At 41.1% G+C, this 288,358-nt stretch overlaps 4 protein-coding genes and 1 long non-coding RNA gene across 10 annotated transcripts; 1 reads left to right on the forward strand and 4 right to left on the reverse strand.

The window, feature by feature from the left end:
• Positions 1-6,943: 6,943 nt before the first annotated feature.
• On the reverse strand, positions 6,944-121,345 carry myo16 (myosin XVI). 6 transcript variants are annotated; one of them, XR_013093452.1, is made up of 36 exons: positions 102,770-103,246; positions 96,158-96,427; positions 87,406-87,476; positions 85,355-85,498; positions 73,711-73,819; positions 71,732-71,856; positions 71,515-71,640; positions 68,174-68,249; positions 65,761-65,911; positions 65,496-65,646; positions 64,902-65,012; positions 61,387-61,452; positions 60,226-60,353; positions 57,753-57,858; positions 56,529-56,646; positions 55,919-56,066; positions 55,554-55,671; positions 52,306-52,423; positions 51,546-51,617; positions 50,194-50,335; positions 49,522-49,594; positions 44,141-44,293; positions 43,521-43,721; positions 41,991-42,066; positions 39,357-39,553; positions 38,311-38,391; positions 37,171-37,376; positions 25,643-25,745; positions 24,833-24,929; positions 24,464-24,737; positions 22,567-22,949; positions 21,238-22,467; positions 19,041-19,193; positions 18,004-18,089; positions 13,154-13,263; positions 10,208-10,342 (listed from the first exon to the last, which is right to left on the reverse strand). XR_013093452.1 is itself a non-coding variant. In XM_076874870.1 (35 exons), the coding sequence occupies exons 2-35, from the start codon at positions 96,390-96,392 to the stop codon at positions 10,196-10,198; spliced, it is 5,775 nt and encodes a 1,924-aa protein (XP_076730985.1). In that variant the 5' UTR covers positions 96,393-96,427; positions 121,228-121,345; the 3' UTR covers positions 6,944-10,195. The 6 variants fall into 6 exon arrangements, 5 of the variants coding, with proteins under 5 accessions (XP_076730985.1, XP_076730984.1, XP_076730983.1 ...); XM_076874870.1 differs by lacking the exons at positions 13,154-13,263; positions 102,770-103,246 and adding an exon at positions 121,228-121,345 and having other exon boundaries at positions 6,944-10,342; XM_076874869.1 differs by lacking the exons at positions 13,154-13,263; positions 102,770-103,246 and adding an exon at positions 113,755-113,848 and having other exon boundaries at positions 6,944-10,342.
• Positions 121,346-126,087: 4,742 nt separating this feature from the next.
• Positions 126,088-129,156, reverse strand: tnfsf13b (TNF superfamily member 13b). The gene is made up of 6 exons (XM_004551361.4): positions 128,581-129,156; positions 128,339-128,444; positions 127,740-127,796; positions 127,345-127,469; positions 126,917-127,067; positions 126,088-126,709 (listed from the first exon to the last, which is right to left on the reverse strand). Exons 1-6 carry the CDS (start codon positions 128,812-128,814, stop codon positions 126,597-126,599), a joined length of 786 nt encoding a protein of 261 aa, XP_004551418.1. The 5' UTR covers positions 128,815-129,156; the 3' UTR covers positions 126,088-126,596.
• A 340-nt stretch (positions 129,157-129,496) lies between these two features.
• abhd13 (abhydrolase domain containing 13) lies at positions 129,497-135,058 on the reverse strand. The gene is made up of 2 exons (XM_004551362.2): positions 134,685-135,058; positions 129,497-133,371 (listed from the first exon to the last, which is right to left on the reverse strand). The coding sequence occupies exon 2, from the start codon at positions 133,335-133,337 to the stop codon at positions 132,282-132,284; it is 1,056 nt and encodes a 351-aa protein (XP_004551419.1). The 5' UTR covers positions 133,338-133,371; positions 134,685-135,058; the 3' UTR covers positions 129,497-132,281.
• Positions 135,059-173,364: 38,306 nt separating this feature from the next.
• nalf1b (NALCN channel auxiliary factor 1b) lies at positions 173,365-281,362 on the forward strand. The gene is made up of 3 exons (XM_004551363.3): positions 173,365-174,746; positions 273,528-273,699; positions 275,916-281,362. The coding sequence occupies exons 1-3, from the start codon at positions 174,039-174,041 to the stop codon at positions 276,215-276,217; spliced, it is 1,182 nt and encodes a 393-aa protein (XP_004551420.1). The 5' UTR covers positions 173,365-174,038; the 3' UTR covers positions 276,218-281,362.
• Positions 269,096-273,621, reverse strand: LOC143412939 (uncharacterized). The gene is made up of 3 exons (XR_013093453.1): positions 273,509-273,621; positions 270,370-270,658; positions 269,096-269,725 (listed from the first exon to the last, which is right to left on the reverse strand). It is a non-coding gene; the product is annotated as an uncharacterized LOC143412939 (long non-coding RNA).
• Positions 281,363-288,358: the final 6,996 nt, after the last annotated feature.

Consider the following 288,358-nt stretch of genomic DNA (forward strand, 5'->3'; position numbering starts at 1 on the left):
GTGCATTTCCTTTGTTTCCACTCCACATAGTCATATAGACTATCTCATCAAGTGGTATGAGTTTACTTGTGGAAGTGGGTTTTTAATGTAAATTTAACATATAACAAACAGAGGCAAAGAAAGGTCCTTAGAAAAGTGACCTGAGGGAGAAAAGCACCATTGCAGCACTGTGGTTACACTGCACTGACAGGGCCTTCAGTTGCTATGGAAACAATACAAAGGTTATTGACATAAATTCAGAGTTTCCAGGAATGCTATCTTCAAATTATTTTGCAAGCTGCCTTGATACTAATATAGGGGAGGTGCTCTAGAAGCGCCTGCTACTACCTTTACACAGTTTTAACATATATAAAACATTTGAGCAACTGTGAAGTATCAGACTGGGAGCAGAAATCAGTTTTTAAGTTAACTGCGTTTATATTTGTTTATATAAGCGAATATGTGTGTCTGACATTGTCAGGAGTATGGAACTCTGTTAACTGCTTTGTTAAACAAAGACAGTCTTAATCTCTGCTGACTAAAAAGAACATAAAAGGAAGATGATTCACTTACTGCCATCTGGATTCTGGGAGGGCGGGGCAGATAGTATTCATCAAGTATTACTGATTTAATGTCAGTGATTTATCTCTTTGTTTTGCTTTTCTGAAGCTTGAGCGCGTGAGACCATTGTGTTTTTACATTAGAGAGTTAAGTGTATGTTGATCAAGTTCAGATGGGGGAAAGATTTTCTGTGCTGGATATGTTTGATGGAGCTGTTGGCACAATGCATATCTCATCACATGGGCTGATGGAAACCGTGCTTGTGCAATGGTGACATTTCACACTAGCTGTGTGGGTGCTTCAGTGTTTCATTTGGTCAGTGTGTTCCCACAACACCCAAACAGGATTTGGACTTCCCTGGGCTCCCCACTGTAGGGGGACAATCTAAGACAATCTTCCATCTAAATACTGCTAACAGTCTGGAGCTCTGATTTAGCAATGAAAAAAGCAAACAAGGAAACAAATGGAAAAAAAACCCCTAGTGATGACTCTTGTCGAAAATCCCCTTCATCCTTGTGAAATCGCCTACTTTACCACCACCTCAAAACCACTGCTTTTCTCATTCTTTTTAAAATGCCCCCCACACACCTCAAACTAATTTTTTCTTTTTAGTGGGCGGTGTCACATGCACCTTTTTCTGACCAGCATCCTGGATCTGCCTGTTCTCATTTGAGAACATGCGATGGATGTTTCTCAGTCTTGATACTTTGATGTGCCTCTCCCAGTTGTCCACTGGGTTCCCTTTTCTCTTTCTGTTCTTGTTAGAAAATACAGTGTTATAAGAGCAGAGTTGTGGTTCATCAAACTAAAGCAACAAAATGAATGTATGCCACTAAAACACTGTATTATTGTCAGGTTGTTCACTACAGGGAACCCTTTTAACATTACATGGACTGTTGCTCTACTGCATGCATAAAGTATTCATAAGTTTACCTTTAAGAAACTTGTCTTAAATATTTTTTTCTGCAGGTTGCATCTTGCAAATTGGGAGCCACTTCATGTGTGTTTGTGTCTAATCTCATGTTTCAAAGGTTGATGTGATGGATGTGTCTGGAGAGACAGACCTCTGAGTCGTTAATTGAAAATTGAGGCAGTGTTGAGATGATGGTATTGATTTTCACGCTCTCAGCCAGCAGTGCATTTAAGGCTATGCCAATGCGTGCGTTGGGTGAAGAGGTGAAGAGGCAACAAGAGTTGGGTCAAAGCAGGATGGTCAAAATGGGATGATGGGAAGAAGAGGAGGTGAAAAATGGGGCTGGCAGCAAAGTGAAGTTGTAAATGAACACTGAAGTGCTTGTCCGTCCTTTTTTATTATAACCCTATAACTAAACCAGGCAAAGAGTCCATTCTGAGTGAAAAACTCACACCGGTGCCTTTTCTTTGTGGCATCGATCAGACTGGAGCAAACCAGTCCCCAGGTTGTTTATGAGTCAACATAAACCTAAAAGCCCCCCCACCAGTGCTCAAATAATCAATAGAGGTGGGAATTGTGTTTACTTCTGTGTTTCATGGCCTTTGATGTTGCAGATGGAAGAAATGCCTTCACCTGCTTCCTCTCCACAGATTCCCCCCCCCCCCCCCCCCCCCCCTTTTTTTAAATTAAATTATATTTACAGAGCACCAATTTACAATAACAGTCATCTCATGAAGAGCCCCCCTCCTGTTTTTTTGTTTTTTTTTGCCTCAAGAGAAAACACAAGCACAAACAGACCGTGGACAAGAAATATGACAAAATACTAACTGATACTATCACTTTATTAATGACGTCCGACAGTAAAATATAAATGCCTAGAGTAAAAAATGAGGGGATTTTCCCAATTTTAACGATACTGCAGACAAACAAAGGCGGCACTGGTTTAAGATTTGTGAGTTAAAAGGCATAACCTTGTTAAAAAATGACTGCAGGGTTCCTTACAGCAGTACAGGGCACCAACTGGAACCAAATAAACCCACAGACAAATAGTCTATGTGTCCATGGTTGTGGTTTCTAGACTGAAACAAGCATGGATAATCAATCTCTCCTTCCCATTGTGCATGCTACATACGGTAGTCCCCTATTTCCCACCACTCCCACACACTCTGTTGAGCAACCACTCAGTGCTTCCTGGGAACAATAACAATCTGGCATGAGATGATGCAAACATTTTATGCAAATACTGATTGCAAGCATCATTTATTTGTGTTGACTAATGGACAGGGTCCAGAATACTGCGAATGGGAACTTTGTTTTTGAGTTCAGCCAAGCACATACAAAACACAACTCTTGATATGCTCAAAAACAAACACAGCAAAGATCTAAAGTTTATTTATTCAGTCTTAGCGTTGCTTGGCTTGTACTTTTTTGTGGACATTTCCAGGACCTGCAAGTGAACAACAAGATGGAGTCACAGATAAGTTCCAAAAAGTTATCCGTTCGTTGCGTTTTGCTTTACATTCTGTCACGTGTTAGGATGTAAACGCTGTTTCTGGTGTTTAGTTGTTAAACTTGTGTCTCTGACGGAGAGGCAGTCAGCATCCTCATCGCATGATTGATATGTAACATGGACGAGACATGGAACCACATCAGATGACTTGTATTGGCCTTTAACACATTTTTTGCATATGAACATATGAAAAAGTGGTACGATCCAGTACATCCTGGCAGTGTGACAGTGAACCAGGATGTATTAGGACCAGGAACCTGTAACTAAAGTTGATTTTATCCATTATTATCTATTTATAGAGGACACTCTTTTGTATGAGCAGCCGTTTCACAAGCTCAAGTAACTCGGTGCAAAATCTAATACAGCATTTGCCTCATAAGATTTTCACTTGCTTTGCTGAACTTCGGTATTTCGTCAGGCAGACATTTTCCACTTTTGTCCGCATTTAACTGTATTTCTCTCACATACAGCTTGCATACAAACTAGCCAGTTTGGATATTGTACTTTTACCAAATTTTCCTAGATCCAAAGCTTGTTCTTTGATTCCTGTTGAGCAGTGGGATTTAGTAGAGGGTCAGTTGTCAAAATTAAATGTATTTTCTGTCGCTACTATACTTGAAAGTGTCAGATGGTTACCCTGGCCTCACCTCAGTCAGGTTCTTCGCTTGCTGTTGTTTTTAACAAGCCACAGAACTCAGACAAATACTACTATTGGGCATAGATGGATACAAATTGATCTTCAGGGTATCCTTTGGGGAATAATGAAGAGCAAAGTGAATAAGACAAAACAAAGGATAAATAAAGGCAAACTTGACCACATAGGGACCTAAATGGGAAACAAAGAAAAGGAGGCTTCTTTGATTCAGTGCTAGCTGGTGTACTGTCGAAGGGCTGTTCAGTCTAAATTGCCTCTGGGTCATTTATCCCCTCCTCCCATGTGATGGTGGATCTTTTCAACCCTGAAAAAATGACGGAATGGCCCTCGTGCCACTTATGGTGGAAGAGATAAATTAGAGAAGAGACCTCAGATGCTGGGGAGTAAGATTTAGATTGATGGTCAAACAGTGGATGAGAATACCTCCATTGCCCCTGTGTTAACTCTTAAAGTGGATTTTTTTATGAAAAGAAAGGAAGACAAAAAAAGTTGTTTTGCACATTATTGCTGAAATAGTCACAGAACATTAAAAGCTGAGGTTTCATGCATTCTTATTTTGTTATATTACAGAGCGTGTGAAATGAATAATAATGATTTTATTTATTAAAGGATAATTACAGCAAATGTTCTATAGTGAGTGTGCTTATAGCGTACCTCTTTTACTCATCATTTTAAAGCTTCTTTAGCAATATTAGCATCATAGAACTGTCTTGTGTTTTCTTTCAAAAGCAGAAGTTGGAGTGGTAATTACTACTAAATTATCAGCTAAGGGTACCTAGCTTGGTTAAAGCAAGCTGCACTAAAATACTGTATGGGGATAATACATACTTTCTAATTATTACTAAGTAACAGACTAATAAAAAACTGGAACACAACTTATCCAAAGTGAGGCACAAACTTCTTGGATGGCTTTACAACACAGCAAGATACAAAAAAAATCAGTCAGATAATCTATTAAAATGTTCCAAAAGACACCAACAGCACATATACAGTTCAGAACTTGAGTTTCAGGCATTTTTGCATTGGCTGTGTTTTTTTAACTTCTGAGGTTTTTCCTTGGAAGGTACTCAAGGAAGAAAAACAAATGCCTTAGGCAGAAACAGACTCACTGGAACTTGTCATCAAATGCTACTTGACCTCACATGTACAACGAGTCACTTCTAAGTGACTTATTTGTGATTCACTTGTTATTAGAAATGCCTTTTCACTCTTCAGCATGTTTTGCACCCATATAATCAGTTAAAATGGTTCAGCCTGAATCATCCAAACACAAACTGTTTCCCAAACCTTCCAAATCTGATTGTAATTCAAAGTTGATATTTTATCCCCCACAAAGTGGCATCTACAAACATTTTCCGGTTTTTCTACAGGATCCTGCAGTGTGCAAGCAAAAGTTTGTTGAACTGCTAATATTTTTGGAGGAATATTCTAGCACGCATACATTATGCAAGTTTTATTAGGATAAATATTTACAGTTACCATTATCCTTGCGTGCATTAGAAGCAACTAAATGAGCAAATACAAATGAATGTGTGTTTTTCTAAGAGGTTAAGACTGTTCAGTATTCTGCTATTCTGATAAAGAAACACTTGATAAGATCTTCTGCATGACTAAAGAGCTTTGTGAGATTTGTAGGGCTACCATGTAAATATATGTTAAAATATATGTTAAATATAAAACCTCAAACCAATATCTAAAATTGTTTGTATTTGCGTTTGTATGTTTATACGATTGCTACAGAATGAACGAAAACCCCAATGCAGTTCTATTAACAACCAATAATCCAACTATAATAATCCAAAGTTATGCCAGTTTGTTTAACTGGGCAATATAAATTTAATGTGACTTGATGATGACGTTTCTAACTCCAGAGTACACAGTTGACACACCTGGCAGTGCGTGTGTTAGTGCCCTTTGATAGAAGCCGTCTACAGTGATACACACTAAGGCATCAACTTCAAACGCTGGCTCCCCCCCTCTGAGGTGAAGCTTTCCAGTGACGCTTGAGGCAAACACTTTTTTTGGTAGCTTGGAAAACAAACAGACAACTGAATCCTGCTTGTCTTGACCTGATTACTAACTGAAAAACCACAGGTTAGTAAATAGCTAGAAGCACACCCTCTCATCATGGGAAATGTCACTTCAACCAAGCATTATGCTCAACACTGCATGTATTGCGCTCCTCTTGTCATAATGTGTGCTTCATGGAAATATTAAGACACATACACACATGCGCACACATAAAAAAACCCCACCAAAGTACATCACTGGAAACACTGGACAAATATTGGACTTTAATTACTAATCACTGTATTACGTTGTACTTATACTTCTTTACGGATTCATTGCTTTTATTTGCTTACTTAAGCAGCTACATTGCAGCATTGTGGTCATACATAAAAATGTTTAACTCACTAGAAAGTTTATAAAGTATCAGAACCATCTCAACTATGTTTCTGGTGCCTTTTGGAGCATTTTTACTGTCATCATTTGACAAATAATATGGCTTGCTATGGAATCCAAAAAGTCAAAGTAATTTTATTGGTGTGGTACTTGTCACCAGCTAGTGTCTGTGACACCCAGGACAGGAATTGGCAGGGGAGTGCGAGGGGATGGGAGGTTTCCAGCACGAAAAAACAATAAAATGAGAAATGACTATCACTTTTAATATCTGGTGATCCCTTGAGAGCAGAGAGGACATGTCAGGGGTCTGGGATGATCTGTATCCCATTCTGTTCACATTTTTCATTATGTCACCCCACCACTACTACTTTTTGAACTTGAAAACTACCCCTATTTAAATAAAAGAGAAATCAACAGGAATCATAGTCAAACGTGACTAAATTCCATAGAAAGTTGAATGCTGTAGCTTTTTATTTGAAATTGCAGTTATGCAGAGCATCTTGCACAGTTTGTTGATTTTGCAAGTGATGGAGTAATGGGCTGACAAGAGAGGAACTGTCTGGAGGCTTGCAGATGTGGGTTAAAAAAAAAAAACAGGTTACACTTTGTAGCAAGCGGAAAAATCTTTTGTCAAAACAGACTTTTTATTTTTAGAAATATGCTTTATCTGAACTTTTATTTATTCTTTCCTGAAACTGATTTTGTGCCGATGCTCAAGTGACACGGCCGGCCAAATAATGCAAGTAGAAGGGGGATTTAAATCTGGCATCTTAAAACAGTTGTATTGCTGCATTTGATTGTGAGTGTTTGAAAAAAGGTCAATGCTAAAACTGAGGGTTCACAATTAGGTTTTACAAACAATGGGTAATGTCACAGTGGCTACTTAAATATAGACACACACACACACACACACAGACTCGCATTGACACAATTGTGCTTTATTGCTGTACAAGTACAGTACTTAAAAAATTGGGAACATAATAATTCTGAAATATCACAATCATTTTTTTCTTTCCACAAACACATATGTATGCAGATTAAAATATACTGTATGTCATGTACAAAAGAAAGATTACAATAAAAAAAAACAAAACAACAACAACAACAATATGAAAGGCAGTGCTGAAATATCATGTCTCTCTGGACAACTATAAGTGGACTGGAGACAATAGATGGCCATTGTACACTGGCAGTAGCACCAGAGAGGTGATCTCAGAGCAGAGGATTTATAGATTCCTGGCTAACGAATATGACTGGCAGTATTTTGGCTGCCGGAGCTTACTTCAGAGTGAGCGAATTCATCAAGATTTGTATGTGATGAAGTGGACATATTAGCAGATGGGTTTATGTGGATATGGATGGATGATGTGTTTAGCCGAGACAGTGGGGGACAGTGGAGTGATTCACAGTGCAGAGGGAAGCAGTTCTTCACATTAGACAGCCTTTATCTTTTCTGCACGAGCATGTTATACGGGGAGGACACCCAACATGTGGTCATGCAAGGTAAAAACCACTGATATGCTTTAAAATACAATTTAAAAATGTCCTCATTTCATGACTTCCATAAACATAAGTATACACAAAACTGCACACGACCAACCATAACTCTGATTATACTGAAGGATAAATACCAAAGCTAGAAATTCTTTCAATGGCATTAGCAAGGTTGACGAGCTTAGTCTTGGTTCCTGTCTTTTGTTTGATCGCAGATGAAACACACAACTACTTGTGTGAAAATGTTTGATATATTTCTCCATTGCAGTGCTCATGCAGCCCCAAATCACAGTGCACAAGGTGTGATATATGGGGCAAATCAATACCTTATACTTGCTTGAAAAAAATGAACTGCATACACAACTTCTGAAGACAATAATCACATTAAGCAGTTAGGTACACTGTTTTGATTCAGGCGCATGTTCCGGTAATAAGATACAAAGAGATTCAAAGATGTGCACAGGATGGTGGAATAAAAATTTTGCATTTGTACATTCAGCCAGTCAGACCAAAACACAACTGGGCAAGTTCGCCTTCAACGGGCTCTTGAATATTTGTGCACCTTCGCACGCCGACAACAACCGAAATCGATCCTGCGATGGCGCTGCTAATTTGCAATTCTGAACCAATTTAAATGCCTTGTGGGTGATCAGTGGGAATGAGAAATCTATTAGAGCTATTGATACTTGGAGGCTCTAACAATTCAGACTGGATCTTTAAAGATCGAACACCTTGTCTAGACACACCCAGCCCATTACAGAGGTCAACACAACACCACATAAACATTGTGCAATAAAACATCCATATACATTTAGAACATCTGCATTGCATCAGGGAGCAGAACAATGGGGTCGAAGGGGAATAAACAAATCATTAAATAGAGTATAAACGAATTTTCATAACCGTAGACAGTCGTTCTAAAAAAAAGAAAAAAAAGAAAAGATATTCACATCTTAAAATAGACCTCTTTCTCTCAGCATTGCATCTAACCCGAGACATTCTTCAATCTCAGTTTCACCATACACAGTATTATATACTCATCCTTGTCTTTCATCTTCAAGGTCAACCGCCGTGCTTTTCTTCTATAGTAAAAGCTAAAACATATGACACCATTCACTATTTACACTGTGGCTACCATGGAAACACCCGTAAAGCCGGTTTGATCCACTGGAGGAGGTGGGGTGGGTCAAGTAGGGGAAAGGGCAAGGGGGTCTGTTTGTTTTGGGTCAAGTACGGGAAAGGAAAAGAAGATGAGGACAGGACAGAGAAGGTAAAAAATAGGCGCCTGCGAGGACACAACAACGAAGTAGGGATCTGTACAATAATCAGGTTCATCTGTGCGTGAGGTCTCCTGAAAAACGCATTAACCTGTTCAGATGCTGATGAGACACGTTAAGAGTGTGAACAGTTTTATACCCATTTTAAACACTTTTTAATGTTTTTAGTCCACACAGGATCACCAGTGAACTGCAACAACAGCTATGATTTGGTCATTTGTCAGTCTGTACATACAGTATACAAGCATAAGAAGACTACCGTACGCATCAGTTTTAATAACTATACTTGTTAGTTTAGATATAGCTTTCACACATTGTATCACTTTGGCACAGAGTTTCATGTTCAGAACATGAACTAAATACCTATCGGCTAAAGCTTTTTTTTTCTTTTCTTTTTTTAAAATCTCAGCTTTACCTTTATACATAAAGCCAAAGTATGCTCATTAGTTGGATCCCCGTCTCCTAGTAAAGGTAAGTGCAGTAGTTTAGGATTGGCCAGAGGGCTTTCTCACAGGCTGGTGGTAACAAGGGGGAAGAGAAGTGCACCTTGGGATAATACTGAGGTTACCCTGACCCCGGGCCCCTTGCTGCCAGGGCTGCAGTAGCACTTAGAGCCCACACATGAGACGCTAAATGAGAGCTGTGTACCTGAAAAAGGTCCCATGTCTAAGCCAGTAAAGTGTTGTTCAAAACTGAAGGTCTCCAGAGGCGTTGGTTGACTTGTAAACTTTCTGAGACTTTCTGAGGTGTGCACATATGAGAAAGCATCACACGGGAACATCACAGCACGTCAAGTATAATCAGCACCGGGTTTTAGAGTGGAGCTCATTTTAATGCAGCAGCTCATCTTATGAGGCCATACGATCCAAATCAGATGGCCATTCGGCATCTAAACCCCAGGTCAACTACTTTGCTTGTAAGCCTCCTATTGATCAGCGTCAGTCATTTCATCTTAGAAGAGCTGAAAATAAATAGACAAGTCAGTGTTTTTCTCTTTTTGATCATATATGTCATCACAGACTATCCCGCATCTATTCTTTTTCTGCTTTGCAGTCATTTTTCATGGATATCAGTTAGTATCAGTTAGCTGTCACATGGTGCTGAGTTTCTATCACATAAGTAAGGGAATCCCCCACAGTTGAGTGCAAAGGGAAAAAGCAGGACCTTCACCCCACGGACTAGGCTCATTCTTGGAGCTTCAGCTTAGTCAATGGGGACAGAGGTTAACAGATCAAAAACAAACAAAAAAAAGGGAAACGAATAAAATTGAAAAGCTCGTGGAAGTGTGGCTGAAGAAAGAGGGAGGAACTTCATAGCCAACGTATGTGACTTTATCAGAAAACCTCCATCATGGAGGGGCCTTCCTGTTGGTCCAGAGCAGTGTGGGGGGCAGGGGTGGGGACTTAGGTGGGCGTGGGGGGCAGGGGTGGGGACTTAGGTGGGCGGCGCTTCCAGTCACTCCGCCCCTCACACTGCAATCGCCGCCATCGCAGAAGCTCTCCAAGGGCGGCGCTCTCATCCCCGTTGGACAGACGTAGCCGCTGGAACACCTGGGGCACAGAAGGAAGAATACAAGGAAGTCCAATTGACAAGCCATGATCGGAGCGGAGGGGTGGGATGATAAACAGTGACTGCACAAGCATCATAAAAATAATAACATTAACAGGGCAAAAAAAACAACAACAACAGCCTGGTCATCCAAACCTGATTAGAAACTGGGAGGTAGGGGTGTTATGCTGGCAGCCTAAGAAAAAAGAGCTCAAAGGTGAACGCTTTTAAGACAAAGATCCAAATATCCCACTGTTGTTTTGTTCATTTTAATAAATACTATGAAAACACTCTCTCTCTCTCTCTCTGTGATTTCAACTTTCCTTACCCCCACTGCTGCACCCTAAACCTACTGCTTGCTACTGACGATGTAAAGCTTCAAAAACACCTTTAAGTGCTCCCACGGGCCCTATGAAACAACTATTAACAAAGTTGTTTCTCTTCACACCTATCAGTTTTTCCACTCTGCTGAAGTACGAGCAGTGAGCTAAATCAGCTCAGTAGTACCTATAATGTAACATTTTCCAAGTCAACTGCCAAACATGTCATGTGTTTAGTGAGGGAGTCATAGGCTATGCCACACACACACACAGACCGGGGAAAAAACATTGCACCGATTGGATACTCTGACAAACATACCTGCACATACCTACTATACATGCACACCCAAACGCTCAAACATACATTGAGATAGATTGCCTGCACTAGCACAATACTCAACAAGCTAATCCATAATTTACACCTCCCTGCCAGGCTATTCTTTGCACTGGCGCCAGCGAGGAACACTGGCTACTGGAACAGAAAATAAGTAGGAACACTGTGTCCCTCTGCAATGCATGACTGTACTGTTCATGGACACACACACACAGTAAACATCAGATACAGTTTTTTTCAAATTAATAACTGTGAAACATTTACGGTTTCTGGCCTTGATGTCTGAAATGTAAAACAGTTTAATGCTTGTCTTCAAAATGTCATCATGACATCGAGGCGAGATGACAAAGTTAAGTTTAGAAAATAAAATCGCTTTTTGACATTTCAAAGCTGTCTGATGGCGACTTTACTCCAGATAACAGCACTCTGAAATCTAAACCACACCCTTCTGTGTTGGGGGAAGTGGTGGGGGGATGGGTTTAGATCCATACCAACATGTGAATGGATTGTTATGGTAATAGCATGGTAATGTGGGATAGTAGTCATTCCAAACTGTCACTCACAGGAAGGATATCCCGAGGCCACAAAATATTCCAATAAGCTCAGAGCTTTTCCACATAAAACGCACACATTCCCAGGTGTAAACAGCTACTGCATGCACGCTACTGTGTATACACCCTCAGATACAGAAAACTAAAACACCGCGTTCTCTGATTGTTTGTACCCACAGCACTAGATATGACTTAGAAAGGATTTCACAGAATATAAATTGCATTTTTTATTATCTGACAAACAATAACACATGAAATTCCAAAAGAGTTTCTTTTATGTGTTAGTCAAAGCAGATAGAAAAAAAGAGAAAGGTCACTAAACAGCTAATATTTCTATAACTGGGTGGCCAAGGACAGGTCGATCATAGAGAATAAAACAAGTAGAATAAAAGAAACTGCAGACAGGATGATATGTTGCTATCTCGGGATGACTTATGTGTGATGTTTTCCTTTGATATTCCCCTGAATAGTTCCTGTGGAGTCATGTAAGGATCTCTGTCTAGTCCGATACATTTTAAAAATAGGTGTCACATGTCACATGTTCCCGAGTAGCACATGTGACCACTCCTATTTCAAATGCCCTGCCAAGTCATTGTCTGAAGGGATAAACAAAAATATCATACTTTGTACCATTCAATCATTTAGCAGTCTGTCAAGTCTTTATATAATTAGTCTAGACTGCTGCTCGCTATTCACGGCGAAGACCCAAACAAACCAGTCCATTCATTCTTAAATGAGCTGCCCATTCATCTTCCTTCATCCTTTCCTTTTTATTTATCCCAGTAGTTCTGAGAAACCTACATAAAAACGGTCTAGCACAGAGTTATTCCCACCTCACGATCGTGTATAAACTCACAGTGATGAAGGTGATCAAGAAAGCGAAACACCGGTGAACAGCGATGATGCAGTGATGCCAGAGAGAGTCTGAGGAAGGGTTAAAAGGGAATCGAGTGATGGATTCAGCAACGTAAAAATCCCAGCAGATGAAGAGCAATAAAAACTGCAGCTCGAGCTTGAGACTCTCAGGAAAAACACTGTATAGTGACTTTTTGTGCTGAGGAGGACAGCAACAAAAAGGAACAAGTGCAATTGCCTAAGGATTTCTCCACATGTGTGGGTATTCAGATCTATTTAACCTGTGAGCTGCAGTTTCCTTCCAGAAATGAGGGATAAAAAAAGAAGAGCGTAAATGTCATCGACTCAGGATTCCTCTGACTCCTGAGAGCCGAGATGATGTCCTGCAACAGCAGTGGTTTTCAAAAATGCTTCTCCAGTGACCCATATTTTCAGAAGATTTGATTTTTTATGACAACTGCCAGAAATTCTGATTAGAATTTTTACATCTTATTTTCAGCCATGAGTTCAGACTTCACATCCTGTGTAATATTAAACTAGAATTAATTTCAGATAACCGCAGCCACCGATTTCCATAAAAGCTAAAACAATAAATTCCCTTCTTACTCCATAAACACATTTTTGCCATTTTAATTTTGACTCAGACAAACCTTCTGGAAGTTTTATGAATCATTACTGATTTGACTGCACACTGGATTGATGAAAAACACTGCGATTAAGGGCAGAGAGGGGCACGGCATGACGTACACTCACCACATCCCTACATGTGCACGAGGGCTCACAGCGAGCCCACCCCCTGTGCCCCCCTCGCTGTTTTAGAGGGCAGCCCCCGCACCGAATGGAGAAAAGTTGAGATGACCCCTCTGGAAAATATAGGAGGCAGTGAGAATAACAGCCAAGCTATTAGATTCATAGAAAGAGAAAGAAAACAGGCATTTATGTACAAGACAACAGCCTAGTCCAAAGTAGATGGTTACATGTGCTTCACACTTTAAAATGCTGTAAGAAAGGAGCACTAAGCAATCACAAACAGGCTTCAGATACTCAATGCACAAGGTGAACTCATCCAATTCTGAATGGAGCGATAAAATATTTAATCAACCTGAGGATTGTCAAGTGGGTACACAGCGTGCCTTTACATCTCTAGTGAAGTTTACCTACGAATAGCGTGCGCTGAACTCTTCTGAGAGTGGAACAGAACGTCCTTTGCTTCTTTGTGCATTAAACACAGAACAACTCAAAAGAAAGAAGCCAAAAAGAAGCCAGTGTTAAGTTTTTGTGTGATATTGGATTTAAACCCTACTCTCTCAAGTGCAAAGTTTCTTTCTTCCTGTGCGGCTCTTCCTGCAAAAAGCAAAAGAAAAGCATCTGGAATTCTTTAAGTTCTTGAAGACATTTCATCTCTCATCCAAGAAGCTTCTTCAGTTCTAAGAGAGATAAACGCAACATAGAAGAGCCACCTTGACAGCACAAGACTCAGATGTACACCTGCATCTAAAGGACAAAGGTCACTCTTTCAAGGATGCCAGTGTTCACATTTTGGACAAAGACAGATGGTTTGAAAGAGGAATGAAAGCCATCTATGTCCACTGTGAATGATCATATTTGAACAGAGGCGGTGGCTTACGACACCAACTGTCTGCCATCTACAATCCAGTTTTGAGATCCCAACCCAGGAGCATTAACGCCCACTCACACCTTGGGTCAGTTGATCACAATAAGTCACATAATGTTCTGAGGCCATGTCCACACTAATACGTTTTTATTTGAAAAAGCATCTTTTTCTCTCCGCTTTGGCTTTCCGCTCACACTGAAACGGCGTTTTTGGTCAAGGAAAATGGAGCTTTTTGAAAATGCTCTCCAAAGCGGATACATTTGAAAACGGCGTTTTTGCGGCGCAGTGGAGACTGCATAAACTGAGACTTTTTAAAACGATGACGCATTTTAGTCATATGATGCAGTCATGTGACCAGTTAAACTGAGATGGCGGAGCGCATTATGCAGCAATTGTTTTGTTTGCTCTCAATTTTGACAGCCCTTTTAAAGATCAATATCAGTCTGTACATGGTCCAGATAGCTTTTCTTCAAATTCTTTAATTCTCACTCGCTTTTGCAACTTTGTACTTTTGTGTTACTCGCAGCAACAACTCCACCTCATTGTTAGTCCATTAAAAAAACTCGGTGCTTTTCCTCAACATTTTGCTGCAAAATTTCAAAGAGCCGGAAATGAGCAGGTCGAATCGTCTTACATTTCATGCATGCGCAATACAGGAATGTAAGCATTTTCAGTCATTCCAGTGTGGATTTTCAAATTTAGAAGAATTAGTCGACTTAGCATCATAATGGGTTCACCCAAAACCTTGGCTGATTGTGACGCACACTCGTTTTCACATCTTGGCTCGTGTGATTAGTGACCCTCGTAGGGACACTCCCTATAGGGCTTAAATCTGGGTCCCACCAATTGCTCTTAGAACTGAAGAAGCTTCTCAGATGGCACTTTTCTTTCCAAGCTTCTTAGGCTACGTTCACACTGCAGGTCTTAATGCTCAATTCCAATTTTTTGATCAAATCAGATTTTTTGTCTGCTTCTTCACACTACAAATAAAATGTGACAGCAAACGTGCTCTAGTGTGAACCCTCAAGGCGGCCAACATGCGCAAAAAGAAGACGTCACACACAACGCGCTCTGTTTAGACCCAGACCAAACAGTCTTGTTTGACTGATGGCCGTTAATATAAAGACTTGTTTCGGATTTTACGTTTCCCAATTTTGCTTTAAGTTATTTTGTTATTTACATATGGCCTAATAATGATCCTTATTGCTGTTTCAGAGAGGAGCGGTGCTTCAAAGGATAGTTGCAGATTTCTGTCAGAATCTGCAGATTATACAGTACAAATAAAATAGTCACGTTTCTCCAACGCTGTCTTCCCAACAGTTTCACTGGATGGCCAGGAATCGTTCACGATGTCTTCTCGGGTGCTGATAATTGGCGTCTGTCTTGTGTCAGTGACGTAAAAGACGGATTTAATGCGACCTGACCGTTCAAACAACTGTCGCTTTCTGAAACATCAGATATGCATCGGATTCAGTACCACATACGAAAGTGACCCAGATCGGATTTGAAAATATCGGATTTGTGCCGTTCACACTGTCACACCATGATCGGATATGGGTCGCATAGGGTCAAAAAAGTCGGATTTGATGCGCTTTCGCCTGCAGTGTGAATGTAGCTTTAGACTACGATGACCTGGATGACTGAGAACCTTCACAGACATAACGAAACGGACTGATTTGATTTGTTGCCCTTTTTTTCTCTCATCTGCTATGTCACTTTTTTTCTGGAAGTTTAAATTGGTTTTATTTGTTATTTTGATAAGTTGCTTTATTTATTCAGTTGAGTTCTTTCCTGCTAACTTTGGTACAGGCCCCAAACTATGATGTGGGGTTTTTTTTTAAACATGTAAAATAAAACCAGTTTTTCATCTGTGCTCCACCTGTGTGCATCATCTTAAAAGTTAAAATTAGACTTTCTATGACACACATTCATCAGTCAGTGGTAAGGCTCAGTTTTCAAAAGGTTCGTCTACAACCATACGGTAGTTAATGAGCTCAACATAATGAGATTCAGAGTATGTGCATTCATGTAAGCATATGAGTGCAAAAAACTAAACAAATATAAACCAAAAATATTTTATCCTGTAATTATACACCTGTCCTTGGAAGCACAAAAAGCTCACATCACAAGTGATGCATGCCACTGAAAGAGGCCACTTCCCTGTCCACTTAAAATGTTAACAAACCCAAACAGAAACCTTATACAGGGAGTGCAGAATTATTAGGCAAGTTGTATTTTTGAGGAATAATGTTATTATTGAACAACAACAATGTTCTCAATGAACCCAAAAAACTCATTAATATCAAAGCTGAATGTTTTTGGAAGTAGTTTGTAGTTTGTTTTTAGTTTTAGCTATTTTAGGGGGATATCTGTGTGTGCAGGTGACTATTACTGTGCATAATTATTAGGCAACTTAACAAAAAACAAATATATACCCATTTCAATTATTGATTTTTACCAGTGAAACCAATATAACATCTCCACATTCACAAATATACATTTCTGACATTCAAAACAAAACAAAAACCAATCAGCGACCAGTATAGCCACCTTTCTTTGCAAGGACACTCAAAAGCCTGCCATCCATGGATTCTGTCAGTGTTTTGATCTGTTCACCATCAGCATTGCGTGCAGCAGCAACCACAGCCTCCCAGACACTGTTCAGAGAGGTGTACTGTTTTCCCTCCTTGTAAATCTCACATTTGATGATGGACCACAGGTTCTCAATGGGGTTCAGATCAGGTGAACAAGGAGGCCATGTCATTAGTTTTTCTTCTTTTACACCCTTTCTTGCCAGCCACACTGTGGAGTACTTGGACGCGTGTGATGGAGCATTGTCCTGCATGAAAATCATGTTTTTCTTGAAGGATGCAGACTTCTTCCTGTACCACTGCTTGAAGAAGGTGTCTTCCAGAAACTGGCAGTAGGACTGGGAGTTGAGCTTGACTCCATCCTCAACCCGAAAAGGCCCCACAAGCTCATCTTTGATGATACCAGCCCAAACCAGTACTCCACCTCCACCTTGCTGGCGTCTGAGTCGGACTGGAGCTCTCTGCCCTTTACCAATCCAGCCACGGGCCCATCCATCTGGCCCATCAAGACTCACTCTCATTTCATCGGTCCATAAAACCTTAGAAAAACCAGTCTTGAGATATTTCTTGGCCCAGTCTTGACGTTTCAGCTTGTGTGTCTTGTTCAGTGGTGGTCGTCTTTCAGCCTTTCTTACCTTGGCCATGTCTCTGAGTATTGCACACCTTGTGCTTTTGGGCACTCCAGTGATGTTGCAGCTCTGAAATATGGCCAAACTGGTGGCAAGTGGCATCTTGGCAGCTGCACGCTTGACTTTTCTCAGTTCATGGGCAGTTATTTTGCGCCTTGATTTTTCCACACGCTTCTTGCGACCCTGTTGACTATCTTGAATGAAACGCTTGATTGTTCGATGATCACGCTTCAGAAGCTTTGCAATTTTGAGACTGCTGCATCCCTCTGCAAGATATCTCACTATTTGTGACTTTTCTGAGCCTGTCAAGTCCTTCTTTTGACCCATTTTGCCAAAGGAAAGGACGTTGCCTAATAATTATGCACACCTGATATAGGGTGTTGATGTCATTAGACCACACCCCTTCTCATTACAGAGATGCACATCACCTAATATGCTTCATTGGTAGTAGGCTTTCGAGCCTATACAGCTTGGAGTAAGACAACATGCATGAAGAGGATGATGTGGACAAAATACTCATTTGCCTAATAATTCTGCACTCCCTGTATAGTCGTGCTCTAACTGTGTGTGTGTGTTTAACTGTATACATATATGCATCCCATGACAAGTTTTAAACACACCAAGGTCAGATGCACTTCCGTGTGTTACGTAAAGTGTTGGGGAGTAAGGTTGCAAAGAAAAAACTGCACCTGTTGCCATCTGTACATAGCTTCTGATGAAGGCACCAAAAGTGTGTCTGTGTGTTTAAGTGCCTGTCTTTGTGGTTACCTGAGTATGATGACTATCCATGTGTCTGTGCAAAGAGGGGGTGCTGGAGGAGTTTGACTTGCTGTGACTCTCATCCTCCAGCGACCCTGAACACAAAAAAAGAAGCGTTTCACAAACCACGGATATCTGTCTTCTCAAGTCTTTCCACACACAGGCAGGTAGAGTCTGAAGGACACACCGTTTTTCAAACACAAGCAATCTTAGAGAGGGCTAAGAAACTGTTTTCATGCAAAGAAAAATGTTAAGGCAAGAGTATGGTTTGGTTGCAAAACTCTCTGGGTATTTAAGAATAAAGTAACCACTCTCTGGTTCCAGTAAATCCTTCTCAGTTTCTCAGGTCACCTGATTATACCATTTAATTTCCCTCTCGTTATTTGTAACTCTAACTCCACTTACCAATCTTCCCAGCCTGCAACTACTTTTATTTCAGTCCACTCCACAATGAATTGAAGTGATTGTGCGGATCTGGCATTACAATGGCTAAAAGGAGAGTTTGCAGCTAAGACTGGCCTGGTGTATGACTTTGTCACTCCACAGGTAGAGCCGGTGGAACTGTATTTCTTATTTACAACCACATGGCATTTTAACTACTTTTTACTAACTGTAAACTATAAGTAGACTGACACCCATTAATCTCTAGATGCATAGTTACGTACCAACATGACAGTGGTGAAGCTGGCAGGGTCTTAATATATGATAACAGAGGTTGTAAAAACAAAACAAAAAAACTCAGTGTGTCTTTGCTTATCACCTGAAATGTCATGAAGGTGCCATGTCAGTTTTCCTTAATGTCACACTTGAAATTTGTCAAAAACACATTGTAACCTTGACATTCATAAAATATGGAGAACTTATTTGATTCAATCCAGGCACTGTATGTGCACAGCTTTGGATTTCAATTTTTGCCATGCTTAAAAACCACTAGCAAGTCCGCGCCAAGCTTTACCAAAGTAACCTTGAAGAATATAGCGGGTCATTGCTATTTAAAAATATCTTCCTAAGATTGTGAGTGTGAATGTGCAACATTGGGCTGTTACCGTTTGAGATCTGGTTCCCGTTCTCTACAGGGGCAGAGCTTTGTGAGTGGGGAGAGTGGTTGTTGGCGTTCTTGTCTTGTAGCTGGAGAGATGGTGAGGTGGGGGCAGAGCCACAGTCTTCCCTCCCTGGCAGATTGATATTAGAATTGAATCCTGGTGGGAATATAACAAGAGGAAATGCAACTGCATATCGGTGCATGTTACAAACGGTAATATCCATCATGCATAATATCATCAGAATACCCTCTCTTTATATATTTCATAATATCTGTCTGCCTTTCTCCCTTCTGCTGCTCCTTGGGGCTCAAATGCTACACACTGCATGAGTAAGTAACTGTGGGTGCATATGTGTGTGGCAGTGTGAATGAGAATTCATCAGCTGCTGTCCCACACAGAGAATGTTTGCCTCCCGGTCCATCCATGGTCACAAGATGCCTAAATATAAAGTTACCAAACTGTACTATCCCATGGGATAGGTGAGTTTTTACAAGGGACACAAGGCCATGCAGTGAGACAGAGCCCATGCGCGTGTTCATGCTTATGAAAGATGAGTCATTCAGGCACAAAGACCATAATAAAAGCTAAATGAAATTGGAAATTTTGGATGGTGCTGCTGAGGTATGATGTGTCTCATGACTCTGATTTCCTAAAGCCTGCCAAGACCCCCTGCCCTCTTTCCCTTGCATTCCTGTGGTTTTCTCATTCCCTGAAGATGAGGAAAGGCGGGTGGAGAAAAGAGCGTCAGCTGCTCTGCACTTCATGTCCGGGATAGCAACTGCAACCCCTGGGCAGTCCCACAGCGTCAGGTATCACATTCAGTTATTTAACAGCCGATAGGGAACGGAAGTAGAGCGTTCTGTTAAGCCCACTGGCATCTCTCTACGCATGGATCTAAGAGGGCCGCCTTGCTTTGCCCACTCAAAATACACCAGTGCTTGGTTCCCTGTCACACACACCGTTTCCATGACGCCAGCACTTTTCCCGTACAGTTGCAGGTGCTGACGAGGGGTCAGACGCAAGATGTCATGTGATTCAAATGCGTAAGCATGTTCACTTGCCCTCATACCGTCTCTTATAAGGAGTTCAACTTTTTGACCACTGAACTTATTGTATTTATAGAACTATGAGACAACAGCTTTGATCACAGCTCAGCTAGCTTCACAATCAGCCTCTAGCATGGTGTCTAGCTGATGCTTTCACCTGAATTCTCGAATATGCAAATAATAGTCCAGGACGTGCTGTTCAATGCTGCGAGGCAGTCTCGCTCCCTTCAGTAGAACCTGAGCGAGTTGTTAAATATTTCATAGCTATCCTCTTGGTTCTCCTGCTCATGTATTATTAACCCAGCCACAACTAATACACTTTGAGGAAACAGAGCCTCAGACAGTAGGGTGCGACAGTTTCTCAAGGTGGAATATCAGTGATAAGTTTACTTTTCACGCTCTCTCTGTCTGGGTTTGAAACCTTTGACCTAAGGGACCGGAGTTCATTTCATTCACTATGTGTGACAAATACTGTTTGTTCTTCTTTTGTAAAGGTCAGCTTTTTCATCACTACACACAGTTTCTATGTACTTTACATACGTGCAGAGCTATAGCACACAATAACAAAGCTAAAACATAATTACAGTGCAATGTGATGCTAAGTGATTTACACAAGCTGGCTCATTACCTAACATATTAGAAGGCAGCTGCAGCAGCCAAAGGGCACTACACAGGAGGCTGTAACAAATGGGTTGCCTCAAGTAGGCCAAAGGGGGTTGCTGGTTACAACATCTGATCTAATGTAAGGGGTTTCCAAATGTAGGTCTGGATAACAGCGCATCTTACCTCTCTACTACTCGAAAACAAAACAAAATCTGTGACAGATTTATTGACAAAAGATATTGTTATTACCTATTTAAGCACGTAAAACTACTCCTGCTGTACAGAAGGTAATCAGATGGCATGCAATAAATCATCTGACCTAGGTCAGGATGGGATTTTGATCATAACCTCACAACTGTGGGCAGACAACAGCAAGAAACACACGTGCATTCAGTGAATGAATGGGAAACTCTTTACAAAATGCAAAAAGGTTCGTATATTGGTGGTTTGGGAAGCAAATTAATACATATGCAATAATTAAAGGAAAAAGGGGGAAGTGCATGTACTTCATAATGTGTATGTACACGAGGAGTGTGTGTCTACTGACAGACCTCCATCTCTCATCTTGCGGCCAGACTTCCTCAGTAGGCTACGTCCAGAGCTGAACAGGGTGCTGAGTTCATCCAGGGGGCTGGTCAGGGGCCTGCCGTTGGCTGGGTTGAATAGCAGTGGAGACGAGGAGCACGAGTGAGCTCTTCGAGGCTCAGGACGAGACACCTTCACAGGGGAATAGGGAGGAGGCTTCCCCAGCGGCTCCCCGCCTGTTCTTTGTGAGGACGTTTTGGAGGAATCTGAGCTCCCGGTGACAGATGCTGCTCGTGTCAGAGCCAGGAAGTTGGCCTCAGGTGGGAAGGGGAAGTGTGAAGGAGGTCTATAGGGTGGAGGTGGGGCACTAGGAGGAGGAGGTGGAGGAGTGAGTGGAGGTGTGGACTTCTTCTCTGGCATTAGAACAGTGAGGCTTGGGGAGGAATCAGCCCTCTGGCGGGCGTACTGTGGGGACAGGGGGCTGTCTGGCCCAGTGGCATAATTGAGGTTTGTCTCAAACACCGGCAGCTTTTTTACTTCTAGGGGGGTTAGGGGTGACTCATCAGAAGCAGGAGAACAGGTGACAGGGGAGGGCGGAAATACAAGGAGTGGAGGGCGGTGGGGAAGCAAGTTGGGAAAAGGTGCAGGAATGTCACAGCTGCCATCTTTTCCATGCTGGCTTTTGGGAGCTCCACTGTTTGATGTGCTATGTGAGTGAGCAATGTCCAAAGCAGCAGTCACCCCCAATGCCAGTCGTTTAGTCTCTGCACTCTGAGGAGGGGATGTCCCCAATCCTAATAAGTTGAGTCCTAGAGCCTCCAATTTGGCTGGTTTGGTGACAGAGGCAGCAGCTCCACCATCTTCAGAAGGGTAATACTTCATCTCCTCGTAGACAGCTTCCGAGTCGGCTTGCTCTGGGCTATCAGGCGGCTCCTGGAGGCTTCGTGCCCGCTGCTGGGATCCCAACATCTCTATGTAAATGTCTTCTTCATCTTGGCCCTTGAACAGACTTAGTGCAACCCCTTGTGGAGCATCTATGGAGGCTGCTCTCTGCATCAAGCCTCCAAATCCCCCGCCACGTGAAAGCAGGGCCAACTTTACATCAGCTGGGCGTAGCTGATGGAGCTGGGGTGCTACAGCATTAATCTCCTCATATGAGCCAGTCAGCTTAGTGTTGGGGCTGCGCTTGGGTTTCGGGGGTGGTACCTTTCTCATAGTTGTGTAGTCATCACTATGGGGACGGGGTTTGGACAAGGCTAAGGAAGAAACAAAACAAAGAAAGCTAAATCAATATGTAACAGCAATGAGGCACCGCCATCTGTTATATCTTTGACAGTCCAGTAGAAATTATTTACCTGCTGGGTCTGTGGGGGATAGCTGGGATTTAGGAGGGCTTCCAGCTGGTGAAGCGTAGCCCTCTGGAGTGGAGCACTCTTTGGCGGCCATCGTCAGACCTGCACTAACTGCTTCATAAGATGCACTCAGACGAGTATTGGGGTCCCTCTTTGGTTTAGGAGGAGGTTGCTTACGAGGAGAGGAAAGACCTCCCCCGCCTGCTCCGTCCTCATTGATATGGACAACTTGCTGCAAGGCTGGTTTGATGGGTGGATTGGCAGACGAATGGACCATGTTCTCAATGGCGAGCGGGGTGGGTACCGAGCTGGAGCGAAAGTGGCGAATGACTCGACTTCCGCCGTTGGCAGGGCCTTCATGCACTTTCGTGCTTTTCTCTGCCACTCTACAAATGGAAATAAGGAACAATGAATTTATGTTTAAAAGGCGACGAGTGAGTTTACTTTATAATTAATCAAACTCAATATACGCTTGCCTCAAATGTCACTTCAGAGGTTTAAGATAAATTGGGCAAAAGGAGGAAACAACCAAAGAGATTAAACCTAATGTCCTTGCTGTAATTTGATATCATCCAGTTTGATATTTCCTTGGCTAATCTGGGTGAGCCATCTGTTAGTTTCCTGATTGCAGGCAGGCATGCGGTCGGGGGTGAGAGGTGGGGGGTGAGCATTTGTGGAGGTACTCAGGAGAGGCATTTTGAAAATCTGCAGTGAGATTACAGTAGGGGAATCTGGGGGAATGTGTAGATGTAAGTACATTTTTATCTCCTCTACAGGACAAAGGTGAAACCTGTTATCAGCTGTTACATGCTCAAGGACACAGAGTTTATAGAAAACATGTGTCTTATATTATTTGTGATCTCTGGTCTCCTTTCACGTTTAAAAAGCACATTGAAATGTGCTTTTTTTAGGCATGTGTGACAACAACTCAAACCTAAATAAATGTAGAACAATTTGCTATTTTGTCAAAATGTTTTGTCCTGTCAGGATTTTAGCCACCAGTATTTATCAAAATGAAATAAAAGTATTTTTCCTCCAACAACAGCAGTAATCAATAGAAATGATATAGCACTGCTTTCTCTGCAGGCAAAAAAGAACTTATAGAAATAATGCACATATTTATGAAGCATACTGCAGAAAGCATAAGAATATAGTACCTGTACGTACTTACGACTTTAATAGTGCTGAAATACCAATCACACTTGAGTTATTATGAAGGCCCTTCATTTAGCGCCACCTCTAAAAAGCTTTTTATTGCTTTTTTACACTTTTTCCAAGAGAGTTATTTAATTTCTTCCAAGTGTAATATACTGGTATATTAGAATGAGGTGAGGTAGAGATAAGGATTGTATTCCATAGGAGCAACACAATACGAAAACAATCTGATAGCGCGAGTCATTATCTGACTATCCATCATGAACCTCACAATTAAAAGTCTGCAGCACACAGGTATACAGTGACATCATTAATCAGAAAGCACATGCTGTGCTGGCATGGCCACACACAAGCACGCAGATGAATAAACACACACAATTATGAAGGCAAATGATTCCTTCACACAGTCATAAATCCTGTAAATGACTACGTTTGTTTTTCTCCGGGCTAAATGACGCTACAGTTACTACGAGGTCAGTGCCTCATAATATGAATCACATTATAGTGAGTAATGAAAGCTCTGTCTTAGTGAGAATATGGTCTTGGTTGATCGCAGTGACTATAAAATGTCAGAAAATGGCTAAAGGTTACGAAGATGTGCACTGAGAAAATGAAAAAAGAAATATCCATATTTTAAATTAGTTCTAACCAGGAGAATAGCGGAACTCTATCCTTGATCAAGCAAAATATTTGCTTTCTGATCTAAATAAAAGGGCGTACGCTGTATTAGTGTCTGCTCATTTACCTCCTGATTGGCTGATCTTCCTCCTTCCCCACCGGCTCTGGTCTTTCGCCAAGGGGTGGACTACTGCCAAGGGTGTTGAGCAGGCTATTGCCATGGCAGCGCAGGCGGTCGTTTTCTCTTGCAATGTCGGAGGCATTTTGGATAACCAGCTGGTCATAGGTTTGCAGTCCCATGTCTTCTGCCCCCTGCAGGAAGTGCTGCACACCGCACTCCTCTTTGTGTTGTAACGATAACCTGCGATTGACCCGCTGCCTGGCTAGCCAGCCGCGAACAACTGAGACATTGGGTGGAGATGAAGACACAGTCATCACAGGTGTCATGGCTCGAAAAGAAGATGGTGGTAGACGATATTGTTGTATTGAGTATTACCTTTCTGACAGGTGATGATCTTTTTATGTAGCTGGTGGCAGCGGTCGTTGAGCTGGTCTGCCTGCCAGTATCTCAGAAACACTTTACTGCTGCCCATCTACACAGACAACGAAACAAGAAATCTAATAAAACATACACATATATATCAATTTTTTTTTTTTCATCAGCTAAAAGGAGCACTTAGAGGACCCTGTGAAGCTGTTTTCTTTTAGAAATCTCAGAAGAGTGTGACCTGCTAGTTGAGCGATGGGAGACCGGTGATGTAGCAGTAATTTATGATAATCAGTGGGTGTGGAGTGTGGATAGGGTGTGGGTTTGCATGCTGATAATGCATTCACTTCCTGGACATAGAGAGCTTTTGAGAGGTGACAGAGGTCACGCTATACCAGGTGCAAGGAATTGTGAGGGTGACATACTTGCACAGATAGCCCCTATTCATTCCAGCACAAGCAACTTGTAGGAGTAATGTGCGTGTGTTTGTGTGTGAGTGACTGAGTGAGTGAGTAAGGCAGGGTTTTATCAAAAGTATCTGTGGGCTATTGTGGAGGAGTGTGTATGCATGTGTGACCTGTGGGGTCACACGCTCAGACACAACAGCAGTCTAGCAGACAGGAGAGAGGGGGGTTGGAGGGGTCCGTGCTGCTGTGTGCGTGCGTGTGTGTGTGTGTGTCGAATTCTGATGAGGTGGGACAGCTGGAACAAGTTGTCAGGATTCCATGGGATCTTTGAAACAGAGGGTCAGGGATTAAGTCATTTGGCAAATTTTTCATTATTGATGGAGACAGAAAAGGACACTGGACACAAACACACCTGCCATCCCTGGAGTTTTGATTGTTGCAGAACTGAGCGACATTTTTCCTCCGGAGACAGTTTCTTCTTGTCTCCCAGTGTTGGGACAACAAGGTCTTTATATCTGTAACACGACAAAGAAAAACACAAAACATCAGAGCTCCAGGGATAAACACGCTGAACCTAAAAACCCAGACAAGACATGGAGGCAGCCTATTTTGGAAACAATGGGTTCAAGGGTCATTAGGGTCATTCAGAAGACAAGCCAAACAGCATCTGTTCCTATTGGCAGTGTCCATGGCAACCGTTGTTATGAATGGTCAGCTGGATGGAGTCAGTGGTTTGTTTATGCACTGGGTGGTGTGGAGAGAAGCAGAAAGTAAGAAAAGTGAATATAACTGTTAATGTGTAATAAGAGTAGACGTTTTTATATATTCTGAATTCTGAATACACACAGAAGAAAGAATGATTATGAATTATGGAGGAAATAAACTGACCACATAGAAAAATGTGACTGAACTGAAAACACAACATCCCTAAAGACAACCGTATGCTTTGTTGGTGTGAATATAAGTGTACAACAAATGTACTCAATAAGGTATGAAGATTTTTCTTGCTGTGATTGGTTCAGCTTAAACCTATAGTAAAGCCTTCAGCTTAATGGGAATTCAGTTTGACTTTTCCTTATTCCCTGCAGAGAAACTTAGGCTTGCAGTCTGCACTCTCATTGAGGAAAGACTGTTTTGTACAATAGGAAGTGCTTCCAGCTCTTTAACTGAAAAAAAAAAAATACAGAATTAAAAATTAAAGAAGCAATTTTTCCTGTGAATTAAGTATTTATCTATATATACACAGCTGATTGTTATACACTGGGGGACCGCACCGGTCCACACCCGATGCCATACCAATGTGAATGAGCTGTAAATATTCTAACTGCGCTGTTTATCTTCGACAGCTTACAGCATTACCATCTGTGACGGACAACTGGTTCACAAAGCTCATCCCAATGTTTATAAAACTACGGGACAAGGTGCACGTGTCATTAACAGAATATATAACTGAAAGTATGTCATGTCATGAGGTGCATACAGTAAATACAATAGGCTTATTCTGTGCAGAAATTCTGACTTGACTAACATTACTGTGCAAAAGTCTTGAGTCATTTCTTTCCAAGGAGTCAGACTTTCCTCAAATTTTTTAACTGTTCTCGAGCAAGTACTCACGGTTGTTATCTATGTAACAGATTTTGCTCAAATACAGTATATTTAATTCAGGTGTTTTTTAAACTTTCTTACAAATTAACACCATTATGTGATTTTTCATTGTTGTATTGTTCAACAAAAACACAGTTTTTTCACGAGTATAAAATACACTATAAAATACTTCCTATGTTTTAAAGTTCTTTAGATCTCCAGGCTTTTTAGGGGTCTTTCAAAGTTTTCCTTTGACATTGACTCATTTTTACCAGATTTTTAGTCTAGCAGTTGACCATTTTCAAAGGAATATTTTGTTTGTTTGTTTTTTAAGCCCATTAACACTGGCCTATGAATCATCCAAACATAAAAAGGTTAACCCCTCTAACTCGAGGGGTTAACTAATTTTGTGTCAACATATAAAAGACAGCTATCTTCAGGCACTTTGTTACTACAACCTGTTGTAAAAGCACATATTTGTTCCCTTTTCTTTAGTTCAATCTGTGAAAAATGCCCCCAAAAAACATACTTTGACAAACATGAAATAGTATTTTGGCACAAACAAGGTGATTCCAGAAAAGCTATTAGCCCGTATTGAGGAAATTGAACAAGTGGAGGAAAAAAATCCTAAAAAAAAAAAACTATCTGCAGCAGTATCGTAAAATCATGAAGAAATAGGATAAAATAAATCCAGCAAAGGCCCGATACAGGACCAGACAGCTGTACGTGAGCCTTCAGTTTATCCATCTACTGTTCACTGAAGCCTCATCAGAAATAGTCTCAGCTGAAGGGTCGCTGTTAAAAAGCCAGTTCTAAGGAAGGAAAGCAGGGAGAAAAGGCTAAGGTTTGCCAAATTACACAAGAACTGGACTCGAAATCAGTGTAAAACAGATCCTATGGAGTTATGGGTTCAAGTCATTATTAGAGATGGACCGATCCGATATTTAGTATCGGTATCGGTCCGATACTGACGTAAATTACTGGATCGGATATCGGAGAGAAATAAAAAATGTAATCCGATCCGTTAAATATCAAAAAAGCACCTCACAAAACTTGCGACATGGCGTAACTGTGTGTATTTAGAGCCTCGCTACCAAACCGGCATTTCATCTCCGAGGAAGTGATCCCAGGGAGAAGTAAAGCAAGTGTGTAAGTTCATCTCTGAATGTTTGTAAAGCATTCCCACGTTAAGCTTAACAACCGATATATGGAGCGACTGCCTCTTTTTGCTGCTACTTCAATCATGAAACTGATCAATGATCAGCTGATCGGCTTTTCTGTCGCTAGTCTGTCTCCCTTGTTTGTTTTTGGCCCACTTCGCGCCAGAAAGAGGAAACCAGTGGCTGAATAACAGCAGCACGTTTAAGCTTGATCAGCTGTTGTTAGAATTTATTTAATATTACTTTCTACACCAGGAGATTTTTCTACGTAGCTGACAGCTGGTAACTGTGCAGGGGCGGAGCTAGCAAAGTTATGCAGGGGGGCCGATAGGGCATGAACAGGGAAAAGGGGGGGGGGCACAAAGACATACTTTTCTTTCTTATTCTCATTTAAAATGTTGAGCTTTTAATAAATAATTATCTGAATCTTACACCCAAAGTTTTAATCTTATGTAAAATAAATAGAAGTCCATTACTGTATATAGTAACTATTAAGTCTAATATACACTAGTAAGCTATAGTACTTTTTCCTTTGGGAAGGTACCATCTGTGCAGTCTGCAGTTCTGTTGAAGAAAGATGTTGAATCTATTTAATTATTCTTGAAAAATAATTTATTTCTGTGCATTTTTTCCCCCCACACTGCATCAAATTAAAGTTGATTACGTCGATTAAGCATCATGAGGTGGAGGGTGGGGGGTGGTTCCCTATTTTTTTTGCTGGGAGTTTGCAACCCTATTAGTTAGATTGCTTAATATTTCTGCTAAGTGCTCTTTAAAATACCAGAATAGGAAGAATTGAGTAGGTTTAAGTTTATTAGATTGATCAGTATTGCTGAACTATGAAATATTTTGGGTGCAGTGTATTTTTTTTTTTTTAACATACAGGTATAACAGAATAGCTTTAGTGTTGTTGTTTATTTAAACTTGAGTATGAACTTGCAATATATAAAAAAAAACAGTTTTATTGATTAAAAAACACTATATCGGATTCATATCGGTATCGGCAGATATCCAAATTTATGATATCGGTATCGGACATAATAAAGTGGTATCGTGCCATCTCTAGTCATTATCAATATGTATGGAGGAGGTCAGGACAGAGGTACAATAGTGACTGTATCAACACTGCTTAAAGATATGGCTATAGGCTTTTGCACAGCACCCAAGCAGCAATAACACAGTCACTTATACAATATAAAGTATATATTGTAATATACCTTATAATATATATTTTAATATATTATATTAATATAATAATATATAACAGTGAGTCAGTAATCTAATAGTGTATGAAGTAAGGCATGACAGTCACAGAAACACAGTATAAGAATGCTAAAAAAAATCAATATTTGGCAGGAAAAAAGTGTCCATGTACACTACAATTATCATTACATCTTATAATTAAACTTTATATTTTACATAATACGTCTAATAAATATTCCAATGTACATTTTGGAATCATGTTTTATGCAAAATACTTTAAATTTTTAGGGGCCAAAGAGCTAAAGATTAATATGCTGAATTTGTCACTGGTTTCTATCTTTATTTTTTCCATAAATGCTGTAAGTAAAGCTTCCTTTACACACTATTTCAGACACTGGTTTTTGAACATTTGTTTTTATTAAAAATCTGTTATCAGTACACTAGTCTGTCTTTTCTGTTCTCAATGGGAAACATTACTAGCTGATGATGCCACTCTGCTGACGAGACATATATAACAAGCAGATGGCTGGAAACATAAACCACTTGCGCTGTCAATAGCGAGTATGCGAGTGTATATGGATATGGGATGTGTTTGATTTACAGAAGAGGGCTATGTCTGAACTCTCCCTAACCCTCTCTCTGTATGGTAATACCAGTTCTGCAGACAGCACACACTGTCCCTGTGGGCCCATAAAATACAAAGGAACTCTGTAAATCCATGACCTCTCCAACGAGGATATGAAAACCGTCGATGGTCCCTGCTTTAACAAGACCTAAGGGGGCTTCATGTGGAGTCAAAGAAGTGAAATAACCCTTTTAAAAAAGCTTAAATGGAGGGTTACACTGCGCTAACGTGGTTCACTGTGACCAGAGGGCTGTCACTGACCTCGTTGACTGAGCATCACAAAGGTGGTAATGACAGTGCATTTGTAATTTAAACTCTTACTTCCTTTCTGAAGCTGCTCCTTAGACATATTTCATGGTGGCAACATTTAGTCAATAATATCTGCCGACATTACTTTCTATGTACTACCAAGAAATTTGTATTTTTATCTATCAGTGGAAGGTAATGAAGATGTACTTGGAAAAAAATCATATTTAAAAATGACTTTTATTCTTGTGGACTGCATTTGTACCTCGCTCTGTAAATACTTATAAATCTTTCACATCCAATTTTGGATAAATGATAAGAACAACACACATCGAGGGCTGGGGTTGGAAGAAACAAGGTTCAAATGGTCCTATTTGACCTCACACATTTGCAGAAAATAAACCTGGCCACAAAACACATATGGTATCATAAAAGACAAATAAAAGCAACAGTAAAACAGATTTCATCGTAAATCACCCTGGTTACCAGGACACTAATGTAATTTGCTTCAGGCTGCCACTTTGACTTAGTCGAGTGGCCTGCGAGGCTTCAGTGTGTATTTCTGTGTAGGCATGGCTCTGTTTGTATTCATGAGACTACAGCAAAGTCAAGGATAATGAGTAATTTAATGGGCTGCCATTCTGATTAGTCTAGAGCCTGGGATTATTTCTGAAGGAGAGACACATTGCAGGGAAAAGATGGAATAAAAAAAAAAGAAATGGTACGAAACTGGAATGACTGTGTGGACATGACAAAAGTAGGTAGTGATGATGAGGGAAAAATACAAACAGTGGTTCAGAAGAGAGAGTAAGTGAGGAAAGAATGAGACATCAAGTGAGAAAGAGCTCTGGAAAACAGCAGTGCAATCCACCCCCAAATCAGCAGTCCAAGCAGTGATCATAGGTTGGCACTGTGTGCGCTGGACCCAGTGGAGCTGAGAGAGATGAATGGCAAATGGCCTGGATTGACTGGTGTTTTGTGAGTGGCAACCACTTAAATCAGGTATTGCTTTGATTTACAAAAACACACACACATCAGAACACACACCATTTACTGTATGAACAACAACAACAAAAAAAAACTGCCACATAGGCATTCAACAGTTTTTGTCTTTTGCTTTTAATGCCAGAGACGACTCACAAAAGCTGGAATCGTAACTCTGAAAACACAAAGAGATCTACAGTAAACTATCTTAAAGCTTAAACAAATCGAAGGACAATTTAAATCCATCCCTCCTTCACATCAGTGATAAGCCAACTGCAACTTATATTCTTAATATTCTTTGGCAAAGTTCCCAAAATCTGGAAGGGTGCACTGGTGCGCCCACTGCATAGAGGTGGTGACCCAAGTGACTGAAGTAAGTGACGCCCTGTCTTAAAATGGTCTAATTCTGAGTTCCTAATGGAAAGTGTATCTGGAAAAAACAAAACATTTTATAGTCAGAAAAGTCATGTGTTAAATACAAAGCACAACAACAGCTGCAGTATGTGTACTACAATGTTATTGTAGCATGTAGTAATGCTATTGAAGCCCTTGATAATCATTAGTAATGCATTTTTCATATCTACCAAAAGCATTTAATTCAGTAGATCACATCATTTTATTAGAAAAACAATTCTCAGTCAGTTTAGATGAACAGTCCCTTAAATGCTTTCATTGTTGTCTTTCTGACAGATCTCAGGAGACTCCAGTGGTTTTCAGTTCAAGTCCACTTGCCATCTGGACAGGTGTCCCACAAAGATCTATTCTTAAACCCCTTTAATTTACCCTCCGCCACCCAAAACTGTAATGTACATTTTTATGCAGATGATACTATTTTATATGCTGCTTGGCATTCCATTCATTGCCATTACAAATCTACATTTTGCTTTTTTTTTTATAATTTCAGAAATGTCCTATTGTGGAGGTCAACGCGATCTCCGCCGACGGAAGCGGGTGGGCCAGCAGGGCGGCGTCAGCCAGCGCAGACTTGGCTGCGGAAAACGCATGGACGCGTTCAGGCAGCCAGTCAACCGGATCTTTGGCTGTTTTACCTTTTAAGGCAGCATAGAGCAGCTGTAGCAGGTGGGCAGCTCTGGGGAGAAAGCGGTTGTAAAAATTTATCATCCCCAAGAACTCCTGCAACGCTTTAACCGACGTGGGACGCGGGAAAGCCGAAACGGCCTGGACTCTGTCGGGCAACGGAATCACACCTTCAGCGGAAATGCGGTGCCCGAGGAAATCCAGAACAGGCAACCCAAACTGGCACTTGGAAGGGTTGATGATCAGGCCGTGCGCTTCCAAACGCTGGAAAACCTGGCGCAGATGGGACTCGTGCTGGCTCGCTGAGCAGCTGGCCACCAATATATCGTCCAGATAAACAAAAACGAACGGCAGCCCACGCAAAACGGAGTCCATCAGCCGCTGAAAGGTCTGGGCGGCACCTTTCAGGCCAAACGGCATGCGCAAAAACTCGAACAAGCCGAAGGGGGTAATGACAGCGGTTTTAGGAACGTCTTCGGGGCGCACGGGAACCTGGTGATACCCCCGCACCAAGTCAATTTTAGAAAAAATCGACGTTCCGGCGAGATTGGCAGAAAAATCCTGAATGTGGGGGATGGGGTAACGGTCATTCTCCGTGGCATTATTTAAACGGCGGAAATCTCCGCATGGCCGCCACCGACCGTCCGATTTGGGCACCATGTGAAGCGGAGAGGCCCATGCACTGTTCGAACGCTGTACAATGCCAAGGCGCTCCATGGCTGCAAACTCTTCCCGAGCGACGGACAGTTTCGAGGCGGCGCGCCACCCCATGCTTCGTTACCGTGCTAGAGAAATTAGGGACAGACAGCGATGGAAACTCTAAAAGCAAACGCTGAAAAGCATCCCCGGAGGTCACTACATTAGCCCGAATCAGGGGTTCGGCGGCCCGAGTAAAACAGGGTAGCGAAGAAAACGAGAGAGCATCGATTAAACGTCTGTTAGCGACATCGACAAGTAGTCCATGAGCACACAGGAAATCAGCACCCAAAATAGGTACAGAGCTAGCAGCAACAACAAAGTTCCACTGGAAATCCCGGCCATGAAAACAAACAGTCACCAACCTTTCCCCAAACGTTTTGATGGGAGAGCCATTAGCTGCAATGAGCTGCGGCCCACAGTTCGCTGCTAGTCCGTCGGCAGTGGTAGGGGGAAGGAGGCTCTTCTGGGAGCCGGAGTCCACGAGAAAACGTCTCCCGGAGCGCGAGTCCTCTATGAAGAGCAGCCTTTCTGTATTGCCAGCGGTCGCGGCTGCTACGGCGCGCTGGCAGGTCCGTTTCCCTGGGCCGTGAAAGCGCAAGGCGGCAGGCAGCGACGCGCTCTGTCGCCAAAACGCTGATGGTAGAAACAGATGCTCTTTCCGCGGTGCCGGCGTGTAGCAATCCCTGCCGTCAGCAAGGGGGCGGATGCTCCGGGGGAGGAAGGTGGAGGCGTGGAAGGTGCCGCCGGCGTGTCCGTAGCCAGGGCGTGAACGTCGAAAGTGCGGCTAGCCAGGAGAATGTGATCCGCTTCTTCAGCCAGGGAGCGATAATCCTTCACAGGCAGAAGCGGAGAGTTCGCGAGGACAGCTCTCACGGCGGCCGGTAGTTGGCGGAGGAAGAGGTGCACGAAGAGGAAACCACCGTCATCCGGCCCGAGCAACGATAGCATGTTCTCCATGAGCTCGAGCGCTTCGGCTCGTTCGGCGTCGGAGAGGGCATAGCGCCGAAGAAGCAGCTCTTTGAGGGCGGCGTATTTCCCTTGGGCGGGTGGGTCCCGGAGGAGCGCCATCGCGCGACGGGTTGCCAGCGGGTCGAGCGAGGCCACCACATGGTGATACTTCGTGTCGTCAGCCGAGATGCCGCGAAGGGCGAACTGAGCCTCCACGTGTACGAACCATGACGGGGGGTCATGGAGCCAAAAGTCCGGCAGTTTCAGCGCCACAGCGAACGTAGCTGCAACAGGAGGCGGAGGTCCGGCGGCCGCTGATGCATCCATAGCGGAGTGTGCGTTATCTACGGCCCGTTGCATGCTCGAGTCAGGGGTCACCAATGTGGAGGTAAGCATCAACGACACAGCTCTCAGTTCTCACTCCTTCTTTATTCGTCTCCAACATCAACTGCTCATATCGCGCCACAAAACACAGGAACACACTTCCTATACACTGGGTGTGAGTGGAGCCCTCTAGTGGTCCACCACACTATCATACATGAACTTGATTTAAATTCTGATAAAACTAGGAACTCTGTGGAACACCTATCAAAAAATTAAGGATAAATATTTTATTTACACACAACAAGATCGACAGAACCCTAAGAGCCTTCATCTGAAAGTTAATGGGGATGTGGCGAACAACACTAGAGGCCAACTTTAAGCCAAATGAACAACCATCAAGTGCAGGATTTACCAAGGAGATGCTCTGTCCCCACTGCTGTTCTGCTACAAGACTGGCTATGGATACTGACTACAGAATTGAGGAATCTTTTGGCGCCTCCTCTACATGGAGTAGAGTAAACGAAACACTGATTCACTGATCCAAACCACTAGAATCTACAGTAATGACGTTGCAATGTCATTTGAACTGGAGAAGTGTAGTCAGATGGTGAATAAAAAGGGAAGGTAGTCAGAACGGAGGGAACTGCAATACCAGAAGGCAACATTGCAGACAGTGAGGAAAGTTACAAGTATCTGGGAATCCCACAGGCAAATGGGAATCATGAAGATGTTGTTAGGAAAGCTGCAAATACCAAATAACTGCAGAAATTAAGCTGAATGGGAAGAACAAGATCTGGAGAATCAACACCTATGTACTGCCAGTTGTCAGATACCCTGTTGAGATCAGGTGGCCAAGGGAGAAGATAGAAGCCACTAACATCAAGACAAGGAAGCCTTACCATGCGTGGAGGGTTTCATTCCAAGGCCAGCACCCTGAGACTGTCCACTAAGCGTGGTAGAGGACTAGTGAGTGTCAAATCCACTATCCAGAAAAAAACAGCAAAGATCCATGAGTACATCAGGAAGATGGCCACAAAAGATAGTGTGCTTAGTGAATACCTCAGGTAGCAGAAACCCGATAAAGAAGAGGAGCAAGAAGAGTTACCATAATGGAAGGACAGGGCCCTGCACAGCATGAACCACTTGCTGATAGAAATGGCTGATATCAAGAAATCTCGCCAATGGCTGGACAAAACTGGACTGAAAGATAGCAGAAAGGCACTAATCATGGCAGCAGAGGAGCAAGCTCCAAGCCCAAGATCCATGGAGGCTGGGGTCTACCATACCAGGCAAGACCCCACCCGGGTGCAGGCTGTTATGCAGGTACAGGCTGTTATATGCTGGGCTGTGCCTGAGACAATCCAGAGAGAGATAGCGCAACAGGAAACAATAAAACCAATGTTGTTTGAAATTCCCAAGGTCAAAATACAAGATCATTGTAAAATTCTGAAGCCTCATGTTTCTGTGTATCATACAAAACCAACAAACCTATTTCCTGATTTCATTAAAACACTTTGAGGGAATATATTTATCTAAGTGTTCCTATCACTATTTGAAAACTGTGATGGATTCATGTGTACAGTAAAATCTACAAACGTCAATCATGTGGACAATATGTGATGTCTGACTCACTGCTTTCATTTTTCTTGTTTCAAAATCCATTTAGCGGTTAAGTGTTTTTTCTAGTCCACTAGAAAACCACTAAACCCACCAACCAAACTGAGCTGAATGTAGTGAAAGTGCAAAAGTGCATGTTTGTTTTTTCTTTCTAACTGCTCAGTGTGCGGTGTGCAGATAATTGAAGAACTTGCAACATGTGTAACAAAAAACTGGCATAGCTGAATTTGTTAAGTAATGTGTTAAGATTACAGCATTACAGAGAAATTGAATGTGATTACAGTAGTGAGTTACTTTGAATAGAAAACCAAACATTAAGAGGCACAGCCATTCCTTTTCTTTAACTTCTCATAATTATGTTTTGACAACTTCAAGAATGTTGCTTCAAACTCATTAGCAGTGAAAATACTGAACAGGTTTTTGATTCATCCACTCTTTCAATTGAGGTTAAGGAAGTGAGGAGCTGGTTTGCACAAGTTTGTATGTATGAATATGTGTAGATGTGCGTGTGTAGGTGGTGGGTAGGAGGATTGTGTGTGTGTCCAGGGGGGGTGATGTTTACAGCAAAGTAGTGGAAACTTTTGAGGGGGGTCATGTGACCAGCTTTGTCGTCTCTCATTATCTGCCAAGAATGTTCATGTTAATCCCTTTATCCTCAAAAAGAGAGAGAGAGAAGCTAAGAGAACAGAGGATGAGAGAGAGAGAGGGAAAGGGGGTGGGGAGGTGGTTGGACTTAGAGGTAAATCCTCTCAGTATTTTACTGGTTCTCAGAATCAGAAGACAGGAAAAACTGAGACAATTAACTGAAGCTGAGGAAGTGAGACATAGAAATGGAGGAGAAACGGAATGTCAAAATCACATTGTTTTCTCTGTTTCTCAAAAAAAGAACAATGAGTAACACATGAAGGCAAAGCGTTTTTTTAAAAAAGGGGTAGTAGCAGATAGTAAGGGAAGTCAGGTGATGTGGAGTAACTGTCAAAAATAACCGTCAAGTGCAGGACAAAATGACCTTACGTACAATTGGTTAATGCCTGTGTGTCACGCTGACATGGGAAATGTCTGTGGTACTCATTAGCAGCAATGGTCTCCCATTATACCTAAAAAAAGACATTCTGGGTCACGCTGCACTCGTAACAATAAGAGTCGCAGTGACTTTTCAATTCAAATATGTCGGTCTGCCTGTGAACTCGCAGTACTGTAGGGTATATGCCCATGCATTCATTAGCAGTCATTTGCTCTGAATCTTTAAGTCTACTTTCACCTGCTGGATGTGTAACAGATAAAGGGAAGTTTCGCAGTGACCTGCTGGGAATGGTTCGGTATAACTGAGATGAGTCAGAGAGACAAAGAAGCAGTGCAATATGTCAAATTTAAGACCTTTCCCTAAAAGTAGCATCTGAGAGCTAAGAAAGATGTGGTCATAAAGTGGATCAGCATACGGAGACAAAACAGTAAATTAAGAGGAGAAGTTTCGATAGTTACAGCACTCTTATCCGCTGCTATAACACTGACCTGCTGAGGAAGCCTGGAAAGGACAGGCGCACGGGGTAACCATAACGGATCATGCGCACCATCTCAAGCACCCCGATGTACTGCAGCTGGGTAGACACATGGAAGCTGTCAAAATTGTCTGGCTGACAACTAGAGTTGGGTCGCACACACTCCACGAAGTGGGGAGTGCAGGCCTGCAGTTTGCTAACCAACTCTGACAGTGTGTTCTGGAAGAGAAAGAAAACACAGAGGAGATGCATTCAATTGCACATTTTTAGCGAGTCGATCACAATAGCCTCGTGGCTGTTTTTACATGTAAAGTAATTTAGAGAGGAAGGAAGGATTGTCTGACTTCATTTGATGTTTGACGTGTGTGCTGTACAAACTGGAGCAAAATTACAATGTGTTTGTGACAAAGTGGTGTGATTTTGGGGTGTGTTTTTGCCTCTGGAGAAAACAAAAGCACAAAGAGCTCTTTGCTCTGTCTACGGGTGTGTGAGGGAGAACGCGAGAAAGAGCTTTTCTTCAATCCCTGAATTCAAAGATGCTCCATTCAAGGTCACATAGACCCATAAACACTTACATCTGTGTTTTTGCCATTCGTCAAACTAACGTCAGTCTATGCACTGCATACCCTTAGGTTTCAGTGCTCAATACCTCACCCCTCATCTTTGGATGCCACTAGCAGCATTCACATAACTGTCTTCCCTCCAAACATGCGTATGCACACACTCAAATACGTGCCCACAGAACACAGTGGTTTTTGTTCATTGTTCATTCATTCATGTGGAGGGCTTCATGTTTGGCTTGGTACAGCATCATTCTTCAGCCCACTCTCTCCTTCCCTGCCATTCCCAGAGGGACTCGTTGACCACAAGTCCACAAGTCCGATTGTGCAATACACTGGTTTCATTCAAACCAAAGGTACTGCTTCTCTCAACCACATTTTAGGCTTCTTGCGTCACCACCAAGAAGCCGCTCTCCCCTGCTCTCCTCTAACTGAAAATTTGTGCTTCTTTATATAGTTGTGAAATCACAGCACCCAATTCTAAACAGTAACAGCATAGTAATTCACAAGATTGACATAAATTCCTTTGCTTATTCCTGTAAAATTTCATTCGCTTGCAACTGGAAGAATTATGTAACGGGACGAGATCATACCCTTAGCTGGACTGCCACTGTGGTGGGTCCACAACGCTCTAGTCGCTGGAGGAAGGAGCTGGAGCCCTTTTTCTTCAAGATCTGGAAGCAGGAAGCGATAATACAGGAACTTATTAGACAGATGAACCTCTTGAAGGGGCCATTGATGAATACGGAACATTATCATCACATATCATCAAATTTGTGCAGCCTTAATAAAACCATGTTGATATCTTTGATAATTGGTGTGGTTCTTGCAATCAGATTAAATATGTAGCATATTTAGAATTCAGACACAGTTATGATTTGTCATATGTAAGAAGAGGTTCAGTGCTTCACTGTTATATTTACAGGCTTATACACCGAGCAGCAAAACAATATTGCCTAGTGTTACCGTATAAGGCTGCTGGGACAGATCAGTGAGGTTAAAGGGGCCTTGTATAAGCCTTTGCTCTAGATGGCTAATGAGCCACAGAAACAGCAGACAGGGCCTCCTGAAGGTTATACAACCAGCAATCACATATGTGCACCACTACACTGTACTTTCAAAACATTGAAACAAATAAAATAAAGAGGGAAAAACAGCTGAACGAAGAGACTTGGGACACTATCGTTTTCAGGTGTGCTTTTTCGTGTTTTGAGAAAAATGTATAAGCACACTAATGCCCCCAGTTCATGTGCACGTGCATACATTCTTGCGGAGCTTTTATCTCTTGCAGGGCTGCACAAACAAATCTAATTCCCAGATGTTTATATATAGCAGTGTGGTGGGAAGAAGCCTAGATTAGCCTTTTCTTTTTTTGTTCCTGAAAAATACCACCCCAGTTTTTCCATCGATTGATTTTAGTGGTCACTTTACAGCAGAGCTTTCTGGGTAAACATGTCACCAAGTCCTATTTTCTAATATGCAGTTGAAATGGGAGTGGCCATGTAATATTTTAGTTTACTTAAATCTAGTGGTCACGCACTAAAAATACTATAAAGGTGAATTGATGTCAGTGTATTGGCTCAAGTGTAGGGTGTAGCCACAGTAGTGGACTCATCCTACTGTGTGCAAGGTACCGTACCTTAGTAAGATCATGGTACCTCCGGGGCTGTTGGGGGATTGAGCTGGCACTGACAAGGGAGACTGATGGTATCCTGTGGAGCAACAAGGCAGCTTTAGGCCCCCTCAGCCCTATGCAGCTCCGGGCTGCTGGCACCAAGGAACCAGTCTGAGTCAGCTTGGACTGGAAGAGCTGCTGCAGCAACACACTCTCACTGGCTGCCGGGCACAAAGCACATACATGCAGAGAGGGAGGAAAACATAAGGGTAAGAGAAGCAATAGCATTGGTTGAAAAAGTGGGTGGAAGCGAATATGGAGAGGTGAGAAAGAAAGAAAGATAGAAAAATGAACAAGGACAGAGAGAAATATCAGTGGAGGAGTGTAAGCAGGGAGGACGCATAAAATCAATCTGCATGTAAACAACAATCAGTTAGGCAACAAGAGGGGGTGGACCATGTCACTCTATAACACGTGGAGCGGTTCGCAACAACAATGAGCTCATTCAGAAAGCCAAACAACATGTGTGTGAACGTGGGTGTGTGGCTCTAATCTGAAAGGCTGAGAAAGACACAGAAAAAAAGGAAAGAGAGAGCGAAGGAGAGGTGGTAAAGGATGGTGGCAGTTAAGCAAATAAAAAACAAGACTTCTTTCAGGACTTAAATACTAAAAGCTCCGAGCTAATTGCCTTTTTATTCATGGCAATCACTTCGATCATCTGAATAATCCATGTAGCTTTGTCTCGATCAATAATCTATTTTGAAAGAAAAATCTGGAAACAGTTTTTTGTTCTTAACTAAAGGTTTTTTTCACTCATTTTAAAGAAAAATATAAATCAGAGCAGTTGGTGACACAAAACAGACACCAGGATTGCTTTTTTTTTTGTTTCATTTTTGGTATAAAATGAAAGACAATGACACAATTACTAACCAATGACGATGATTATATTTAAATGTATCATTTTTTATAAACAGCTCAAACGCTATATTAAAAAAAATATGCAGGGGTGTTTAGTTTTATCACATTTATGGACACATCATCAAGGGTTGGGTAGATTAACAGGAGCTGTCTAGATAGACTTCATTCACTTGGCAATTTGCACTTAAATCTCTACTCTTGTTTTTTATTGGCTCTCTTGTTTGAATTTAAACTGCCTCTTGTCTGCCAAAGAAATCAGTGCACTTTGCTCGAAGTGACCTGAGTCTGCCATGACTGCCGCAGGAGCAGATGATCATGTTGTAGCACAAGAACACCGGCAGTGCATAAAATTCATTCTTTTCTTTCTGAAAGTAAACCATAACTCTAGTGCTGCTGTAAAGTATAAAGATTGTTAACCACTTTGACTTTTATACTTTGAAAAACTAATTAAAATAACTTTTTTAAATGTTAACAGCGTAACTAGCAATTTATAGCCTATTACATTTCATGAGTAACCTTTTTCAACACTGCTGTGCTCCTGTTTTCCAAACCGTGGTATAGTGCATGTAAAATTACAAGAACAAGAGCTGTTGCCCCCACTAAGAGGGGCTAAACCCTTAAGTGAGTGCTTCTGTGAAGAGCAAACAAAGGTTAAGTGAATAGCTAGCCAGAAACATGAAACAGTATACTGCAAAATGTCTGAGCATCCTGCAGAATTATAAACAAGGGAAGATAATAATAAAGAGTCTTTGTGTGCAAACACTCGCATGGACACAGACCCTAAATTAGCTTAATCAACCTACCATCTTTGTAATGAAATCTCATAAGACATATCTGCGAAATGGAACGGTTCGAACATTAAACATGTATCCAAATTATGTAACTTTTTTTTTAAATACCCAATTCAATTTTAAGAACAAAATTATATGTAAAAAGTCATAATTTCCACCTTTAAAATGCTGTTACAAACATTATCTTATTCTTTCAGTTGGTGTTTTGTTTGAAAAATGGAGATAAGCTACATGGATTCAGAATACTGAACTACACTACGAACATTTTGGGCACACTGTTTTGGTTTTGAGTCAAAGAGCAATAAGAACAACAAACATAAAGAGCTCTCTACAGCAACAGTGAGAAAAACAAGGAATAAATCTTGCATTTTTTTCAGGTAAACTGATTATAAAAACATTCAGGGCATTATTTTTAGATCATCTTCACCCTATATCCACAGCCTACAATTTCATGTAATAATGCACATAGCAGACACTTTGGTCCTTTTAACTTCAAGCCCTAAACAAGAAGTGACGAGGGGATGCCACCTAAAAGAAAAAAACCACATTGTTTATGTCTCGGTGTGGATGAAAGGCAGCGATGCATCGACCTGTCAGACGGAGGGATAACAGCCAAGTCTGAGAGACGAGCTAGCCTTTAGAAGATTAGCCTCATCATGGAAATTATAGCAATTAGGCTTCTGGACACGAGGCTAGCCTGGCAGTCACACAGCGAGTCCCTGTGTCCTGCTAACCACAACACCTCACATCTGGCACTTTCTATAGACAATATACACACAGACGGTGCTGTCTGCTGCACAGGGGATGAAACGCACATATAAAAACACAACCACATTTGGACAACGAGTGGTTTTGTGTGCTGTTTGTTTACACAAGAGTGCGTCTTTGTAATGAAGCGCGTGCTGACACCACAATGTGCACGCATGTCTGTTATTCATTGGGTACTTACACTTAATCGTAAACAGGAGATTCTGAGGAAGAGAGTCCTTGTTTTTTGTGAGCGATCCCGTGAGGTTGTATGAAATCTGGCAGAAAAAAAACAAATAAATACAAATCAAGAAATATATACTAGTATAAAAAAAATATTCCATTATATTTATTCTATCAGTTCATATCTCGCAAATGTGCTATGAACCACAGATACAGATGCAATACAAACAGGCCCAGTAACTGGCTGGTCCTTTAGTGGTCGCCATAGTGGATCATCTGCCTCAATATCGCCCTTTCTCTAGCATTCTCCTTCTGTCGGGCCAATCCTCCTTTATTGCATCCATGAACCTTCTGTGTGGTCCAATATAACCACCTGCAAATGTCCAAACCATCTCAGCCTTGCCTCAATAAGTTCTATCGATGTACTCATTTCTAAGATTCACCGTTTCCAGCTTGGCCTCCTGTCTTTTTTTCAGTGCCACCATCTCCATGATGAGAACTGAGCTGGTCTTGCTACCAACCTAACCTTTTACTCTTGTTGCCATCTTTATGTCACAAATCTGACACTCATCTCAATCAACTCCATCCTACCTGCGCTATCTTCATTAGCTCTCTTGTGCACTGGCTGTTGCTTTGGATGGTTGACCCCAGGTATTTAAACTCCTCACTACCTCTCTCCTTGCTTGCTCACTGTCACACCTGCTTCATTAACACATGTGTTCTGCTTTGCTTCTATTGACTTCCATTCCTCTTCTCTCCAGAGCATACTTTCACCTTTAGTCTCTCTTCCATCTGCTCCCAACTCTCATCACAGATCACAATGTTGTCTGCAAACATCGCAGTCCACACTCCCGCGTGACCTCATCTGTCAGCCTGTCCATCACCATCACAAACAACACGGGGCTCAGTGCCGACCCCTGGTGTAATCCCACCCCCATCTTAAACCCATCTGTCACTACTACTGCACACCATACCACTTTACCGCTGTCCTCATACATGTCCTGCACCTCCCTCACATACTTCTTGTGCCACTCCAGACTTTCTCATGCAGTACTATAGTTTCTCACTTGGCACTCTTTCACATGCTTTCACTAGATTCACAAATTCATTCTGCATACGTCTCCATCAACACTCTCAAAGCAAACATCACATTTATAGTTTTCTTTCTTGGCATGAAGCCATACTGCTGCTCACTGATCATCATCTCTCGTCTTCACCTAGCTTCAGCAACTCTTTCCTATGTCTTGGTATGAGTCATCACCTCTTTCCCTCTGTAAATTCTGCACATCACCCTTATGCTTGAAAACTGACACCAGTACATTTCTCTTCTCACACACATCTTCCTCAGGCATCCTCTCACTCTCAATCTCCTCACACTGTATAAAACAATGTGCTCAAAAAGACATCCTAGACATCGCCACACCTCCACAAGTATGTCATCTGGACTAACTGCGTTTCTAACATTCATGCTCTTTATAGCTGGCCTCACTTCATCCTCATTAATCCTTTGCAAAATCTACTGAAATAAAATTGCCATACACACACAGACCTGTCCTGCATAGTGGCTGACAATAAAGGCTGGGCCTTGGTCTTTCGGTGGGGGGTTCCCATTGCCATCCTTGGTAGTGAGAGACAGCCCATGAATTTGGTTGGAGTCCAACTGGGCAGAGAGCCTCTTGTACAAGGTCTGCTCTAATGGCCGCAGGCTCTGGCTCTCCTCATCTAACACGCACAACAGCCCCTGGGGCTTCTAGAGGAGGAACAAACAGATGTTCACATTATCATTTATTTAGGAGATATTTACAAGCACTAAGCAATAACAGTAATCCATATTTTGTGACACTTCCAGAGAGCCACATTTTTTTTTTCGTGTGACATGAAGGAGATTCAGTGATATTATTTGATTTAGAGATTTCTCGCACCAATTACAACAGAGGCAGACAGTTGGCTTAGAGGGGCATTAGCAGTTATGTTTATATAGACTTTTTGAACATGTTATGTTTTTGCCTTTTGTCTCAATTAAAACGTCAAGACTTTAACTGTGTACATTAGAAAACTGAATAATTGTGATTCCAAAAGTTAGGTTGGGAAAGTGTGGTTGGGATTGTTGCATTACATAATGTCAGATCAAACTGGACTGGACTGGTCCAAACTAGAAGCATACAGTACCTGAAAAAAGAAGTCCAGAATGGCTGGGTGGTTTCTGGGAGAGCGTGCGTTCTCCATGGCGATGCCCTCCTGCAGACACTCAGCCTGCTCCTGCTGGAATAGCACCTCAGAGACGTACTGCCTCAGCCGCTCATTGGTCATGTTCACACACAGCTGGAATGCACAGAGCGCACACACACCAGCATGTAAACACTCTTCAGCACGCATGGCTGACGTTCATCAGAGAGATGCTGCTGAATGCTTATGTTTAAAGAACAAAAATGTTCACAATGCTGGACACAATCGGCTGTCGGGGGCATAAATGAGCTGACTTCTCTTGTAACAGTAAACTATTACAAATGTCTGACACCTTGGTGTAGACTAGGGTTTAATGCCAGGAAATGGGATTCCTGGGAAATCCTAGCAAGATTATTTCCCCAGTTCCTGGGAAATGTAAAGACAGAGAAAAAATTAACTTGAGTGCTGTTTATTAAAAAATGTAGCCTGTTAATGAATACAAAGCATTTGGGGTCAATAGCACATGTTCCAACTTCTGAGTTGACACTGTGGGATTGCATTTCCACGGTAACACATTTTGTATGGTGTGGCCTTGTTTATGCACACATCCAGAAGAAGGAAAAAAGTGAGTGCAAAATGAACAAATGTGACTAAAATAAATGATGCCTGTTGTTGCAAGTTCATTTTTGCTTTAATCGGGGAAACTCAGAATCTATTTTAATTATGATTGGTCCATCTGATTTATATATTATAGTTATATTTTGGTAACACCACTATACATTAATTGTCTATTTTGCCTTAATAATAAGCAGAAAAACACGTAGAAAATGTCATTGTGAACACATGCATGCCCGATTCTCCGTGGTGTATTAGAGCTGCTTTAAATGATCAGAGTTTAGCTGAAGTTATTAAAAAGAAACATGTTTAATTCCCAGGATTCCTGGGAAAACTGAAGATGAATTTTCCCAGGAATCCCAGAAAATAAAAACACTTTGCAGTTTATTGTAAACACATGACAAAAAAGATTGAAAGAGATTGTGAAACATCTATAAACATCTATAAAACATGTGTAACACTAATTATATGCAGGTCTTGGTTGACCTTACTGAGCACGATTATGATGCGACTGTATTCCTGAACAATGCAACTGTCATATCGAACAGAAGCACTGCAGATGCAAATCATCTGTGCCCTATTGATGGCTACTGTTAATAGGAGCACTAGAGTAACCAGAGACATATCCATAGCATCGTAAATTCAAAAACAAATGCAGTTAAAGTCCGAGCAGCACTCACTGCCACAGCCGCAATTTCAATAAGTACAGACCACTCAAAGGCACTCAGGGCCAGCTACATACTGTCATAGCTTGCCCTTTTAATAGGAGTAATGAGAAGCAGGATAGAGTGGTCAACCTGCAGTGCAAAGTGTCACATCAACTCTCCTTTCTATAGTTTCTCTGGGTTGGCAGTGTACTATAACTGGACTAGTCCAAGGCAGAAACTGCTCCAATACAGCAGAAGTAAAATATCACAATAATTATAGGATATTAGGATAAAATCTGATTTGCTGAATGCATGGTAATCATTAACTAACAGGCGTAATATATTTTTCATAGTGCAGGCGGTCCCATCTTCAGTCTATTCTTTTACTCCAAGCTAGTTTAGTCCATTAACAGCTTAGCCCCAGCAGGTGGTTGATTGAGTTAGCTCATTAGCAAAGTGTTGAGCAGGTACAACACATCCCTGCAAACACAGTTCTAATTAACAAGTTCTAATGACCCCGATCCTTGTGCGCATGTGGAGCGTGCTCGGGTACGCTGCTGCATATGCGTGCACATGTGTGTACAAACATGTCAGAGCTTGTTTGTCACTGAAGTGCCACGTCTACTGTACGAGGTCATTGTGTTTATCCGGAAGTTGCCCCTCCTCTTCCCTCTTCTGTGGGTTTAGTGTCTGATGAAAGAAAGCATGCAGTGCCAGACACAGTAGTTTTTCCTCTCGCTTTTTTTTTTTTTTTTTAGATTTTCTTATCCTGTTACTTTCTTTTCTCTTCTGGCACTTTCTATGACTTAAATAGAAAAGGTGAAATAATCTCTCACCTCCATTTGGACTGGAAAAAAATCCAGATGGGCTAGGCCACTGTTATCTTAGTGACAGACACACACACTCATACAAAGCAAATACAAACAGACACTCTCTTAATGAAAGCTGTGAAAAACTAGTAGCTCCACAGGGAGGAAGTGTGAGCTTTCAGTAGCAGGAATAAGCACTTAGCCTCTTGAGCACTATGAATTACACTCTGAGGCTCCGGATACACACACACACACACACACACACACACACACACACACACACACACACACACACACACACACACACAGAAACTTGTCTTGTCTGTCTGATCCCTGCTGATCTTACAACTGAGTAGTCTATTAACAGTGCATGCCTGATGAGAACATGGCAGATTTACAGCCTATAGCAGGTGAGCTGTATACAGCGGCACATGTTGCACTTCACAATCTATAGAACCAAAGATGGCAGACATGCTGAGCAGCCTGTGGATGCAAATGTATGTATATATACAAACATGTATTCCAAAACTTCCTTGCCACAGCAGGTAGCTCCATGTGTTTCATTTGGCTGAATTTTAAACCGGAGAGTTCGTCCGTTAGTCGAACCTCGGATACAGGAGGAACAATGTGGTTTTCGTCCTGGTCGCGGAACACTGGACCAGCTCTTTATCCTCTCCAGGATACTTGAGGGTGCATGGGAGTTTGCCCAACCAGTCTACATGTGTTTTGTGGACTTGGAGAAGGCATTCGACCGTGTCCCTCGGGGTGTCCTGTGGGAGGTGTTGCGGGAATATGGGGTGTCTGGCCCATTGCTACGGGCCATTCGATCCCTATACAACCGTTGCAAGAGCTTGGTTCGCATTGCCGGCAATAAGTCGGACTCGTTCCTGGTGGGTGATGGGCTCCGCCAGGGCTGCCCTTTGTCTCCGGTTCTGTTCATAATTTTTATGGACAGGATTTCTAGGCGCAGCCAAGTGGCGGAGGGCTTTCGCTTTGGTGGCCTCAGAATCTCATCTCTGATTTTTGCAGATGATGTGGTTCTGTTGGCTTCATCGGGTGAGGGCCTCCAGCTCGCACTGGAGCGGTTCGCAGCCGAGTGTGAAGCAGCGGGAATGAGGATCAGCACCTCCAAATCTGAGGCCATGGTTCTCAGCCGGAAAAGGGTGGAGTGCCCACTCCGGGTCGGGGATGAGTTCCTGCCCCAAGTGGAGGAGTTCAAGTATCTCGGGGTCTTGTTCGCGAGTGATGGGAGAAGGGAGCCGGAGATCGACAGACGGATTGGGGCTGCAGCTGCAGTAATGCGGACGCTCCACCGGTCCGTCGTGGTGAAGAGGGAGCTGAGTGTAAAAGCGAAGCTCTCAATTTACCGGCCGATCTACATCCCTACCCTCACCTATGGCCACGAGCTGTGGGTAGTGACCGAAAGAACGAGATCGCGGATACAAGCGGCAGAAATGAGCTTCCTCCTGTTAGGGAAAATATTCTAAAACACTTCTTCAGTAAAGACTCAGAGAAGAGAAACACACAGAGTTCTTGCTAGCAAGGGCAGCTCCCTACTGAGAGACTCGCACTAAGAAACTGCCCCGGTCTTTATTTATACTTCAGTGTGTGTGTGTGTGTGTGTGTGTGTGTGTTACTGCTGATCAAAGGGTCATGAGAGCACAAAAGGTACATCCTTGGTCAGGAAAGGGGGTAGTCTCCCCCACCCTAGATAACATGGTGAGGAAGTCCAGCAGTTCATCTATATGTAAAGAAGCACTTAAACTAAAACAAATGTAACTACGTTAATCCTGCCATAAAACAATAAAACAAGGTATGAGCTCTCATGCTCCCAGACGTGGGGGTGCATTCCTGGGATGCACCCCAAGCCTGCAGCCTGTTAGAGATCACACACAATTAATTATATGCCTCTAAGTATACATGGTTGAATATTTTCTAATACAAATAACTACATGCAGTATTCTACCATATGCAAACTTATATCACTAAAAGATTATACTGACTACTAAATACAATTTTCCATTGACACCTCCGAAGGGTGGCTGGCCTCTCCCTTAGAGATAGGGTGAGAAGTTCGGCCATCCGGGAGGGGCTCAGAGTAGAGCCGCTGCTGCTCCACATCGAAAGGAGCCAGCTGAGGTGGTTCGGGCATCTGACAAGGATGCCCCCTGGGCGCCTCCTGGGTGAGGTGTTCCAGGCATGTCCCACCGGGAGGAGGCCCCGGGGCAGACCCAGGACACGCTGGAGAGATTATATCTCTCGGCTGGCCTGGGAACGCCTTGGTATTCCCCCGGATAAGCTGGAGGAGGTGGCTGGGGAGAGGGAGGTCTGGGCCTCTTTGCTTAGGCTGCTGCCCCCGCGACCCGGCCCCGGACAAAGCGGATGAAAATGGATGGATGGATGGATGGATGGATGGATGAATTTTAAACCAGATATGTTTCCTGACACAGTCTCAAAGGGCATTTCTGAAGCAACCTTATGTTAACTACTATACTATAGGAACCACAATACATCAGATACATAGAAACATTAAAAATAAATAATATAGTGATGTCTCAAACATGAGATGCAGGACTTTAAAAACCCGGTTTTTAAAAAAGGAGTAGTTTATGTGCCAGTTTCAGGTACACCACTGTTACACACTAAGCAAATCTGCTTGTCTTCATAGATAGACTTCTTAATATTAAATATAAACTTTACTCATGAACCAAAACTAAAAGTCATGCACTTATTATTTACTAATGTTTCTGGTAGTGAGCAATAATTACACTGCCTGTTACTAATGTAGCCATATCTGGGTGCAAAAATGAAAAATAAATGGGATTAACTATTCTGGACTAAGATCAACTTGATTCAATAGCCTGTACTGGCAAGTAATGTAATGCCAAATATATAAAGTTGTATTTTATTAAAAACAGGTTTTGTATTCCTCATACACACACACACACCCACATGGTGGTTTGAGGCTGCCTATTACACTAACATGTTGCACAGAGACAGACACTGTGTCAGCCGTTGGTTCATTGGAGGACAGATGAAAATCACGCCACAGTCAGCCACAGACCTCACCACATTCATTACAATTACAGACAAAAATGTCTGGGCTAAAACAGATAAGAACTCCAAATATTTAAAAAATTTGATTAGGATCACATACAGTACCATTCAGAGATATTTCAATAGCAGAGAACGGCCACAGGGGAGGCATTTGGCTCAATTAGGCGGAATAATCACACAGCGTAAAGGGACGAGGAACATAATAGCAATGTTTTGTTTTTTTGGCTGAATTTTAAAACAGAAAGCACTGTCCCACCTGCTCAAATCCATTCTTCTGAAATTCTTCAAACCCAAATATGTCCAAGATCCCAATCTCCCAAGCAGGATCACTGGAACAAAGAAATGAATGTTACTTATTAAATAGCCACTTTTATTTTTCCTGAGTCAACATGAGAAAAGTGTTGCTTATGTCACTAATGAGACATTTGATTCTATTGTGTGTGCGCGTGTGTGTGCAATAAAATCTGAAAGGGGTGTGCCACGAATGTGTGGTTGACAAATTTATTACATTCTGTGGCTGGTGTGTAAACAAGGCAGCTCACAAACACATTCCAGAAGATCTAGCGCAGGTTATCAGAGTGTGATAAGGCTTCACAACATCAACAACACCAAGGATCCTATGTCCTTCACCTGGGTGTGTGTGAACATAAGTTGTTTTTTGTGTGTATCTGAGGCCTCCATTAAAAAAAAAAAAGCCTTGGATGTGTCCTCCATCTCTAACCTGTTGTTCAATACACAGATTTTAGTCCACAAGTTTATTTAAATGTTTATCTCTGCTCTAAACTAAAGGATTACTTTACAGTATTAGTGTTAGTCACTCCAGTTTACACAAATGAGTGATTGCTTTTGGAAATCTGTCATTTCAAAGGTTTTTATTGTGGTGTGTCGCGGAAACACATCTAGACACAGACACCACACACCACTATACCTGATGGTGTCATCTTGTCCCTGAAGGTAGTCGTTGATATTGTTGACCAGATAACTGAAGAGGCGCCCGTAGATGGCTTTGGCAAGCTGGTCCCTGTACTGCTCTGACATCTCTACTGTGTGGCGCCGAGTGATCACATCACCTGCACAAAGGCACAAAATACAGTTTCCGGTATTCGACAGATGGGGTTTTTACACTTTTCTTTCTTTAAAAGGTTAAATCTCCTTAGGGCTATGAATACTACTAGTGGTGCAACGGATCACGGTTGATTCGTAATCCAAACCGATCCCACTCACGGTTCGGCACGCACGTGATCCGAAGATTCGAAAAAAAAGTAAAAAAAGTATGCGTATGGTGGCGTGGTGGGTCTGTCAAGAGATAGTTATGGCCAGTGCTAGCGTTCCAAGTGGAGGAGCAGAGGAGCTTGCGGTATTTAAGCAGCCCTTTGCTGCCCAATCCGACCAGGCTAAAACTATTACAAAAGCTGTTGGGGTGTTTAGCTGCAGACGGGAGGCCGTATCCCGCTGTGCAAAACAAGGGGTTTAAACTATGATGCTTGAGCCACGCTATGATATCTTGTTGCGCGTCCAGTTTAGTGGCAAGATCGTTCCAAGCACGTATGAGCAGGAAAAGATTTAAGTTATGGCTGAACTGTCCCAGGCATCTTCTGTTGCCCTAACTACTACAAATGGGTGGAGCTCCAGGGCAACGGAAAGCTATGTGACCGTGACCGCTCATTATATCGCAGCAGAGTGCGATATAATGAGCGGTGTATTATTGTAGGGTCTACCTTACAATATAAAGCGCCTTGAGGCGACTGTTGTTGTGATTTGGCGCTTTACAAATAAAATTGAATTGAATTGAGTGGTAGATACAAAGCCCTTTACTGCCCTATATTGTACCATAATTTTTTTTAAATCTTTTTTCTTTTTTTACTGATCCGAAAATTGATCCGATCCCTGACTTAAAACCATGAACCGTGAGATTTTTGATCACCACTAAATACTACTTATCTCTCTATGCTCTCTCTCTTGAGGGCTCCAAAGACAGTCCCAGGATAGAAGAGATATACAGATTTTTGACATATTAACAGAAAACCCTTCAAATTTGACGCCTACATAAGGGATATTCTGTAAGGGGTATTTCCCAAGCATTCCCTTTGGGGGAAGGACCATTGTAAAGCCATAGTAAAATTATTCTGGGTGATTATTTGATTGTGCGCTGAAGCATCATGATGAATATGGTCTCTTCAAGGATGACAATGCCCCTTATCCATATGGTACCACGGCTCACTGAAAGGTTGGATGAAAATAATGCAAATGGTGAACACGAAAAGGCTGATAAAGCAATACCTTTGAAATACTGAACATCAGAGGTGAGGGCGGTGCTTAAGTCACTGGAGGATACCTGCAATAATCCAGCAACTGTTGCAAGGAAGAAAAAGAGAGAGGGAGCAAGGAAGAGGCAGAGTAAATGACAGTGACAGGTTAAAAAAGCATCAAAATAACGCCATTAAATGTTAACCGAGCATCAGAAAGATAGGGACGATAACATCCCAGAGCCCACTGCTCTGATGATGATATCACACTGACAGCATAACAGCCTGAACTCTGCTAAAGCTCAGTCCCGTTTAACTGATCGATGAAGCTGGCAGCAATTAGTCATCATTGGATTTCTGAGCAGAACCCATCAACAAGCAGCAAAAACAGGTGACAGCAACCCTTCGCTGACATCACTAGTCGTAACAATACATCTCCAAGGTAACAATGTCTCCTTCCCGATCAGGTGCTGATGTGATTTGTTTACATCAAACATGTGCTAGCTGCATAATGAGCGAATTAGACTGAGAGACAGGAAAATAAGGCTGTCCCTGATGACGGAAAAGTCTGTACATGTACATGTTGTTTTCAGTGTGGATACCAAACAGGTAACTGCCTGGCCTTCAGCTATTGCTGGCAAGCTGCCAAGAAGACTACTCTAAGGGAGGATGAGGGAGGCGCTCTGACAGCAAGGTAAATAGAATGAGTTAGTGAGATCCACCCCTCCTCCATTGCCTAGTTCCACTTCCTCTAAGGGTGGAAATGTGGCCCTGGTGGTGGCATAAGCACTGACCTCTCTCCAGCAGCTGCAGGTCGGAAGGGAAGGCTGTGTCAGCATCTGTCAGTGCTGTGAAACGCAGGTCCCCGATATGGAGCACAGCAGAGAGCAGCGTAAATACTGAGTCAACCTCCTAGCAGCGAAAGAGAGAGAGAGACAGGAGAAAGTTGAGAGAATATGATATTAACTATAATCTTTAACTACTAATTAAAAATGGAACTATATGAAACGGTTATCAAATCCAACCTTTTTCATAGGGACATGAGTCTTTATTCGATGTCAACTTCATGATCCTAGTGATCCTTCTAACAAGCCCATGGAGCCAAAGCCTTATTAAGTTCAGTCCTCTTTGCCCCAGACCTCCAATTAATCTCACTTCTATAATTCAGTGGCCAGGTTCGCTCATTATCTTGATCCCTGGCGGTGAAAATAGTGTGGAATAAACATGCTAGTTTTTTATTTTATTTTAATGTATGCATAAATCAACAGCTTAAAAACGCTGCCCTTAAATTAAGCGCACATCCTGTTATATCTGTGCTGTGTGTCCTCTAGCTTCAGCCCCACTTCAAACAGTTTCATGCAGCACACCACACTCATTTTAAAACACAAACAATCTCTTTTCAGATCAGCATATCATCACCAGTTAAAAAGTAATCTCTATCCTTAACGAAGCGCCTGAAAATGTGTATCACATGACCATTTATACATGTAGGCAGTTGGCGTATGATCAAATATAGAATTTGACTGGATAGCGATCTGGCAGCATAGAAAAAAAGGGTAGCAATGTCTGTCATTTTCCCTGAAGTAAGCGTTTATAATCAAGGTTGACGGCTGTGTGACAAATGAGCGAACAACACAAACTGTCAATGCACGATTGTTTCCAAAAGTTTCAACGTCTACCTGTCCAGCCTGAGGGCAATACCAACGTATTTTAGATTTAAAGCATCCACCTCTTGCTACAGTTATGAGTCACTCTCTGAATCACTCTCTGACTTTGAAAAATGCTGCTGATTGTCTGGACTGACTGGAGCAGCATGGAGATTTTGGAAATGATGCAGACACCTACATTCACTTCCAGTGTTCAGTCATTTCAGCATGCAAATCAAAGTAGAATACATTGCGTTAATTCACATGCACATGATGATAAACGGCAAGTAAAAGATGGTTATTTTACTGATGTATGATTATGGTTATGGTTAGGGTTACTGCTGGTCTCACAGCATATGGTTGTCTAACAAATATCGCTCACTTTGTGCTACACGTATGCCGATATGACAATGTATGTTGATGTGACAGAACACCGTATTGAATCACGTCACAAAACGTAAGCCAAGAAGCACTTTAATTCTGTCTGTCTCACGTGAGCGCTCCTTTAAAACTGCTCAGCTGCTACTCATGTGTTCACACGATCGTCCTCCAAAGAAATATCTGGTTTTACTTTCTCTTCTTCTTCATTAGAGTCTTATATAAGCAAGCAACGTGTGACTCCTGTTTATGCCAACAGATACTGAGTGTGCATGTATAGTCATGTATAGATATGTGTTTACAGGCATGTTAGTACACAGAGAGGTTGTTCCTGAAGCACTTGCCTTAATGGAAACCACTTTCATTTTAAAATGTTTTTATTTTAATTTAATTTAAACATATTAGAACATGTGTGGTTGTGGTTTGAAATGGAATCCTGGAGCTTTGAAATAATTTTGCTTTTTTTAATGTTTATTTTCTTTTAGCAGCAATGATAGAGCTGAGAGTATGGGTAATATTTGGGAGATATAAAAAGACTGGCCTATACGCTGTTTTCATTATCGTTGTCTCTTTTTTGCTAACACGCAAAATGCAAATAAACAGCACAAATATCAGGAAATTCAACAGTTATGATTCACAGGTCCTCCTAACTCGATTCACCCGCTTCTCTTCTCACCCTCTCTTCCTCTGTGCCCTTGAGTAGAGGACGCTTAATGGAATACCCCATTAAACCATGCACTGAATCTCTGAGAGGGGGATGTCTGAGTTTGAGGATGTGTGCTTGTGTACATGCGAATATGTCTGCGAGTGTACTCTTTCCAGGCAGGATATTGGAGCTGATATCTCTGAGATAAACAAGCATTAGTCTCTGTCTGACACTCTATACATGGAGAGACCCTTCCGCTTAGGGAGCAGAAGAAAGAGCAGGGGAGAGAAAAGGCGCTGCGGGGAGCGTTAATGACAGTTGACCTTTGGTTCTGGACTAGGAGCCATCCCCTGATGAGAGCTTAGACAGAGACCAATGGGGGGTCTATCACTTCCCCCCTACTACCCCACCCCTTCTTCTGTCCCTTGGTCCTTCGCTTATCCAGAGGACAGTAATGCCCTCTGATAATACCACTATCTATTGCTCTATCCCTCTGTCCCTTATGCCTTGTCTGTGACTGCTACTGGATTAAAAGGTGAGATGATGGTCACTCAGTGCTGATAGATGCTGACTGGAATCTAAGTATAGAACCTGATAATGGAGTGGGAGCACAGCTGGTGGTGGACAGGACGGACTGTACCAGTGATCACTGCACGCACACTGTAAGCATAAATCAATGTCTCCTCGACTATTCAATTCTATTCAATCCAGCTTTATTTATATAGCGCCAAAACACAACAACAGTCATCTCAAGGTGCTTGATACTGAGAGGCAGAGACCCCACAATAGAAAACCCCAATGACCCTCTATTAACAGGCAGTTTGCAAAGGTGGAAAGGAAAAACTTGATTTTTATAAGAAGAAACCTCTGTCAGATACAGGCTCAGGGAGGGGCAGCCATCTGCTATGACAGAATGGGGTATGCTTTCTGTAGACAGATGCTTCATGAAAATTTTCAAGAAATTTAACTGTGAATACACAAATTCTTGGTGCCCTCTTTATCCCTCAATTCATTATTTCATGCAATCAAGAGAAGCTACCTGTATCTTTGTCATTATTTAACAGGAATAACAGGATATCTGTTTGAAATATTTCACCTTACAGATGAACCAAAGCCAGATGGTTAATTCTACTCGCAAAGTATGATAAACCGGAAGGTTCAGCCTACAGTTTTAGGTCCGCCTAAAGCCCTTGGAGTTCCATCGCCTGGTTTCAGGCAGCTGCAATCTCAGAAAAGAAAATCTGATGTAATATCTCATCAGTGACCTGTGTGACTTGTGACTTCAAGGCCTGTGACACGACAACGTTTATTTCTCCCTGCTGTCAGTAACCTTTGGCTCAACACCGTGCTGTGCAGCTGTGCAAATCAATACCTGCTTGTTGAAGCTGAGGGCTCGCAGGGCTTGTTTGACTGCCGCAAGATGTTCTCTACTCTGGGTAGAGGCTGTAGCTACTGGAGGGTTCTCCCCTGGAAGTCTTCCGCTAATATACCTGCAGTACGGATGGAAAAACACAACCTATAGTGAAGGATACTCATAAAATAAAGCTATTTTTTAATAAGTGACACATATTATCTTTATGGACAGGACACCATATATGCGTGTATTATATCAAGGCTTGTGTGAACTGTAGCTTGTGAGATCTAAATTTTCAGCAGCAACATAACCGACAGTCATTTTTAAAACGAATTAAATCATTTAGTAATATAGAACATATAAAGCCCATGACAGCCGCATACCTATGAGCCAAGACGTTGTTGAGGTAAAGTGCACTCTTCTCCTCAGCTGAAAGGCCCTCAGCCATCAAATAGAAGATTTTGAAGCTGTGTTGTTGAGCAGGCAGGTGGACTAGACGGGACTTCTCCAGCATATAGGTGTATACATGGGCTTAAACATTAAAATGTGATCATAATTCAGTAACAGGGGAGTCCAAATCACGTTTTAACAATGGCAGTTGTGAAAAATGTAAATCTGTGGCCACTACTGAAAGACCAGTCGACAGGTATCAAATAAACTGGAGTAAAAGAAAAAAAAAAAAGGTGATTCACATAAAAAGAAACAGACATATAGGATTTTGCTGCCCTCTGCTGGTGTGCAACTGATCTTGAAGAAAGTGGATTTAATAGTAGAGTATCTTAATCACAAATACAGTGGCTGAGAATGTGAAATTTACTCTGTTATTCTGACAATGATTTTAATATTCAAGAATAAAATGTGTGGAACAAAAATGGTAAATATTTTATTTTGTGTGAATCGAATCAGAACAGAGACATTCTGATTGAAGTTTTTTGTTTTGATCCGTGCAACAGAGTCACATCCAGCGCTATGGTTGCGTGAAATGCAGGTTACCTCTGAGTGGTGTCCTCCTCTTATCACAGTATTGGATCGTCAGCAGCTTGATAAAGCGGCTTGAGTTGCTGTTCCTCTGGGTCTTAGCGTGGCCAAAGGCTTCCAGTACACAGTTGACCTGCATTTCCCATCAATCATATGACATTATGGTCTCTCAGAATTCCTTTATTATCTATATATTTCTATTACTTAAAGCATCTCTCATACATGCCTTGCAAAAATGGAGCCCTGCTTCCACTTTCTACCACTAGATGTCAGTGTACATCCATTATTTGAGCACTCAAAACAGCATGCTACCAGAATTATAAGAGCAAGCTGACCCAGATATTAACTGCATAACGATGACTTCATCCAAACCCAGGCTACATGTTGTTTTGTTACACATAGTTACATGACTGACAAACTAACTGGAAGACGGAGTGAGTGCAGCGCAGGTGCCTCACGTTTTAAACGCTTTCAACAAATCTGAACCACAGCAACTGGAAACACAACAAGAATCTGAATCCTTCACGAGGTGAAGGCTTTCGCCTTTCAGGACACTTAATTCCTGAACTTGCTAAGAAGCTTTTATGTTTCAGTAAAAAAAAAAAAAACTTCAGTCCATATATGTTTTATGTCTATCTGTCTTATCTCTTCTTTGGCGTTCTTAGCTGTAGCCTCTCCAGATTCACAAGAACATATCCTATTAAGGGCATGTGATCATTAGTGCTCTACAGTCTTTTTTTTTGACAATCCCTCTTCAGGCTGTAAGTGTTTATGATGCCATCAAACAGTTTATTAATGCGCAAATGGTTTATCTGACAAATGAAGAGCTAACAAGCAGAGAAGAAAAGACTACAGTACTGTGGTATGCTAATCCATACATTTATTATTTCCCCTGCCACAGCGACAGAGGAACAGTAGGATATATTCACACAGTTATGAGCACTGCTTCGCTGTGTGCTATGTTATTTTGGAGGAGTTTTTTTAATCACAGGGACTGCAGGACAAAGAAGTAATAAGCACAGTGAGACATAAGCATCAGGAAAACGCACAAACATTAAGTTTGTCAGTGGATTAGTATTGCAGCATTTTGCCGTTGCGAATAACAAATGATACATGAGTGCTTAGTCACACATGCAGCACATGGTCCTTAGTTATGACAGGCTGCAGGACACCCAACCCACTGACTGACTGAAGTGTAAAATAAAAGAACAGCTTGTAGACAGATAAGTCCTAACTTACATGTTTCATTCTGGGCTCCAGCATAAAGCCTTTGGTGCTGGAGCGGGCTGTCAGGTGTCTCACTATGTGCTTGCACGCCTCTGTTTTTCCAGAGCCACTCTCGCCACTATGGAAACAAAGGGAGAGACAAAAGATGCAGATTTAAAGTAATTTATATCTCTGGTGGTACATAAATTGTTTCACATGCCTTTGCCCTTACTGTTTCAAGTTCTAATGCTGCAGCATTTTATACTGCTTCAGCCTCAACTCTTCAATCTTCAGTACAATGAACAGGCATTGCTGTGCTTACAAATCTATCCATCAGTCTACAGAGCCGTGAAAAAGAATTTCCCCCCTTCCTGATTTCTTTGCACATTTGTTGCACTTAAATAATAATCTGAGTGAATGCAGGTTTTAAATTTTGATTTCATTTATTAAGGGGAAAACAAGTTATCCAATTATCCCCTACACATAGTTACTGGTTTTACCACCCTTGGCAGAAAAAACTGCAATCAAGCATCTGTAATAACTATGAGTGAGTCTTTGACATCCTTGTGGATTAATATTATTACTGTTTTTCAGGGCACAAGCTGATGGCTGGACATACTCCTTCAGGGCTTTCTAGCAGAGAGCAGACTTTGTGGTTCCATCATTTACAGCAGGTCATCCAGTTCATGAAGCAGCAAAGCATCCCCAGATCATCACACTACCACCACCATGTTTGGATGATGTTCTTTTTATTAAATGCTGCTACTTTCTTACTTTCATGTCTTCCGTCCACAGAATATTTTCCAAAAATGTGAAAATATGTGAGACGAGCCTCCCATGAACTCTCCCATGGATGCCATTTTTGCCCAGTCTCTTTCTTATTGTTCATTCATGAACTCTTGACTGAGACAAGTGAGGCCTGCAGTTCTTTAGATATTGTTCTTGTTCTTTTGTGACCTCCTGGATGAGTCGTTGATGCACTCTTAGAATAATTTTGTTAGGCTGTCTACTCCTGGGAAGGTTCGCTGCTGTTTGAGCTTCTCTCCATTTGTAAATAATGGCTCTCACCGTGTTTCACTGGAGTCCCAAAGCCTTAGAAATAGCTTTGCAACTCTTTCCAGACTGATAGATGTCAATGACTGCTTCTCATCTGTCCTTGAGTTTCTTTAGATTGTGTCATTATGTGTTATTTTTTGACATCTTTTAGCCTTCTTCACTTTAGCATTTATTTAAGTGATTTCTTGATTCAAAAAGTCTGGCAGTAATTCTGGTCGAGTGACACGGGTGTATTTAAATGGGATTTTCTTTCTTTTCTTTTTTTACAACAAATGAAAACAGAAAGAGTAATGGGAGCAACTTAAACTTTGTGATACACTGCTGTATATGTGCCTTGGAAGACTAAGTGTGACTTATTAGTCATCAAATTTCTACCTATTGACGTCATCCCTTTAGGGATTCCCTCCCATTAAATTCATAATCTGTTCTTTCAATAACGTTGCTCCACTGAGTGCCCCTTTTCGCACCACTAAGGCCACAACTTATCTGGCAGTGAGGTCCTGTTTTTAATTTTCTGTTGAGTGGATATTAAGTCTGGCATAAGGTACCTCTACAGTACATGCACTGACACTCTCCGACATGCAGAGAGTTGCGACCCACATAGTAACACCAAGCAGATGGCTCGAGAAGGTCAGAAGCTTGTACTAATGACCGCAGTGTGCTGTATTACAGTTTGTCTATGTGTACGTGCGTCGCTTTATTTCCTACTAACAACCCTGCTGAGTGTTAAGTCCAACGGTCTTTTCGCTTGTCTTTTCATTTACCAGTTTTTATTAGATTTCAAGGGCATTTTGTTAGAACACTTGCCTCGGGGGATCTTGGAGACTGATTGCCAATAAATGTGTATAAGTGTGTCTGTGCTTCGGAGCGTGTGCGTGCATGTGTGTACTTCAAGAAACGAGAAGAACCACAGTGAAACAGAAAGCTTGAACAAAAGCAAAACAAGAGGAGAAATGATAAAGGAAAGGACTGAGGGGACAAAGGATGCGTGTACATGTGAACAGTGCAAAGTTTCCACGGCTCCGTGTGTGTGTGGGGGTGTGCATGTTAGTGAGATGGATAGCCTATGGCGAGGGTGCATTAAGTCTCTGCCAGATTGGTTACAACTCAGCGGGAATGTCACTGGAGAGTCGGAACAGGATTTAATTGCAATCAGGGAGCTGCCTGAGTCCAGTCGAGGACAAAGAACAAGACGCCGCATTGCTCCCAGTAAACATACATCGTAGTGTGAACACTGAACAAGCCTACAGCTCAGCTCAGGCTGAGAGCTATTAACCTCTCAGGGAGTGCTAAACAGGTGCGTGGCAGAGGGGTGCATACAACCAGGTGGCCGCCTTAACTTTCACTCACTATTATTCCCGCAGTCATTCAACTTTAGGGACTTTTTATGTTACATTATCCTGAAGCAGACCATTCAGTGACTGTACAAATGAATGAGCAGCAGGTGTACCTCAAGATGAAACACTGCGGGCGTTTCTCCTGCTGCATCATGTGATAAGCTCTCTCTGCTGAGGAGAAGATGTGAGGCGGCAGAGAAGAGCAAAGGCGACCCGTGGAGCTCAGGTACAACTGACTGACCTGAGGAAGAGAAGATGTTACATAAAACGGACACAAACATGGCCTAGCTAAGAGATAAGGATTCAGTTTCACCAAAACAGAGAAACCATACTGGGTATCACCTTCTGTGTGTCACTGTAATTGTGTATCAACTTCACAAAGAAGCGGTCTTTTACCATCCTGTTTAAGTCATTAGAATCTGTAGTTTTACACTACAATAATATTTATCAAAACCAAAATGAAAAATTGAAAAAAAATCCAAGAGGGATAAATAAGAAAACTTGTCTCTGAGAGTATCTGTCCTATTAAACTGTGAGTCGACTGTAATGTCACAATGTGTGCCCTGTGCCAGTGTTAGTGGCTGTGGCAAAGGGGGATGGTTTTTGGACCACCAGACCAGAGGAGGTGACAGACGGCCAGCAGATCACACATGTTGTGACATATGTCCTTCTTACACTAGCTCCTCCCTGCCCCCTCACATCCTCTCAGCTGGGTATAGATGCCTGGAGTGAATCCAGACAGAGGCAGGAATGGGACAGCCAGAGAGGGGCTTGGCTTCATTCTGTCAGGGTAGCAGAAGATCCATGAAACCCCTCCTGGGATCCACATGGGCAAGCCTCTACCTGCCAAAAAGTGAGCTATTTCAAAATGAGCTAAGTCCTATTTAAAATAAACCAAAACCCTCTTTATTATGATTGGGCTCACATGTTAATAAAGAACTAAAGACCCGTTACTGACAGGCTTCTCTACTGGTTTATCGTAAATATGCTATTTTTTTAAGGTGAGAGGTATGTATGTGCCTGAGTGCTTCTGTCTTCCGTGGCTGATGCAGAGTCAGCCTTACGCAGGGTAACTGACAGGAAGACTGCATTATTTATCAACTACAAGGTCCATTTCATCTGCTTATTCCCTGCTTATTGTACCGCATACATGCCCCATTTATCATAAACTTCCATAAGCATAGTATGTAGTTTGTCAAATATAAAGTCATGAATTTCAAGCGTGAGGCCAAATATGTGCACATACCTGTAAGTTCACTCAAATGCATTCTTACCAAAGTGGAATAGATGGGCAGCTCCTTGTTTGGATTGACCAGCAGAAGGATGTGGCCAATGTAAGTCTAGAAAAGAGCAGAAAATACACCTAAGTCATCTTCACTAAAGCAACAAGTTCATTCAGTGTTATAAAATATATCTCTGATGGACCATTTTGACACAAATAGGCTGACACCGCTTAAAATTACTCTCAACCTGCCTAAAGCCAACACTGACCTAGAAATAAAAGTGGTGTCCCACTCTGTCCTTACCAGCTACATTAACTGTGTGGGCATTTTCCATTGCTATAAGGTAATGTTAATGTCGTGGAAGAGAAAGGTCAAGCAGGGACCTCCAGCAATAACCCCCGTAATGACCTTTCTCTAATAAAGACAACAAATCTGTTCTCTCACAGGCAAACCCTGAAGCTATCTAGATAAAAAAAAACACCAGCTCCAAATTTCTGACCCCTTCCACTAAACTGCTAACCCTCTGTTCCAGACAAAGAGTCCTGGAGGCTGTTTGAAAGCTAAGACTCTGTTGTTCCCTAATAGAGTACGGGCTAACATTGTGTAACATGCTGCTCTGACCTAAGAACATGGCTTCAGTTTAATGACTTGAACACATTCCCAATTCTTGAAGACACAGAGCAAAATTTACAATATGTTCTTCATGTGTTTTTTCATTAAGTGTTTAAAACTTTCCATAGTTTTTTTTTACCATCTAACTCTGTTGTTTAATCTCATGACATGCTTGTCAATAATCAGAGTCTTCTGTTCTGTATTTCTTCAGTTCCTTGCCACTCTCATCGGGGGTTTAGCGGTGGAATGGCAGAAGGCAGTGACAGCTCATCAAAGCCCCATCTCTGACCACCCTGCTAGGCACATATGGAGCCCTCGGTGCCTTTGTTCTTGCCTTCATCATATCTCGGCTGGTTTCACCTTCTTTCTAAAAACTCAAACTACTTCGCACATAATATCAAGTGCATACGGACGAAATATAATGAACGGGAATAAAACGTCTCTTATTTTTCTCATCAACGTCTTGATGCAAACTTTATGTTTAAAGCCAGTCAAGCTAGCGTTTGCTTCCTTGAGGGGTTTAAGAATATCTTAGCTGCATATAAAAAGAAACACAATGAATGACTGTTTCTTGTGCAACTCTACAATATTAACATAGGTATGCTCCCATATTATTGTGATAGTTGCACATTTCAGTGTCTTCATTTAAATCTAGGGCACCTCCTGTACCCAGCTTTCAATATTCTGAATTCCAATCGTTTCTCTTTTCTTCATCCACCGCTTGCACTCCCTTTCACTGTCATCTCCTCATCCTCGTCTCCCGCTGTGACTAACCCTAATGTCTGTGGCCCATCTGGGTTTCGATAATAACAGACTATCACTGCCTCTTCACAGAGAAGAGAGCGCACTGATAGCTCCACATTGATCTGGTTCCAGTCTTTATAGAGCTCCATCCCTGTGGAGCTGGAGTGGAGTTTTAAAGGAAAGGGCTATAAAACAGAGATACAAAATGGACCAATTGTTGGAGATGAAGGCATTTTACTTCTAATTTTTTTCTCCCAATCGATCTAAATGGTATCGATTTCGCAGTTGTCATGTGTCTCAGTATTTGTGTTGGAATGGGATACGACACTTACTGTGCAAAAGTCTTGAACAACTCCTCATTTCTTTATATTTTGATTCGAAGGAGCCAGATATTCTTGTAATGTCTTCAAGTGATCTTGAACAATAGTTCTCTGAAGGTTTTTCAGAGTTTTTCTTTTGACATTAGCCAGCTTTTTCCACTTGTTTTCATTCCATTTTCAGATTAATATCTATATTACGACGTGTCAGTCCTAAAAAACAATCTACAACCGATGCAAAGTGTCTGAAAGTCTGAACCTATTTCCCATTTTCAATGCAAAATATAAAGAAATGAGAGGTGGCTCAAGAACCGTGTTTATTATTTAAAGATAAAATCCAGCAATGTTTTAGATCATTTAAACTCTACTGATCATTCCCCACTTTTAAGCATTTAAAACAGAAGTTTAAGTGCATTGGATGCATCAGCAGGGATGACGAGACAGAGTACCGGGCTGTGGTCGACTCCTTTGTCACGTGGTGTGAGCAGAATCATCTGCAGCTCAACGTGGCAAAGACCAAGGAACTGATCGTGGACTTCAGGAAGACCAGGAAACACTTGACCCCTGTTTCAATCCAGGGGGTCAGTGTTGACATTGTGGAGGACTATAAATACCTTGGAGTACACATTGACAATAAACTGGACTGGGCTAAAAACACCACAGCACTTTACAGGAAGGGCCAGAGTCGTCTCTATTTTTTGAGGCGACTGAGGTCCTTCAACATCTGCCAGAAAATGCTGAGGATTTTCTATGAGTCTGTGGTGGCCAGTGCGATCCTCTATGCTGTTGCATGCTGGGGGAGCAGGCTGAGGGTCGCAGATGCCAACAGACTTAATAAACTGATCCGTAAGGCCAGCAATGTTGTGGGGATGGAGCTGGACTCCCTCAAGGTGGTGTCGGAGAGGCGGATGCTGTCCAAGATAAAGACAATGTTGGATAACACCTCCCACCCACTCCATGACATGTTGGTCAGTCACAGGAGCTCGTTCAGTGAGAGACTGAGATTACCGAAAAGCACCACTGAACGACACAGGAAATCATTCCTGCCTGTGGCCATCTCCCTGTACAACGCATCCACTTAACACACTGTTTGCTGCTACAACTACACATGTTTCTTTTCCAAATATTTATTTATAAGTGACTTATGTATGTATGTATGTATATATATGTATATATTGTACTATTCTTAGTTAGCATATTGTCTGTCTTGTCTTAATGTTGGTTTATAATGGAGCACTGTAACAAAAAATAATTTCCCCCAGGGATCAATAAAGTATTCTGATTCTGATTCTGATTCTGATTTGTAGGTCCGAGTTTACAAACTGTGAATTCAAATGAATTTACCAGTCCTGTATACTGGTGTCACAGCATTAAGATGGTATAGTTGGTTTTCCTTTGTTTTATGCAGTGAGCACAGTGAATCAAAACCGTTCACTTCAAGTTTTAGCAGTTTTTGACTGTTAGACATTGACTGTAGAAAATTACAGAAAATATCGTTATGCTTTGACTATACAGCAATATTTGTTGGTTTTGTTCTTCTCTGAATTTGTAAAAATGAATACAGAATATAAAAAACATAATATAATCTACATTATAGTGCTCAGAATCTGTGATGCACTGTGCATGGTGTTTATATGTGTTTACTGTACATGCATATATGCTTAAGGGAAGGTGACTGTAGAGCCCACGGGTATATAAAATGAGTGATGTGATCCAAACACCTAGAAAATTACCAGGGTATAAAACACACTCAACAAATAAACAACTAGATGTCATTGTTAAGCCCATGAGAACATGTGTTTGTCAGTGCTCTCTGTGTGCTCTGGGCTCTAATGAATGTTTAATGTTGAGTGGAATTCATTCTTAAGTAGCACAAGGACAGACGAGTCTTACGTAGATTTGGTCGTTGCCAAAACGTTTCTGCATCTCGTAGAGAAGGCTGCTGTCAGTCAGCTCACTGAGGGACGCCAGATCGTCATTGGGTGCCGGAGGCATCAGTTTCACCTGAAGAAAATACACTTAGTTTAATGCAAACTCTCACAGTGTTCTCAGAAAGGATGAAAGGGCTGAAAAGATAACTTGAGGATTTACAATGGCCATGGGTCTCAAATGCTTAATTTTGGAGCTATCTATTCTTAAAATGGTGTGAATAGACAACAGAGAGGATGGATAATGTTTGAAATGTATTTATTTGTGACTGTTTTATTTGAAATTTGAAAAGAAAAACATAATGTGACACATGCAACGTCATGATGTCAAATTTCAGAGTTTTGTAAACAACATGCAAGTAAACCCTGTGTTTCATATAACTATGTACAAGTCTATATGCTTTATTTGTTTATATTTTTCTTCTCCTTGAGGACAAATAAACTGTCTTTATGGAACTTTCTTTCTTCTGTCTTGCGTAAACCCCTCTGGACTTTTTGGGATTTTCTGTGTACTTACTGTCTTACTCAGATTTTTGCAGCATGTAACATGACAAGGTACCTGCTCCAGTTTGCTGGCTCCAGAGCCAAAGGGGCTATCTAGGCCATTATCCTGAGAGGGTTGTCGCCTCAGTGCTCCAGCTGCCTCTCTGAACATGGCACATTTCTCCAGCAGACTGTCCCGCTTAGCGATTGGGATACCCAGGGGGTTCCTGTATAGGGTGGCATAGAAGATGGTTAGGCAATAAGGTGAACTAGAGCAAAAGAGAAAAAAAAAGGTTTATAATATGTGACAATTTTTGTGATTTTGAAAAATGTGAACCCACAAGTTCTTGACAGGGGTGTTGAGGTCATGTGAACCACTATCATAGCGCTGGTCAGTGGAGGGCAGAGGAGCAGAGGGGTCCTTCAGCCTCTGTTGCCAGCTCTCTTCTGCATTCAGCAGCATATCTGCTATGGGCTCTGACACTGCAATATCTAATGACATGATATAAAATATGAGATAAATTATTTGGGAATCTGAAATTCACAGAGGCATGTTTAATTCGATAGAGATACAAATTTTAAAATGTCAGATTTGTACGATCTAGTTCTATCATCTAAAGATACTGAGAGTGTAATGATGTTGTTCAAAAGACTGTAAGGGTCACACCACTCCACAGGTACACCTTTTTGTTCTCTTCCCAAGCTTAAACCTCCTTTAAAATTTGTGCGAATGAGTGGTCACTGGTGGAGAATACACTCTGTGGATCAATGCAACCGTGCTTCAGATGAAGGAGTTAAGATCGGTTTTTTGTAATGAGGTCTAAGAGGGCACGAGGGATTGGAATGGCTTGAAGCTGTCTTTTTATTTCTGTGTAGGCACTCATCTCTTGTTCTGACTTTCTTTCGTCATTTGGAGGGGTGTGGGGCTCTGGACTCTGAGTCTCAGTCTCTAAGGGCTTGTCTCACTTCTTTTCTAAGACTGCATGCTAGAAGGGGTATCGACTAAGACCCAAGTGAGGCAGTCAGAGTAGTGATTACACGATGGGAGTAAGTGGTAAGAGGCAGAAATGACATTTTATCCCACAATTTAGCGGTTAGGAGGTAAATCCAAAGTCCACATACAAAAAACATATCATCACTACGACACAACGAACTATTAAGATTTCTAAACACTCTCACAGGATAGTATCCCAGTGGTTCTTTGCTCTTCAACAGCATTAGGAACATTGATCTGGATCATTAGCTAGTAATGGCTTCAACTCTAAAATGACAGGTTTTTTAATGTAAGGCCTCAATCTCACAGGCCCAAAGGCCGGTTAGTCATCTCCTGACAAAAATTCTTATTCCCCAACCAGTTGGCAAGTGGTTGCTAGTAGTGGCTGACTCTCACTGGGTGAAATCGGAAATATGGGTCCTGCATCCAACACCTCATTGTGATTGCTTGGTAACATGCTTGCATGGAAACATTCACTATTTACTCTTCGAAATAGTGGGAGGGAAACCAGAAATGGAGAAAATCCATCTTCAAAATAAAAGTTGAACCTCACAGCTATAACCAACACATTTATAAAAGTACAACTTTTACTTTGAAGGTGAATGTTGTCCGTTTCCAGTTTGCACCCCACTTTTCACACGGAAAGCCAACATCTTCCATGCGCACTACTGGCGACTGAGTCAAACCACTGTTCGATGGTTGCCAACAGGCCTGTTTGACTGAGGCCTACGCACTGACAGCGAGCTGTTTATTCAGCACGGTTAGATTTGGATTCCAGGACACAACTTCAAGAGCAAACGTCAAAACTGGGTGGCTGTAGCTCAGGTGGCAGAGCAGGTCAGCCACTAATCAGAAGGTTGGTGGTTCGATCCCAGGCTGCATCCTGGCTGCATGCCAAATATCCTTGGGCAAGATACTAACCCCATGTTTGCCTACTGGTGGTGGTTAGAGGGCCCGGTGGCGCCAGTGTCCGGCAGCCTCACCTCACCAGGGCAGCTGTGGCTACAATGTAGCTTGCCATCGCCAGTGTGTGAATGTGTGTGTGAATGGGTGAATGACTGAATATAGTGTAAAGCGCTTTGGGGTCCTATGGACTAGAAAAGCGCTATACAAATGCAGGCCATTTACCATTCCTTCGTAGGAAAGATCAGATGTAACATGACAACAAAATTCATCAGATTTTGGTGAGCTAGACGACCATAGCAAATGAGTCGCATTGTTTTCAAGCTCATCATTAAACCACTGCGTGACGCCTCTTCCCCTGTGGATGGAGAATTGTCACCCAGGAAATGTTCACTTCTATAGTAGTGAACCAAATGTGCTCAACGGTTAATTGTCTCTGTTGATTCTATTATTACTGCAGCATGCTAACACCCAATTATTCTTTTAGTGCTGAAAAGACAAAAAACAAACAAACAAAACATGCTTTTGGTAATAATATGCTACCTCTATGCCCATTAGCAAATGATTTCCACCGGTGGTATATAATTACTGCTACCAACCAAATTTAATCAGGGCAAAAATGTGTTTGTGTTTAGCACAGGGTGTTATTGTTTTCTTTTTGTGCATGCCTCTTTGTTTTATATCATCACAGTGACTGTTAATGCTTTTGAATGGGCTGAGTTGAATAAGACAAAATTTATGCCCCTACTTCTTTTCGCATCATTACCTCCCACTCTCTCAAATGTGTTTGCCCATTCCCGCTGCCACGTCTGTGTGTGTTTCTAGGCACACGTGTATATTTGTGTGAAATACGTTACCGTAGGGCTTGTCTTGGTTGCAGTTCAGCAGAGTCGGGTTCGCGCCATGCCTTAGGAGCTGGCTAACAATGCTTGTCTGTAAGAGATGGGACAAACACAACCATTTTCCATTAAAACCTACAAAAACATGTCATTGCAGGTCTGTACATCCTCCTGTACAAGGTCACGGGAGATGAGGCGGTTATACCTACATTTATAGTTACCGTGAAGAGAAGAGTGGGTATGCAAAAATGTAGTACGGTTTACCGAGACAAACCGTACTAGCAACTCGCAGATGTTACACACGGCATATGTCACACATCACAAGTCTACACAAGTGTTGCCTCTGACCGAAGAGCTCCTTTAATAATGAGCCCATCTCCCATTACATGTCACAGTGAAAGAACCCCATAGCTGTCTACTATCATTTCTGCACAGAGCGACTGTCTCTTTCACCACCCGTCTTTGCTCACAAAGTGTGATGCACAGCTTGATATGGATAAAGTATTTTGGATTAGTATACAGCAGGTATTTTTAGTGGGACTCAAATTACTGGAAAGAAGGATTTTCACTACAACGTGGGAGAGATGCAATGAGTTTAAGGACAGCTCCATTTAACTCTAACATAACAAGCGCTGTTAAAAGAGAGCACTTTACATTTTTATGCAGCAATAACTGTAATAATGTTCTAACTAAAGGTTACCATCCAGCAAAACTACCAATAAACAGAAAGTGTCCTTCAGTGAGAACAAAATATTTAAATGTTCCAATTCCAAAAAATCTTGGGATGCTGTGTAAAATACAAATAAAAACTGAATGATTTATAAGACTCATAAACCCACAGATAGATAATAGAGGCTTAGAATAATATCAAATGTTTAAAGTGAGAAAATGTAAAGCCTTTAAATGAGCTTTGGCCCAGAGAAGACATCAGTGTTTCTGAATCACGCTCACATTTGGTTTCTTCTTCGCAATGATAGGGCTTTAACCTGCATTTGTGGATAGCACTTTGAACAGTGTTCACAGACTGTTCCTGAAGCCCTGAGATTACCATTACAGAATCGTGCCTGTTTTTAATGCTGTGCAGTCTGAGGGGCTGAAGATCACGGGCATCCAATACTGATTTACAGCCTTGTTCCTTGCACCCAGAGCTTTCTCCAAATCCTCTAAATCCTCTGATGATATTATGTACTGTAGATTATGAGATATTCATGAGACAATTATGAGTCTCTACAATTTTACATTGAGGAACATTACTCTGAAATTGTTCCACAATTTGAAGACACATTTTTTATTGATCTGTGAATGTCTTCCCATTTTGCTCTTCTGTACATTTTGCACAGTGTTGAAACTTTTAGACCTCTACTTTGTAAAGAAAAGAAAAGAAATCAATAACAAGGCCCTCCATAGATTTTACACATCAAGGTTAGTTTTGTGAGCTTATAAATGCAGTTGTGTTTTGTTTCCTGCAGGGCCAGAGGAGGTTTCCAAGTCTGGGGATTGTCCTGGGAACAACAATGTGAAAAGAGTCTGACAAATGACACAATCAAATTGCGATTTACCAAAGGTCAGGATATCTTGGTCTCTGGAGTGCTGATGTTTATCATTTTATTCAATACTACTGCCCAACTTCATGCATCTCCAATACCAAATGTACCAACATACTTTTCTGTAAGTCACAGTTCACATTTCAGATTCTTTGAAGTACTGCATAGCAACAAGGCATCATCAAAGTACATGGGGGAGTGACTCAGCACATTCTGTAGACTTGCTCTGACCCATGTCAACAGCTGTTCAGCAATCAGTTTACAGCGTCTCTACTGTACACAAATGCCGTCAGCGACACTCGCGCTCTATAAATACTGACAGCTCGTCAGCAGCACCACGAGATCTGAACTCCTGAGTGGGTCAAAGATTAAAGGAGCACTACGAAATGGCTATCAGTACACGGCGGTTCAGCAAGGACAAGGCAAACTCAGTGGTGATGTAGATTCCCACAGACAGAGTAGTTTTGGGGAAAAGCCCACATGTCCCTTTAATATTTGTCACACAATGCAAAACCTGACATTAACATTAAAGTCCTTCAGAAAAATGAACCTGTTATATAAAATCATGATGCTGCTATATTTCCACAGCCTTCACGTGTAACTTCATTATAAAACTGAATAAATTAATCCAAATCCCTGCAGCGCCGCATTTTAATACCCTGTCACTTAGTTGCAAAATCCAACACAAAAGTATTTAAAAATGTCTCCCTCGAGAGAACACAAGTTGAAAAGCCCTGAGTCAAATCAGGGAAGCCAAGAGCCAGGGTCTAACTTATCACAAGACCGAGAGAGGTAAGCTTAATTAGCTACAGTAATAAGGTCATACATCTTCTTAAAGGGTCAGTCTAGTGTGAATACCACACTCCACATGGGGTTTTTAGGTCTAATGCACCGGTCGGTGTTACAGTTTCCAGCGAGTCTTTACAAAGAAATCGTCTGCTTGGGACTCGTGTCAGAAGAACTTCTTACTAGCAGAACTAACGATTTACTTAGCTGGATACTTGCACACATTTGCAGCCATAAAGTCTCGTCCCAGCCACACTAACCAGTATAAGAAGAAGACACACACACAGCATGGCTTTTGTAAAAACAAAGACATGGAAGAAGGTTAAAATTCAATTTAAAAAGAGAATTATGTGGAGTTATACATTTAAGCTTACTGAATAGCTATAATCTGATCATGAAGCAACTACAGAGAGGAATTCAGTAAGAGGGGAGAGAGAAAACTAAATCAGAAGATCCCTGTGAATGAAACTGGGAAAGGCTAAAAGGCACAGAGATAAAGAAAAATATTTTTAAAACACAAAGGAAAAAAACATAGCGTGAGAACAGATAAACCAAAGACAGAACGACTCAACACACCAAATGAATAAAATCTCTTTGTCAGCAGCCAAGCACACAGCCCAGAATGTAATTAAATAACTAGTTGGGTCAGCAAGATCTGAATGTGATCAGTCTCCTCTCTTCAAAGCTGGAACCCTCCCAAACCAGCAGATCCTATTCCCTTCCTGTTCCACCATCTCATCTGGAAATCAATCTCCTCTCTTCTGAGAGAAGCCATTAAACTGCTAATCTAGAGTGCTGTATGCATTTGTTGTAACAAATTCATACACAGAGTCCTCCTGTGTGCCTGTTTCTGATCGACTGAACGAAGAAGAACAGCTTATCAGAGTGTGTATAAGGTAACGGGAGGCGCGCTTCTCTCTGGAATAATCTATCACAAATTTTTCTCATCTTTTCATTACTGAGTTTAACTTAGGGGACTATTTAATCAACGTCCATAACATGCTGGCTTTCTGTGCAGCTGTGGGTTACCTGTCCATATTTAGCAGCCAGGTGGAGAGGGGTCCAAAAGTTGTTGTCAGCAGGATGAGGATCTGCACCGCTCTGCAGTAGCACAGACACCACTTCTCTGTAACCACTCGCACATGCAATGTGGAGCTTCAGAGAGAGAGAGAGCAGCAAAGAGAAATTGTAAGTTTAAGTGCAACAGAAAGCTTTTACATCCTAACACATGTGTGCTTTTACATACCAGAGTAATTCCTTCTTCATTGGGCTGATTGAGGCTTCCCCCTGAGGCTACAAGCTGTCTAACATCAGAGAGCATGGTGCTGGGTCGCTGAATCTTCATGGCATGCATGGATGACACATCCACACCTAAAAAAAACACCACCATAACTGAGAAACTTGTGTTACAGTAAGTCTTTAGTTGGCATTCTTAAAGGAATAGTTCCAAATAATCTGACTCATTATCTTGCAAAGAATTGAACGGGAATGTTGATAAAACTCATATTTCAGTGGATAACGCTGGAACCAGGAAATGGTTAACTCAGCATTGCATGAAGGTTGAAGCAGCTAACGCAACAAAGGGGAAAAGCCTACATCTCACTGACAAATGCACTGTAAGCTAGTTTCCCAGACATGCCTTGCCCTAGACTAAGAGAAATATTCAATAAAGCTCTTGGCTGACAAAGGGTTTGAGTCTACAGCTAAGCTTGTCTGGAAAGAGCCATTACTTGTTTTACTTATTCTGTGCAAAAATGTTAACATAAAAGAAACAGTTTTGATGTAGTTTGATCCCAGACAATTTTTGACCTTTTAACTGCAGCAATAAATCAAAGCCAGATACATATTCTTTTAAACTTACTAGACTAAACTGCTTAAAACAAAGTGGTTTACTGACTTTTGCAGTCTAAAGGAATGAGCTACTTGGTTGTAGCTCATTCCTACACTCCTGCAGAGCTAAACTGTTTACGGGACTAAATCTGAGATTCACGCGTTGTTTTATATTAGCAGTTGTGAACGACATATAAGGAGAGAGCTGGCCCTGCGCTCAACAATGAAAATTAAAATACCGACACTTGCTCCACCCTGTGACCTCTGTAACAGGGCCATCAAAGACAAACAGAGGTTTACAAGCGCATCTATCCCAAACAATGAAGATCTATGTATCTTTTCATAATTAAATACACACTGCACACCTTACTTTGGTTGCTGTAATAATGTAGATTGATTGTCAGTCAATCTATATTTCAGTGCGATAAGCTTGAGGGCACTAACTAATAGGACTTTTCCAAACAGCCGTGATTAAATCAGGTAATCAATAGTACTGTGTTTCCAAACAAATTAGAGCCTCTGGGTGTGGAGGCCTTTAAGACATACTGATAGTAAAAAAAATCCACAGCTTGCCAGAAACTGTGGGAATCCAGTGGTGGATTAAACCGTCAGTGACTTAACGAGAACAGTGAGAATGAGCTAGACGATTTTTAAAGAAACCGATGGCATGGCGGAGTACAAAAAATATCCTGATGCAGACACACACGGAAAGTCTGTCGTTCTCCTATAACCACGCAAACTTGATGGGGTGAGAGCGCATGCAGCCAGGTTGCTATAGCAACAGAGGCTGAGCGAGGCTGTGTGAGAAAAAGTATGTTTTATGGTGGCAAAACCAAATGCGATTGGGCGGTGTGGTGTGGTGGATGGGTGGTGGCGGGTTGGGTTGATGGGGGAGGGTCAGAGGTGCTGCAGGTTGGCGCGGTGGGGGGGGGGGATCACCACAGGGGCTGACAGACAGAAGCAGACTCAAAAGACTCAGAGGCTGGATGTGCGCCCATGTGCAGGGTGGTCTGAGCTCGATGAGTTCGCCGTCTCCACTCACAAGCTTGCATTTGTCATGTTATTCAGCGCAGCCTCATGTGTGGCAGATGGGTGAGGGAAAACCCTCAATCATTGTCATCATCTGTTTCTATCCAGCTTTGTCAGCATGATTCCCGTTCTTCATTCTCTGCATGTCTCTCGATATTTTTTATTCTATATATTTTCTTCTCCTTCTGCCCTCATGCGTCTCTGCCTATACCGCTTTCCTCTCCCTGCGCCTCTGTCTCTTTCATTTCCTACTTTGCTGTTAACCTTCACCTTTTTTAAGAGACTAGTGCCCCATTCACGATATAACAGAAGTGAGCCATTGGATTTGTTTGGGAAGAGTTAACACACATTAAATACCAACTTTACCGTTTTCCTCCAAGTGTTTTCGGAGGATGTAGCTGGTCTCCGTCCCCTCAATGGCGTAGTCCAGAGGAATGCTTCCATTGATGTCCTGAAGCAAAACGTTCACTCCAGCCTTCCAAACGCAGGACAGAAAAAAGACAAGAAAAATAATTTACGAGCAAACTCTGTTTAAGCATGTACCCTGAGCCATTCATCAGACTTGAAGAGATGATAAATTGGGAGTAATTATCTTGGCTTCCCAGAGGGATATACCTGAGCAGCGCCATGGAGATGCTAACAGACAATACACTGAATTAAAGCCATTATTAAATCACTGCCTGGGGGGGCAGTAAAAAGTGGGTGCATTGGTTAACACTGCCTGGGATCACACAGGTCAGTGTGTGTGTGTGACAAGATTAATATGTGTTCATTCAACAGGGATGCTGTCAGAGCATAAGATAACACAAGAGGCCTCCCTCTGGAACCTTTAATGATTGCCTGATGACAGTCGTCAACAATCAGTGTTCACTCTATGGTTTATTGTTTCTCTTGAAAGGAAATTCCCCACCAAAAATGCACCTCTTAACCTGTAAACCACAAAGGTGTGCAAGCTGAGCAATATGTACTCTAGTTACAGTGACGCTGACAGGGCCTTCCCGCTGTCTTCTTTTCTTTTTTTTTTTTAGTAATTGCCAGTTGTCAGCATCCAACCATAAAATGCTTCCTGCTGTTTGACTAAAACATAAAAAAGCAAGTCAATGTAGCTCTCAGAGAAGGACGAGATCTGACAATAGGGATGAGAGACTAACTGACGGTCCTTGTTTAATATTTATAGTTAATAGATTTCTAACGACCTGTTTGGAGTGTGGCAAAGAGATTTATGGTCTAGTCCTCAGGCAGGCAGCGATGGAGGGGCTGGGGAAAGAAAAGAAAACTGAAAATGCAAAGAGGGAGCAAGCTTACTGAACTGCACGAAAGCTGTTAACCTTAGTGCTCAGAAAACCAATCAGCAAAATCATGAGAAAAAACAAACTTCGAAATAAACTTTATCTGTCCAGTTGTCTTACAAATAACAGACGTATTTTATTAAAAGAAATAAATAAAATGAAAAGGGAACATTTCTGATTCAGGGACACTGAATTCAGTTTTGACTGATCTGAAATGTGTTCCAGTGAGATCCACAGCTTCATTGTGCATCCATCTGTGCTGTCCAGTGGGAGCTCTTTTTGCTCACTTATGAGGGTGAGCTGGGGGTTAACAAAGAGAATTAATTAACATTAACTATCAGCTGGTGCTTCATGACTATTCATGAAAAAAAAAAAGCCTTATCACAATGTGAAACACAGCTTGAGAAGAGCAAGATATGAGATGATGACGAGTAAGTCAGAGTGGGAGTGCGCATTAAGGGGGCACAATTATCCCCCCTCTGCCAAACCCACACAGCAACTACACAAACACACACTCCACCCTCACTCCCTCAAACACTTATGGTGCTTTGCACCCAGTGGTAATCTGCAAAACGTCCTAATAAACCTGAAAGGAGTTCTCATGGTGCCTCTCTTAGCATGCATGTGAGTATTACACAGTGGGAGGAGAAGTGTGCTAATCCACACGTTTACCATCAAGATTCAGTAGCGGTAAATAGATGTGCAGCAGAATGAAGTTATTACCTGACAGACAGATACATTATGTCCTCTCTAAACATCCACACCTATACACCTCTACAAAAAGCATCCAGAAAAAACATTTAAACATATAGAATAAGAGAATAGAACAGCCCTTTACTGTCACTGTACATGTACAACAAAATTGTGGAAATATGTTGCTGCCCATTCTGAGAAGGTTAAAACTGCACAAGCAGGACATAATCCTGCACCTGATACTGTTATAAGACAGGGCTTTTCATCCGAGAGTGAAACAATCAAGGAAATCAGCAGAGAAACTCATTGTATGAATGTAAAAATGCTGGTTTAGCTGTACAAGTTCTAACAATAACAACCAACTGTCATTTAGGAACAAAAAAAGGTATTATGGCACACAGACCTCAGCCAACAGACACAGATTATGAAGCAGGAGCACTAGGCACCACCAATCCAGTGACATAAATCACACATGATAATTGCTGACAGATATAAATGGGTTTGTGTTGTCTGGCAGTCAAGCGTAGTGCAAAGGGGTTATAAAGTTGAGTTGTGAGCCCCACACAAGCCAGCACCATTATGATGGATCCACCAAAGACATCCCAGAGATGGAAATCTGTTAATGCCAAACTCCCTGTGGTTCATAATGGCAGTTGTTAAACACAGTGACTGCTAAAAATCAATAACAACTAGTAAATGTGTGTTGAAAGCTGTCCCTGGGGTAGTTACTGCTGAGCTGGACACCTTCGGTGTGAAAAGCTAACCAGCACTGACAGCTCGCATACGATGAGGCATCAGTCCAACGTATGTCTGACAGACCAGTAAGCTTCTGTCTTAATCAATACAGCTGTCTACAGCTGTTCTTCTGACAATTTATGTAGCCTAGACAAAAAAAATGCTACTTTTACTGAAATCGATTGTAGTCGGATCATAGCCATAGCCCCAACCACAGCTCAGAACAGCAGTGCAATCTGCTCTGTACACATAGAATCATTTAGACCTTCAACCTACTCTTCTGTTCCCATGTTTTACTTTTGTGACAATTTTGCTTGCTTTTACAAAAAGAGCAGATGTTGCAGGAAAATAAGGAGTCATGATTTCATAAAGATTTTAAGTAATGTGCAGCACAGAAAATCTTTTCATTCTACTGAAAAACAAAAATGAATATAAAAAAAAAAATTGTCAAAAGTATAGGTTGAATGAAAAAGCGAGGGGGATGAAAATCTACCCGATGAATGCAAATATGAATGTCCCAAAATAAAGAGTACGTAATACATTTCCTGCTAATATTACGAGCAGTTTTCTGGGACCTAGCTTATAATGCACTAAACGACTAAGCAACAGTTGCCTGATGAACCACTGTGATGTTTGGGGGTTGCACTGCATTATTAGTAGAGAGGCAGAGAGAGTGATTTCAACTGATGTCAAGTGAAGTTCAGTGCAGCCAGAGGCTTGCTGTTAAACGTCTGACTTCAAAGGACTCGGAGTTCACAAGTTCTAAATTCATTATTTACAAGCATGGAAAGTGGGTTAATTCAACGACTGTACCCGTGCTGGATTTTGAGCAGTAAGACAGGAAATTACATTTTGCAAGAGAAACTGCTTCCAGTCGATCACGTGATTCCATTCCTCTCCTAGCACAAGACTGAAAGCTACACAGCAAAATCTCCAGTGTTAAATTAACACTGGAGATTTTGCTGTGTAGCATTTCACAGAAAATGAGAAAATAAAAGGAAAAAAAAAACAGAAGTGGTTTTGTTTCAAAAGGTAGAAACTTTGACAGGAACCAAAACAGAGCCTCCAGACTAAAGACAAGAGGAACAATCTGACTTTCACAGAAATTCCAACATTTCCAGTGACACTGGGGGTGTGTTAGTGTATGTTGCATGTCTGTGAAGGCACCAATCGTGCTTTCACAGATGCTGCCATCTCGACGACACCTGTGTCAGGACAGGCCTGTCTAAATGTATACCAGTCACATGGCTTCATAGTTAAAGAGCTTGGGTTCTAAAAGGACCTGCCTGCAGTCAACTCCTGTTACTTGCTGAAAACATTTGGTTGGGATGGAACAAAAAGTGCAAAAAAGAAGCCTCTAAACTGCTGAGCAACTGAAATATGAATTTTAGCCTCTGTCCTATTTACAATTAAACAAAGGGTTTTAAAGATCTGCAAATATTTGAATCTTTATTCCCATTTTATACATTTTGGGAAATATAGCTGTAGCATTTTCCACTCTGAACTGCGAGTTAATCCTACTAGGGTGTCAATAACAAACATTTACCAGAACTGGAGTGTCAATGGTTTCTGGAAGGGGTTTGGAAATGGGCTGGGAATGACAGAGCTTAGAAATGGCTCGCTCTCCTGCTGTTTGGAGGGAGGAGATAAGAGAATTAACATTACTGCCAATCCGGATGCAGAAAAGGAATTCACTCATATTTCTAATCATTCCCCCCATCCCTCTACTTTTCCACATGACAAACTTGGTAACATCTCTGTCAGCAAAAAAAGCACTCTGTTGCTCTGAGAAGGAACTGGAAATCAAGGACAGGGAAACAGAGGACAAAAGGAGGGAAATAGCAAAAGAGATGATGGAGTGGAGACAATAGATTAGTATATACTAGCAACATTATTCCTTCTTGTGCCAATCAAAGATAAGGGTGCCAGTCGAGCTCCTCGAGTGAGGCCATTGTTAAATAAAGCCGTTACATTCACAGGGAAGAGCTTGCAATTAGAGCTCTGACGAGGGAACAGCCTGACAACAGAGCAGAAAGACTGGAAATTGGCAAGAGTCTGCGGTGAAGGAGTTGGGTGTCAAAATGAATAAACAGAAGAAAAGGGATATTGGATCTCTATCGGAAATACTGTTGGACTAAAGCTATTTTTGCCATGGTAGACTGAAAGAGCTTGGGTTCTCCTTTCAGAAATTATACTCCCTTGCTGTTCATAGCAGAAAAAAGAAACTTGAGCGTTTGTCTTACTATGAAGTGAAAAATTCACCCCAAGGAAATTTGCACCATTTTGAAAACTCAAATGTTGGAAAGTGTTTTCTTCCTTTCACCCAAATGTTGTCACGAGCATGCGCAGGGACACACTCACAGAAAGCACAAGCAAAGCCAAATACAGTACTGTGCAAAAGTCTTGAGCTAGCCCTCATTTCTTCTTTGGGTTCCAGTGGTCCTGAGCATTTCTCCAGGTTTTCTGAAGGTCTTTCAAGGTTTTTCTTTGGACATTGGCTGCTTTTTCACTCAATTTCAGCCCAATCCTTGTACCATTTTCAGAGGAATGTTTTTTTTCTGGCTTATTACACCACTTAACACTACTAAGCATAAAAAGCAACCTAACTCATGTGTCTACACATAACAGACAGCTTACCAAAGAACTCATTTTAAATATTATTATTATTATATACTTTATTACTAGAAACCTGTTGCAAAAACAACATCGTTTATTCCTGTTTCTTTAACTGAATCTACAAAAAATTTCAAATATAACAAAATTTGAAGAGGATAAAATAGTATTTTTTAACCAGTGATAAATTAAAAAAATCAGAGGACAAGTTGAGGACAAAATAGGTTGCAGGTCTAAAAACCAGTCTGCAGCAGATGAACAGTGTCTGAATGCACTTAAGAATTCCAGAAAAGACCTGACAAAGAAATTTACAAGAACAAAATACACATAACACCAAATAATAATGCTCAAGCTAAAATCACACAAAGTCAATGTTTGTTTAATTTACTGTGATCCCTTGTGTCTTAAAAAGTGCGCATGCGCCAACCAGCGTGCAGCCTGTTACAGTCGCTCCTGCTTTTCTCTTAGTTTAGCTCTTTTTTCTTACGTATTCTTTTTTTTTTCTGACTTGTATTTTCCTCCGTTTTCTATCTCTTACTCAATCATGTGGATTGAGAGAGTTTTTGTTCTTCTGGTGGCCGTGGAACTGTTACTTTTATCATGGAACGGGACCGCGGCACATCTCCTACACGCACGGACTGTTTACTCCAGAGATCAGCTGATCGCCCTGATGCCGGCCGGCTCGCTGGCCAGGCCCGCAGAAGTACCAGCTGAAATTTGGAGGAAAACACATCGGGGATGCAGAGGTCAAGGACAGAAGAGAAGAAAAAAGGTGACGGTGAGACAGCGGAGGCTCGAAGCGAGGAGGAGGTTTAAACCGTGTCTGCCGTCTATCGTGATGGGAAATGTGCGATCGTTGGCAATTAAAATCGACGAGCTCTCAGCACTGGTACGGAGTCAGAGGGAATACCGAGAGTGTAGCCTGATGTGTTTCACCGAATCATGGCTGCACCAGGACATTCCCGATGAGAATGCTTCCGTGGAAGGCTTCCACACTGTTCGGGCGGACAGGGACAGCATCGCTAGCGGTAAGCGTAAAGGAGGTGGGCTTGCTGTTTTAGTTAACAACCGGTGGTGTAACCCTGCCAACATAACAATCAAAGAAAGGATTTGTTGCCCGGACACTGAACTGCTGTTGGACTCAGGCCGTATTATTTACCCAGGGAATTCTCTCACGTCATCTTGGTGGCTGTCTATGTTCCCCCCTCTGCTAACCCCACAGCTGCATGTGACACTATCCACTCTGCCATAGCTCGGCTACAGACTCAGCACCCGAGTGCCTTTATTGTGATCTCGGGTGACTTCAACCATGTATCACTGGACAATACACTACCAACATTCAAACAATATGTGGACTGTCCCACCAGGGGAGAGAAAACTTTAGACTTACTGTATGCTAACGTCAAGGATGCATACAGCTCCTCCTCCCTCCCCCCACTTGGTAGGTCAGATCATAACCTGATTCACCTCACCCCCCGCTATGTGCCAATTGTGAGGAGGGAACCTGTGACCACCAGGACTGTTAGGAGGTGGTCAGAGGAGGCAATAGCGGAACTACAGGGCTGTTTCGAGGTGACCGACTGGGAAACACTCTGTGAGCCTCACGCCGAGGACATCAATGGGCTTACTGAGTGTATCACAGGCTACATAACTTTCTGCACCGACTCCATTGTTCCAGCTCAGACTGTTCATTGTTACCCAAATAACAAGCCGTGGGTGACTAAGGACATCAAAGCCCTCCTCAACAACAAGAAGAGGGCTTTCAGAGGGGGCAACAAAGAGGAGGTGAGGAAGGTCCAGGTGTTACTAAAGGACAAGATCAGAGAGGCTAAGGACAATTACAGGAGGAAGCTGGAGTGGAAACTCCAGCAGAACAGCATGAGAGAGGTGTGGAGGGGCATGAAGACCATCACTGGATTCAGGCCAACCAACAGCAGGGGAGATGAGGGAGGTGAGAATAGAGCCGACGAGTTGAATCTGTTTTTCAATAGATTCGACACCACAGTGTCTGCTCCCACCCCCACAACCTCACCTGCAGTCAGCCTGGAATCCAGAGCCACACCACTGTGCCAGCCTCTCTCTTCACATGTTGCCTCCTGTGAGATTCCTGACACCCCTCCCCCACCCATCACCTTCACTCAATACCAGGTTGAGATGCAAATGAGGAGACTTCACTCAGGCAAGTCTGCTGGACCAGACGGAGTGAGTCCCCTTGTCCTCAAGACCTGTGCCCCCCAGCTGTGTGGAGTCTTTCATAAACTGTTTATGCTGAGTCTGAGTCTGCAGAGGGTCCCGGTGATGTGGAAGACATCATGCCTCGTCCCTGTACCAAAGACGCCTCGTCCCAGTGGCCCCCAGGATTACAGGCCCGTGGCACTGACCTCCCACATCATGAAGACCCTGGAAAGGCTCATCCTGGACCAGCTGCGACCCATAGTAAGACCACATCTGGATCCCCTTCAGTTCGCTTATCAGCCTCGTCTCGGAACAGAGGACGCCATCATCTACCTGCTCAATCGTGTCTACACCCATCTGGACCAGCCGGCGAGCACTGTGAGGGTCATGTTTTTTGACTTTTCCAGTGCTTTCAACACCATCAGGCCGACCCTCCTGGGTGATAAGTTAGCAGCGATGCAGGTGGATGCTTCTCTGGTGTCCTGGATTGTTGATTAGCTGACAGGAAGACCACAATATGTACGTCTCCCACAGTGTGTGTCTGACAAGGTGATTAGCAACACAGGGGCACCACAGGGGACTGTCCTCTCCCCCTTCCTCTTCACCCTCTACACCACAGACTTCAGCCACTGCACAGAGACCTGCCATCTTCAGAAGTTTTCTGATGACTCTGCGGTGGTTGGATGGATCAGCAGGGATGATGAGACAGAGTACCGGGCTGTGGTCGACTCCTTTGTCACGTGGTGTGAGCAGAATCATCTGCAGCTCAACGTGGCAAAGACCAAGGAACTGATCGTGGACTTCAGGAAGACCAGGAAACACTTGACCCCTGTTTCAATCCAGGGGGTCAGTGTTGACATTGTGGAGGACTATAAATACCTTGGAGTACACATTGACAATAAACTGGACTGGGCTAAAAACACCACAGCACTTTACAGGAAGGGCCAGAGTCGTCTCTATTTTTTGAGGCGACTGAGGTCCTTCAACATCTGCCAGAAAATGCTGAGGATTTTCTATGAGTCTGTGGTGGCCAGTGCGATCCTCTATGCTGTTGCATGCTGGGGGAGCAGGCTGAGGGTCGCAGATGCCAACAGACTTAACACTAGCATCCCCAGGCTTCTACCTTTCTACCTATAAAACCCGAGAGCAGTCAAATGGTGGAAGTGGAAGCTAAATTGGCTAAATTGACCGCGGAGTCATCATTTTGCGTTTCTACCTTTAAAAGCCGGAGAGCAGTCAGTCAAATGCTGGAGTCATTCATATGTATATTAGGTCGTTACCTAGGAATTCTAGGTAACGACCTAAGGTAACGACAAGGTACCACATGTGTACCTGTAGCAGTGAACACATCGCACAGTGGCCTGATTTTTTTTGCATCTGTGTACTTGGATTTTAGGTCGCAAGCCACCCAAAACTTGCTCCATGCACCACTCAGCAGGCCATTTGTAAATATGTGTACAAATGGTTGGTTTTTTGTACTGTTTTTATCAATAAATGTCAGCAACAAAGGACATACACCCATGTGTGTTGATTTCTCCCTAAGATGGCAAACTGAAACACTCCAAGTTGGTGACTTTTGGAGATTTGTTTCCCTGGATGATTGAGAATGCATCAAGATGAAACACAAAAGGAAGCTCACCGCTTTTAGCAGCTCCCCCACCCCCTCAATCACTCAGTGAGTGATTGAGGGGGTGGGGGAGTGGAGTGTTTCAGTGTTTCAGTTTGCCATCTTAGGGAGAAATCAACACACATGGGTGTATGTCCTTTGTTGCTGACATTTATTGATAAAAACAGTACAAAAAACCAACCATTTGTACACATATTTACAAATGGCCTGCTGAGTGGTGCATGGAGCATGTTCATTGGTTCATGGACCTCCCTGAACTAATGGCATTTACTGAAAATGTTGAAATGTACTCACTCACTTTTTATCATTATTTGTAAATATGTGTACAAATGGTTGGTTTTTTGTACTGTTTTCATCAATAAATGTCAGCAACAAAGGACATACACCCATGTGTGTTGATTTCTCCCTAAGATGGCAAACTGAAACACTCCAAGTTGGTGACTTTTGGAGATTTGTTTCCCTGGATGATTGAGAATGCATCAAGATGAAACACAAAAGGAAGCTCACCGCTTTTGTTGCTGCCATAAATGCCATTAGTTCAGGGAGGTCCATGAACCAATGAACATGCTCCATGCACCACTCAGCAGGCCATTTGTAAATATGTGTACAAATGGTTGGTTTTTTGTACTGTTTTTATCAATAAATGTCAGCAACAAAGGACATACAAAGGACATGTGTTGATTTCTCCCTAAGATGGTAAACTGAAACACTGAAACACTCCACTCCCCCACCCCCTCAATCACTCACTGAGTGATTGAGGGGGTGGGGGAGCTGCTAAAAGCGGTGAGCTTCCTTTTGTGTTTCATCTTGATGCATTCTCAATCATCCAGGGAAACAAATCTCCAAAAGTCACCAACTTGGAGTGTTTCAGTTTGCCATCTTAGGGAGAAATCAACACACATGGGTGTATGTCCTTTGTTGCTGACATTTATTGATAAAAACAGTACAAAAAACCAACCATTTGTACACATATTTACAAATGGTCTGCTGAGTGGTGCATGGAGCAAGTTTTGGGTGGCTTGCGACCTAAAATCCAAGTACACAGATGCAAAAAAAATCAGGCCACTGTGCGATGTGTTCACTGCTACAGGTACACATGTGGTACCTTGTCGTTACCTTAGGTCGTTACCTAGAATTCCTAGGTAACGACCTAATATACATATGAATGACTCCAGCATTTGACTGACTGCTCTCCGGCTTTTAAAGGTAGAAACGCAAAATGATGACTCCGCAGGGGTCTAAGGTAGAAAACCAAAATGACTGCTCTCCGGGGGTCTAAGTACTGATCCGTAAGGCCAGCAATGTTGTGGGGATGGAGCTGGACTCCCTCAAGGTGGTGTCGGAGAGGCGGATGCTGTCCAAGATAAAGACAATGTTGGATAACACCTCCCACCCACTCCATGACATGTTGGTCAGTCACAGGAGCTCGTTCAGTGAGAGACTGAGATTACCGAAAAGCACCACTGAACGACACAGGAAATCATTCCTGCCTGTGGCCATCTCCCTGTACAACGCATCCACTTAACACACTGTTTACTGCAACAGCTACACATGTTTCTTTTCCAACTATTTATTTATAAGTGACTTATGTATGTATGTATGTATATATATATGTATATATTGTACTATTCTTAGTTAGCGTATTGTCTGTCTTGTCTTAATGTTGGTTTAAAATGGAGCACTGTAACAAAAAATAATTTCCCCCAGGGATCAATAAAGTATTCTGATTCTGATTCTGATTCTGATTAATATTTCAATAAATTTTTGCACCCATTTTAAGTGGGCAAAATATAAAGAAATGAGGGACGGCTCAAGTCTTTACTGTACTTTGTGTTGGTAAGCTGTAAAAATGTCTGAACTTCTCATAGTTTTTAATTTCTAACAAATGTTCTTCCTTTTTCTTCCCTCTTCCCCTGTTCTCTTCCAACAGAGCAGAGTTATGCGTCAATATGGCCCAATTTATGAGGAACTAGTTCTTTCCTGATAGCGAACGGGAAAAGTACAGAATCAATCTCTGTCTCTCTCTCTTTCTCTCCCATGGCATTGCCCATCATGAAAGCCCCCGAAAACACAAGTCACTGCATTAAAGTGCATTTGAGATACATACAGGACACCCTCCCTAAGCAAACTAGGCACCCCACATGCTTGCAGGGATATTAAATGCACGCAAATACACAAACACTATTAATTATCTGTATTCTTTTTTCCTGGGAAATACTTCAAACGTATACATTCCTCCCAGGAAAATCTCTTCCCTTTCCCACAGACAGGAAACACCAATCACTCAGGACCCAATCAGCAGAACCAGAATCCACTGGATTCTACACAGTTCTACACCACATGCAACCCTCTCTGCGTCTAATCAACACCAGCGCAGCAAACTCAGCCCACTCAGTGACTGGGCTTCATGTGCATGCCCTCCCTTACAGCTGGCACTGCTCTCATTATGGACCTAATCAGTACAACCAGGGCTCTTGTCAAGACATTCTCCACAGAATAGTCTCTCTTTGATATGATGCAAATGCCGAATTCCAAATATCCTAATTTTCGGAGATTCAACTGGATTTGTGAAAGAATAAAAAGCTCTGTTTCAGATCCTCAGCCACACAAAACCCCTCATCAATGGAAGATGCTCCACTTGGACAGAAAATTCTTGATGACTAATGTGAGCCAGTAGTTCAAAGCTACTTCTAAATGAAGCGTGAGTACCAACCAGGTCCAACACACTAATCTAATTTGTAGCTGACACACTTGGAATTGCAAAGATCAACCAGAAAATTACAACTACAGCCAAAACGTGTGTCCTTGAATGTCTCTGTATGTTTTCTTTTTTCCTTCCAATATACTGCATGGTCATGTTTTAATGTGTGTTTCTCACCACCACCAGCAGCAGCACCATATCAGCATGGTCACACACACAGGCTACATGTAGGGCTGTCCACAGGTCTTCGTCCTGCAGGTTGACGCTCAAGCCTCGTTCAATCAGAAGTTCTGCTGCAAAGACATTGTCATGGCGGGCACACTGCAGAATGCAAAAAGAAGGAAATTACAGTACAGGGAGTGCAGAATTATTAGGCAAATGAGTATTTTGTCCACATCATCCTCTTCATGCATGTTGTCTTACTCCAAGCTGTATAGGCTCAAAAGCCTACTACCAATTAAGCATATTAGGTGATGTGTATCTCTGTAATGAGAAGGGGTGTGGTCTAATGACATCAACACCCTATATCAGGTGTGCATAATTATTAGGCAACGTCCTTTCCTTTGGCAAAATGGGTCAAAAGAAGGACTTGACAGGCTCAGAAAAGTCAAAAATAGTGAGATATCTTGCAGAGGGATGCAGCAGTCTCAAAATTACAAAGCTTCTGAAGTGTGATCATCGAACAATCAAGCGTTTCATTCAAAATAGTCAACAGGGTCGCAAGAAGCGTGTGGAAAAACCAAGGCGCAAAATAACTGCCCATGAACTGAGAAAAGTCAAGCGTGCAGCTGCCAAGATGCCACCAGTTTGGCCATATTTCAGAGCTGCAACATCACTGGAGTGCCCAAAAGCACAAGGTGTGCAATACTCAGAGACATGGCCAAGGTAAGAAAGGCTGAAAGACGACCACCACTGAACAAGACACACAAGCTGAAACGTCAAGACTGGGCCAAGAAATATCTCAAGACTGGTTTTTCTAAGGTTTTATGGACTGATGAAATGAGAGTGAGTCTTGATGGGCCAGATGGATGGGCCCGTGGCTGGATTGGTAAAGGGCAGAGAGCTCCAGTCCGACTCAGACGCCAGCAAGGTGGAGGTGGAGTACTGGTTTGGGCTGGTATCATCAAAGATGAGCTTGTGGGGCCTTTTCGGGTTGAGGATGGAGTCAAGCTCAACTCCCAGTCCTACTGCCAGTTTCTGGAAGACACCTTCTTCAAGCAGTGGTACAGGAAGAAGTCTGCATCCTTCAAGAAAAACATGATTTTCATGCAGGACAATGCTCCATCACACGCGTCCAAGTACTCCACAGCGTGGCTGGCAAGAAAGGGTATAAAAGAAGGAAAACTAATGACATGGCCACCTTGTTCACCTGATCTGAACCCCATTGAGAACCTGTGGTCCATCATCAAATGTGAGATTTACAAGGAGGGAAAACAGTACACCTCTCTGAACAGTGTCTGGGAGGCTGTGGTTGCTGCTGCACGCAATGTTGATGGTGAACAGATCAAAACACTGACAGAATCCATGGATGGCAGGCTTTTGAGTGTCCTTGCAAAGAAAGGTGGCTATATTGGTCACTGATTTGTTGTTGTTTTGTTTTTGAATGTCAGAAATGTATATTTGTGAATGTGGAGATGTTATATTGGTTTCACTGGTAAAAATCAATAATTGAAATGGGTATATATTTGTTTTTTTGTTAAGTTGCCTAATAATTATGCACAGTAATAGTCACCTGCACACAATGATATCCCCCTAAAATAGCTAAAACTAAAAACAAACTAAAAACTACTTCCAAAAACATTCAGCTTTGATATTAATGAGTTTTTTGGTTCATTGAGAACATGGTTGTTGTTCAATAATAACATTATTCCTCAAAAATACAACTTGCCTAATAATTCTGCACTCCCTGTATTGTTAGATTTATTGGAACCACAGGAGTGGTTCAGTGCACATACACTAATAAGTTGTAAATATGGAAAAATGTCCAGCAGTAGTAAATAAAATTTTGCCACTGTCACGGAGGAATGTAATACATTTTTGCAAAAATAAAGGCATGGACAACGGTTATAAGTATAAACATGTTACATTTATATGAGTGACAATATCATTCTGTGAGGACACATAACAATGTCCTGATTTTTTAAATCTGTGCATTAGAAATGCAGGAATTCCAGGGAAGATGAATGTGAGTGTAAAAAATGCCACTTCCTGTTAGGGACATATCTTACCAAGTGTAGCAAGGATCCCCCAGAGGAAATGGGAGTGTTGGGGTCAACACCTTCTTTCAGGAGGCGCAACACTGCAACACACCAAACATCCATATGTTAGCACCCGCTGTTTGCGAGGACAGGCAGCGTGCTTAAGGCAAGCACAGTAGACACATACGCAAACACAGGCATCACTATCAAAACCGATGTGTGTCGAGTGAGTGTCCTCTGACTGTCCTTGTTACGTCAGTGCGGATCAGTGTTAAGTTGTGCGTGCATGTTTGGTAACCCCTGTTTTCTGACCTGCTGCTGGGGCAACAGCAAGCCACGCAACCCAATAACACACTGACACAGATCGACTAAAGGAAACATAAACCATTACAAACAAGCTGACACAGTCAGACATAAACAGATAAGCAGACATGGTTAACACAGATAAGCAGGGTCCTAAGATTTTGCTATAAATTTGATGTGTTTTTAAAGAAATAAATGTGAACGTAGCAGCACACAGTGACAGAGCGAGAGTGACAGGACACTGGGGTGTGTGACAGATGAATAGAGACTGATAGTCAAAAAGAAAGGCAGGTGGAGCGCTGTAGTTTGGACACATGTGAATTCAGTGACACTGACAGCACTAGACGGCTGCTGACTGAACCGAGGAAGACCTTATACCAACACTGTCACACAATCCCACCACATATGCCACATACACAAACGCATACAGTCTGTTGCATTAGCACATACATGAACATCCACACAGAGCCATGGCAAAATATTACACTTTAAAGTTTTTGCTAAAATCTAAAGGAAAGGATCTGTTAAACATTACTGTCTTAAAATTTACTAGCGATAAATATGTGTATTTTATAAACACAGATAACTGTTTGAAGTGTGCATCGTGCATTTACACACCATCCACAACTACAGTATATGTTAACGAACTAAAACACCACATCAGAAATCAGGGAACAATTAACAATGAGCTGGTTGGCAATAAAAATTCAGAATTATCTTCAGATATTAAGCAAAGTAAAATTAAATCTCAATAATTTAAACATTTATCAATCTAACGTAATATGATGTATGGTTTGGACATGGCAGACCTGAAAACAAGATTAGAAATGAGTATATGAGAGTGACAACTTAGGCTGAGCAGTTTGAAGACAAAGTTAAAGGCTGAGATCATTTGGGACACATACAGAGCAGGGATAGTGGATATATTGAGAAAAGCATTTTGCCCATGGAGTCGTCAGAAAGGAGGAAAAGACGACTGCAGGAAAGGTTGATGGATGTAACGCAGGAGGACATGCAGGGGGTTGGTGTGCAGAGGGTTCATGTGTTGGTATAAGAAAGGGGAAAGGGTGAGATGGAAGAAGAGGATATTCACTAATCACTTGGTTGGCCTATCATTGTAGAGGCACATGCACACATATCAAGCAAGCCAGACATTATACAAAGAATGTTTTTCCATTCTTCTCATGGCTGCAGTGCTTAATAGCATTTAAGTGGTGGATGAGTAATAAACAGACCAGTGCTGGATCCAATCAGCATAATTATCTCCTCAAGTCTCCATATGCTGTGGAGACACAAGACTGTAAAACATCAATTAAAGTACATCTAAAGCTGAATTAGTTACGGGGGAATTGATAATGTTCCTGCTTTCTTGTCTATTAAACAATATATCACAACTCATCAGTGAACTCAGAAGGGCAGTTTTTAAGAATGTAAAGCATCTTGTGATTCACAAATGGTAAAAGTTGGTATATTGAAGGTTGGTATATTTTCCTGGTTAGGATAAACTCGGGTTTTAAAATGACCCAACTGATGGAGTTAGTTAGTAAGGAGCTTTCATTCAACCTTCCTGGATTTTATGGCCCACAGCTGCAGACAGGTCAAGGGTCAAGTGGTTCATAATGTCATCAAGTAGCAAATGGGGAAAAAATGTTTGTCTGACAATATGGCCATCGGGAATCAATAGTACTGTTGCACGCGTGTCCATCTGTTGTGTGCATTAGTAGTAAAGCTGCCAGCTATGCTAAATATCACTAATATTGAAGGCTTTCATTTAAAAATGCTTTGTGTGTCTTATGATCCCAAACATATTTTGTATTATACCTTTATGTAGCTTAGATTAAGATAACAGTTATTATTTATTATTGTAATTTGCACTGCTTTCTTACAATGTCAGTCTTACTTTCGCTGTTTTTTTTTTAACTAACTTCATTTGTACATTTTTTTTGCTTTTGATCATTGCTGTATTTATCTCCATAGCATAAGGCTCTTACCAGGTGCCTTTGGCACTTTAACTTAACTGATGTTTATTGCAGACTGTACTATTTTTATACTTTATACTTTATAATGCTGCTGTAACACAACAATTTCCCTTGTAGGATCAATAAAGTATCTATCTATCTATCTATGAACACTGAAACAAGTTTTGCTTCCTGTAGGCAATATTCCTGTCAAGTCAAACTAGGGGCATCCAATTATCCCTGTCTAACGTACGTCAAATAATGGAAGACAATAGCAAACAAAATCCCAAGACTTTGTTCTCAGCATAAACATGGTATAATCCAAAGTTCAGATAAAGTTTATACAGAACTTCAGAAGCCTGATTTAGACAGCTCAGGTAGGTGTCACCCAAAGTTTGAGTCTTTTTAGTGCAACATTCCCTCTTTGTGTCACTAAGTCTTTACAATAACTAAGTGCAGAAACAGTAGGCAGGGGAAAGTCAAATTTAATACCATGAGCTTCCAAAAAAACCTGAATGTATTGAATTTTATCCCCTGTTTGTTCCTATGGAATCATCTTTACAAAGGATCTGTCAAAGTCCTGCATACACAGAAGTAACGATTAACACAAGCAAAGTTTATTGAAGAAAGATGAAACAGTGTGAATCCATAGTTTAAATCATGGCTTGACAGACTAAATTAGTTCTTGATAACTCTATAATCCCAATAAGGTAATGGGATTTCAACTACAAAAGGAGAAAGCCATTTGTCAAGTCAATAGCAAAAGGGATGCATGACACTGTTTGTCTTAAAGCTACTAACGACGAGCTGTTTTACATTATGAGGTGATGCCACATTATCACGTAACTAAAATGCAAAAGGAACCCTGGAGTTGTGGCAGCTATATATTTATCTCACAGCACAGCCACAACATTAACTGTCTTTATATATTTATTAATTTTTATATGTGAGTCGGTGTATGTAAGTGTGCCACCCTTCAATCAGGCAGTGAAATGAAGAGTGCGCAAAAACTAAAGTCAACTATCTTTTCTGGACAACCACAAAACAGCTGTTCAAGACGTATGTGCAGTTTCCATGGCAACCACATAGGACCTGATAGAAAAAGAGTAAGCACGACGGAGAGAGAAGAGAAAGATGAGAGAGAAATCTAAATTAGCTACAGATTGACAGGTGGACATGAATAGAGCATTATGACCTTGATAACTACTCAGATTCTTAAAAGCCAAACCTGTGACATCTTATTGGCCTTCTTCTTCTTCCATGGAAAAAATACTTCACAGTTACATCCCTACAGTAAGATATTATAAATACAGCTACATCCAATACATAAAACTGTACATGAAGTTAATCAGTAACTCTCCTGAAAATCCATGCTTTCATTTAGATATTAACTCATGCTTGTGTTCAGCACCTTCAGGACCTTTTGCCTACACAGTATATTGCAAAGTATGTGCAGTTCACTGTTAAAAAAGCAGTTCTCCACTCAGGAAAATTAGATTTACATATTGTTGAACTGGAACTGCTTGAAATAGATACAATGCCTCACGCTGACTGTTGTGCAGATACAGTGCAAGGTTGGATGTACTTTTCTCATGGCTCTCTTTTCAATTCTGTGGCTCTTCTTTCTCTTGCTGTACCCTGACATTCTATGAATCTGATCAAATCTCTGTAATGTGCGCTCCATAATGTGCCACTTACATCAGCATTGCCAATTTTCTTCGTATGGCAACCAGACACATTCTTCTCATGTAAACTATCATTCCTTGGCAGCCCTATATGAGATTACGTTCAAATCCCTTACTCTTATAAATGCGTCTGTCTCTTGGGTCCTTATCACAGAGTCATGATCACAAACGGGGGGCCGTCTCACCTCACTGCCCCATGTTTTTGAAATGAGTTTTTCATTCCTCCTTTGTTTCATTCATGATGGAAAAACACAAGTGTAGAGTTTTCAAATAGATAATGAGTCTTGTAAGAGGGAACAGGGAACCACTGCCTACTTATCCCCAGAAAAGGCCATGTAATGGAATTCAGCTTCTGTAACCATGTAATAAATGCCACCAAAGGGGGGCAATGCACGCTCACAGTATTTGAAGTATTTAATAGACAAAACCCCTCCATAAATGTTGACTTGCAACTTTGTTTAAGTTGCGTCCTCCAGTGAAAGAAACACATTACTCTAAAAGACAACTCTCAGACAAATGGTGCTGGTGCATATTTTATCTCGCTTTCTTTTTTCTACAATGAAGCACTGGAATTCTCCTCGTAAAATCATGCCTGCAAAAAGAAAAAAAAGAAAAACTGAAATTGCTTATTTGTGACAGGAAAGGGAAAGTGGGACCGCAAATTGAATGTGAATGCATTTTAATCCGGTTTTACAGCCGGCCATTTTAGGGGAAACTGTCATTATGTGTACTTCTCTTCCTTTGTGTAATTTTAATTAAAATACTCAAACGTAGAAAAAAAACATCTAAATTAAATTCCATCTTCAAACCGAGCACAACTGTAAGAAATGACTTCATAACATTCACATCCTTTGCTCATTTTACCTGTCTGGACACTCATGACTCATCAAATGAAGTATACATTTAATATTAGAAGGTCGGAGAAGTATGAATTCCAGTGTAAAGTTTCATTGCAATATGACAAAAGTTGTCATTAAAGCACATTTATGAAGGATGGCAAAAAAAGGGCTTCTTTTTCTATCAGCTCTGTGGGCCTAGGCCTTGTTCTGTCAAAAACATGACAGATGTCTGACACCCTTTTAATCCCAGTGTGGTGCACTGAGGGAGATATCAAGTGATGTTCCCTACCATCCCTAACATATTTACTTATTTTTCTTCCCCTTTGGTTAAGTTTCACCACCTAGGGGAGAGTATATATAGATGGAAGGCTAACAGAACAGAGCTAAGTGTCTGAAACTTCCCATAAGACTACACTACACATCACAGTGACTTCAACTGTGGTCCAGCACATCCGCCACACAGTATCTAATGATAACAGATGGATATAGTTATGATTATGGATATAACAGAGAATTCCTTTGAGTTAAAATGTATTTCATGGGCAGTGTCAAGTGGATTCCTTAAACTTTGTATTGAAGCTTTTGCTTCACTGATATAAACACATGGTGTTTAGTACTTTAGGTGTGATATGTTTCTAAGGAGTGCTCCAAAACACTCCACATGACTGGAAGCTTTTATTACCTCCACTTTCCCGACTTCCTCACTGTGGAGAAGTGATTGCACTATGAGTCCCTGTGCTGTGCCTGCAGGATGGATCTATACACATTGATCAATAATGAAAGATGGCCATTCAGACACACTTCACACAGTAATTACACTTCCATATAGTGCACACTGAACAGACACGCAGCACAGGCACAGGGGAAACACGCTCGCCCACTGGTGCAGAGACCGATCCAAATAACAATATTTCTGACTTGAGTTGGAGTCCCCACTGAGGGGACTGTAAATGCATACGGTTGCATAATACAGGTAATCTTTACTGCCAGCAGGAGAAAAGTAGGTTTGACCCGAGGTCTGCGGCAGCTAAAAAGGCCAGGATACAAGAGACACTAAAGGATCATGAGGCTATGAATGTCTTAAATGACAAGCCATTAAACAGTACTGGTCTAAAGAATGGATGTTCTAAAGCAGAGCTGCAGGCTTCACACATACACATGCATGCAAAACAACAATAATCATTAGAAAACAGCAAATTGTTCTAACACAACAAAGTACTGGTGATTTTCTGTGTAAGATCTGATATATGAATGGGGTGCACAGTGCAAAACTGGAGCTCATGAGATTTCGGTTTTTAAAGAAAGTGCTTCAAAGAAAGATGCGGATACAGTCCACAGGTGTCTTAAGATGAGTTTTGGAATTGTACCAATCAAAAAGAGGTACCAAAAACCTCTCAAGATTTGATAACCAAAGTTGGAGAAACCAGCACAAAATGTCATTAAATAGCATTTTTGGAGAGTTAAGACATGGTAAATATTAATAGTAGGTTCCATGGTTACGAGAGCAACAGCTTCACATTCTGATGATTGGTTTAAAAAAAAAAGAAGCAGTTTCACCAAATGTCAAAACACAAGCGAGCCAGATGTTTGCATATGACAGATAAACCCGTGAACGAAGATGACGTGCAGTATTCTCAGATCTACAGCTAGAGCTGTGTGTCCGTGCTATATCTAACCTTAACCCTGCGATATCCTTCGTAATCCAAAAGCATCTTTGCTGCTGTTATTTAGCTTCATCCATTTTCCAATGTTCCCTTTTCTCAGTGTGTTTGCCCTTCCCTCTTCTCTCTCCCTCATCTTACTTCCTGTACAAGACGAATGATAAGAAAAACAAAATCCTTTTGTGACTGCGTGTGTGTAGACTGTGTGTGCATCTCTTATTATCTGGCTGTCGTGTCAGCAGACAAAGTTTCAGCACCTCGTGCCTCGATTTTTTTAATTTTATTTTTTAGTTAAGGCTGAGTCTTATTTGTTAATCTCTCTTTTTGTGTCTTTTTCAGTCACAGCTTCTTAAAGAGCCACCTAAACATCTTTAATTATTTTTCAATAATCATCACCGTCTGAAGCAGACGGCGCTGACAAATTAAGTTGAGATATTTAAATGTATTCAAGATAACAGACATTTTAAAGATACAAGTGTATCTTTAACAAGTATATCACTTGAGCTTACTCTAGAAGGGATCCATGAAATGATAGCTTAATCGTAATGCTGAAAGCATAACATAATTAAAATATTGGCTCTTTTTGGAAGTCATACAGTATATGATCTACTGCTTAAATAGTGACTGTGTTTAAACCCCAACAACAGCTTTTTGGAAATCAGCCAGGCATGATACACATAGCCATAGTTCCAGTATAGAGCATGAAACTGATGTGCGGCACACAGAGTTCATAGCTATTGCTAATTTATAACCCTAAGTTTAAGTTTGCCAGTGCCAAATATGTTCCCACATTACTCTGGGACAGTCCTGGCCAGAAGCAAATCCTATCTCTCTTTACAAAAAAGGCTAACACGAGCAGAGATAGTGAGAAAAACGTATCACTTCGAGCACCAGCACCACTGAAGAATACTAAAGAAGAGGCATTGTCAGGATATACAGTACTGAGTGCTGATGGATCCAACTTCCAAGTGTAAACTCTAAGTGGTTTGGACAGATCCTTACGCAGAGGCATTGACCCAAAAGAACCAGACAAGCTAGCATAAAAAGAACAGCTGATGAATCTTTAAGGCAGTATTTTTCTTCAAAGATAAAGATATGAAGTGTTCCCTTATCTACAGACGCCTCTGCATGAATCTACTATTTTGTTTCATTTGGAGCCAGTTCTTGTTTTGAGCACCAAATGGTCACAAAGCCCTCACATAGCAAGACAAACGGCGTCCTGGTACCACTTGAGCATCATGGTGGGGCTTAGGTGATTAGGCAGAGGAGTATGCGATCCATGCCAAGCCAGTGAACCCTGTTTTCAGGTTGGCTTTAGCAGTGGCACACCAGCTGCTCCCACATACCCCAGCTGAATCTTACTGGCAGCCAGGGAGCAGAGATTAACACAGTGACCTGCAAAGTCTGCCGGAAGGACTGACGGAGATATGCTCAGACAGATGTGTCGGTGACTGGCAAGTGACTGTCATAGACAAAAAGAAAAATGGTAAGGTTGGACAAAAAGATGTGCCTTTTGGAGTAAAATGTGAATACCCTTTAAATTTCAAGAGGCTTGTTTTGTGACAGAATGATGTCAGCATCAGAAGTTAGTGTGTTTTTATTGTCTGAGGAAAGCTTGCAGACTCCTTTTTCTCTGGCTGGTAACAGATAAATAAACACACACACAGACAGGAACAAAGAAACATTCTCAGACACAGAAACCGACACAGGAGGGCAGACAACGGCGCTTTTCGCCGACATCAGTAAAATCACAGTCATTCTGAAGCCACAAGAAAGTCTGTGAAGGTTCTCAGTCATCCAGGTCATCGTAGTCAAAGGAGCTTGCAAAGAAAAGCGTCTGGACTTCTTTAAGTTGCTTGAAGACGTTTCACCTCTCATCCGAGAAGCTTCTTCAGTTCTAAGGTCAAATGGTGGAGAGTCCCAGATATAAACCTAGTGGGAGTAACCCCCCACAGAGGGACAAAAGGACCCCCTGATGATCCTCTAATCGCCTGAGCCAAGGTGGGAAACTGGGCGTGGGTCCCAATCAGCCGGAGTTTCGGGTGTGTTCATTGTGAAGAACACAAGAAAGTGTTTTTAACCATTTTTAAATGCTTTAATGGACTATTAACTATCAGCCAATCAAACAGCCGTATCACATGTTCTTTCTTTATCTGTTGAAGAACATTCTTATGTCATCTAGCTCTCTGTCAGTGTCACTGAACAGCATATGTAGGTGGGATTGTTTTCAACACTTTGCTCTCAAAATCAGGTATTGCCATCTCTGCTACCCTCTTGTCACCCTCGTGTTAACCAGAAGCAGACACGCCCACTCGCAGAAAAATCCGAACACACACCTTCTTTGTCGTTATGATGAATGATGGCATCCTGTATAATATCGGCAGGCCTGAAGCGAACGTGGTGCTTCTTGCGGTGCGTGGGCAGGGCTCGAACCTTGACTCCACCTTGCTGGCGCTGAAGGCTCTTTTCTCTCTCATAGTACGCCCTTATTTGTTCACAGCGCATCCTCCTGACCAGCCTTTGGCGCTGGCCAATGGGAAGAGACTCCAGCAGACACTGGTCTATCTCCATGTTCTGGCGAAAGACGTTACATAGCTGGAAGCAACCTAGAGACAAAGAGAGAAAGCCAGAAACAGCAAAATAACATTAGTAATGTTTTATCTCAAAAAAATTATGTTGCGTCATTTGTCTTTTTTTTTACATAAGATTTGTTTTTATTCAAGTTTTGAATGCAAGCTGTCCATGCTTCAGTGAGGAGGACAACCTGGTGAATGAGTGAAAACACTATCCCGCTAAACATGTCCTATTGGTGCTGGTGTGGGCCCACTGTGGAGGGCCCCAGACACCCCACACAAAAGTGCCCACATGGGCCCCACATTGGTAAGTCTGCCACGATAGTTTACACAGTAAATAAGAAAATGCTCTCTGATTAAAAACAGAAACAAATTTACCTAAAGATGCAGCCGTACATGTCATTTACTTTAAGTCTTGTTCCTGACAAGCAGAGATTTGCGTGGATACCCAGATTTATTATTAGGGCTGTGGTCTCAGGCTCGACTTGTTGATTTTTTTGGATGATATGCAAACGAGCCTTGGTCAGAAAATAGCCGGTGTTACTCAGATAAGGAGACAACACTTTATCAAAAGCAGTCGAGGATTTATCACCCACACGGCTTCACAGCTTTGTACTTGGCCAGCTCGATATAGACTGCTAGGTCAAACGTATGCAATGTTTACATTTGTTCAGCTTTAGCAAAGAGTGTACGCTGACTCAATCATATCATGTCAAAGAAGCACTCTGTGTGGGTGCGTTTTCGGCCAAAATGTCAAGTATAAACCTTTTCACAGTTCATCGCTGAAAAGTATGAACATATCATCAGTGTGCAGCAGAACTGTCATTTTTCAACTGTCATATTTTCACCTTGATTTGTTCTAGTAATCTTTTTTTTTTTTTCCTTTTTTTGACACGTTCATCCGGCCACAGCTGTACAAACTCCAGTGTCTATCAGTAGCAGCTGCTACACAGACCAAGCTGTCTCCCTCATTGGAAGGGAAAGTGATATCACAGGGGGAATAGCAGAATTTGTTATTGCTTTATTGCTTGTTTCCTCAGCAGCTCTTATGCTGAATCACCAGCTGATGTAGTTCTATTTTTGGATAACACATGAATATGGGCAGGTGCTCAGTGATCGGATCTGGCCTGTGATCTTGTTTTCAGTCTAACATAATGAGCTTAAAGAGATGTAACGCGATAGCATTGGGTCATAGTGGAGGATATCTTCATGTAATAACTGTAAATACTCACAGCAACAAAACAGTGTCAGCTGAGTTCTTCAGCTTTGTTCACCAAGATAGTGAACCAAAGAAAATTGTGCCCTACATTAAATATGTGTATTTTGGTCTTAGCTTACTTTGCTACTCAATCATTTTGGAGAAATCATCAACACCCCAGCGAGAGGAAAGTTAAACCACAAACACACCCTTTAAAAAGTAATGAGGGTGAATGGAGATTCAAAACATTTCACTTCCAAACATCACAGATGTTCTCTTATGAATTTTACTTGTTCAGAATAAATTTGAAGAAAGTTATTATCCAGAATGCCTTACATTTAAAAAAAAAGTAGTTAGCACACTGAGATCTTATTTATTTATTAAACATGTCTCAGATAATAAGAAGCATCCATGTCCTCAGGTGTGTTGAAGCGGTAATGTGTTCTCTAAATATCAGCTTTTTATAGCAATTTTATTTATAAAGCACATTTTATTATGTAAACTTAATGTGCTTAACAAAGAAGAGAAAAACATAAAAAAGATCTGTGAAGCTTTGCCTTAAGGCACAAAAGCAAAAATAAAATGTAAGAAACAAATCAAGAGCTGCTTTTTATGCTTATTTATAATTCACTGAGGACAATAATTCTAGAAAATATGCTGCACTCCATACACCAAACAATTAGTGCAGAGCAAGTGTGATTATTTTGTTTAGTACAGCTCTAAACTTTGCACATAAAAGAATAAATTCTTTGCTGATTTTAAATTTAAAAAAGTATTCTGAAATTGCTGAACAATTTTCCCACTCGCTCTTTCACAAAGTGGTAAAAGCCTCCCAGTCGTTACTTCTGAAACTATCAGCCTCTCTGGGATGCGCTTTCTTTTTATAGCCAATCATTTTACTAATTAGTCTAATTTCTTTTATTTGTTTTCATTACACGACCTTTCCAATCTTCCTGCCCTGACCTTTGCGGGCATTTAATGACTACATGATTTTCTCAGGTAATTTTCAGTTAGTTAACAGTTTTAATAATTTGGGAATGATGGCATCTTGATTTACGCTGTTAAAAACATTTTTTTAAACCAAGCTGCATCCTTTTTTGTTTGTGTCAGCATTTTGCCCAGTTGTGTGCAGGCAGTCCCAGCTGTGAAGGATATTTGCTCATTGTTTAGCCCTGGGGTGGGTTGTGTGAGACACCACAATATTTTATGTGTTGTTTTTTTTCTGTCCTAACAGAGTGTATCAATTCTTCTGACTGTGCATAATCTATCTGCCTCTCAGTGGAACGTAGCCAAACAGATCTCATCACAAGGCAGCTGCGAAACTTATTCTGGTCTGCTTGGGTGATGTAAAGTAGTGGGACTCTACAGCAGGAGGGCCAAGCCTCGGAAGACCAAAAGAGCTCATGTAGAAATATAAAAAATCAAAAGATGCTAACACTTTTAGGAATAATAATTTGTTACAAAGTAAGTTAAAGTGCAAACAGAAGACGAACTGTCATGACAGCACTGATAATATGACAAATTCAGGTCATAGTCAGCCCAGAGGACAAGCAAAACATGAAGACAAGATAGTCTTTGCACAGACAATGACTCACTAACTTATGTCTCTTTGGGCATGTTATATCCCACTCCTTACATTTCTCAAACTGCTCTTCTTTTATTGTGCTTGGTTTTTTTTCTTCTTTGCCCACTTTTGATTTAGTTCTCTCTTACTTTGAGTATTTTTGTCTGTTCACTGATGTAGCACTCTTTTTCTCCGTCATCTGTCTGCTTCTCTTTTAGGGTGACTGAGCACACATCAGTGTTTTCAGCAGGTGAAAAATACTGTTAGCAGGGCACTTTTAAAGCACTGCATGCTTTCCAACACCTTCTGTTTCTTTGTCACAACTTTATCAGGTCTTAAATATCTTATTTTTCCAGAGCTCCAGACTGTGACTGGTCACACTTTACCGTCAGAGGAAATAACAGTATCAGACACACATTATTGTTTTATTTCTGTCCCAGGGTGTTTTCTGTCTGTTTCTTACTTTGTATCTGTGATGTTAGTTTTCCATTGTTTTTACACATTAGAGAGTGTTGCAAGTTATCTCATATAAGTGTAATATGCATAAGAGCTATGCACATTTGTTCCCCAGTCCAGCACTTGCACTACCACCTGAGAATCTTGGCACTAGAGCCAACTTTCTGAGACTGTAAACTGGGGCTTTTCTTTCAACAGTGAAAAGCAACCTAACAATAAAAGAAGTCCTTAACTGTCGAGGCGTAAGTACATTGCTGTTACTTTTTAGAGTATACCAGAAGCTGTCATTTGAAGGGGCTGGGGTGTGTTCGGATTTTTATCAGGCAGAAACAAAGACGTCCTAGCAGACAAAAAGATGCTTCTGTGTGCTTTTTTTGTTTGTTTTTGTTTGATATACATCTACACATTCATTTGAACACCTGCCCCCCCCCCCCCCCCCCCCCCCACACACACACACACACACACACTTCCTTCACAATACATCAGTGCCATCTGCTCTGGACAGACATGTAAAAAAAGCGTTCTTTTGTATTCAAGTTCCAGACGGGAGTGGTGGGTGGGGGTCATTATTATACTGCTCATGCCAGGTGCTTCAACTGTATTTTATTTTGGGAACTTGGCTAACGGTTGAAACACAGAAACACACTCAACCTACTGCTTTTTCTAATAATATACGACAATGTGTCTCCACAGTCTTGCATTCTCAGTCCCACAGTTGTTGCCTTATTTTTCTCCTGTTCTTATATGCACACGTGACAAATTAAAGGAAAAACCATCATAAATTGTTTTAATAAGGTGTTGGGTTACCACATGCCTACAGAGGAGCTTAATTGCAACATGACATTAATTCCGTGAGTCTCTATATCTCTTCCGTGGGGAATTAAACATCACTCTGCCAAAGGATATCCCCTCACATGATGGTCGTTCATCTAAAGTCTCACATAGATCTTCAATTTGGCTGAGAGGTATTGGCTGTGAAGACAGTATGTGATTCATATTAACTTTATACTTATTTCTCCAATCAGTGATCCTTCATGATCTACGGAAGGGGGGGCATTATAATTTTGAGAGAGACCACTACCATCAGGAAAGGAATGCTTCATGATAGGTTAAAAGGGATCAATTTGAGCAATCTTGCATTAATTTATAGTGACTCTACCCAGGAAAGATACACGTAAATCTTAACAGTGTCATCAAAATACCTCCTACGACATATCAGAGGATGACCTTGCTGTAGGCGTTCAAGGATTAAGGATTTTTTCCTTTAATTTGACTGGTGTGTATTGTGTCATCGTATCTATTTCATTCACTGCAGAGTTGAAGATCAAAAAGAAGAAGAAAAAGATGAAACAGACCATCAAGACCAGACACGTGTAGTGCATCACACCTGCACATACACATGCGCACACCTCAGAATACTTTTCAGTCCAAACCCAGGAGAAGAAGTGGCATGTTATTTCCTTGATTACAACAATTAATCATTTTTACGTAAAATAAAAACAAATGCAGCAACAGTCACATCTAGATCATACTGATATTTTGTTCAATAACTTGAACTTTTTAATACCCCCCCCCCCCCCCCCCCCCCCCAATAATATAGATTATCGTTTTCTGATCAGCTGACTGTTTCTTGCCTCAGTCTCTGTCCTCACTGTTCCTACTGCTTGTTCCTTGGTTGTATCCTCTTTGTCCACACTCTTTGTCACCCCAATACATCATCTATTAAGCATACATTCAAGGTTACAGTCACACAAATCCATAAACTCCCAGTCCATGACAGACAACAAATAAGATGACATATTAGGGCAGACAGCCCACACATGAACTGTAGGTGTACAAAGCATGTAAGATAGATGGGTATAAAAATAGGCTAAATACGAGGAGAGTATATCACTAGAAACTGAACATTTTTGTTCAGCTTCTAGTAAGGTGCACTTCACTTTCCACATAAAATTTCGTGCACATCACATCACCTTTTAATAACCTGCAATTTATTTTCAAATATTAGGACATAACGTCTGCACTAAGTGGTCAAAATAACAAGATACACTGACTCTTGCTACTATGTGATGAATGGTTGTGGACAAATACATCAGACCAGGAAAGGACTAATCGGAAATGGGTCTGAATGAATCTGGGATATGGATTAAGTGGATATGCAGAGAGAGAGAGAGAGAGAGACAGGGAAAGAAAGCGCGAGCTTTCTTCTTCTGCCATCCCATCTCCAAGCTATCAGTTATTGATTAAATGTAGAGCATCCCATGCAGGCTCCAGCAGGCTTTGGCTAATAACACAAACACCATTGCAGGAGGTTGTAAATTGCAAAATACCACACATACACATATACAGTTAAATGCACACAAACTCACATTTATGGTGTCTATAAGCTGCAGACACCATAAATATGCAGGATATGTAGGAGAGGGGATGTGGATGATTAAGAGGTGAGGTGGGTTCTTAGAGTGAAGGAGAGACTTTGACAGCCTGCATCACCTCTATCATAGCACTCAATTATCTTTCCTCCTATATTCTCCCTTTTTCCGGTCTTCATTGCTGTTGCCTCTCAAATATTTGCATCTATCACTCAAAATTTGGCCACATTCCTTATGTCACTCCTTCCATCCATTTCCCAATAATGCCATCCCCTCCCTCTCTCCCGTGCTCCTCTAAACCACCATCAGTTTTCTCTCCATCTGTCTTTCTCTCCTTGAAACCACTTTCTCTCTGTGAGTCTGTTAGTGTGATGTGAATATGCCAGACACTCGTGGGAGCTGCATCTTTGTGGCTTTACTTCATCTTCCTTTCCTTCGTTTTGCTGCTACCTGCCGCATTCACTGGTCAACTTCACTCATCTGCAGCAGCTCTCTGCAGCAAGCTCACACACCCACTTACTGCACGAACACACACACACACACACACACACGCACACACACACACACACACACACACACACACACACGGGGGGGCACAAATACCCATTTGAAGTTTAGACCACACCGCTGCTGCGTCTGCAGCAAATGACCAGAATTCTTAAGCATGTGAACTCATACAGTATGGCAGCTTGAACATACAGTAAGTGCTAATGCAACAGACACACACCCATGGCTGACAAGTCTACTTGCATGCATAAATATAGAACTGCTGAATGGCTACTTACAACATTTGATGAAATGGTAGTGAGACATTTTCTGAGCAAGTCAGACAGTCCAACAGTCAGGTAGGAAGGCAGGCAGGCAGAAAGGTATGCGGGGGAGTCAGTGAGTGAGGAAAGCAGGCAGATAGTAGGCAGCTACAGGTTCCAGAAAAACTAACTAAAGCAGAGCTCATAACCGGCACGATACATTATTAATCTGGCTCACTGCATGCTATCCAAACTCTGTTCCCCTGTCTGCATTATTCACCACCACCAGTAGCAGCTCCGGTTGCAGCTCATGCAGCATCTACATGCATACAGTTCATCTCTCGCTTTCTCACACACACTCTCACACACACACACACACACACACAGACATGCACTCTCTCGGTCACCCCTTCGGCAACACGGAGCTGCGGCTGGTTCTAGCTCTTCTCGCCTACAGCCGGATAACCACTGCACAACGTCTTCCCAGCCATAGCCAACACACGTGCTCCACTGGCGTCACTGACTGGCAGCCGGCTCAGCCCACCTCCTGTTCAACACACCCCCAATGACGCAATGCTCTTCGCCTCCTTACACACCCCCCTCCTGGTTTTCTTCACACACACACATATGCAGTGACTCATACAGATGCACGCTTCTTTGGACTATCCTCTACCTTCTCAGCCCAAAAAAAAAAAAAAAGGCGGCAAGAAAGGATCCATTGAGCTATATTATAGATATAACGCAGAGAGAGCGAGACAGACAGATTGTGAGGAGGGCTGTTTGATTAAACTGAAGAATTGCAGACACAGCAGGGGGAGCAAGAGAAAGAAAAATAAGCAAGAGGCAAAAAGAGAGGGGAGTGTTAAATTTGATAGGACAGCTAAAGACATAGAGAGAAAGAGAGGCGAAGCTGCTGCAGTGCGGCTTTTGGTGTGGTGACAGGTTAAGTGTTCATCAGCGGTCTTAAACTAGCCTCAAATTTACTACCGATAAAGATAGTTTATAGAACGTTGGAGCTTGAGCGCAGTACGTTTAGACGCCACTATAATGCACTTATCATGCAGCAACAAACCACAGGGCATGGTGCAATATGAACTATGTGTGTCTGTAGGGCGATCTCTATGATTTTGTCCTTTAAGGCTGATTTGCATTTACTAAGCTTTGTGTTAAAAAGGGATTTGTGCAGGATGGGAATGTGAGAAAGAAGGAGGAAGAAGAGACACAGCGAGAACAAGAACAGAGAGAAGCTGAAACACACTTAAAAAAAAATGGATGATAGTAGTAGAGGTTAACAGGGTGTGCAGTGTGTGAATCAATCTGGATTGCGACGCACGTTTTAGAAATCTGTGGCGTGGCGCTTACACATCTACAGCCTGAATAGCATGCTGATTTTCCCGTGTGAGATTTTGAGGCACAATCGCTGTCAAATATGAGCGAGCAGAGATGGGATTAAAGCACGTGAGAAGCAGGTGAGGTTCACTCCGCGTTGGTGGCGAACAGTGAGGAGTAACAGAGCAAACTTGAAAGAGACTGGGGGAAAAGAAAAGACACACTGGGAGTTAGATTTGTGTGTATGTGTGTCAGACTGGATACTCGAGTAATTCCTGTCATAGGAAATCAGGTCAAAGCAACTGCTCGCTGCATCGTATGCAAAGTACAGCTTGAGCAACTACTACAACAACTACCGGAGTAAAATCAGGTGCCTGTGTTCAAGTGTGTGCAAAGACTGCACTATGCAGAGTAATTCAATCGTACTGCTACATGTGTTTGCACACAAACACAGAGACAACAGACAAATTCACATCTTTACTGCACTTGCAAGCCAAGTAGTAAAGTGTTTTTGGGATAACACAATGACTATCCCATTATCACTTTTGAAATGGAGATCGCACAACAGTACATTCTGACAGGGGAATGTCATGCGTTCCCATCTAAATGTCTTTAAGCATTAATGGCGCATGTTATCTGCGCCTGCAGTAATAGAGACTTAAGATGCCATATCAGAAAGCGGTGGCTTGCTGGAAAACTGGAACATGAGGTACTGTAAAACAGAGTTTCAAAGTGAGACATCACCCTAGAAGGGAAGTCTGTGGCAACAGAGACAGGACAATAAATTGTTGACACGTAATGATAATTTCTATCTCTCTGCAGCCACAAGTAAGCAGCGAGATAGAGTGAAGAAAAGAGATAAAAACAACAGATGTAAGGACTCCATTGTATATAACAGCCATCTAAATCTCTGTCAAAGGAAAGCACGGCTGCAGTCACTTGTGTAACTATCCACAATCTGTTTTCTTGGCACTATCTATGTCTTTATTGTTTCAAAGTCACTCACAGTGTAGCACATGCTGTTTCTGGTAGAGACTGAGGCTCTCTTCTTCTTCTGTGCAGCACTGACAGGTTTTCACTAAGGCAGCGTTTGATGCACAGATCATAAATTTCATTCACTTTGACACAGCGGTCACTCTGCCATCATCACCCTCAGCTGTCAATCAATGCTGCAACTGTGTTACCACCATGAATTTTGTGCTTGACATCCTAGAGAGTGAGTACATTTGTTCTTAAGTGTGATCTCTTCAACTGAGTTCAGTGGTGACGGATCCAAGGTGCAGGAAAGGTTCCTAATAAAGGCAAAGCCAAAGGCACTTAGCACTTGAGGTATTATATATTAAAGGAGACTGTGAATTCAGTATTTCTCATTTCCATTTGATAGATTTATTTGTGTAAATCCGTTCCAGCTACTTACAATCCCATATATTGTATCATGCTATTGACACAAGGTGCTCAAGTAAACATACACCAAACATAATTTGCTATTTCGTGTATTTTTTTAAATGATCTGTTTAACACCTTGCAATCATATTTTTTTGTTCTGTTTTGTTGATTTTTTTCACTGCACAAAGTGTTATTATCATTTTGCTAATCTGTCCTGTTTTTCTTACATTGGTATCATTTTTAATTTATGGTAATTGTGCTACTGACAGTACTTTCTTCATTCAGGATTCAATTTAAAATCCTCTATATTAGGTTTGGTCATAATTGTTCATGACAATTGGTCGAGCCCATTGCCGACTTGTGCTGTGAGGGCATGAAAAATAATTAACTTGTAGAGCACAATTGATGAATACTGGAGCAAGATTCTTCCTTTAGGTTGTGGAGAACGACAGTGGAGACACTGATTGAGACTATTATGGATTGAGCTAAGAAGCTAGCTCAATCCATAATAGACAAGCTAGCTGCTAACTTGGTGCGCATCACCATTAGCTTAATGATATTTGTTAACCCCATCTGTTTGTTCATTCAGAAGCTTCAAGGTGTTCTTCATCTAGTTCCTAGAGACTGGTTGGTGACCTCCTGGCAACCACTGGTCCCTAGGGAAAAACAATTATTCCCCACTAGTTGTGAGTGGTTGCTATACTCCCCACTGCTTTGCTTGCTAACAGACTGCTGTAGTCACCCATAGTTTTAACGGAAGATCTGTCTACAACCACCACAGAGAGGTAGCGAAACCTGAGAAAGTGTGTCACAAACTGGAATCTGAGAATTTCTACCTTCAAATTTAGAGCTGCTTACTGCTAAAGCCAGCATGTTTCAATAGGTGCAACCTTTCCTTTGAAAGTGAAAAGGCTCTTTTTCCGGTAACCGTTTTTTTCAAGTTTCACTTCTACTCAGTTAGAAAGTGTTTGTGGACAAGTTGGCCTCTTCCCAGCAAATTACAGGTGACTCGAGCATTCTGCTAGTGGCCAAAGCAATCACAAAGAAGTTTTTGGTGCAGGACCCTCTCTGTGACTGATTTTACTCAGCATCAACCAGCAACTTCCAGTAACTTCTGGCCAGCCAATCTGGGAGTACACATTTTTCACACTTTTCTCTTCAGCGACCAAATGTTGTCAGGGTTTACCATCTGGTGCCTCAGTCTATCACGTTTGTGTGGTCTAATACAAAAATAATCCCAAGTATGTGAGTTTATTTTATTTTTTTTTTTGCGGCAAGCTCATTCATGCATGTGCATGCATGCGGGAGTGGGTGGCACTGCACATGTATCAAAAAACTGCAACTGTCTGTTGTTGATGGTGGCCAGTAGACAATTTTTAACATACTGCCCAAGCTTTCTATATTTTTCTCTCTGTATTCTGTGTGTACTCTTACAATCTGCTGTCAGAATTATATTTTTTATGCAGGTTTTATGGTAAGATTAGTATTAGTATCAATATTGGTGTTGACAGAGTACATGCCAATTTACACTCAAATGTAATCAAAAAGGTCAACGTATATTCATTGGCAATGCAAACAGCTACACTAATACAACTGACAAATTACTGAACTAATAACTACACTAATATTTCCTAAGCCACACACATTATGTGTTAAATCTTTTTGAATCACCTTCTAAACTGAATAATTGTGCAATCTGATCATTACACAGTAGCAGCTCAAGCCAGGTTTAAATTAAATGGCAGACTATCTAATATTCTTAATACCAGTTAATAACATAGCATCAATGTTAGTTAATTCTAAGGTGGATTGCTGCCTGCAGGGGGAAGATTTAAGCATTTCTCTGCACAATGCTGCAGATCACAGAGAAACTACCTATAAATACAGAAAAGAGGTCAAACAGCATTATCCTCTCTCATTTGTCCTGTTACTAGTCTTACTAAAGCACCACTTTGTTTCATTGGATAGTTTGTTACTATGCATCAGTGACATAAAAGGTTGCATCAATTATTTCAAGGACATTGCGGCCTGTCACAGTGCATTAGTGGAAAACAAATTGAATATACAATGATGAACAGAGGTCGAACAGATGAAGGTAAAATGGTATCAGTCCCAGTACCAGTCAGCTATGCCAGGGTGACTCAATAACAGACAGGTGTTAACAAGCTATGCTGAGCCTGTGAGCTTCAGCAGCTCCCAGGCACTGACCTAACAGTCACAACTGCAGAATTGCATGTTCTTATAAATCAGATTTATGGGCTTCAGACATGGCAGGCAATTTCATCTTTGACCCATTCATTTTTAAACTAACAAGCACAAACAAAATAATGCCTGTTGTGTTCAGTTGCTGGATCACACTATGCTGAATCTTGTTTTCTGAATTGTTTTGCTGGAGTATTTTATGAACACACAGGTATACGATGCAAAATAACAAACCTTTTGATTTTCACCTGCTAGTGACTAATCAGCTGGTTTTGTATAGAAGAGCAACTTATTTTTTGCCAGAAAGAAAAGAAATCATAGATGAAACAGTTTTGAAAATGGAAACATTTTTTGTAAAAAAATAAAAATAAAAAGCAAAAAGCAATTTTTTTCTTCAAAGGAAGGCACATAAAAATGCTTTGCTTTGCTGTCAACACCAAAATTCAGGCATTTTCTGAGTGATTACATGAATCAGCCATTAAATAAAATGTTTATAGTAATGTTCAAACCCGTATGACGACTTGTTTGTTTCAAAGATCTGAAACGGTCACCCACCAGTGTGACAAGACCTGCAATCTGCTTTGGAGCTCCCTGCCAATCACGTGTGTCATCCCCATTAATTTATTATTCAGCTACAGTTGTATCGTGACTGTAGGCAGTTATAAAGACAAACACGATCTGTTTGGGAGATCAGTCAGCTCGATACGCCCTCAAATATGGTAAAAAGCTCCCCACTCTGAAAGTGTAATTCTCTCGCCAAAGAAACTGACAATCAAGACAAAAGAAAATTCTGATTAAGTGGTTGATCAAGATTCATGCAGCTATTTTTTATTTTGACGTTGAGGCATAGGTTGGCTGGACTAAAGTGACAGCCATGTAAACAGGATTGTTTGTAATTTCACAGTTTAAGAGTCAACAAATGACAAAAGACTGCAGTAATCACTTCAGCATCATCTAGTCCGTTGATTGCTGAAAGACTGATACAGTTCATTATCACTGCTGGCCAGAAGAAGAAAGAAAGAACGAGAGAGAAACATGAGAAAGGCGAGGGAAAAAACTGTCAGAGTGAGGAGGACTTGAAAGACAAATTACATAAATTAGTACATGACAAAGGCAGAGACAGATGAGAGCTATAACAATTAATAACTTATGAGTTAGATTCTCTCCTCTCGTGCAGGCTTCGCTTTCTGCCTGTAATTATGAGTCTCTCTCTAAATCCCTCCCTTTCCCTCCTCTCCCCCACTACGCAATCCCTAAAACTGGAAGAGAGTCCAGTTCTCGCTCTGACTTTGTTTATCCTCCCAGCGCCAAGCAGCTGGCACAACAAACAAACGCGGGAACACAAAGCTTCGGCAAGAGACAATCAATAACCAGACAAATAAAAGAAAAGTACAAGCAAACATGTGAACAGCTCCAAGTCAAGCAGCACTTAGTGAAGAAACAGCATCCTACTCTCACCTGCTCTCAATCTTTCCCAGCTGAATGAGTGACTGGCGTCTTACACACAACACTGTGTGAGTGACTCACAGTGACTCACGCGCAGTTGGCTTCATCTACTAATCTACATCACCATTCAGCTTTATGTTATCATGCTACACACAGCTGTTTAAATTGAAGTACTAATGTTCCATAAGATGCCTGCTGTGTATCTGAGCGAATGTGCACAAACACACACACTGTGCACACTCTACTGCGCATGCACAACAACGCTTGACCAGCTGTTTTTTGGCAATGATACAGAGCGGGTAGGGCTACACACACAAACCTCCAGGATATATATTAACGCACTGGCCGACGCTACATCACATGCATCATGCGACTACTTTAAGTAAACAAACACATTTTACAAAACAGACTTTTACTGAAAAAGTGACAGGCTGTCACTTTGAGATGCGATCAGATTGAAGGAAAGGAGTCCATTTCTAAAAAGACCGCACCTTTTGTTCACTCCAGTTGAAGTCTTTTATAATTATATCATAATTTCATGTTACGTAACTGACTTTAAACTGACAGCAGGAGTGTAGAAGTAAAAAAAGGAGATGGAAAAAGACAGCTGTGATTCCAATGAAATACAGGGAATAATAACATGGATACTATTGTGTTGCAGGCACAATAGGAAAATAGATTGTAAATAGGACAGCAACCTTCTTGTATATAAGGAAAATCAATGGTTGCCTGATTGCATCAAACGTTTTTGGTATTGGTGACCGATTACAGGTAGTTGCGTTGACCAGCTGGTCACCCAGAGGCTGAACATGCGACATACACAAACTCTGGTCAGCTGGTGGAAGGCGACCTGTTTTGCCTGTATTGCATACAGATTGCATGTAACTCATCTCTAACTGATAGCACAATGATACCATAGCTTGTTGTCGTTTTATTGCAGCTGACTGTGAGCGTCCACAGATCTTTGAAGCAACCATTTCAGAGGCAGCAAGTTCATGGCTCACAGCTTCAAAAAGTTGGGTCTTACTGCATTCTCCAACCACTGTTTCCCCTAGTGTGATTGCACTATTAACAACCACAGCATAATTATAGTCCGGAAGCTTCACCAGTTTAATGCAAATCTAATCAAGTTGCTTCTTGAACCATTTCCATGTTTGTTAACAAATTTTGCATTTCACTCTACTCTTGCAAAACAGCTTAAATGGAAGCTGTAAGTCTACCATAAAAGTAATGAGAAGAAATCTGTGCAGCTATATTTGTGTGTTGTGCTTCTAACACACCCATTCACACACAAGTTAGAGTAGCCAACTGAGATGGATTAAATACAGTAGTATTCAAATCTTTGTAAATCTTGAGAAGAACACAAAAGGCCTGTTCACTGCAGGAGCTTTTACAGAAGCTCCTGCAGTGAACAGGCCTTTTGTGTGGAACATACAAATGTGTGGAACAGAGATTATATGACAAAGAGAGAGACAGAGTGAGTCAGTTTATAAGAGAACTGTCCAAGTCACTATGTAAATATGTCAGTATGATCACATAAATATGCTGCAGCAATCATGATGCTCCACAAAAACTCGTTATTTGTCTCTGTTAACCGATCAGCCGACACAACACAATAGCGTTACATACTGTAATTCTGTCAGTACTGGTTGATTCACTTTTTGTCATTAAGGATAAACAAAAAAGACACACACACAAAAAATTACATTTTGATCAAGAAATTGTCTGTTTTCATTGCACAAACAGCTCCGCTGCACTACACAGAATCCTGTGAAAGAACCAAATCCCACCAACTTTGCTGCTTTTGCCGCTATCCAAGTAAAATGAATGCAAGAAGAAGCATCATATATCTAATAAATCAATCATATTTTAAATGATGACATGATAACTTATTATTATTTCTAATATTATTATGGAGACATGCCACCACCATGCTGATAAGCTAATACTGCATTACCAAGTTTGTAGGTGTAATTTTATTTTAAGCTCACTGTGTAGGTTCCAGGATTACTGTCAGCAGTCAGTCATCTGCAGCTTCCCACAACATAAACTAACAATATGTCAGAGTTATCCAGTAATCTGATTTCTCTCCAAAGCTAAACCCAACGAGGAACTGTAGACTGCAGGCTACACAATAAATATGCTTATATCACCCAGGTACAGTATAGGCACAACTCTTCATGTTGCTAAGCAACCACCATACTCTTACTTCTTTGTAGTAGTCATAAACAGAGAAGACCCAAAGTTAGGAGCAAGGTATTGAAAAAAACCTAAAGACACTGTGTAAGTGACACAAGAAAACATGCAGTAACAGAGTGGGATGGCCTAGATCTGACTTCAGATTATCTGCTCACAACACTGAAACAAAAGCACTATCTTAGGTACTGTTTTGCTACCGGGCAGTTTTGTGTTCAGAGCGAGTGATTGGACATCCTTCATGGGCAAGCATTCTGTCTCAGGTGATGCTTTCCAGAATGCCGGCAGCCTCACACTCACTCAGGTGAACTTTTAAAATGACCTAAAAGAGACTGACAGCACAACTGTATACTGTCTGCAGTGGAGCACCTTAACATCCATACTAGCTACTCCCATCCGGTGAGCCTATAGACTGTATATAAATGAGGTCCATCTAGTCACCATGATGTCACCCATTCATTTGAGCCCAACATTTTAGATCCTCACAATCTTGATTGATTCTGTCTTCTTTTTCCAGTTAGCAGAGATGCCACCTGCTGGCCTTTAGAAAGTATGAAGGTTTAAGCTGTATCCTCAGTACCTTGACTTTTTAGATGCACAAGCTACATCCATCATTTACCTACAGTGTGTGTCTTAACAACTCTTTATGTAAAAGCGTAGATGGTGTTAATGCACATGCTAAAGAAAATAAAAAATAAATGGAAAACAATAAAGGTTCATATTCTATAAGAGGCTAAAAAACACTGTCTCGCTGTGTTTGTAAAAACATCAAAGGAATTTGGCATGAAGGCAAAGGCAGACTGCAACACTGTAAAAGACGATGTGGCTTTCACACATGCGATTCTCTTTTTTCTCTTTATGAAAACATGTTTTTGAAGCGTATGGATTTCCATGTTTTGATTTAGAGAAGTGTTTGTTTTGTTTGCTTTGCTCTTTTGTTCTGTGGTTGCTCAGTTGTTTCTTTTGTTAAAAATAGATTTTGAATAAATGGGCTGAAGGGTCCATCTCGCACTTTCAGATGTCCTACAGAATGACACAAAATACACAAAATAAACTGCACAGACCTGAACCGAGGAAACTTTTTGGTTTCGTAAAAAACATTAAACTTATCCGACACATTCAAACCACACCGTGACTGCGTTAATAACCACGATCCTTTTGGTCACTATAACTGTGATTTGAAATGTTTATATCATTTCATCTTTAACACAAAGAAACACAGTGTGACCCACATCTACGGTATAGTTGTCTGCATATCCCAGTGACAGTTTTATCAGTTTCACATTAAATTGTCTGAAAGAGCCTCATGTATATTCATCCTCTCTTTATTCATAATTGATGCCCTGAGCCTAACAACAGTGCTGATGCCGGACAGGCATATTGTCTGGGGAATTCAGCCTTTCCTGCTGTTTTTATAACTAAGTACAGTATTCTTCCTTTTGCTTCTAAACTATTACATTCAGTGGCTGAATTATACAATACTATCTGTTAAGGATCATTGCTAATGCACTGTACCTCTTTGCATATTCTCTCCAGACAAGAATAGACAGCACACACGTAACAGCTGAAAAGATGTGAAACAAACCATCTGGACTACGCATATTACAACAAAATTGTGGACCAGTGTGCGTGGATAATGGATTATGCTTTCAAAATCACTTAATGTTGATCCTTTGATCACTAATGTAATCTGTTATATGTCACCATTCTGGATGCTGACCAACAGGAAGAGAAACTGAGCAAGGACTTTGATTGACTTTACTGTGACCTCCAGCCCCTGCCCTTCAACTCTGTCTGTTTGTCTCTCAGGGGTCAATACAGGTCAACTTCCTCATTAATCACAAAGCCAGCTTTGCCAACGGACTCGCAGCACATTGGTGCACTGCTAAGAAAGACCACCCATAAATTAAGAGTCAAGTTCACTCTCCATTGGTGGAAAAGCTCCACAGCTCCGCCGCTGAGGTGCTTTCTGAACAGGAACCAGGTTTGGCTTCTGAACATCTCGTTCACGCTGCTAAAAACAGAGGCAACAAAGAAGTGACCTTAAGGAACTAAATGAAAATGACATAACAGCTGAAAGCATCAGCAACAAGATGACAACAGATGCAGTCTCAACAGCTTTAAAGTGTGAAAATCTGTAATCAAATAGATCTCATGACAGCACGGAAATCTTACGCTACACTGAAATCTTTCTTGCACAATCAGCTGTTCATTCCCAGCCATAATAACACACTAAACTAAGTGTCTCGTGGTATATTTAGACCCACGACAACTGCGTGGCACACCATATGCATTTCCTTTCATTCCCAAAGACACACATGACACCCATGCTCCTTAACGCATGCATGCGTGTTCTCATTCTGTGCTGTAGTACCTGAATACTGTTATCAAAACAAAAATCACACTCACCATCAGGCTCATGAACAAGAAGTGTTAGAAGGAGAGAAAAAGCAGAGTCTCACCAGTGAGAGCTCGTCCACAGGAGACACCACGGCACGCAGGCGAGAGAAATGTGTCCGCCTGACGAAAACCCTACGAGAGCAGCCTGCCCGTGCTCCAAATCAATTTCACACTCTCTCACCTCCCCGCCACTGTGATGTCATTCATTCATCCTCTTCCCCTTCCCCGTAGCCATGGTAACTATGCCGCTTGGAGCTGATCATTCTTTTACATCTGTCTTTCTATCTCCCTCTGTGTCCCTCCCCCTCTCCAGACCTCGCTGAGCCCAGCCCACTCACTCCATCTGAGGGGTGCAGTTACACCCCTAGCCTCACAATCATCCACCCCTTCTTTCTATTCCCCACTATGCTGCTCTGACAAATGAGGAGGAGGGACAAGGAGAGGGGAGGCGCCTGGATTTGCTTCATGTAGTGTGCCCTGATGAGTTTGTGGCCAAACAGGGATAGTTTGCCAAGGAGACCCATAAAGACAGAAACCGGCTACAAAGCCAACTGCCAGACAAAGGAGACAAAACAGAACGACATGAGCTGTGTTTTTGGAGCCAGACACACCGAAAAAATATAATGGAGGTTAAATGCTCACACACAGGTGTGTCTGAAACCCCTTAATGTGCTCACACACATAAACCCAAACACTTAGTCCTGTAATGTGGTGGTGATGAATAGTTAAGGGCTATCACCATCATTACTACAGAGCTGCACTGGCAATAATCCCCACAGTGACCTTGGATTTTCCCCTTGTTAACATTTGTTTTTTTTCTCAAAGCATCTTTTCACAATTTCCACATGTCCATTACAGCCTTATTTTAGCCATTTCACTGTTAGGTTCTACTCACCTACCCACCATGCTGCTGATTTAATATTCTAAATCTATCTTCCTTCATCTCCAAGCACACATGCTTTAATTCTCACCTGCAGAACTGGGAGAGCCACTGAAAGGTATGTAACAACAACACATATAAGAAGGAAGGAGTTAAAAGTCAGAGACAGTAATGGTTAAAAAAAAATCATACATCTACAGTCACTGAAAAGGCTGTAATCATGAGAAAGACAAAGCAGACAGCAACATGGGGGAAAGTAATTATAATACCAAGAAAAATAGAAAAGCTTAAAGTAGATACAGAGAGAGGAGGGTACCTCTGAAAGGGGAGATCTCCTCTTTGTTGCATATCTTCACACATCAGCTGTTTTTAATTAGCTTCCTGTGCTTTCCTCCTGGATAATCTCTCCATCTGTCAGCATCAGTCCTAGTCTGTCACTCTTAATCTCTGAGTCGCTGCTCATATAATTAATGGGGGTCTTACCCAAACACCAATACAGTACCTACTGTTTGAGCTTATTAAAGTAATTATTGTCATAATTAACCTAAATTACAAATTGACTGATCCATTACCCTGAGAGGTGGCACAATAAGAATTTGTATTTTACACATACATATGCAGAAAGCATACTATAAGCCTACATTAAGTGAGGGCAAGACATTAAAATGAAGGTTTACATATTGCACAACAACTCATTGCTGTTGATCCAATTTAATATTTCCTCAAACTGGCTAAGTAAGGCTAGAAAGCTAGCTGTCTTTTTAGAGCAATATTGTCGATCATCCCAAGACTTTGTTAATAACAGTACAGAAGTTTTAGCACAAAGACAAAAAAACTGCTGTTTAACTTCATTATCACCCAGTTACATCCCATCACTCCTAATTTAATGGTAAAGAATGAATTTAGCTATGTTGACAAAGTTAGCACCTAGCTACAAGTGATGCCATGGTATTATAAATGTTCCAGTTGCCTTACCTTAACAAAAATTAAAAAATTGTAGTCATGACCACACTTGTTTTCACTTATAAATGTAATTGTTCTGAGGTTGTGATGCTGAAAGCCCAAGAAGCTGCAAATTAAGTATTTTGGGTAAACAACATCTCAGGAAGTTTTAGAAAAATAGCAAACCTCCAATATTGTGGTTGTTCATGCAATTAGCTAGTTAGCACTATTTCCAATGAACATTTGAAAAATCTTGAATCTAAAGTCTAAAGTAAGCAACCAATGACTAAAGCAATATAAAGATTTTTTTATGCTAATGGCATAAAAAGGCATAGCAATTTTTCTCCATCGTAGTAGTTTTAACAATGGTGTTATTATTAGCTTATGCTACATATGTCTGTAATGTAATGTAGCTTGAAAGTCTTAAATGCTGATTTGAAATTAGACCATATGACTTATCTGAAGAAAGATTTAAACAAATCCTATTTTTAATTATCCCTAATTTTAGTAATACATAAAGCGTGACTACATGATTTTAGTTTGTTTTCCAATTACTATAAAGGTCAACACCTTTGAATGCAAGTGCTGTGTGACAGATAGACTTTTCTTGCAGGGATTTGAATCCATTTCTTTTTTCATAATGAACTGCTTAAACAGGGACAAGAAAAATGAGCTGATTTAATTAATTTACTTAATTAATAGTTATCATGTGTTTCATGTGACAAGATTAGACACCCTCACAAAGTCGCAAAATGTTCCTCTAATCAGTCTCTCTGAAATGTTTTCTTTTTAATATTCCACTGTCTCAGTGATCACAAAATGTTATCACTTCCCTATACCAGCCTGTGCTGTTCAGTCTAAGGCTACATAGGCAATGATATGAACTTCTAACACTTAGCTTGTACTTAAAATCCTTTATTGCACTACCTATTATCACCTCCTGCCACAGATCGTGTGCGACTATGGCTTTAATTAAATTACACACTCTGTAGTCTGGTGTAAGGTCAACTGGAAAATGTAAGAGAGAGTAAGGGAGTTATAACATGGAGACAAAGTAAAAACAAAGAAGGCAGGTGGGAACGATTTAGAGGTTGTTACATTTTGGATTGGTAGTTATACAAAGGGATGCAATTACATGATCAATAAAATAAAAAATAAAAAAACACACTTTTAAAACACACACGCACTAACACAAACACTCTGGGAGTATGTGCATGATCCCGAAGCAATTTCTTCCACATTATGGTATGAGACATTGCTTTACAGAGACGTTTTCCTTCATTTCAGACCTCTTATCTGTACCTGCAGAAATGAACAGATATTATGATAACACTAACTGGGATCTTTTATCACCCTTTCCTCCACACTTTCTTTTTACCAAACACATTATCCTTCACCTCAAATCCTCTCTCCTTCATTTCACTCCAGCTTTGCTGTAAGTGATCCTTTTTCTCAAGAATTTAGGTCACACACTCTGCTTTTTGCCTCACTTCTTTTGCCTCACTTCTGTCGATAATCCTCGATCTTTCATTCTGTGGACAACAGTCTAACGAGGATCTTCAGGAGATCAGCGTGATGGAAGTAGGAGTGTATTGTAGCATTGTCAAATGGGGCATCATGCCTCATTAGCTAATGCCTTAATTTGATTAAGGTTAAATGTGAGTGATGACATGTTTGAAATCAGACACACAAACATCACAGCTAGACATTATCTTTAATCTCAGCAAAAACTCCCCCCATGGCTCCTTGAATAGATCAAAGCGGCGTTTTTAAAGGGAATACTTAACCAATCCTGTTCAAATCATTAGCATGGCTCTGCTGATGCACTCACACTCAGCGCTCTAATATCAGCCACTGTAGCTACAGGCAAAAGAACCTGGTAGGTGGACAATTATTTATGTGCAACGGCAGAGGGTCCACTTGTCCATATGATGGCAGAAATGGAGTAGCCACATTTTACGCACCTGCCTTCAAACAATTTTCAGACAGGCGAGCGAAACAGCTACTTCATGAGCTGTTCTCGCAGCCTCTCTTTCCATCCTACTTGTTTCTTCCTGCTGAGAAATGCATTCATCATCCTCCCTCTGCACCATCCAAGCCATGTTACACAATCGAGCGATCTCAGCTCCCATTCCTAAATTACCTTCATAACATTAAAGTATCTGCAGGCTACTTATGTGTTGTTCTTTTCTCTCTGTGGGGGGGGGGAATCCAGCAGTGTTAACTGTGGTTTTCACATAAGATAAAGCTATCCTACCCTCATCACTCGATCAGCTGATGAAAGGTAATTCATAAATACATGTAGCAAAAGCAAGTCCTGGCAAGCCCAGACATCGACCCTGACACTGATGTCCCTTTATGACACAGTGTCCAATTATAGGAAGTGAAACAAAGTCTGCAAGGCCACCAGTCACATACCAGCAGCATGTGTTACTGTGAGGAAGTCTTCTATATAAAGTGAGATCACATAGAGGACAGCCTCCATCTCCTTAGGGCTTAGTCAACCTTTGTGTCAGCTGCTGCACCTGTTTAGCATTGAACCCATGCAGACTGCTTTGATGATATTGTTTCATCAGATGGGGGAAAATCTCAGACAAAAGGTTTGGATCCAATCCAAAGCTTGCTGCAGGAATTCCTCTCCTAAAAACACGCTTTTGCTGCTGCTGATGCCACGAGTGCTTTTCACCACCTGTCATTAACTTTAGCTGCTGTTTGAAGCAGCTGTCCAATCCTATGGGTTTTACTCATAAGAATAGCAGTTTTCAGACGGTTTCATCCCATTCTCAAGCTTATTTTCCAATTCAGGCTCATGATCTATAAGATGAAGAATAAAGCACTTTTCCCCAAAAATTTTGCTTCCAATTCTTTAGGAAATTTGTGCCGAGTACCAAAAAAATGAAAAATGTGATTTCTGATTGGATTTATTAGCTGCTATTATTATAGCACACCCGAATACAACCAAGGTTTCATAGCTGGAGTAAAGCTTTGGCAAGGGAGAGGGCAATAACTCTATTTCTTTTTTTTAACTGTCATTAATCTGAAAATACAGGAATTTGGTGAATTTACTGTTGTTCAAACAAAAGAAACAAACAAATAATGAAATAATTATCATAGATCAGGAATCTTTTCAATCCTGATAATGTTAGTAAACAGTCCTTTTCTTTACAGCACACTCCTAATATTGCACATTTCCATCTCAACTCATAATTCAAATAAATAGCGCAGTTGCTCTGGATTACAGCTGGCAGCAGTCCAATTTAATCCATGGCATTCCCAGATGAACCCCCTCTACCCCCTCTTTTGCCTGCCCAGTCAGCCTTCTTTCCTCTGACCTCAGGCGCATGAAATTCATCTATCTATTCAATGTCTGTGAAGATATTTTTTTGTTTGTTTGTTTGTTTTTCAAAAGGAGGCTTGGAGGCTTTCTGTCAGAGTAACGCCAAGGAATTTCAGTGAGCGTGATAACCGTGCAGTTCCAAACTATGAAGATATCAGCTGGTGGACAGGCACAAAAAATATAGACAAAGATGTTTAATCATCCCATCTCACAGTTGGAGGTGTTGAAAGACAGAGTTTCACTCATCCATCCTTCCATCCATCTATCCATCCATCCCTTCTCACTTATCCAGTTCAAGGGTCAAATTTGTGCCGGAGCCTACGCCAGCTGTTACAGGACAAGAGGCCAAGCAGACCCTAAACAGATAACCAGTCTGTTGCAGGGCTAACATGGAAAGACAAACAACCATTCAAGCTCCCATTCAGGCTTTGGTCAACCTAACCCCATGCATGTCTTTGGACTGTGGGAGGAAGTTGGGACATGGAGAGAATCCGTGCAGACTCAGAGGGAACAGTTGTTGTCAGTTCCACACAAAAAGGCCCCACCTCCTTGGTGGAGTCAAACTCAGGGCCTTCGTGCTGTGAGGAAATAGTGAGACTCTCTAGTTCTGAATTCATTTATTAGATGGAGGAAAAAGATATCTAAGTGGTGGCATCATCTTTTACCTTTACCTTTCTCCATTTTATATAACGTTGACTTTCAGAACCAGACACTCTCTCCTAGAGCTCTCTTGAAAGGTGGTTCGCCCCTTAATCATACAAAAAAGGTGTCATTTAAATCTTGTCAAAGCCATGGGGCTTCAGCATTGCAACACAGCTGGTGGGCTACTTTACATGAGTGAAACAGTTGGTGGTTTGTATATTCTTTGAGCACCACTGGAGTTCTGATAGCAGCAAATCCATCAAAAACCTCGCTTGCAGCAAAAGGTCTTTGCTCAGCCACCACCCTCTCCTGCTCTTCATCATCATCCTCCTCGAGCTCATAAATCAACCTATAATTATCAGGGAGGGTGGTGACTAAGTCTTGAGACCATGTGGCTCAACAGCTGACCACAGGACAGGCAACTGGGCGCCCTTGTGCGGATTACACAGCATTTAGTAATGCTCCACAGAGAAAAGAAAAGAAGCAGCAAAAAAAGAGAGTCTGGAATATAACTGCTGGAAAAATGGTACTGTTAAAGTAACGTGGTGGAGACAGTCTTTTGAGTTTAAAGAGAATGATACCTCTGATACTGCCAGACAGAGAGGCCCACAGTCTGGCTGAGCAACAGGACAGATGGGAATAGCACACAGACACAGATACAGCTTGTTGAAAGGGACGCTGTGACTAAAACAAGTGGACCTCCTTGTACATCACGAGTGATTTTCTTACACTGTGTTTATTAGTAACAGCTATGAATCATATCATCCCAAGGGTTTAACACCAACAAGTTTAACCCGCATGCACTCAGTCTTTTCTCTCTCTCTCTCTCTCTCTCTTTCTCTCTCTCACAAACACACACACACACACACACACACACACACACACACACACACACACACACACACACACACACACTGGGGTGTGTAGACTCTCAGTCTGAATAAGACCATCTGTGAGCTCCAGAGAAACAAAAGCAGTTTTTTTATTCTACACAGCCAGAGTCATCATCTTGTCGGATACTGAGCTATCTTATGTCACACCAAGAAAAGGCTTTACACTCCATAAAATCTATTCACCACCCATTGTCACCCCTATTTTTCCTGGCTGTCCAGTCCTCTATAGTCCTCTTTTCTTTCCTGATTTTTTTCCTCACTTTCTGTAAATATTTACACAGAGGCTCTGATTGTACACATCACACAACCACATAGAGCTTAGGTGAAAGTCACCCAAGGTCATCTGAAACTGGGGCAATCCCCAGTTGACATTCAGTACCCTAAAGGTTTTTTGGAGGGCTGCGTGTTTGTGTTTGCAGCTGACAAGCCAACAAACCTGTTTCCCTTTTTCTGCTCTGCCAGTTAGCACACATGGAACATCTCCAGGCAAACAACAGCATACAAGAGGGACAAAAAAAAAAATGAATAGAAACAAAGGCCGATCTACAGACAGCAAACAAAGGCAATACCTACAAGCAAAAAGAAACTCAAAATATGTATAAACATCTAAGTCAAATCAAACTATAGCAGGCATTTTACCCTTTGTAGATTACTTGTACGCTTAGGAAATTCCATTCATGCAAAGGGCAAATTATTCACAATCATAGTTTTGATTCATCCAAATATTTGCCGGTGACCCAACAGTATGCCATCGGGCCTTATGTGACCGACCGGGACAGAGGAGCTCTGAAGTCACTAAACAACACAACACACGAAAAGCAATAGACATTTAGCGCTGTACCTCAGTGTAGCTTCTCCCTGTGGTTCTGTGCAGATAGCAAATAAAATCCAGAGACAATTTGGTCTCAGCTGCAGAGATCTGAAACACTCAGCGAGAGAAAGCCAGAGAGAACTCAACTCCCATCTCTCTCTACATCTACACCAATAGGCTAAAATCCTCCACTCACATCCCATCTGAGTGAGAGAGGGGGAGAGAGAGTTAAAAGGAGAGCGGGTGGATGGGGGGGTAGTGCTTGCTTGGGTGAATATAGGGGAAAAACTGAAAGGGAGAGTGAGCATAAGTCAGGGAGAGAGAGTGAAAGGGAGAGATTTATGAGTTTGGTTTTGTGTAAGAGAGGGAAAACAGAAAGAGAGGAAGACAGGAGTTTAAATCTCTAATTACAACTGCTTATCACAAGCCCATGAGCAGATGGTAGGAATGGGTGACAGTGGACTTTGTACACACCACTCCGTTACGCCCGTCTTTTGCTTGTGCATGTGTATGTATGTGTGTGTGTTTGCATGCCAAAAAGGAACGTAAGCACATATGCCTAACAATGAGGACAGCTCGTAAATAGTATGTGCCTTCTCACCTAACGTCGCCTTTTTCTCACAGGGTATCAGTGCCTGTTGCTCTTCCTCATCAGCACGAGAATGAGTACTAGAATGAATCTCCACACGCATCGGATGGATTTCATGAAATACATACTTGTGTTCTATTTTTCTATCATCAGGTCAAAATTTCAGTATTTCTCCAGGACTTTGGTTAATAAACAAGAACAAACAATGCTGAGCGGTCTGCGGTGCAAATTAGAAAATGATCTCACGCTGAATCACTAACCAAGATGGTGAAAGTATTTAACATTGTGCCTGCTACTGAAAATCAATCACAACAAAATAAAAGTACTTGCAACTACTGGCAGACTCAAAAACATGTAAACAGTATAATACCAAGAATTGGTGAAATAAAGCCAAGCCCCCAGAAGCCACGAGAAAGTGAGGGAACAAAAAAAGTGTAAAAATAAATAAATAAATGACTAATTGTAAAGTCAGTTATTCTCTTATATCAACTGTTGAACTGATGGTGTATTCAGGTAAAATTAGCAAATATTTTTTATTTACAGTATATACAAATTATTCCTTTTTGTCCAATAGCTTCTAAGTGTGTGTGTGTGTGTGTGTGTGTGTGTGTGTGTGTGTGTGTGTGTGTGTTTAAACAAATGTTGCGGGCTGTGTGTCATCCAAAGCCCGGGCTTGGAGCGGTGAAGAAGATGGAGAAAGAAGGAAAGAGAGAGGGGGAAGCAGCAGAGTTGTGGCAAGCCATAATCTTTCTCCCCCTTTCTCATCATCCATCTGATGTGCTTTGCTCTCTTCTGCAATAAGCTCATGTCCCTGAGAAAAATGCCTGGAAAAATAAAAGATTCAATAGGAAGAGCTTGAACGGAGACAACTTTCAAATCTGCTCAAACTTGCCTTGTACCCATGCAGATTGCTGTTTTGTGATGGTTTGATTTTTCGGCAGGAATATATGAATTATAGATCAGCTTATATTTGCAGATCTCATGTGGACAGGGGAGAGAGGGAGAGCATTTTTAAACCCAATCACATGTTTGCAATGTTAAAAACAGATAAACCTCTTATTCGGCTTGGTCAGTCACGTTTTTCAAATCAGAAACAATTGACATCTAACTGAATCCAAAAAACCCCCAAACTATATTGAATGGCGAGCACAGAGCACGGTGTTTAGGATGTAGAGTAACGGATGGTGCAATCCTGTTTGTTGATAAACCAAATCCTCACTTAGAAGAGAAATCCATGCACTGCCTCTGCCAGTTCAGCTGGAGGGCTCTGGATCAGCCTGATTACTCTGGGCTGACAGCAGCAGATCGAAGTAATCTCCAAATTCTACATAAGTATGTACACGAAACAAACATATAGCACATTTAGCTGCTGTGAGCTAATATGAGCAGTGCACATTTCATTAGTATTTGTGGGAGGGCAACAGATCTACATATGTACACAGTGAGAGTCAATGCTCTGCAAAAGTGAATGTCTGTCTGCAAACTCTGATGCCTGTGCAAGCATGTTAGTGAAACGAGGCATGCTCGGTTTTATAATCAGGATTCAGGGATCACCTTTACTCCCTGTCATCTGTCTCACCTGTCCCAAAGGTACCAAACAGGGAGAGAGAGAGAAGGAAAGCAAGGGAAGTACAGATGGGAACAAAGAGATAGTGAAACCCACAAGGGATAGAATTGGAGAAATGAGAAAATAAATGAATTGAAACTGAAGACTTCTTGGAATTTACCCACTGTTAGTATAACAGCGCTCCTTTAAGTAATCTTACTTCTCTGTCAGAGTAGATAATGTGCCTTATAGCTGTTGAATAAAGCAGAACAGGTAAAAAGGTCATTTGTAGAGCTGTTTTTCATCTTTATTTCTTTAAGACGCTCTTTAAAATATGATTTTACAGACGTTTCGGAATATCTGCTTTGTGCATCTTTGATATTTTAAACACTGTATACACGCACCGTGAGTGCACGGGTGTGTGAACTACACACAGTGCCAGCATGAGCGCACAGCAGGTCTCATTTCCTCATTCTCCGGTCAGACACTGGTTTCTCTTTTGAAAGCGGAGCCCAAAATGACATCAGTTTCCGCCAAGACACAATTCGTCACCATGGCACCGCACGAAGACATTTTTGACCCAGAGGGAGGAGCATCATGCTTGACACATTTATAGCAGAGGTCTTTGCTCCACTCTTCCCTCTTCTCTAACCCCCCCCCCCCCCCCCCTCTTTTTCTCAATTGATGTTTGCCCAGCCGCCCGCTCTGTTTACCGCATCATCAAAGAGCTTCTCTGACTTCAGTGGCTCCGGTTCTCTGACCTGACCCACTCTCCTTGTGCATTTCAACTTCAAGGTCTCTCTTCCATGTACTCTTGCAGTGATACATATTTGGGATCTTTGAGTGAATTTAACATCCAGCTTCTCAAGACTTCTATTTTAGACTTCTTCCCTCCCCCACTTTTGATTTCAGTGCTTGTCAAACAAGGGCAGAATGCCTGTTGAAGAAGTGACCACCCACTGGGCTTTGTCTTACTCTTTGCCACGACTGACAGATGGCCAGTTTACATAGAAAGAATATCGCAGATAAAGAGAAATCCAAAATACTAAAAAAAATCAACCTCTACAGTTTGAAGATTCATATTTCATTTTAACTGCCATTATGTCAGGAGGTTTTAAAACAAGGTAGAAGATGCAGGCCCTTTATTTGAGGCAGCTCTGGCTGAGGAGGTAGAGCGGGTCGGGTCGATTGTTCAGTCCCTGGCTACTCTAGTCTGCATGTCAACACATTAGCATTCACACATTCACATTCAAATGCATCTGTGTGAGTATTTGTGTAATGCTGGACAAGGTGCTTACGTATGTATGACTGAATGAGGCTTGTCGTAAAAAGCACTATATGAATACCTGTCCATTTACCATTTATGGTATTGGCAAAACACATAAAATAAACATGAATAATAATTTAGTCATTAAAAATATTAACTGTATTTAATAAATAGCAAAGTATTAAAGAGAGTATGAAGATGAGAAAATAAAATGTCCTGCAGTGGCTACATCTACGGTGCTTCCCAGGTGGCAGCAGGTGAAAAAGCTGTGGTTGGGTTCAGTATTGCTGATGCTCTGCAGACCGGTGCAAATGATGTCCTTGGCGGTTTTAATCACCCTCTGACCACACTTCCAGACTCAGGCCTTTCACCTCCCTTAGTAAATTTATTATCACCAGAATTATAACGTTCCAAGTTAGCTGGTTACATTAATCTGAGTCATTTCTCAGATTTATTCACCGCAGGGAGAGGTGTATGGTTACCAGGGAACCCTGGTAACCATACATCCTGAAACCCAGGAAGCTGAACTGTTTGCCTGCTCCGCTCAGCAACCAATGTAAACAGTGGTGTGTGTCTTGTCTAAAATCAACAGTTTAAATAGTTTACTTAAACTGGGCTTACCATTAAATAGTTGTGGAACAAAAACATTTTTTTGACTGTCACTGTTTTCATATGGGTTTCCTGGCAGCCAGATAGAAGCCAGATTTTCCTGTTAATGAATTGTGTTTTGAATACAAGGAAATTGTGGGAAATACTTGAGCTATATGTTATAATTTTATATCATATCATGTCATGGCAAAATCATGTTAAGTTGTGTGGCGTTTTGCTTAACATTTTCCTTTCCCGTGTACAAATCTGTGTTTTCCTGATATGTTATATTGCACGAAAAACTCATGTAAGAGAAAACCTTTTTTGTGACTAATTGTTTATTTTTTACCTTTGATATGACAATTATAATACAAAACCACTGACAGTCAGTAAAGATTAAAACTAAACAATCCCTCTGATCCTATACAGTGTGTAAAGTACTGATAATACTGCATGATTTATGGCATAAAAAATTCACATAATGTACTGTAATTAAAACTGCGAATGTATTAATATTGTCCAGAATATATAAGAACACACTCTCGGGTATAACGTTCACTCCATCTCTAGCTTATACAAAATCTAGACTGAAGAATACACTGAAAAAGTGTTACTATTTTCTCCTGGGCTTTCATGCATTCGTGCATGGCAAATTCATTGATCACTTCCTTTGAAAATGAAGACATCATCTGCCTAGAGTTTTGCCTCAGGCTAAAAATAGGGTATTGCTGCTCCTGATCAACCTTATTTCTCTCTTTGCTTTTGTTCTGACACACACACACACACACACACACACACACACACACACACACACACACACACACACACACACACACACACACATACACAACTCTTTCCTTCTTGTGGTTATTGATGGAACATCAGCCTCCACTCAGAATGTCTTGTGAAAGAATTGTCACTTTATTGCATCTGAATATTCATATCAAGTGAGTCATGCTGGCTTATGTCTTTATATCTGGACTAATAAAGCATATAAGAAGAACCATCTGAGTTATGCAGTAATGTGGCTGCTGCTAAATGAAAGATTATGTGATTAATATTTGGTCCTTGCCACGTGTGCGACTATCTGAAGAAAGCTTACTTGATTCTAACAGTTTCTTACAATGTATATATGTATGGCACAAATGAATATAATGCATGAACATAATAAAAAGGACAGACCTTAACCCTTAACCCTCTGTCTCTCTTGTGTCTGCTCAGGCTTAACAAGCTAGAAGTTGCACAGTACATCATTCAGCCAGTGGTGAAATGGCTGCTTCCTGTGTTTTTGTCACAACACCAAGTCAGTCAAGGTCACCAAGAAATGTAGCATGTTGCTGCCATTCCCCCATCTCTGGCACTTCATGGCTTTAACGTCTCCCCTTGGGTCCGATGTGAGGTGGCACAGTTTAAGCCAGTTTGAGAGCACCCAGAAAGGTGGAATCTCCACTCAGGGACACGTCTGCTGTGGCCCGGGGGATCAGAAGCTCCAAGTAGTCCCCAGCCTCCAGTTTCACAATACCTGAGGGATGTAAATGTCTGCATCAGACCTTGAATTGGTATTTTCCATTATTACGCACTCCTTAAACTGAAGCACCAACATGCATACACAAACACACAAACAAATGCTTGACAGCTTGACAAAAGAGGAAGTGGGTTGATTAACCTCCACAAGAACTGTTGTTTAAAGGAAGAACATATCTGGGCAAATACAATAACACAGATTCACCTCCTGTGTAGCAGGTGTTGAACGATTGGACAGGGTTCATGTTTTGGATGCAGCGGAACAGGGACACATACTGAGGCTCGTTTCCAACAACATTTGCCTTCCACCGGAACACCACGTGACCCATTGCAAAGGTGTTGTCCCTGTAGAAGACCTGTGCACATCAGAACCACCAGGTTAAAACCACGGGGTGTGGTGGGGGCATTGGTGCTACAGCACCGCCTAATTTATTATGCACGCATAATTTATATATTCTCTTCTTTATCTGACCTTTGTTCAAGGTCTCTCAACCAGCTGCATGTTTAGATTGAGCACACCCTTTTTTCTGCACCGTTTGTAAGGGGGAAAATAATATCTGATGATTTGGAAACGGACTGGCAGCACCCCCCTGTGGCAAAATCATGGAATGACAATTTCAAAAAAGGACATACCTGACTGTACACATAATAGAAGCCCTCCTCTCGGACTAAAATGCGGTCACCTTCGGCCTCCAGGGCAGTGCCTCTCTTTAACCCAGGCTGCCAAGGGATGCCTGTGTACGTATCTCTTAAAATTTCTAAACCAAAACATAACATCATTATGGAAAATGCCCCACAGCACATAAAGATACATCTTTTGTAACAGTCACCATATTTGTGAGTCACTTAGTTACTGTAGACCTCATACAGCTTAAGTCTAAATTCTGACTTTGTAACAATGGCTCTGATTAGTTTGCAAAGACCAAAAGATCTCAATATGAAACAAGAGGTAAATACAAACCAGAGGTAAGTTAAATAAACAGACAAATCAAAACAAAATGTCACAGTTATGGTCTAACATCTTGTACCTTTCACGTAGTTTTTTCTGCTGTCGTTTGCCAGCATCTGCAGGAAAGACTGAGAAACTGCGAGCAAACACAAGAGGAAACTATTTTTAAAAGTTGTTTCTTTTCTGTCTCAACAAAGCTTGTTCCTTAACCGTTACTCTTGTTCGTTCTTATCCATCATTTTTTTCTCTCCCATTTTTGGGCAAAAGTGCATCATCGGTGCCCAACAGCTCAATAAATTTGGCCTTATACTATGCACATTAATCAACTAACAGCAATATCTGACCACATGAGATTTTTTGGGATTGTTAAGAAAACGTGGTCATTGGTATGTTAAAGTAAACAGTGTGTCTGGGGAACTTAGTGTGGCGGGATTTAACACCCTCCACCCCCCTGCCCACCAAAAAAAAAGAAAGAAAGAAACCTCTATGCACAATTAAACACGGGTTAACAATGGTACAGAAAATTATACACTACGCATAGTACCAGTAATAAAAGTGTGTGTTATTTTTCTTTTTTCTAATCAGGCAACAGAGTTGAAAAAACAAAACGTACATTTTTGCAAATATCTCATGCGTGAACAATAACTGTAAGTCTCAAGTGCACCCTCTATGTCTTACTTAACACTTCTGCTCCAGACACCGTTCTCCTTCGTCGTCTTTGGATGAAGGCAGGTGGACACTCGGGCTGACGAGCAACATCTTTGATGTTGTTTGGAATCTCCACCTGCACAGACATGATATAGCTCTTAGAAAAACAGTAACTGCAATTAAAATACAATATTTTGCACATCTTCGTAACCTTGTGCAGGTGGGGTGCTTGCTGTCGTTCCCATGTGGGGGGTGGACTAGTGTTCTCTCACCTGCAATCTGTCTGCGCTGGGTTGTCCCTCTTCTCTCCCACAAGAGACATCTGATTGAAGTTGCTCTATTTCAGCTCTGAGGGCTACCAGCTGGTACAGAGACAAAGCTGAAAGAAAAGATGAGCTGAGAGCGGCCAGCATCAACAGGAAAACTGGCCAGGACAGCATTCTTTCACTATCCCCTTGTCCAGAGCCAGGCTTAAGACCTGCCAAAACTGCCATTGCAGGACCCATACAATCTCCAGAGCGAGCTCACACTTGCCACATGACCAGTTTCACGCCTGAACTATCCTCTCCCTCTCTTCTTACTGTATTTGGAATGGCGGATGTTTGCTTTTGTTATCAAATGTTCTCTAGTATCTCCAGTAGTACCGTAACTCCCGTCTGCAAGCAAGATTGATTTCCTTAACTCTCACTTTTGTCCTTAAGAAGCCAGATCCAGTGCAGTCTGAGGGACTACGCAGGATAAATACTTTACAAAAAAAATGGTAAAGAGCTTCCCCTCTATTGTTCCGCTAAGCTAACCACACTCAGCTTCCTGCCTGACCAGAAGCCTTGACAAATCTCTCTCTCACTCCTCGGTTTTCACATCACAAAACACACGTCTTCTTCCACACAATAAAAATTGACACGCGAGTGGGCACAAGAGTGGAACCTGGCAGCAAAATGGAAAACAGCCAAGGTGCGAAACAGGTAAAGTGATTTAAGACTGAGAAGTGAAAATAATACCGTATAATGCCACCGTTATTGCAGAATTAGATGCACACTAAAATAAGGAAGTGAATAAATTCATCTGTGAACAGCAACACAAGATGGCAAAACATACAAAACTGTTATTCTCAGAAGTGTGAAGTTACTTGTTTTAGCACCCTGAATAACAAAGCACACACACACGCAGACACACACAAACTCCAACTCAAACCACAAAAAAGATTTTAATGTATCAATTTATTGCATGTTACAGTACAGAAAATAGAAAGTGAAAATGTGTGCTTACAAAAGAAGTTGTCGACATTGTTTAAAAATCGTAAAGAAACAACTGGAAAATGGAAAAAATTGCTCAAACTGACCGCCCTGTACTCAGAAGTCAAAAGATGACTCATTCAGATGTTTGTCTGTAGTAATAAATCATCAGTTTTTCTTCAGAGCATACAGAAGCGGAGCGGTTGTGGCAGATATACACAAAGTATGTCGAGACTGTGCATGTTCATTTCCACACAAATTTGCCAAGACTCGATGTTATTACATGCCAGCTTTAAAATGCAACGTACCAATTCTGAGTTATGGCAACATTTTCGCCAGCATTTCTTCCGAATAGATTCACATAAAGAAAAAAAAAAAAAAGTCCCACAGTGCACTGTCGCATCCGATCGGCCAATGATTTTCTATAAAAACTTAAAAGACATTCAATTTTATTTGTTTTCATCCACAGGGTGTTAGACTGTAAAAGCACATTTGGCTAGGATGAAGACTCAATATCCCATTTATTATTAAATTTGCTTCCTACCAGGCTACAAAATGGTAAATCAAGTGAATGACAACAAGTTCCGCAATCTTCTCTCGAATGATGGGATGGTGCAATTCTAAGTCACAGCAGAAGTGTAAAACAAAGCTAGTGGAGCCAAAAGAGTGTATACTCACATGGTTGTATGCACAATGTGCATTAACTCAGCATATGGATTTGATATAATACAAAAATGTCCCAAAATGTTCAGTGCCGCCAGTAAAATAAGTCAAAGAAAAAGGAAGAAAAGACCAGCAATATACGATTTCTATAAAGCATGTTCACTTAAGACCACCATTTACATTCATAGTAGGATTTCGATCATTTGTCAAGTTACAGTGATGCACAAATTTGGTCTTCTGGCATTGTCAGATTTTGTTTAGCATACGTCTCAAACAGTATTAAATATGGCTAAGGAGATCTGTTGAGCTTGTTCAAATGGCTTTGATACCACTGCACTGCCGCGTGCTGCATTTAGAAAGCAAGAGCTGATAATAGCGTTTTAATTGTCGAGCTCCGCTCCATCCCATGGAAGACATGCAGGAAAGGTTAATTAGCTCATTAAAAGCCCTCCAAGTGAGTAAAGCCGTTTTGCAAATAAGCATGGGGTGACAGAATCTTCCAATTAACAATTACAATGCTGATGATAAAAGCTAAGAAAAAAGCTTACACCTCATTCCTAAATACACCTCTTCTTTAAAAAACAGTTTCTGTGTTTTGGTTTGTTTTTTGCTCCCTAAAATGATTTCAATTCAGTATTCAAATGGCCAAATGCTGTACAGTAAATTTTTAGGAACTATCTTTCTTGGTAATCATTCGTCATGTCTGTAATGCCTCCCAGAAATCTCACATGGTGTGACTAAAGGGTGAGAGGTATAGGGCAAGTTCACATTCCTCAGTCTTTGTTAAAAAATAATTCTTAGAATTTCATTAATCTTCAAAAGTTAATTTCTGCCCTCAAAATCCCCCTATTAGAATTTGCTGGACTGCAGTTTCTTGTTGATTTGCAGTATTAACTTTGGGAAATTACACACTAAATTTCTCTTGCTTAGACTACTGAGGACTCATATCTGCAAATCTTCTGAATACTTTTTTGCACAAAATGAGAACTATGTAATTTTTCCCTATTGTGTTCCAGCGGTCAGCAGGGGCAAGACCATTACACCAACCGATGACTCCTTCGGTGCAGATATATAACACACTAATGTAACTTGCTGTAAAAGGTTCTTACCATAAACTATAGAAGCCAATGTTGCATAATAACCCCTAAAGCCCAATTAAAAAACAAAGACCTTTTCTTGTGTGCGCATTGCATTTTAACCAGGGAGAACAGCGTGTAGATTATCTTAATCACAATGAAACAGAAGCAGCTAGACAGGAAATAAGAGGTCCATAAGTTATTTTTGACAGGCAGAAGTATCAAACATGTCATTTCATCTTCCTGACCACTTCATCTCAGCAAACACTTGTGGCTGAATATAATTATTCAACAGGAAGCTTTCTGCTACTTTTAAAAGTAAAGTTCAAAGGGTGTATGTGTATAGACAGTAATCACAACAATATCCTTCTATGCCAATCTGTTGCACATACATCAGATTAACGCTTAAAGAGGGAGAGGAAAAAAGTACACTGCTCAAAGTATTGCTCAGAAGATGTTAGCTCATATAATTAAACACTTGGGTAAGTTTAAAAAGAAAAGTGCAATTTAGAAAATTAAATATATTTACACTGAAGGCCTAGACTGCATTATCAGGCCTAGCTCAGTTTATCAGATGAACTGAAATTTTAACTGCAGTAACAATCAGTTTTCACTGAAACACCATAGGCCCCTATATGGACGCAGTAACAAGAGAAGCTGTTTCACTGACTTTAATTCATTCGAGCAGACTTACTAGAGCAAAGTCTTCTGTGTTGTGACATGTATGATCTGGCTTCATTCGTTAAAAAATGTCAAAAATACATGCATACATATCTGCAAACAAACTCAGGAGGACATTCTTACCCTCTCTTAGAACCTTGAAACAGTGAAAATATTTTGACATGTTAAATTTACAGAAAGGTAAAAAGAGTGAAATAAAATAAAACCCCACACAAAAGGATTAAAAAAATGTACATTCTTCCAAATAATCAGTGAAGCTTTCCCAATCAGTCCACTCAAGCCCATGAACAGTCAGTCCCTGACTTTTTTTTTTCTTTTTTAGATAATGGTGACGCTAGCTGAAGGCTGAGCGCTCTCCTCGTGGGCATGGCTCTTCAGCAGGTCTTTAATGAACTGCTCCAAAGCAGCAAAATAGCCCTGACACTGCCACGTGTCGTTGTGCGTGCCCTCTGGAAAGATAGCCAGGCGCTTAGTCCGTGCAGGAGACAGCTCGTACAGTTGTTTCATCATAACTGGTGGGATGAGCTGATCAGACAGACCAGACACAAACAGCGAAGGCATGCGGCACAGCGCCACCTGTCTATAGGACAGGAACTTATTCCTATAGCACCACAAGGGGAGCAGGCGCATGGGCAAGAAGGAGAAGAGCGTTGCTGCCATATGGGGGATGCTGAGGAAGGTGTTTTCAACAATAATGGCTGCTACTCTATGAGGGTTGACTGATGCCAATCGAACAGCCACGGCACCTCCTAGTGAGCGACCAAAGAGTACCACCTTTGTTTTGTCTAGATCAGGGCGGGTCATGACATAGTCCAACGTGGCCTCGGCATCAAGGTAGAGCCCATCCTCGCTGGGCTCACCCTCACTTTTTCCATAACCACGGTAGTCCACCAGCACCACGTTAGCTTTCAGATTGACCAACATTAACAGGGCGTTTGGCACCCTGTGACCAATATTACCTGCATTACCATGGAAATAAAGGATCGTAGGGGGAGCAGAAGAAGTGGGGCAGCTTTGATTTCCAGCAGTGACTCCAGGAGATGTGTCCCCTCCTGTGTAACGAAGCAGGATGAGGTTGAGCTTGACACCGTCCTTAGTACGAATATACACATTCTCATGTGGGATTCCTGTTGGCATGGGAACATAAAGGCGAGAGGAGGAAGGCTGGTCAGGAAAATAGAGGAGAACATCCTGAAATTTGTAGAGGATGCCTGCCACAGATGCTAAGATGAGAGCGAGGAGAAAAAATCCTCCATATAGATGGAAGGTGAGGATAAGGGCCAAAAGGGAGACACGACAGGCACCCCAGGACCAGGACACCAGAGTGAGGGTGCAACGCTCCATTGCCCCCCACAACCTCCACGGCTTCTCCATGGCTACACAAGAGCTGAATCACAGGCCACACACTCTGCAACAAACCAATAAAAACCAAACAAAAACATTAATGAAACAACCAAAAAACACAGGGAACCAAAGATGATTTGGCAGGTAATTGCATCAAATACAGAAGTTCTTGTATCAGTATATAATCATGCACAATATCCATAACAGTTATCAGCCTACTTCATAAAAAAATACTGATGCAAAACTGAACATACTGCTCATGTACCAATACTGGGAAGTAATGAAGACTATGTTATCCCACCTAATAAAAGAATTAAACACCAGTTAGTGTTCATTAAATTATTGCAGGCATTCATGAAGCTTTGTTCAAAAACCTATTCTGTACAAAAAAATTTTTGAAATCAGACAATCAATTAAATTAAGCATTAAAAGAAGGGTTACAAATAAAAAAGGACACGTGTCCCTACAACAGCAACCATATATTCCGATATTTTAATCAACATTGTGTGTCTCATGCACAAGGCTAAAATATGTATGAACTACAGTCTTGAGCTTTAGAAATAATGAAGCACAAAACATGATGAAAATACATTTTATCACAATTTTATTTCACTATCATAAGTCAAAGCTCGTGCCATTTGGTTAGTTGACATGGAAGGACCCCTATGTATTCTGTCTAAAAACATTCATATACTTAAACCAGGACTGTATCGTTTTTATAATAACAGTAATAGTAAAACATCACTGGATAATGTGTTTGACTGCAGTGGGTCTGTTTTCCGCCGCCTGCTATATCAGCAACCTATAGGAGGAATCAGGTGTGCTCAGCCAACCGAAAGGTGATGGGAACCAAACCCTGGTGAATATACTGGCTTATCAGGTGGCGGTAAGATGTGTGCACTGCTGAGGTTAGTACGGGAAATTAAGGTAATGTATGCTGAAAAGATGAAGATGGAAATCTTACGAAGGGAAAAAAATATCTCGACCCCACCCACAAGGAAAAGCGTTGACAGCTGCTGTCAGCCTGGTGAAAAGCTCATACGACTGGTGTTAGCAGGGCTTTGGCAGTTGGTATCTAATTTAACTGATCGTCGATCGTTAAGAGCAGCCAGTCATCACTCAGTATTTTTTTTGGCCTGTCAAAAGAAGCTGTCAAATCAGTCACGACTGACACACCATGCTTTGAATTTGCTGGCTATACAAACGAGTTTAACCCCATTAAATGACCACTCACTGCAGCCGAGTTAGATGAGTAACTGAAATGCTAACTACTAAGCTGTCCTTACCTTGCTAGTGCTGTTAGCAGTCTTATATGTAGCTTTTTAAGTTAGCCACCTAGCTAACTCGTCAATGTTAGCTACGGAGCCATCTACTTACCCTTCTCTCATTTTCAGCGTCTCAGCTCCACGAAATTTTAGTAAAACACTAACGCACAGGCAACACAGCCACTGTCATTCAACTCTGTATCTACTAACAAGATTATAGTTACAGCAGCAAGGTGAGTGACAGGCTGTCAGCGACAACACCGGTGACACTAGCTGCACAGCTGGTTAGCATTACTGGTGTAACCTTTTTCAGTTCCGTGTAGAGCTTAGAATAAGAAAATGGGTTCCTGTAAAGCTGCAGTCCTCACACATCAAAATAAACTGCGTTTCAGCGTGACAAAGCACTAAAGTATTTCAAGTGCTAATTTAAGCATCGATCAGGTGATACTTAAAGCGTGTAATGTATGGCACGCCGCCGTAGTAAGGACGTGCAGAATATTAAATACGATGTATTGGCCGAGCTCACGCCTCTGCGTGTGCTATTTAATTTTCACCCACCAGGTGTTGCTATTAGATAGAATATACAGCATCCCAGGGCCTAAAAGCAAACTTCAATGACCGATGCAGCGTTGTTACTTGTTTACTTTATTTACATTTTTAATTTTAGTTTTTATTATTATTATTATTATTATTATTATTACTACTACTACTACTAATAGTAATAAAAACGAAGTCAGAAGTGACAGAGAATAAAGTCATGTATGAGAATAGTGAAATAGTTGTAAGGTATGTGGTAGGAGTTAGAGTTGAGTTCAGGGTGAGGGGTGGGACAACAGAGCCTGTTCTTGTTTGCCATGGTATTTACAGGTCGACAGATGAGGACAGGCAGGAGTCTCTGTGGACTATGATGTTTGCTGATGACACTGTGATCAGTAATGAGAGTAGGAAACGTCTGGAAGATTACTTGGAGAAGTGGAGGTATCCTTTGAAGAGAAGATTAATGAAAGTCAGTAGAATCAAGTCAGAATACTTGTGTGTGAATAAGAGGAGATCGCGTAATAGTGATGTTGCAGGGACTAGTGAGGGTGAACAATTTCAGATGCCTGGGTTCAACCATCCAAAGCAACATACAGTGCACAAGAGCAGTGAAGAAGAGAATCTAGGCAGGGTAGAGCTGACCGAGACCATTGCTTGGGGTGATTTGTGTCAGAAGAATAACAGCAAGAGTCAGAGGGAAGGTTTACAAGATGGTAGTGAGGCCTGCTATGATATATAATTTGAAGAAAGGAGACGGAGATGTGCACCAGGTCTGTCCAGCGTCCTCCCCCGCCACCTGATCCAACTCACCACCAGGTGGTGATCAGTTGACAGCTCAGCCCCTCTCTTTACCCGAGTGTCCAGAACATATGGTCGCAGGTCTGGTGATACGATTACAAAATCGATCATCGACCTACGGCCTAGAGCATCCTGGTGCCACGTGCACTTATGGACACTCTTATGTTCGAACAGGGTGTTCGTTATGGCCAAACTGTGATTAGCACAGAAGTCCAATAACAAAGCACCGCTCGGGTTCAGATCAGGGAGGCCGTTCCTCCCAATCACGCCCCTCCAGGTCTCGCTGTCGTTACCCACGTGAGCATTGAAGTCTCCCAGCAGGACAACAGAGTCTCCAGGTGGAGCACCTTCCAGCACCCCCCCCCAGGGACTCTAAGAAGGCTGGGTACTCCGAACTGCCACTCGGCGCATAAGCGCAGATGACAGTCAGGACCCGTTCCCCGACCCTAAGGCGCAGGGAACAAACCCTCTCGTCCACCGGGAAAAACCCCAACGTACCGGCAGCAAGCCGAGGGGATATAAGAATACCCACCCCAGCCCGCCGCCTCTCACCAGGGGCAACTCCAGACTGAGACAGAGTCCAGCCCCTCTCCAGGAGACTGGTTCCAGAGCCCAGACAATGCGTAGAGGTGAGCCCAACTATATCTAGCCGGTACCTCTCAACCTCACGCACCAACTCAGGCTCCTTCCCCACCAGAGAGGTGACATTCCATGTCCCTATTGCCAGTCTTGGCAGCCGGGGGTCGGTCCGCCAGGGCCTCCGCTCCTGGCCGCCACCCGACTCACAATGCACCCGACCCCTATGGCGCCTCCTGCGGGTGAGTGAGGGTGTGCTGGGAACGTCTAGCAGAGGCCCCAGTCCGCGAGATCTTCAACGCACACCTCCGGCAGAGCTTCAACAGCATTCCGAGGGAGACTGGGGACATTGAGTCCGAATGGACCATGTTCAGCGTCTCCATTGCCGAAGCTGCTGCATTGAGCTGCGGCCGCAAGGTGGTTGGTGCCTGCCGTGGTGGTAATCCCCGAACCAAATGGTGGACACCAGAGGTGAAGGGAGCCACCAGGCTGAAGAAGGAGGCCTATCGGGCTTGGTTAGCCTGTGGGACTCCGGAGGCAGCCGACAGGTATCGACAGGCCAAGCGGAATGCGGCTCGGGCAGTGGCTGAAGCAAAAACTCGGGTGTGGGAGGAGTTCGGAGAGGCCATGGAAAAAGACTTTCGGACTGCCTCGAAGAGATTCTGGCAAACCGTCAGGCGTCTCAGGAGGGGAAAGCGGTGCTCTACCTGCACTGTGTATAGTGCTGGCGGAGCGCTGTTGACGTCGACTGAGAAAATTGTCGGGCGGTGGAAGGAATACTTCGAGGACCTCCTTAATCCCACTGACACGTCTTCCGGGGAGGAAGCAGAGTCTGGGGATGAGGGGTGTGACCCACCGATTTCCGGGGGCGAGGTCACTGAGGCAGTTAAACAACTCCTTGGTGGCAGAGCCCCTGGTGTCGATGAGGTCCGCCCCGAGTTCCTGAAGGCTCTGGACGTTGTAGGGCTGTCTTGGTTGACACGTCTCTGCAATGTTGCGTGGAGATCAGGGGCAGTACCTGTGGACTGGCAGACCGGGGTGGTGGTCCCCATCTTCAAGAAGGGGGACCGGAGGGTGTGTTCCAACTACAGGGGGATCACACTCCTCAGCCTCCCCGGGAAAGTCTATGCCAGGGTGCTGGAGAGGAGGGTTCGTCCGCTAGTCGAACCTCGGATACAGGAGGAACAATGCGGTTTTCGTCCTGGTCGCGGAACACTGGACCAGCTCTTTGTCCTCTCGAGGATACTTGAGGGTGCATGGGAGTTTGCCCAACCAGTCTACATGTGTTTTGTGGACCTGGAGAAGGCATTCGACCGTGTCCCTCGGGGCGTCCTGTGGGAGGTGTTGCGCGAGTATGGGGTGTCTGGCCCATTGCTACGGGCCATTCAATCCCTATACAACCGTTGCAAGAGCTTGGTTCGCATTGCCGGCAATAAGTCGGACTCGTTCCCGGTGGGTGATGGGCTCCGCCAAGGCTGCCCTTTGTCTCCGGTTCTGTTCATAATTTTTATGGACAGGATTTCTAGGCGCAGCCAAGTGGCGGAGGGCTTTCGCTTTGGTGGCCTCAGAATCTCATCTCTGATTTTTGCGGATGATGTGGTTCTGTTGGCTTCATCGGGTGAGGGCCTCCAGCTCGCACTGGAGCGGTTCGCAGCCGAGTGTAACGCAGCGGGAATGAGGATCAGCACCTCCAAATCTGAGGCCATGGTTCTCAGCCGGAAAAGGGTGGAGTGCCCACTCCGGGTCGGGGATGAGTTCCTGCCCCAAGTGGAGGAGTTCAAGTATCTCGGGGTCTTGTTCGCGAGTGATGGGAGAAGGGAGCTGGAGATCGACAGACGGATTGGGGCTGCGGCTGCAGTAATGCGGACGCTGCACCGGTCAGTCGTGGTGAAGAGGGAGCTGAGTGTAAAAGCGAAGCTCTCAATTTACCGGTCGATCTACGTCCCTACCCTCACCTATGGCCACGAGCTGTGGGTAGTGACCGAAAGAACGAGATCGCGGATACAAGCGGCGGAAATGAGCTTCCTCCGAAGGGTGGCTGGCCTCTCCCTTAGAGATAGGGTGAGAAGTTCGGCCATCCGGGAGGGGCTTAGAGTAGAGCAGCTGCTGCTCCACATCGAAAGGAGCCAGCTGAGGTGGTTCGGGCATCTGGCAAGGATGCCCCCTGGGCGCCTCCTGGGCGAGGTGTTCCAGGCATGTCCCACCGGGAGGAGGCCCCGGGGCAGACCCAGGACACGCTGGAGAGATTATATCTCTCGGCTGGCCTGGGAACGCCTTGGTATTCCCCCGGACAAGCTGGAGGAGGTGGCTGGGGAGAGGGAGGTCTGGACCTCTTTGCTTAGGCTGCTACCCCCGCGACCCGACCTCGGATAAGCGGATGAAGATGGATGGATGGATGGATGGAGACGGAGATGCTAAGGTTTTCCTTGTTAGCAGTTAGGGATAGATGAGATGGAGGCAGATGATCCACTGTGATGACCACTAAAGGGAGCAGACAGAAAGAAAAGAAGAAGAAAGAAAAACGATTACTATTGACTGACTCGTTAGATTGAAATAAAATAACCTCATATTCACAAAATGGCAGAGTATTGTGACTTGCTTTTCATTAATGACACAAAACTATTGCAGGAAATTATAATTTCTATGCATATTTTAGACCGTGATATAGGCTATCCACTAACAAGTTACATTCTTTTAAAACATGATCTCAAAGTTACAGATTGTTTTAATCTATTCAGTTCCCAAGAATGAGCAGTAGGCAGTAGGCTCTCATACATTTTCAAGTTATAAACTTGAAAATGTATGAGAGCCTACTGCTGTGATCTCAACAGCAGACTATAAAGAACAGTTTTTATGTGTTGGTGGAGTCAAAACTGACACATCTCAAAGCTTCGAAAAATGGGTCACTTGTAGGTGTGAGAAACATAACACTGCTGTGGCTGCTGAAGGGACTGTCCTTGAAAAAAAATCCCTCAAAGAAAGAACAGCTCAACCTTGCTGCCTTAAGCTGCTTTTTTAGTTAAAGCCAACAAAACAACAAAAGTTAAAATAACTGAGAATTTGACTTGGACCTTGGTGATGTTGCATGTCGTACGTGCTTGTGACTTTCAAATTTCATGGTGATCTATAAAACTAATTAGAAAATACAAACACAGTGGAAGTTGTGCTGCAAAGGGGTTTCTAATTTTAATAGTATATGTTAATATTTCCATTCTGAGTTGCCCATTGGTATTGATTCGTTGGTGATACTCAGTGTGACCTTGGAGGAGACAGATTATGTGCAGACCAGCACAGCTGTAGGCTGTTCACCTCTCTCCTTGGGGTTTGCTGATTTGATTCCGTGTTGTTCGAGTCAGCAGCGGCTTCATAAGCTATGCAAATCTTCTCATAAAAGAATACACCAAAAATACAGCCAGCACATGAAAGCTCATTGTCGATTACAGTGTATTAATTATTGCTGGAGTAAGAGGTGCTGACACAAGTATTTGCTGAAACTTTAAAGTCGCACTGTGGAGGCTGTTGAGGAGAAAATGGTTGTGAAGTAGTGTCCACATGCTGTGTAACTGCCCATGACCTGTTCTGCAAGTCAGCAGTTTCTTTGAATTTATGGATGGATTAGTTGGTTTGTTGCTGTAGTGTTATTTATGTCATAACAATGAGCAACATATAAAAATTAAAAACATTTGTGTTTAGTATTTTTTTATTTCATTTTTTCCTTAGTAAAATGCTGTGCTCATTTTAAAATAAGGATTTACAAAGGAAAGTGCTCTTTGAACTGAATCGTCCAGACTTACAAATGAGAAACTGTTTTTTTCCCCAGCTTGAACAGATTGACTTTAAGATTATGACCATGTTCAAACTCCATTCATTATTCAGACTGAATAATAAAAAGGGAAATCTACTACACCAGAATCTAACTAGTGTAGTAGCCATGTCATTGGCATTGACCCTACCTGCTAGAGGTGCTTATTGTATCTATGCAGCAGAATGCATAGTGGATGAGTGCACACACATACACAAATGCACGCACACACGCACGTACACACCTACACCTTGTCTCTTTAGGTGATGGTGAGTGCTGCTTTCAGCCTGTAAGAGACTGACAGCTGGCAGCTTCACTCCCTCTTACCTATGACTCAATTACCTTTGACATGTCAGTCAAAACATCTACTACACAAACACTCGCTCACTCTCTCTTACTTTGCAGCTCTCGTATCCCATGACTCAATTACTTGAAATATAGCACTCTAAACAGCTGGAGGGCCCAAGCTCAATAACTCGCAGTCAGAGCTGTAAGAAGGACGAAGCAAAACTGTGGCGACCCAGCTGGGAATATCATATCATCAAGCCAAGGGGACATGCTTATCATTCACCTCACACCATGCACCATGTGGCCTTCTAGAGCCAGAACCATAGAATAAATTTCTACAAGGGGCCCGTGGTTCCCATTGATAAAATAAAAAACAATAACACAACTTCCACAGCAGATGTCAAGCCATTTAAGCGCAGGGATATTTAGTCAGTCAGCAACTTTTTTTTCCACCGGACACTAGGTTTTTAACTTTTTTCATATAAGAGTTGCCATCATTGTCTTTGTGCCATGCTGCGTTTGGACATAGTTTGGCTTGTTCCATACTAACATGCAACACCTCTTTGGTTTGTTGATTTCTCAGCATGCCATGCATAGAATGACAGATGGTTGTGTCCATGACTACAATGTAAAAGTGTCACCTTGGAGACAGAGTATTCCTTTGAGTCAGAGAGGACAGCTACATAATACCAAGTCTTTATTTTACACACAAAACATGCACACACACGCACACACACACACACACACACACACACACACACACACACACACACACACACACACACACTTGTGCGCCCAATTCTTGTTTTCTTTTGAAGTCATTAAGTCATTCCTCCCTGGAAAAACAACAGTTCAAAGAAATCATTAAAAGCCCCAAATTACTGTGACACATGAGTGTATGCAAACTTCTGTTCACATCTGTATATAATTAAGAACACACGAGGTACTGTAGTGCTTATTGTTTTACTGTCAGGCACTAAACAAGATTCAATGACACTGTACATTATACAGTTTTATGCTACAGTGACATGAAATAGAGCAGGCTGCTTGGCATTGTGGGCATGCAGCAAAGAGTGCCCTATACACTATGCCTGCCAGAAGTAAATTGGGTGGAAATTGCAGTATGTCTCAGACAGCAATTAGGAGGCCTCCTGTGGCAAGGATGTAGACTTTTAATAAAGGCTACATTTCCCTCATTTCCCATGCAAATAAACCTTCTGTCATACCTATGATGATATCAATCATTCTAATTAACCTGCTGATATAAGTTTGTGTTTGTGTGTGTGTGTGTGTGTGTGTGTGTGCTTAAGTACAGGCAGTGGTGATGAGCTGAGTTTAAAACAGCAGCATGTAGTGAAGTAATAAAGGAGTAACCACAATATTGTGGGTAATTACATGGTAATGGGGCATGATTTACAAATTAGTGTGGCTTTAAGTGTGATCGGTGGGGTTTTGTGCAATGAATTTCACACTTTTTATTCCTCACTCTCTGACTATGACAAGTGAGGCATGAAGTGGTCACCATTTTTACAAAAAAAGGGAAAGTAGCCACAATTTCCCCTAAAAAAGCCCCCTATCAAGATCTTTAGAGTGAGAATGATGTTATCTAAGCCATCATCCCTCTTCTGGTCTTTGCCTAACCTCCTCTGATGGTAGAAAAAGATAATTAGCACATTTGGCCATTGTGCCAAAAATAAAAATGAAAAAATGACGTTGAGAGAACACGTTCTTCAGCTCTCAAGACACTTGAAAATCCTCTTCAGCTGTAACATTACTTGCCACAGTTTCTAAATCAAGCTGCCTTAAAAGTAATTCAACGCATACAAGTATGTTTTTTCACATTTATTAGAGCGAAATGAAAACCGCACCTTTTGTAATTTACTGTGTTTTTAAAAAAAAATTGAACTTAAAGTTATTGCGGCATTAAATAATACTTTAAATTTTTTTGATCTGCTGTCTTGATGAGACCAAATAAGAAGATTGATGCCACTTTAATGGCTGTTTATTTAGCAGGAAACTGAAGTCAGGAGGCCTGGATGCAATTTAACTAATTTAGCAAAAGCAGGAAGGGGCAAAAGCTGGCTTGGCTGTATCCAAGTTCAAAAATATGTCTACAAGCACTATAACTAAGATCTTTGTGGCTTAGTGAGCTCTAAAGTACTAGTCCCTGAGCAAAATTATAGGGTTGAAGTTGCCCCTTGCTTCAAGTCAAAAGTTGTGAGAATGCTCTTGACCTTCTTGGTTAAGTCTTAGTAAGAAAGCAATCTTAGTTCATTAAACTAAAAATAAATAAATAAACAATTCCTTTAAGGTAATAACTACAGTCATTAAAAAGAGAGCATTTCAATCAGGGGGAGGTCTGCACTTGGACTCGGGCACAAACTTGATTCTTTTCTTTTTCAGCCATTCTGTTGTTGAATCGCTGCTGTGCTTGGGATCATTGTCTTGTTGGATGACCCAGATTTGATCAGATGGCTTCACGTTTGACTCAAGAATACTTTGGTATACAGGCGAGTTTGATTCATTGACTGCAAAGTGCCAATGTCCCGTGTAAAACAAGCACAAATCATCACTCCTCCACCACCATGCTGAGAGTTGGCATGGGGTGTTTGTCCTGATATGCTGTCTAAGGAACTTGGAAAGAAAAGGGTCTGGACTTCTTTAGGTTGCTTGAAGACATTTCACCTCTCATCTGAGAAGCTTCTTCAGTTCTAGGGTCAAATGGTGGAGAGTCGGCGTGGGAGTATCCCCCCAAAGATGGACAAAAGGACCCCATGATGATCCTCTACCTAATCACATGAACCAAGGTGTGAAAACGGGTGTGGGTCACAATCAGCCAGGGTTTCGGGTGAGCTGTGTTTGCTTTTTGGCAAACATGCCATGTAGCTCTCGTCTAAGCACATTGTTTTCATTTGTTTAGATGCAGCCTTGCAAACATAAATCATGCTTTCATGTTTTTTTTAATTTAAAGAGAAGAGGTTTTTTTAAATTTTATTTATACTGGCAACCCTTCGAGACAAGCTGTATTTGTTCAGTCTTGAACTTTAACATTTAACGCGTTAAAGTACTAGCTGAGGCCTGTAGTGTCTGAGACATATAATTTTTTTCTGAGCATTGCAGATTCTGGCCTTAGGATGACTTAACCGAAAATGACAGTCCTGGGAAAATTGGCAACTCTCTAAATGTTTTCTACTTGTGAATAAACTCTCATAGATTAGACTTCATATTGTTTGGAAATGCAATTATAACCCTTGATGGGCAGCTTGATGGGCAGCAGCAATTGCTTTAAGATCATTGCAAATGACTTACCACCTTGGCATTGTCTTAACACACACCTAGTTGCTCCAAATGAGCAAACTGCAAAACTTCTACTTTCACAAAGGTACTTACACTTGCTGAGAATCAATTCATCAAGAAAATTTATTTCTTTTGGGATCAGTGAGGGTGTAATTTATTTTTCATGCACTGTTTTTGCATTCTAGCTCAATTTTGATCAAATAATGCCACAGTCTAATGTGCTATGTGTTGTTCATTTGGAGTTTTTACCTAATTTTCAGATCTGCAACAGACATTTAAAAAAGAATTATATTCTTATATGAAAAACATTGCAATTTACCTTACAGCAGTAATGCTTGTAGTCATTACCGTTAATATTAATCCTAATTACAGTTACTTAAGAGATATCTTGAGCATAGAAATCATTACACTGGGAAAAACCAAAGCATGTTTCTCTGTGAAGGGCATTCTCTCTGTGAAGGAAGTGCAACCATGAAATAATGTCAGCAGCAAGGCCATTAAAAAAAAAAGTGCAATATGAAGGGCATGCTGTAACTAGAAAGTGCATTTTCTGAAGAAACTGCAGTGTGAATGCTTGAATCTGAATGTATGCACTGAAATGAATTAATTGCTGAATTTTGAGTTAAAAATATTGAATGAAATAAAAACAAAACAAAAAAAACAACCAAATTTAACCTGAAAACAAAGGTGCTGAACTGCTAAAAGCTGAAGGTTACACAGAAGCAGAAGTTGGAAAAAAGCTGAAAATGTTTTAAATGTAAATTAGAAAACCCTAAGAAATGAGAAAAGAACATTTAGAGTCAGAAAACATCTGAATGAATATTAAAAGGTCATATTCTTTGAATCACTGAATGACTAAAATGTGATCCCTCCACTTGGACCCACACAGTTTAAAAAGTTTACATCTCTGAGCTTTGAAAGACAAGATGTTGGAAAAAGAACAACGATGGCGACGTTTTGAGGGTAAAATGATGGCTGTAACACTGTGGACACAGCAGCAGTTGAAAGAGAAGTGTTTAATATGAATCTTGGCACAGTGGCAGGCAGAGCTCGTTAAGCAGGCAGGTGTGAGCCTGGTTGCTATAGTGACCGCACCCAAGGGCTCCATACACACGTACACAGACATGCGCCTCACTTTTGCTGCTTAAAATGAACAGAAAAGTCAGGCCGAAACAAATCGTTCCCAAATGAAAAGTAAAAGTCGTATTGACAAAATTCTTTCACTGTGAGCGACAGCAATGTCTAGTCTACCAAATTCTCAGTTTTCATGTCTGTGGGGTTTATTATATGGACGTGGTGACAGTGGAAAGACACCATGCTCTTCTGATTTTCAAACGAACCTTCTGAGCCATTTTAACATTAGAGTCTATGGAAGAGTTGGAGGGAGGAGGCTGTGCATTGGTGACATTTATGAAAGAACCATAACACCTAGTACAATAGTAAACACATTGGATGAAAGAGGACAGCCATGGCTACGTTTTGAGGGTAAAATCATACCTGTAGAGCAAACGCTGCGGACACAGCAGCAGTTTTAAAAAAGATTTTAAGATTATTTTTTTTGCTCCTCTCACTCTAGCAGTTGAGCTGCCTCACTCTAGCCCCAACATTCCGTCCCATACACACCCATTATAAACTCTGAAACGGGTGAAAAAACATCATGAAACTTAAACTGGAACTGAAGAAAAAGTATAATAGATATTGAAAAGATAAATGCAAGTTGAATAGTTGAATGTCTTGTCTTCGTTTTAAAGTTTGAATGGTGGCTCTATGTCAATGTATGTGGAAGTAGTAAGAGTTTAAAAATGAGTAAGTTGAATGAGGATTTGAAGGGTCTCCCCATTGAAATACATTATAAATTTTTGTTGAATAAAGTTGAATAAAATTAAAAATATAAATGTTAAAAATATGAAAAATGGAAGCAGTGTTGTCCAAAAGAATAGGAATCTAACGGTGTTGGAATGGTTTTTCTAAGTTGAACGGTTTTGAAGGAGTAGGATTACAAAAAACGTACGGAATACAGAATAAAATATAATAATAATAATAACTAGAAAGTGCATTTTCTGAAGAAACTGCAGTGTGAATGCTTGAATCTGAATGTATGCACTGAAATGAATTAATTGCTGAATTCTAAGTTAAAAATGTTGAATGACATAAAACAAAACAAAAAAATTAGAATTTAACCTGAAAACAAAGGTGCTGAATTGCTAAAAGCTGAAGGTTACACAGAAGAAGAAGTTGGAAAAAAGCTGAAAATGTTTTAATTGTAAATTAGAAAACCCTAAGAAATGAGAAAAGAACATTTAGAGTAAGAAAACATCTGAATGAATATCAAAAGTTCATATTCTTTGAATCACTGAATGACTAAAATTTGATCCCTCCGCTTGGATCCACACAGTTTAAAAAATTTAAAAGTCTGAGCTTTGAAAGACACGGTGTTGGAAAGAGAACAATAATGGCGACAATTTGAGGGTAAAATGATGGCTGTAACACTGTGGACACAGCAGCAGTTGAAAGAGAAGTGCTTAAGATGAATCTTGGTACAGTGGCAGGCAGAGCTCGTTAAGCAGGCAGGTGTGAGCCTGGTTGCTATAGTGACCGCACCCAATGGCTCCATACACACGTACACAGACATGCGCCTCACTTTTGCTCCTTAAAATGAACAGAAAAGTCAGGCCGAAACAAATCGCTCCCAAATGAAAAGTAAAAGTCGTATTGACGAAATTCTTTCACCGTGAGCGACAGCAATGTCTAGTCTACCTAATTCTCAGTTTTCATGCCTGTGGAGCTTATTATATGGACGTGGTGACAGTGGAAAGACACCATGCTCTTCTGATTTTCAAACGAACCTTCTGAGCCATTTTAACATTAGAGTCTATGGAAGAGTTGGAGGGAGGAGGCTGTGCATTGGTGACATTTATGAAAGAACCATAACACCTAGGACAATAGTAAACACATTGGATGAAAGAGGACAGCCATGGCTACGTTTTGAGGGTAAAATCATACCTGTAGAGCAAACGCTGCGGACACAGCAGCAGTTTTAAAAAAGATTTTAAGATTAATTTTTTTGCTCCTCTCACTCTAGCAGTTGAGCTGCCTCACTCTAGCCCCAACATTCCGTCCCATACACACCCATTATAAACTCTGAAACGGGTGAAAAAACATCATGAAACTTAAAATGGAACTGAAGAAAAAGTATAATAGATATTGAAAAGATAAATGCAAGTTGAATAGTTGAATGTCTTGTCTTCGTTTTAAAGTTTGAATGGTGGCTCTATGTCAATGTATGTGGAAGTAGTAAGAGTTTAAAAATGAGTAAGTTGAATGAGGATTTGAAGGGTCTCCCCATTGAAATACATTATAAATTTTTGTTGAATAAAGTTGAATAAAATTAAAAATATAAATGTTAAAAATATGAAAAATGGAAGCAGTGTTGTCCAAAAGAATAGGAATCTAACGGTGTTGGAATGGTTTTTCTAAGTTGAACGGTTTTGAAGGAGTAGGATTACAAAAAACGTACGGAATACAGAATAAAATATAATAATAATAATAATAATAAAGATTAGAAGAACAATACTGTGAATGCTTTTCAAGCATTCACACTAACTAGAAAGTGCATTTTCTGAAGAAACTGCAGTGTGAATGCTTGAATCTGAATGTATGCACTGAAATGAATTAATTGCTCAATTTTGAGTTAAAAATATTGAATGAAATAAAAAAAAAATCAAAAAATCAAATTTAACCTGAAAACAAAGGTGCTGAACTGCTAAAAGCTGAAGGTTATACAGAAGAAGAAGTTGGAAAAAAGCTGAAAATGTTTTAATTGTAAATTAGAAAAACCTAAGAAATGAGAAAAGAACATTTAGAGTCAGAAAACATCTGAAAGAATATTAAAAGGTCATATTCTTTGAATCACTGAATGAAGAAAATGTGATCCCTCCACTTGGACCCACACAGTTTAAAAAGTTTACATCTCTGAGCTTTGAAAGACAAGATGTTGGAAAGAGAACAATAATGGCGACAATTTGAGGGTAAAATGATGGCTGTAACACTGTGGACACAGCAGCAGTTGAAAGAGAAGTGCTTAAGATGAATCTTGGTACAGTGGCAGGCAGAGCTCGTTAAGCAGGCAGGTGTGAGCCTGGTTGCTATAGTGACCGCACCCAATGGCTCCATACACACGTACACAGACATGCGCCTCACTTTTGCTGCTTAAAATGAACAGAAAAGTCAGGCCGAAACAAATCGTTCCCAAATGAAAAGTAAAAGTCGTATTGACAAAATTCTTTCACCGTGAGTGACAGCAATGTCTAGTCTACTGAATTCTCAGTTTTCATGTCTGTGTAGTTTATTATATGGACGTGGTGACAGTGGAAAGACACCATGCTCTTCTGATTTTCAAACGAACCTTCTGAGCCATTTTAACATTAGAGTCTATGGAAGAGTTGGAAGGAGGAGGCTGTGCATTGGTGACATTTATGAAAGAACCGTAACACCTAGGACAATAGTAAACACATTGGATGAAAGAGGACAGCCATGGCTACGTTTTGAGGGTAAAATCATACCTGTAGAGCAAACGCTGCGGACACAGCAGCAGTTTTAAAAAATATTTTAAGATTAATTTTTTTGCTCCTCTCACTCTAGCAGTTGAGCTGCCTCACTCTAGCCCCAACATTCCGTCCCATACACACCCATTATAAACTCTGAAACGGCTGAAAAAACATCATGAAACTTAAACTGGAACTGAAGAAAAAGTATAATAGATATTGAAAAGATAAATACAAGTTGAATAGTTGAATGTCTTGTCTTCGTTTTAAAGTTTGAATGGTGGCTCTATGTCAATGTATGTGGAAGTAGTAAGAGTTTAAAAATGAGTAAATTGAATGAGAATTTGAAGGGTCTCCCCATTGAAATACATGGGAAATTTTTGTTGAATAAAGTTGAATAAAATTAAAAATATAAATGTTAAAAATGAGAAAAATAGAAGCAGTCATGTCCAAAATAATAGGAATCTAACGATGTTTGAATGGTTTTTCTAAGTTGAACGGTTTTGAAGGAGTAGGCTTTCAAAAAACGTACGGAAAAAGAAAATATAATAACTAGAAAGTGCATTTTCTGAAGAAACTGCAGTGTGAATGCTTGAATCTGAATGTATGCACTGAAATGAATTAATTGCTGAATTTTGAGTTAAAAATATTGAATGAGATAAAAAAAAACAAAAAAACCCGAATTTAACCTGAAAACAAAGGTGCTGAACTGCTAAAAGCTGAACGTTACACAGAAGAAGAAGTTGGAAAAAACTGAAAATGTTTTAAATGTAAATTAGAAAACCCTAAGAAATGAGAAAAGAACATTTAGAGTCAGAAAACATCTGAAAGAATATTAAAAGGTCATATTCTTTGAATCACTGAATGACTAAAATGTGATCCCTCCACTTGGATCCACACAGTTTAAAAAGTTTACATCTCTGAGCTTTGAAAGACAAGATGTTGGAAAGAGAACAACGATGGCGACGTTTTGAGGGTAAAATGATGGCTGTAACACTGTGGAGACAGCAGCAGTTGAAAGAGAAGTGTTTAAGATGAATCTTGGCAGAGTGAGAGAGAGAGCTCGTTAAGCAGGCAGGTGTGAGCCTGGTTGCTATAGTGACTGCACCCAATGGCTCCATACACACGTACACAGACATGCACCTCACTTTTGCTGCTTAAAATGAACAGAAAAGTCAGGCCCAAACAAATTCTTCCCAAATGAAAAGTACATGTCGTATTGACAAAATTCTTTCACCGTGAGCGACAGCCATGTCTAGTCTACCTAATTCTCAGTTTTCATGCCTGTGGAGTTTATTATATAGACGTGGTGACAGTGTAAAGACACCATGCTCTTCTGATTTTCAAACGAACCTTCTGAGCCATTTTAACATTAGAGTCTATGGAAGAGTTGGAGGGAGGAGGCTGTGCATTGGTGACATTTATGAAAGAACCATAACACCTAGTACAATAGTAAACACATTGGATGAAAGAGGACAGCCATGGCTACGTTTTGAGGGTAAAATCATACCTGTAGAGCAAACGCTGTGGACACAGCAGCAGTTTTAAAAAAGATTTTAAGATTAATTTTTTTGCTCCTCTCACTCTAGCAGTTGAGCTGTCTCACTCTAGCCCCAACATTCCGTCCCATAGACACCCATTATAAACTCTGAAACGGGTGAAAAAACATCATGAAACTTAAACTGGAACTGAAGAAAAAGTATAATAGATATTGAAAAGATAAATACAAGTTGAATAGTTGAATGTCTTGTCTTCGTTTTAAAGTTTGAATGGTGGCTCTATGTCAATGTATGTGGAAGTAGATACAGTTTAAAGAGGAGGAAGTTGAATGAGAATTTGAAGGGTCTCCCCATTGAAATACATTATAAATTTTTGTTGAAAAAAGTTGAATAAAATTAAAAATATAAATGTTAAAAATGAGAAAAATAGAAGCAATGTTGTCCAAAATAATAGGAATCTAACGGTGTTTGAATGGTTTTTCTAAGTTGAACGGTTTTGAAGGAGTAGGCTTTCAAAAAACGTACGGAAAAATAAAATATAATAATAATAAAGATTAGAATAACAATACTGTGAATGCTTTTCAAGCATTCACACTAATAATAATAAAGATTACAACAACAATACTGTGAATGCTTTTCAAGCATTCACACTAATTACAATGTGTTCGATTTAGCCTGTGGAGGCTTCAGCCTCTGCTGAGAACCCACTGTCCTTGAAAATGCAGCTACATTGTCTCAGTGAAGTCAAGAGGTTTTTAAAGGTGAGGTAAACTAAAAATATTAGTGTGCATGGGGCCTTGTTGGTAACCACTATCTACTTAAAGACTAAATTCACTTGATTTAGAGAAAGCTCAGTAACTTCAGGAAGAGCAGTCAGACCAGTAATAAGTGATTGGTTGAGTTGTTTTGGGAGAACATTCCCGACTAAGCTGATACCAGAGGACATGTCTGGTCGCCAGTAGAAACAGACAGGGTTGTGGTCCAGATTAAAGGTTACTGTTTTATCCTGTGGGGATGGAAAGGCCATCTTTCATTTCTCATTTCTCATTTAATAAGTGTGTTCAGTAGCGGTTTTTGATACGGGTGACACGGGCTGTTGCCCCGGGCGGCATTGTGGTGGGAGGCGGCATCACGGGCATCGGCAAAAAAAATTTTTTTGCTCGTACTCATGCTGCCCCGACGTCAGCCAGCGCATTTTGTGAATGGCATAGGCACCGATCGGCTTTCTATCACACATTTACCGGGAGTAAGGGCGCCCTCCGTTTGTGAAGTGCGCCTGCTGCTTGCAGCACAGGGAGGAGAGGGCGGGGCGGCGGGGGAGTCACTGACTGGCTGGAGCAGCATCTAATAACCAACTTGCAAAATAAAACAAAATAAAAAACCAACAAACACGAAAACACCAGACATTATGATACAGAGTTATAATTTGCACCAATGTTTTTTCGAAATTCTGTATGCGAAAAGTGAGTGCGAGAGCCCTCGGTGCGCCTGCTTGCTGCTGTAAACTTTATTGTCATCTCCGCTACATACAGTCCAGTATATAGAGAGACGAGACGACGAGGCTCCAGTTACAGCAGTGCAAGTAAACAAACAATAAATATAAGAAGAGTAAGAAAATAAATATACATTTTAGGACTAGGGGTAAAGGGATCAATAACAATTTAAAATTTATAATTTACAGTTTGATAATTTAAAGTCTCACACAACCTGTCGAAAGGGATGGGTGTTCATACTGGAGTGCAAAATTAAAACCAATGGAAGATAGGTCAGTGGTGCATCATGGGTAATCTCAGTCTCTCACTGAACGTGCTTCTGTGCGCCCGGGGGCGCCAAACAGGCTAGGACCGCCACTGAGAGTGTGTTTGTGTGTGTGTATGTTTGTGCAAAATAAAACAAAGCAGATAAACATTTAAACATTCCCAAACCAACATTCCCTTCGGTGTGTTGGTTTGGGGAACACTCTCTCACACTCTCTTTGTCCACAGAAGCCTCTATATTATTACTCCAGCCATTACTGGCTGCCAGCATGATGCCTGCTTCAAGGAGGGGCCACCTTCCTCCCTATAAAAGGGTGTGACGCAGCATCACCCATCATTCACATTCCTCTTCTTGCTTCTTAGAAACCTTGAGTCTTCCATTCAGTTCAATTCAATTCAATTCAATTTTATTTATATAGCGCCAAATCACAACATAAGTCACCTCAAGGCGCTTCATAGATACAGAGAAAAACCCAACAATCATATGACCCCCCTATGAGCAAGCACTTTGGCGACAGTGGCAAGGAAAAACTCCCTTTTAACAGGAAGAAACCTCCGGCAGAACCAGGCTCAGGGAGGGGCAGCCATCTGCTGCGACCGGTTGGGGTGAGAGAAGGAAGACGGGATAAAAGACATGCTGTGGAAGAGAGACAGAGGTTAATAACAGATATAATTCAATGCAGAGAGGTCTGTTAATACATAGTGAGTGAGAAAGGTGACTGGAAAGGAAAAACTCAATGCATCATGGGAAACCCCCGGCAGCCTACGTCTATTGCAGCATAACTAAGGGAGGATTCAGGGTCACCTGGTCCAGCCCTAACTATATGCTTTACATATTTGTTTAATATGTGCGTTGAAGGACATGTCCTGGTCAAAAATGACTCCAAGGTTCCTCACAGCGTTACTGGAGGCAATGCCATCCAGAGTAAGAATCTGGTTAGATATCATATTTCTAAGATTTTCAGGGCCGAGTACAATAACCTCAGTTTTATCTGAATTAAGAAGCAGAAAGTTAGCGGCCATCCAGGTCTTTATGTCTTTAAGACATTCCTGCAGTTTAACTAATTGGTGTGTGTTATCTGGCTTCATGGACAGATAGAGCTGGGTGTCATCAGCATAGCAGTGAAAATGTATGCTATGTCTTCTAATGATGCTGCCTAAGGGAAGCATGTATAATGTAAACAGAATTGGTCCTAGCACTGAACCCTGTGGAACTCCATAATTAACCTCAGTGTGTGAAGAGGACTCCCCATTTACATGCACAAATTGGAGTCTATTAGATAGATATGATACAAACCACTGCAGTGCAGTACCTGTAATACCTACAGCATGTTCTAATCGCTCTAATAGGATATTATGGTCGACAGTATCGAATGCTGCACTAAGGTCTAGCAGGACAAGCACAGAGATGAGTCCACTGTGAGAGGCCATAAGAAGATCATTTGTAACCTTCACTAAAGCTGTTTCTGTGCTGTGATGAGCTCTGAAACCTGACTGAAACTCTTCAAATAAATCATTCCTCTGCAGATGATCTGTTAACTGTTTGACAACTACTCTTTCAAGGATTTTTGATATGAAAGGAAGGTTGGAGATTGGCCTATAATTAGCTAAGACTGCTGGGTCTAGAGATGGCTTTTTGAGTAAAGGTTTAACTACAGCCAGCTTGAAGGCCTGTGGTACATAGCCGATTATTAGAGATAGGTTGATCATATTTAAGATCGAAGAATTAATTAATGGTAGGACTTCCTTGAGCAGTTTTGTAGGAATGGAGTCTAAAAGACACGTTGATGGCTTGGAGGAAGTAATTATTGAAGTTAACTCAGAAAGATCAATTAGAGACAAAGAGTCTAACTTAACATCAATGGTACTAAGAGTAGCTGTAGATAATATTACATCTGTGGGATGATTACTGGTAATTTTTTCTCTAATGATAAACATTTTATTTGTGAAGAAGTTCATGAAGTCATTACTAGTTAATGTTAAGGGGATGGTTGGCTCAAAAGAGCTCTGACTTTTTGTCAGCCTGGCTACAGTGCTGAAGAGAAACCTGGGGTTGTTCTTATTTTCTTCAATCAGTGATGAATAGTAAGATGTTCTGGCTTTGTGGAGGGCTTTCTTATAAAGCAGCAAACTATTTCTCCAGGCTAAATGATGATCCTCTAAATTTGTAACACGCCATTTCCTCTCCAGATTACGAGTCATCTGCTTTAGGGTACGTGTTTGAGAATTATACCACAGAGTCAGGTACTTCTGATTAGAGACCTTAGTTTTCACTGGAGCTACAGTATCCAGAGTTGTACGTAGTGAGGAGGTGAAATTATTAACAAGATAATCGACCTCTGTTGGGGTAGCGTTCAGATAGCTGCTCTGCTCTGTGTTGGTACAGGGCATTGAAGATGATAACAGTGGGTGGATTATATTCTTAAACTTAGTTACAGCGCTTTCAGAAAGACATCTACTTTGATAAAGTCTACTCTCCACCGCTGTGTAATCAATTATTGTAAATGTAAATGTTATCAGGAAATGATCAGACAGGAGAGGGTTTTCAGGAAACACTGTTAAATGTTCAGTTTCTATGCCATATGTTAAAACAAGGTCTAGAGTGTGATTAAAGTGGTGGGTGGGTTCTTTTACATTTTGAGAGAAACCAATTGAGTCTAATAACAGACTAAATGCCATGTTGAGGCTGTTATTTTTAGCATCTACATGGATGTTAAAATCACCTACAATAATTATTTTATCTGAGCTCAGAACTAAATTAGATATAAAGTCTGAGAAATCAGACAGAAACTCTGTGTAAGGCCCAGGTGGACGATAGATGATAACAAGTAAGACTGGTTTCTGAGTTTCACAGCTGGGGTGGACGAGGCTAAGCATCAGGCTTTCAAATGAATTAAAAGTCTGTCTTGGTCTTTCATTAATTAATAGGCTGGTGTGAAAAATTGCTGCCACACCGCCCCCTCGGCCTGTGCTTCGAGATTTCTGGTAGTTAGAATGACTCGGGGGTGTTGATTCATTTAAACTAACATAATAATCCTGCTGCAACCAGGTTTCTGTAAGGCAGAGTAAATCAATTTGTTGATCAATTATTAAGTCATGTACTAACAGAGACTTGGAGGAGAGAGACCTAATATTCAATAATCCACATTTCACTGTTCTACTCTTTGGTTCAGATGTGGATACTGTATTGTTCTTTCTTTGTAATTGTTTATGTTTAAGGTGTTTGTTGCTGGTTTTTAGTTTGTTTTTTGTCTTTTTGGAAGCTGACACAGTCTCTATGGAGATGGGTTTTTGGGGGGGTAGCAGGAGGAGAGAAGCTGCAGAGAGGCGTGTAAGACTGCAACTCTGCTTCCTGGTCCCAACTCTGGATAGTCATATTTTGGGGGGTTTAATAAATTTGTCTATATTTCTAGAAATGAGAGCTGCTCCATCCAAAGTGGGATGGATGCCGTCTCTCCTAACAAGACCAGGTTTCCTCCAGAAGGTTTGCCAATTATCTATGAAGCCCACATTGTTTCTGGGACACCACTCAGACAGCCAGCAATTTAAGGAGAACATGCGGCTAAACATGTCACTCCTGGTCTGATTGGGGAGGGGACCAGAGAAAACTACAGAGTCCGACATTGTTTTGGCAAAGTTGCACACCGATTCAATATTGATTTTAGTGACCTCCGATTGGCGTAACCGGGTGTCATTACTGCCGACGTGAATTATGATTTTACTGAATTTACGTTTACCCTTAGCCAGCAGTTTTAAATTTCCTTCAATGTCGCCTGCTCTGGCCCCTGGAAGACAATTGACTATGGTTGCCGGTGTCTCTAGCTTCACATGTCTGAGAACAGAATCGCCAATTACCAGAGTTTGACCCCCGGCGGGTGTGTCGCCGAGTGGGGAAAAACGGTTAGACACATGAACGGGTTGGTGGTGTACCTGGGGCTTCTGTTTAGGACTATGCTTCCTCCTCACCGTGACCCAGCCGCCCTCTTTCCCCAGCTGCTTGGGGTCTGCCGGGGACCTACGCTATCTTCAGCTGCACCAGCTACAGGGGCCCGGCTAGCTACGGGTGAATGAAGGGTGCGAAGCCGAGTCTCCAATTCAGTAATCCTGGCCTCCAGAGCTGCAAATATGCTACATTTGTTACAGATATCATTACTGCTAAAGGAGGCCGAGGAGTAACTAAACATCTGACACAATGAGCAAGAAAGTGCAGGAGGGACAGGTGAAGTAGCCATGGTGCTAACGAGTCGGCTATGAGCTAAGCTAAGCTAGCGAAACAGTACAGAGACAGTGAGTGAATACTTTGGCTATAAATTAGGTAGTGTGTACACAGAAAGTGTGCTTCGGGTGAAGGACGTGAAGATTATACTATGAAAGAAGAATGTATTTAAAAGTTGTTAATTAAATTGCTAAGCAAATAAGCTACTCAGAAACACCACTGTGTTTGAGCAGGAACAGGAAGTGATACTCTACCGTAGAGCGAGCGAGCGAACACCAAGTGACAGCGCCACTTCTGACTGCTAATGTGAGTGCTAGCTTAAGCAGGTTGGAGACTGTGAGCTTCCACCACTCACCTAGCATAACAGCTAGCAGACCAAGCTAACTGTCTTAGTTACACACAGTCACCAAGCCAAGTAGCACAAGCGCTAGCCACCATACTAGCCAAGTCATCCTAGCTCACCATAGCTATCAACTGCAAAGCTGTGATATCTGATTCACTCAAGGCTAATAAGGAGTTACTCAGCAAATCCTCTGAGGGAGGTCGGAACATCTCGCTTTGGACGAGGATGAGGACATTTTCTGTTCAAACATACCTTTCTCCTTTGTTTCAGCACAGCTCCAGGACCAGGCAGGTGAGAACTCCGATGCTAGTGAGCTGTGGAAAGAGTTGGGTTTTGTTATGAACCAGTGTCCCCACCTCACTAGAGCAGCAGTGTAGGCGGCAGGCAGAGCTCTCAACATCATAGTCCTCCAGGAGAGTGGAACCAAAACAAGCAAAAACCACCAAAGAAAACAACCCCCCCAAGGCCACAGTCCCAGAGTCCGACCGCGCATCCCGCAGCGGAGCAACAAAAAGAAAAAACGCCCCAAAACAGTCTCAGGCGGCCCATCAACACAACAAAAGAGTTCAGGCGGTCTACCTCGAGTCCAATGGCGGCGACGTCGCAGCTCCGGCGGACGGCCACGGGTCCGGCAGCAGCAGCAAAACAGTTCTGGGGGCCTGCCACTGCTCCAGTTGGGGCGGCACTGCTGCTCCGGCGGCCTGCCACGGGTCCAGTGGCGGCGGCGGAACGGTTCCGGTGGCCTGCCACGGGTCCGGTGGCGGCGGCGGCGCTGCTCCTCCGGCGGCCTGCCACGAGTCCGGTGGCGGCGGCGGAACGGCTCCGGCGGCCTGCCCCGGGTCCGATGGCAACGTCGCTGCTCCGGTGAGCAACAGCGAGGCGTGGCACATGGTCTATGACGCGCCGGTCGCTGACGTGGACGCACTGGACGTGGATGGCGTGGATGGCGTGGAGGCCGCGCTAGACGTGGAGGTCCCTCAGCTGGTGGCTCGCTGAGCACCGGCTCCCGCTCGCTGAGCTCCTCCTCGGCTGGCGGCTCGCTGAGCTCCGGCTCCCGCTCGCTGAGCTCCTCCTCGGCTGGCAGCGCGAGCTCCTCCGGCTCGCCGGGCTCCTGCTCCGGCAGCGCGAGCTCCTCCGGCTCGCCGGGCTCCTGCTCCGGCAGCGCGAGCTCCCGCACGGGCAGGGCAGGTGCGGGTGGCGACGTAGCGGCCGGTGAAGAAGACGGCTGAGGGGCGACTGCAGGCGGATGAGTTGACGGCTGCGCTTCAGCCACAGATGGATGATCCGGAGGCGACGATGGTGTGGCAGCTACTCCCGGTAGACTGGACAGCGATGCAGGGACAGATGGGTGAAATGATGGCAGAGGTGGTCCGGCCGGCATATCGACCTCCAACTGAGGATGAAGGTGAGAGGCTGACTGGACTGAAGACTGAGCTACCAGCTGGGCAGCAGGCTGAGGTGAGGGTGAGATGGCTACTATGAAGGGTGGAGAGGATGAAAATGTTACAGCTGGCTCAACAAATTCCAGGGGTCCAGAGGCAACTGAGACCTCCAGTTCGGTCTCTGGGGAAGCCCTGGGGAGAACCTCAGTCTCCATGCGGCCAGACTGAGCCAAAAAGTCATTTGGGTCTGTATGCTCGGAACTCCCTAGCTCCCAGCTTACAGTCCCAGAGGGAATATTTTCTGAGTCTTTGGAGGTACAGCAAACAGTTTCTATTTTCATGTTTACAGGAAGGGAATTTATAACACCGGCAGAGTCCATTTTACTCACTGTGGCGTCCAGAGCCGCTGGTCCTGAGTCTTCGACCAGCACAGGAGTGAGTGTAGATGTGGTTGAACGCTGCTTGCGAGGACGCCTTCTCCTCCGTGAAGGCGGGGCCGGGTGTAAGGAAACAGTCTTCTGCTGTTCATCTGGGTTTTGATTTTCAATGACATGATTAATAGACAAAAATGAGTCGGGTTTACTCACTGCGGTAATGAGCGCTGTCGGTCCGTTGCCAGCTGACCGGGCTGAAACCGCAGGAGTGGGTTGAGGCGTAATGGAATGGTGGTGGAGAGTGCGGCATGCCTTCTGTAATGGCGGATCAAACGATTGTGCCGCGACGGGAAAGCCCTCCGCCGACGCGTGAAAAACCAAGCGGCTAGAGTCTCTAGGAGAGCAGCCGAACTGTCCATTCTCAGACCACCCAAGCCAAATAGTTCAAAACTCGAGCTCTCCCTTAAACTAGTGACCAGGTGCCTAAGTTTGTTAATGTCCAGAATGTTCGTGGTGAAGGTAGTGGATGTGAGGTGATTGTCAAGGAACACTACCTGTATGTGTCTCCTGTGTGGATTTACGGCCTGGACTACGCTCCGGCAGTAATCCCATAGCTGCGCGAGCGATCTCTCCTCCGTGGCAACTCCTGAGTTTGCTGGGTCCATGGTGGTTGGCGGGATCATTCTGTCACGGTATGGCATGGCAAACCGTGGGGGTGTGGGGAAGGAGGACCCAGGCGTGGAGCTCAAAGTTCAAGCAGTGCGTTTATTTACAGAGGGTGATATCAAACAACAATAAATCCCCGTGTTTTTCCCCAGACTCCCGTGTCGTGTCCTCCAAGTGTTCTCTGCTCCCGTGTCTGCACTCCCGGTGCTCGCTGCTCCTTAAGCCTTCCACGCTCCTACTGCGGGAAACAATAGCGGCAGCAGTCAGGACACTGAACAATGGCAGGCATACACGACACGACACGACACGACACGACACGACACGACACGACACGACACGACACGACACGACACGACACGACACGACCAAAACCTAAACTGGGTAACTAACGTGGAGTCCCAAGCAATGATCCCGCGTCGGTGGGAGCTCCAAGACTCTCTTAAGTAGCTCCCCCGACGAGGCCTGATCAGCAGCAGGTGTGTGGCTTCGGGTGTGGCCAGTCCCCTAGCAGGGCCACACCCCCCAGGCCTGACGGCGCCTATAAACAAGTACTCAGACACACAGCCACCCACACACACACATATGTACAAGCACAGAGAAGGGGAAGCAACACCAACAATACATAATAATAACACAGGTCCATGACTGCCCAGGGGTCCTGGGTCGCCTAGTCCCAGGACCCTGACAGGAAAAGCATGGTACCCTGTCATGACCCTGTGCCTTCTCGGCTGACTCTGTATGGCTACAAGTGTTTTTGTTGTGCTGCATCTCCTTCTCTCCCCTTCCGCGCACTGCGCTCTACCGGGGCGGAGTCATGACGGCTCCAGCCCCTGGCTCGGACACCTGCAAACAATCACCTCACTCACTTCTTAAGGCGGCTGCTGAGAGTGCTTCCTCGCTGGATTATTGTGTAACACTCGTCAGTGTCATCACCTATCTGAGCCTTTTTCCGAGTTTCTGTCATGCCACTACTTACCTGAGCTATATATATATATACATATATATATATATATATATATATATATACAGATGTTCCTGTGTACAGGAACATCTGTGCGGAGTATAACCTGGAAGTCCCGAGGTCAAAATGGGAGATGCCCCCAAGGGTGGTGGAGAATGACCGAGCTAAGATCCTGTGGGACTTCCAGATACAGACGGACAAAATGGTGGTGGCTAACCAACCGGACATAGTGGTGGTAGACAAACAGAAGAAGACGGCCGTAGTGATCGATGTAGCGGTTCCGAATGACAGCAATATCAGGAAGAAGGAACACGAGAAGCTGGAGAAATACCAAGGGCTCAGAGAAGAGCTCGAGAGGATGTGGAGGGTGAAGGTAACGGTGGTCCCCGTGGTAATCGGAGCACTAGGTGCGGTGACTCCCAAGATAGGCGAGTGGCTCCAGCAGATCCCGGGAACAACATCGGAGATCTCTGTCCAGAAGAGCGCAGTCCTGGGAACAGCTAAGATACTGCGCAGGACCCTCAAGCTCCCAGGCCTCTGGTAGAGGACCCGAGCTTGAAGGATAAACCGCCCGCAGGGGCGTGCTGGGTGTTTTTTTTTTTATACATATATTCTTACATGGTGATGGTGGGGAGAAGAAAGTTGGAGTAATGGCTTTGCCAGAGGCACAACTTTTACCCCAATTTTTTTATCTGAATAGATTCCACTGACTCGAGAAATGTGTATGGGAAACACAAGAAGTCATTTCTATCACTTACAGACTCCAGGTGGAAGCTCCGCCAGTACTGTAGCCTAATTGTGTAGCTTAATGCAGTGATATAAATCCAGTTTTTCTTTCTCACTTTAAACTCTCTGTGTGGCTTTCTTGTCTGTAAACAGAGCCAAGGTTCAATTGTTATCTGTTCTGCTATGCAAAGCGCAAATCCTTGGCCTATGCATCACTGTGTTGTACTCAGCCTGGGCCCTAACTCTGCGTCATTTATCTCATCACACAGACTGACCGACCTCAGATGACTTTGCAGACATACTCTGCAGTCTACCAGTCACGTGCGATTCCCTCCCTCTCCCCCTGTGGTGGCTTGCTCTACTTCTGATCACTGCACACATCTGTGCTTCTCCTGGCAATCTAAAATCTAAGCCTAAGTGAGACAATCAGGAAAGAATACCACCATTAGTGGCAGTTCACATGTCTTTTTTTTTAACATGCATCACTGTAAACTCATTTAGCCCAGGGTGACGGTAAACACAATGATTATGTCACTGTAAATTATGTTAGTGGCCCATTTGCAGCTCTGCAAACTGCTCCTTAAAAGCGCATTTGTTGTGGAAGAAGCTAGCCATCTCAACAAGAGCAAAGTTTCGTACAAAAAAATTCTTTTCTCTCTACAACACTTATTCCTCTCCCTCCATCAGTCATGCTTCTCTCCGTGACACTCTGTAAATATCTGCCACAGACAGAGTAAAGATCAAGAAAAGGTCAAAAATGATAAATTCTGCACTGGTTTGGTCCACCCTGTTTCAATATAAAACCAGAGTTAAGAATGTGGCTACTTTTCTAGCACTACTGCTAAGGTTATAAGAGAGCGGCAACATGATCTGCCTACATTTTTCTACACCTTTCTGTCAAGCATTTGAACCATTACAGTAACCATTAAACAGAGTCTCTCAGTGGTGATGTATGAAAGACCATCAATCATCTTCATCTGGTCATCTAGGCTCACTGGAACGGTGATGGATTGCCCCACTGAGATGTTCGATTTGAAGGAAAAGAGCAGGGTAGCATACCTGATATACTGAAATTTTATCTGTAGTCAAATCAATCAGCTCAAGTAGATCGGTATCATCTGAGTTTCCTTCATACAGTGGGGCTAATTTATTGGGTCACAGGGGGGTCATGGCTGGAGCTGCAGTCATACACTGTAATCAAGCCAGGGTCCACTGAGCTGAGAGCTGGGGACCATAAATCAGCTGGATGAACTGCAGCTATACACTGCTTGTTGGTGAACTAGCACAGTGTATATATCTATAAAAAAGAGCAGTGACTCATTTGACCAAGTATTACATGCTGCCATCGTGATGCACATCTTCACATACAGATACAGAACAGTCTGCTCTCTATTAATTCCTCCCATTAGCAGTGACATTCAAAGCTATATCCCCAGTGCACAGATGCCAGTGTAAAGTACCTTTTCATTAAGCTCTTATTGTTTTGTCCCCAGGGGTGAGGAGGGGAAGTGCCTGGGAGTGTGTACATGGGTCTATGTTTATGTACGTGTGTGTGGGTGGGTGGGTGGGTGGAAGATAGTTTTAAGACAGACAGTTGTGAAAATAAAAGGGCAAGGTGAGAAGGGAAGGCAATGTGATATTATTTAGATTCACAGCTTTAAACTCTTATCATTGTATCACAAGGTTGCCCAAACTAAAGATATTGGATATGCTTACTATATAGATCTTCATATAACTGAAAAAAGGAGAGATATAGGATGCTTGGCTCATATGGTACTATCTTTACAAGGGCATGATTGTGGCTTCCCACTTTCAGTCATCCTTGCTTACTTTTGCCCTTCCTCACTCAACCTTCTTGCAACCTTTTCAACATCAAAGATTGACTGTGTATAATTAAGTATTTCACCTTCTGAAAATCACATTGTCTACTTAAGTTACTCCCAGATCATTTACTTTTCAGTCAGACTGTCCAGTGAATTGGCTGCAAGGTTTTAAGTGGATGCCTTATTGTTAAGCCTGTAGTGACTAAAAAGGAATGTTTGGTGTTAGTAGACTTATTTGCCCCCACCTGGGCTATTAGTCTTTATTTGCAACACAGTGCAGCGGGATTCATTTAGAGCATGACCTGCTCTACCACACACTGATGAATAAGTACCTTCCCACTCCCCTTGCATCAAATAAAACGTTACTTTGAAGGCAATGCGGTACTTTAGTAAATTATAGTGTGAACACATTTTACAAGAGCCTTCATTGTGCTGCAGTCCATATGCATGTACCATTTCAAAGCTCTTATTGCAGTGTGAATAAATGTAGTAAGTGTATATATATATATATATATATATATATATATATATATATATATGCTCATTTCGGCATTTTTCACTGGAGATCATCTTGGAAATTACAGTGGTGGCTTTAGTGGGACCAGTGAGACCACAGTGGCAGTGGCTGCTTGGTGATGTTCTGAGGCTCAGCACAGTAAATACTCCAAAACAGAAGAGAGTGGAGGAGAGGGAAAGAGAGATGAAGCTGGGGGATTGCAGTAGAGCGAAAACTGGCCTTCCCCCAGATCCATCCAAAGCGCAATCTGGGTAGCTGTATGCTTATTCTGTGAACATACAACTCCTACAGGATGAGAGGTGACTGGGTCTTGCCACTGGATGCTACTCATCATCCATGTTAGCCAGGATTTGACTTCACTCCCAGTTCTTCAAAGGCTGAAATATGCATTTACCCCCTACTCTCCTGTTGGATCTAGGGGCAGACATATTCCTTTCATCAGAAGGTGCTTTTCTCTGACAGCACAGATTAGTGAGAGGCAAAAGCATTTTAAAATGTAAGGCTCATTTCATTGCTCACACACTGAGTCTTTATAATGCTTTGCATTAATAAATGGTTCATCCAAGGTCTTCTAGCTGTTGTCCTATTAAATTCAGCATATAAAAAATGTATGTAAGCTCACGTCACACAAGGTATACTGAATTCAAATGATGCCAGCAGCACTGTGCAGGTGCAGAAAGACAGCCACTTCACATTTGTTTCATCTCTATTAAGAAAGTTTAAATTAAAGTGAAGGGAGAAGACTAGCAAGCAAGGACTGATGGGAGGCATTGAGATGAAATTAGTTACTTTACTTCATGCTCAGGTTGCTTATGACATTAGGGGTACTTGGTGACATAAACACTCTGGGCTTGGCCTCAACTTTCTCAGCTGGAGTGTGGAGCCTCACCGTGGGATTTGGAGTTCCTGTAAACCCTGCCTTCTGTTGTTTACACTTAGGCTAAAGCTGATGTTTCAGGGAGCCATTCTCCCCACCTGGAGATCTCCTCAGCAATCTGTAGGCTGTGTATCTGTGCATTATTGAAACACAGCAAACATACTTGTTTTGCTTAATCATTATTTTCTTTAAGTCAAATTTCAAACAAATTTTAAAATGTGACAATGGTGAGGCCCTGTCAAATAGTCACCATATCTATATCCACAGTAGGAACACTGTAATGCTCTTCTTTGAACTCATATCAGTAGGCTGACCTGCTCACAACAACAATACATGACATTAAGAAAATACAGTATATTTATGACATATCCATGCTCTTATTTAAGCATGGTAAGCACAGACACTATATAAAAGATGTACAATTTTACATATAGCAAAGCCAACACAGAGGCCACCAGGAGATAATAGGTATGATTATGGAAAGCCTTCCAGTCCTATGGATGTCTATGGGAAAATGGGACCTCCGTAAGCTCACGTCACGCAAGATAAACACTGAGTTAATAGGGTTAGTCACTCATTTCAGGTCAAACTAAATAACATGTAAAGTCAACGTTGCTAATTTTAGTCATTCTAAGTGCCACTAAACAGGACTATCCAGGACATGATCACTGGCTAACAATTTCTTACTGATAAATTATTAGCAAGTGATTCGTCACCACACTCAGATTCAAAACATCAAGCTGATGAGGACCTCTGAGCCTTCACTGATGTGACACTGCCACACCTACAGGGAGTGCAGAATTATTAGGCAAATGAGTATTTTGTCCACATCATCCTCTTCATGCATGTTGTCTTACTCCAAGCTGTATAGGCTCGAAAGCCTACTACCAATTAAGCATATTAGGTGATGTGCATCTTTGTAATGAGAAGGGGTGTGGTCTAATGACATCAACACCCTATATCAGGTGTGCATAATTATTAGGCAACGTCCTTTCCTTTGGCAAAATGGGTCAAAAGAAGGACTTGACAGGCTCAGAAAAGTCAAAAATAGTGAGATATCTTGCAGAGGGATGCAGCAGTCTCAAAATTGCAAAGCTTCTGAAGCGTGATCATCGAACAATCAAGCGTTTCATTCAAAATAGTCAACAGGGTCGCAAGAAGCGTGTGGAAAAACCAAGGCGCAAAATAACTGCCCATGAACTGAGAAAAGTCAAGCGTGCAGCTGCCAAGATGCCACTTGCCACCAGTTTGGCCATATTTCAGAGCTGCAACATCACTGGAGTGCCCAAAAGCACAAGGTGTGCAATACTCAGAGACATGGCCAAGGTAAGAAAGGCTGAAAGACGACCACCACTGAACAAGACACACAAGCTGAAACGTCAAGACTGGGCCAAGAAATATCTCAAGACTGGTTTTTCTAAGGTTTTATGGACTGATGAAATGAGAGTGAGTCTTGATGGGCCAGATGGATGGGCCCGTGGCTGGATTGGTAAAGGGCAGAGAGCTCCAGTCCGACTCAGACGCCAGCAAGGTGGAGGTGGAGTACTGGTTTGGGCTGGTATCATCAAAGATGAGCTTGTGGGGCCTTTTCGGGTTGAGGATGGAGTCAAGCTCAACTCCCAGTCCTACTGCCAGTTTCTGGAAGACACCTTCTTCAAGCAGTGGTACAGGAAGAAGTCTGCATCCTTCAAGAAAAACATGATTTTCATGCAGGACAATGCTCCATCACACGCGTCCAAGTACTCCACAGCGTGGCTGGCAAGAAAGGGTATAAAAGAAGAAAAACTAATGACATGGCCACCTTGTTCACCTGATCTGAACCCCATTGAGAACCTGTGGTCCATCATCAAATGTGAGATTTACAAGGAGGGAAAACAGTACACCTCTCTGAACAGTGTCTGGGAGGCTGTGGTTGCTGCTGCACGCAATGTTGATGGTGAACAGATCAAAACACTGACAGAATCCATGGATGGCAGGCTTTTGAGTGTCCTTGCAAAGAAAGGTGGCTATATTGGTCGCTGATTGGTTTTTGTTTTGTTTTTGAATGTCAGAAATGTATATTTGTGAATGTGGAGATGTTATATTGGTTTCACTGGTAAAAATCAATAATTGAAATGGGTATATATTTGTTTTTTGTTAAGTTGCCTAATAATTATGCACAGTAATAGTCACCTGCACACACAGATATCCCCCTAAAATAGCTAAAACTAAAAACAAACTAAAAACTACTTCCAAAAACATTCAGCTTTGATATTAATGAGTTTTTTGGGTTCATTGAGAACATGGTTGTTGTTCAATAATAAAATTATTCCTCAAAAATACAACTTGCCTAATAATTCTGCACTCCCTGTATGAGATTTAGCAGCAGACCAGCATGCTACCTTCCACAGGCAACTGTGGGTACAAGATTCACTATTTCCAGGATGGATGTAAACAGACAGTAAGAGATCTTTTACAAAACAGAGCACATACAGAGAGAGCGCACATTGACTTTTGTAAATAATAAACTGATGCATTGCTTGCCCCGCTTCTCTTCACTGCATGCCCATGGTTTATAGTTTGTACACTGACTTCTTGAAGCATTTCAAGCCTTCAACTATTATAACTGTTGACATCACCTAAGAGCCTATGTTTGTACAAAAGGAAGACTGCTAAGTTATTGCGCAAAGTATTCAATCCTGTTTGGAAAGATATTCATAGACTTTAAGCGTAGATCACACAGACAGCTGCTAATTAGTGTTAATAACAATGCAATAAAATATAAGGATTTTTCTTTTTCTTTGGGGGCAGGCTATAAACACGTTTCTCTTCTGCTCTGAAGTTAGGCATTTCAAAATTGGAGCATATGGTTGCTGACTCACTTTTGGATTAAGATGTAAGTGGCTATTCAAGAAACAGCACTGCACTTCTGGAGGGCCTTCATTTTTCAGTCCAGTAGATTGTGGCAATGTTAGCATAGAAACATTTGGCAAAAAGAAATATCAGCAAAGTAAATCTGAGGCTGATGTAAATGTTACTACTTTTACTAGAATTGCCTAATAAAACCAAAGTAATGGGCAAATTTGAGCTTATGATTAGATTAATAGATTAGATTACTATAAAAAGAGTAGTCTGATGATAACCATAGTTAGACTTAATTATCGGGGAATCATAATCCATCCAGTTTTTATTGACTTACTGCAGTATTTGTCTTGATGGCAAAGTTACTCTGGCAGACTGACTTCATGCTTTTCTTGCAGAAAAGAGGCTAGAATGACCTGAATTAAAGCATCTATCAAACCTGAATGATAATAAAATTATATTATTCCCCAATGAGTTCTAACCATCATCAACTTAAAGGAATTCTCTGTGTAATTTTATGCAATTAAAAGGTTATTTCACATTATAATATGTACACATCTTACTTGCTCTTTCTCATGATAGTCTTAGAACTAAAGAAGTGCTGTGGTACCGTACTGTGATCATCCCTGCTACCTTCTTGTCTTTTCCCAGCAAGTGAAATCATTCCCCCTACGAAGGTTTCTGTCAAGCCCCAGGATACAGTTTCAGGCCATCAATGATGCAACATCTGTGTAAGACAGGATGAAGACAAACACACTGTCATACATACAGAAAGGCGTTTAATCTTATAACACACAGTGAATGCACCAAACATTGACTGTATGCATATCACTACTGTACACTGCACAATGCTTAAAATAAGATGTGAAGCATAAAAGGTATTAATGGGGTGTAAATAATCTCTGTGTATTCTTTGTCACAGAATATTGATAATGCACATAAAAATGCAAGATCCAATAAAAACAATCCTTTTGTACTACATATTAGTATTCTGTATGTTTCTTTGTCAGGGTAAAAGCTATCTTCCTTGACAGAAACATTTCCTTTGAAGCTAGAGGCTTCCAGATCCCGATTGCATACTGGGAATATAGGCCAGGAATCCAGGAACATGAATATGGGAATGGGCAGTGTCCTTGGGAAAGTGAGCTGTGTTGATAAGCCGCTTAGGGATTCTTGGAATGGAAATGTGGTGAACCAATCGATCACAGGAGTAAAACCCTGAGGCTGAGGAGAGGTGGTGGCGGGTGGGGTGGGAGCTTGTACGGCATGATTGCATCTCCATCAATGCTCTAATCTCCCTCAAGTCCAATGAGGACTTGACCACTGTAGAGAATGTACATTTGTTTTACCAAAAGACCTTTTTTCCCCCACAAAATAGATGCAAGTTAAACTAAGCATCCCCAAAAGCCCTTATGGTGAACCAGCATACACAGAATTAGGACCTTTCTGGAGTGGAATTGGGCCATAATTATTACAGCTATGCTTTTCATAATAGGATAAGTCAAAATGTAGTAAAACAGACCCATCATCCCCAAACCACAAGGATTATACCATTAAGCCATTTTATAGTCTTAACGACACAAACACTTTGCGTCTTTGTGGGCTATTATGTAAATACTGATGTACTATTTCAGTGTTTTAAATTGATTTTTTCTCACCTTCTAGGCAGATATTGGTTTCCATCCACCTCTGTATGGTTGAAAATCAATCGGTTGACTCTTGAGAATTTCTTTAGTTGTACAATCCATCACAGTGTACTGTATACCACGTATGCATTTTTCCCTTAAAGTCATAGTACTGAAGAACTGCAGATTACTTGAAAAGCATCAGAAGCAGTGATGGAAAATACTAAAGAAAATATAATACTTTAAGTTTTCAGTGTTGTAATTCAAAGGTATAGTGGCTTAATCAAATCTTGAGAATACCTTAATTGATTTTCACTCTTTCTAAATATATGGAGCCTACTGGCTATCAGGAAAATAATAATAATAAATAAAATTCTAGAAAACTGTCAGTATGGCTACATTTTGTCACTCTTGTTTGCATTCATGAGGGCATAGAATACTTGAAGCACTCAGTATAATACAGTCAAGTAAAACACCATCACTGACTAAATCATTGGGATGATTTCAGCTTTATGTGTCTAAGTAATAAAATAGCCACTGCATGTATCAGTGCATGTAAGTGTAGCTATAACGTAAATGTGCAAAAACACTGGATTTGTACGATACTGGAGGCACTCTTTTGCTATACATATCGTGGTCTATAACTTCCCCGGTTTAAACATTTGATATTTTTTTCTGTGATCTATTGTGACAAAAATACAGCTTTAGAGTTGCAAATCATCGCATTCTCCAATTATTTAAATTTTTCACCGTTGCAAGTTTTTTTTTCCTTTGGAATTGGGGTTGAGCACATATATATGTGCTTATATAAAAACACATGAATATGTACATTCTATTGTAGAGTTTAAGGAGGCAGGGATGTAATTCTGGTGATTGTGGAATGTATTTAAGTTTTCAGCATTTCAGTAGCCTCATGGTTTGCAGGTAGAATCTGTCTCTTAAGCTGCTGTTGCAGGTCTGCATCCATCCAGTACCACGTGTCTAACAGCAGGAGTGGGAAGAGTCTGCGTCTAGGATGGCAGGGGTCAGAGAGGATCTCTCTTCCTCCTACAGCACTGTCTCTAATAAAGATTTAAAGGTATTTATGACTAACTATATATTTTTTCTATTCAAATGATAGTTCTTCCATGAAATAAAAAATACAGTTTAAGCATTAACATTATATCATATTTGTAACATCCACTCAGGATGTGAGCCTGGGCTGAGGGCGTTGTCTTCTCTGGCCAATCACAGATGCTGAGCCTGTCTCTTTTTCCTGTCTGACGTCAGGCAGATAAAAGGCAAGAAAGATGGAGAGAGAAGAAAAGAGGAAGAGAGGCTGGTGGTAACTGAGAAAAAAGAAGGGTGCACATGAGAATAACCCTACGGGGTTTACTAAGTAAAAGAAGGGAGAGAAGGAAGAAGACGGATGATGATAGTAGAAAAGAGGATTGAAATGCTGACAGATCGCTGAGATCAGGGGGGGAAAAAGAAAGGAAAAGGGACATGCATCTAAAAGCCCACAATAAACAGCAGACAAAGAATACGAAGAGATACAATGAGTGTAGGTTAAGATGTTCATTTCAGTGCTGATATAGTTCACAGAATGTCTGAATGCTCCTAATTTGACAACATTTGGCAAACGGCCACATGTACAGTTATCTGATGTAAGCAGCAGTGAACTTCAGGGCGCACACAAAAAAAGGCAATTACTACACAAACTTCTCGTTAAACGCAGGTTTTTAAAGAACCATCACTCTCAGCATCAGTTATAAAGAGCATCAGTTTAATCTCCTTGTATGACTCATGAATACAATATAGGATGTGATTACTTTTTTTGTAGTCGAAATCAAAATAGCTGAAAAAGAATCAAAGACACGAGTGAAAAGCACTGAACGCTCCGCTTGGGTGGTTTCGATTTGTTTATTAAACGGTTTTAAATAGACATTTATAAATAGATTTTGTTCAGCTTTGTCTGCACGATGATGCCTTTGACAAACCAGACAAGGCAGTACGAATAGATATAAAAGGACTTTTTGATATTGAATGACTTATTGCTTATTGACTACTTTTGATGCCCTAGAAACTTTAATGTAAAAATGGGTAAGGCCCTAAGCTGTGCAAATTACCTTTGATGTAACAAGAGCAGCATCATTATAAGGTGACAGTGCAGTCAATTTTACACATGTATATAGGCTACAGTTGTTTCTCCGAAAACATACACACACACTAACACACACATCCCCCAGCTTGAATAGTGGATGAGTCATGTCTGCCAGCCCTTACTGTTACTGTGATGGCTCCAGATTTAAGGGCCAGCAATCTGCATTCATTTCACAGACTCTCTCCTTTTCTCTCTCTCTTTCCCCTCTGTCTCTGTTTCTATACTCTGTCTCACTCTTGCCCTGGCACTATTTCTGTCTCCTTCACACACACACATAAACACACAGGTAGAAAAACACTGGGAGTGGGAAGTAGCTGTCACCTCTCTGCTGTGCCAAACACACACGCCCCATATGTTGTTGATCAGTCTTGTCTTAGGACCTGACATATTCATGGAAATGCTATATACAGTTTATATACTTAGTACTGTGCAAATCTCATCTCTTTATTTTTCCCTCCAAGGAGCCAGACTTTGTTGTTATTTAAAAACAAAAGGTGTCATAAGCAGTAGTTCTCCAGGCATCTTTCCCACTCATTTTCACTCCTTGTACCCTATTTTCAAATGATTTTTTTTTCTTTCGTTAAGCCTCTTAACACTGACCTATGAATCACTCCAGCATAAAAAGGCACCTAACCAGTGTTGTGTCTAAACATAACAGGCAACTTAGCAAAGAAACAAATTTAAATGCTATCTTTAGCCACTTTTTTGCCTGTCGGCTATTGCAAAAACACAACAGTTGCTCCCATTTCCTTCACTGAATCTACAATCTGCAAAGAAAACATGGTGTGACAGGCATGAAATACTATTTTTGCATCAACAAGGTGATTCCCAAAGAGCTACTAGAAAAAACTTGGCATATCTCAGCACACTCTGCAGTGTGTTATTAAAGAATATGAGGACACTAAACAAGTGGAGGACAGTGAGAAAGTCCTTAAATGTCCTTATGAAACAGGGAAAAAGATGCGACACAGGACCTGAGAGAAGCATCTGACCCTTCAGTTGATCCATCTACAGTTCACTGAAGCCTCATCAGAAATGGTTGCAATGAAAGGGTGGCTGTCAAAAAACAACTTTCAAGGATATACATAGGTGGTCAAAAGAAAGTTACAGTGAGTGTCTACAGTAAAATATGGTGATAGCTCTGCCATGTTTGGCATTGTATTTTAATCACTGGTGTTGAAGATCTTGTCATAAATTATGTTGTTATGAATGCAGAAAAGTACAATCACAATTTGATCCATCTGGAAAGCATCTGATTGGCAACAGCTCCCCCACCCCCGGAGCCTGGACATTAACATTATTTAGGCAGTGTGGGATAATCTTGACAGAGAACTGAACAAAAGGCAGCCAACATCCAAAGTAGAGCTTTGAATGTCCTTCAAGACGCCTGGAGAACTATTCCTGATGACTACTTAAAGAGATTTCAAGAAAGCTTGTCTAACAGTGCTCAGGCTGTGTTGAAGAATGAAGGTGGTCATCAAAAATGGTGACTGTCAAGCTCATTGGAATTGTGCAAACTCTTCTTTTTGGCTTATATACTGAATTTCCATGTATGTTTGCACATTTCAGTAAATCACTACTCTTGCTTCCCATGTTCATTACAAAATAGAAAGAAACAAGGGGCCACTCAAGACTTTTGCACAGTACTATGGTACTATACACTGTACACAGAGAGACACAGTACACAGTTAGGGTCAAAGACAGAGCATAAAATTATGCAAGGGTAGAGACAATCCCAGCCAAATTAGGACATCTATCCCCCACAATGAACATCACAGGCCCATGCAGTAATACGTGAGTGCAGTGAGTGATGAACGGGCTTTCAATTAACTATGATACAACAGATGTTTGGCAAATCACTATGTGTGGTTTAAATTTCTAGCTAATGAGTCAACTCAGGGCCCTGAAAATTGAACTTTAGCTGGCATTACATCTTAATGTGACTCACACAAACAGGGGTTCAGAAACATAAAGCAAATTGAAACTCAGTGTGTGACATTTTGGTAATAAATCAAATAACTGTGTTACTGACAACATGACAGAAGCAGCTTTTACTACTGCCTTGATCCTCGTGGGGTTGTTGAACAAAAGCACCTTGTCAGATACAGTTTTATTATGTGATAAGTTCAGGTGATTCTTTTAGAAGCTTAAACCACCACACACATACACACACAGAGGAATAATCACATCTTTTCATTGTGTTGGTAGCAGTTTTAATGAGCCTATTTAATGGTACAGAGAGGACAGTGGAGAGCTGTCTGTGAGGCTGAATTAAGGTTGCTGGAAGTTTTCCAACAATAAGGAAAATTGTGATTTAATTCCCAGAATTATTTCACATTTTCTTTTCATATTTTCTGGCAAAGGGAGGCTCGCTGCACTAAAACTAATTGGACTGAAAGAACTTTCTCCCCTTCAACAACAAATTGTACAATAAGCTGCCTCCCGCCTGGCCTCCGAGCACAAATTAATCAGGTAATCATATCTTGTCTTCTTCACTATATGTAGCCCATTAACATTTAGCAACACTCTTTTCTCTTTGGTAGCACTCCAAGCCATACACGCTGACAATGATTAGTAGCTTTAAGGATGAGGATAAATACTGTAATTTACTTTCCGCGCCCTTAAGAGCAACTACCATCTATTTCTCCATCCCTCTCGCTTTTCTTGTCTGTCACACACGCAGGGCCATTGCATATAAAGCTGCACTGCAAGCCATGTGCTTGTTGGAAACCCACCGGTCAAACACAACGCAGGACGGGACCCGATAGAAGGGAACAAACAGTATTGTAAATCCTGCAAGCACAGACCTGCTGCTTGTTCAGCTGCTTTCTACCTCAGCGAGTCAAGCATGACTAATTTTCTGAAATCTGCTCAAAGCTTTTCTTTACTTTGACACTTTTTATTTTCAGCTTGTGGTTCGGCTTACAGCACAACTTACCTGGCCTGTGAAACGGACGGGATAAATGAATCTTAATGATTATATGCAAACAGTGAACGCGACCGCTTAAATGAATGCTTCTCAATGTGAAAGAAACGCGTCTATCCTGCACCAAAAGAAAGATGTCGCCACGACTCTTTGTTTTTGCTCCCCGCCGGGACAATATTTGGCGACTGTTACTCACGAAGACCTGAACAGATAGCCAAAACAACACCAACTACCCTTCTGTGCCTGTGGTCTCTTCCTCACCCTCCGCGCGCTTGGGTGTGTGCGTGTGAGCGCGCGAGCGAGCGTATGTGGTGTGCATATAGGTAATAAGCTGCTCCGCCACTGCGCAACGATGGAGCTATCGCAACGATGGAGATGACGCAAACAGACCCAGCTCTCCGAAAAAGTGTTTCAAGACGAACATGGCGGCAACTTAACCGCGGTCCAAGATGACAATGGCCAACAGGAGAAAGGATTCTAGGTTTTTCGCCCAGGTACGGGACAGAGAAACTAGCCTGCCTGCATCAAACGGGCTCGTTGCTCTCCTTTAAGTGAATCTGCAAAGCGAACGGCGGCAGACGCGCAGCATCAGCACCGAGAGGCTCGCAACAGCTGGTCTCCCTGCACCCCCGCCGAAAGAACAACCCCGGGGAGAGACGGTAGGGAGAGGAGGGCATGCGGTCAAAGAGGACGCCGTTTCCCCCCGGAGAGCCATGGAGAACCGGGATGCGGCAGCGCGAGGCTTAATCTGTGCGGGCTCGCTAATTGGATCGGAATAGCTCCGAGTGCTGCGGGCGCGATAGTGGAGCGCCCTGGACCGGCGGAGGCACGGCACCCCACCGATATACAGAGGAGAACCAACCGGAGTCCATCCCCCAACAAGTCAATGAGTATTGTGGCAGAGCAGCCCCCGCGGTGGAGTCGGCCAGGGCAGCACTTTCCTAAAATATGACCAGGGGTGCTTGGATGCGTCGGCAGCATGACGAAGGCTTAAAATACTGGTTTGCACCCCGAGAGAACGAGAAGCCATTTACCGAGTCGGAGAGGGCCCAGAGATGGCGACTGTCGCTGGCCTCTCTGCTCTTCATCACCGTCCTCCTCTCTGATCACTTGTGGTTCTGTGCCGAGGCAAAACTGACGCGAACCCGAGACAAGCGGTCGGGCGACATGGGCGAGTACCCAAACTACCGACACCACATCCAAACATCACCTGACCCCCAGCGTCTCGCCAGAGAGCAAGATGTTATTTTTCTAGGGAATTCTACCAAACCTCTGTGGCGAATGGACACCTGTCACCCCGACAGCCTGTCCAAAGACTGCTTTACTTTCACGGACGCGGAGACCGTGTGCCGGGGCCTCTCTGGTAGAGGGGAAAACGGGACACAGTTGGCGTACGTGAATCTGAGCGATTTGTACCTTTCTTTTTGTAATTCCTACTCACTTTTGGATTTGTTTTACGGGTTTACGAGTCTGTACGATATGAACTGCACCCTGGATATGGCCACTGGGGTGGATGTGCTGGGATGCCGTGAGTGTGTCCAGGCTTATCAGCGTCTTGACCAGGAGGCGGAGGACAGATACCACGAGTTTGAACTGCTGGTTCAGAAATACGAGACAGATGCATACTCGGTTAGGACGTGCATGGAGGAGTGCAAGGTAGGACTGACGAGGCCCGGCTATGTCACTCACACACACACACACACACACACACACACACACACACGCACACACACACACACACACACACACACACACAGTGAATTTAAGGGGGTGGGTTCACAGTAGTCATGGCAACCGTTGAGCATATCTGTCAGTATATTGGTATTTATTTTTCAGAGGTCATATTACCTTTAGGTTACGTGTCTCCACAGCATCTCTTGGCCTGTCAGCTGTTCATCATGAAACAGCATTGGGGGGGGACTAGAGCACAGCTCCACAGACACTGCTGCAGTCAATCATTCTCCATCAATCCTCCTAGTTTCTCCTTCTCTACCACTCCTGCCCTGTTAAAGGCTTCCTAAGGCTGGGGCAGTGACGATTTGACATTTGGACAAAGGTTCACACTTGTAACACAGCTCTGTGAATAGAAGGGAGGGCCTCTGAGTGGTGCTCGTTTCAATATTGTTAATAGCACTCCAGTGATTTCTGTACCTAATCCAGGCTTTGCATTGTCCCCAGTTTACTTGTTGTCCCAATATGTGCAGCCCCAGAGCACGTATCTCAGGCGTTTGACTTGCATCCGGGTTGTGCAAGTAAACAGCAGAGTATATCGAGGTCTGTATAATCGTCTGCACACACAGACACTTTGCCTTGTGTTAGCTTTGGTATCCAAGGCAGCCGTGTTGAACAATGAAAAACGAGCTGAGGACACATCGGTTAAATTACACTTCAACCTGTTTCATTTGTTGTGCACTGGACTGTTGCAGAGGATTGTCTCTGCATCAGCTGTGCATGAGGCTGTGTTCACTGTCCATGGTGCTGAAACAAAACAAAGGCCTTTCACAGGATGTATCCATTTTCTTCAGCGATTGTATTTATTTTGACTATGTAGTTAGCTGTAATGTCACATAGACCATTGCCAAACTAATTTCTTGGACTCTTGGGATAGGATATATCCAGTCTCTGTCAAGTCAATCCAAAACTGAACACCTTCATGTTCGGCTAACACCCCTGAGAAATATTAATTATTTACTGTTGGGTCTTTCATGAGCTGGATTGAGAACCAGCAGTGTTGAAAGTATAGAATATGGTAAATGACACTGAAGATGTGAGAGGAAGGCTTGACAAGGACAGAAGGGATTTATGATGTTAGCCTTGCTTGTACTGTATCTGGTAGAGGGTACAGTGCATGCACCATTAGCCTACAGGCACTGTATTTGTAGCTTGTTTCTGTGTGTATTTCTGTGTGTGTTTCATGAAGCACAGTCTGAGCAATTTTCTCATGCTGAACACTGAAGTTTTGAAAAATTGTAACAGCAGTCATCGTCAAATGTGTCTAATGCCAGGCAGGCTGCACAATCACTACAACAGAACTATAACAAAGGTGGGGAAATTAACCTTGAAAAGCAGGAAATCTTGCATTCAAACTGCTGTCACAATTCTTCTGCAACCCAAGCTCATTTGTGCAAGATGGATGTTGTACGAGGGCAGATGGCCAGAATGCTGGCTGTGCTTATAATCCATGCGTGTAAACAGGAATAGTTAGTGGAACTATACCAGTGATAAACCACCACAATAAAATCGTACTCTGTAGTATGTAAATAGCATATTGTGAGTAATGTTTGTCAAAGAGTGTGTGGATGCATAGGTACAGTATGTACAGTAAGTGCATGATACTATGTACTTGCTCTGATATCTTCAAGCTTCTTCCTTATTATGTCATCTAATCAGGAGTGTGCCTTTGCACTCCTACTCTTTGCTAATGTAATAAGACTCAGGCAGGGCTACAGCAGCCTTTTAGCCCCTTTATCCCAATTTGAATTGCTAATCTGCTTCAGTGACCTTTGTGAAAGCACAGTACCCCGGGCCTGCATCACAAGCTACAGTTCCTTGAAGAATCACTCTGCTGGACAATAAAAAGACTTTAGGCAGCTTGAAACAATAATTATTACTATTCATACTTATCTGTCTTATTTCTGTCTACCCAGGTCTCCCAATCCTGCAAAGACTTAACACTTAGTGAATTGACATTTTAACACAAAGTGTTTGTAAGTGCTTGATGTGTGCGTTGTCAGTGCTGTGCAAGTTAAGTAGATGAAAGAATGGCGATATCATAGAATCAGTGATGTAAGGTTGAAAGGTAAATTTGCAGGAGGTAACAGAAAGATAACTGGCTTGAAGATGGAGAAATATCATAACTGGAACAATATCAATATACATATACGTTCATAACTAGCCGGCTAATCATGAGCAAACTTAACAGTGGCCTGTCATCAATTTAGCTGCAGTACGTACTAGGGGTGCAACGATACACAAAATTCACGGTTCGGTTCGGTTCGGTTCGATACTTTGGTGTCACGGTTCGATATTTTTTCGATACAAAAAAAATGTTCATACCTTTTTAGTTTGTCATTTATTAAAATTATAAATATATATTTTAACTCAAAAGTACAGTTTTTAAATTTAACCCTAACCCTTGTGCGTGTTTTTTATTTTGACAGCGAATGCGCACCTGCGGACCACTTATGTGCAGCCCTGGTTATTTAGCTCGTCATATTGCAGCCACAGAAATTCTTTTGTCCATGAAACCATAAAGCTGCACTTTCTTTTTGCCTTATAGTCTGATTTGTCATAACTTCTCCGTTTTGTGGTAAGCTTTTCTTTGGCTGTCACTTCTTCACCCTGACCTGTCTTATTTGGCTCAGCAGAACTAAAATATATATCCTGCTACTTTTACACACGCACTCACATAAGCTCAGCGATTCTCTGCGCGATCAGCCTCTCACATGTTTAAGCTTGCTGCGGGAGATTTCACTTGTCATGTTTGCATAGTAAGCTAACGATTAATAAGACGATGTCAGAGGAATTGGTGCACAAATTATCATCACTCACAGATCAGTGCTGTCGCTCTCTATACACCGTTCGCACGATTGCAAAGTGAAAGCAAAAAAACAAGCGCAAATTCAAACGCGATTTCAATATGTCACATATTGACAGTGGCTCACCGATGCCAATGACATAATTACCCAGCTACATTTCTGAAAGAATGCAAAAGCATTGACATATATTTTTCCTTCCTACAATAGCCCGACTGAAAAAATCGCTAGCCCCAGGAGTCGGGCTAGCGATATTGCAAGCCCTGTATCTGATTGAGGAATCACTCATCTTTGGAAAAGAGAGTTTATTACAGAGAAATGGCTCTTTCCAAAATAAAAGCTATACTATCCGCTTCTTCTGGGCTATATTCTCAGCAGCATAAGGAGAATCATGTGCTAACAGCTGTCTAAATGACTCGGCTAAAGTTGTTGTTTTTGTCTTTGCACTAGGATGATGTCGGCGTAAATGTGCAGTCATATTCGTTGTGTTCCCACTAGTGCTTTCAGGTTAATCTCATTGAAATGACCTTAACGCCACAACACGGCAAATCTCCGTTAACGAGCTACCGCCGATCGCCCCGTGCATGGGGCTAGACGGCCAACACGTTAACGAGCTAACTGCGCTAACACACTAGTTCCCACCTATGTAATTGAGCATTGCATGGCACATCCAACATACTGTTTTACTTTAGTCCATGACTCGCTTACCTTCAGGGTCATACGTCACATGAAAACCAAAATAATTCCAAACGCCAGATCTGAATGAGGGTGGGGGAGGTCCATGTTGCAAGGAGAGCTTAACTTCTGTCTTGCTAGCTTGCCCTGCGCTCTTCCTTCTGACTATGCTGTCTGTGTTGAGCGCTCAGTGGATCTGCGCTCGACAGTGCAGCCTAGGCGGAGTAGTCGAACGCAGATTCACTGAGCGCTCAACACAGACAGCATCGTCAGAAGGAAAGTTGATAAAATAAATTACAAATGTTGTATTGTTCGATACATATGCGTACCGAACCGAAAGCACTGTATCGAACGGTTCAATATCGATACGAATATCGTTGCACCCCTAGTACGTACATGTGTAGCAACAGAAAAAAACATGTATTATATTTCACAAGGTCAACATTAGAGTATAACTCAACTTTACATGGTGAAGCTAAGAGAGATATTTGCAAAAGAATTTAGAGGTATTTGTGTTAGTTTAGTATCTGTGAGTCAGAACAGACTGGTGCATGGTCAGTCCTCCAGTGTCAGTGCTAAAAATAAAAAAGAATACAGAGGCAAAAAGTATTTTTCATGTGCTGACATTTAGAAATGCCCCTCTTATTGATCTAAGTTATAAATATCTTCTATTAAAAAGACAAGGTTGGTAATACTTTGTCTGGTAAATCTTATAAATACTCATTAGTGCAACAATTGTGTATTTGCCAATTAAAGAGCCAATATTTATTAACATTTGTTTTAAAAATTAAAACCTTCTTTATGTAACATGTTGTTTAAAAACGACCTTTTTAAAAGGAAAAAATGGCCCTGGTGATATTAATAGATAGCAGATTGGCATTACAATGTCAGTATGAGATGTTGTCTTTGACTAAGGTAACACTCAGAGTCTGCGTCGTGAACGTCTCTATAAAACCCAACTAATTTGCTAAATTAGCAGCCCCAGGTGAAAGTCATCATTATCCTGCTTTAATGTTATTTAAACCTGAGCGACGTCTGAGGCTGCTTTTTTCTCCCAAATCTGACGACATGTGACTGTAGCACAGATATAAACAATAAAATAGATGATGGCTGAATCCTCATCAGCAGCTACGGTGGATATATTATGTTCCAACTTTGACAAGTAATTTCTGAGGATTATATGTCAGTCTTAGAAAGTGCTATACTTTTCTTTTCTTTTCTTTTCTTTTCTTTTCTTTTCTTTTCTTTTCTTTTCTTTTCTTTTCTTTTCTTTTCTTTTCAAATACTCAAACTGAAGTGAAAGACTGGCAACATGAAATGAAACGTATCAAAGCAGAAAAATGATAGTTAGCTCCATTATTGTTTGGACAAAGACATCATTTTTTTGTAGTTTACTTGTAGTTTTGTACACCACCACATTTGATTTGAAATAAAACAGTCAATATGTGATTGAATGCGGACTTTCAGCTTTAATTCAAGGGGCTTTCGCTGTAAATGGTTTAAGAATTACAGACATTTGTATAACTAGTTCCCCAATTTTGTGTGCTCAAAAGTAATTGGATAATTAACTGATAAGCAGTTTCACGGTGAGTTGAGGCAACCTTTTCCCTTGCTATTTTATGACTGAAGTCGATTTTGTATTTTAAATCTTTTCAATATAACTTTAAATATGAGACCCAAAGAGGTGTCAGTAGAACTGAAGAGGGCCATCATTAGGAATGGCCAGATTGATTAAAGTGCATGATGACAGAAATTTTTTAATGGTTAAAAAAACAGAAAAAAACAGCTTCACATCTATTCAAGTGAAGAAGATTCTCAAGGGGGAAGACATATCATCAAGAGACAATCAATCAAAGGATGTCTTCATGGATGGAGAGTCTACAACAAAATGCAAACCACTGGTTACACTTTACACTTTTTTTTTTTGCTTGTCCCGTTTGGTTCTTTTGCCATCAGAATTGTTGTCTAAAGGCGAAGAAAGATGCCCAACGGATTTACTTTACCAAATGGACCATCCCAGCCTTGCTGTATTGGTCTATTTGATTCACCTTTCCTTTTATTGTTTATTTTATTTTCATTTGCTGAACACGGGACAGACTTGACTGGGGAAAAGAAAAGGGAGAAAGAAAGAGGGAAAGAAAAAGAGCGGGGAAGAGGAACAGTGATAAAGGGCAAAAACCAAAAACCAACAAAACAAACAGACAAAAAGTACATATATCAATCACCTGGATCATCTGTTGAGAAAGAAAAAAGAGAAAACAAGCAAAGAAAAAGAGAGCAATATAATAAACAACATCATCGTGATGATCTATGTGAATATAACAGTAAATACTAAATATTAAACATTATTGTGCAGCACGTAAGATCGACAGCGCACAGTGTGCTTTGAGGTAGCAGCCAAAAAGGGTGTAGTTTGTGTGTGTCAGCACCCGTGTGTACACCTGTGAGCGCGCTTGTATTTAAAATGTTCCTTCATGTAATGATCTGCTAGAGGGTGTGGGGAGCTACAGCCCCGTCCTCCAGGGCATGACGCAGGTATGGAGGAGATCAAGACTCCAGACATCCAGAGGCCCCAAGAGCAAAGGAGACCAAGGAAGACCAACAGAGGGGCAGCCGCGCCACTATCCCGGAAAGAGCTGAGGAGAGTCCCAGATGAGGTGGCGGTCAGCAGCCGCGGAGCAGAAGCCAGGGGGGTTGCAGTGACGTGCCCGTGAGCTTTGCTGGCAGCCAGCTGTGCCAGAGTGACCGAGCCCCAGGCCGAGAGGCCGGGGGCACCCTACCCCCGAAGGAGCCAGAGCGAGCCCCAGGCTCCAGGCCCCAACAAGCAGCCACCAGGAGTGAGCCGGTGGGTACCTGGACGCCCATCCCCGGACTCAAAGAACCACCAACGCCCCGATGTCTAAGGGCGTCTGCCACTGGCAGGGGGAGTGGTGGGGGGAGATAGGCCTCCATACCATGGAGGGCCTGAGATGTCCCCAGAGAGGTGGCGTCTGATACCCAACCTGACATATGGACACAAACAAACAGGCACACACAGATACAAACATCCATTCCCACCCTCATGCTCTCATATGCAATTACTCAGCACTCACCCAACGTGGAGACAAACATAACTAGACACTGTACACACAATCACACTCCCCAAGCGTACTCTAAGCCCCGGGTCTAGGTACCCTTGCTCCTGGAGGGAGAAACTGCACCCAGACCCAGATTGTGTTACCCTTTTCCCTGGGGTGGAGAGAAGCAGACCGCCCCGACTCCGCAGCAGCAGGGAGGCCCCACACTCCACTGGTTACACTTGAGAGCAGGAGTGGCAAATTAGATTTTCACAGAAAACAAAAAAGTGGCTGCAAAGGTCTGAAGAAAATTCTTTGGATAGATGAAACCGAGGCGAACTTGCACCAGAAGGATGGGAAAATAAGATTATGGAGAAGGCGAGAAATGAGCCGAATCATTCCACATCATCTGTCAAACATGGTGGAGGCAATGTTATGGCATGGACATTTACAGTATGGCTAGGGCACTAGAGTTTATTGATGAGAGAAGTAGCAGGATGAATTCATGAAGTGTACAGGGCTATCCTCTCTGCTCAGGTTCCGCAAAAAGCTTCTTTTATGGGCTCAAAATGTGGTCATAAATATTTTGTACTTGTAAATCAGGATTTGTATGTGTAAAAAAGATTTGTGCGTGAGTAAAAAAGATTTGTGTGTGGACTTAGCCAAAAAAAACCCTGCAAGTTACAAGTACGAATTTTGACCCTATTTTTCTTCCTTTCATCTGATTGGTCAATGTCATGTCAATCACAAATGTAACAATCCAATCAGAGAACAGATGGGTTTGGCTGTCGGAGGTGCGTTTTTTTGAACTGCAGGTCTTTGAAGGGAATAAATGCCTTTTTACATGCCAACCCAGTGTTTTCCTTCATCACCACGAAGGAAAACAGTCTGTGGTCGTCCGAGTTTGGTGATTTTTGTGTCACAGCTCTACGTGTTTAATACAGGGACTTCCACAGCCTTTTCAACAGTGCTGTGGACCGCGTGTGGGGGCGGGCAGAGTTTTCATTACAAAGCTTTCTTCGTTATGAATTAGCATAGATGTTTTTATTGAACATTTGAAGAACTAGCAAAAAAAGCAGAAACTCTTGTAGAGGACATAAAGTCAGAGATAGAAAAGACAAGGAGAAGGTGCATCTAGTACAGGTAGAGCTGCTGCAAAAACCCACAGAGCCCAGCAGCCAGCGTAACAAATTCTGGATCCTTTGCTTTTAGTTAGCAGTTGCTGTGACTCACAGCAATGGTCCCGGGTCAGCCCTGACTTTGTGTTAAACTAATCCTAAAGTAATAATGGTATTTCTAACCACTGATATACCACAACTTTACCTTTCAACAGCTACTGAAAGTTAGGGGACCTAGCTGCTACCCTTCAAGGACCTGCAGTTCAAAAAAACGCACCTCCGACAGCCAAACCCATCTGTTCTCTGATTGGATTGTTACATTTGTGATTGACATGACATTGACCAATCAGATGAAAGGAAGAAAAATAGGGTCAAAATTCGTACTTGTAACTTGCAGGTTTTTTTTTTGGCTAAGTCCACACACAAATCTTTTTTACTCACGCACAAATCTTTTTTACACATACAAATCTTTTTTACGCACACACAAATTTTTTTTACACATACAAATCCTGATTTACAAGTACAAAATATTTATGACCACATTTTGAGCCCATATTCTTTCTGCTTCTTCAGAAAGCTGAACTTACTTATGAATATGCACGAAAAAAACCCCCAATGACACCACAACACAAGAAAGCTGTTTAAGGCACTTACAATGGAAAAAAATCAAGCACTGCAATAAATTCACTCAAAAATTCAATACTTGTGTGTGGGCTGTCTATGTATGATCTTCATCGGAGCATGTAGCATGAAATTATTATTATTTTTTTGCTACAGTATCTGTCTGCACAGACAAAAATGAGCATAACCTGCATTTAAAGTGACGAATCGGGATTTCATGTATGACATACAACATAATTGAGGAGGCAGCACAGCTATTTCACTGTGTACATAAATGTTTAATGTATATTTGTGTATGTGTTGTGTGTGTGTCCTTTGCCCACCCGCTGCCTATTCTTGTGTTGCTTTTATTCCTTAACCCATTTATGTTTTTCAAACCTTTTAATGTTGAATGTATCTGGTTACTTAACAACCGTACATGTGCACATGCGCACGTACATAAGCTTTAATCAGGTTGTGTCACTGAGACGTTGAGAATAAGATTTGTTTTTCTAGAGAGACAAAAGAACATGAAACATTCATAAACAGCCAAACTCTATTTGTTTACATAAACATCGGTGCGTGTGCGCGCGCGCACACACACACACACACACACACACACACACACACACACACACACACACACACACACAGAAAGAGCCCCATGAGCAGTGTTTCCTGCAGGTCCAGACCTGACTGTCCCTTCCGGTGTAATTTAATTTGCACTCCCATAATTCTCTGCTTCTCTGGTGGCTGTGTCTCCAGGGCTCTGTCTCAACATGTTGATCTCCTTTCTCCCTATATCTGTCACTGTCTCTGTCTTACTTTCACATCCTCTCTCTCTTTGTCTTCCTCCCACCTGTGTCAGAGCTCTGAGGAACCAACATCACACATATATGTCCAGCATCTGTCTCTACGTTACCTCCACCCCTCTCTCTCTCATCCTCGTAGACTTTTGTCGTCCATCTAGGGGCCTTGTTCTCGCTTCCCCTCTGCCTTTCTGGAAACGTGGGTGTTGAGCTGCTCGAGTGGTAGATACTCATCTAGGCTAAGGTCCTTTCCTCCCTTCAATTACAGGCCTGTCCACATAGATCACTGTGTATGCTCCTCCTCCATGCCTGTCTGGTCCTTTGCTTACTCAATCACCTTTTCTAATCTATTGCTTTCTGTTTCAACAAGACTCTTCAGCTGAGCCCTAATTTCATTTAGTTGTTTAGGTTTATGTGCTTCCACAGAGGCACTAAACACACAAAACAGCTTGTGGAAACCGGTGTTGTTAGTTTATCAAGCATGTGGTCATAATGTCTTAGGTAAACTGAAGTAATGAGACAATAAAACTGTATCTGCGAAGTCAGAGAATCACCATCAGCACGAATACAGTTTTTTTTCTGAAGGAAGCATTAATGTTTTTACCAGTTTTCTTGTTAAGACATCCAATATTTGAGTTTTAAAGTTTATTTCTCTCCTTAGGGAGGCAATAACACAACAAATTCCATTAAAAACTGGAATTTCTGCATAGTTTGAGCTTACTTATGGGTGGGAATTGCCCATTTGTGATAGAACTGTGGATATGGGATATTTTTCAGAGAACATCAGACTTTCCCATATTTTGGTTAGTAGTGTCATCTAAACAAAAGCTGCAATAACAGGTATTAATAATGGTTTGAGATTTTATTTGGTATATCCAATAGAGATGGACCAATCCGATATTACGTATCGGTATCAACCTAAATTACTGGATCGGATATCGGAGAGAAATAAAAAATGAAATCGATCCATTAAATATCACGAAAGCGCCTCACAAAACTTGCGACATGGCGTAACTCAGCTCATAACCTTAGCACGTCGGAGCAGTATGCATCACGTGATAGAGCGGCTGTGGCATGCGAGACCTGTCGGCGGTCTGGTTGAACATTTGGAGCCTCGCTACGTGCTGCCAAATCGGCATTTCATCTCCGAGAAAATTATCCCAGAGAGAACTTAAGCAAGTGTGTAAGTTCATCTCTGAATGTTTGTAAAGCATTCCCACGTTAAGCTTAACAGCCGATATATGTTGCGACTGCCTCTTCTCTCTCCCTCCTTCTCCTGTCGCTACTTCAGTCATGAAACTGATCAATGATTGGCTGATCGGCTTTTCTGTCGCGAGTCTGTCTCTCTTGTTTGTTTTTGGCCCACTTTGCACCAGCAGCTGAACAACAGCAGCATGTTTATGCTTGATAAGCTGTTGTTAGAATTTATTTAATATTATTATTATTTAATATTACTTTTTACACCAGGATCTTTTTCTATGCAGCTGATGGCTGGTAACTGTGCAGGGGCGGATCTAGCAAAGTTTAGCCAGGGGGGCCGATACGGCATTAACAGGGAAAAGGGGGGGGGGGGGGGGCACAAAGACATACTTTTCTTTCTTATTCTCATTTAAAATGTTGAGCTTTTAATAAATAATTATCTGAATCTTACACCCAAAGTTTTAATCTGATGTAAAATGTATAGAAGTCCATTACTGTATATAGTAACTATTAAGTTGAACATACTCTAGTAAGCTATAGTACTTTTTCCTTTGGGAAGATACCATCTGTGCAGTCTGCAATTCTGTTGAAGAAAGATGTTGAATCTATTCAATTATTGTGGAAAAATAATTGATTTCTGTGCATTTTTTTTAAACATGTGCATTAAATTAAAGTTGTTTACGTCGATTAAGCATCACGAGGCGGAGGGTGGGGGGTGGTTCCCTATTTTTGTTTTGCTGGGAGTTGGCAACCCTATTAGTTAGGTTGCTTAATATTTCTGCTATGTACTATTTAAAATATGAGAATGGGGAGGATTGAATAGGTTTAAGTTTATTAGATTGATCAGTATTGCTGAACTATGAAATATTTTTGTGGACAGTGTATTTTTTGCATACAGGTATTGTCAAGGCTCGGCTGTGTGGCAGGCAGGAGGAGGACCCAAACGCAAAACTCACAGACACGGGGATGAACTCAAAATCACAGCTTTAATGCTGGAGAGGCAGAACATAGGAAATACAAAACTAAACTGGGAAAAGTAAACTAACACTCGGAGAGAGAGACACAGGGAAATCCACGCAGCATGAGGGACGACGTCACAGAGAGCACAGGAAAACACAGGGCTTAAGTACACGGGGAGTAATCAGGGAATGGGCCACAGGAGGGAGACACAGCTGGGAGCAATAAGGCTAACGAGACAGGGGAGCGGTAAAACTGAACACACTGACATGAGACATGAACTTTCAGAATAAAACAGGAAACTGACACAGAATCAGACAGGACACTGAACATGACAGGCAGACTCATGAGCAGACACAATAACACCATGGACAGACGGAGGGAACACAGAGAAGTGGGAGCAGGCAGGCAAAGAACAGAAACCTAACAAGTGGCAAAATCACAACAGAATACACACTCGGAATGAACAAAAGCATAAGGAAACACAAAACACTGAGTCCTCAGACTCAGGACCATGACAGGTATAACAGAATAGCTTTAGTGTTTTTTTTTTAAACTTGAGTATGAATTTATACAAAATGCAGCAAGATATTAAAAAAACAGTTTTATTGATTAAAAAATACACTATACTGGATTCATATCGGTATCGGTAGATATCCAAATTTATGATATCGGTATCGGACATAAAAAAGTGGAATCGTGCCATCTCTAATATCCAAGAACTGGAACTGATCCTACTGAGAACCAAGTAATCAGCATGGGTCATTAGATAACATTTTTGTAACATTTTACAGTAGTCTGTGTAATGATAGTCATACCCAACCAAAATGCACCCCACTATTTTGAAAAAATCAAAACAAACACGGAATTTAAAGAAGAAGGTGATCAAGAGCCACACAAAAATTTAATAGGTCCCTTCTTTTCACGTGCTCCACCTCTCTGCCAAGTTTCATGTCAAGCAGCTGGGCAGTGTTTGCCTAATCCTGCTTTCACACAGACACACAAACCAACAAATGGCAAAGAAAACACTACCTCTGCCAAAGAAAGCTTCAGCTGAACTATATGGAGTCTATTACAATAGATCTCTGTGTGCATGCAATATACCTTTTGTCCTGATATTTCTCCTCAGCGTGACAGAGCGGATACATATATTTGTATATAAAAACTTTAAAGGTGAATATTGTTTGATTTTAGCGGTATGCATAGTGGAACTCTGTAAATAATCACCTTTCAGTTCTCTTTCCTCTGTTGATCCAGAGACAAAGAGTAGTAGAAATCCCCATCAAAGACTGCTGAATAAAGCACCAGCATGTGCTGTATCACAGAGCACATGCTAAGCTAACCTGCATGTTTCTAGTCTTTTACTCTCACCATCACACATCAGAGGTTTTGTACTGTGATCATTTCCGACCATATTTTATGCCCAAGTGTTTGTTCATTTAAAAACTGCAAGTTGTCCTTAATTTGATTATTTCATCTATGTTCCACAGCCCTGATTTAAAGCAAAATGAGTGCAGTCTGCCATTAGGGTGATAGGTTTCAAACGTTTACCCATTCATACACTGAGTCTGGGATCTCTGGGCGGTCACTGGTACTGGAGCTTTAAAAAGGCAAACCGATTCAGCATGTGCTTCTGTTAACACCTTTTATTTTAATAGAGATGTATGCTATGAGATAAGCTGTTGTTTGATGAAATTAACAGCTTTTTATATAAATTAAATGAACGAAGGCTTTGTCAAGGCACATAACGTACAGATGGTTCTGCTATCAACACAGACAGCATGGGCCTAGTGGATGTCCTCCACTTTTGTCTCTCAAATTTAATCAGGGCTCTGTTGCTTTTCTGCACAGCTCAAACAGATGCAGGGAAACTCCCCTTCATATGAGCTGCCAGTGTTTGTTTCTCCCCAGGCAGGAGATAAGGGAATGTGTCTGTTCAAGAAGAACACAGCAGCACTCCCATGGAAACGCCTCCTCATCATCCTCAATTCCCTGTCTACACAGCACAATGAGACCATACAGTTCCCTCCTTCACTGCCTGGACCCTCAGCTCCAATCAACACATCCGCAACTTTTTTTGTTTCATATATTTTCTTTATTTCCTTCCCTGGACCACTGCTCTGGCAGAGATTTTCTAATTATTCATCCCCTGTTTCAAAAAGTCAAGTGTAGGGCTGTATGCATGCATGTGCAGATGTGTCTCATGGTCTTTTGTGCCTGTTGTGTGCAAACTGTTGTGCGCAAACCACAAGTGTACAGCCAGCTGCTTTAGGCGATAGCCTAACTTGACAAATAATGAGATAACAGTTGCAAATTCATTCTTTTACTGTCCTCAATTCAGTGATATGCATGTCATAAACTAATCAGGACTTTTACAAATGCACACTTGGCTATCTGTCTCTCCTCTCCGCTCTTTCACTGGTATGCTTGGTTGAATGAGTTGGCGAGTGGGTGATGTGTTATGTTTGATTTTCTGTGACAAAGTGAAAAGAGAAAAAGGACAAGAGAGAGTGGAAATAAATTGATAACTGTATGAAATGCATTAAACATTGGAGATATAAAGTCTGCAAACATCAAGAACGTATTTGTTCATAATAACAATGCTTTTGAGGTGTCCCATATCTATCCAAATCATCAGTATAACAGAAAAGATCTGTATGTTTATGGGAAGACTTTGTGTCCAGGATTTGTCTGTGTACGTTTTACGAAGGAAGATGACAAATGGATGAACTAAAATCAATGTTACAAGCTTGATTTTAAAACACAAACCCTCTGAGACAGAAACATACTCGGCAGTTTGCCAAACTGTCACTGAATTCGTTCTATTGATTTCTGTTAAAAATGTGTGCAACACAGTCTGATTGCAATTTGTGAAATGGCTTTTGTAGTATTTCCAGATTCAATGAACAGCAGTGGTGTTAGTTGTGTTAGTCACGGGACTTTCACTTAAAAGACTAAAATCTGGTCTCGTAGACCAAAGTTTCTGTCACACCAAAGGATGAGATCTTGGTTTTTGGGTTGAAATGTTGCAGTCCCATCAGATAGTCTTTTAAAACATACCACATGGACAACATTGTAGACAGGGAAGGGATCTCACTATGCTCAAGTGCTACTGTGACCAGTCAGTGACGTTCTTCTTTGTCCTGGGATGTACAGTACATGTGAACTCAGCCCCTGTGCGTAAGCTTGACAATGGTTTATAAACCCAGATTTGTTTGTGTGATAGAAAGTGAAACAGGCTTATCTAACTGAAAAAAATAGAATATATTCAATAATAACTGTATTAATGTTTCTCTGTTGCAGTTAATTGTAAAGCAGGGAGTGGTAGTCTGTTCTACTCTGACATGATTTTAGAGTTATATCAATAAGCTGCAGTGGTGTAATACATAATAGAACAGGACATAAATTATTCTGTACATACAAAAACACATGAATTATGAATAGAATTAAGGTAGAAAGGTGGACTAAATAATTTAGTGAAGGACCGTGGAAGGCTAAAAATGATATACACATAATTATCACAATGCTGCTTTATTTAGGATCGAGGAAAATCACATTTTTGGTGTCAGCTGAATATGGATATAATAGACAGATAAATACTGTTTTATTCAGTCTGATACATGTGTATGTGATTCCCTACAGCTGGACAGTATCCAAGCTGACTGCAGCTTTTTGTCACCTCCCCCAGGCTGCAGTCACAGGCTCATTCTCTCTCCAGACAAGAATTCATCTTTAATGATCCAACTTTCTGTCCATGCATGGATAGCATACTAGTTTACCCTTATTTTTTGAGGTAGCACATAACCTATGAGGAAAAAAAAACAACCTTAACCACCTATCTTTATCCTATCTTTAGCTTCCTTTAGATTATACCCAAAAGATAAACCCAAACATAACAATTTGAAGGTTGGTAGATATACATGTATGGGCATTTTGTCAAACTACTGACTTGTATCAGATTATCTACATATAACTGGAAGAGGTGATCACGAAATCATTCTAACAAGATGCCAGAAAAAGTGTTAATGGGGTTGTCTTCCAAAACACTCGAAAGCTTTTGTCCTCCCAAAGTGCATCAGTAAGCGGAACATGGAAGTAGCTAAGGTCTATTCCCTCAGCTGAAATTACACTGAAATTGACCGTTATGGTTACTGTCACAGTGAAAGCAACAAAAAGAAAGCAGGATAGTGATTTTCACATATAAGGTCACACAGGAAGCGTAATCCCTAATCCTATAAGGATGCCTTATAAGTGCAGCCACTCAACGATCTGTATTTGGCCTGCATACGTTTAGCCATATTTTTAAAGTCCTGCATTCAAATAGCTTACATTCTCCTTAGACTATCAACCATTTACATGTAAGGATTGGACCTAAATTACTGTTACGATCTTATTTTAATTATTGACAGATAAGTAGTATTGCTGTAAACTGACTGGTACTCAAATAAGGCTTTTCTACTTATTCATACACACATTCTTAAAAGGGCTTTTTTCCTATACTTAAGCACCTTGTCTAACATTTATATACACATAGATGCATTAGGGGCAACGTAAGGCTCAAGGATCTTTGAGCATGTGGATTGGAATAGCTGGGGTTTGAACCTGCTGAACTCGTGCAAGTTTAGCTTATTGATGGTGACTGACTGACACATTTTCTTACTATACAGCAGCCAAAGGAGCGTAATGAAATAAGAGCATGGAGTGTATTATATGCAACAGGGTACCCGCAATGAGGAGCAAAACTTTTTTCTTGCAAGTTCTTGAATGTGGGTCATCAGTGTGTTTGCACTACTTTAAGCAAAGTCCTTTCTCACCTTTCTAAACTGCTAAAGTTTTAAGCATTCTCAAGTACATAGCTTAGTATTGTTGTGGTGTTCACCTTTACATTATATCAGCCTATAGACGTAAGCAGGACTTACTTTAAATTGCATGTAGCTTGGAAAGACTTGGAGCTGGTGTTACCTCTCTATATTGGAAGTAAGCCTGCAGAAATAAAAGGTGGGTAAGTGATAGGAAGGTGTAGCTGTAGCAAGGAGTTAGGATTGAGGATTATGTCCTCCTGATGTTTTAAGCACGTAATGCCTGACACAAAAAATGCAATACAAAGAAATTGAGAATTTGTCCATAATTGCTAATGTTGAGTTCAACATGCAAATTAGAGCAGGTTATGTGCTTGTGTGTGTAACGTTTCCACAAGCAGTGGGACTGTGTGTGCACAAGCGAAGGGGTCTGTCTGCTTCATTGCATCATTGAGATTCTTGAAAATGAAAAGTAGTCAGTTTAAGCAGACGTTAGAGCTGCCTATTTAATCGGAGGTTAGAAATGGGACTGACATTTTTTGTTCTATTTGTACATCGTTCTGTTCTTATATTGTCAACTGACTGAATTTTGACTGAATGCTACAGCCAGCCTGGCGGTTAATGGTTAATGGTGGGTTTACAGCTACAGACGCCAGAAGTGGAAAACAGACAGTTCTCCTTCCGAAGCACTCTACTCTCTGTTCCTATCCGCTCTCATTGGAGGAGCAAATACTTCCTCCTAGCTAAACAAACGGTTGAGGCGCTTCATATTATTTACCTGATCTGATCTGAGACAATAGGCCAAAGCCTCAAAACAGAACCCAGAGCAGGTAGAGATTCCAGTTTCCACTCAGATTACTTGAATTGAGATACATTAAAAGGGTGTTATGGACTTCTTCATTTGTTGCCTATCTGAACTGCCTGAAGTGCAATTAAACTACATCTGTATTGGACAAGTGGGGTCCAAGATAAGAGAGGAGAAGAAGAAAAAATAAACTCATGGCAGCAATAGTAAAGTGAGCTGAGAAATCTACAGTCTGAGCAGAGAGACAGAAAGCAGTCACAGTTCCCAGACTCTGGTGACATTCTCACATTACTGACTCATCACCATCATCAGTAGCTCACAGCATGTCCTGATTCAGAGACAGCATAGCAGAAACAGTGAAGGAGGATAGATACATGTACATGCAGTCTAATGTGTATAAAATTGCACTGTAGTGTGCGTGTAGCAGATGTGAAATGGTCGACTGCGTTGTGACAACAGACACGGAATGTTCACAATTCGTACATTATATCTCAGCTACATGCGCACACAGTATGAGCACGCATGTAATGTAGCACAACCGACAAAACATGCATGGGAGAGAGGCTCACAGCCAGCAGGTGACAGAAGCAAATGTAAGAGGGTTGGACATGGAGACAGAATGACAAATGAACGGTTAGATTAGAGGAAACACCAATTTAGTATTTAGTATTTATTTATTTATTGTCATTGTCAAGAACAATGAAATTGCGTTTGGGGCTTCCATACAACCCAAAAAAAAAGAAGAAAATAATAAATACCCCTTAAAACCCAAGTGTACATATTTAACCCAGTGTGACTCCAATGCAATAGGACAATCCTTAGCAATAATGTTCGTAGAAATTCAGACAAAGACCTGAGAAACATGACAAAATACAACAATGCAACCCATTCAATATTATTGTACTGTGAGATATAATATCAGATATGATAGTTATCTATTTAAGAAAGAGGGGGGGGGGGGGCAGGAGGGGGAAGAGAATAAAGATATGATGCACCAATGCAGACCAGTTCATTGCTATTAAGAAGTTGGATATGGTTATTGTCCGTGAGAGGGGGGCAGAGAGTTCAGGAGCCTCACAGCCTGTGGATACAGGCTGTTGGCCAGTCTGGATGTTCTGGCCTGTATAGACCTGTACCTTCTCCCTGAGGGCAGCAGATGGAAAATGTGGCGCGCAGGGTGATGTTGGTCCCGCAGGATACTGTGCACCCTCCTCAGACAGCGAGTGGGGAAGATATTACTGATCTCTGGCAGACTTGTTCCAATAATTCTGCCAGCTTCTTTCACCACCCGCTGGAGTGCTTGCTGATCGGCCTTGGTGCAGCTGGGGAACCACACTAGAAATCCATACGTCAGAACGCTGCTGATGGCACAGTTGTAGAAGTTCAACATCAGAGATCTGGGAATGTGTGCGCTCCGCAGTCTCCTCAGGTAGTAGAGGCGCTGTTGGGCCTTCCGTACAACTGAGGTGATATGGTTGCCCCAGGACAGGTCCTCGGTCACAGTTACCCCCAAGAATTTAAAACTGCTCACCCTCTCCACCGCCTCACTGCCAATGAAGAGAGGCAGATGGTTGTTATGGCCCCTCTTCCGGAAATCTACAATGATCTCCTTGGTCTTTTTGGTGTTTAAGACCAAGTTATTGTCGTGGCACCATGACTCTAGTTGTTGCACCTCTGTCCTATAGTTTGTCTCATCATTGTTGGATATAAGTCCGAGCACTGTAGTGTCATCTGCAAACTTAACAATGAGATTGGACGCGCAGGAGGAAATACAGTCATGGGTGAAGAGAGTGTATAGCAGAGGGCTCAGAACACACCCCTGAGGGGCACCGGTGTTGACCACAAGGGTGGAAGAGGTGTTCTTACCCACTCTGACACTCTGTCTACGGTTAGTGAGGAAGTCCACAATCCAGTTGCACAGAGAGGAGTTAAGTCCCAGTTGGTGGAGTTTGGGACGGAGTTTGTATGGCCGGATGGTATTAAAAGCCGAGCTGTAGTCTACAAAGAGGAGCCGTGCATAGGTGTTCCTGTGTTCCAAGTGCTTCAGTAATGTGTGCAGCACTGTGGCGATCGCATCCTCGGTTGACCGGTTCTCCCTGTATGCAAACTGGTGCGAGTCCAGGGATGGTGGAAAAGCAGCTGTGTGTGCAGCTTGATGGGATTGTGTCAGACATCCCTGACATCCCCTGACATACTGTATTTTCCCTGGGTTTTTGTACAAACAATTGATTTGAGCACCTAGTCCCCCATAATCCTTTCCATTTTAATCAGACCAGCATTTCTCTCACTGAATGAGTGTGTTTGCAATTGTGGAGTGTGTTTGCATTAGGGCGTAGTGGCACAGTGGGATGCTGTGCAGTAATTGTTTTCAGAGTCACTGAATGAAAATAGCTTTAGAGGTGAAATTTGAAATGAACTTTCCTTACTTTGAAGAGTTCGGTTGAAGATCGATACTGACCTCAGGACTGTCTGATGAGTAGGAAGCTGCAGCTTGATGATCATTCGCTTATTTTAGTAGTCACATGCAGAAGCAGCGTGTGGGAACCAGCTGTGTTGTGTTACGGGATTACTCCACACTAGAAAATAAAAAGTTGGGAAAACTCAAACTATCAAATCAGCAGGAAAATTTCATCATTTATGACTTGATTGTTGACTTTACAGGAATTCTGGCAACTAACTTGAATTTTCTTGTCCATCTGTTTACATTATTGTTTTGACAGTAACAATAACATTTTTGGTTTGGCACAGAGTTTTAAACTAGACTACATTCCTAAAGCAACACTCCCATTCATCTCGGACCAGCAGTGAGAGTACACGAGCTTGTGACCAGTGTTGGGGTCGTTACTCCAACACTTTTTGTGAGAATAAGCAAAGCAAATAAAGCTAAAAATAGACATAAATTAAAATGGGCCAAAGTGAAGCAATCACTCTCCTTTCCTATCAAACAGCATTGTTAAAAAGCTCTGCTTTTTGTAGTCATAGGAAACTGTAGTTGTTTCTATTTCATGGGCTTGTTTGTGTCCTGCAAACAATTACTTAAGCTGGGTAAGATGAGAGTCCAGCAGTGTTTTCCGAGTGGTTTTTATTGTGGATAAACGTCTGGTCATTCAGGTTAAGCTGATGGGAGACTCTATGGAAACTAGCTAGCAAGTAAAGCAGCTTCAGTGATTCATCAATGTAACGGATGAGTTTCTGCTTGCTAACCAACTTGGCCAATATGTGTGATGTAGAGACGATGGAATGTAAAAAATTGTTTTAATAACTCCTTTAGTACATTAGTGAGGAAAGCTCTGATGATGGAGCTCTTACTGTGTGCGATCTAATAAAACTTGAAGTTGACCAGGTGCAAGCTCAGCCAGCACTTTCAGATTAGCATCTATGAGAAATGACTTGGTTGAATGAATGTAATAAGTTTAACCAGCTATTCTGCCAACACTCCACCTTCATTTCTCATTAATAGTTTTAATTATTAAGAATTATTTTAATATAAATTAAAAGAAATTGAGATACAGGTGTTTCTGAACCCATGAAGAATTATTTTTATTGGATATGTGGTCCTCACAGGACAGCCATTATGCACATATGGTTTATAGAATATGATACCGGACATTAAATAGAATATAAAGTATTTAAAATGAGCTTAAATTTGAATATATACAGCAGTAATATTAATCAATTTAATGTTGATGGAGAACATTTTTCTGCAGAATAAATATTTTTACTTTTGATCTAGTAATACAGTTTTGTTTGTAATGAGGTTTTTCATAGTGTTTTATTGCTTCTTTTCCCAAGGTTTGAAAATTCCTCCACCACTTGTCATTGTCAAGTAATAGTGAGCAATTCTTAGTAAAATGCTACATGTTTATTTAAATGTGGAAGTAAAATTGTCGTAGGCATTTCAGGAAAGAGTGCAGAAAGGTGAAGATGTCTATGTAGAGTGCAGACATGCAGCACAAATGAGATGTTTTAAATTGGGAGTCGGGTGTAATTGTCTCTACCTGCCTTTTTATACAAGTTACCAAGCACCACTCTATTACACGTTACTCGTCATTACATTTCTTAAAAGTAATGCAGCACTACAGAAGAAAGTAATGCATAATAAAGTAATATATTAAACACATTCTTACTTTCACACTACACCGTGATATGATGTCAACGTGATCGCCATACTATTTCTGCTGTAGAAACTTGTACAGGTAGCTTTCTCTTAGCACTCTGTCTGTTTAAATGCTTGCAAAGAGCCAATTTTTTGTGATGGCAGTATAATGCAGTTATTTCTTTTGTGAATGCAAGTTGCGCTTTGTCATTGCCCTTTTGTGCAATGAAAAGAAACCTAATGTCCATATCGCCACGCCTCAAAAGTTATAGACTGCTTCACCACTGTCCTCCTCCCTGCACAGAAAAATGGACTGATTGTAGCACAAGTGTCTGCCTGTCCTGCAAACAGAAGAACCTTTGTAACATAAATGACAACATACTTACATACATACAATATAGAGTAACATGTTATATTGCTCTATATTACTCTAGAGCACATTTTACCCAACACTGCTTGTGACCCACACCCATGAGGTTGTGGTTGTGTTTCTTCATAGGTACTAACTGTGGATCTTTATTTCATGTGTTAGGGAAACGTGCTAACGCCTACAGTGTGGAAATATGTTAACCTTTCAAGGATGTTTATGTAGCTGTATATAGATATAAGGAATGCTGAATAAAAAATGAAGAGAACACAGCTGTAAGTTAGCTGAAACAAAATGTATTTCTATAGCGCAGTGGTTAACACATTTGCCTAAGAAGTGAAATATCCCTGATTTGCAACTGGGAGGAAACACAAAGCCAGTTTTGCAGGTTAGTGTTCAACTTTACTCAGTAGGATTTTTTTAAAGCTAGTAATACATGCCATTACAGCTAGAATTTTATTGTTAAACTCACAGAAATATTGTAATTAGCTAAAGTTTTGAGTTTTCTCATCTTAATTATTCATATTTCCTCAAATCTAGATTATGTTTGTTGTTTTTAACTTTGCAACTTTGCTTTAACATATTTACTATTGATGGAAAACTTGAAAAGCGAAACACTTTAATTTTCCTAGTTTGCAACTTATTCCTATTCTATATCATACCCTGTCAGCTGATTGTTTCGCCATTTTACTTGTTTGAAATATCTACACAGCTGGTTTTATTCTTCAAATTCCAAAAAACAAACAAAAAATATCCAAAATGTCACAGCTTAAATATAGGATTTTTTTCCCCTTGAATAAAAAAAATCTATTATCTAAAGAGTAGCCAATGATAAAATAACTTGTAGTCAAAGTAAAACGTTTCTAGACATTAACAGCAGGTAGGGGGTCACTGATGCAGCTGTTATTGCTTGTGGAATAAAGAAAAGGATGCTTTGATCTAAATGTTTTCCAGGTGGGTTTGAAAAGCCTCCAAAACAGCATTTAGACCATATTACACTAAACGCCTCCATTAAAACTGATGCAAATGAGTTTGTGTTGCCCTCTGAACAGCCCTCATTGTGAAGCCTAAGAGGCTGATTATTCACATCATTACTCCAGTGGCACCTAGCAACCACCTCGCCACCGAGGAGCCTTTTATGTTGCGTGACAAAAGCTTGAACGCAAGTATGTCAGACCTAAGTTTGGTGGTCCGATTGAGGATTCAGTAAGTGGGCTGAAACTGATCTCCTCCTCCCCACACTTCCTCTGGTTTGACAGAGTGGTTTTGGATGGAGCATGGAAGTGCAGGGAGAGAGGAGTTATTGATGGTTACAGGCAGAACATGGAAAAGGAACAAAGCAAGACAGAAGAGGGATGGAGTGGAGCTTGACCTGATGATGAGGGGTCGTATCAGCACATCTTCGAAAAGCTTTTTTCACCTGCTGTATGTGTATGTGGATGAAGCAGATGGTGGAACAGTTATGGGGGTGGGGGTCGGGGGTGAACGCCGACTGAAGTTCCCCGTCTTTACCTAACATCTGTTTGTGGATTTGTGCCCAACCCACACCCGCCATTTCTCGACTGCAACCGTGTCACCCTCTCTTCACCTTTTTACTCTACCGTTGCTGTTATGCTTTATTTTTCTTCAGCTTCTCTTTTTTCCTACTTTGGCTGCATGTTTTAGACCATGATGTCTTTTTTGTTGTATTGTATTTTTACAGTGGCACTGACAGCTCTTCAGTGACTCTGTAAATTATTTATTCATCACTGACTTTTCTAAGGATTGTAGGAGGAAGTTCAACACTTCTGTACCTCACTTTTCGTATTTGTGTTGCAGACCAAGGTTATACATGCAGGCAGCTGACTGGCTAAACATTTCCCATGTAAAGCATGCTAGTGCATCCAAACTAAAACACACAAAGTTAGGAAGAAGCATATTTTCAGGTATTCCTTTGGCTCTTTAAGTAGCTGAAACCGTTCTAGGAATTCAGAAATTACTTGAAGACAAGGATGCCGTTGTGGTTAGAGGGTAAATTGACTGTAGGTGTGAATGGTCGGCCATTGATTCATTCATTATGTGTCCAGCATGTAGCTTTCTTCTTCTTCTTGCCCTATGACAGGTGAAATAAACTCCATTCACAACTGCAAATCAGGACTACTGAAGTGGAAAAAAGAAGTTTGATTTTCAAGACAAACATTGATTATAAGAAACAAAAGAGGTTTTGTTTTCTCTTTCCTGTCCATCAAAAGCAGTAACTCCTAGAAAATGTCAGCTTTATTCTCACTACTGATTTTTTTCCTCTGACTGCTATGCAGAATCTTGGTTTATGTGATATCAATAATGAGCTTTGAACTAGAATTTAAACGTTATCGATGTTCAAATGACAGTTGTGATGCTCAGAGAAGTGCAGAAATACAAGGCTAAATTTAGAGAAACCTAAGCTCTTTCACTGTGCTTAGATGCTAAAGCAGAGTAAAAAAAATCACTGGGGAGATCTCTGCTTTGGAAACAGGCATCATTATCTTTAATCTTCCTTTATACCGCAGAGCGTTTTCTTTTCAGCAACAAAAATCACAGACAATGCAATAAAAGAATTAAACATTACATATCGAACATAGTTGATGCTTTTTTTTCTTTGACTATTCATGTCTGGTCTTAAGCTATTAAGGAAATTGAAGCATACATATGAAGACATATCAGAAATGCACATTTTTGGTGAGCTTGATGAGTCGAAATTCATGTTCCATAAACCAAAGTCTCGTCTTTTTTGCACATAGCCTCATGTCCTGAATCTGACAGAGCACAGCTGAGACTGCAGTTGAGGATTTAGCTGGTAGGGATGAGGTTTCCTTAAAATTAAGCTATTTATAGTGACCAGACTGGCACTTTTTGTGTGTGTTAGCTTTATTCTAACCTGGAGGGCATGCATGTGTTTTGGTGAAGATATCGAAGTTCCACTGTAATCTTATATAGTCTGACCTCTACACTGACATTTTGTTCTCCACACTGTCAACCCCCCTCCCCCCACTACATTTCCTTTATACATTTATTCCATTCATCTTTCCATTTTTATCAAGGTGGTTACCATCACACAAATGCTCACATTTTTCACCCCCCACCCCTCTTCTCTCCGTATCTTGCTCCATGTAGCCCTAATCCTCCTATGCAGGCTCTTAGTTGGATAAAGCTGTCTTCCATCCTTTCTCTTTATGGCAGGATTTACAGCAGTACCCCCTTCACATCCCCCCTTTTAGCGCTCTTATGGTAGCTTCCACTGTTGCCAGGTCATGCTCTTCGGAGAGCATAAAATCCAGTTGCATAGCAGAAAGAAATCCTGCTATATTTCATCCATTATTCCATCCATCCATTCGCTACCGCTTTTCCTTTTCAGGGTCGCGGGGGGCGCTGGAGCCAATCCCAGCTGTCGTAGGGCGAGAAGCGGGGTACACCCTGGACAGGTCACCAGTCTGTCACAGGGCTAACACACAAGGACAGACAACCATTCATACTCACATTCACACCTAGTGACAATTTGGATTTTCCAATTAACCTATCCCCACAAACTATATTTCATATAACTACTATATGAAAAGGTTAATTATAATTCTAGTTGGTTAAAAAGACAACAAAATTAATGTTGGGTGTTTGAAAGATGGGAATGGAAAGAATTTGTGGCACACTGGTGTTTCCGTGACTTGGACCAGACATATAGTATACTCTACAATACAGCAGACTCAACCACATCATCGTCTTTAGAGTTTTCTTTTTTGGATATGGACAAAAAAACATATAAAAACATAAAGCTTTTTTTTTTTTAGATTTTCTGAATGTCTTTATTTCAGGCTTTAATGACTTGTTTATTTTTGAGCTTTTTGGGGTTCAGTTTGTAAGACAAATTTTATGAGACTACATGTGTATGTGTCTGTGACTGTGAGTGAGCGAAAAAGTGAGAATGAGTGCAACTTTCATAAACTGTCTTATTGATTTTCAATTTTAAGGTAGGGGTATGGTTCAGGGTGGAATAGATTGGGAGGTGGAGTCGTTGGAAAAAAAAGAAGAAGAGATGAGGTGGAAAGTAAATAAGAGGTGGGTACCAGATTGTCAACAGAATAATACAGATGATGTTTGAGACAACACTGTTCTCCCACAGAAAGCAACCTCATGGGTCATTAGTGCAAAGCTGTTAGGCTTTATAGCCTAAAGCTACAATATAAAGTCAAGCAATCTCTAGCAGCCATGTGAATATGTGAAAGTGGAAGTTGCTGTTTTTACCTTTAAATGGGGCAGAAGATGGCACCCTGGTGATCTAGAAAGCGGAACTTTGCAAACCATTTATTGTCTTTTTTAATGCAAGCTATGATCTTTTATTAACTCTCACAAGGTGGCTTTTGCACCTAATAAACAACGATCGAACCAAAAGTTAAAAATAGTCTCAGATGAGACTTCTGGCTGAAAGAAATGTGTGTATGTGCCTTTACCATCTAAAATAGCCTCCCCTATACGAGGACCAGCCATGACGTTAAACTGATCATCTCATTAAAATGCAGTTTTCTGGGGTGGCTGTGCCCTAGAAGGTAGAAGGTGTCTAAGAACTGGAATGATCGTGGTTCGGTGGTTCCCTACTACCGCAACCAATTGCATACACAACATACACACACACAAAAAAAACTGCAACTCGTGCAGAGCTGCTGCACTGGTGTGTGAGATGGATAAATAAGAATTTTGGCTTACTGTTGATCATAAATTAAAGGCATGTCTTTTGTTATTTGTGCACAGAGCTTTTGTGAAGTCTATGGCACAGACTTTTAGTAATAAACGTGTAAGTTCTGGGTTTAGTCACGATCACTCGGCAAGTGACTTTTGGGCAGTAAAATTTATGTCATCCTCGTCTGTTTTTTAGAGGTTAGTCTAATATGGACCACAGATAAAATAGCTGTACTTTGTGTAAATCAATAAACAAATAGTGAACTCACTGACATGTTCTTGACATATGTAAACAAACCAGTTTGCGCTCATTTGCGCTTTTGTGACCTTGATCTGATAAATGGATGGACATGGTTGGCAACAAAACTCAGGTGGGCTGTGGTATTTAAACGACGCTCAGTTGGTACTGAGAGACCCAGAGTGTGCCAGGTAAATATCCCCCACTGCATTACACATCCAGCAGGCAGGATGGATCCATGTTTTCATTTTGTTTACGCCAAATTCTAAAGCTTGCATCTGCATGTCGCAGCAGAGATGAATGAATGAGTCTCATCAAACCATCTTGTACAATTTTGGTGAGCTGTAGCCTCAGTTCCTCTGCTGATGTATCCCATGTGCTTCAAGGATTGATGTCTTGTGCATTCAGAGATCTTCTTTTGTATGCCACTGTAACAAGTTAGTTGCTTTTTTATCAGCTCAAAGCAGTCTGGGAATTCTCATCTGACAGATGTGGGCGATCGTGGCTCAAGAGTTGGGAGTTTGCCTTGTAATCGGAAGGTTGCCAGTTTGAGCCCCGGCTCGGACAGTCAAACTAGTGGAGAGTTGGTAGACAAAAGGGTAATGGCCTTGACTTTACACCCTCCCCTCATCACAAGTGTGATGCTTTCAGTCAAACGTGCAGATTTTAGCAGCACAACTCTAAATGATGGTGACTGATTAGGAAGGGATGATGAGCTTCAAATGATTGACGCAGAACTATTTCTGATGGAATAATCTTTCTTTCTTTCTTTGTCTTCATCAGGCCAATCGTCACCTCTTCTAGCTCACCATACCATCATCTCTCTGTCCCCGCATGCTGTATCAACTCAGCCACTTCTGTATTTTTCTTTTAGGAATCCAGTAATCTATACTTTCCAACCAAAAACATAGATCAAACGCTATTAATAATAGTCTTCATATTCCTTTTGTTTAAAAAAAGGCTGTAAAATAATGCTATTTAGTGTGTCAACCTCGTGACAAAAGAAACATCATTTTCTTTTCCGACACACAAAGATAGCGCTGTATAGAAGTTGTTGTTGTGACAGACCTGACAAACAGCACTGAGCTGCTGTTTTTCAGCAGCGGGGATTCCCTCCGCCATAATTACACGCTTCTATATCTCTTTATGAAACCTCTTCACCTGTGCAGTGCTCTTCCCCCCCCTCCCCCGGATTAAAACTAGCATGTTAAGCAGCAAAGCTTCGAAGTAATGTTTTAAACAACAGTTGCTGAATCTGAATATGTACTGACTGCATATCTAAGATTGATGTAGCCCCTGTGACTTCCACTCCCCCATCTTTCTGAAGCACTGGGATTAGCATTTTGGCCATCGCCGTTTTGATTTTTTTAAAAGGTGACGTGACCATATTTGGATTTGGAAAGCTATCAGCGAATGCTAGCGCTAGCTGCTTGAGCCACATGTTTTCAATCATGCATTGAAATCTGAACCTCTGTTTCTACGCTACTTTTGCACTTGACCCCGCAACAGAAGCATCAATAGAAAGAAGAAAATCGCAGGTGGAGAGGCTAGATGAGGCTTGTACTCGTGAAACTTAAACCCCATTTATGTTTGTTTGTTGACATGTGACTCGGGCACGTGCGTTGTGTGCCCTGTGCATGTCTCTATGTGTGTTGTGTTTCTGTGTGTTCTGGGAGCTCGGTAAAAATCACGGCTCTAATCTGTCTGCTAGGATTCTGTGTGTGGGTGACATTAAAGTTCTCATTAGCACTGTAACTCAGCACCAGTGTCACTGTGAAGACACCAACGACACATCCACGGTGTGTGTGTGTGTGTGTGTGTGTGTGTGTGTATGTGTGTGTGTGTGTGTGTGTGCGTGTATGTGTGTTTGTGAGAGAGAGGGAGAGAGAGTGTAAAAGCTTAACAGTTTGAATGATTTCTCGCACCCATTCTCTCATTTTCTTTTCTTAGTCATTGTCAATGTGCTGTTGATCTCATCACGGAGGCAAAATTAGATAAAACAGAGCACGAGTACTTTGTTAAACAGAACGGACTATTAAAAACTTTCACCAAGTGAGAGGAAGCACATCTTGCTGCACCGAATTCTCAATAAATCAACTAAGTTCTCTTTATAGCCATATATAATGTGGCTCATGCTGAAGTAAGGCTGGATGGATGATAACAAGGAGGTGGAAAGAAGGAATAGTACGGGAGAAGGAAGAGAGGTTGCTATGGTAACAGGAAATGGGTTGGAAAAGACTATGAGATGTTTAGATAATTTTACTGAGTGGACATCACATTAAAGTGGCCAGAGGACACAGCAAGTTGTGGGGCTGCTGTTGTAATCACATATGGTTTGAAGTGCTGCGTAAATTTCTTCTCATCACCCGGATATTAGCGTTGCTATTTCTATACTCATCCCTTAACCCTCCTCTGCATGCTGTTTAAATAAGCACTCTGCGCTAAGTTTGTGTTATTTGTCGCAGCAAGCACATTAAGCCACATAACCAGAGAGAGTGAAAGAAGTGGGTCAGGGGGGGATATGGGTGTCTGCACTCAGGCCGGTTCTGTCTGATTTCACACATCCCAGCTAATCATCCCCTAACACTTAGCATCCTCACTTCATCTAGCATACTGACAGAAACGAGCTACACTACAAGTTGTTCTTTAGGAGAGGATAATGCCAGAGAAGAAAGAAGAGTGCTCACACTCTCTGAATGTCTGATTTCATATGGAGTGCTCACAAGACAGTCCAGAATGAATGTGGCCCTACAGAGCTGTGACCCAAAAATGTAACGTCCATTTGTTTCGGATAGAAGAGCAAAGGAGCAGCTGCAGGAAATTTCTAGCAGCATCCACCTGATAGCAGCCACAGTCACAGATGCTCATTTTACTCACATGTAAGTTTACATTTTGTTTCACTCCTAACATCTGTCGAAGTTATCTTTGGCCAGCCAGTCAGCATGCATCAGCAGTATGCAGCATTTTGTGAGCAACGTTATTATTGTAAGTAATGCATACATTAGATGCAGTGATGTAAATTTAAGCTTTTCTGTTTATAAGCAGATGTAAATAATTTCACTGCCTTCCAGCATACCGAATTAACAGTCCAATATGGCAGCAGCGCACATAAAACGCAGTAAAAGTATGTAACTTTTAATCCAAATGGCTAATGTATATTTGTGACTCACTAAATAGGCCGCACACAGATAACTGACCAGGATCTATCCATGAATGTGCTGCAGTAAATATTTTTAGGTGCAAAAAAAAAAAAATAGGTGTGCTCTATTTCAATAGCAGCCAAACAAATCCTGTTTTTCTTGCTTTTCTTCTACTACTGGGACACTGTCAGCTCCAGAGTGGCATCCAGCTAAGAGTTCGGACTTACAAAGTAGTTGGACACAGCATCAGCAATGTTACTAACACACAGACTGAATTTGTGTGTGTCACTCAGGTAATTTATATTGTGCAACTTTTTGGGGGCTTTTTAATTTCTTTTTATAGCAGCATCTATCATTGAGTTAATAGTGAAGCTCTTAAAAATTCAGTCGCTGACACCCAGCTACTATCAGCTGATCAAACTCATTCTTTCTCAACATCAGTCAGCTCTCTTCCAAAAAAAGAGTTGAACATGTAAAAATGACAAAAAACAATGAAATATAATAACCATAATAATATTTGAATTTTTTAGAGGAACATTGATTGTTTTAATCATTTAACTTGATTGATTTCTATTAATTCAAAGAAAAGCTTCGAAAATGGCTGAATCATAGCCAGTTTCAGTACTTTAATTTAAAGCAAGCAAAAGGATTTTTTTAATATAGAAATAATTTCTGTGTGCAGAAATGAAATCCTATGGAGGATATTGTGCTCTTCAAATCACCCTTTATGCTACTGTACTAGTAACCAACATTACCACGCAAATCAGGTATTGCCATTTTGCCATTAACAACTGTATTAATAACTAACATAAAGCACATCTTGTGGTTGAGGACAGTTTTCTCTGCTTTTTGTCTTGAAAGGGGCAGATTTGGTGAAAAAAGACAGAAAAACTGAAAGCTTGGAAAGGAGTGGAGAGAGTGATAACAGATCCATCAGACTTGTCTCTCGTGTCCTTGGTGACGCAGGTCTGCAGTTTTTCTGCAGCAGGAACAACAGCGAGTGAGCGACAGAAACAGATAGAGAGAATACATTTCGAGGGTCAGGGGCTGAGACAAACACTGTGGCTCAGGGAGCGAACGTTCGGCACCTGCAGTGGGACTTAGCTGCTGAAGTAGTTTTTCTTTTCTGGAGGAAATGGGGTCTCTCATTTATATTATGCAGCATGCTAGCTGCAGTGGTAGCACTGCTGCTGCAAAGTGCAAAGTTAAAAACTCGCAGCTTAACATTTGTTTCATTATAAAACAAGAGCTTGACTTGGTATAAGTTTTAGATTTAAGTTTTAGAGTTTTAAAGAGTTTCAGCTGAGATCAAAGGATGATATTGAAACCAGTCAATAATTATGGAAAAGGAGTGAAGACTTTATGGCTACATAAAAGACACGTTGGCCATTCTGTGAAACAGACAGATCTTGTCGAGTAGCAGGTAGTTATAAAAAGCTTAATGATATGAAATAATGTTCTCCTGTTGTAGTCGTAAATGAGGGAGCTGACAGGTTTACTCAGTCATGCAGAGCTAATATGACGGCAGCCGCAGTGTTTATATTACTGTTCCCACTTGCTGAGCAGTGCTCTTGTCACAGCAGCGTGTTACACTTAAGCTTTACCATTTAAGTTAAGCGTGCACACACTCACATTTACTGACAACGCCATTTCCTGTACCTTACAATAAAATCTAACGAAACTTGGTAAATTTGCCTCGGCACATTTACTGCACAACTGAGCTTAAATGACCTTATTTATGAAAACAGAATCTTTGGGATTTCTACAATAACATATTTAATGAAGGCGTACTTAATGTGTTCCTCAAAGATGATGTTTTATACAAGAAGCGTGTCATGATATTACCATACAAAGAAAAATGCTTTCGATAAAATACATAGAGTTCATTAAATCCCTGCTTTTTCTATGGCTTTTTGAATTTTTAACCAGCAATTTTTAAGCGAATCCAGTCACAGTGGGTCTATAAATGGACCCCCTAAAAACGTTTGCTTAATTAATAAACGTTAATGCAGTCAAGACGGGAACACTTAATCCCACAATACAAGAGCATTTGGTTGAACGTTCACTATGGCTGGTATCAGCTTCATCAATATTTCATGCAGAAAATGTAGTAAAATTGTAAATGGTCTTTCTGTGCTTTAGCAAATCTGATCTTTGAAGAAGTAAAACATTTTATTCTTATTCCCCCACCACTTTATTATTACAAGCAGACACGCAGAGAGAGAACTAGCTTCTAAATTTCCTGTCGTTGATGGATAAATCCAGTGGGTAAAGTGGGAAATGGACATGATCTAAGTCACTAGTAACAAGCATTATTTCTCCTGTTGTGTCAGATTAACATCCTAAGAAAATATTTGATCAAGTAAGATCAGTGTAAGTTCGGGAAGAAAACAACCATCCTAATTTCCAGCTTACACCAGGTCTGAGTTTTTCATTATCTGCCCAACAGAGGCACCTGGAATAAACCAGTGATCATCCTAGCTGAAGGGTATTGAAACTACATGACTGGTAATGCCTTTTTGCTGTAACTGCAGTGAATGTGGCTTTCCTTACCATCTGATTCCAGTGTCGAAACTCCATCCATTCTCCCCCAGTGGATTTCTGAAAAGGCTGTGGGCCATGTCAGGAGTGGTAAAATTGATTTCATCGACAAGACACCCCATGATTTTCCAGTCGAAGTGGAATCTTATTTGAAATATATAAAAGTCAAGCATTGCTGAAAATTTAGAATGAACGTATGCTTTGTGTTTGTGTAGAATTGTACAAAATATCATCCCATATACAGTATGTTGTGCAGTCAGTGTAATATTTTTCAGGCTAGATTGTGAGTCTGCAAAGCACTCTTACGTTTCAGACCAGGGTGTGCAGACGGGATCCCAACTATGGTTAGGTTTAGGTTAACAATCAAAGCTATTTGACTAAGATTAAAAAAAGACAATGGTTAGATATAAGTAAATGTATTGCTTATAAGACCTAACACAGTGCTGCATTTTCCTTAAGACTTCTATAAATGAAGAGGGAGCTGAGTGTAAAAGCGAAGCTCTCCATTTACCGGTCGATCTACGTCCCTACCCTCACCTATGGCCACGAGCTGTGGGTAGTGACCGAAAGAACGAGATCGCGGATACAAGCGGCAGAAATGAGCTTCCTCCGAAGGGTGGCTGGCCTCTCCCTTAGAGATAGGGTGAGAAGTTCGGCCATCCGGGAGGGGCTCAGAGTAGAGCAGCTGCTGCTCCACATCGAAAGGAGCCAGCTGAGGTGGTTCGGGCATCTGACAAGGATGCCCCCTGGGAGCCTCCTGGGTGAGGTGTTCCAGGCATGTCCCACCGGGAGGAGGCCCCGGGGCAGACCCAGGACACGCTGGAGAGATTATATCTCTCGGCCGGCCTGGGAACGCCTTGGTATTCCCCCGGATAAGCTGGAGGAGGTGGCTGGGGAGAGGGAGGTCTGGGCCTCTTTGCTTAGGCTGCTGCCCCCGCGACCCGGCCTTGGATAAAGCGGATGAAGATGGATGGATGGACTTCTATAAATGTTTAGATCCGTTCACTTGTACAGCATCAGCGAAATATCTGACGTTGGTCGACAACAATTTGTGTTCTACATTGTTTTCTGTAATATCCACAGAGAGAGGGGACGTGAGTGTGAATCTATTACTGCAGATACAGGAATTAGATAAACACTCAACAACAACTTTCTGAGCTTTTCAAGCAAAATCAATTTAAGGAAACTTTATATCCCAGATGTCCCGGATGATTGTTAAACAGTACCATCTGTTAAGTCATTCTCGGAAACGGTTTGCAAGCGGGCAGGTACATTCACAAAATACTTCGCAGGCCATTAGATAAACCATCTATTGTAATATACACCAATAGTTGCAGTCTAAGTGGCCAGTCTAACTGCTAATCGATCCAAAATGAAAGGGTTGGGCTACCGTCACATACCTTGAAGCCTGACAAGATGGAACTTCTTGTTTAGGGATGGGAATCAATAAGATTTTAGCGATACCGATTCCATTATCAATATCACGTATTGATTCAGTTCCTTATCGATTCTCTACTCTATTCTCATTGAGTTAGGGAATTAAATATACAAATGTATGATGTATATCATTAGGCAGAACCTGAACAACTGGGAACTGGTTCTTGATTCCCATCCCTACTCTTCTTATTGTGATCTTGCAAATGTTGTTATTGTTTAGCTGCTTCCCTTTTATAAACTTGAAAGATGTTTTTCCTTTACAAATTGCATAAGGCAACAAGACAACACTTTTGTTCTCTTTTTTTAAACTCAGAAATTGCTATATGACTTCATCATGGACACAATTTAATACATACAGTATGCCTTTTATCCTGATTATGTTATATAGTGTCGACTTAGGGTTGATTATAGTGCACTGTTTACAGGGAGTATAACTAACCTAGTTATGTATCTGTGATACAAATTAACCTCTGGGGTTGCACAAATTGCAGACAGGAGCTGACAGTGAGTCAACCTCCAACAATTTGTCTGCAGTTTGAACAGTTCTCTATTGTTACCTTTAAAATGTATTACCTGTGACAAAATGTGTTATTTGTGGAAAGATCATTTCTGTGAGACAGAGCTGCAATGATGATCCACAAAGTAATCTGCTGCTTGACACTATCAGCAGACTTTGACTAATGCACACTGTGCATTATTCAGTGTGTGATGTGTTGTTGAAGTCAAAGTGGGTGAACCTGTTGCTTTGAATTTCGTTGCTATAACTAAAAACTCAGTCCGTCTGGATGAATCTAAAGCTAGGATTCCCAAGGATTCATCCGAAGCTCGAAGCAACTAAAACACCACTAGCTGGAAAAGAAAATGTATCAACTAGTAAAAGGATTACCATCATAAAACAACATTGTGAACACCAAAAGTGCATTTTCTTGTGGTTTTCTAAATTGACACTCAGCCAGTAAAACCTTAAGAACCAGTGACCCAAAAATAAGACAGGCACAGCTTTCATTAACACATAATGTGCCCTTTGTGAGTGTGCAAATAGCATAAATAGTCTTTTAACAGGTTTGCGTAACTCACTTCTACCTTCTGGATAGAAGGTAGAATGTTGTAAAGACTAAGTACATCACATATCAGACTAATTCTATATATTTAATGTTCCGTGTAGTGTATTTGGATTTAAACTTTAAAGGACCCTAAAAATGTGTTACTTAACTAAACCTCTGCAGCTATTCTCATTAAAGTCTGCAGACAGCAGGAATCTGGAATAATTTCCATGGATGGATGAGCTAAAAGGCTGGAGGACAACTGTTTGACTGTGGTACATGAAGAATACTGAGGAGCCTTAGCAGTGAGCACACCTGGCAAGTCTGTACAGTAAGTCCAAAAGGGAACCATCCAAGCTAAAACTCTCAGTTTAAAAACCTTTTGTATGCCTTTGGTTCAACGCCTCTATTGTTTTTTCTAAATTGGAAATATTATATTTGGTCTATTTTACTCAAAAGTTAAGAAGAAGAAGAAAGTGTACTTTATTGGTCCCCGTGGGGAAAATCCCTCTCTGCATTTAACCCATTCACTCAGTGAAGCAGTGGGCAGCCATTGGGCGCCCGGGGAGCAGTGTGTAGGGACGGTACCTTGCTCATGTCAGGAGTGGTAAAATTGATTTCATCGACAAGACACCCCATGATTTTCCAGTCGAAGTGGAATCTTATTTGAAATATATAAAAGTCAAGCATTGCTGAAAATTTAGAATGAACGTATGCTTTGTGTTTGTGTAGAATTGTACAAAATATCATCCCATATACAGTATGTTGTGCAGTCAGTGTAATATTTTTCAGGCTAGATTGTGAGTCTGCAAAGCACTCTTACGTTTCAGACCAGGGTGTGCAGACGGGATCCCAACTATGGTTAGGTTTAGGTTAACAATCAAAGCTATTTGACTAAGATTAAAAAAAGACAATGGTTAGATATAAGTAAATGTATTGCTTATAAGACCTAACACAGTGCTGCATTTTCCTTAAGACTTCTATAAATGAAGAGGGAGCTGAGTGTAAAAGCGAAGCTCTCCATTTACCGGTCGATCTACGTCCCTACCCTCACCTATGGCCACGAGCTGTGGGTAGTGACCGAAAGAACGAGATCGCGGATACAAGCGGCAGAAATGAGCTTCCTCCGAAGGGTGGCTGGCCTCTCCCTTAGAGATAGGGTGAGAAGTTCGGCCATCCGGGAGGGGCTCAGAGTAGAGCAGCTGCTGCTCCACATCGAAAGGAGCCAGCTGAGGTGGTTCGGGCATCTGACAAGGATGCCCCCTGGGCGCCTCCTGGGTGAGGTGTTCCAGGCATGTCCCACCGGGAGGAGGCCCCGGGGCAGACCCAGGACACGCTGGAGAGATTATATCTCTCGGCTGGCCTGGGAACGCCTTGGTATTCCCCCGGATAAGCTGGAGGAGGTGGCTGGGGAGAGGGAGGTCTGGGCCTCTTTGCTTAGGCTGCTGCCCCCGCGACCCGGGGGCAGCAGCGACCCGGCCTTGGATAAAGCGGATGAAGATGGATGGATGGACTTCTATAAGTAGTCCATCCATCTTCTATAAGAAGAAGAAAGTGTACTTTATTGGTCCCCGTGGGGAAAATCCCTCTCTGCATTTAACCCATTCACTCAGTGAAGCAGTGGGCAGCCCGGGGAGCAGTGTGTAGGGACGGTACCTTGCTCAGGGGTACCTCAGGGTAGCTGTTCAGGGGAATCGAACCCCCGACCTTCTGATCATGGGGCCGCCACTCTACCTACTGAGCTATCCTACAATAATAACTGTAGCTTCCACCTGCTGCTACCAGGCAGTCTCGTTCCCAGCACGTGACATACTGCACATAGCCAGAATCCCATGGCATCACAATTTAACACACTGGGTATCCCTTTAGTGTCAGTTTTCAATTTGCAAGTAATTCCATTAGAATTCCTGAATGTTTAAAATAGGCCACATGAGTTGGTAACCATATGTTTTCTGCTGTTGTGGTTGCTTTTGTGATAGTGATGTGGTAATGAAGAGGAAGAAGCTTTGTGTAGATGGGTGCATTTTAGCTTCTGCTGATCTTCAGTCCAAACGATGAGCTTGTTAATCCCAGCCAAGCAGTTAGTTTGCACCTAACCAACAGCTACTGAAAACGAAATTGCAGAAACAGTTGCTCTATTTGGGACCTAAACGCCTGTCTTTGTAAATCCTTTGATAAAATCTTACTCTAACAGGACATAACTGCCCTTTGTCTAGGTTTTGCAGGAACACTTCAGTTTGTGATATGTGTGCAAGGTTTTGTTGAACTTTGCAGCTGCCATACGTTATTCACTACATTGGCTTTGTGTGTCCACACAACACTGAGTCCACCAAATCATCCGAGTTAAGGCCTTAAGGCCGAGTTCAAGTGTAAATCTAAGAGCACTGTTATAGTTGAGATTTCTATGAGTGTGAAGTTGAATTTCTAAAGTCAACTAAAGGACTTTAACTCAACTCAGTTTTGCATATAGCATGAATAATTTTCAGTGTGAAACATTGTCAAGTTTTTGAATGTGTCTTTAATTTAGTTTACATTATGACCCCATACTTACCTTAGAGTGCACATACTACTGCTCCACAGGATTACAACAGCTGTACATATCACACCTGCTGCTACCTGTCCGAGGTTTGCCCCTGTAGGTGCCCGTGTGTGGGTTTTGTGCATTGTGTTCTTGTGTTTGTTGCTTTGCAAGTTTCCAAGGCAGACAGAGAGGGAACCTGTGTCAGCTGTGCACCTGTATATGTTTTGTCCTGTGTCAGTGTGGCCTCTGTGAAGCCTGATGTTATCAACCTCTTGTGATGAAAGGTAGATATTGTACTTTCCAGGTGTGCATGGTAGAGCTAGATAGAAAGAGAGAGAGAAAGGGTGAGAGTGAGAGAGTAAAAGGTTTGACTATTTCTCCACGGACCTTGCTGAACATTGGTGACTGGCCTGTTAAAAAGCTATTTCATGCAAATTTGACTTGAAGTGTAGGCATGTATTTGAATCAAATTTGAAATCCCTCTGGATTTATTACCAGGCTTTTCTCTCACAGGACTAAGTGCCTTCAATGGCCACCATGATAATGAGGCACCTTGTGGCTAAAGATTGACTAATGTAATCTTAATTAGCCTAATTTTTTGGTTACTGATTAATTATAGCTCATATGAGAGAATATAAACACACACATATGCATATAAACATAATTATACTGCTCGTTGTTGAGGTTTAGGTACAAAACAGCCTGATGTGGTTTTGTGAAGGATCTGGGTTTGGGATAAAATTAGTACCTTGTTTCAGAGGACCTTTGTATCTATGGTTACAATGATAAAAACATGGTAGGGGTTATGGAAGTCGTGGTCAAAGAGAGTATGCTGATTGTCTGAAAGTGGAAGCAGCACCCGTATCCCAAGTGCAATGATTCACTTTGTCATCACCTTACTTTCCTCTTTGCTTGTGTCATAATTGCCATGGCCGCTGGAGAGCTTTCACACGTGAATGTAAACATATTTGTTCTGGGACATTTACTGAACTTAATAAAACACAACTTATTACACTTGTACATATATGGATTGCTTAAACTATTGGTTGTTTTTTTTTAAATGGGAAAATTGCCTCCTTTTGATTTTAAATTACTAAGTGCTAGATGTTATAAGATGCCCTCTGCGACACCCTAACGGTAGAAAATTTCCCGTTAAAGTGAAAACAGCTGTATACTTTTTTTTTCTATTTAAGACTTGGTTAATATTGAAATAAAAGGGTAAACAGCGCTATAACCAGTATATCTACATGAAAATTACCGGTTATGTTTGTTCACAAACAGTATGTTCCAGCACTACAGTGGCATATGGTCCTTTTCTTCCTTACAGCTTTCTCATTTCAAGTATAATCCCTCACAGTGGCATGGGAGTATCACTGAATATTCAGCAGGGGGGGTTTCACCTAATATAAACCCAGTGTCCTGAGAGGTGGCAGAGAGCCTTTGTATTGTGCTGCTCACCGGCCTGCCCAGTTGTTTATAGACTCACACAGTGAGGGTGTGTAAAAAAAAAAAAACATGCACGGTTTTCTGAGGATAAAGAGCGAAATTATAATGAGGAGGATGAATCATTTGAGGATAAGTAGAGGGAACACTACATGTTGGTGCTTTCACTCTTTCACTGTTTGAAGTGATTGATTCAGTAAGAACCATGACCACTGCTAATTAATTTTACCTTGAAGACACCAGATGTTTGGGTGTGCAATTAAGTGCCTGCTTTCCTGAGTATTTACAGACTTCTTTTATATAGAATTATAGTAAATTGCATGCATGTACTGTGTGAGTTAATGTACTTATTAGCACTTAAAAATTGAACAAAACCAATTCTGCATCTCCCAAAGGAATTATAGACACGGGACACATTTTGTGTTTTAGGCAAATCACAATAATGGTTAAATTCTGCTTTTAAGCAAACATTAAATGAGGGATTTTTATTTATTTATTTATTTTTTGGTTTTTCCTTAATACTAAATTAGTGAGAACATTTAGAGTCTGCTTTATGGTTCACAAGTACAACGGGTAAATCTGGGATTGTTATTGCCTTTCCAGTTTTTGTTCCACAAAGACAGCTATCAGTAAATGTCATGTTGTTTGACAATATGGTAATGTCAATATTTGTATTTTTATTTAATCAAACTGTTTCTCATTCATAAACCAAATCCAACTAAGATATAGTGCTCTCAGTATTTAATGAAAAGCAAGCACAAGCTTTGCTACCTGATATGAAGTGGTTGTCCTACATATAACAGGAATTGCATTGCTTTGGCCTTTCTGGAAGTACAGAGCAGTATCCCGTGGAAGCACAAAAACCCTCGCTGTGAAAACACCTCATTACTGTACATGTATTACCAAAAAATGGAATAAAATATCAAAAGTGAAAATAATTACTCTCCCATCACTGTTGAACAAATTAATACTAGTGCTGCATATGTTTAAGATTATTTATAAAATAAAGTATTTAAAATGAGCTATTTAAATACTTTAATATGATATTCTTTTTCATGTCTAGCAACATATTCTGTAAATTATAGTGAGTGTCCTTTGAGGACCACATATCTCTGAATAAAATAACTGTTAATGCTGTTAATGTTTTCAGAATTACAGGTCTATATTTGGATTTTTTAAAAGTAAATTACAATAACCAATACATCAGTTGAATTAAAAGGCTTGAAATGTATGCGTCACGGTTAACTGTCAGTATCTACAGGGGGTATTAAAAATATTATTGAAAAATGTAGTTGCAGTGACATCAAATTGGCTGGTTGAATTTATTACATTGAGGCTCAGCCAGCGTTTTCAGTCACGAACGTGCTGGCTGAGCCTGCACCTGGTCAACTTGCCTGTTTCATTAGACCGGACACAGTAAGAATTGTGTCCCCCCTCATCTATCATCATCCTTTATCATCAGACCTTTCCTTCTAATTTATTAAATGAGTTAAAAACTTTTTCACTCTCCATCTTCTCTATGTCACGCATTAGCCACGGTGGTTATGATGATAAATCACTGAAGCTAATGTACTTGCCAATGCTAGCTGTGTTTCCACCCAAAGTGCAGATGTGTGATATCAGACTCTGAAGGCAGAGCCAGCTGCAGCGGCAAGCACTGCTTGCCTTGCTTGTCCTGAAGGAATGCCACTAGTATACAGTCAAGTGATTAGGAGCATGCATGATAAGGACAAATATAAAGAAACGATGAAGGAAAGCAGAATATTAGGAAATAGAATATATAACATACATACGACCTCGAGCTCCTCTGATGCTGCTTGTTTACCAGCAGGAATTAATCTGCATTTAATCAAATCCTGATGATCCTGATAAAAGTGAAAAGTCCCTGGACAGTACTCTGCCGCTGATAGTGATTTTTCCAGAAAAAGGTGCAATGGGGAGAGAGAGGGAGACACAAAACTTGACCTTTAAATGCAAGGTGATGCAGGATAATAAAGGTTCAAATAGCATTACTTAAATATAGGCATGAGCACATCTCAAGGAAAAAAAAACATGAGTACATGGGCAAGAACTCAAAATAACAAATAATTCAATAATGGTGGATGGCAACATCAAGGATATATTGGACGGCAGGTAAACAGTCTTGTTGTAAGCATGTTAGACGTGGGAGAAATGGGCAGGTGTAAAGACCTAAGTGAATCTGATGAGGTCCAAATTTTTATGACCAGATGGGTCGGAGCATCTTTCTGAAATGGAACAGTGGCAAGTACACTGAAATAGACAATGAAAGAACTGGTGACAGGGTGTTAGGAGGCTATGATGTGCTTGAACAAGTTTGATCTCCACCTTGCCACTTACACAGCTCAAAGGATCTGCATGCTTGCCAAACCACTGTCACAAGAAGTGACATTTTTAGACTGTATCTGTTAACCCACTTGCTCTTTTGTGTCTGTGTGGTTAATACAGTTTTTACCGAATGCCTAAACACTAACTGTGAATCCTGTAGCACAATTTCTAAAACTAGTCAGACTTATAGCAAAACCACTCACTGAGTGTGCAAAACTAAAAGCACAAAAACTGCTTTGCACTCAGTTTGCAATTTTGTAACACACACTTTGCAAGACTGTAGGCACAATTCACTGCACAACACTCAATTTCCAAATTTCCAACACACTCCTAGCAAAAGTATACACATGTATGGCTATCATTAACACTAATTTGCCAACTGTCTGGCACACTTTCACATGTGAAAACTTTCTTAGATAATTCGTTCACTTTGCAATCAGCCTAAGCACTATAATACAGGTAAGCTGTGTGTGCGGAGTACAATGGTGGGAGCAGAAAGAGTGAGAAGTAGAGGAGGCCGAGGAAGAGGACGTGGAGGTGAAGAAGTAGGATGAAGAGGACGACAAGGACAAGGAGGAGCAAGAGGAAGACGAGGAGGGGGGAGAGGAAGCATGTTCACTGCAGACCACGTAACCCATATAGTCATTATGGCGATTGCAAATAATCCTATACTTGGAAATAAACACTTGTGTTTGTTTTGATGTGTTTGAATAAACACCAGTACTTGAAGTTTGGATCCCTCCATGCTTATGGATCTATGACAGAAGTATGAGCTCAAACTGACATGGCCTACCTTGTGCACAGGGAAGGCAAACGCCAGATGTGTTTTGTATTCATACCATCGGTGTGCAGTTGGCGCATTGTGTGCTTAGTAGATGATGGCTTGTGTGTACTGTTTGATACGGAAACACCATTTTTACGAAGGTGTGAAGAGTTAATCTAGCTGTGTTTGCTTTTGCAAGAGAACTACAATGTTTTGATGATTGGGTGACAGGTTTTCTTATTTGTGTGAAGAGTTTTGCAAAATTAGCCAATAGTTACAAAAAATGTGCTTAAGCAATCAGAAAAAACTGTAAGTGCTTTCCTTTGAGAGAGTCATGGCAGGAGGTAGCCAACTACTGTTCAGGCTGCCTTATCTCCACTTGCTGTGCACCCCCTGCTGGCTTAGCTGGTCTGGAAACCCACCTTAATATAGATCGGGCACCTGGGAGACCAGCATGGGATCTTGGCCCTCTGGCCTGTTCCAGAGCTTTATTGATAGGCACCGAGCCGAGTTGCCAATATCACAGCAGCACACAGACCTAGAAGCTGTCGTGTAGTGTGTGTTGTGTATGTGTGGGATTCTTAGTGCACTGGGAAAAGTCTCTGTATTGTGGCGCCTTTACGTTTTTCTTGGTGTGTATTTGTTTTCCATCTTTGTTAAAAAGTGCCTCATGGGGTTTAACTGTGAGGAATACATGTTTGGATCACATCCATGAGCTTAACATGGGATAGTCAGATAGTATTGTCAATGAACAACAGTCTATGTCAATTCGTTTTTCATTTTCCATCTGTTTTCTTCTTGCTTCTGCCTCGCATTTTTAAATGTCATGATTTATTCCTTCTAAATAATGACATTGGGATGTTAAGTCAATATCATGGAAAATGAGAGCAAGGGATACACCGTTATCTTTGATCTTTTCCTCGTTTTGCAGTGGTATGACTTCATCTATACGGCATGAACAGACATGAGACAGTTATGAAAAATGGGGGTAAAGAGGATGGGTAATAAGAAACACAGAGAAATGTGTGGAAGGAGGCAGACAGAATAGAAGGAAAATGAAGAGGTGGTTAATATTTCATTAGTTAATTAGAGACTGTGCTATGTTCTGAGCGTGTGCTGTAGCTCTAGGCTCCTGGGTGTCATTGTGGCTGGCATAGTCATCACTTACTGTACCAGCCTATTTCCGATAGCCTCGGCTTCACAACAAATACAGTACTGAGACTAGAGCAAATCTTTTGCAGTCAGACAAACAAAATGAGGACAAAGGCCTAAAGTATTGCTTGTAACTCATGGTGCGCTATTAGTATCTTTGTTCTACAAATGGCTTAAGTTGGAAAGCGTGTGAAATGTGGTGCATGTATTTTTATGGACTGTCAGAAAGCATGCAAAAAGCCATGCTATCATTTCAGGTCTTTTAGAAAAAGTGTTGTCCCAATCCTAATCAACACAAATTTCCATTTAAGAAAATTGGGAATTTGCTGTGCAGGAGATTCAAAACCACAGTAAATGCTCAGCACCAATATTGACTGCATCTTAAGGAGGAGATTATGTCACTTTTTAATTAGAGATGCACTGATTTCACACTGGCGACTCACATTACCGCTGTCTGCTTAACACCAAAATTATGCTACTTTCTGTGTTACTGCCAAATGCCCTGTACTAGTAGAATCAGAATATTTATTGGAATTATACCAGAATTTGCAGAGTTTGCATGCATACAATGAGGTATGCTATCTATCTATCCATCTATCCATCTTCTTAACTGATTATCCATCTTAGGGTTGTGTAAGTGCTAGACAGCAGCCCAGTTGACACTGGGCAAAAGATAAGGCAACAGTTGCCACCTGGCATTCCTGTTTGAGAATAATTGATGGTTATCTAGACCTCTGTACTAGGCCTGTCATAGAGTGGTTACCTGTCAAATTCTGAATAAGCAGTTTAGGAAATGGATGGATTTGTTGAGGATGTATGATTTATTTATTTATTTTTAATTCTTGACCTTGCCAGAGCACCCTGAGTGAAAGAGTCACTCAGGAACACTGGACAGTAGCTTACAGCAATACATTACCCATTAAAACCTGAATATATTTGCATAAAATTCAATTTTAACTTAGGATATAACTATAGAAAAAAGCACTTCCTTCAAATTGTAGTAACTTCAGGATACTGTTTTATAGTATTGTGTAGTTTGTCACAGACAAGGTCCTATTGAAACCTCTGGTGATACTCCAAGTCACATGAGAGAATGATTACCTGTTTTGAGAATGTGGTTGAAGCACAATTGTACATTATGCTAGAAGTGCAGTGTGCCACTGGAAGTGATCCATTCCTTGCTACAAAGCATCTGAAATGAAGAAAAAAAGAAAAGAAATACATTGCCTGGTAAAGCAAACACACAGCCTAGAGAACCAAGCAGGGAGAAAGTGAGGACATGTGGTACGGGTAATCAAGGACAGAAGGGCAGCACAGAGGAAAGCAGTGGGAGGCGTTGGCTTCCTCTGAGAGAAACCATAGAAATGCCACAAGTTACCTCAGGCCTCTGGGGAAGAGCACTGAAAGAGAGAAGACGGTGAAATTGTTTGAGACAGACAGGCAGAGAGAAACATGTGGAGGAGACGTAGATGCTAAAAAAGACAATAAAAAAAAAAGCTTTTTTTTAATGTTTAACATTTACTTGTTCTTAATTAAGTCTCATTGCTATTTCAGGAATAGATCTTAAACAGAGGTGAGAATTTGTCTTTCTAACAGGTGTTTTATGATGTGAGAATGTCACTCTGCATCCAAAAAAAGATACAGAGATCTCAATCTCTCAATGACTCATAGATATCACAACAGAGGGTACATGTGCAGTTTCAAAATACTTTGCTTTAAATAGGAAGTCCTGGCTGTGTGGACACTGTACACACAAAACTTTGTCTTCACTTGCAAGTCCACTCTGTAAAAACATCTTGAAAGTTATTGACGAACGTCTTCCATGTTCCATGTTAGCGGATGTGAGAGAGACTGATGAGTTTTTAGAATTTATTGAGCCTGTCAACCTAGATGGGAAACTGAATCTCATACTCTTCTCTTCTCATTGCAAGAATAGAGGGCAGCATCAGGGATCTTACAATACAAAGATTTAATAGAATTACACTGTTATATAAAAACATGTATATGTACTTAAACATAAAGTTATTTTTTAAACAATGTTTCAAAACATAATTTCTGTAAATAAAAGCAACAACAGTGCAAACAGAAACTGTTAACCTCTTTTTACTGATAGGCCACGTTTGGTTGTCTACCAATGTTTATGCGAGTAACAGTGTTAGTTACATTACAATAGCTTAAGCATTTAACATTAGCTAAGTTCTAACATTGCAGTCTATGGAATTACAGAAGGATGAATGTTGGTAATATAAATTGAAACTTATTTAACTTGCATTTTTTTAATAGACGTGTATGCTGATCTTTTAGGTGCTTTGCTAAATTGCTAAAATTGGCTAATTTTGCTAAAATGTCCTAATGAAGTCTGAAGACTGAAAAGCACAATAGTACATTGTCTTTTACAAACTGTGTAATAAGTAGTTAGAAAGTAAGTAAAGTGTATTTATAAAGTGGTTTTAACAGACATTGTTACAAAGCGTGGTACGATAAAAACCATGATTAATCATCATAAATATATAAAGATATATTAGAAAGAAGAGGTAAACGAGGCAATGCAAAACCACATTAGAAAACAAATTTTAAAAAGCGCCCTGCGACAGACTGGCGACCTGTCCAGGGTGTACCCCGCCTCTCGCCCTATGACAGCTCGGATAGGCTCCAGCGCCCCCCGCGACCCTGGAAAGGATAAGCGGAAGCGAATGGATGGATGGATTTTAAAATGCAATAAAAAATAACCATTTAAAAAATTAAAGACTCTGTTATCGTCAATTTAGTGCCGAATTATTGTAGCAGTTGCCATCTTCCATTTAAAGTTTTTTTTTTTTTTAAATCTTTTTGTGGATGTCTTTATCTTCTTCACCATGTAAGTCTAGACTGGGCAACCCATAGTTTTAGGCAAAACATGCAAAACCTGAAATGGACTCGTATGTAGAAGTTGCAGCAAACTGCAGTACCAGCAGAGTGAGATATATCATTTCAAGCCAACATAATCACGGGAAACAGACATTACTACCAAATGTACATGTAAATCCTGCAGAAGAGGATTAGGGCCACTGGGGGGAAAAAAGTGGGCACGTCTTTTTTTTCCTTCTTTTCCAGAATTCTGAGATTAAACTTGACAGACAGCTAACGGCTTCAATAAACATTGGAGGTGGAAGTAAGTTTAAGTCTTTTTACTTTGGCAATAGTTCAATGATTGACATCCTTTTCTTCCTGTAAAAAGCAATAACTCTCCAAGGCAGAAATGTTTTAAAGAGCATCTAAGGCAACAAACAGCATATTCTGCAGGCTAACAAGTGACCAGCTTCCTGTTTCCTCTACCCACAGGAACGCAACCCCCCCCCCCCCCCCCCCCCCCCCCCCCCCCCCCCACCAAAATATAAGCTTGTGAGTATTCTCACTATGACCAGCAGACGGTGCTGAAGAGAAAGAACCTATGCATGTCATAACAGTCAGAATTCTGACGTTAATCTCAGAAGACTTCTGATGAAAAAGTCAGAATTCTGAGAAAAGTCATTTTTCTCAGAATTCTGGAAAAGAAGAAAAAAAAAAGACCTGCCCACTTTTCTTTTTTTTTCAGTGGCCGTAATCCTCTTCCATAAAATCCATATTAGCAGCATAGCTTTAATGTTTCTGGTGACTAAGGACCCTGGACTGAGTTTATGGTACTCCAGCTTCTTCCTACACATCCGGGCATTAAAGAAAACAGAAAGGAAAAAAAAGACAATGAGAACCACAAACACTGACACACTTTTGCTTAAACACACTTTGTGTGCATATAGGTAGAATAAACCAACTTGAGGTTAAAAGCTGAAGGTTGTCAGCACTTCAAGACATGGGCTTAGGTGGGCTAAAATATAGTTATAGTACTAAAGAATAGACCCTGCTTGTTTGATACTTATCTGACTTCTGTTTTGTTCAGGAAATAAGTGTCTGTTTTTCTTATAGTGATGTTTAACTTCTCTTTCGTGATTGAACACTATTACCAGTTTTTCATTCCCGTTTTTCATCTGCATGAAATAGTGTCATTACAAAGCTGTGTTTCCCCACTTAGCTAATGTGCAAGTCAATTTTTAAATCATCGCTGTTAAAAAAAGGAAATCAGATTTTAATATTTCATTGTTTAACTAAATCCAGCGATGACTTTAAACATTTGGTGTGGCTGTGTGGTAGACTGAGTTATTCTCTAAGCTTCTGTGTTGTTCTGATGTGAGCCTCAAGTGCATACAGTGGCTGCGCTCAAAGAAAATTCATTGCATGGTTTCTGTGAGACGTTTTAGTGCATTATGCAACCCAGTCACCATACTGTTACAGTATCCCAGGCAACACTTTCATATGCATCATACTTTCAGCGTTTTAAATGGCTGCAACTGCATAAACTTTAGCCCGGTTTGCACTTGAAATACATTTCCACCCAGATATAGGCAGGCAAGTTCTCGTTTTCTACCTGCAGTGTTTCGCTGAGCACAATGTGTTTCACATAAAAAAAAATTAACATTCTACAGTAGCTTTCACTCTCACATCAGGGTGTTGTTGCTACTGTTTTTAGCAGCTTTCACTCCTACACTCCTGGTTCTAGCCAGCGATGACTCAGGACTTCTAATTGTCTTTATGGCATAAAGGGACCCTCAAGGGTATCAGAAAATAACCTTAAGTGGAAGATCACGTTTATACTTTATTTATAGATCATACCTTTGCTCTCAGGTGTGTCATGTGATCCACAGTATGCGATTAAAATCTAGGAGTCTGTGAATACACATTTCTCTAGAAAGCATAGAGTGATGCGCTGAAGAATGACATTATTTCCTCTTGGTCTTAAAGTCACAAGACATCGCACATCTGACATGAAAGAACTTTGGCCTGCACTGCTGCAACAGAATATAATTAATATGTGATACTTACATATATACATTTAAATGTAAACGTGCCCCAGTATATGGCTAACATAAGATATTTGCATAACACAATCTTACCGTGTATGCGTGTGCGTTCATACTTGTGTGCACTGGTGTAAATGGGATGATTTCTGCTGTTGGACTACACAGTGATGACCTGGCAGTAGGATTATTTGGCTGAGAAAAGGCTGTGGCCCTCTCAAACTCTCCACTCTAGTGATTATTGACTCCTGGCAGACGCAAGGCAGCTATAGGCCGATGCAGCTCCACCCCATAATCACTATTGATTACTGATAATTTAGTTAGGAGAAGGAAAATTGACCTTGTTTTTGCAACAAATTGGACAAGCTGATTTCTTTCAGTACTGCTGATACAGGAAGCAGAGTAGCATTATACATCTTAAAGCTAAGCTAAGTAATGTGTGACAAACTGGCTTGTAAAAACATGAGAAAAGAGGAGGACACAACATTATTCAAAAGTTCTAAAGATAATAAAATAAAATGGTAACTCATATAAGAAAACACCCAAAATAATGTGTGTGTGAGAATAAAGATGTATCTGTTAGGTCAGAAAAACAACATGAAGCTGTTAAAGAGAAACTAAAACCTCACTGCAGGTTAGCTATTTGCAGTTCAGTAGCCTATATAATATATGATTCATCAGCAGAATAATCAAAGCATTTAATCAAATTTGAGTGTTGTTTAAGACAGTCAAAAATAAATTAAAAGCAAGGGGAGAGGGCAAAAACACAAAGGAGGCAAAACAGAGAGGGTGGCTAAGTTAATCTGCAGTGTGGGAGCTAAGGAGAAATAGAGAGAAGCTCTATACTGTAGGTGTATGAGGCGAAACTAAGAAAGCACAGATGTTTTGCTTTGTATCGTTCTGAAAGTTACCAACTGTAAAAAAATTTAAAAAAAGACCAAAAAGCTAAACGAGACTGAACAAGGTTGCATCCAAAAAAAAGCAATATTATCAGACAAAAATAGTAAATGCATATTAAACGTCTTATATCGGTGGCTTTCCAATAATTTCATTTTGCAGATAAATATAGATAAATCTGTTTGTTACTGTTATCTCTGTTAGTGTTTTAAATCACAAATTAAAACGATAATATGTAAAGGAAACACATTTTGCTGCACACAGAATTCTTTGAGATTCATTCCCAATAATGGTTAAATGTGAGAAATCAGGCATCTACTGCGCTGTTTGGCATAATCCTGGCCATCAACTCCTACGCTCTCTGCATCTCCACAGCATGGAGCATCCACTGTCTGTCAACACTAATGGGCGGCAAACTAAACATCACAGAGGGAATGGGACGAGAATATACACAAGCAAGAGATAAATGCATATTGGGCCATTTTGGGGCGTACGGGGGTAATGTGAGTTGCGCTCAAATAAATCCAGTTTTACACGATCTGCGCTAGACGGCTAGAATGGACTTCTCCTTTTTGACACATTTCAGCATTGTTGCTTTAGTGTAGAGAGGCTGTGCCGGCTGTAATGCGATTATGAACGCTAAAGCTTGATCTCCGGGGGAGGGCAGGACTCAGAGTGTCATTACAGCAGAAACGGTTAAACGCAATTAAACAAAATAAAGAAGAAAGTGATTTGTCAGGAGGATAAGTTGATAAAAAAATCCTGTGCCAACATTTTGAGAGAAATACTGGGCATAGTCATTTTTTTTACCCTTGTCACAGCATAGTAGATTTGATAGTGCTTGCATAAACCTGAAGGGTGATTAAGCAAGTGAACACAAGATAATTGTATTTACTGCAATGCACACATGGGGTCAATAATGAGAATGAATTATGCCGCTGCATAGTACCGTTTGTGGTATACAGGGCTGCAGGGCCAGATCATGTCCTTCCTCTTCTCTCGATATGAGCTCCCATTGGAGTCCGAAGGCAGAGATGGCAGCTAAGTGGGCTCTGGATTGATGTTCTCCCACAGCAAACCACTGCAGAGGCCCGACTTTTGCTCCTCTCGCACACACCTCCCCCCCCCCCACCCCCACACTACCTCCCGTTAAACCGCGTCTACACTCACCTGCATTGCACCAGTTATTTCTCACCTCCAACTTAACATCTCCTCCTGCCCTATAGATTCGGTACTCCAGAGTCCTCCCACCTCCCTCCCTCTGTCCCTCAATCTCTCTCCCTCTCTGTAAACACTGCAGGGTTGATTCACGTGTGCTCAAGTGTGGGCTTACAGATGAAGGATGATGGTCCTCCCGTTAGCAACAATTCTAAAACATACTGCTCTACTGGAAAAGGGGAAAGGGAGGTTTAATAGGACAGTCTGAAACAGGGCAGCTCAACAAGTTCATGTTGTTAAAAAAAGTAGTCAAGTATAGATGGAGGAGTGAGACCTGTTGCTTATTCCAATATTTAAAAGTGAGGCGCTGTTAAAATACATGTACTTGACAGCTGCTTTGCTTTGTAAATAGATTTTAATGAACGATCACAGATAACGCCAATCTCAGTGACAAATAAGCCATTTTCAAATATTCGCTGCATAGTTGTAAGCAATGTAAGAACACAATTGTCACGTTGAATGGTCTTTAACCTTCCCAGTTCCATATTAGGCAGATCATGTAATGCCCCTTTTAACCCAGTTGTAAATAGATTTGGTGAATTCAGAGCAAGCAAATGGATGTCCTCTGTACTGCTGCATGCTCTAACCAGGCAGCACTTGTATTTCAAGCAGTTAGAGTGATCTGAAACAGATCTCATGTTGTTTGCTGCCTTTGAGACAGCACAACTGTCCACATTCTTCTGACATAGTCCAAAGCAAAAATGGAAATAGACTGCATTTTCTATGATCCATGTATCTCTATTGACAGCATATCATATTAGATACATTCGTTTTTGAGACGTCTACATCATCAGTGTTATTGTCTTTCCCTGGAAAACCTGATGTACAGTACAGTCAGACACACGCAGCGCTACTGTGAGTAATAAATTGCACAAAAATGCTGAATGTAGCAATGTAGTTTAAAAAATGTGACATTTCTAGCAATTCTTTCATGGTTTCAGCTTTACAAGCTTAATGTGAACTGGCTACAGTGATATACTAAAGCTGGCATCAGTTTGATAGAGCTGCAGATAATGCTTCGTTGTTCAAGTGCATAAAGTATAAGGGATGGCCATTCCAGAAAAAACATGCTGTTGGTAACTAAAACAAAACAAAGAGATAATAACAGTAAAATGACTTGTGGTACTGTTTTTGGTCACTTTGAGATGGCTTTTAACAATAGCAAATTAATCTGTTATGCTGCTTACAGTAGTGGAAAAAGAAATGTTGCATAACCTCAGAGAAAACACAACTAAGAATTTAATTATAGAACAACCCCAATGCTAAGCACACAGTCTTAATGGAAGCAAGACATCTAAAATTGGAATATGACCTGTATATTGACACAGACCTCCATGCTGGGCTTCTTTTATTCAATCTTAAGAAACCCGAGTAGATTATGATAGATTTTTTATAATATGCATTGAGTAATATAAGCTGTTTTCTGGATCATTAATACGATCAAAAGATCAAACTGGTGGACCTTCTTCTTTAAACTGCTGAAATTACTGACATGTCCTAGCCCCTCTTAGCACCAGTGATACCATGAAATATACAATGTTGTTCAGCCTGCTCTGTAAGAGAAGGTCTTGGCCTGCTTCTGGAAGTAAGTAGACGTCACTCCCCTCAGCTGCTGAAGCGTGACAGGGTACTGACTGCTGCTCAAGAGCTTTGAACAGAACAGAACCCAGCTTCACCGTCAACCCCCGGATTTAAATGGCCAAGTGGAGAAAGAGCAAAAAGACCCAGATGTGTATCTGTGTGTCATGATTGATCATGATTTGTTTACAGCATTTAGCGGGACCTCGATAAATCAGACCCCGTCTCTATGGCAATGACTTCCTGATCCACTCTAGGCTGATTTAATAGTCCTGGGGGACCGCTAAACACACGCCATGGATGCTCTCTCAGCTCCGCTCACCAGGCTTAGGCTGCTGTAAATTCAATCATTTACCGGTTAGAGCACCTGTGTGCACTTGGGTGAATTTGTGTTTGTCCGTGTGTAGTTTATCCGCATGTGGGTTTTTTTTTCTCTTTTTTCTATTCAACAAATTGAATTTCTAAAGCAAATGAACGAGGCAGTTAGGGTGAAAACAAAATCTGCTTTTGGTTGGAGATGATGAGCTTTCATTGGGCGTCAGTGCGACTTTTCTTGTTTTTAATTGCTCACTTCCAACAGACACGCGGAATTATTCCATCCCTCTAATTGAAATGCTACATTTTCTTTTGATTTAATTTAAAGTTCGATTCAGCTCTTGTTTTACATAAACACTGCAGGAAATAGCTCGCCTTAATTTGACAGTCCTGCTCGTACTCTCGCCGAGCCTTTTCCTCCCTCGGTCTGCAACTGTGTGCGGCTTTTAGCAGTGGAGGGAGTAAATGACTGACAAAACAGGAAAAAACCTGGGGAGCAAAAGACTCGCAGAAACAGCAACAGGTGAAAACTTCCCAGCAGAACTCACCGCAGCTGTGTGTGTGTCAGCGAGGACGAGGAGATGAGGATGGTGATAAAGGCTTAACGACTTTAGGTACGGTCAGGTCCATAGGTATTTAGATAATCAAACAACTTCCGGAACTTTTGCCTGAGTACAGATCTTTTATCTGTTTACTTTCTAATGGAATAACAAGGGAACAGGCCTCACCTGGACATGATGCTATTTTCAGAGACTCATCTGGTTTTGAGCCTCTGGAAATCAGGATCTTTATGTGCAAAAATGGCTTTAAACAGTAACACAATCATTTTTCTTATCTCCTAAATTAAAGCTATAAGTCTGCTCTAGAATCCCATCTAGCATATTTAAAATCAACTCTGGTTGAAATAACAGAAACTGCATCACCAAACACTTATGTACCTGACCGTATATGCAATGAGCACAGCAATGACATAGCTGTTTCAGGTTTTTGCTAACTCTTAATTAACACTAGGTACAGTAACATACTGCTTCATGTTTGCCATGCAGTCGTTGACTCTGCTGTTTGGTTACTGTAGCTGAGAGGAGAGAGCAGAGAGAGTAAAACCAAAACGCCACGAGGATCCAGCTGAGGGGTTCATTCACTACAAATGATCCCTTTTCTAATTGCAGTGTTAATGAGTATTTTCAGAGTACTTCTGAGGAGTTGTGTCCTCAAGTATAAGATGAAACGTTAAATACTGTAACCACAGGCTTGTCAGTGTTTTAGAAAAGCTTTTCACATAACATGCAAAAATGTTTCTGTGGTGAAATCGCTGAATTTCTAGGTGCTCAGTTTAAGTTTGATTCCAGTAACTTTTTTCTTTTATTTGTTTTTCCTTATTTTCCACTACCATGTGTCCTCTCTCAGTATTAGTCATCGGTCATGCTACATGTAAAAGTAAGCTTGTCCCTAACAAACAAATCCCCATTACCGGTACTTTTCATTAGTGTGGCAGCCACGTCTGCCCCAGGGCAGCTGTGGCTACAACCGTAACTTGCCTCCACCAGTGTGTGTGAATGCGAGAGTGAATGAATAGTGGCATTGTAAAGCGCTTTGGGTGCCTTAAAAGATAAAGTTTTATCATGCACAGACCTCCACCCAATGTAAGCTGCTCTAAATTAACAGCATTGATAATTACCAAAAATTTTTTTTTATGTTTCTGTAATGGTTATTCTACCAGAATGTATACGCTCTTTAATCAAAATAACATTTTAGTTTTAGTTCAGTTAACCTATGAGGACAAAAATGCATTTTACTCACTCACAACAGAAATACACACTGAGCCTTCATCCAACCCACTTTAGACTATTTGAGCTGTACAAGTTCAGTTGTACAGCAGGGTGTGCTTGTGTGTTTGTATGCGTTTACTTCTCTGTGTATTCTTGTGTTTCAAAATAACAATAGTGTCTGATAAACTGATTGCTCACATCATCCTAGATTTCACTCTGCTCCAATCCCTGTGGAGATTTGTGTCATGTGCTCATGGAAAACATTCCTTATCTCTAGTGAGGTGAACAGATCCGCCGCTGCCCTTTTAAATTTGTCCGTCAACATCTGCAAGAGCATGGGACTCAGCTTCCACTGAGTTGGACCCCCGTGAGACATCAATTCCGCTGCAAGGTTCTGTGCTCCTGGGATGTACCCCGCTCTGATGGAGAGGCTGTGTTTGTGAGACCACAGCAGGAGGCTCCTGCCTATTACCATTGTATTGACCATACAATGTACTACCTCCTTCATAATGTTTAATATAGTCAGATTTTACTATGTCTGTGAAAACCAGAGCAAAGTGTTTAAAAACTTTCAAAATCATGGACGACTACAGTTTGTGTAGATTTCTTTTTTTTTAACCTCCCTCCAACAACTTTGGATTGGCACATTCCTTCACAGCTGGAGAGAGATGTGTCTATGTGCACAGTGAAATGTGCGATGTAGCTCTCCCAAGGGGGACCTCTGATAACAGAACATGCCGTATGCACAAGGGGATAAACCCAACAGCTACAGCTCTTAGAGGATGTAGCCTGAACAAAATAGAAATTTCACGTTTATCCAGGCAAGTGGTCTTCTTCTCTAATTCTGTTTCTGTACCCTCCTTGAAGTCTAACAGTCATTTGATCAGTAGAATAGTGTAAAAAGGGACATTAGATAGCACGCTCCTCATACTATAATAACAAAAGAAAACGAGAGAAGCAATCTTGATGAAAGCTTGTATTAACATTGCCTATAGCACTGTGACTGCCAAAATCTATATGTTATATACAAATAGTTCATACAAATCACACAATCATATATATATATATGTTTACATTTCAGAGTTCAGTTGAGCGCTGAACGCAAAGTATTGAATGGGATGTCATATGAAAGTAGTGCGTCGTAATATAATGTGTCATACAATAGCAACATAGCAATATAGTATAATGTATGTTCCCCATATTCTGCATGTAGTGGAGGCGTTTGGTAGTAAGTGCATCCATCCATCTATCTATCTATCTATCTATCTATCTATCTATCTATCTATCTATCTATCTATCTATCTATCTATCTATCTATCTATCTATCTATCTATCTATCTATCTATCTATCTATCTATCTATCGTGTACATATATATATATATATATATATATATATATATTGCAATGGCAGTGAGCAGTGCTTACCCAGTAATCACCTGACAACGTCTCCCCGTTTCAGTAAAGAAAGCTTGCAGACCGTGGTCTCACTGTGGCACATGGTTGACTGCACAAAGAAAGAATACATTCTGTGAATCTGTTAGAAAATCTGTCATTATATAGTTGTTTGTTTTTAGAACTGAGCCAAGCGAAACCTCTCTTTCAGTGATCTTTTCCAAACTTTATTCAGATTGCAGGAAGCTCCGGTTGTATGACTGCCACAGAGTATTTGCGCACGTATTCACTTTTTGGTGATTGAAATGGTTTGTATTTTTCTTGGCAGATGAAATCACTGCATTCTGTGCTCACAATGTGTGGGAAGTCGGTATAAGTCGGTATCCCAAGTATGAAAGAAAAAATAATAAAGCGGTGTGCCATACACAGAGCAAATGCTGAGTTTGCGCAGTGCAAGAAAACAACTGGGAGGGAGTTTTTATAGCTCTACACTTTTAAAAGTCTTAAAAGATATATAACGTATTCTACATATTTGATTTCTTTCGTCTCACACTGGGCTGAGCAACGTGCTGCCTTTTCGTTATTGTTAATTTTGAATTTGCTTCTCACTGCAAGAGAAAATAGATGTGCTGCGTGAAAGCGTGTGAAAAGTGTCAACCGTGTGAAAGCTGGAAGTCTTGAGCTCAATGGATGAAAGTTCACAGAGCATCATAATGAAACCAAAAATATCTCTTTAGCTATATCCACATCTATATTTAGAAATTTAGCACGTAACCATGGAGAATGTGGTTACACTCAGACTTAACAAGCACTGTTGGTGGAAATGGGTCTGCGGTTGCCATAGGAACCACTCTATTCATGCCGGGTGATGTATGACTGCTTCCTGTTTGCTCTCCCCTCGGACATTTCAGCTCAATCGACTGGAAATGGGCCAAATATGAAATTTGAGACTAAATCGACAGTGAATTTTAAACACACACGAATTTGGATGAGCTCTAGCTGCACAGCTCTGGCTCTGTTGGTTATTGTAGACGCTTTTTCTCCTGTCTCGAGCTGGCTCGCTTTCTTTAATAGAGGTAGACATGATGTCTGTCTTCAGTGCTCACAGTATCTGACCAGCAGCTGTCAGCTCTTAGTTCTGAAGGTGAAGATCTGTCTGTCTAAGCTCTAAGCTATACCCTCAAGGCTTTCGCTTTGAGCTTTACAAAGTGGTTAGAAAGGCCTTTCAGGCTGCCTTCAGCCTCTCCATGGCCAACATGTCAGTATGATTCCATTGGCTAAAACATGAGAATATAAATGGTTTGAAATGGATGCCTCACTTTTACGATTGTAACGCTGGCAACAACAACAACAAAAAAGCCACTGGATGATGTTGTTTGCTGGATTCTCTTTCATAACAGGCAGAAGTGCAGAGTAATAACATAACACTTTGAGGAAACTGTTCTACAGCACAGTACAGTGTGCTGTGGCATGAAAGACAATAGGCAAATGATATGAAAAGACACTTGAAGACAACATTACAGCACAAAAAAGACAGAAACTTCACATTTGTAGCTGATTTTATTGTTTTCAAAGAAATGCTGCAGTTAATCATAAGAGCAGCTTAAAGATGTTACATTTCCAAAGAAGACTGACATCAGAGAAATAATGCTAATACGCTGTCTTTGATTTAGATGTTATTTAATGTTTTTAGGCAGCATGATAACCCACTTGTTTTTAGGTAATATGTTACAATCTGTTTGTTACAATCTGTTTGTTACAATCTGTTTTCCTGGTTTAATTGGGTAACAGAGTATTGAGATGTTCTTTTCCAGGCTTAATAATTGGAAACAGTTTAAGAATAAAAGTCAGAAGTTTGTCACTGTTGCTGTTTTTCTTTGTTTTGCACGATTGATTTCAGTCACCAAATCCAAATTGGAGTTTTTTTTAAAGCAGCAAAATAGTTCCAGTCTAATCGCTCCCCAAATATGTTGCATATAAAAATTGGTGCGTGACACTGAGGTGGTGTAGGAGTTAAAACATAAAGCAGAAATGCAGGGCAAAGGCAGCACTGACAAGGAAAGATGGGAGATTCTGCAGCATAATTAGAGTGCCAAATTGGAAGGGTGTGTTTGGTAAATGACATAAGGAGAGAGAGGCATGTGCCCACCTCACGTCTGCCTGAAACCAGCTTGCAGACTTTGCTGCATGTCTTTAACTGTCAATGTGACAGGAAGTACAGAATGAAATATACCCAGCAGTTCATTTTGCAGTGGTAAACATCATTATCTGGTGACCAACATTAAAATATTGTTACGATTTCAGTTCACAAGTAGATCCAAATTAAGGCAAGCTTTATTACAAAAGCAACAACATAACAATAATCCACAACTGCCAAAACTAACAAAAGATGGAAACCAGGGCTGCGAGGGAAACCAGAGGCAGAAGAGCAGACAGTCTGACAAAGTCACAAAGGGAGGCAGGACTATAAATATACTGAGAACTTATTGGGGAAGATAAACAGATGAGGAACAAGATGCAGGTGAAAGCAATTTACAGGTGAAAAAAAATCAGGGAATCAAGGGAGAACAGACAGGAAGCCAAACTGACACAGGAGACAGCAGAAAATTAACCTTCAAAGTAAAATGGGAAAAACCAGCAAGAAGTCAGGGACAGGGGAACACAGACAGGAACAGTGGGGAAAGTAATAATAATATGGATGAAAAAAACAAACAAAAAGGTCATTGCTAAAATACAGAAAACATAGGAACCAAAGACTTTGGTAATAATGCAAAGGATCAAACTCAAAACAGATAACTAAGACTTCAAGAACTCAACAGGGACAAATTCATCATGAATAAGGACGTGATCCTGAGCTATCCTTTGACAGCTTTGTTGAAGGGCATCTTAAAATGATTTACCCATGACCCATGACCTTTGCTTTTCTGGACAAATATTCTAATTAAGATCTAAGGCTTATCCTATCCTTATCCTATAAGTAGTTATAAATGTCTGCTTTCTTAACAAATAGTGTATCTAAAGCAGATCAAATTCACAGTTAAACACATCAAGTGCAGCAATTTTTCTTAAGAAGTTAATGAAAATCATTCTTAGAAATGCCGACAGTAAAAATACAGCAGATTATTAAGTCTGAAACATCATCTGGACCCCAGAGAACACAGGAAGCTGATGCTATTTGTAATCTTCTTCTGTGACGTATTGCTTCTGGTCACCCTCTTTAGCTCTGACATCTGACCTTTCCCCATGAGGCTGCACTCCAATCACAGAAAAACAGGAAGAACATTGCCTCTGACAGCAGGCGTTACGAGTGGCCTCATGGGAAATGTAGTGCTGGCAATCTAAAGTGGGGTATGAGTCACCATCTGTCTCCCTCACTCAGTTATTACACAAGCACTGCACATGCGTGTTTCGATTTGTGTGTGTGTGTGTGTGTGTGTGTGTGTGTGTGTGTGTTTATCAGCATAAACTCTTTTTGCTCAGCACTTCTTTAATACAGTTTGTCCTGCAGTTTGAATCTGTTACAACTTGATGACGACAAAATTGATAGTTGACCTTGCGAGCTTCTCTGAGAGTCCTGGATGTTCCTCCATCTTTGTGCACGTACAGGTGACTTCTGAGAGTCCAGGAATTGCTTCTAGTAGCTCTTGACATATACAGAGAGAAAACACACTACTGCAACACACCCTCCAACACAAACACACTACCTCAAGGCAGAGACTGTCCTACTGTGTCTCTACAGTGGCAGCACGTTTAGGTATTCCAGGCAGTGCTTACAGGGTATATTGACATTCCTGTCTTATTGCTTGCTCCATTGTGCATTCTGTGAGAGCTAACCCTCAATCCCTCTCTCTCTTCGTCTCTCTCAGCCTCTGTATGTCTCTCTGTCTCTCTCTCACTCTTCAGGGCATCAGACTTATTATCCCCACTCATACTCCGCTTTGGTACACAGCAAGGCAATGCATAAAACAAGCCCAAGCACACAGGGAAGCACACAAAGTGATTACTGAGCAGAGACAATATTTGAAAGATTCATTGTTTCAATACCCTTATTTTTGTGAATATTATTATAACTGATTTGTCAGTATGTCAGCTGATCATGATGCCAATCTCTCTTTCGACAACAGTAATGCCAATGTTTGGTATCACTTTTTAAACTAAGTATACAGCAGGGATGTGAAACTCATTTTACACTTTGGGCCACATATAGCTCGCTGTGATCTTAAGGGGTCGGACCAGTGAAGAGCCTTTTTTTTTGGTGGTGTAAAGAAGTTCAACTATACATGTACTACCTGAGATATTTAGTATAAGGAAAATACATGCAATTTCAACGATGCATCTTAGTTTTTCTATATGATGGTAAATGGTCTGTATTTGTATAGCGCTTTACTTGGTCCTAAGGACCCCAAAGCGCTTTACACTATACACAATCATCCACCCATTCACACACTGGTGATGGCAAGCTACATTGTAGCCACAGCCACCCTGGGGCGCACTGACAGAGGCGAGGCTGCCGGACACTGGCGCCACCGGGCCCTCTGACCACCACCAGTAGGCAACGGGTGAAGTGTCTTGCCCAACGACACAACGACCGAGACTGTCGGAGCCGGGGCTCGAACCAGCAACCTTCCGATTACAAGACGAACGCCCAACTATTGAGCCACGATCGCCGATAAAGAAATGCTCCTTTGAGTTTTTTTAATTTTTACTATTTTTCCATTATAGGTAATTTAATTGTTTATTTATTTTTTAATTACTTTGGTCAGTATGAATGGCCATGGAGGAAATCTTTAACATTAGGAAAAGGAATTGTGAAAATACAGTTAAAAGTCTAAAATTTGTGTCCTCCACAGACTTATCAAAACTGTCTAATAAGCCTTGGACCCCAATTTTTGGCACCCCTGGTTTACATCCTTATTACCTCCCCAGCTGGGTTCTGTGTGCATCATGCTAATTTGCCCATGACGCAGTACTTTTAAGCTGGTTAAGAGCAGGTATATTAATTTACAAGTGTCACTGTCTTAGCATGTGGCAGGGTAATAACTAGTCGTTAACCCCAAAATTTGCCGGCACTGTTGCAAATGTCATGTGTAGTCATGTGAAAAAAGAAAGTTTGACAAGACAAGAAATATGTGTGAAAAACTGAGTGCATCCTTACTGTTTCCATAGGAATTGAGAGGACAAGAAGCATTCAGGTGCAACAATTCACCCCAAGGTCAAACTGTGCAATGCTCAAAAAAATAAAAAACCTCAAGGCCTAGCATGTTAGAAAGATAAATGTTAAAAGTTCATGACAGTAAAATTAGACAAATACTGAAAAAGTATGGCTTGTTTGTTAGGGGTGCAAAGAGAAAGCCTTTTATTCTCCAAAAAATATGGCTGTCACGGTCTGGCTGGCAGACCGTGGGGATGTGGGGAAAGGAGGACCCAAAACGCAGACTCTGCGATGCAAACAGTGCTCTTTATTTACAGTGGAAAGCTGTAAACACAATAACTCCCCGTTGCTCCCTCGAACCCCGTGCGCGTGCTTCCCTCCGATATCTGTGCTCGTGCTCCCCGCTGTTGTGTTTCCGCACCCCCGTGCGTGCTGCCTCTCCGGACCACTCCTCCTCCTGTAGGGAAACCAGAGACGCAGCCGTCAACACTAACCAGCACATATACGCACAGCACAGACCTACGCTAACACACACTGACTTGGTAAGATAACTCAATGATCCCGCGTCGGTGGGAGCTCCAAGACTCTCCTAAGTAGCTCCCCCGACGAGCCCTGATCAGCGGCAGGTGTGTGGCTTCGGGTGTGGCCAGTCCCTCCGCAGGGCCACACCCCTCAGGCCTGCAGGTGGCCGAGCTCCATCCTCCAGGCACACCCGCAGACATACACACCCATACCTCGCCTAAACATATGAGTGGGACACAGACTAACACAGCACAGAGAAACACACATATGTACACGCACGGAGAAGGAGAAACGACACCAAAAATACATAATAATAATACGCAGGTCCATGACTGCCCAGGGATCCTGGGTCGCCCAGTCCCAGGACCCTGACAATGGCAGGATGGATTAGGTTTGGAAAGCTTCATCAGAGCAAACCACAAGACGTCTGGAACGACATCCTTAGGACAGATGAGACGAAAGTGGAAATATTTGACCATAATACACAGTGCCATGTGTGAAGAAAACTAAACACAGGATATCAGCACACACACCTCATACCAGCTGTCAGGCACAGTAGTGTAAGGGTGATGATTTGGGCTCGTTTGTATACCAAAGTATTCTCGCGTCAGTGCGAGGCCATCTGTCTGACAGCTAAAGTTTTGCCAAAATTGGGCCATGTAACAGGCTAATGATCCCAAGCACAGCAGCAAATATACAATGGAGAGGAAAATAATCAAGGTGTTGCAAAGATTCAGTCAAAGTCCAGCACTCAACCAAAAATGGCATGCTTAACAGAGCTGTGCATGAATGAATGCCTGCAAAACTCAAAGTTGTAAAGAAAAGTGGGCCAGAATTCCTCCAACAATGTTATATAGAAAATTATCACTCAAGTTAGTGCCACTAAAGTTGGTTCTACCAGATATTCAATTATGGGTTGTATCTAGTATTTCACATGACCAAACAGTCATGTGAAAACTTTCTTTTTTCAAATGATTATATGCATTAGAACTTTGATCTGATGATTGTGCTATTGCAAGGACAACTTTTAAGTTTTAAGTGACTTTTATGGAAATGTGTCAAATTAGATATTTTAGTCACCATTCCTAGAGCCACATTGTTAGCTTGGGTAAACCTGCCAAATACCAAACGTTTCTCTTTTGCTTACATATCAATTTTTAGGATAGCTAAGCAAAATGTGGCTTAGACAAAACCTGCCATAGTGTGGCTGTCATAAACGCTGTTCTGTGTAAGTAATTTTGTTAAGCAGTAAAAAACAAACAAACACCTTCTTTGTGTCTTCACGGTTGTCAGTAATGTTCTGGAAAAAAGGAAAAACCTCTTACTCTTGAGATACATGTCTGCAAAGACAATCTGTCCCGGGATTTTGTTTCTTTATTTATTCACCTTGTGAAAATGCCATAAAACAACAAACATCTTACAGTCATGAAGAATCTTTTTATTTAGAGGAATCTGATGCTTTACATGACCAACATACGCAGGATTACTGTGCTACAAAGTGTGGCAATGCGGTCTTCCATTAAGCACAAATGAAGAGAAACACCTTTTTGTATTATTTTGCGAAGAAGAAGCAGGTATTTGAAGAAACTTTACCAGGTTCAAGCTAAATTTGACCTTTTATTTGAGATATTTTGGATTCTGGACATCAGCTGAGGAGCTGCTGTGGTAAGCAAATGTTTTACCAACCAAGGTAAACCCAAAGTGAGACTGTAGTGCAGTCATAGTAGCTTTGACCAACAATGACACGAGAGAACTGGGACACAGAAAGTCACAAAATAACAGAAAAAACACACTTGTACAAATATTGTTCCAGGAACCATGATCTGTATTTGTTTGCTTGTTTTCATCTCAGCTCCGAGACAAACAGGCAGCAGATGAGCAACTGCTGTGCTGTTTGAAAATTCAAATTCAAGTAAACATAAAAAATAAATTTTCTTTCATAACACAGTGATAATTTCAAACTGTTTTTTAACTATTTTTTTTCCTAGAAGTAAACTCGTAAATATATAAAATAAATATCACACTAAATTGGCGAATAATTTTATAAGATGGATCAAGAAAATGGGATTCAAAGCATCCAAACAGACCTAGTTTGCTAATACACAAACACACATTTGCACACCTCCAGGAGCTGGAAGCAATGTAGCTTACTCGTATCATGCTTGCCTGTGATGTTGGTTTGTTTATTTGTGCCAAGGGAGCGATAACCTGCTGGCAACATTTCTAAAACAGCTCCAGCTGCAGCTTACACTGAGAAAATGACTGGTCAAATTTCACCTGAGGTGGGTTTTTTTGGCGAAAAGACGTCTTCGCAGCAGCTGGTCTCTTTGTCAGCTAAACACACCCGTGGGTTTATTTACCTCCACCGTGCTGGTTCTTTAGTCTCTTCTCATCCACATCACACCGCTCTCTACTTCTCAAAAGTTGTTATCTTTAGTGTAGTAGTGGTTAAGAGACATATAGCCTTTTCTTTTGAATAGGTGTAACTTAACACGCCTTAAAAATTCTTTTTTTTTTTTTTTTTTTTTGCTAGATTAGAAATCTGGAAGTATAAAAATCAGCTTCAGTTAGCATCCTTTATGAAAACATTGTTGCCTTGTTGTTTATGATCACGCTATTTTCCTTCCCAGCGTGAATGAAGCGAAACGACAAAAATAATAGCCATGAGTTAAAAAAACAGGACCTTGGGTTGAAGCACTTTATTAAGAAACACAAAGGAGTAGACTGCTCCAAAGCAAACTGTATAATCTGTTTTACAAAGAGGTTAACAAAATCCGATCCATGTATAAAAAAAATTCTAAAACACACAATACACATATTTTTACTGAGAAGAAAGAATAAAAACAACTTTATTGTTTACAGTGTATTTGTGGAAGCACAACCAGTATTTATGCGCCATAATAACTAGGGATGGGTATTGAAAACCGGTTCTTGTTGAGAACCGGTTCCCACTGTTTCAATTCCTTGGAATTGTCTGCCATTCCCTTATCGATTCCAGTCGCCCCGAATGACGTCACCGCGTTGCGGAGCGTCATTTACCTGGCAGGAAACACGGCGGTTCAAATGCTAAAAAGTTTGGTTATACTTTACGAGAACGGATGACAACAGGGCAACTTGCAATACTTGAAAAGTAGATATTTCATTTAAGAGAGGAAACACTACGAATATGCAAAAACATTTGCTCACAAAACACACGATGACCATAAATGAATGTCGTGTTTTTAATTCCGCTCCGGACTCGTGAATCTCAACCCAGCAGCAGCGGTAACGTTTGCACGTCCTCTCCCGTTAATGCGGCAGGTAAATAATCAACTAACAGTGCACATTATGTTAGCGCGATCTGCCTTATTACAAAACCTGCCATTACTGTGCGTTTTATTTAGGTGACCATGATGAGAGAGACAGAGTCTGGCTGGCTCAGATGCTGGCAGTTGTCACTGCAGTCTACCGGTAGCATCTCTTTTCAGGCCAGGATAGAAGAATGTCACCGAGCAGTGACTAAGTTTATGGTAAAAGGCTTGCACCCATTTGCCACAGCAGATGTCCCCGATTTTCAGGGCAGGGACATTACTGGGTATTCTTGTGTAATTGCTACAGAATAATTTATGTTATACTTTGTTATTGCTACAGAAGAATATTTATTTTATTTTGTTATTTTACATTTACAATTTTTTCCCCCGGGGACCCTGTGACACCCCATTGAAGAGCCGTAGGCTGTGGATCTCTTAAGATCTCACTGCTGGGTTTGTAAGGCCATGTTACTCCTAAATTTCTATCTTGTTCAAAGAGAAGATATTAAACAAAGTTCTAAGCTAATCGACCTTTGTGTTCTCCTTTTTAAAAAGAATCGATAAGAGAATTGATAAAGAATCGAATCGTTAAACAGAATCGAAAATGGAATCGGAATCGTGAAAATCTTATCAATACCCATCCCTAATAATAACTGACAGCACCAAAGAGAAAGTTAGGACATGCTATCAGTGATGTGATGGGGTTAAGGAAGTAACAGACTTCCTATAACAACCCTCATTATTGCAGTGCTTTAAACAAGATTTAAGTGTGGAGATTAAACCCAAAATAACCTTTTTGGTAGCAAATTAATGCAGCTTGACAGGATACCGACATTCTGTGATTTTAATTGTGCCTCCAAAGGTGTAGTAGTTAACTTGGCAAATGACTGCTGTGGCAGTGAGGAAGCAGCCAAAAATAGCTTCAACCACATTTGCTGATTTAGATTAGATATCCCTTTATGTACATTTATGGTGTTGTACATACATGAGTTTTGTCAACAGGGAATTTGCAAAGTGCCCTTTTGTGTACACACTCTACAAAATCAATACAAAATCAATGCTCATAACAGGGCTGAAGGTTGTCTCATCTTTACTTTCTAAATGTTCACTGTTACTGATGAATCAGTAGCGGCCCTGTATGTGTGTGTCTGCGTGCGCATACATATAGACAGTGGTTTAAGTGGGCTCTAACAATCACGAACAGAGTTCCAGCACCTTTAATAAATGAGTAATTAAATCTGGCAGAGCGATTAGAGTGTTGAGTGAAATATTTTTTCATGTACGCAGCCTGGTATTACTTCCAGCATATATGCACGCTTGACAGCATGGGTAAAGTTGGTCCGTAATGAGAAAATGACATCCCACGGCCTTGCTTACACCTTCAGTGTACATCATTTCTTTGATGCATTTCCCCCCCTTTGAATCCATATTGCAAAACAAAGTCAGGTATAATAATTTTGTTCTTTTTAAATGTGGCATGAAAATACTGTACTAGACAGTTCAGTGCACGGTAAACTTGTTTGTTTGAAGTTACACTTTAGCATTGTATTAGACTGGTCATTGTTTGTATCAGACATCAACTTAAATCTTTCTATTTCTGTAACATATTTCTATTTTATATACATTTATATTTGAACCAGTAAGCATAAACATACAGCCCACAGATATTCATATACAGACATGAACATCTACAGGCTAAGGGCATGAACAACCACAGGCATACTAAAGCACATTAAGCGATTCAGCATTGACCAATACCTCAGAGACTTGACCTCTTAGCTGCTATATTAATAAGTGATACAGGCTGGGGCGCTCATCTTTACTAAGAATATTAAGGCTGGAAACCTTTTCCTTCAAAGTTTAGAGGCAGAAGCCACTTATGGGCGGTTTGCGGTTACTTGCAATCGCATGCTGATGACATTTAGCTGAGGAGGGAGTCAGGGGACCTTATTTAGATGATGGAGACATTAAGACATGTTTGTAAGCTGGCAGAAAAAAAATGTCATAATATCCACCTGACTAATGTAGTGAAGTAGAGGGGATCCTCAAGAGACATGTTTGTTTTCTCTATCATTATACAGTCAGCACTGGGTGCTGTAAAAAAAGAAGCTCAATTATGGATGAAAAATAATTCATTGTTGTTTTTTTGTTTTGTTTTAAGTTACTGTCGGCTTTCGCATCCTACTTAAATCATATACATCTGTTCAGTATGTGTTTTGTCAGACTGGTGGAAATACATTGAGTCTGAAGGGATCTCAGATATCTCAGGCATCTCTCGCACATATGTTGTATAATATGATGGTAAGTCAGAGGATAAGATGCAGCGTGGTTGTGCCATTAAACAATAGGGCAGCACAGCCTGTTGGTGTTTATTCTCCAGTATGCTGATCAGTAGGCCTGCAGGTCGGACAGTGATAGTGAATCACATACAGATGACACAACCTGCCATACCACTAAGCTAGCACTGGTAAAGACCAGCAGGCATGGAGATGGTTTATTTATATGTTATGTAACTCCCTGTAAACTGTGGAAGATTTAAGGCCATGCGACACCTGAGGCAGCCAATATGCATGCTTTCAAACATGTTCTTCAAATTTTTGGTGTCCCAGTGAGCATTAAAAGAATCATGTCACAAGCCCACTCCACTCAAAACTGACCCTTCAGTCACAGATCCATATAATAATGTGTGTTTTATCCATGTGAGAGCTTCGAGCTCAGCGTTCAGTACAAATCCATGAAACTTGATGGTGAACTTTGGATGGGAGTACAACACTCTGCAGCTTCATATTAGACTATCAACCAAGCAAAGCTCAGACAGTTCAGGTTGGCAGTCACACCTCCTCCTCTCCACTGCTCCTGTGTGCTAATCCCCCCCGTTACACGTGGTACACCCATGATTCTGTTCCCAGACATGGTTAGACCTCTGTTGTGAACTTTGTGACTACATCACCATTATCTGCAGGATTACAAATAATGGTGAGTGTTAATGTCAGGAGGAAATCACCGGTGTGGTGCTCAGGGAACAGCCCAGCATAAACAAATGAGGAGCTGATTTTAGAGTTTAGAAGGTAAACAAGATTAGGGTGTCTGGAATAAATATCACAGAAAACCTTTGTGGCAAGCACACATTTCAACTTAGCTCAAGGCAACTCAGAAATTATTGTACTTTTTAAGGAAACTCAAGATAATTTTATAGAATCTGAATACTTTATCATTACCAGAGGAAATTATGGTGGTAACAGTTGCTCCAAGACACTAAGAACAAAAAGGACTAAAGAAAACATCCTGGGTATCGTATGTGCCTCATATAAACTCAAAAGCTATGCAGTTGGTGACTGAAATTGACGTCAACATCACCACCACCCATTTATACCCAGCATCAGGGATATTGGTCTTTCCAAAGGATACTAAAGAAAAATACTTCACCACAGCCACAGCATGTTCACCCTGCTACCATCTGGCATGTGATACAGAAGTATCTGCTGCTGCACCACCAGACTTCAGAGCAGTTTATTTCCTCAGGCTGTGAGACTGCTGAACTCATCCTTCACACTTCACCACAAATAATAGCTTTACTTCTCTTTAATGACTAAGTTATTTGTCCATTCATTTGTATTTTCTCCTTCTCCTTTCCTTAAAGTGACTACATGTGAAATATATCGTTACAAGTTCTCAGGTGACAGGTGACCTCCTATCTAAAGTGCACCATATTTAATGCTTTTTTGCTTTTTTGAACCAGTGTGTCCAGTCTGTTTGTGTTCTTGCATGTGCACACGTATGTGCACCCTTTTGTGAATTGCATGTGGGGGAGGAAGAGGAGGTGTCAAGTGAACAGTGGTATTCAGGAAAAGATTGTTCTGTTCTTGTAGATGTGTGTGTGGGAGGACACTGTGGAGTGGGCGGGTCACTGGGACTGTGATTACTCAGGGAAATAAGGAATTACTTAGTCTGTTTTCAATTTAAATGCAAATTTTGGAAACGCGAGCATCTAAACATGTGCAGAGATACTAAGAACAGAGGGAAGTGGATTGTGCGCATAGCAACATTAAGAGCCCCAGTGTATTACCTATTATTGGCTATCGCTAGTAATATCTTAAGGGCAAGATGTGGTGGGATCATTACATCTGCAAGAGAATGACCTCAATAAGGTCAGCATTGTTTTAGTGGTAATAGCAATATGTGCGGCATTTTTAAACACTGCTGGCTATTGTTCATTCATAATGTCATGGCAACTCTATCATTGCGTACAACTTCTAAACCCAGTGTGGGGCACAGAATAGGTGTATGTATGGTATTTATAAACATATCTCACTCTTTCATAAACTCCCAGTGGTAACTCTCACAGACTCATTTACATGATGAAATAAAATAGCACTGGGGATTGTGACAATGAAGAACCTTCCCCCATATTTTGAGTTTCATAAAACACGTCGTGACTAAGCAAGCCATATCTCTATACTCAAATGCTCCTCAGCCCCACAGAATTTGTCATACTTATGCCTACTTTTGTTTGTAGAACTGAATGAAGTTGCAGCTTATGGGAGTGAGCGAGAAAAGGAAACACAGGGAAACAAGAAGGAGATGACACACGGTCAGAGTAACAAACCCAGAAAAGTCATCAGTGCACACACTCTCAGACATCTAATTGCAATTTGCTGAATGTACATTACAGCGTATTTGGCTTGCTTCTGCGCCATTCGGCCCAGAATTGTGAGTATGTGAGGTTTTCCTGATTTCTTTGAAAAATGTCATTTAGTTTAGTCCTTGGCTTTCATGTTTAGTTAATGTTACTCTTAGCCTTTGTTTACTTATCTCTGTGTCATTTTCTGAGTCTGTCTTCCGTGTTCATGCATGCTCTCTCATGTCTGCCTTTCCTCCTGTGTCAAGTTCATGTACCAGTCCATGTCTCACAGTGTTTCCTGTTTTATTTTGATAGTCTCGTGTCCATGTTCTAGGGCTGCTCGATTATGGCAAAAATGATAATCACGATTATTTTCACTGAAATTGAGATCTCGATTATTTGACAATATTTATTTAACCCTTTAAGACCTACCATAGAATCAAGTCCGCCAGAGCTTATATTATTTTTTTTACATGCTGTAGTGCCATTTTTGGGAGCATTTCAAGTTGCTATACATCAATACAACTGTTATAGCCCATATTTTAATAATATGTATGCATTAAGTGACCGAGGACAAGCTGATGACATAAGCTTGTCACTGGCTTGCCATCACCAGTGTGTGAATGGGTGGATGACTGGATATGTAAAGCGCTTTGGGGTCCTTAGGGACTAGTAAAGTGCTATATAAATACAGGCCATTTACATAAGATGTAAGTACAACTCCTCCGGTTTCTTATGCAAAACAAATTATTGCGCTAGCTTACACGGTTCCGGTTCTACAGGGATTTAAAGGGTTAACAATAACAATGTATTGAATAATGACTTTAAAAAATAATATAAAATAGTGTGCAAATACTGATATCAGTGCAAATGTTTGCAATATAAGAAATAAATGAAAAATGTAAGCATCTATGTTTAGTGAACTTTGCAGTGTTGCTCTGTGGTGCAGCTACTACACCGTAGCAACGTTTACACACTGTGTCTACTTGATGTCTGACTCTGCGAACCCATAATGTTTCCACACCACTGAAGGTTTTTTTTTACCTCTCTTTTCAACCAACGGCAGTCACTCTCCTCTCCAAATAACTTCTGCTTAGCTTTCTGAGCTTCCCTTGGGTTCTCTTAATTGTTGTGACGGGTGTTCGAAATGCAGAGAGGTGCGCTCGATTTGCCACACGGAGCAGCGCGAGAGTAAAGCACGAGGGAGGGGCTAATAATCGGCTCAGTCATTTTTAATGATCGTTGAAAGCCCAGATCGTAATCGTGATTAAAATTCGATTAATTGAGCAGCCCTACCATGTTCTGTGCGTTAAGTTTTGCTTCCCCTGTGCCGTTGCGTTCATTTCCTCCCCGGGTGTTGCCACTCCCCTCGTCTCCTCTCTGTGTATTTAGTGTGTGAGTTTTCTATCATTCGTTGTCGAGTCGTCTGTTGTATTCATGTCAAGTTCCCTAGCTTCCATGTTTCCTGGTCTCAACGTTCTGAAAATCTTTCGATGTTCTATGTTCCTTGAGTTCAGCATTTAGTTTTTCCCATTGTATCTCTAGTTATGTTTTGCCTTGGCGTTTTCCTTGTCTTGTCTTAGTTATTTTCTCCAGCCTTTTGTTTAAACCCTGTCCCTTACTTGCATGTCTGCATTTGTGTCTGTTAAAAAATAAGGTCTGCCGCCACAGCACCTTTGACAGTATCAGGCCCAGCTAATTTTTAATCCATTGTCTGGAGTCAGAACATTAGCCTTACAGGTAGCATAGCATCGTGCCTACCACAGTTCCTACAAGGATTATTAAAGGTCTTAATAACTAATCAAACCCTTACAGTCTAAGTAACTGATCAGGCAGCAACTGTGGCAGAGGATGTTAACTTGTTTGCCTCAAACCCAATTGTGACAAACTATAAGCTATTTACTATTTATTAACACATTCTCACTTCCAGAATGACTTTTTAGATTTTTGTCATTACCACAAGATATAGCCGTTTTTTAACGCTTCTCTGTGCAGTGTGTTGCACGAATATGGGTATGCATTATTTTTCACCTCTTCATGTGCAGGGTCAGTGTTGTGAACCAAAGCTCAGTATTTACCTAAACTCTGCCTGCCACTTTTTGGTGTCTAAATGTAACCAGTGAGTTCAAGCCAAAAGTAAAAACGCAGTCAATGAAAACAAAGTGCTAAATACAAAGTTGCCCATTGAGACAGTCGCTATAGTGACAAACTCAGCCCGAACTAACAATGTGGACTTTTAGCTCGCTAAAAGAGACTCATTAATTCCGGGTGGCCAATATTTCTGTGGCCATCGCTTCCTGTCGCAGATGCCATGTGACACCTTGTGCATAATTTTGAGCAGTGGTATTTGTCAGAAACACAGTTTTTGACACCCTGTGATGAAAATTGGTAACATTGTCCTTTCATACTGCTCCCAGATATCATTTTGCCTGAGGAGGAGAAGAAAAATGGTGTTAGGAGACAGGTGGGATGGCAGACATTCACTTTTACTTTACTTTTTGACATTTTCTTTTTTTGAGGTACTCCTATGACTCTATTGGATTACCCTACTTAAAAATAAAACAAAAAAGGAGTATCCCTTTAATTACCATGTTCCTCCTGCTTTACAACTTGGGAGTGAGGACACCCGTGGTCATCTCCAGAAGAGATAAATGCCACAGAAAAGTAAGGAAAGATTTTGGTCTTTTCACCGTATTTCAGGAACAATAATAGAATATCACAAGACTCATCCTCCAAGGCAAAGTGAAGTCTGAACTGAGTTTGGTCAAATGACTGGAACTATAATCCTACTACAGCCTGGCACTAACCCATTTTCGTAGAAGATTTATGTGAGAGGGCCCTGAGCGCTGAGCGGGCCCTGAACTGCAATGAGATATAGTCTATCAATTATTGAAGTGTGATATGGGTTATCTATTATTGCTGTGTTGTACTTTCGTCATAACAGACAGTTGGTGAAAATGTTCTTCATTAAGCAACACCACTATGAGTGGGTGACAGTGATTAGCACTGAAGAGAGGACACATATACTTGATGAGGCTGAAGTGTAGTATTAGCATTTGTTAGATGGATAATATGTTTGGGAGTGGAGCCAAGTTCACGAGAAGTTCCTGTGTTCACTCTTTCTCACAATGGACTCAAGAGGAAAATCTCTGGATTACAAAGAGCCTGTGCAGGTGCACATAAGCATACAGCACTACAAACATGCTCCACCCAACCTATTGATGGACAATCTGTTATTCTTATGCACCTGCGTTGCACACTCTTGATAGTGTTCGTGGATATTGCAGGTACTGCAGTGTTGCCATAATAGGAAACTGCTGCTGCCCCTGAGGTGATCTCCTCCCTTCTGCTCTCCTCTCATCCTCTCATATATCAACTTTCGTAAGCAGTGGTGAACTGGGCCCCGAGGCGAGCTCTCGTCTAGCCAATGAAGCTATTAGATGGTCCATTTTGTCATCACAGCCCAATGGAATTAGAGCCATATTCAAATTCAGACAAATATTGGTTGTGAATAAGGATGGCTCGAAAAGAAAACAGCTTAGTATGTCTTCTTCTGCCACTCGATTGTCTCTGTTTTGCTCCCGTAAGCACCAAATGTAAGTGTGAGATACATGTTTGGTTTAGTAGATGCAATACCAAAGAAGAGGCCGCTATAAGATGACTGGCAAGATATTTGAGTGGGCCCTTGAGTTGTAATAAGCCAGAAGAGAACGGGACCCGACTATGTTCACAGACAGCCTGTTGTTATGGGATATATAGTATAGATTAATGGACCTGTCACTGAGCATATGTTCCACATTTACAACTGCCTTGAGCCACCAGAACATATTCAGTGTGCTTTGGCAGTGATCCTACAAATCTGGTAGCTCTGCTGGAGGATTCAAACTCCATTGTTTGAAAGATGTTCTCTCATTTGTGTTTTTAACCCTTTAAAGCCGGTCAGAGCGGGCACGCTCCCTTTTGCATAACTATTTTTAGATCACTGTAGAACCGGAACCGCATAAGCTAGCGCAATAATTTGTTTTGCATATGAAACCGGAGGAGTTGTACTTACATCTTATGCCATCAGCTTGTCCTCGGTCACGGTTTCCTTCCACATATAGCTTTGCAAAAACTGCATAAAAAGCGCTTGCAGGAACAAAAACATAATATTCCAGAAACACGCTTTGCCAATCCGATCAGCTGTTCATAACACTTCCCACATGGAAAAAGACATCAGCGCCAACGATCGCATGTCTGCCATTTCCTGCCCGAAACCGGAAGTGACGTCATTTCCGCAGAAAACGTAGTTTTTTACTTGTAGGCCTTAAAAGCCTATACTGGTGTTTTTATAAGTCATGTTTGACTCTATACTTTTCTGAATAGTTTCTGGGATGCTTAGAACTCGAATTGCACTGCTGGAAATAGTTTATTTTGATGCACATGCTGTTTTCTTTGCAAAGTTGCATCATAGGATTGTTTTTCGTTTTTCCTGCACTATATAAAAATTGCTGTATCTCAAAAATAAAACTATGAAGACACTCAAAATAAATTTCCTGTTATTGTAAACTATTTTTGCAACTTTTTTGTATTTAAAGTTTTGAGGGATAAGCCTCTTTCTCCAAGTAGAAATATATGTAAAAAAACAAAAACGATTTTCAATTTTTTTGTAGTTTATTGCACTTTTTTGCAATTAATGTAGTTACTATGGACTTAATGCATACATATTATTAAAATGTGGGCTATAACAGTTGTATTGATGTATAGCAACTTGAAATGCTCCCAAAAATGGCACTACAGAATGTAAAAATATAATATAAGCTCTGGCAGACTTGGTTCTATGGTAGGTCTTAAAGGGTTAATGCAGTAGTGAGCATCCGTATCAAATCAGGATAAAAACAGCATAAAACCAATCTTTAAAAAAAAGGAAAAGTTAGACTGATGAAAAAAAAATCCACACTCACCTCTCTGACATAGTTGGAGCTCAAAAAAGCTGCTAAACAGTTTATGAAGATTAAACTACAACTGGACAATCAACATTCGTGGGTTTAAGCAAAAATATCTGTTTAATTTTTTTGTAATTTTGTGGCAAACCTGGAATTGTGTTATTATTTGTGTCTTATTTCAGCTGCTCACAGAAACACGCATTTGGGCGCTTCCAGGACCTTGAATGCTTAACTCTTTCATGATGATATTCTCTAAGCTATCATTAGAATTCAGTGTAAACTCAGTGCTTTCCCCTGCAGTAGACCTAAAAGCAATGTGGGGGCTGCTCTGTTCTGCTCTCCTCTGCTTTGCACAAACTCTCATTCTCTCCTTGATACAGGGCTGGAGCTCATTCTGGCAGCAGCAATCAGATTAATAAGTAAACAAGCTAGTAATTGGCCTCAATGAAATATTCAAATGATACGGCTGTTTGCTAAAAGGATACTCATTTTGGAATTTCAAGCATTAACCACCCTTGATGATATGACATGTCATTACAAGAATACAGTCTCTGTCTGTTTTTAATTCATGCCCTGAATCCCTGCTACACACACGGTGTAACACCCCTCTACATTCCCTCAGTTATGCTACAGTTCAGAATCATCTTGGGAGATTTTAACTGATGCATCGCTTAAAATTTATTATGATAATGTATGCTGAGGTGTTCTTAGGTATGCACCGTCATCGCCGCTCTTTCACCGAAACATACATGTGCACATTTGCCAATGCATACATTAAATTTCAGCGTTAATCCTATCATCTGGCGTGTATGTGTGCATGAGTACCCATGCATACTTGTGTGCCTCTGTGATCCTGCTTTCTGTCTAAGCACAGCATTGCAGAGCACAAGCTGCATACTAACCCAATCATTAAGACATAAATGAGAACATCAGAATCTATCTGCAGTCTCGCACACAGTAGTCCTGAGAGAGAGTCAGAGAGAAGGAGGGAGGTGGGGGGAGGGCTGACCAATTTATCTTCACTCTCTCCTTCCTCCTCTTCTAATGTTTGCATCTCCCCATTTCTCTCTTGCTCTCCCACTTCCTTTCTTTCGCTGACAGATAGAAGCACAGGGGTGGAATGTGGCCTGGTTGAATATATCAGACTGACTTTCTCCCCGTACTTTTTAGTCTAATTGGGAGAAGCAAAGCAGCTACGTCTAAGGCTTGGCCCAGACGATGCGACCCCATCGGATTCTGCCTTTCCTTTTCTAATTTTGGCCCGCTTTTCAAATGCTGTCCAAATCCTGGCCCAATTTCCTGTCCATATGTGTGATAAAACAATGCCATCTGAAAGAACATAAAACGATGGAGAGCAGTGATGGAGAGGAAGATGGGTACGAATGTTATAGACAGAGAGCTGCCTACTGTATGTGCGAGCCAATACATGTGTGGAGGCTGCGGATGAGGATAATGTGTGAAAGAGAAAAAAAAGTCAGTGATGTTTTAGCAGATGGCACACTACAGATGAGAATGGTTTGCAAAAGGAATAAGGGTGTTGCAGATCAAGTTCATGAATAACTAAAGTACAAACATCCACTGTTGAACCTTTGCTCCGTTAAGACCCTCCACCACTAGACGCAAATCCCAAGACGGCAAAAAAAGTGCAAAAATCTGCTCCACACATGCATGCTTGTGTAACTGTGTGTTCATTCATAAACCTGCACAAATACAGTAGGGTTTGTTAACAGGGGATTAGTTGTGCACATGTATGTTACTCTGAAACTACAAGCCAACAGAGTCGGGTATGCACTGAATTAAAAACACAAGTACACACAGTGACCCAATTTCCCTGCCTCCACTTTGTTTAGGTTTCATTTTATAAATTACAGTTGGCTGTTTCAATACTGTGTTCATGCATGTAACTATCAATGAATGTGGATACACAAGTAATTAACTTTGTTAGTGTCCAGAGGTTGAGTATCAGGGTTTTGCCTAGATTTTGAAATGGCAGTATAAAAAAAAAAAAAAAAAAAAAAAAAAGGCCTCTTGTTACAATGACATGGGCTTTATATGCTAATTACCATATGCAGTTAGATCCATAACTATTTGGAGAGTGACAAATCCATGTATTGATATGTCACTGCTAATTCATTGTGGTTTGCAAGAGCATGCTGTTTTGCACTGAGAATAAAATATCCAGTTGAATGACGATTGACACTGAAAGGCATTTTGGTGTTGCTGAGTTGGCCAGGGCATTCCAGACTGTTGATTTGGTCAACCCTAAACTTTTTGATATCTCTTTGGTAGGTTTGTTTGAGTTGCCTCCTGCATCTTTCATTTGCAATAACATCTCTGCAACTCATATTGATAGTGGGGAAAAAAAACAAAATGACAAGCAAACTCATGGAATCAACTCCAGATTTTATATCTGTTTGATTTTCATGAAATAATGAGACAACAGGTCTCACTTCACCTGCGATCTCACCAAGGAACTACTTGTCAGCCTATTGTCCAATTACTTTTGTCCCACTGAAAATGGGGTGCTATGTATAAATGGCTGTAACTTCTTAAAGGTTGATGCAATAATTTTAGTTAAATCCCTTGAATTAAAGATGGAAGTAAGTCTTCACCCCAACCACATCTGGAGTGTTTAATAAAAATGGGTCCATTTTTAAACCTATGGGCCTAACTCCTGTAATGTTTTGCCTACATTTACATTTGCCATAACTCATCCACCCACGTGTCCTTTTTATATGAAGCAGATGCAGATGCATAGTTACAATCAGGCCACATATATCTGAGCTATAAGAGGTCAACGTAGCCAAGGTTTGGTCCGAATGTGTTTGTACTATCAAGTATATAATCAGATATTTGGATCAGTATCAGATGTTATGATTAAATTAATCCTGCGAGGCTAGTGAAAGTCACCAGCACTTACATCATATTTCACTTTAGCTTTGAGCCCTGCCAAAAGCACAAACGTTTAAAGAATTAGTCCGCCTCACTGGTTTGTCCATACGGTTTGTCATGCTGCTAAAGATGCTAGTTTTCCTTGGACTTTCCATCACTGCCATATTTTAGATGTGAACCTGTGTGTGCATGATAACACTTACATCACATTTTCCATTGCCTGATTTTCTTCTCACTGCATGTGAACAGTGAAAAGCGGTAAGATGCCCACAGAACTGAGCTGATATTTAAATAAGATGTATAAAATGAAATGCAGCAGTGAGTTTTAAAAATCAGTAAAATTTCACTAAATCAACTTTTTTTTTGTCTTTTTAGACTTTTTGTAAATAAATAAATGTCAGGCTTATCAAATCTAATCATGCAATGATTTGCTAATGAGTTCATTTTAACACTGTGAAATTACATAATTTGGATAAGTGGTTCTATCAAATCAGTATTTAGTTTAATTGCATTTTAATTTCATTCAACGTTCAATATGATAGCATTTTATTTAATTCACCCTTTAATTTGCTGGCTTTTTTAATAAAAACCTTGTTTAATCTATCATTCTTTTCACCTCTGAGTGTAAAAAGATGTACCTGAATTTGTAAATGTTTACTTCCTCTACTCTGTGTTTGCATGTAAATATTCAAGTACATCTTAAAATTATGTAACAAATCAACAAGAAACATATATATATCGTTTTTATCTTATAGTGGGGGTTTAAGATTGTTTTTTTATTTTTGCTTGATTAAAGCTTGATCATATCTAATGCCAAAAGTGGCATTTGCAGACTGAGGTCCTATACAAAGCAGCAAAGCTTTATACTAACAGAACTGAAAAGATGCTAAAAGCGTTGGATTTTATCCTGGACAATTACCTAAACTCTTTGTTTTGTGTCAGCAGCCTTGAATTTGTGTTGTCCTCGGGTCAAAAATGACCCCTAGGTGTATGGCAAACAAGTGTATGGGAATCCCGAGGACAACACAAGGGTTAGCAAACTTAAGGGGCAAACCTGCTGTCAGTGTGGCTGGCCTCAGCACATGGTGTGTTTATGTCTGTGTGATGTACTTTAACAGCAAGTCTTGGTTTCACAGCAGGTTATGACTGGACCAGCCCAGACAAGACGTCCAATAATAACAGCTTCTCGACTGTGTTAGCTGGTCAGCTGCTAATTAAACAGTGAATGGTTCTGATTATCTGCTGTGTACCAAGAGACGCTGTACATGTGTGTGCTTGTGTATGCATATAAGCCCTTCACTTCAAAATTGTCTTCATCAATCTAATCATTCTGACTAATTAAAGATGTTTGCACTATGAACTGCTTTCACCTACTCATGTATATTTATACTTAAGCACCTTATCTGCCTTAATTCCAGAACTATTGCCAATTCAGGATAAACCAGTTAACATAGCATGGATGTCTCTGGACAGAACCCGGACGACCCACAGAAAACCCACAGTGGCACATGGAGTGTTATGGCAAATGCAGATGGACCCAGGAAGCAGAACGCACGGAGGCAGAGTTGCGGTGAAGACAGTTTATTTACAGTGAGGGGGAGGTATTTATAAGGACAAAATATATACAGTATATGAATGGGGACGCGGAGCCAGGACGTGCAGGTGACGAAAACACACACAGGTAGTGCACTCGATTTGGTACTGTTGAATGCCAAAACCTCCAGACGGAAAACAAAACAGTCGAGGCAAATTCCTAAGGAGGAAACAAAACTCCTTACAGTCACCAAAATAATCCAAGGGCTCCAGCAGGCAGGGGCAGAATTTCAGACGCTCCAAAAAAACGTCAATACTCCGACACTAGTCTTCTGTCAGGTAGCTCCTAAAGAACACTTCTGAGGAAAACATCTGATGAGTAACAGGTGTGCCAGGTTCAGTGACTCACTGCCCTGCCTACCTATACAAAAGGGGAGGCACCAAAAAACACATACAGACAAAAACACCACATAACCAGAATCCAACTCCTAACATGGAGAACCTGCAAACCCCATATAAAAAGGTTGCAGCTGACCTGGAGATCCAAGCTGAGGTCCCAGTGCTAACTACTCCCTATCTGTGCCACTTTTCACTTAGTACCTCCTTATGAGAATGTGAACAAACTACATTACACAAGTGCTTTGCTGTGCAAATAACTATAAAATGTCATTGCTGATTATTGAGTTTGCAAAGTAAAAAGCAAACCTGTCAAGCCTTTATCTGTATAACTTCATTTTTTATGTTGCTTTACACATCTCAAGCTTGTGCAGTGGCCAAAAGTCAACTTGTTTTTCAAACTGACTGTGATAAGAGTTGGGTCTGCCTCTATGACTGAGCAGATCTCAGCTGTTTTCAGTTAAAGACACCACAGTTTCCATGCCTGAAGGCGGCATTCTTAACTTCCATGAATACTGCTCTACAGTAACATCCTGAGGTAAGGGAGAAAATTCTGTGGAAAATATGTGAACTGTGGTGGGTGCCACTATGCCTTTTTATGCTGGCTCAGAATGCATTACAAGTGCAGGATTTTTGTATTTTTTATTTTTTAGTCACACAAATGTAATCGCGTCCCATGTGGACCACTCAACAGATTTGGGTCCCTTTAATTTGAAAGTGAAAATGAAAATCAAGTGGAAGGAATGTCATGTTGACACACAGGAGCTGATTCAATCAAGGACGCGCCAGAGAAAGAGGGCATAATGGGACTGCGACTGGAAAATCTAAATAAAAATGCAGTCCAACCCAAAATGGTCCAGAGGTGCACGGGATAGTGATGGACTCTTAATGGACAGATGTAAAATATTATTACTACTACAGCATACTTAATCACCACATCATTACCTGTGCAGCCAAAAGAAAAACAGCAGCACTGTGAGGCAGTACTCCAACGTAATTACTGTAAAATGTTATTTTTTACTGTGTATCCATTGTCTATGCTATAAGTTATCTAGCAATGAGGTGAAAAGCATCTCTTAACTGCTGCTGTGCTCTTCGTAATGTCCTCTCTGAAATCATCATCACTAAAGATTTAAAACAAATTCAGTTCCTTTAACTTCAGTCATTAAGCAGTAAGGTGACAAGGGAAGAACTTGATTGGTCCTTGTGTGAATTAGGGCTGGGCCATATCATACCGTTCACGGTAATACTGGTATAATGTTGGGCAACGATAAGAAAATGAAATATCGCAATAGAATATGGGTAAAACCCACATGCGCAGTGCCTTTGTTTTCATATGCGCATGATGGCGACGGAGAATGAGAAGGGCGAAAGCGGATCGTTGAATGAAACGGATGAACCAGAATTGGTTTGTAAAAATGCTGCAACTTCAGTGGTGGAACTGGTTTAGCTTTCGTCTGTCCGATACACAACAAAACACTGTTTTTGGTAGAGCATGCTAGCAGACCATCGTTATTACTGTTTTCTTTGGAAAATACTGCACACTTAAAATTAATCCTTTGATTTTTCTGAAAATCGACAGTGTCCCTTATAATCCCGTGTGCCTTATGTATGAATTCTGGTTGTGTTTACTGACTTCGAAACAATTTTATGTACATGGCCCTCGAAAATCTGTCAAATGTTTTAGTACAACTTTGCTAAGCTATGAAGCTGCACCGCTTGATGGATTGTCGGAGCATTACTGCTATCGTAGGCAGGAGCCTCGCGGAGTGATACGTACTGTGCTTCAACATACAGTGGGGCAAAAAAGTATTTAGTCAGCCACCGATTGTGCAAGTTCCCCCACTTAAAATGATGACAGAGGTCAGTAATTTGCACCAGAGGTACACTTCAACTGTGAGAGAAAGAATGTGAAAAAAAAATCCATGAATCCACATGGTAGGATTTGTAAAGAATTTATTCGTAAATTAGGGTGGAAAATAAGTATTTGGTCACCTCAAACAAGGAAAATCTCTGGCTCTCACAGACCTGTAACGTCTTCTGTAAGAAGCTTTTCTGTCCCCCACTCGTTACCTGTATGAATGGCACCTGTTTGAACTCATCATCTGTATAAAAGACACCTGTCCACAGCCTCAAACAGTCAGACTCCAAACTCCGCCATGGCCAAGACCAAAGAGCTTTCGAAGGACACCAGGAAAAGTATTGTAGACCTGCACCAGACTGAGAAGAGTGAATCTACAATAGGCAAGCAGCTTGGTGTGAAAAAAATCAACTGTGGGAGCAATCATCAGAAAATGGAAGACATACAAGACCACTGATAATCTCCCTCAATCTGGGGCTCCACGCAAGATCTCATCCCGTGGGGTCAAAATGATCATGAGAACGGTGAGCAAAGATCCCAGAACCACATGGGGGGACCTGGTGAATGACCTGCAGAGAGCTGGGACCAAAGTAACAAAGGTCACCATCAGTAACACACTACAACGGCAGGGAATCAAATCCCGCAGTGCCAGACGTGTTCCGCTGCTGAAGCCAGTGCATGTCCAGGCCCGTCTGAAGTTTGCCAGAGAGCACATGGATGATACAGCAGAGGATTGGGAGAATGTCATGTGGTCAGATGAAACCAAAGTAGAACTTTTTGGTATAAACTCAACTCGTCGTGTTTGGAGGAAGAAGAATACTGAGTTGCATCCCAAGAACACCATACCTACTGTGAAGCATGGGGGTGGAAACATCATGCTATGGGGCTGTTTTTCTGCCAAGGGGACAGGACGACTGATCCGCGTTAAGGACAGAATGAATGGGGCCATGTATCGTGAGATTTTGAGCCAAAACCTCCTTCCATCAGTTTCATTTTCAAAGTGAGAACTTTGAAAATGAAACGAGGCTGGGTCTTCCAACATGACAATGATCCAAAACACACCGCCCGGGCAACAAAGGAGTGGCTCCGTAAGAAGCATTTGAAAGTCCTGGAGTGGCCTAGCCAGTCTCCAGACCTCAACCCCATAGAAAATCTGTGGCGGGAGTTGAAAGTCCGTGTTGCTCGGCGACAGCCCCAAAACATCACTGCTCTCGAGAAGATCTGCATAGAGGAATGGGCCAAAATACCAGCTACTGTGTGTGCAAACCTGGTAAAGACCTATAGTAAACGTTTGACCTCTGTTATTGCCAACAAAGGTTATGTTACAAAGTATTGAGTTGTATTTTTGTTATTGACCAAATACTTATTTTCCACCCTGATTTACGAATAAATTCTTTACAAATCCTACCATGTGGATTCATGGATTTTTTTTTTACATTCTGTCTCTCACAGTTGAAGTGTACCTCTGGTGCAAATTACTGACCTCTGTCATCATTTTAGGTGGGGGAACTTGCACAATCGGTGGCTGACTAAATACTTTTTTGCCCCACTGTAATATCACCGTATTGTGTGTGTATAACCTCTTTCTAAGTTTTGTGGATATTATACATGGTTATGTTGAGGATATGTCGGCCAATTTCCACTGGAAATGCCTTTTGGTTAAACTGCCAGCAAGGAATTTACATTTGCACTGTTAAATTTTTATAACTTTAATGCACATAAAAAACAGCTGCTTGTTTAAGTGAAGATATGGTTTGGGTTTTTTTTTTTTGCACTAATAAAGTTGTGGAGTTGTAAAGTGTTTTGTCTAGTGTCAATTATATCGTCAGTTATATCGTTATCACAAATTTTCACATTTTTGGTCATACCGTCCTGCTCTAGTGTGAATGATGCGCCGCAGGTGGATCTTTCCTCTTCAGGCTTCAGGACCATTATTACACCTTGGTCTAAAAAGCCTGCAACCATAATGCGAGCGGCTAATTTGTGATTTTAAAAAGTGAGATAAAAATATAATTTGGTCATTTCCAAAATTGGGTTTGAACCACTAAGAGTTGTTTTTACTGGCTCTCAGTGGCTCAGTAGCACTAGAAATGGGCACGAGCTTTTTTTCTGCATTCACAGATGTGCTGAGCAGGCGGCATCTTTCTTTCTCTAAAGCTCTGTAGGTCTGATGGGAACTGCTTGCTATAAAGGGCATATTTAACAGAAGGAGCAGGATATCTTCATTTTTAGATATGGTGGGGGTTTTATCCCCTCCAACTCTCTGCTTAGAGTTGTTGTGTCATGTGGCCTCTTCATTTACATTTCTGCAGAGTAATAGCCAGCGTTTCTGATATCCTTGCATTACTCCTCCCCCTTTGTGAGTGTGGACGCTTCATCTCTTTGCTCTCTAAATGCTTTGCTTCTTTTATTGATTTTTACCGATTTTTATGCTGATTTTTTCCCTTTTTTCCATATGAGCTTACCTGCGATAGCTTCTGGACAGTTATAGATCATTAGGACTAAAGTGTTCTTAACAGAAACAGCAACATTTTTATAGTTACCTTATCCTCAGCGCTCCGTGTGTCTGTGGCCTAGACACAGCTGAAGCCTGATTACAGCGTCTGGGCACCGAGCAGCCTCGATAGCCTAGAAAGGTGCTAACCGCTAGGCTAACTAGCAACAAGATGCCTTCCCTCTCCACAGATGACTACCACAGCCTCCTGCAGAAGATTGCAGCACTGGAGACAAAAATTCATCGCTTAGAAGTAAACGTGGAGGTAAATGGACTGTGTGGAAATGAAACAACCTTGCCTTTGACTCAAAACAATGGCGATGAGCAAGCTAGCACACAGCTAAGGAGCACAGATAACATGACCAAGAAAGTAGACTTTGTGCACTATTACAAATCCTCAAGCGATAATCCCCCCTTGGACTGTCTTGGTGCAAAACCAAGACATAAATCATGTCTCCTGGAAGGGGGAGGACGTACCACAGGCAGGGCACAGCGAGCTGAAATCTCTGAAACCGACTGGCCTTCACTTCCTACGAGACAGAGAAGCTCTTCTACCCCTGTATACGAGAGGAAACAGGACTGGACAACCGTGAATAGGAAGGTTAACAACAAACCTTCAAAACAACTGAATGTGAAACTGAAGAACAGATTTGCTCCACTATCAAAGGACCCTGGATCTATATCGGATAACCATCCATCTAAAAGTAGCGAAGTAAGGCCTGAAAATCCACGGGGAAAGCTAAAGGCTAGGCCTGAAACGCTGATTGTGGGTGACTCTGCTGTAAAGGATGTACAAAGCATGTGCGGTAAGAACACTAAAGTCCTCTGCTTTCCTAACGATATGGTCAACATCCTGAAGGAGAGAATTCTTCAAATTGCAGATGAATATCCAACTGTGACAAACATTGTCCTGCATACAGGGTCAAACGATGTGTCCAAACAACAATCGGAGGTTCTGAAACGGGACTTTATTGGATTATTAAACACTGTAAACTCTCTGAATGCAGCTGTATTCATCAGTGGGCCTGTACCGCCGGTCAGAGGAGGAGACGAGAGATTCAGCAGGCTGTTTACACTGAATAAATGGCTTATATCAGCATGTGCTGACCACTCAGTGCATTTTATCAACAACTTTAATATTTTTTGGGAACGCAGGCATCTGTTTAAAGCAAATGGATTTAATTTTAACAAGTCAGGGGTGAAACTGTTCACCTCCAACTTGTTTTATTCCATACGTCATCCATCTGTGCTTGGAGCCAAGGCTGAGATAAACGAGGAGTTATCTCATAAAGAGGAACAAACAGTACTCCAAGAACAGACAAAGCCCAGCAGAAACCTTGAGGAGGAGCTCCATCTGCCCCCACCCGGGAAGAGCCTCAGAAAGGAGAGACATCTGAGGCAAGAAGAGGCAAGAAGAGGGGTCCCTATTTGCCTCCAACTCTCTCAACAACACCAACGACCAGGACCAGGATCTTCCCCAGTCCCCCAAACCCCTGACAGGCCATCACCCCCATCACCCTCCTCCCCCTCCCTTTCTCCCTCCTCCCCACACCTGAAATTCACTGAAGAGATGATGGAGCGGGTCAATGCTGGGCTCAGATCTACCCCCCGGCCGATTCCCTCTTTGTCCCCCATAAACCCCCCACCAAAGCAGCCAAAGGTTCGCCACCGAGCCCCACCCTCAACAGAGCAAAGCCTCGCCCCCCTTAGTTCCTCCTTACCACCTTCATGCTTTGTCTCCGCAGTCTGATGTGTGATGTGTGGAGGGTCCGGGCTGCGAGGATTATGGCAGTGGTGACTTTTCCCAGGAGAAGCTGGGACCCTGTTTACTAGAAGGTTTTAAAATCTCTGTACTTTTAGGTGACAGAAGGAGACATGTGGCCTGGTCAAAACACAGAGAGCTGCACTCTAAAAGATCTTTAAATATAGTAAACATACCTTGTGTGCCACAGACTGCTCCCAAACACGAGGGGACAAGTAATGCCTCTAAAACACTTAAGTTGGCTTTATTAAACGTTAGATCTTTAGCTGGGAAAACATTTTTAATTAATGATTTAATCACTGAGCACAGCCTTGATTTTATGTTTTTAACTGAAACTTGGTTGGACCAAAGTAACAGTGGAGCTGTTCTCATCGAGACGACCCCTCCTAACTACAGTTTTATCAGTGAGGCCAGGGTGAGCAGGAGAGGAGGAGGGGTTGCTGTCTTATTTAATGAATCATTTCAATGTAAGCAGCTATCTCCTGGAAGTTTTCAGTCTTTTGAATATGTGGCTTTACAGCTGAAGGCCCCATCCAAAGTTGTGTTTCTTAATGTTTACAGGCCTCCCAAATACTGCACAGACTTTTTTAATGACCTCAGTGAACTGCTGTCTGTGATCTGTGTTGATTTCGACTGTGTAATTATTGTTGGGGATTTTAACATCCATGTGGACAACCCTCAGGACAAAGGGACTAAAGACCTGAGTAACACTCTGGGCAACTTTGGGCTGACTCAGCATGTAACAGAGGCCACACATAATAGAGGACACACTCTCGACCTACTGATCTCCAAGAGCCTGAGCATTTCAAACATTACTGTGTCTGATGTGGGCTTATCTGATCATTACTGTGTTTTCTTTGAAAGTAAAATCTCAGCCCACACAAATATATCAACAGCAGTGATCACAAAACGGTGTATAACTGAAGACAGTAGTGAGATATTTAACCAGGTCTTCCCATTAACACCTGACCTGTCCAAAGGTTCAGTCAATGAGCTCGTCAATAGCTTTAATGCAAAATGTTAAATGTAATGGATACTATTGCCCCCATTAAGGTGAAGGTTATCTCTGGAAGGAAAAAGTCTCCATGGAGAAACTCCACACTGGTGAAAAATGAAAAAAGAGAGTGTAGGAAAGCTGAGCGCAGATGGAGAAAAACAAACCTCCAGGTTCATTATGACATCTATAAAGAGAAACTTCACAATTATAATTTACAACTGAGGAATGCAAGGAGGTCCTACTTCTCTGACATCATCACTAAAAACAGCCATAATGCTCGGGTCTTATTTTCTACAGTTGACAGGCTAACAAACCCTCCTGTGCCAGTGGCAGCTGAACTTCATTCAACCATGGCCTGCAATGACTTTGCCAAATTCTTCACAGACAAAATCAAAAAGATTAGACAAGCAGTTGGTACATCAACAGCAGATCCAGGATATGTACTGTGTCCACCGAAAAACTGTTTAAACACCATCAAACAGTTTGACCCTATTAACAGCAAAGACCTGGAGGACATCTTAGGTCAACTGAACTCCTCCTCTTGCTGTTTAGATGTCCTGCCACCAAGTTTTTTCAAAAAGGTCTCAAAGACTTTGGAGTCAGACCTGTTACAGATCGTCAACTTTTCCTTAATGTCAGGTGTGTTTCCAGAACCACTAAAAACTGCTGTAATCAAACCTATACTGAAAAAGGACAATCTTGACAAGACACAAATGAAAAACTACAGGCCGATCTCAAATCTCCCATTTTTAAGTAAGATCATTGAAAAAGCAGTTTCTCAACAGCTCAGTTACTTCTTAAAACAGAATAACTGCTACGATGCCTTCCAGTCAGGTTTTAGACAGAATCACAGCACTGAAACCGCTCTGACCAAAGTGTTCAATGACATATGTCTGAACACAGACAGTGGAAAAATGTCAGTCCTAGTTTTACTGGATCTCAGTGCAGCATTTGATACAGTTGACCACAACATATTACTCAAACGACTGGAGAACTGGGCAGGTCTTTCAGGAACTGTACTAAACTGGTTCAAAACATACTTAGAAAACAGGAAATACTTTGTATCAATAGGTAACTTCACATCCGAGCAGACAAGTATCACATGTGGAGTTCCCCAAGGTTCCATCTTGGGACCCCCTCTGTTTAACATTTACATGCTCCCACTGGCAGAGATTATAAAGAACAACAAAATAAACTACCACAGCTATGCAGATGACACACAAATATATATCACAATGTCACCAGGAGACCGAGGCCCTGTACAGGCTCTTGGTAAATGCATTGAGGAAATTAATGACTGGTTGTGCCACAATTTTCTCCAGCTAAACAAAAACAAAACTGAGGTAATAGTCTTTGGCGCCAAAGAAAAACGATTACAGGTCACCAGAGAACTTCAATCCATACATCTAAAAACCACAAACCAGGCGAGAAATTTGGGTGTAGTGATGGATGCAGACCTAAACTTAGAAAAACACATTAAGACAATAACAAAATCAGCTTACTATCACCTCAAGAATATTTCAAGGATAAAAGATCTGATGTCTCAACAGGACCTGGAAAAACTAGTCCATGCATTCATTTTTAGTAGGCTTGATTACTGTAACAGCATCTTTACAGGTCTACCTAAAAAATCAGTCAGACAACTACAGCTCATTCAGAACTCTGCTGCTCGAGTCCTCACTAAGACCAAAAAAGTGGACCACATCAGTCCAGCTCTGAGGTCTTTACACTGGCTGCCTGTCCGTCAGAGGATAGACTTTAAAGTTCTGATGCTGGCCTATAAAGCTCTGAATGGTTTAGGACCAAAATACATCAGTGACCTCCTGACCCAGTATGAACCTTCCAGATCCCTCAGGTCATCTGGATCCGGTCTTTTATCAGTTCCCAGAGTCAGAACCAGACACGGAGAAGCTGCATTCAGCTTTTATGCTCCTTATATCTGGAACAAACTCCCAGAAAGCCTCAGATCAGCTGAAACACTCAGTTTATTTAAATCCAGGTTGAAGACTCACCTGTTCTCAGCTGCATTTGAATAAAGCACCAAATCCACACTTTTAAGCGTAAATTTCAAAACTTACACTAACTACTGATCTTATCTATTTCTGATTTTATCTGTTTTGATTTTATATACTGTTTTGTTTGTTTGTTAAGCTTAAATTTCAAAACTTGCATTAACTACTGATTTTATCTACTGTTCTGATTTTATCTGTTTTGATTTTATATACTGTTTGGCTGGGGTATACTGTTTGTTTGTTTGTTTGTTTGTTTGTTTGTTTGTTTGTTTGTTTGTTTGTTTGTTTGTTTGTTTGTTTGTTTGTTAAGTGGGTTTAGAGCTCTGGGTAGCTCCCCAGCTGGGTCTAGACTGGGTCTAGAGAGTATTTTAAATTCAGGGAATTTAAAATAGAAAGTAGCTCGTCCACAGAAGGACTGGTAGCTCCCCTTACGATAAGGGTTCAGATCGCGCGAACAGGTGTGAAATGTGTGTGTTTAGTTAGTTAGTTTGTTTGCTTGTTTTAATCAATTTTAAATCATGCTTTTTATTTGTTTTTGTTTCTAATGTCTCTGTAAAGCACTTTGAATCACCTTGTTGTTGAATTGTGCTATACAAATAAATTTGCCTTGCCTTGCCTTGCCTTCTAATAACTTGTGCGGATGTCTCAACATTTTCCTTTACCTTAATTCTTCTTCAGTCAACCCCTACCTTTATAGTTGCATTTAATTAAAAGCTGTATTTTTTTCTCCTTGGTTGCTTTGAAGAAAGCCTTGATTCCCCCTCCCCCAACCAAATGCACAGATAAGATTCAGTACCACTTCTGAAGATTACTCTCTCCTATCTTTATGACTTTATCTCTTAAGTCTGTGACAGATGAACATGGATGAAATAGATTCATTTTTATGCAAATGCGACTTGCAATACCTCTCATTTAGTTGCTAAAGCTGTGGCTTTGTGTTCAGATATGCACAGGAAAACACGGAAAACACAAGTGTGCTGTTATATGTGTCAAGTAGGATACTTGCATATACACTGTGTGTGTCTGTCTGATTTCTGTTCATTTAAATTAACAGAGCTTTAGCTGTAAGAGTAGAAGCTTAGCCTTGGCTTCATTTTTAGCCAACCCTCTCCAAAAGCCTGACATGGTCTGGTAGGGTCAGTAGCACCTGTAGGTGGGCAGCGCTCTCATAGCAAGCTGCTGACAACTGTAGTTTATTATATGACACCGCCATTTCTCAATGTCATTCTCTAAAACTGTTATCTCATTCATACTTTTTCAACCCTTCTACCTGACTGTGTGTGTCTGATAAGAGCAAGGCAGAGAAATAGCACGACAAAGCTGGTTATACAGCGTTTGTCTGAAGGTGAGTGTGCATATATCGGCTATGTCTCTGTTGGCAGCCTCGCACCAGCCACCCCTTCCAGGCCATTTTTCATCCGGCTGCTGCAGTACACACTGCAGAGGGAAGCAAGAGGGGTAGAGTTGAATAGGATATGGTAAGAGGTTGCATGGATATCAGCAGGAGAGACTGCGGTGTTGCAACAGAAAAAAAAGTTTTTGCTGTGACACCTTGCTGTTCTGATATTGTTTACTGGGATTATTTAAGAACTCTGCATGGGTGCTGATACAGTAATGGGACACCACAGGGACAGAGAGACTTCATAACTGAGTTACAGGTACATACACAAGCATGTAAGCATGGTCTGCTAGAGCCAACAGCAGGCTGCATAACTGCAGTGGGTGTTGATTCATCACTTTCACTCGCAGTAGGCCCATCTTGCTGATAATTATCTTTGTCAAGTTAATTATCAGTGTAAGTGTCAGCATGACAGTGCCGATGAATTACATCCAGATAACCTTGATTAATCAACAAAATGAGTTTTTGGGCAAATGCTTTTTGCATATGGATGTCCTCCCTGTGGAAAATGTCTTCTCAAATTTCCATCCATCTTTATCTCGTCACATCCACAATTTCTCATAGCCTACTCCCCTCCACCACTGTCTCAACTTATTTTATTTTCATAGATTTTTGCTCTTACCATCTGTTTCTAAGACTGCTGCTGTCTGCTCATAGTAGGTACAATTTATGAAAGCTTTTGTCCTGTCTGAAACACCTGAGCAGTTACTGGATGAATTCCAGTGAAACTGTGTACAGTACACAGGAACACCGCCTATATATGTCTCACGAGTGGTGATCCACTGACATTCCTATTTTTGTCCAATAGGTGTTTTCCCTGTGCCTGATTCAATTCTCTAAGGGTGCTCTGGTTTCTTCTCACAGTCCAAAGACATACATGATACATTAATTTGTTAACTGATGATTTTAAAATGGCACAGGTAAACTTGAGTCTTTGTGTTAGCTCTGTGACTGACAGGTGATTTCTGATGGGTGAACTGCCTTCCATCTATTGATGACTGGGTTGAATGAGTACCCTGCTAGCACACTACCACCATCCATCCATTTATTCACCTTTTTCCAGTGCAGGGTGCTGATATAATATGTACTCATATTCACACGTACATTAATGTGTTTGGAGCATGGGATCAAGCCAAAGCACTGGCAGATAACCTATGTAGGCACAAGGAGAACATTCAGACTCCACACAGGAAGACCCCAGCCAACCGGCAGATTTAAATCCAGGACCCTTTTGCTATGAGGCACCAGCTCTAACCACTACAGCACCATGCTGCTTATTCTCAGCTTATTAATCTTGACTTCTAAGTCAAAGCAACTTTGTGCTCAGGCAGACATTAGCAAAATTGTCATTTTCTTTCTCATGTCATGAGAAAATCTCTAGAAATGTCTACTTATTTGGTCCAAATGATCATTTGGACTCAGTGACAAACTGATTTGGTTCAATAGGCCTCTCAAGAACTCAAGAATTCATTTAATTGCTATCGACAATTTTCATACTTTCAACTTTAATAGGGTAAAAAGATGAATTGGTGACATTTTATATTAAAAAGGAAAGCCCAACCTCAGTCTGCAATCATAACACTCTGTGAAAGCATTTTCCTGGTAGTCCTTGCATGCCACAACTAATGTCTTCTATATCTTTTTACATCAACTTTGCTCACCCAATTAACTTCCTTCAAAATCTTCACTACTTACATTATACTGCATTCACTGCTGTCCTTTCTTTGCAACCCAATAGAGTTGGCAGCATAAACAGAGAAAGAGGCAATTCTGGTTCTGTTTTAGGTACCTGTATGTAATGAATTAAATCTATGTAACTGTTTTGTTTGTTGTGTTGATTGTAGGTGGGTCAGAGATCAAGATCAGCATTTGGTAAATAAAAGCAAAGGAATAGTACAAAATGTAGCACACAAAGAAAATAATAGAGAAAGAGTAGCAATAAATTCAGTCTTAATGACGTTTGGATGCAGAGTAGTCAGAAATGTGTACGTGCAAACAATGCAAAAAAAACCCTAAAACGTTAACTCAAACCTGTGAGCGGAAGGTTCCAGATTAAAAGAAGAAAGAAAAAATAGCTTGATAGTGAACCTAGTTAAATAGGCTGAGACATAAATTACTCTGACTGCTTTTCTTTCCACTTCCCATTGGGTCACAGCAAGCACAGCTACAGCAGACAGAGAGGGAGACTAGCAAACCTAATGCAGTTATCACCTTAACACACTTCCAACGAAAGACTCTTTGCTCAAAAAATTATCACAATTTCTAGCACTGTTCTTATTTACGATGTGTGTGCTGGAAGCTTGGTGATAAATTTATCAAGTTGTCCAGACGCGGCGACACCCCGATAAACTACCTGAACGGGATCAACTGGGACGCTCGGAAGGTGCAGAGCAGCACCTGACACACTCTTGAAGTCAGTGACACCTCCTGCATGGAATAAATTCTGTCATTATTAATTCAGACACTGCCATGACCGTACCTTTCATTCATTCATTTTTCATACAACCCTGTAGTGCTGCTGTTTTATGATTCAGCGCTCATAATGTGTGTTGTAGTTTTCCCTTTTCACTGAGCATTACGCTTGCATTGAAATATGGCTTATCAAATTTCCTTAACATAACAGCCTGGTGAACTTTGTACCGTCTGTAGTTTCCTTTTCCTTTTTTTTATTTATTTTTTTTTACCTCAGCTGCCCTCTCTTTCTCTTTGTTTGAGTGTCTTTATTCTTCCTTTTAAAAACCAAACCTCCCTTAATGTAATACTGTGCACCCTTGCTGTGTGGTAATTATGTTAGCACTGCAGTCTTCTAAACGAGCAGCCCATATTTAAAAGATATGAGATGGTGAATTTTGTGTGTGGATGTGAAAATGTGCTTGTACCATAGTGGGCCCGCCAAAAACAACAAGCAGGTCGTTAAGAAACCAGCCCTTAAGTGTCCGCACAGCTATTCAAATGTAGCATGAATGTAATTGAATAGGCTACTCTCTTTGAGTTGTGTGAGTGCTTTCTACTTGGTTTTAATCAACTGATTGTGATGGGGCTTCAGTCTGCTGCCTGCCTTGTTTGTGCTTTTGTGTCACATTCTTGTTGGCTCCTCTAACGCCTTTGCTAACCGTGTCTGTTTATTTAATGTCTTGTCGTTCAGATCATTAGTTACGTTATATTTTCTCTACATAGCTGCAACTGACATAGTTTCTATGCTTGCCAGGTAGAGACGCCGCAGGCTAGTCAGTATGCATGCATGAATTAAATCAGTGCACATACAAGGAAATGCACATACTGTAGCATAATAGGAATGCAGTCATATTAGACTGATCATAGATGCGCTTTCTTTCTTTGCAGAGACCATTGGTTTGCTTTACACTGTGTTACATGTTGTTTAACAGATTATATTTGGCATAACCTTTGCTGTTTTACCCTTCAGCTCCATGTTATCATGGGAGTCCCATGAGGCATTGCTGCTGCTTCTGCTGCTGCTGCAGGAACTAAGGGAATAGCTTACACGCTAGCTCCTACTAAAGAATATCCTCTATTTGACCCTCTATGGCTCTGACTGCCCCAGTATCACTTCTTGAATGGACTGCTCATTTCATACAACAATGTGGAAAGCATACTAAAGTAGAAAATGTGCTTGAATTTACAGGATATGGGATTTTTTTGTGTGGTCTGTATGCGGTATATCGTTTTATTCCATTTAAACTTGAGCTCTAGTTTTTCTAACATATCCAAAGGGAATATGGTGCATTTGTGTTTTCTTTCTGCACTCTTTGTACCGAAAACTGGAGACAAAATCTGGATGACAATCAATTAAAGCCAGTGCAAAAGAAAGAGAAAAAGATTGTTTCTATAACAATGAGCCTTCACTTGATCTTCATCATGGCTTTGTGCTATTTACTGTACTCCTGTGCTCCCAGTTTGATCGAACATGAAAATAATCCAATTATAAGCTATTATACTGTCCCCAACTGTTCTATTATTGAAGATGAGGATCATTTAAAGTAAATGAAGCAGAAGAGAGGATAAAATGAGAGAGCCTAAATGGAATGAACCAGTGAAAAGCTGGTAGTTGAGTGACAAAGCTGCTCATGAGACCCCAAATATGTTTGTGTGCGTATCTGCTGCATTGCACTGCTGTTTAAAGAGGAATGTGTTGCAGCAATTTGGTTTGTTGCTACAAACTCCCTGAGTCTCCCTGTCAGCAGTTCAGCTGCAACCACAAGTCCAGATAAAACATTAAAGACAAGGCACTGACAAGGCAGGGCCATCCGGGGCCACTTAAAACTAATACCACGGGGCAGGCTATAAGGCCTTCCATCAATTACAACCTTATTAGACTAATCGTAATGAAATAATTCAATTCAGCAGACAGCTGACTCTCAACTCTGCAGATCACCAACAGGCAAGTAAAACAGTGGAGGGGAGGGATCGGCATGGATCTTTCTCTTTAAAAATAGTTGAGTCGTATTTGCAGAGATGAAGGGCAAAATCACTGAATCTACTATAGTTTCTTTTTCAAATTCTAGAAGCCAATCTTCAGCCTGCTTTGACTAGAAGCAGAATTCACCAAGCGCTGGATTGTTCACCCACTAATAGGGAACATGAGCTGGGTTTAGTGAGACAGGTTAGTTTTACCCTGCTGATGATGTGTTGTTGCAATAGTAAGGAAAGAAACACAGCTAACTTTTGCTGTGACGCCTCAGTTCTCATACTATCGTTTGTAACTCCAGTCCGTTTAATGTTTTTTTTTTTTAATTACAAAGAAATATTTAGAGTCATATTTTGTCTTATTTTGTTTCATTCTATGATACTTTCTGCCTCTAGGAGGTGGAGTGCTGTTGCCATTAGGCCATCAGCATTATAATTAACTAGCTGGATTTAGTTTGTTTTGAAAAAGTAGAGCGTGATTACTTACCATTGTTATTAAAAATTGTGGACACTGAGTGTATTTCTTTTCCCTTGCTTCTTCTTCTATTTCTTCATCTACTTGATTTTGACTTTATTCGTTTAAAATATCCTTGGAACCACAAGTAAGCCTGCAGTCTCAGAGCGAAGTGCTGTATTGGGGTGATACGATGCTATGAGGTCTTTAAGATCAGATTATCTTGATTATTCGAGCCCTTGTATGCGAGGAGAAGAACTTTAAATTAGATTTTAGATTTAACAGGAAACCAATAAGGAGAAGTTCATATGGGAAATATGTCCTCTCATTTTAGTCCCTGTCAGTCCTCTTTCTGCAGCATTGAGGATCAACTGAAGGCTTTTCAGAGAACCTTTAGAACAACCTGATATTAATGAAATGCAATAGTCCAGTTGTGTTTTTTGTAAATGTATACCATGACGTGTGTGTTGTGAGACTGTATGTGGCACTTGCTCAAAGGGAGATGACGCAGTGAAAACCATTAAAACTTCTTGAATAAGAGATTTGCATGTGCAAAGTGATGGAAAAAAAATTTGAGAGCCAGCTGGCTGACCTCTAACTAACAGCCTGTGATTGAAGAGAAGGCTGTATTTTATTCGCTCCCCAAGGGGACTGAGAGAACACAGAAGTTATATAAAGGACAGAAAGAGTCCATCCTACCACCGTCTGTATTAAGACACTGCTCTCCTTATCGCTTTCACTTGCTATGTCTTCCTTCCACTCTGCGATTTGACATGATAAATTACCAGTCACAGCTCCACTGCAGACTCATAGTTGAGGGAGTAGAGCTCTCACATGCAGCAACAGCAGTAGGCTGCTCTAACTGGGACTAAGTGCAAACGGACATAACTGTGTGGCAAAGGGCCAAAGCCTGCTGTAGTCCTTACACCACATTTGTCACATCTCCTGCGTTTCTGGCAGCTGTTCTGCTGACTGATGTGTTTAGAGGTCTCCATGTATGTGTTGGTATCACCTAGATCTAACCTATACTGCTGTCCTTTGTCTTACAAATAAGCTATACTATACTTTATACTATACTTACTATACTTTTCTTCTGAAGGCACTTCAGATGGTGTCGCTCCTTCGCTGGTGCTATACATTCTTTAGTTTTTGATTTCGCTTCATGTTTGGGATGCAGTGCAAATGACCAGACAGACCTTGACTTTAACATTGTTTTTTCAGATTCTACTGAGTAGGGAAAATGTATCATGAATACCAAAAGAGACACTGCTTATCATTCATTGCCTCTTACATTGTTAATGTAATGTGATACATCGCTGAATGAGAGGCAACCTGGCATCCAGTTTATCTTTATTTCTCCAAACTGGCAGCTACAGGATGAACTAAAGGTTCTTCTAAGGTTGTTCTTTCAATTTAGGCTGTCTCAACTGTTTGTGTCTTCTAATGCCATCCACGACTGGCTTGATGATGTTGACATCAGGTCTCTCCGGGGGCTGTACCATCTGTCACTGGACTCTTTGGTCTTCTTTTCTCTGAAGATAGACCTTCATGACTTTAGTGTGTAAGCAAATCTAAACTGTACAAAAGAATATGCACATTCATTTAAATGCACATAAATTTGCATAAAATGTGTTATTATATTAGAAATATTAGCTTAATGTGTGCAAGATAGGACTCAAGGTCACGTGCCCATATTTTTGTTGCTCTACCAGGTGACAGAGAAGGACAGTGAGTGTGTGTGTGTGGTATCAATGAAAAGCCTCATGCTGTATATATAAGTATTAGTGCAGAGAGAAGTTTACTGCATAGTGTCTATGAATGTGAACATATTCACCAATACTTACATCTCAGTCTGAAATATGCATTGCAAATGGTGGAACCATCCGGGCTTTTTTAATCATGTTATTTCTGATTCAACATCATTATATTGCAGATTGTATGTTTTAACTTAAAAGAATATTTGAGCAGCAAACAAAATAATCTCTTCTCACAACAAATGCGACATTCAGACTGACGCTAATCCCCCCACCCCAAGTATGAAATATTTGCTAGCTTTATTTAAACAAGGGCAATGTTGGCGCATGTTTTGCCTTTTGTTGTTTTTTATTTATTTATCTTGAATTTATATTAATATTCACACCAAATTTGTAAAATATTATTCAGGTTTAGCAGTTACCTCAGGCAGCCCCTTTATTGAAGCCAACAGCATGGCCTGTCAGGGCACGAACACTGGACACTCTGAGGATGTCCTTTGCTGTCTGGACACAGGATGTTAGCAGCAGATCCTTTTGGTCCTGTGCACATCAGGCTCTGGCTCTTTGTGAATCTTTCTTCGAATCATTCTGAGTGTGTCATGGTGCACTGTCCTGCTGAGGGAGGATGCTGCTGTCAGGGAGTGCCATTCCCACTGGGGCTGGGCATGCTTGATCTACAATACTGTTATTCAGCTGGGAAACCAGGTCTTTCTGTAAAAAAAGAAATACAATGTAGTGGAACAAAACGGCCAGCAGTATTGTTCCTGATTGAACTGAAAAGGACATTTTAATTGACTAATGTTCATCTGTATATCTAATTAACAGTATATTAGCTAATATCACTTTTGTAAAGCAGATATTAGTCATATTAGGTATATTTTCTTGTTATTCACAACACACTCTTTACTGTTAATCTGGATATATCATAAACACACATGTATACCTACACCTATACATGCTGGCACACACACACACATACATACTAGCAACATGCAAATATTCTGTCTGCATGGACAAGTGATATGATCTGTGCTTTGGTGCACTGCTTTTAGGTGTGATGATTAGTGCACAGCAGGTGCTAGCTTGCCTCATAGTCCCTGGAGTGGTGCTGGAGGAAATACCATCTAATTGCTGCAGGTGATAGTACCACACAATGAGGCGACCGACTTATAAAATGAAAAAAAGATAAAATAATGTGCTAGGTAAATCGTTCTTCCCCACTTGTGCACTTGTTGAGCAGAGAAAATGGGCGAGAACATTTTTACCAATGCCAATGCAAAAGCATTATGTAGTAGAGCAGGGCGATATGGCCAAAAATATTTATCACGATATATATTTGAAAATTTGCGATAACGATATAACTGACGATATAATTGATGCGAGACAAAATACAACTCCACAACATTACTAGCGCAAAAAGACAACCTTCCATTTATTTTCACTTAAACAAGAAGCTGGTTTTTATGTACATTAAAGCTTTATAAAAATGTAACAGTGCAAATGCAAATTCCTTGCTGAAAGTTTAACCAAAAGGCATTTCCAGTAGAAATGGGCTGACATATCCTGAGCATAACCATGTATAATATCCACTGAAGTTAAAAAGAGGTGCTTTGCAACATTAAACTGCAGTGTGCAGTACGTATTTTTCGGACCATAAGGTGCACGGGATTATAACGCACATTAAGCGAAACAAAGCAGTCAGATAAATCAAACTTTATTAAACTCATTCTTCTTGCTTCCTCCACTTCTGTACCATTGATTCATTAATGTTGAATTCTCTGGCAGCTGCTCTATTCCCATGTTGTTGCAGTATATTAATGACTAACCTCGTATTGTGGATGGATTATCTCAGTTGTTCTCCTGACTGAAGTTTGGTCTGTTTACAGCATCCTGCCATGCGATTGCATTTGTCTCTAACCATGAAGAACCTTCACGTTAACTTTTATAAGTGGAAAAGTGTTAGTGTTCGTCCTCCAGCTTCACTGTTTATGTTATGCTAACATAGCTGTGTCGCTAGCGATCACGTAGCACATCATTATATACCACCTAGCCCAACTTCAGTAACCCTACAAACGTCACTGCTGTTTAGTTTCCTGTCTTCATTTATGCTGTAAGTGATAGCAGAGCTGTACATTTGAATTTTTTCAGAAATCTCTCAGTCAGAACATGCAATATCATGCTTAGGTAACTAGCGAAACTAGCGAGCTGATCGTTTTATTAAAGATGAAAGAATTTAGACAGTTTTTAACTCTCAGTGATGCTGCAGTGTTCGTTTGACCTGAAGGGGGGGTTTAGGACCCAGATTACTCCCAGATTTAAGAGCATCTTAGTCCGACAAATACGACAATAACGACGGCCTCTTGCATGTTCTGCAAAAAAATGTGTTTTGTCGTGTATCTGACGGACAAACACCAAACCAGTTCCACATCACTGAAGTTGCACCATTTTTACAAACCAATTCTGGTTCATCTGTTTCACTCAACAATCGGCCATGTGCGTATGAAAACAAAGGCACTGCGCATGCACGTTTTACTCATATTCTATCGCAATATTTCATTTTCCTATCGTTGCCTAACATTATACCGGTATTACCGTGAACGGTATAATATGGCCCAGCCCTATTATGTAGTATAAGGCTTTGACCAGATTCCATGTATTTGAGCTAACCCGAGAAGATGACTACTTTACACTGTGGCTCGAAAACAGGAGTGTTTGCGAACTGATTTCTATCGACCGTGCTTACAAATAATACCAGTTTTTAGCTGCAGAACGACTGATCAGAGTCAGTTAAATCAACCCTGATTCTACTCTCTCTGGGTTAAGTGCGTGCATGGCGAATGAAAAACGTTATTATCAAAGGAGCTCCATCATTACAGTTCGCCATAGCAACAGGTAAATGCAAAGCAGACCCACCATTTTCATCCAGCGTTAGGTGTAACAAAGCAAATTTATCTTTAAAAAAATGTTATATTATTACATTCTTTTTCAGTGCGGTTCACATTTAGCACACTTGAATTTCTGAGAACTGTAAAAAAAGGCTTTTATATAGTCAGTGCTATAAACAGACACATGGTGTTCCCAACCCAAATATTGTACAAGTAGTGATAATAGCCATGCTATTTTGTGTTAAAGCTTGCTGGTGATGGTCCTACAGTAATTTGTTGGCACAATATTTGAATTTAAGCATGCATGTTATCTTTTTTGTTTTTAATGGAGCGCAAATATTTTAAAAGGTATTCATTTGTCTGCTGTCCTGTGTTGCTCTACTTAAAGACCACTCGCATAAGAGCAGTTAAAGGTGCAGTTTCAGTGCAGAGCAATACTCAATTTCAACATAACTGGACAAATCTCAGTATTGACTGACAAAGTGATGACTGCCCAGCAACAACTAAATTCAGCACAAACAGTGGATATCAGGATCGCCAGGATATCTGCTCATTCCTGTGTGGATCAGTAGATGTGGAGGTCATGATGATTCACATCAATGCAAGCGTGTGAGCATGTGTGTGTGTGTGTGTGTCATCCAGCAAAAGCCTTACTAACTCATCAATATCCTCTCACCTCTCTGTCTTCCACCTAGATGGTTTATAAGCCTTGGCTGTGTTCTCAGTACTTCCAGACCACCCAGATGCACTGCAGCAATCGAATCCCCTGTGGTCAGTACTGCCTGGAGGTGCAACAGCGGTGCCCCTTTGTCCTGCCCGACAATGATGATCTCATTCACGGAGGCAGCCCCAGTTTTATATGCACAGGTACAAAATAATCATTGTGCATTTGATATATTGTTGTGTTTGTAATTTTATCCTGTGTGCTTAAGCTTTAAGGTGCTCAGTGAAATTTCGGGCTAAGATATTGCTATTCTGGGATTCAAAGCCACACATCAATTTCCTTTAACCTCCCACCTACTTCATTTACCGCAGGCCACGCTCTCAGCTTGATTACAATGAGTAAGCACATGTGCTTAGCGTTTCACTCAGTAATCCTTCAGGCACACAACCGCAGAAGAACAGGCAGAAAACACGTATGAATTTACACTTACAGGATGTTCTGACTAATCATCAGACTGACAGGGAGATACACCATAACAACAAATTGCTGCCAATTACTCATAGCTCCACGAGGCAGCTGCACGTTACAGCACTGAGACAATAGGTCCATATGCTCCGTCTGTCCTGCACAATACAAGGCGCTTTAAATGCTTCTCAGTGAAAGTTTAAGGTGCTTTCATTTGTGAGACGTGAATGTACCGGAGCCATCCGAAGGGATAAAAGTGATTTGCATTTCCATGTCTTTGGGATTTTAAAGCAATGTTTCAAAATGTCGTCCACTGGAAAAAATGCCAGATTCTGTTTAATGGTCCTGATCGGTGTTTGCAGCAGCAGGGTTTAAAAAAAACAGCAGATGAATGAGAGTGCTTAGCTGACCAATCACCGACAGTCTCTTATCCTTCAGAAACTGCTACCTCCTGAGTAGGCACAGGAACTGTCTCACCAGAAACTGAGAGCCTGTTTATTCTGTTAGAAAGACTGAGTTCCTGAGAAGATTCTAGTGGGGGGAACACGTTTATCACTGGTGTGTGTCAATACCGAATGCACTTTTTATTAATGCACTGCTCTAAATCATAATATAATAGCTAACCATGTCAAAATAGCACTTTTTCCCCACATACTGCTGTTCAACAAAAGTGCATTTTGTAAGAATTTTAAATCAGAACCTTTTATTTCACTAACTTGTGTATATTATGCTAATGCAAATACAAACTGAAGATCTACATATATATTTAAGGTCAAGCTATCTAAGAGCTAACAGGGATCTTGCAGCCTTGATGACTGAAACGTAACCAGAAGCCCTCGAGTTGCTTCAGTTTAACTAGAAAACCAAATCAAAAATTAACCAAGCAGAACCTAATTTTTAGTCAAATCACCTCTGGTTCCCATGACAGCAGCATAATGTTGAGGTATTGACAGGAACAAATACTGAAGATAATCAACCAGTAGTCAAGATGCCAAAAGTTCAGAGGATTAAAGCATGATGCACTTTTCTTTGAACAACTCTATGTGGGTTGAGTCCCCACTGGCATCATATGTTGATGCTGCCCTCTGGTGGTCATGTTGAGCATGAGGTTACTTTACAACAGAGACAAATAAGATGTGATGAATCAGTTGCCAGTTTGTGGCAGTTTTTACTGAGACATATATGATTATAAAGAACAATCAATATGGCCGTTTTTTCCACAGTAAATTCAAACCAGTATTCTTTTCTTTTCAATGTCAATGTGTCTTATAAAAAGCCCAACATCAGTAACATTAAACAGTAAAGTAACATGTAAAGTTTTCTCTCGCTCCATTTTTTCTCGTCCCCTTCTAAAACAATTTATTTGGAGAAATTTTTTTAAATATACTTTACATATCTGTTAAAAAGGAAATAGTATGCTCCTCAAACAGTTGGTAACTGTATTTATTTATTTATTCATCTATTTATTTTTGCTGTGGCTTAATAAATTAGAAGTTACTAACACACATTCAGTAAATATTTTTGGATGCTGGTTTAATAACTACATTTTTGCACTAATGAGTATTTATGGATCCAGAAGAGTTTATGGACTTTTTTCTTACCAGAGGCAGCAAATTAAATATGTGCTCTGTACATTATGACTGATTATAGGAGAGGGTTATAGCTTCTGGAGCTCTTTCAGTTTTATCTGCTGTGTCTTTGCATTGTATATGCATATGTGTGTCAACTGTAATCCAAAAATGGGGGCTTTGTCAGAGACAGGCAGTAACTATATTGTTCCTCTTCTTGCAGGTAGGTTGCAGACAGGAAGCAGCAAACATTTTTTTCTTTCTTTTGCTTTAAAAAAAAGAAAGAAGCAAAAACAAGTATGAATTTATTAAAAATGCTACACAGAAAAGTGCATTTCTCACTCTTTTTTTCTTTACATCCCTCCAACCCCAAAAACAACCTCCAGGGCTGCTGGAAGACTATCCATCAGGTGTGGACCCAGATGCAGAGTGCTGTGACGTACGGTGGTACTTGAAAGCAGACAACCGTTCCCGGGGGACCCTGAAAAGAACTCACCCACCATGCCAGCACCGTACCTCCCTCAGCTCCTCAGCAGCCTGCAGACTGTGTAACAGCCGGCTCAAACTCTGCCTGCTGGTCCTTGTCCTCCTACACACTGTTGCCAGCCTCACAGCATCCCACAATGCAACAGGACTGGGCCTCCCCACCATCACGCCTCTGGAGGAGAGCCCTGCCAACGAGGAGTGATAGAGCTGCCAGGAGAAGGTGAGGTTGTTGGGGTGGGGGATTCCCTCACCATGGCAACCGATGTGGAAAAATACAGCCACAGCTGTGCAAGCGGCTGGAGCTGTACGCCTGTGGACATCCTGCAACGCTTTCTGGCAAATGGAAAATGTGGGACGCTTTGATATTAAAAGACACAGGAATCAATCAAGACAAATGAATAACTAAACAAACAGACATACCGCGGGGTTCAAACAGTCCCTTCTGTAGGGAAAGGGGACAATGCCACAGCCTTTGTTGAGAGGGAAGGTCAGCTTCCTCGTGGCTGAGTTTCTCTCACTACGCTTTTTTACACTGTGTTCCAATTATTGGTTTGTGTTGCACTGGCTAACTATGGAATAACACAATCATATTCACTTTTTAATGTTCATCCTTTGTCTTTGTTTCTGAGTCTCTCATAGAGGAAGGAAATGTGTCTGCCTCGAAATAAGACAGACAACGTGTAAAGAAAAAGAGGAATATCTTGCAAGTTTGTCTGTGTGTGCGTTTTCTAGATTTACTTGTGTGCGTGTGAGCATGTGTGTGTAAGAGAAGGAGTGTGTGTTGCGGACACAAAAGTCTACCTAACAGGCTGGTACAGCAGATGATTTTTATGGAGGCCCCCTCAGATGTCACTTAGCTCTGCCATGGTGTTTTGATGGCCACAATCTCATTAAACACCACTGACTTTTTTGAATGTGGTTCTGATGTCCATAATAAATACAGTGTTTAACGCAGGTTTACAGTTTCCCCTTAATTTGTTTTGTGAGATAACATTGACCCATTAATGTTGCTTTTAAATCCAAAATAGCAAAACCTGGCATTAGAAACCAGGACAGGACAGCCCGTTCTGTTTTTCCAATGCTTTAAATCTCAGATGAGCTCTTTTTAATACAACATGGGTCTTTTTACTAGCTTTGACCATAATTCCTTATTTTTGACTATTCAATCTAATAGGTTTGATCAAATATAAAATGTAAAATTTAGGCCATATGCATATGCACGGTTCTTTGCATTTAGGTAACTGTCATGAAGACTTCAGGTGCCAAAGAAATGGATTAGAAAATGTGCTTATCTGCTCTCCATTGTCTTTGTTACCTCAGCGAATGTTGTAGCATCATTACTACTAAGTGTCATCTTGACGAATAGAACCGACTGTCAAAACTACAAAAATGAAATCCAATTTGTGGTGAGCCAGATGAAAGCTTTAGGTTCCTATTGTGACAGGGCTGAGCCATGTCAATGACAAAATTTACAAATGATTAGAATTTTAAAAGGTTAAAAGTTTTTTAGGGGTTACTTCCAGGATTTTGGATCACTGGATTTAAAATCATCATGTTTTTAATGCAGGGAAAATATTAAGTAAACGTGAGCTGTTTTCACACTTCCACTGCAGCAATGAACTTCTCTGGACATCCGGTTACGGGGCTGCATGCAGAATGCAGATGTTCTCATTAAATAGTTCTTAACCTGCACTGTCTGGAGTTAATGTGTGAAAATGACAACAGTGATTCAAGTAAAGCAGGGTGGCGAAAAGTTCATTTTTGTCAGCTTTTTAGAGTGGATGTAAACCTGATGAATTATTATACCTGGAAAAATGATCACCTTTGTTAGTGTACACAAAAGTGTAAGATTCAGAGATCGGGCAATTTTATCTCACCAAATGAAATTAAGCCTATGCTTGTCTTAATCAAGGATATTATTTCTTATTCTAAACATACTCCTCTTGTCAGCAACATGGCTGAGCAAAGCTGACTGATGCTGGGATAAAAAAAAACATTAGATCAGTATATTTAGCACTGTTAAACCAGACATAAAAAGACTTGCTCTTTTTTAAGGTACCATCCAGTCAAATAGTGTCTGCAGCATACAAACAGCATTTAGTCTGAAGGCCGCTCCTTTCCCCTTAAGCCTTGGATCGGCTTCTTCACCTTGACGTGGGTTCATAATAAAAATGTAACAGAAATATGACTAATAAATCACTCTAGCTATGAATACTACTTGAAAACAAAAACTCAATTTGCTGTTTTCCCCTGAACCAAAACCTAACCTCAGGCTTTTTATTCAAAGGAAACACAGTGACTGGATGTTACCTTTAATGACCTTTCGTAATTTGTAAACTATAACTCCCATGCAATTATAAAAAGGATAAAATGTCAACATCTCATTAGGCACGGTAGCTCACTACCTGCAGCTACTCCGGTTTCTTACACTGTATTCCTGCTCCCCGGCCCCTTGTGCTGAGCTGGTCCCATACGACACACAGACTGACATTCCCCATCTGATAACCACAGCGCAGTTCTGACATATCTGTTGAATCCAAATGTGTATTACATGAACTGCATGTGGAGGCGCTGCAAGGTTATGAAAGCCTCTTTTGTTGATTGTCTTCAGCCCCACTCCCTGAATGCACCACATCTTATCCCAAATCGGCTCCTGTGGCATGCCCACTGTCTTGTACTTTTTCTCCTGACATGTCAAACTCCTGTCTCATTAAGTAAAGGGCTTATTAAGATATACAGATCAAACGCCATCAAAACAGACATCAAGCACATTCAAAAAGGTTGCATCCAAATTGTTAGTAGACAAAAGGTAAAAACCTGGCTCATTTATTATTACTGTTATTGTTATTATTTTGAACTCATGCGGTTTCAGTACAAAGGTATTCCGCCGGCTGCTACTGGAAAGCAGAAACAGAAACAAACACAGAGAGAGGAGCATGCCATTGTTTGTGTTTGCACCAATCACATTATCTGTGATCATCTAGGTCCGCTAACACTTTGATTTATAAATGTTGACCTGTGTGTGAAAAGAGAGGAATGGTTTGACCTTAAGGGCTGACTTCTTCTTTTGTTTCTGGTTTTATTTTTTGTCTCTTTGATGAACAAGGCTGTGAGATCAGGTACATGGTAAAGATGAGCAGATAAACAGCTTTTGCTGAATGAATTTTTTCCCCCCACTCTCGAATATGTTTATTGCTTATATGAGATGTCCAGTCTGATATCTGATGTCAACACTTTTATTATTAACCTTATATGAGGATTTAAAATTCATCATTATTCACACAATTTCTATATAATAAGTATATTGGCTTATTTTGGCACTTACTGTTTAGACCCTGCCTCAGTCTCATTACCATTGCTGCTTGCTTGAAATGCATACATAACTGTTTCATGGTCATGCGGCACGGCACACCCATGCCCATCATAAATGACTGCTTCCGGTTTCAGAACAATGCTGCTATACCATTGGCCACCACTAGATGGCAATAGATTTATTCGTTTCCACTGACACTTCTGCTAAAGACCTACCACAAAAGGTCTGACAGATACACGGAAACCAGGAAGGCAGAGCTCCATGTGTGCTGCTGTGTGCTCTTCTTTTGTTCTTATACATAGATGTAGGTTAATGTCTCTGAGTCTCTTTGGAGAGCTCATTTGTGTTTAAATGACCTCGTGGCAGTGGGACAGGTGTGGCAAACCACAGCTGTCTTTCACCACACAGGGTCTTGCAACATTACCTATATGATATTAGCTGCAGTCCTGAAGCATGCATTTTAGTGTGAAATCAGTACAGTGATTGCACATTAGATTGTGTAATAACTGTGTCATTGCCCCAAAACAGACTCTGTATTATTTGCATTTTTCCGTTCTCGTCTTAAGGAAATATTTCCCCCAAATTTCCATAACATGAAATGCAGTACAGGATGTGCAGACAGCGGTTAATGGTGCCCAAGCATAAATAAATAAAATTTAAAATACAGCATGACATAGTGCTTTTCATAATGACACATAATGGACATAAGAAGGAATACAGGGTCTGCAAGAAATGCTAGCAATACATAGATTGCCCCGCAAGTGTCATGCAAGCCTTGTCACAAGCACATGTAAAAGATGAGTCCACCTTGAAGTGTAATATGTTCAGCAGATTGTGATTTCATCCTGCCGTTAATGGCCAGCGGTCATGCTGCGATCCAGCAGCCACCAAAAGCCAACCGGCGGACACGCCTATTCAATAAACCTGCTTTCAGAAGTCACGCAGAGAACATGGTTGCTTTACACGCAGCAGAGCATCCTGACTGTGGTTGCATGGGTGCGAATGCTGTGCATATGTGTCATCTATCACACGCCTTCACACATGTTTGCACCAGGTATGGACATTTCTGTGTGCAAGATTACTTCCAAAAACAAACAAAAAAAGAATTAGATTTGACTGATGTAAATCTCTGATTTGACTTTTGTTGGTAATGCAGGCTTGCACGCAACAGTTACTCTGTGATAATTTAATTTTTTTGTATGTATTGGTTCGTCAAATTTTTTACTGCATTATAATGAGAAGAAATTGTGTAGGGTCTTATAGATTCAGACTAGATCCCAGACAATGGTCTGTAGCGATCATAGGTTATGGTCTGTCACGTTCCATTACACACTAACGTACAAAATCGAATTTTGTGTTTTACCCCTGCACATATAGAGTATTTATGCCTCTTGCCATTACCACCCTGTGCACCCACCACGAAATAATATGTACACAAATATTGCCCTCTTTCACTCTTTCTCAGCCTCTCTCTGTTTTCACAATAGTTCTGTTCTCTATCCTGTGGATCTATGCAGAAGCCCATTCCTTTTTTTGGTTGTAAATATGTTCCCTAGTATGCTGAACAATGTATGTCTCTCCTTGTGTACTTTGAGTTGATGTCATGCTGTTACTTTCTTCTTCTTCTTCTCCTTCTTCTACTTCTGATCCTTTTTTTTATTTAAGCGTCTCAGATCATCGATGTTAAAAGAGAGTGTGGTGAGGTTTAACCAATAGACTTGTCCTCAGCTTTGCAACCTTATTGTGAAAGGTTGTGGCTTTGTGTGTGCATAAGTGAATGATTTATGATTATAGAGATGAAAAAGGTTCAAAGGCATATAGAAATATCATTGCGATTATGATTATTATTATTACTATTATACTACCAGTATATTGTAATATTATAGATGCTTTAGTTCAAGTAACTTCTTTAATTTTTCTACAAACAACTTTGATGAAATGATTTATAAAACAGTCTCACAAGTCATGATCTTTTCGAAAAGTATGAAAACTACTGCTACAATGATTAAAATTGTGTTCTGATGAAAATAAATACAGACATATAATCTGTTCCTCTGTGGTGCTTTTGCATGATGTGACTTGCTTCCAATCAACGTACAAAAGTAGTGGTGAACACAACGCACTAACCATACAAAAATGATATTCAGGGTTTTAATAAAGACATAAAGACATGTTTGAAAAAGCAAGGACAGTAGGAGAAGCAAAAAACACGAGTTAACATCTAAAATCATTTCTGAACAGGCAGTTTCTACAACCTTTAAGCTGACGACACAGGCTGCAATAACAGAACTTTGCAGGAAAGTAACAGTGCTGACAGCAGCTACCTTGGCAGCACTCTGCTGATGTGTGCAGCAAAGGATATGTACACTGCTTAACAGATTAATTAGATCACCCATTGTAAGTTAATGCTACAGCTGCCCTCAGTGAATAGCATCAGTAATTTTCAAAATTGCTTTTATGTTTCTGTAATGGTTAATTCACCAAAATGCATAAGATCTTTCATTAAAGTTATATTTTAAAGGCTAAAATATAACTATTTTTGTTACCCATGAATTTTCACATTTACAGTTTCACATAAAAGCATAAAAATTACAAAAATATAGCAAAACATATACTGGGACATAAAGTGTGCTATTTTACTAATAAACAACAATCAAATGTTTTGTTTTAAAGAACTTTTGACAGATTTGTAAAATATTTCTGTTTTCATTTTATGACAAGTGCTCTAAGAAATGTATTAAGCTTTTTCTTTTGAGTCTCATAAAAGAAAAAAACACAATTATATCATAAATGAAATAAAATCAAATCCAGTATTGTACAAAAACAGAAAAAAAAATCATTAGAAAAAAAATTGATTATGCCAGGAAAATGTTATGATTCTCTACCATAATTGTTTAGCACATAAGGCCAAAGTAAAACTCATATAAAATCTAAAATAATGAAAATAAGTTAAGTTTTTTGCACAATTTTGTTTTATTAGTCAACCATAAAGTTTGGTTATTTTTATCAATAGCTACACATTCCTGTGCCACAGTATTGCTTAAACATGCAGTTCCATTTACAACCTTGAGATGGCAGTGAAAGTACATTAAATGTAGCTTATGCTGTCATATATTAAAAAAATAGAAAAAAATAGAAAAAAATAGAAGGATAACCACAGGGATCATGAATGAATGCTTTATGGAGATTTAGCCACATCAGAGATGAACTGTGCATATTATCACTTCAGCAGAGAGGTGGGTTTGTGTATTTATCTGATTAGAAATACAGCACATCATTTAAATTCTGTGCATCGAAGGTGAGAGTTATGGCAGAGGAGTGGATCCATTTTCCTATTACACATTATGAAACTGCTGACCAAGAACCAGTGAGGCCAGTAAGATCAATTGCATACACACTCACCATTAATAATTAATGTCGCAGCACATGCATTTATTCAGCTGCTTACTGAGCATCAGATACTACAGCTCCCCTGAATTTGAATGATAATGTGCTATACTCTGTAAGGGAACTCAAAGGTGTTTGGATTAATATTTCTTGTGGTCCATGAACTATGTCACATTATGTGAACTGAATTATTGAGGGTCACTGAGAGCCATTGAGATATATTGCCTACAGACAGTCTCAGAACTCGGTGCTATTGTAATGGAGGATTATAAAGCTAAAGAACAATAACAAAGGGCATATTCTTGTTTACCTTCCGCTCTGTGCCACAGGCCCTTCCATTTTGGATTAAAGCCCTCATTTCTATTTCAGCTTGTTGGGGGGGATGAAGTGCTCAGCGGACTAATCCTCAACTAACCCGCCAATAGTCTGCATCCAATATTCCACCTGTCATTCAAACCACAGCCTCTGTGTGTCTGTGTGGTATTAAGAGGCCACGTGGTTTTAAAATAGAGGTTGGTTGCTGGATTTAGTGATAAATGTAAAGTTTAATGGATATCTGATTTTTAAATCCTCAGAGAACATTTCTAGTTTTAGTGTGTGAGACCTTGAAAGAATTGTGATACCTGTGTGTTGTGATATATTCACCAACAGAGGTCAGCACAATGCTGCTGTTAGAGGAAATGTAAAGTTCTCCAAAAACGTATAACCAATCAGAATGGCTCATCCAGTCTATCAACCCTCTGAAAACTCCACGTAGCCGTGTTTCAGGAATTAGCACTCCAAAGAAGTAGCAGCAAATATTTTTCACCTCTAATTAGTGATTAGTAAGATTTCACGTCCTCTATTCCTGCCAAAGGTACCATAGCCACAGGAGGGCACTGTCACGAAACATAACTACGTACAGTATGGGTCATAATCACTTTTGTGCACAAATGAGAATTAACCAGAGCCGACCAGCTCTAGTTTTGATTTAACATCACTGTATGTATCCTTTATGTAGGTGTGAGAGCCCTCTGATAAATGCAGACCTTGCGTGTGCGTGTTTCACAATATTAAAGCTTATAAAGCGCTTATGTAATCGTCGCTCGTAACAGTTTTAAGCCAAGTCTTGGCACATCCTGCTGTGTTTTTTTGTTTTTTTTTTACTTATTTTTAGAACACAGTTTGTGTACTGTCTGAATTCAGGTATTAAAAAAGAGGGGATGGGAAGGGAAGCAACATTAGGAATACGAGGATTTAAGAGAGATGATCTGCCTGAGAGGAAATTGTAGCAGCTCATTCATATCCGTGCTGACATATGGAAAAGTGAAGCTCTTTATGTTTCTCCACTGATCTGCAACAATTCACTGTTTTGAGGGTTGAGTAAATAGTTAAACTAACTATTAAGTGTCACTTAAGCAGACCAGCCCTGTGTTATAAATACTGCTTATCTGTGAGTAACATTTTGTTAAGTGTCAGTCAAAAAAATCTCCTCTGTTTCTCTTGAGGTGCTTCCAACCTCAAGGCCTGTTTGGCTTTTAGTTCCCCTGGTCAGGGACCCCTGGACAACAACTGGTCACCAGTGAAAATGTGTATTCTGTGACCAGTTGGGGAATGCCTGCAAGTTCCATGCTTGATATTGGTTGCAACAACCTATTGCGTGTTGCAGTGAAACACCTCGCAATTGCTATGGTCTACAGTCACCAGTAGTTAGCATGGAATACACTGACATGTCTGCAAATATCTGCTAAAACTAGCACAGCGGTAGTTACACTGAGAAAATTAGCCTGCAACCGCTTGCTAACTGTGCATGCAGGGTGTATATTTTTTCCCCTTGGCCTGTGTGACTGAGGCATTACTCAGGAAGTCTTGATGTGTGCTCAATCATCCAGGTAAGGAAATCCCAAAAAGTTTATTCTGTTCACCACAAAACTAACAGCTAAGAGTATTAGCATTATAGAGTTAGTCTAATGGATTGCCAGCATCTTTTCTGCTGTTAAAACAGGCCACATGAGCACAGACAGGAGAGCACGGGAAAGACATTCAGCAAATAGCCTGGGGTGGAACCCAGCCCTGCATTAGCCTTATGGTATAGAGGTTAACTATTCAACCCAGTGAGCTGCTGGCACCCTGACTTATTGCAATCTTGAGAAACCAGTCCGCTGATTCTCACAAGGCTCCTCAATAATGTGAAAGGACAGTTACAGTATGGACATTTTGAAGCATAGCCATCATGGGCTCTGTTTTACAGTTTTCTATGGCCCCTGACTTTCAAGAGGTAATATACTGAAGAAGATATAGACATGTCTGTGTGAAGCCACAGCAACATCCCACAGTATTATGCAATCCTAACCCAACATCTTTAATCCCCAGTGGAACGGCTGTGCAGAAATTACAAGCAGCGATTTGGTGTAGTCTCAGGACAACTAAGAAGAGGGGAGGGAAACATATTTATACAATTGGAATTAAAGTCAAATGCATAGTCCAGAGCTTTCAAAATCAGTGGATTTGTGCTTTTTTTTTTTTGCTTTGATTTCATTAAAACGTTTTTTTTTTTTTTTTTAAAAAAAGACAAATTTTCCAGTTTTTATATAACTGAGCAGTGACATATGTTAAAACTCAGTCTTTTCAGTTTTTCTTGTCTGGACTGTGGACATGTTTATTTCTGATATAAGGGTAAGGCAGTTTAAGGGAATTAACCTATTTCACAGCCTGTCTAAAATTTGAAGAACGGCGTGTTTGTGTTCATTTTTCAGCCTTGTTGGCTTCTGGCAAAATAAGATGTAAATTGAATAAAACACAGTTATGTCATCACATAGTTTTATATTTTTGGCAAAGTCACACAAAATAAAGCAGGTAAGAAGGTAACACAGCTGTATGAAGTCAAATGAAGAGGCTAAAACTAGCATTAAGTAAAACTGTATAAAAAATATAGACATAGTCCATATGTCACCTTCTTAGAGGTTTGAAACAGACTGTGAGGATGTTTATATGGTAGCCCCACCTAAAAGTTAACCCTGCTACTGTAATGGGATCATAATTTACAAAATAAAGACAACTTGTGTTCAGTGATGTGTGAAACTAACAATTACGACCATAAACTCACCCAAAAAGTCTTTAGTGAAGCCAAAGATCAAGTGGGCAGAAGGGTCAGATTGTACAGACTTGGATAAAATTAAATGTCTTTTTGTAGCAGTAGTTGTCCCCTGGTGACTGTTTAATAACAGTGTGGGTTTAAGGTATCTGAACATGTCATACACACCTGCACACACACACACACACACACACACACACACACACACACACACACACACACACACACACACACACACACACACACACACACACACACACACACACACACACACACAGCACAGTCTGGAAACCATTTCTCATCCCCATCATCGTCACCATGGTAGCACTTCAAAGAGCTTGTCTAAAGCTCTAATGTGCAATAAGAGGTTCTTAGAGATGCACCTTGAAGATGGGTCAAACAAACACTTCCTTTCCATTTATGATTCTTTCTCATTTTTGCCACTTCTTGTTCATCAAAATCAGATAAGAGACTGTGGACCATACCAACGTCATACTGAAAGGATATCTTTATATGTCAAAGCTACTGTGATATGAAGGAGATGCAAAAGAAAGGAGCCAACAAACAAAGTGCAACACTGGACTAGTAATACTGTATGCATTTCAGCTAAACACAGATACATCCGGAAGTTGAGAACTTCAGTGCATCACACAATTACCACTGTGAATCCTTTCTGCTTTACTCAGTGATGTTGATGTCCTTACAAAAGTTTGTTTGAAAGTCCTCAAATTCTTCTCCCCCAATAAGACTGTGCCTCTGTTGAGAGCTAAAAGTTTTCAAAGCCTGGATACAAAAGTTCTATCCAAAGATGACGCACGCTATGAGACACACTTCCCAATTCAGACTCTAAGAGTGGACACTGGGGTTATGTGGAACAAGCTGTACCCATCTGGCCACCAAGGTGCTTTAGTGAATGAGATACTTTGACAGTGAAGTCTAGCTGCAGTTAATTTTGTGATTAGTGCCACGGCTAAGCAGCAAGATGAGTGACTGGGCACACTACATCCCACTCACTTAAAAGGTCACAGGCCACACAGATGGGATGGACAGAAGATTTACAAGTTAATGGGTAATGGGGTAAAAAGTACTTTCATCTGTTTAGCTATCGGCTTTGGGATGGCTACTTTTAGAACCAGCTAATCCTCAAAACAACACACACACATATACACACAAATATGTATATGCAATGCACATGACTCACATTGCCAGTGTAGTTCTTAGTTGTCTTAATAGAAAACTATCATGCACTGTCTCACTCACGCACGTGTGTGTGGATACAATTACACATGTACACAAGTACACAGGCCACATAGAGCATCAGTGATTAGACCCAAATGGAGCTGAACCCTGACTGATAGCATCTGCTTCTAAAGCCATCTGTGCAGACATCAGCCACTGAGTGATGATGGACGTATAGTGTCTAAACTAAAAAGAGAGCGCGCTCAGATTCAGATTTCCGTCTCATTATTTCTGCAGTGCAGAAAAAATTAAATGCATGTTTGCTTTGCTTTTCTTTAGATGAAGAATAAATTTGATTTATAAATCATGTAAGACACCAAGATATAAGATGTCAAAATAGAAGTATATCATATAGATCACTATAGTGAGAGCCCTGAATAAGATGGTGGATGTTTGTGCCTGGAAACTGTTGTATGAGTGAAGTTTGAAGTCAGGCATCTTACTGTGTTACTGTTTGGGCTCGATTCATTTAATAACAAAGAGCACTTTTTTCACTGTTAATTAAACATCCAGAGAAAAGCTTTAAGAGCAGAAGCTAACAGTTTTCTTTGGTTTCTTTCTGTCTTTCTTTCAAAAAATTAAAAATTGTCAAAATGCTGAAGATCTACACATCTTGCACTGCATCTAATAAAGAAGCCTCTGCTCTGAGACACACAACAGCTGTTCTCAACTAGTTTCCTTCTACAATAGCAACATTGTGACTCACACCTTATTTAGAGCTTCTGTGACAAAATCTCTTGCGTAAAGCAACGTAGATAGTGACATGTTATCCCTTTAGAGCCTCAAACTCAGATAATGACTGAAAAAAAAGGAATGAAAATATGATTTCGTAAAATGTGTTACGTGTGTTATTTCCTAACAGCGGAGGGCGTAATCACATGCCTGATTTTCATTATACAAGCCACAGCTTTCATACACCATAGACTACACTCTGTCTGCCCAGCAACACACCGGAGATATGGCTACCTCCAAATTAATCTGCACCTGTGCCCTCAGAGGGACTGGTTTTAACAAGGAATCACATACTCTAAATAATACCAGACCAAGACCTTCGTAATAGGAAATGAAATAGTCAGTCATGGATCCTATGCTTCCTCATCCATGAACGTTTGTGATTATCTTTCATCTATCACAACCCTAACACTGACACGTTTGTATTTTACAGACCTGTAGACTTTACACAGCTGCTAAACAGGGTGTTAATCTAATTGTAGTGGTGGCATGACTGATCTTGATTGACTCATTGGTAGGGTATGAACCTTCCCCTTAACCTTAATCTTGAACAGTGTACAGAAAATAGACAGGAAGATGGAGAATATAGCACAATGTGG

The sequence above is a fragment of the Maylandia zebra genome, linkage group LG16 (assembly GCF_041146795.1).
Source record: "Maylandia zebra isolate NMK-2024a linkage group LG16, Mzebra_GT3a, whole genome shotgun sequence".
In the NCBI taxonomy this organism is placed as follows: Eukaryota; Metazoa; Chordata; class Actinopteri; order Cichliformes; family Cichlidae; genus Maylandia; species Maylandia zebra.

What these genes read in the sequence shown, in the direction of transcription:
- myo16 (XM_076874867.1), bottom strand. Translation starts at nt 102,797, where the DNA reads ATGTCTCACTACCATTTCATCAAATGTT. An exon ending in TTCTGGACTTCTTTTTTCAG is followed by an intron (nt 43,722 to 44,140) that starts GTACTGTATGCT and finishes TTCCTCCTCTAG; the next exon opens with AAGCCCCAGGGGCTGTTGTG. An exon ending in CGGGAACCAGATCTCAAACG is followed by an intron (nt 18,090 to 19,040) that starts GTAACAGCCCAA and finishes TTTTGTGTTCAG; the next exon opens with GGTCGCTGGAGGATGAGAGT.
- tnfsf13b (XM_004551361.4), bottom strand. Translation starts at nt 128,814, where the DNA reads ATGGGTCCTGCAATGGCAGTTTTGGCAGGTCTTAAGCCTGGCTCTGGA. An exon ending in GTCTGGAGCAGAAGTGTTAA is followed by an intron (nt 127,797 to 128,338) that starts GTAAGACATAGA and finishes GTTTGCTCGCAG; the next exon opens with TTTCTCAGTCTTTCCTGCAG. An exon ending in CAGAAAAAACTACGTGAAAG is followed by an intron (nt 127,470 to 127,739) that starts GTACAAGATGTT and finishes GTTTTGGTTTAG; the next exon opens with AAATTTTAAGAGATACGTAC.
- abhd13 (XM_004551362.2), bottom strand. Translation starts at nt 133,337, where the DNA reads ATGGAGAAGCCGTGGAGGTTGTGGGGGGCAATGGAGCGTTGCACCCTC.
- nalf1b (XM_004551363.3), top strand. Translation starts at nt 174,039, where the DNA reads ATGACCAGGGGTGCTTGGATGCGTCGGCAGCATGACGAAGGCTTAAAA. An exon ending in CGTGCATGGAGGAGTGCAAG is followed by an intron (nt 174,747 to 273,527) that starts GTAGGACTGACG and finishes TCTTCCACCTAG; the next exon opens with ATGGTTTATAAGCCTTGGCT. An exon ending in CCCCAGTTTTATATGCACAG is followed by an intron (nt 273,700 to 275,915) that starts GTACAAAATAAT and finishes AACAACCTCCAG; the next exon opens with GGCTGCTGGAAGACTATCCA.